The 288,131-nt window shown below is 43.9% G+C and overlaps 7 protein-coding genes and 1 non-coding gene across 16 annotated transcripts; 3 read left to right on the top strand and 5 right to left on the bottom strand.

The window, feature by feature from the left end:
* Positions 1-29,061: 29,061 nt before the first annotated feature.
* EDEM2 (ER degradation enhancing alpha-mannosidase like protein 2) lies at positions 29,062-60,238 on the bottom strand. 5 transcript variants are annotated; one of them, XM_032606466.1, is made up of 12 exons: positions 56,494-56,705; positions 56,150-56,260; positions 54,271-54,310; positions 52,172-52,277; positions 47,854-47,898; positions 46,885-47,010; positions 44,705-44,916; positions 42,406-42,547; positions 40,640-40,764; positions 34,697-34,841; positions 31,784-31,905; positions 29,062-29,624 (listed from the first exon to the last, which is right to left on the bottom strand). In XM_032606466.1, exons 1-12 carry the CDS (start codon positions 56,598-56,600, stop codon positions 29,124-29,126), a joined length of 1,782 nt encoding a protein of 593 aa, XP_032462357.1. In that variant the 5' UTR covers positions 56,601-56,705; the 3' UTR covers positions 29,062-29,123. The 5 variants fall into 5 exon arrangements, with proteins under 5 accessions (XP_032462357.1, XP_032462362.1, XP_032462358.1 ...); XM_032606470.1 differs by adding an exon at positions 60,098-60,238 and having other exon boundaries at positions 29,063-31,905; XM_032606471.1 differs by lacking the exon at positions 47,854-47,898 and adding an exon at positions 60,098-60,232 and having other exon boundaries at positions 29,062-31,905.
* A 14,682-nt stretch (positions 60,239-74,920) lies between these two features.
* PROCR (protein C receptor) lies at positions 74,921-80,230 on the top strand. Its single transcript, XM_032606472.1, has 5 exons — positions 74,921-75,464; positions 75,585-75,735; positions 77,932-78,183; positions 78,576-78,854; positions 79,109-80,230. Exons 1-5 carry the CDS (start codon positions 75,282-75,284, stop codon positions 79,225-79,227), a joined length of 984 nt encoding a protein of 327 aa, XP_032462363.1. The 5' UTR covers positions 74,921-75,281; the 3' UTR covers positions 79,228-80,230.
* A 42,556-nt stretch (positions 80,231-122,786) lies between these two features.
* Positions 122,787-167,728, top strand: MMP24 (matrix metallopeptidase 24). Its single transcript, XM_032605597.1, has 9 exons — positions 122,787-123,011; positions 142,935-143,083; positions 148,509-148,625; positions 150,302-150,606; positions 158,255-158,416; positions 160,703-160,917; positions 163,294-163,432; positions 164,827-165,093; positions 166,907-167,728. The coding sequence occupies exons 1-9, from the start codon at positions 122,787-122,789 to the stop codon at positions 167,242-167,244; spliced, it is 1,917 nt and encodes a 638-aa protein (XP_032461488.1). The 3' UTR covers positions 167,245-167,728.
* A 1,772-nt stretch (positions 167,729-169,500) lies between these two features.
* On the bottom strand, positions 169,501-170,674 carry MMP24OS (MMP24 opposite strand). The gene is made up of 2 exons (XM_032605601.1): positions 170,586-170,674; positions 169,501-170,511 (listed from the first exon to the last, which is right to left on the bottom strand). The coding sequence occupies exon 2, from the start codon at positions 170,506-170,508 to the stop codon at positions 170,284-170,286; it is 225 nt and encodes a 74-aa protein (XP_032461492.1). The 5' UTR covers positions 170,509-170,511; positions 170,586-170,674; the 3' UTR covers positions 169,501-170,283.
* Positions 170,675-171,272: 598 nt separating this feature from the next.
* EIF6 (eukaryotic translation initiation factor 6) lies at positions 171,273-177,846 on the bottom strand. Of its 2 annotated transcripts, none has more exons than XM_032605599.1 (7): positions 177,706-177,846; positions 177,329-177,447; positions 177,092-177,177; positions 175,180-175,355; positions 174,466-174,642; positions 174,097-174,278; positions 171,273-171,567 (listed from the first exon to the last, which is right to left on the bottom strand). In XM_032605599.1, the coding sequence occupies exons 1-7, from the start codon at positions 177,817-177,819 to the stop codon at positions 171,558-171,560; spliced, it is 864 nt and encodes a 287-aa protein (XP_032461490.1). In that variant the 5' UTR covers positions 177,820-177,846; the 3' UTR covers positions 171,273-171,557. The 2 variants fall into 2 exon arrangements, with proteins under 2 accessions (XP_032461490.1, XP_032461491.1); XM_032605600.1 differs by having other exon boundaries at positions 177,677-177,739.
* A 1,465-nt stretch (positions 177,847-179,311) lies between these two features.
* On the bottom strand, positions 179,312-185,491 carry FAM83C (family with sequence similarity 83 member C). Its single transcript, XM_032606068.1, has 5 exons — positions 185,483-185,491; positions 184,719-185,276; positions 182,389-182,556; positions 182,055-182,179; positions 179,312-181,541 (listed from the first exon to the last, which is right to left on the bottom strand). The coding sequence occupies exons 1-5, from the start codon at positions 185,489-185,491 to the stop codon at positions 180,101-180,103; spliced, it is 2,301 nt and encodes a 766-aa protein (XP_032461959.1). The 3' UTR covers positions 179,312-180,100.
* A 9,515-nt stretch (positions 185,492-195,006) lies between these two features.
* Positions 195,007-287,851, bottom strand: LOC116740661 (ubiquinol-cytochrome-c reductase complex assembly factor 1). 4 transcript variants are annotated; one of them, XM_032606459.1, is made up of 10 exons: positions 287,733-287,851; positions 276,220-276,324; positions 267,374-267,457; positions 266,345-266,452; positions 260,684-260,756; positions 252,449-252,506; positions 239,255-239,363; positions 205,751-205,828; positions 199,469-199,582; positions 195,007-196,546 (listed from the first exon to the last, which is right to left on the bottom strand). In XM_032606459.1, the coding sequence occupies exons 1-10, from the start codon at positions 287,754-287,756 to the stop codon at positions 196,412-196,414; spliced, it is 888 nt and encodes a 295-aa protein (XP_032462350.1). In that variant the 5' UTR covers positions 287,757-287,851; the 3' UTR covers positions 195,007-196,411. The 4 variants fall into 4 exon arrangements, with proteins under 4 accessions (XP_032462350.1, XP_032462349.1, XP_032462352.1 ...); XM_032606458.1 differs by lacking the exon at positions 287,733-287,851 and adding an exon at positions 285,279-285,350; XM_032606461.1 differs by lacking the exon at positions 205,751-205,828 and having other exon boundaries at positions 287,733-287,803.
* On the top strand, positions 215,224-215,296 carry TRNAE-CUC. The gene has a single exon. It is a non-coding gene; the product is annotated as a tRNA-Glu (tRNA).
* Positions 287,852-288,131: the final 280 nt, after the last annotated feature.

Raw genomic sequence — 288,131 nt, 5'->3', positions numbered from 1 at the left:
AAAACCCAGAAGTCATGAATAGGAAAAGATTGACAAGTCTGACCTTAACAATGTTAAAATTTTCTGTACAAGACACTATGCACAACCATAAAAGGCAAGTGATATTCTGGGAAACAGTCAATATCCAGAATGTATGAAGGACTTACTGCACCCTCTGCCTGAAGTTCTCATCCCCAGGAAGCTCTCTGAATGGCTTGCTTCCTCATGAACTCCAGGTTTGTATTCACGGAGAGATCTTCCCTACTACCCATATAAAAACAGCACTCCTTAAACTCACCATCTTATTACCTGCTTTGTTTGTTTCTATAGCACTATCTCCACATGACATAGTTGTTTACTTTTTGCACCCCTCCCCCTGACTGGAGTATAATCCTGGTCTTTGTTCATTGCTGCATTTATCTCCAGCACATAGAATATTCAGCTGACACACGGTAGGTGGTCAAATATTTTATTGGTTCAAAAAATTAATGAACAGATGCATGAACACCTACAAAAATCAAGGTAAAGGGTTCCTGGTGGTCCAACGGGTAAGACTCCGGGCTCCCAATGCAGGGGGCCCGGGTTCGATTCCTGATCAGGGAACTAGACCCCGCATGCATGCGGCAACTAAGAGTCCGCATGCCACAACTAAGAAGTCCACATGCCGCAACTAAAAAGATCCCGCATGCTGCAACGAAGACCCGGTGCAGCCTAAATAAATAAATGCTTTTTAAAAAAATCAAGGAAAAAACCAAACAACCCAATAGAAATATAGGTAGAAAGGAAGAGGCAATTCACAAAAGATAAATAAATGACCAGTAAATGTGTAAAAAATGCCCACCCTCAATTTTATTAATAGTAGAATGTTGATGGTGAGAACATAAACTGATATATCTTTCTGCAAAGAAATTCTTTAGCAATATGAATTAATCATAAAGAAATCCAAACTTTTTGACTTGATAATTACTCCCTAATGATATTATTTGATATGATGATGATTTAATGCAAAAATGCTTATTACTGTATTATTTGTGAAAGCAAAAATTGAAAAAAATGTAACAATAAAGTAGGATAATGGTTAAATCTAGTGTTTCAATATAATGGAATATTTGAACCATTGAACATCATCATTTACAAAATAAAATACTAAGATTTCAAATAAAATTAAATATTCATATACTTTGATCTGCTTCTAGGAATTTATGTCTTAGCAACAGCTAAACAAGTATATCAAGATGTATTACTAAAATATTCAGTGAGATATTTATATATCAAAATATTGGAAAAATCTGAATATCCATCAATAGGTGACTAGTTAAACAAACCACGTTTCATCTACTCAGCAGAATACTGCACAGTCACCGAAATGAATAGGACACACACACACACTGACATGGGAAGATGTTCATGACACAGTTAAGCTAAAAAAGCTCATAGAGGGCCTTCCCTGGTGGTGCAGTGGTTGAGAGTCCGCCTGCCGATGCAGGAGACACTGGTTCGTGCCCCGGTCCGGGAAGATCCCACATGCCACGGAGCAGCTGGGCCCGTGAGCCATGGCCGCTGAGCCTGTGCACCGCGACGGGAGAGGCCACAACAGAGAGAGGCCAGCGTACCGCAAAAAAAAAAAAAAAAAAGCTCATGGAGGGACTTCCCTGGCGGTCCAGTGGTTGAGACTTCGCCTTCCAATGCAGGGGGTATGGGTTCGATTACTGGTCGAAGAGCTAAGATCCCACATGCCTCGCCGCCAAAAAAACAAAATATAAAACAGAAGCAATATTGTAACAAATTCAATAAAGACTTTAAAAATGGTCCACATCAAAAAAGAAACAATCTTAAAAAAATTGTTTAAAACAAGCGCTCATGGGGCTTCCCTGGTGGCGCAGTGGTTGAGAGTCCGCCTGCCCATGCAGGGGACATGGGTTCGTGCCCCGGTCCGGGAAGATCCCACATGCAGCGGAGCGGCTGGGCCCGTGAGCCATGGCCGTTGAGCCTGCGCGTCCGGAGCCTGTGCTCCACAACGGGAGCGGCCACGACATTCCTTTCATTTTATTATAAGCGTAGATAACTTTAATAATTTAAAATATAAATTTAAAAAAGTACATATCTATAACTGGATAGGAAGGTGCTCACCACACACTCTTGAAAGAAAAATAAAGCAAGTTATAAAGGAAGAGGTATATTATGACCCCATTCATGTATAGTTAGACATTCATACTCTATATGGTTATATGCACAGAATTACCTGAAAGAAATGTTACCAAAAATGTCAACTGTGGTTATCACAATGTAGACAGACTTCAGGTAATTTTTACTTTATTAATATTTTTCATAATTTTTTACATAGTCTATGTATCATTTTTACACTCAGGGAGGAAAAAAAGTTCTTTTAATGTTAGAAATTAAGAAAAAAGAAAGGGGGCTTCTCTGGTGGCGCAGTGGTTGAGAATCTGCCTGCCAATGCAGGGGACACGGGCTCGAGCTCTGGTCTGGGAAGATCCCACATGCCACGGAGCAACTGGGCCCGTGAGCCACAACTACTGAGCCTGCGTGTCTGGAGCCTGTGCTCTGCAACAAAAGAGGCCGCGACAGTGAGAGGCCCGCGCACCGCGATGAAGAGTGGCCCCCCATTTGCCGCAAATAGAGAAAGCCCTTGCACAGAAACGAAGACCCAACACAGACAAAACTAAAATAAATAAATAAATTATTTTTTTAAAAAAAGAAAGGAAAAAAAATCCATTCCAGGGCCACAAAGCTGGACATTGGTCAGCTGTCTGTGAAGCAGCCAGCCTTCCCTGGGCAATCACAGCCCCAGGATTTCACCCAGAGCTCTTCCTGAGGCATATGGTGGAATATACTCTCATCCTTGTCACTGCAAGGAAACAGGATCCTGACAAACCTTACAGTTCAAATGGCCCTTCAGGTTTCCCTTGGCACTCATGATGCTAGGAACAAGTCTTCCCACCTCAGTTTTGACCCAACTACAAATGTCACTTTACATTCCTAAATTTGAACATTCCTCAGCCCAGCCTGGCCCAGGCATTCCCCAAAGCTGGCTATTCACTGAGTCAAAAATGATCACATCAAGTTCAGTCGTAAGGTCACTACTGACTAGGAAATAAGGAGATAGGTTTCCAGAAACCTCTGGGCAAAGGTACTCTCCACTTCATCTCTGTTCTGGTGGCCCGTTCTGTAGAAACCAGATGAGTGTCTTTCACCACCAGAGGGCAGAGCACCCCTCCCGTAAGAGGCCAGTTGATGTCAATTTAGGTCAGGGTTAGAAAAACTGAAGCTCCTTAATAGGCTAATTTTTTCCCCCACAATAATCCCAAATGGCTTAACGAAACATGCTGATACTACTCAGAGAGTATCACTTCTTGTAAATGAGTTACCAAACTCAACTGGGCAGATGGATTTTCTGGGGCAATTTTTTAGATCATATTTTTGAATCATAGAAAAGTCATTTTAATCAAAGCAACTGGCACAGTTATATTCAGACCACAGAAACAGCTGTTCATGCATCGTCCTTTGGTGTTATTTCCGACTGTTATATTCTTTCACATTACATTTCTAATGTACAATCTCTCAAGGATTTGTTTCAAAAATGTTTGTTGAGTACCATTTCACCTGCCAGGCACTACTGTAGGTGCTAAATAAAAGAAACAAAGTCCCTGCTCTCATGGAGCTTATACGCTTGTGTAAGACCCACCCTTCTTTCAGCATTTACCGTTGGCCAAGCACCTTATTTGCAATATTTTATTTTCCCTCAGCTTTTTTGGGGGAAATTTTCAAATCTACAGAAAAGTTGAAAGAATAATACGATGAATACTCATATATCCTTGCTTAAACTCACCAATTGTTAACATTGTTTTATCTATTTCTTCTCTATCTACATGTGTATATATACATATATATCACATTTTTGCTAAACCATTTGAAAGTAAATTACAGATATCATGATACTACACCCCAATATTTCAGCATTTATCTCCCAAGGACATACACCATACTCCTAACAAGGACATACTCCTAATAACCATGATACCATCACACCCAAGAAATTTAATGTTGATATAATATTACCTTACATTCAATTTTCTGCAATTGCTCCCCAAAATGTCCCACAGAGTCTTCCCCGCACATCCAGGATTCAATCAAGGATCACTCATTGCTTTTGAATGCCATGTCTCTTTAGTGTCTTTTAATCTCTAAGACTCCCCTCATCTTTTCTGTCTTTCATCAGAGTCCCTTTCATTTTTCTGTCTTTTCAGTGTATGACAGTTCCCTTTTCTCTACATCCTCAATAACATTTGTTTCTGTTTTTTGTTTTTTTTATTTATTTGGTTGCACAGGGCCTTAGTTGCGGCAGGTGGGCTCCTTAGTTGCAGCTCACTGGCTCCTTAGTTGTAGCATGTGAACTCTTAGTTGCAGCATAATGTGGGATCTGGTTCCCTGACCAGGGATCGAACCTGGGCCCCCTTCACTGGGAGCATGGAGTATTAACCACTGTGCCACCAGGGAAGTCCCATGCCAACGTTTGTTATTTGGGTTCCTTTTGATGACAGCCATTCTGATTGGTGTGAGGTGATATATCATTGTGGTTTTGATTTGCATTTCCCTTATGATGAGGGATATTGAGCATCTTTTCATGTGTCTTTTAGCCATTTGCATTTCCTCTTTGGAAAAAATGTCTACTCAGTTCCTCTGGCCATTTTTTAATTGAGTTGTTTTTTTTCTTGATGTTGAGTTGTATGAGCTGTTTATATATGTTGGATATTAACCCCTTATCAGTCATGTCATTTGCAAATATCTTCTCCCATTCAGTAGGCTGTCTTTTCATTTTTTCAGAAAGAGAAATTAAGGAAACAATCCCATTAACCATCACATCAAAAAGAATAAAATACCTAGGAATAAACCTACCAGAGGAAGTAAAAGACCTGTATGCGGAAAACTATATATAAGATACTGATGAAAGAAACTGAAGACAACACACACAGATGGAAAGATATACTGTGTTCTTGGACTGGAAGAATTAATATTGTTAAAATGACCATACTACCCAAGGCAATCTACAGATTCAATGCAATCCCTATCAAAATAAAATGGCACTTTTCACAGAACTAGAAAAAATAATTTTAAAATTTGTATAGAAACACAAAAGACCCCAAATAGCCAAAACAATCTTGAGAAAGAAGAACAGCGCTGGAGGAATCATGCTCTCTGACTTCAGACTATACTACAAAACTACAGTAATCAAAACAGTATGGTACTGGCACAAAAACAGAGACATAAATCAATGGGACAGAATAGAGAGTCCAGAAATAAATAAACCCACACTTATACGGTCAAGTAACCTATGACAAAGAAGGCGAGAATATACAATGGAGAAAAGACAATATCTTCAATAAGTGGTTCTGGGAAAACTGAACAGCTACATGTAAAAGAATGAAATTAGAACATTCTCTAACACCATATATAAAAATAAACTCAAAACGGATTAAAGACTTAAATGTAAGACCAGATACTATAAAACTACTAGAGGAAAACATAGGCAGAATACTCTGACATAAATCACAGCAATAGTTTTTTGGATCCGTCTACTAAAGCAAAGGAAACCAAATAAAAATAAACAAATGGAACCTAATTAAACTTAAAAGCTTTCACACAGCAAAGGAAAACATGGACAAAATGAAAAGACAACCTACTGAATGGCAGAAGATATTCGCAAATATGTCCAATAACAGGTTAATATCCAACATCATTATTGTTTTTAATGCTCAAATTGTCCCAAATTTGACCAGTGGTAGTCATTTCAAGCCAGTTCCTGTGTCCTTTTGATATTTTCTGGGACAATCCTAATTTTAAATGGTCCCTGTGAGACTTGAACTTGTTCAACTCTGTCACCTGATCTGAGTTCAGAAAATACAATCACTCTAGATCTCTGCTCCAATCCCCACCAATGTAGATTCTTTCCTCACTTCTAGAGCCAATCACTCCTTAATCTACAACAGCACTTCCTAACTTTTTGAGGGGCTGAGGACCCTTCTATGATGAAAGCTTAAACCTCTTCTCCCCAAAAAGATGCATACACACACACACACACACACACACATACACACACACACACACACACACACACTAATTTTGCCACAAGGTTCTTGGCTTGGGCTTCAAACTAGTTATCTCAAGGCTGTTCATGGAACACCTGCTATGTATCAGAAATTATGGTAGAAATGCAAAGGGAAGAAAGGAAGAAAATTAACATTAAAAAAGACCTACTATGTATGTTCCAGACACTGTGTCAAAAGTTAGATACGTGTTATCTCGACAAAGAGACATAAAATAGGGAGTTAATAAACTAACCAACAAATTGTCATAGCAAGATGGAATACGTGCAGTTATAAATAAAGGCATATGGTCATTAAATTTCATTCATTCACCAAATATTTATTGCAAACTTACTATGTGCAGGCACTCTCCTAGGAACTGGAGATATATCTGTGAATAAGATAAAAATGGTTTGTGCCATCCAGGGTCCAGAGGCTAGTGGAGGAAGACAGATAGATAAGCAATTCCAATCCACACAAGCATTATAACCTTGAACAAGTTACTTAACTTTCTAAAGCCTCAATTTGCTTATGTGTAAATGGAGAAAATAGCAGCATCAACCCCAATGGATTGTTCTGAGTTTTATATGAGATAATAGATATAACACAGGACCTGGCACAAAGTAGACACTAACAAAATATTAGCTATTATTGTTACATTATATTTATCACATAAATTTTCTTGTTCAAAAATATGTAAAATTCAGTGGCTTTAAACTGGCATTTTTAAGGCTCTACACAATCCATGTTTACCCCTAAGTATTCAATCCTGATTCCCTGTTCTTCCACATCCCCCTCCACGTTCCAGGCAGACTGGGATCCTTAGAGACCTCCTGTCATGCTAAGGATGAGAGCCTCCAACTCCTGCAGATCCCACATTTTCTTTAAGACTAAGCTCCTACCCTTTTCAGAACTCTGGAAGCATTTCTGGTCAGACTCTCACAACTTAACCCTTGCTCACAAACCGTTTTAGTATTGTTCAATACTTAGTTCTTATGGTTTCTTTCAATTTCGTAGGTAGATTGCATCTAAGAGAAGGATAAAGTAACAAGATTACTTTTCCCTCCTTTTAACACACATATAGTTCAAAAGATATTCAAAGCCTTATTTCCTTGACTTGTATAATTATCCCCTTTAAAAAATCCTTTTTGGGGTTTCCCTGGTGGCGCAGTGGTTGGGAGTCTGCCTGCCGATGCAGGGGACACGGGTTCGTGCCCCGGTCTGGGAAGATCCCACATGCCGCGGAGCGGCTGGGCCCGTGAGCCATGGCCGCTGAGCCTGCGCGTCCGGAGCCTGTCCTCCGCAACGGGAGAGGCCACAACAGTGAGAGGCCCGCGTAACGCATAAAAAAAAAAAAAAAAAAAAAAAAAAAAAATCCTTTTTGGAAAGAATCCAAAAAAATCTCTTTTAAAAAGAAAGAAAATTCTGAGTAAAAGCCACTGCCTCTGAGTCTTTATTACAAGTCTTGGGAACCTCTTGACAGGCAACAAATTCGAATTCTCTGGTGGATTCGAGTCTTACAAACAGCCCAAAGTCCTTCTGAGTGGAGCTTGATGAATAAGTGGATTATTAATACCGTTTTTTCCTGTTCTTTATTAAAAAAACTTCTAATTTGGAATAACTTTAGATTTACATAAGAGTTGCAAGGATAGTACAAACAGTTCCCTTACTGTTTCTAACCACCATTTTTCTGTTTGATTGTTTTTTAAGCTGCAGTACAAGAAATCCCACATTGACTGTTGTGCTGCAATCCCAGAAAGCAATCAATCAAATTAGAACAGACCCTGTGAAAAAAAAAGAATAGATTCCAACCAGGAATTAGTGTCAAAAATGGAAAGGAGGAACATCATTTCAGATTCTTCAGCAGGATATAATGAACAAGAAGAAGATTGTAAGAGGATATAATGAACAATTTTATGCCTAGACATTTGAAAATTTAGATGAAATAAATAAATTTCTAGGAAAAAAAGCCATACCTAAATGGACACCACAAAATTGGAATAATCCCATATCTATTAAGAAATTGAATCTATAAATTAAAAACCTTCCCACAAAGAAGACTCCAGCCCTAAATGGCTGTGATATCTACTAAACTTTCAAGGAAGAAATAATACCAGCAATACACAATTTCTTCCAAAGACCAGAAAAAGAGTTAACATTCCCCGACTGATATTACGAGGCGAGCATAACACTAATACCAACATAGGAGATAAGGTGCAATAAAAATCTCTAATTTTATTTCATTTAATTCAAACTGCTTTCATTAATAAAGTCTCATCAATTTGTTGCAACAATGATGGGGACATCCAATACCCTGGTTCTCAAACTTAAGCTTGTATCAGAATCACCTGGAAGGCTTGTTGAAACACATATTGCTGGCCCTACCCCAGAGTTTCTGAATCAGAAGGTCCAGGGTGGAGCCCAAGAGTTTGCATTTGTAAGAAGTTCTCTGGTGATGCTGATGCTGCTGGACCAGGGACCACATTTGAAAACCATGGATCCAGTGGCATATATATTGAAATCTTGTTGCCATAGCAGTAATATTATTTGAAATGCTTGGATAGGCTTGAAATGTTGGAATGGGTTTCCCAAGAACTTTCTAATTTAATTCACTAAGAATGTTAAAAAATATATCAAATAGGCCAACATTGTTACTCAAAAAAAACTTTGAAAAGATTTTCCAAATGAGATTGCTTTTTGGCTAGAAAAATATGAATTTCACTCTTGTATTCCTATAATGTGCTTTGGACTTTCCTTTTAAGACAACCAACTAACTTTGATATGATAAACTAAGTGGTAGGTCAGCTCTAAGCCCCGAAAAAGTGTTTGTTTGTTTTTTAATTAGCTATTTTGTCAGCTTCCTTTAACAAAATTAACAAGAACATACACATGAATTTCAGCAGAATCTGTTTTCCAAAGATTTACAACATATAAAAGAGTATGCCAAATGACATTGTTTTTAGATGCTTCTAAAATTTTTAAATGCCTTTGTTATATTTTCATTTTTCCAGACTAATTTACATTGACCAAAATTGCACTTGTCAATTCTGTAAACATTTTAAATCAAGTTTTGTGTGAAGAGGTTAACTAAACACCTAACAAGACCCTCCTTAAAATGGCCTTACCACTCATATCAGACATAAACTAAGTGTTGTGCAATTTGCAACTTGTCTTTCTCAAGTTGGATCACAAAATCTATACCAGACTGTAATAGCATAACAAACATTGCTTCTAAAATCTGCAACAGCAAAGATTCAAGGAGAAATCGTCTTATTGCTAAGACATATTTTTATCAGTTGATGTACCATAAAAACAGTACACACCAAAATACATACCAGAAGATTAAAACGCTTTTGCACAGGGAAGGAAACCATCAACAAAACCAAAACGTCACCTATTGAATGGGAGAAGATATTTGCAAATGATATATCCAGTAAGATATTTGCAAATGATGTATCCAAAAGATACAAAGAACTCATACAACTCAACATCAAAAAACAAAATCACTTGATTAAAAAATGGGCAGAGGATCTGAATAGACATTTTTCCAAAAAAGACATACAGATAGCCAACATGCACATGAAAAGATGCTCAACATCACTCATCATCAGGGAAATGCAAATCAAAGCCACAATGAGATATCACCTCTCACCTGTCAGATGGCTATTATCAAAAAGACAACAAATAACAAGTGTGGGTGAGGATGTGGAGAAAAGAGAACCCTCGTGCATTATTGGTGGGAATGTAAATTGCTGCAGCCACTATGGAAAAGAGTATGGAGATCCCTCAAAAAATTAAAAATAGAACTACCATACAATCCAGCAATTTCACTCCTGGGTATCCAAAGAAAATGAAAACACTAATTCAAAAAGATATGCACTTCTATGTTCACTGCAGCATTATTTACAATAGCCAAGATACGGAAGCAACATAAGTGCTCATCAACAGATGAATGAATAAAGAACACGTGACATATATATATATAATATATATATATATACACACACACACACACACACACACACACCATGGATATTACTCAGCCACAAAAAAAAGAATGAAATCCTGCCATTTGTGACAACATGGATGGACCTAGAAGGTATTATGCTAAGTGAAATAAGTCAGAGAACGACAAATGCTGTATGATTTTACTTATACGTGGAACCTAAAAACGAAAACAAAGGAACAAACATAACAAAACAGAAACAGAGTTATAGATACAGAGAAGAAACAGGTGGCTGCAGAGGGGAATTGGGAAGGGGAGGAAAGAAACAGATGAGGGAGATTAAGAGGTACAAAATTCCAGTTACAAAACAAATGAGTCAGGGGTATGAAATGTCCAGTGTGGGGAATATAGTCAATAATTATGTAACATCTTTGTATGGTGGCAGATCGTAACTGGACTTAGTGTGGTGAGCATCTTGCAGTGCACAGAAATATCAAATCACTATGTTGTGTAACAGGAACTAACATAGTTTTATAGGTCACGTATACTTCAGAAACAAACTCAGGAAAAGAGATCAGTTTTGTGGTTACCAGAGGCAGGGGGTGAGGGGTGGAGAACTGGATGAAGGCAGTCAAAAGGTACAAACCTTCAGTTATAAGATAAATTAACACTAGGGGTGTAATGTACACCATGATAAATATAATTAACACGGCTGCATGTTATAGAGGAAAGTTGTTAAGAGAGTAAATCCTAAGAGTTCTCATCACAAGGAAACATTTTTTTCTATTTCTTTAATGTTGTATCTATATGAGATGACGGATGTTCACTAAACTTATTGTGGCAAACATTTCATGATGTTTCTAAGTCAAATCATCATGCTGTACACCTTAAATTTATCCAGTGCTGTGTGTCGATTATATCTCAATAAAATTGGAAGAAAAACAAAAACAAAAAAATATATATGCCAAAAGAATAATTTTTTTTCAGGAGCAATTTTCCCTTTAGACACATAATATACAACCCAATACAATGATAATAAGGTTTTCTCACTGACAGGTACATCATGACTCAGAAAAATTTGCCCATCACATTATATATATTTTTTCTTTTTTTGAAAATATTTAAGGGACTAAGTCAGCATGTCATGTTTCCAAGTATCTTTTTAATATTGGTGGCTTTAAGTTTTCATTGGCAAGTGTATCATTACAAATAACACACTAGTATATGTCACTTTTTGGTTTTGCACATTTGATAAAGCCATATATATATATGTATACATATGTATACATATATATATATATATATATATATATATATATATATTTATATTTGGCTGCATTGGGTCTCCGTTGCTGCGTGGGGGCTTTTTCTAGTTGTGGTGAGCGGGGGCTGCTCTTCATTGAAGTGCACGGGCTTCTTATTGCAGTGGCTTCTCTTGTTGCAGAGCATGGGCTCCAGGCACATGGGCTTCAGTGGCACGTGGGCTCAGTAGTTGTGGCTCGCAGGCTCTAGAGCGCAGGCTCAGTAGTTGTGTCACACGGGCTTAGTTGCTCTGTGGCATGTGGGATCTTCCCGGACCAGGGCTCGAACCCATGTCCCCTGTATTGGCAGGCGGATTCTTAACCACTGTGCCACCAGGGAAGTCCCAAAAGCCATATTTTTTAAGAGCTGTCTTACTAAACTTACCCTTTCTTTTTAATGAGGCACAAATAAACACCGTCTGCTGACTAACGTCAGTACTTTCCCCAATCTCACTATTCACTGTTCCCATATTTTTCACCTTCTCATTCTCATCTTTTGTAGCATTAAAAGAATTATTTAAGGGCAATTTGAACTAGTGCAATAAAAAAAATGCTACATTTTCCCACACATTCAAGATTTTCCTGATTATGAACTTTCTGAGAAACCACACTGCAAATTCCTAACCAAAACTCACTTGAAAGTCATGGCAATGTTGCCAAAAATAAAATTCTCCCACACTTTCATTCACAACTAACTTCAAATTATGTTGCTATAAAGTTAAACAATACTCAATTCTCCCATTGTAGGGTGATGATCATATTACTGACAGTCATAGACCAGAAAATCAAAGTAGATGCCAGTCTGCTGAATAAAACAATCTGCTCCTAACCAATGTATATATTTTTCACATTCCATCTGTGTCTCTCTCCCACAGCATGATGCAGTTAGCCTTAGTATTGCCAACGCCCTTGATTCTTGTCAAGGATCAACATGATACACTCTAACAATTTCTAATCCATTCTATTTCATTACTGTAAAAGTTAGTTGTGACTCATTATATTTATTTCTTGACCCGCTGAAGGGTCATAAGCTGAGTCTCAAAAACACTGCTCTAAGGCACTAAACAAGCAAGAAAGTTTGTTTGAAAGTATATATAAACAGAATAGCTTACGTCTCTGCATGCAGAATGCTTCCTTTGGTAAATTTATTTTCCAGTTATGGATTTAGACCACTCTGTGCCTGCAAATTGCTGCTGCTTCTTGAGAGACTGTATGTTCTTTTTCGTTTCCTTTTTTTTTTTTTTTTTTGCTTTTAAAAAAAAATTGAGATATAAAATTCATATGCCGTAAATTCACCCTATTAAAGTGTACGGTTCAGGGACTTCCCTGGTGGCGCAGTGGATAAGAATCCACCTGCCAATGCAGGGATTGGCAGGTTTGAGCCCTGGTCCGGGAAGATCCCACATGCCGCGGAGCAACTAAGCCCGTGCGCCACAACTACTGAGCCTGCGCTCTAGAGCCCGCGAGCCACAAGTACTGAAGCCCTTGCTCCTAGAGCCCGTGCTCCGCAACAAGAGGAGTCCCCGCTCACCACAACTAGAGAAAGCCAGCGCACAGCAACGAAGACCCAACGCAGCCAAAAAAAATTTTGAAAATAAAGTGTACGGTTTAGTAGTTTTTAGTATATTCACAAAGTTGTGTAACCATCAACACTATCTAATTTTACATTTTCATCACCCACCAAAAAAAACACAAAAAACCCTATGCACATTAGGAGTAACTCCCCATTCCTCCCCCCTCTCACCCTGGCAACTAACGATTTACTTTCTGTCTCTATGGATTTGTCTAAGCTAGGTGCTTCATATAAAAAGAACAATATGATAAGTGGTCTTTTGTGTCTGGCTTCTTCCACTTAGCATATATTTTCAAGGTTTAGCCACGTTGTAGTATTTATCAGTACTTCAATCCTTTTTGTGGTTGAAAAATATTCCATTGTATGGATATGCTACGTTTTGTTTATCCATTTTTCAGTTGACGTATATTAGGGTTTTTTACACCTTGGGCTATTATGAATAATGCTGCTATAAACATTGGTGTTTAAGTTTTCATGTGGGTATATGATTTCATTTATCTCAGGTATATATAAACCTGGGAGTGAAATTAGTGGGTCATAGGTTATTCTATGTTTAACTTTTTGAGGAACCGCCAAACTGTTTTCCAGACCAGCTTCCCCATTTTGTATTCCCACCTCCAACATATGAGGGTTCCAAATTCTTCTTAACATTTGTCTTTTTTTTTTATCATAGCCATCTGCAATGGACTGAATGTTTATGTCTTCCCAAAATTCACATGTTGAAATCCTAACCCCCAAGGTGATGGTATTAGGAGGTGGGGCCTTTGGGAGGTGATTAGTTTCACCCTCATGAATGGCATTAGTGCCCTTGTGAAAGAGGCTCCAGAGAGATCCCTCATCCCTTCTGATGTGGTTACGGTGGAAAGACAGCCATCTAGGAAGCAGGCTCTCAGCGGACACGGAATTTGCCAGCACCTTGATCTTGGACTTCCCAGCCTTTGGAACTGTGAGAAATAAATTTTTATTGTTTATAAGCCACTTAGTTTATCATATTTTGCTATAGCAGCCCAAACAGACTAAGACACTGTCCTAGTGGATGTGAAGTGGTATCTCATTGTGGTTTTGATTTGCATTTCCTTAATGACTAATGATGTTAAACATCTTTTCATGTGCTTATTGGCCATCTGTATACTTCTTTGGAGAAATGTCTATTTATCTCCTTTGCCCATTTTTTGATTGGGTTGTCTTTTATTGTTGAGTTGTAAGAGCTCTTTATATATTCTGGATACTAGACCCTCACCAGATATTTGATTTGCAAATATTTTCTCCCATTCTGTAGGGATAGTGTCCTTTGAAGCACAAAGTTTTTAATTTTGAGAAAGTCCAATTTATCTGTTTTTCTTTGTCTACATGTGCTTTAAGGTGTCTTCTAAGAAGCCATGGCCTAATCCAAGGTCACAAAGATTTATGCCTACGTTTTCTCCTAAGAATTTTATAGTTTTAGCTCCTATTTAGGTCTTTGATTCACTGAGTTAATTTTTTTTAACATGGTGTTAAATAGTGGTCCAAAATCTTTCTTGTGCAAGTAGATATCCAGTTGTCCCAGCAAAATTTATTAAAAATATTCCCCATTGGATTGCCTTGGCACCTTTTTCAAAAATCAACTGACCACAATATAAAGGTTTATTTCTGCACTCTCAGTTCTATTCCATTAATTCATACATCTATCCTTATGCCAGCACCACACTGTCTTGATTATTGTATCTTTGTAGTAAGTTTTGAAATCAGGATGTGTGAATCCTCCAGCTTTGTTCTTCTTTTTCAAGATTGTTTTGGCTATTCTGGGTCCCCTGACTTTCCAAATGACTTTTAGGATCAGCTTATCAAATTCTCTTTAAAAAGCAGCTGAATTTTGATAGAGATTGCATTCAATCTGTAGACTAATTTGGGTAGTAATGCCATCTTAACAATATTGTGTCTTCTAACCCATGAACATGAAAATATTTTTCCATTTATTTAGGTCTTTAAAGTTTTCTTTTAACAACGTTTTATAGTTTTCAGTGTACAAATCTTCTTGTACTTCTTTTGTTAAATTTACTCCCAAGTAATTTATTCTATTTTATGCTATTATAAATGGAAATGTTTTCTTAATTTCGTTTCTATATTGTTAATTGCAAATGTATGGAAGGAAACTGACTTTTGAATATTGATCTTGCACCCCACAACCTTGCTAATCTAATGTTTTTCTTTTATTTGGGAGTGGTGTAAAGATAATGATTAACTTTAGACTTTAAATTAAAAACATATACCAGTCAGAATGGTCTCTAGGTGTAACAGTCAGGCACCTGACAGGAAACATATGGCTCATTCAAATTAGGAACATTAGAGGAGGGTTTAGTAAAAAGACTATTTACAAAGGTATGGGCAGAGTGTAAGAGAACCACAAAGGATAACTCAGGAATCTGGAGCTACTAACAGCACAGCAATTACCATACCCAGCCTGAAAGAACAAGGGAATGGAAAGGTTACCATTTCCTGAAAAGAAGGAGTTGAGAGAAACAGTGACCTTCAATTGAGAGACTAGCCAGCCTGAAGCACCCCGGAAGGAAGGAAGCCAGGGGGACAAATATCATGACATCATTCTACTCCCTTTTGCCAATCTCCTGCCTGGACGCCCCATTGACTGGACCCAAGTAGAAGCCAGAAGGAAAGTGAACCCACTGGGGTGGTTCATACAGGCTACAGGAGTAGAGAACAATTCACCCTCGTGGGGCAGAAAGGGTGGAGAGTACTTCCGGAGGAGCAAATGGAAGATACCCTACAGACTAGGTCATGCCACAGTAACCAGCAACCTCATCAGAATCGCTCAAAGGAAGTATAAGAAAGAAAACAATAAAAAATACTGAATCACTATGTTGTACACCTGAAACTAATATAATATTGTAAATTATACTATACTTCAATAAAACATAAAGTACACCTGATTAGTAATAAAATATGAAAGTATTACAAAAAAGAAAGAAAATAATAAAATAAGAGCAAAAATTAGGACAATAGAAAATAAACATAACAATTGACAGTAACAACCAAGTCAAAAGTTTGTTGCTGGGCTTCCCTGGTGGCGCAGTGGTTGCGAATCTGCCTGCTGATGCAGGGGACACGGGTTCGAGCCCTCGTCTGGGAAGATCCCACATGCCATGGAGCAACTAGGCCCGTGAGCCACAACTGCTGAGCCTGCGCATCTGGAGCCTGTGCTTCGCAACAAGAGAGGCCACGATAGTGGGAGGCCTGCGCACCGCGATGAAGAGTGGCCCCCGCTTGCCGCAACTGGAGAGAGCCCTTGCGCAAAAACGAAGACCCAACAGAGCCAAAGATAATTAATTAATTAATTAAAAATGAATATCTGCTTATAAAAAAAAGTTTGTTGCTGAAAAAAGAATAACAAAATTAAAAATCTCTGGCAAGACTAATCAAGGCATAAATAACTAATATTAGGAATAAAAGAGAACAACTTTAGGGCTTCCCTGGTGGCACAGTGGTTGAGAGTCCACCTGCCGATGCAGGGGACGCAGGTTTGTGCCCCGGTCCGGGAGGATCCCACATGCCGTGGAGCAGCTAGGCCCGTGAGCCATGGCCGCTGAGCCTGCGCTGCGCTCCACAACGGGAGAGGCCACAACAGTGAGAGGCCCGCGTACCACAAAAAAAAAAAAAAACAAAAAACAAACTTTATGCTAATAAATTCCTAGAAAAATACAAATTTCTGTGGTGATCACTTTGTTACATATAAAAATATTGAATTACTATGTTGTACACCTGAAACTAGTATCATATTGTAAGTCAATTATACTTTAATTTTAAAAATGCAACTTTGTAAGTTGGGGAAGTCGATGGGATTTGGGGAAGGACATTCCTTCCTCTCTCTGGCCTAGAATCTAGTGTGTTGACTGATGATCAAGGGTGTCCCTGAGTGCGGGGTGAGCTGGTCTCGGCCACAAAGAAGCCCTGAATAACGAGTGGGGTGGACTGTGGTTCTATGAGCAGCCATAGCTAATGGTAGTTGTTAGTTTCTAGATGCTGTCATGTCCTCAACTTGCAGTCAAGTCTTGTTAAAGGCTGTGGGGAATTAAGAGTAGGTCTAGGTCCCTATTCTGAGACAAAGTAATAAAAGGAGGGCAACAGGTATCCTTGTCTATCAAAGTGGCCACAGAGGCTTGTCCTGGAACTGCAGAAGATAATCAGCAGCTGAATTAATGAAGGTTCATGGGCAAAGATGAGGCTGGCAGATAAAACCAGACAAGCTGCTGGTAAAAAGTCACCTCCTCAGCTGTTAGAGAAATGGTCAATTCAGGGATGGGGCAGGAAATATATAAGATGAGCCTGAAACATCTTCTTTTACCAGAAAGCAAGGAAGCTATCAAGGATGACTGGGGTTGCATTAACAGGACTCAGGAGCTAACTTGAAGCCAGAAATGGGAAAAAAATTTGAGCTTTGATTCAGTGGACTGAAAACCATCAAATGAGTTTAAATCCAAGTTCGAAGTACTTTTTATAAAAACTTCATTGTCACCTTTGGAGGATGCTAGGGAATCTGCTCATTATTTTGAAAAATGGTAAATAAAGGAAAAGAACCAAGACTTTTCTGTATGAACTATACCTCAAGGTAGCCAACTAGTGAATAAGGAAAAGTCTTTCTTTAGAGAAGTATTCTAGCCAAATCAGAATATCATGATATTGTAACCCCTACTGAAATAATGAATCTAGGCAATGGTCAACAAAAGGCTGTTAGTAATTGAGAAAACCAGATACATGTGCCTCCTGATTGAAGTATACAACACCATTTATGAAACATTCTTGAAAAATAAAAACAAAATGTAAAAATCTGAATCTGGGGACTTCCCTGGTGGTGCAGTGGTTAAGAATCTGCCTGTCAATGCAGGGGACATGGTTTCGAGCCCTGGTCTGGGTAGATTCCTCATACCGTGGAGCAACTAAGCCCATGTGCCACAACTACTGAGCCTGCGTGCCACAACTACTGAAGCCTGCATGCCTAGAGCCCGTGCTCTGCAATGAGAAGCCTGCACACAGCAACGAAGAGTAGCCCCCGCTCGCTGCAACTAGAGAAAGCCCATGTACAGCAACAAAGACCCAATGCAGCCAAAAATAAATAAACAAATATTTTTTAAAATGGCTCTTAGGATAACATATTCTAAATGGAAAACATAAAAAAAAAATCTGACTCTGATTAAGTCTCTAGATCTCAATAACAATTTACCAAAACAAAAACACCAGAGAGACATTAAACAATCAATTCCACAGGGATGCAATTAGCTAAACCCATAATATGGGAAACTATAGGACAAACAACCCAGTTTCTTCAACAAATAAATTGCTGTGAAAGTAAGAGAGAGTTCAAGAAAATGAAAACACAAGCCACAGACTGGGAGAAATATTTGCAAGACATATACAATAAAGGACTGTTTTCCAAAATATACAAAGGATACTTAACTCAACAATTAAAAAAACCCAACAACTTGATTAAAATGTGGGCCAAGAACTTAACAGACACCTCACCAAAGAGGACACACAGATGGCAAACAACCATATGAAAAGATGCTTCACATCAAATGTCATCAGGGAAATGCAAATTAAAACAAGGAGATACCATAACTGAGTCACTTCGCTGTACAGCAGAGATTGGCATAACATTGTAAATCAACTATACCTCAAAACAAAACAAAACAAAACAACTCCCTCCCCCCTCCCCCCCCAAAATAATGAGATACCACCACACACCTTTTAGAATGGCCAAAATTCAAAACACTGACAATATCAAAAGCTGACAAGGATGTGGAACAACAGGAACTTTCAGTGCTGGTAGAAATGCAAAATGGTACAGCCACTTTGGAAGACACTTTGGTGGATTCTTAAAAAAAACTAAATGTACTCTTACTATAATATCCAGCAATCATGCTCCCTGGTATTTACCCACAGGAGCTGAAAACTTATGTCCACACAGAAACCTGCACACAGATGTTTATAGCAGTTTTATTCATAATTGCCCAAACTTGGAAGCAACCAAGATATCCTCAGTAGGTGAATGATTAAATAAACTGATACATCCAGACAATGTATTTTTTTTAAAAAATGAGTTATTGAGCCATGAAAAGGCATGGAGGAAACTAAAATGCATGTTACGAAGTGAAAGAAGCCAATCTGAAAAGGCTATATATTGTATGACATTTTGGAAGGTAAAATCATGGAGACAGTAAAAAGATCAGTGGTTACCAGGGGTTAGAGAGAGGAAGGAATGAAAGGGTGGAGCACAGATGGTTTTTAGGGCAGTGAAACTACTCTGTATGATACTATAATGGTGGACACACATCATTATACATTTGTCAAAACCCATACATACAATGTACAACACCAAGAATGAATCATAATGTAAACTATCAACGTACAACCTCCCAAGACTGAATCAAGATGAAATAGAAAATATCAAAAGATCGATTACCAGTAATGAAATTGAATTAGTAATTTAAAAAAAAAACCTCACAACAAACAAGAGTCCAGGACCAGATGACTTCACAGGTGAATTCTACCAAACGTTTAAATAAGAGGTAATACCTATCCTTCGCAAACTATTCCAAAAAACTGAAGAGGAAGGAATGCTTCCAAACTCATTCTACTAGGCCAGTATCACCCTGATACCAAAACCAGACAAAGGCACACACAAAAAAGAAAGGTACAAGCCAATATCACTGATAAACATGCAAAAATCCTCAACAAAATATTAGCAAACTGAATTCAACAATATATTAAGATCATACACCATGATCAAGTGGGATTTATCCCAGGGATGAAAGGATGGTTCAATATCCATAAATCAATGTGATACATAAACAAATTGAAGGATAAAAATGATATGATGATCTCAATAGATGCAGAAAAAGCTTTTGACAAAATTCAACATCCATTTGGCTGCTCTCACCTTCTGAGACAGCCCACACTCTGTGGAGACTGTTTCTCCCAGGGCTGCTCTCACTTTTTTTAAAAAAATTAATCTATTTATTTATTTATTTTTGGCTGCATTGGGTCTTCGTTGCAGTGTGCGGACTTCTCATTGCGGTGGCTTCTCTTGTTGCAGAGCATGGGCTCTAGGCACACAGGCTTCAGTAGTTGTGGCTCACAGGCTCAGTAGTTGTGGCTTGTGGGCTCTAGAGCGCAAGCTCAGTAGTTGTGGTGCACAGGCTTAGTTGCTCCACGGCATGTGGGATCTTCCCGGACCAGGGCTCAAACCCACATCCCCTGCATTGGCAGGCGGATTCTTAACCACTGCACCACCAGGGAAATCCTGCTCTCACCTGCTCTCACCTTTTGAGATGGACTGCATTCTGTCTATGGAATGTGTATCTCTGCTTTCACTTTACTATGGCTTGCTCTTGAATTCTTTCCTGTGTGAAGCCAAGGACTCTCACTTAGTGGCCCGTCCCAGGAACTCCCCTGAGACCTGAGACATGACCATCCTCTTGTGCCCCATTTTCCTGCAACACCTTTACAAAGGAAGAGGAAGAAGTTGGTCTTCTCCCCCTCTCAACTTTTCCTTTGATTATAAAGATGTAGCCCACTTAGTTCTCAGGGCAGAGCCCTCTTGCCTGCCCACTTATATCCTTTATGAGCATCCTAAATTATAAATCTACTTCTTGCCTATCAAAAAATATTCAACATCCATTTACGATAAAAACTCTCAACAAAGTGGGTATAGAAGGAACATATCTCAACATAACAAAGGCCATATATGACAAATCTACCATCAATATCATACTCAATGATGAAAAGCTGAAAGCACTTGCTGTAAGATAAGGAACAAGGCAAGGATGCCCACTCTTGCCACGTTTATTCAACACAGTATTGGAAGTTCTAGCCACAGGAGTCAGACAAGAAAACAAAATAAAAGGAATCCAAATTGGAAAGGAAGAAGTAAAACTGTCACTGTTCATAGATGACAAGATATATCTATAGAATCTATATATAGAAAATCCTAAAGATACCACCAAAAAAAAATTATTAGAACTAATAAATGAACTTTCTCATACCATGTTCAAAAAGAAACTCAAAATGGATTAAAGACTTAAACATAAGACCTGAAACTGTAAAACTCCTACAAGAAAATATAGGCAGTATGATCTTTGATACTGGTTTGATACTGGTTTATATTTTTGTTTTGGATATGTCTCCTTGGGCAAGGGAAACAAAAGCAAAAATAAATAAATGGGACCACATCAAACTAAAAAGCTTTTGTACAGAGAAGGAAACTATAACAAAACAAGAAGGCTGCCTACTGAATGGGAGATGTTTGCAAACAATATATCTGATAAGGGGTTAACATCCAAGAGATACAAAGAACTCACACAACTGAACATCAAAAAAACATACAGAGATTGGTTCAAAATGGTGGAGTAGAAGGACATGCGCTCACTCCCTCTTGCGAGAGCACCAGAATCACAACTAACTGCTGAACAATCATCGACAAGAAGACAATGGAACTCACCAGAAAAGATACCCCACATCCAAAAACAAAGGAAAAGCTGCACTCAGACAGTAGGAGGGGCGCAATCACAATAAAATCAAATCCAATAACCGCTGGGTGGGTGACTCACAAACTGGAGAACAATTATACCACAGAAGTCCACCCACTGGAGTGAAGGTTCTGAGCCCGATGCCATCCTTCCCAACCTGGGAGTCTGGCAATGGGAGGAGGAATTCCAAGAGAATCAGACTTCAAAGGCTAGGGGATTTGATTGCAGGACTTCGAAAGGACTGGGGGAAACAGAGACTCCACTCCTGGAGGGCACAAACAAAGTAGTGTGTGCATCAGGACCCAGGGGGAATGAGCAGTGATCCCATAGGAGACTGAACCAGATATACCTGCTAGTGTTGGAGGGTCTCCTGCAGAGGCAGGGGGTGGCTGAGGCTCACCGCAGGGACAAGGACACTGGCAGCAGAAGTTCTAGGAAGTACTTCTTGGCATGAGACCTCTCGGAGTCCACCATTAACCCCACCAAAGAGCCTGTAGCCTCCAGTGCTGGGTCGCCTCAGGCCAAACAACCAACAGGGAGGGAACTCAGCCCCACCCATAAGCAGACAAGCAGATTAAAGTTTTACTGAGCTCTGCCCACCAGAGCAACAGCCAGTTCTACCCACCACCAGTCCCTCCCATCAGGAAGCTTGCACAAGCCTCTTAGATAGCCTCATCCACCAGAGGGCAGATAGCAGAAGCAAGAAGAACTACAATCCTGCAACCTGTGGAACAAAAACCCATTCACAGAAACACAGACAAGATGAAAAGGCAGAGGGCTATGTACCAGATGAAGGAACAAGATAACACCCCAGAAAAACAACTAAATGAAGTGCAGATAGGCAACCTTCCAGAAAAAGAATTTTGAAAACTGACAGTGAAGATGATCCAGGACCCTTAGAAGAATGGAGGCAAAGATCGAGAAGATGCAAGAAATGTTTAACAAAGACCTAGAGGAATTAAAGGACTAAATAACAAACAAACAGACATGAACAATACAATAACTGAAATAAAAAATACACTAGAAGGAATCAATAGCAGAAAAACTGAGGCAGAAGAACGGATAAATGACCTGGAAGACAAAATGGTGAAATTCACTGCCGCAGAACAGAATAAAGAAAAAAGAATGAAAAGAAATGAAGACAGCCTAAGAGACCCCTGGGACAACATTAAACACACCAACATTCGCATTATAGGGGTCCCAGAAGGAGAAGAGAGAGAGAAAGGACCTGAGAAAATATTTTAAGAGATTATAGTTTTCCACTATAATCTCTTAAAATATTTTCTCAGGTCCTTTCTCTCTCTCTTCTCCTTCTGGGATCCCTATAATGCAAATGGGAACATGGAAAAGGAAATAGCCACCCAAGTCCAGGAAGCTCATAGAGTCCCAGGCAGGATAACCCAAGGAGAAACATGCCGAGACACACAGGTTATCAAACTGACAAAAATTAAAGACAAAGAAAAATGATTAAAAGCAGCAAGGGAAAAATGACAAATAACATACAAGGGAACTCCTATAAGGCTAACAGCTGATTTCTCAGCAGAAACTCTGCAAGCCAGAAGGGAGTGGCATGATATATTTAAAGTGATGAAAGGGAAGAACCTACAACCAAGATTACTCTACCCAGCAAGGATCTCATTCAGATTTGATGGAGAAATCAAAAGCTTTACAGACAAGCAAAAGCTAAGAGAATTCAGCACCACCAAACCAGCTCTACAACAAATGCTAAAGGAACTTCTCTAAGTGGGAAACACAAGAGAAGAAAAGGACCTACAAAAACAAACCCAAAACGATTAAGAAAATGGTCATAGGAGCATACATATTGATAATTACCTTAAATGTGAATGGATTAAATGCTCCAACCAAAAGACACAGGCTCGCTGAATGGATACAAAAACAAGACCTGTATATATGCTGTCTACAAGAGTCCCACTTTTACCTAGGGACACATACAGACTGAAAGTGAGGGGATGGAAAAAGATATTCCATGCAAATGGAAATCAAAAGAAAGCTGGAGTAGCAATACCCATATCAGATAAAATAGACTTTAAAATAAAGAATGTTACAAGAGACAAGGAAGGACGCTACATAATGATCAAGGTATCCATCCAAGAAGAAGATATAACAATTATAAATATATAAGCAACCAACATAGGAGCACCTCAATACATAAGGCAAATGCTAACAGCTATAAAAGTGGAAAATGACAGTAACACAATAATAGTGGGGGACTTTAACACCTCACTTACACCAATAGACAGATCATCCAGACAGAAAATTAATAGGGAAACACAAGCTTTAAATGACACAATAGACCAGATAGATTTAACTGATATTTATAGGACATTCCATCTGAAAACAGCATATTACACTTTCTTCTCAAGTACACACGTAACATTCTCCCGGATAGATCACATCCTGGGTCACAAATCAAGCCATGGTAAATTTAAGAATACTGAAATCATATCAAGCATCTTTTCTGACCACAATGCTACGAAATCAGAAATAAATTACAGGGAAAAAAACATAAAAATCACAAACACATGGAGGCTTAACAATACGTTACTAAATAACCAAGAAAGCACTGAAGAAATCAAAGAGGAAATCAAAAACTGCCTAGAGACAAATGACAATGAAAATACAACAATCCAAAACCTACAGGATGCAGCAAAAGCAGTTCTCAGAGGGAAGTTTATAGCAATATAATCCTACCTCAAGAAACAAGAAAAGGGCTTCCCTGGTGGAGCAGTGGTTGAGAGTCCGCCTGCCGATGCAGGGGACATGGGTTTTTGTGCCCTGGTCCGGGAAGATCCCACATGCCACGGAGCGGCTGGGCCCATGAGCCATGGTCGCTGAGCCTGTGCGCCCGGAGCCTGTGCTCTGCAACGGGAGAGGCCACAACAGTGAGAGGCCCACATACTGCAAAAAAAAAAAAAAAAAGAAAAAAACAAGAAAAATCTCAAACAAACAATCTAACCTTACACCTAAAGGAACTAGAGAAAGAAGAACAAACAAAACCCAAAGTTAGTGGAAGGAAAGAAATCATAAAGATCAGAGCAGAAATTAAAGAAACAGAAACAAAAAAAACAGTAACAAAGATCAATAAAACTAAAAGCTGGTTCTTTGGTAAGATAAACAAAACTGATAAACCTTTAGCCAGACTCATCAAGAAAAAGAAGGAGAGGACTCAAATCAATAAAATTAGAAATGAAAAAGGAGAAGTTACAACAGACACTACAGAAATACAAAGCATCCTAAGAGACTACTACAAGCAACTCTATGCCAATAAAATGGACAACCTGGAAAAAATGGACAAATTCTTAGAAAAGTATAACCTTCCAAGACTGAACCAAGAAGAAACAGAAAATAGGAATAGACCAATCACAAGTAATAAAATTGAAACTGTGATTAAAAATCTTCCAACAAACAAAAGTCCAGGACCACATGGCTTCACAGGTGAATTCTAACATTTAGAGAAGAGCTAACACCCATCCTTCTCAAATTCTTCCAAAAAACTGCAGAGGAAGGAACACTCCCAAACTCATTCTACAAGGCCACCATCACCCTGATACCAAAAACAGACATAGATATTACAAAAAAAGAAAATTAGAGACCAATATCACTGATGAGTATATATGCAGAAACCCTCAACAAAATACTAGCAAACAGAATCCAACAACACATTAAAAGGATCATATACCACGATCAAGAGAGATTTATCCCAGGGATGCAAGGAATCTTCAATATACATAAATTAATAAGTGTGATAAACCACATTAACAAATTAAAGAATAAAAAGCATGTGATTATCTCAACAGATGTCGAAAAAGCTTTTGACAAAATTCAACACCCATTTATGATAAAAACTCTCCAGAAAGTGGGCATAGAGGGAACCTACCTCAACATAATACAGCCCATATACAACATACCCACAGCAAACATCATTCTCAATCGTGAAAAACTGAAACCATTTCCTCTAAGATCAGGAACAAGACAAGGATGTCCACTCTTGCCACTATTATTCAACATAGTTTTGGAAGTCCTAGCCATGGCAATCAGAGAAAAAAAAGAAATAAAAGGAATCCAAATCAGAAAAGAAGAAGTAAAGATGTCACTGTTTGCAGATGACATGATACTATACACAGACAATCTGAAAGATGCCACCAGAAAACTACTAGAGTTAATCAATGAATTTGGTAAAGTTGCAGGATACAAAATTAATGCACAGAAATCTCTTGCATTCCTATACACTAACAATGAAAGATCAGAAAGAGAAATTAAGAAAACAATCCCATTCACCACTGCAACATAAAGAATAAAATACCTAGGAATAAACCTACCTAAGGAGATAAAAGACCTGTACTCAGAAAACTATAAAACACTGATGAAAGAAATTAAAGATGACACAAACAGATGGAGAGATATACCACATTCTTGGATTGGAAGAATCAATATTGTGAAAATGAGTATACTACCCAAAGCAATCTACAGATTCAGTGCAATCCCTATCAAATTACCAGTGGCATTTTTTACAGAACTCGAACAAAAAATCTTAAAATTTTTATGGAGACACAAAAGACCATGAATAGCGAAAGCAATCTTGAGGGAAAAAAAATGGATCTGGAGGAATCAGAGTCCCTGACTTCAGACTATACTACAAAGCTACAGTAATCAAGACAATCTGGTACTGGCACAAAAACAGAAATATAGATCAATGGAACAGGATAGAAAGCCCAGAGATAAATCCACTCACCTATGGTCAACTAATCTATGACAAAGGAGGCAAGGATATACAATGGAGAAAAGACAGTCTCTTCAATAAATGGTGCTGGGAAAACTGTGCAGCTACATGTAAAAGAATAAATTTGGAACACTCCCTAACACCATACACAAAAATACACTCCAAATGGATTAAAGACCTAAATGCAAGACCAGACACTATAAAAACTCTTAGAGGAAAACATAGGCAGAACACTGTATGACATAAATCTTTTTTGACCCACCTCCTTGAGTAATGGAAATAAAAAGAAAGAAATGGGACCTAGGGGCTTCCCTGGTGGCGCAGTGGTTGAGAGTCCACCTGCCAATGCAGGGGACACGGGTTTGTGTCCCGGTCCGGGAAGATCCCACATGCCCGCGGAGCGGCTGGGCCCGTGAGCCATGGCCGCTGAGCCTGCGCGTCCGGAGCCTGTGCTCCGCAACGGGAGAGGCCACAACAGTGAGAGGCCCGCGTACCGCAAAAAAAAAAAAAAAAAAAACAGGAAGAAGACCTAAATAGCCATTTCTCCAAAGAAGACATACAGATGGCCAAGAGGCACATGAAAAGCTACTCAACATCACTAATTATTAGAGAAATGCAAATCAAAACTTCAATGAGGTATTTCCTCACACTGGTTAGAATGGGCATCATCAGAAAATCTACAAACAACAAATGCTGGAGAGGGTGTGGAGAAAAGGGAACCCTCTTGCACTGTTGGTGGGAATGTAAATTGATGCAGCCACTATGGAGAACAGTATGGAGGTTCCATAAAAAACTAAAAATAGAATTACCATATGACCCAGCAATCCCACTCCTGGGCATATACCCAGAGAAAAACATAATTCAAAAAGACACATGTACCCCAATGTTCATTGCAGCACTATTTACAATAGCCAGGTCATGCAAGCAACCTAAATGTCCATCGACAGAAAAATGGATAAAGAATATGTGGTACATGTATACAATGGACTATTACTCAGCCATAAAAAGGAAGGAAATTGGGTCATTTGTAGAGACGTGGATGGACCTAGAGACTGTCATACAGAGTGAAGTAAGTCAGAAAGAGAAAAACAAATATTGTATACTAACACATATATGTGGAATCTAGAAAAATGGTATAGATGAACTGAATTGCAAGGCAGAAATAGAGACACAGATGTAGAGGACAAACATATGGACACCAAGGGGGGAAAGTGGGGGTGGGGTGCGGTGGTGGTGGGATGAATTGGGAGATTGGGATTGACATGTATACACTAATATGTATAAAATAGATAACTAATAAGAACCTGCTATATAAAAAAATAAAATAAAATTCAAAAAAAGAATATATAATCTTTTGTATGTATTCAATATTACATGAACATTAAATGAATATAATGCAAAAACAAACAAACAACCCAATTAAATAATGGAAAGAGGACCTGAATAGACATTTTTCTAAAGAAGACATACAGATAACCAACAAACACATGAAAAGATGCTCACCATCACTGATCATCAGGAAATGCAAATCAAAACACAATGAGATATTACCTCACACCTGTCAGAATGGCTATCATCAAAAAGACAACAAATAACAAGTGTGGGCGAGGATGTGGAGAAAAGGGATCCTCTGTGCACTGTTGGTGGGAATGTAAATTGATGCAGTCACTGTGGAAAACAGTATGGAGATTCCTCAAAAAAATAAAAATAGAACTACCATAAGATCCAGTGATTCCATTTCTGGGCATTTATTTGAAATAAACAAAAACACTAATTTGAAAAGATTATGCATGCCTATGTTCATTGCAGCATTACTTACAATAGTCAAGACACGAAAGCAACCTAAATGTCCACCAATAGATGAATGGATAAAGATGTGGTTTGGACGAAGTGAGAGAGTGGCATGGACATATATACACAACCAAATGTAGAATGGATGGCTGGTGGGAAGCAGCTGCATAGCACAGGGAGATCAGCTTGGTGCTTTGTGACCACCTAGAGGGGAGGGATAGGGAGGGTGGGAGGGAGACCCAAGAGGTAGGGTATATGGGAACATGTGTATACGTATGGCTGATTCACTTTGTTGTACAGCAGAAGCTAACGCACCATTGTAGAGCAATTATACTCCAATAAAGATGTTGAAAATAAAAAAGATATGGTTTGTGTACACACACACACACACACACACACACACACGTGTGCACACGCAGTGGAATATTTACTCAGCCACAAAAAAGAATGAAATCTTGCCCTCTGAAAAATATGGATGGACCTAGATGGTATTATGTTAAGGGAAGTAAGTCAGAGAAAGACAAATACCGTATGATTTCACTTATGTGAAACATAAAAAACCAAAACAAATGAACAAACATAACAAAACAGAAACAAACTCAAACTGGTGGTTGCCAGAGGGGTGGGGGGGTGGGGGGAAGAATGAAATACGTGAGGGAGATTAAGAGGTTCAAAATTCCAGTTATAAAATAAATAAGTCACAGGGATGTAATGTACGGCACAGGGAATATAGTCAGTAATAACTTTGTATGGTGACAGATGGTAGCTAGACTTATCGTAGTGATCATTTTGTATAAAAATATCTAATCACTATGTTGTACACCTGGAACTTATGTAATTTTGTAAGTCAACTATACTTCAAATGAAAAGTAAAAACTGAAAATCCCTCCCCCCCAGAAAAGAACTAACAAATACATTTATAACACCCTCCAAAAAATGGGAACTTTGAAAGGAAGGGAGATTCAATTATCAACCCCTGGAGTCTTTTATGTTTAGCTGTTTCTCCAACTGTATGAGAAAAACAAACTAGATTCGCAATTGTTTTTAGCCATGAACCCTTTCTTTGAATGAAATCTCATGAAATGATCCAATATGTAAAATAGAAAACCATGATCATCAAAAGCAGATTTATTGTTATAGTTTAGTTTCAAAAACAAAGTATCATCCAGTGGTTATGAGGAATCTAGGAAAACCTGTCCCAGTAATGCCAACTTTGAGGTAAAGGGCTGACTAGGGCAGCTGAGAAGTGAGATTTTCTGCTTGGTGGGCTTCTTCTCCCTTGCCCGGTCATAGTTTTCAGGGGAGGACAATGTCCCTGGCCCTGTTGGGGGTTCCCATGGCCCTGAGCTCATAGTTTTTTTCTGAAATCTCGACCTATTCCGTTTGAGAGAGTAGAATTCCCTCATCAGATCTTCTACTTCCCACTGCTCTTCCTTCAGCCTCCGGCAACAGTGCAGGGCGGCGGGGTCAATGGGGTGTGCTTCAGTGTTGAAGATGTAACCCCCGGCCCCCAGGATGCACTCCCCGTAGGGGGTTATCACCGCATCGAAGGTGGAGCCATTGTTGTGGATGAAGTTGGTCGGGTCAAACAGCAGGTAGAGGTATTTCACGGTCTCGGCCAGGAAGAAAGACTCCATGCGGTTGTCAAGCTTGTGGTCTCGCAGATCTTTGATCTGCCACGTGGGGGAGGGAAGCAAGTCAGACCAGCATCAAAGTACAGCAGAAAGGGTCAGGGGACCCTGTCAGGCATTCCCGCTCTGCCACTAGGTGACTGCAGGTCTTTGGGCAAATCACTTAACTTTCCAGAACTTTGCCCTTTTCCCAGCCATCATCATCTCTCACCCAGGTTATCACAATTTTCAACTGGGCTTCCTGCTTCCATCCTTACCCTAAAGTATATTTATATCATAAATCTTACCTGTCACTCCTTCACGGAAAACCCTCTGTTGACATCCCATTGCCCACAGACTAAAATCAAAGTCCTTATCGTGGCCTAACAGATCCTTGGTGATCTGGCTTCTGCTCCCTCCCTGACCTCATCTCTTCCTGCTCTCTCCCTGGTTCTCGCAGGTCCAGCCACATGGCCTTTCTGTTCTGTGAACAAACACATGCCCAGCCCAGTTCTTTTCATTGGTGTCCTTGCAACCTGGAGCACTCCTCCTTCAGACGCCCTCCCACTCTTTCACTTCCTTCAGGTCTCTGCTCAAATGCTACCTCATCAGAATGGTCTTCCCTGGCCCCCCTACATGATACAACTATCTCCTAACCCCTTTATCTTACCCTTTTGTGACTCTAAACATTGATCTAATCATTCCCTTCTTAATGATGTAAAAATGTAGCATCATTTACTTAGCTAATCCTCCCTTGACAGACATTAAGGAGGTTACCAAGTTTTTTGCTCTTGTAAACAACTAGTTAGGAGTCTTTATGAAGAGAAATTCATACTGAGTTTACAGTCAGGGATGAGTAAGTTTACTTGCTACAGATATTTATTTTAGCTTCTCAGAATTAGCAATACATTTTCTTAAACCAAACTAATTCTCAGTAGACATCTATTTTACACCAAAAAAATGTGACTAAAACATGGACTTGATGTGACAAGAATTATTATTCTCTTGCCCTCTTTGACAAAGGCCAAGGAGTCAGTTGCCTGTTCCCATCATTTGCCTTGGAAGGGCTCCAAAAGACTTCATTTTCATGGAAATAAGTCAAGAGTTCCTAAGGGCCCAACGGGCTCATCCACTTGGGCTTTTCATAAAATACAACATATTAGAAACTAAAACATATCATTGCTTTATATTTCTCCTACACATATAGGTCTTTTCTTTAAAAACGTGTACCTATGTTTTACTTATAGAATATAATCACATTACAACTTTTTGAAAAAGAAGGTTTTTGTTTGTTTTTAATTCCTTACCCTAAAAAAAACCTCTGCAGGCTTTTTGGCAAATAGGCTTCTAGGCTATTTGCTTACACATTTGGTTTTTACATGTCTGTAACCACTGTTTATTTCTGTCTTGCCTGCCTGGGTCCTCTCAGGATGTGACATGGCTCTCATCCTTAACCCTTCCAGTCCATTCTCCACAGAGCAGCCAGAGTGATCTTTCTAAAATACAAATCAGAGCATGTCACTGCTCTGCTGTAAATGCTCCCAAGGCTTATCATTCCAAGCAGAACAAAAGCCAAACTCTTCCCCACGACTTATACAAAGCCCTGCACAATCTAGCCCCTGCCTACTTCTGGGGCTGTTATCTCCTCCCACTTTCCTCCTTGTTCACGCCCTCCAGCCACACTGGCCTTCTTTCTGTCTTCCAGATACACATTCTTTGTTTTTTCTACTAAAATGTCAGCTCAGGGGCTTGGTCTTTCTTCATTGCTATAACCCTCAGCCTAGCACAGCGCCTGGCCCGTGAAAGACGCTCAGTAAATATCTGTGAGACCAGTACAGCTGTTCCATTAAGGATCCCTGGGTTTGCAAATAAGGCTATGGGACTCTGTAATTCCCTTCTAGAATCCATTTTACAAGCCTTTTCGCAAAATGTTTCACAATACTCACCCTGGCCAAGTAGCCTATTCTGACAGCTAAAGGATCTATGAAGCAGGGAGAATGCCAAGGGCATGGAGTCAAGATCCCTGGGAACTAATCCTAGCTCCACCTCTACTAGCTCTGTGACCGTTAGCAAGGCTCTCAGCTTCTGCTCCTCAGTCTCCCTATCTATAAAATAAAGGCATTGCTTATATCTCTAAGGTTCCTTCCAGTGCTAATATTCCAGAGGCTCTTTAGCAGCAGGGGGAGACATTTCCCAATTCTTGGGCCCATGGAAACACTTACTGTGGCAAATCCACATTCCACCTTGCTGATTTTTTCGATGGATTCCACAGCATCTCTTCCGAGTTCTAAGAGGGTGGGGTCCCCCGTGGCACGGTAGAGGTACATGGCGCTCTCAATGAGTTCTGCAAAGTTCAAAGTAGACCTTCCTTCACCCAGTGGCTGGGCAGAGAAGGCTTGGGGACTGCCTGGGCCAGTGAGAGATTCCTTCTCTCCACACCATGTCCACAAGGTCCCAACTAGGGGGAACATGGGACAACTCACTCAATACTGAATCTTCAGAGCCAATATACCCAGTATGAAGCTTAGTGGACTCAGTGGACCATGGAATCCCATCCCAAGGGAGAGACAGGCAGCCAGGTTCTGGGATAGGGAAGGTGGCAGAGGCGGCTGCCTATCTCCCAATATCTGTTCCCTCCTTCTTCCTTAGTAACAGAAGAGCTAACTTTATCCAAGTACATGGACACCTAGACTAACAACTATTCCCAGCAGGCAGGTGTGGGATTAAGGTCCCTGCCACCAAAGAGAGTCATGTAAGGCCAGAGAAATAAATTTCTATATTATCTAAGCTACTACTTTGTATCTGTCACTTACAGCCTAACCTAATCCTAAAACTTAAAAGAGTATGAGCCTGTCATTACAAGGCCCTTTCCAAGATGGGATAGGCCAAAAGATAAAGGTTAAGATACTCAAGAATCAACCTTCAATCTAACAAAGATGCAGCCATCAGTTCTCTGTGCCCAGAACAAGGCAACAGTCTGGCCCTGTTCTACACCACAACTGGAATTTGACGTTCACACATGGGCCCCATCATAAGATGAATATTCGCCAACTAGCCAACAGGAATTGGACCAGATGGGAATATTTATTCCAGAGAAAAGAAAACTTAGCAAAATGTGTTTGTTGCTTTCAGATATCTAGAGAGCTGTTATGGAAAAGATTTGATTTCTAGGGTGGGCCCAGTAGGCAAAAGCTACAGTTCAACAGACTTTCCTACTTCTTCACCTCTTTTTTCTCAGAGAGGAAAGAACACCTCTCCTCTCCCTATACCAACGTCTCCTCCTGATGTTCTACATCCTGTTTCCTCCTAGCCCTTGATCAGTACTTTTCCCCCTTTTGATTTTTTACTGCAAACTCCATTACTTATTTTTGGAGAAAAGATCGCTGCCTATCTCTCCAGTTTTCTCCTACTTCTCTCTCTGTTTACCCCTCAGGCCTCTAGACACTGGCTAATCTAATCACTCATATTCTAAGCAAGGATTGGGGCACATTTACTGGTAGATGAACACACTGTGTGTGTTCAAAGACAGAAAAGATGGTGTCCTCATGGGAAGCCTCTCCTTATGCTTCTCACAGCTGGCTGACTCAGTGCCCAGGGCCAAGTATCTTGTTTCTTGTTTTCTCTTCCTCACACATGGGCCTGTGTATGCTAGTAAATGCTTTAATTTCCTGTATATCTAGCCAACTCTCTAGAAGAGGGTGACAGCCCAAGGTTTAGATTTGGACTTAGGTGGAGGTTAAGCCCTTTAGAGGCTTTTAGGCTAGGTTCTGTGCTCCAGCACTGCTGATCGGATAGGATACATGCACCAGAGCGTCAGGGACTAGCCAATCTAATCATAGAATAGTATCTTATCTCCCATTTGCTATTGTTTTGGGATAGGAAGGGTGACTGGTCTAAGACATTTCTGGATTCCTGGCTGTGGTACCTTACTTTCCACTGAGCATTCCTGCAAACAAAACATGTTGCCTCCTTAAGTAGTGAGCCCCCTGTCACTGGTGGTAATCAAACAAAGATGAGATAACCACTTGACAGGGCTATTGCAGGGGGATTTCGATTAGAAGACCTCTCAGGTTCCCTCTAACCTTGAGAATGCACATGTCTAAGTCTTACATTTAGTCCCAATCTCTGTCTTCATTTTATCTATTGGTAACATGGGATCCAATACCATCTGAGTATTTTCTCTTTAAAAAAAAAAAAAATGCCATGAGAATAAATGCATGAGAAATACTAAAAACAGCAGCCTCTAAGGAGTCAAAAGTGACTAATTTGCTGCTTCCAGTTGCTGCTTTACTCCTGCTTCTGGTCCCCCTCCAAGACTCCTACAGCAATCACTTAGGGGACTACAGGGTTAGAGGAGGAAGGAAGTGGAGCCGAGGATGGCAGGATGGGCAGAACCCATTAGAAGGCCCATCCCACAGCTAAAAGGCATTCAGGTAGGAAGAGTCTAAAACAATGGGAATGTAACCTATTTTGGGGGAGAGGGGAGATGACTGTGTGCTGACTCAGCTTCCTTCCTCTGTCCCCCTTTCCCTTCCTCTCCTCACAATGTTTAACTTTCCTTCAGTGAGTCATAAGATCGGAGCTGGAAAGGAACTTAGAAGAGTTCTCAAGTGTGTTGCCCCTTTCTTCTCTACATCTTGACTGCTGACCTGCAAGTGGGGAGGTGGACGAGAAGAGATGATTCACTCCTAAAGTCCATTCCAAAGTTCTAACGTTCCATAGATGCACAATTTATCTGACCTGACCCCCTGACTTAACGAAGTGTGCCTCCACATCTGAAATCCCAATGGCAAGAACTCAAAAGGCGTCAGCCTGGCTTTTTCCATCTCACTTGCTTGTCTGGGTTTGAAAGAGCATAAGATGTAATTAGGAGACCTGGGTTCCAGTCCTAGCTCCTATACGTAACAGCCTTGGGCAAGCCATTTCAACCCACCAGGCTTCCGTCTCCTTCTCTGAAAATAAGGGGGATAAATAATTCCTAGAAGGAAAACCATCCAGAGCCACTGGAAGAAGCAGATGGGAAAAAAATGGAGCTGTGAGCACTTGCGAGGCATGGAGCCTCATAGAAATGCGAGGGGTTGGGGTTCTGAGAATCAGAGCCTGTTGGCTGGCAGTAGGCCAGAGATGCTGCTTACCTGGTCGAAGCGGGTAACCCTCTCGCTTCTCCACTGTATATCCCTGAGGAATGTTGTAGAATTCCGGGAGCCCCCCAAACTGCTTCCAGACGGTGTAGTAGTTGAGGAAGGTCCTCATGGCATTGTCAATGTCCCCAATGAGGGTCTGTAGGAGAGAAGTGGTTGTCAGGCAAGCAGCCACCAGGCAGGAAACCCACATACAAAACCCCACACACGGGCTTCCCTGGTGGCGCAGTGGTTGAGAGTCCGCCTGCCGATGCAGGGGACGCGGGTTCGTGCCCCGGTCCGGAAAGATCCCACATGCCACGTAGCGGCTGGGCCCGTGAGCCATGGCCGCTGAGCCTGCGCGTCAGGAACCTGTGCTCCGCAACAGGAGAGGCCACAACAGTGAGAGGCCCGCGTACACCAAATAAAAAAACAAAACAAAAACAAAAACCCCACACACAACCTCAGGGAAAAGAGGAAGCAAAGGCTTTGGGGCCAAAAAGACCTGTGATCAAACCCAGAGTCGGCCATTTACTCAGTGTGCTGCCTCAAACCAGACACTTGACTTCTCTGAGCCTCGTCTCTAACATGCAAAATACAACGTATATTTTACATTGTTGTGAGGGACAGAGGCTGTATACAATGTCCCTGCCTACCAGTACGTGCTCAGTCAATACTGGCTACTAACTGCTTTTAAGTAGGTAAGTCAGCCATCTGATTCAAAATTCTAAGAATAAGAAAAAGATTGATTGTACTTAATCTCACTCAAACCCTACCGCCCAGCAAATAACCATTTTGCATTAGTTTGTAAACATAAGCAAAGATGTATGAGTATGTATTATTTCCCCCACGTTAAATACGGCTTATTAAATATACTTTTCTGTAGCTTCCTTTATTCATTTAACAATACATCTCAATTTTTCCATGTAAGTACATAAAGCACTCCCTCCGCCTATTTATAGAGTTGCATAGTATTCCATTGCTTGGACCACAATTTAATTAGTTCCCTATTGAGAGCTAGTTGGCTTGGTTCCAATCTTTTGCTATTTGCTACAATAATCAATGCTGCAATAAATAACCCCATACATATGTCACCTCAAACATATGTGAAGCATGTCTGTAAGACACATTTCCAGAGTTGGGATTGCTGAATCTGAGAATATATGCACTTGTAATTTTACCAGGTGCCTCTATGTAGCTATTCATATTAGTGTAACCTCACAGGGAAACAGCTGACCTTCTTGACATCTCCACTGGATGTCTCAAGGATAGAACAAACTTGACAGTTTCCAAACAAAACTATCGGTCCCTTCACTCTCCCGCAAAGCTGCCTCCCTCCTCTCACCTCTCTCCCTTTTCAGTAAATGGCACCACCTTCCACTGATTCCACTCTGGCCAGATACCTGCTGGCCATCCTTGACTACTCCCTCTTCCCCCACTCCCACATCCATTCCATCAGCAACTCCTATCAATTCTCTCTCTCTAAAACATCAAGAGTTTTCTCTTTATCTCCAGAGCCACCACCTGTTCACCTGCATCTTACACTGGGATGACCTCAAAGGCCTCCTCACCGGTCCTACCACTTGTCTTCTCCAGTCCACTCTTCCCAAGGCAGCCAGAGTAACTGTCTTACTCAGTGGCTTTCCACAGGCTCAGCTTAAGGTCAAGACACCTCACCATGGCCCTCAAGGCCCTGAGCAATCTGGCCACCGCTGACTTTCCATTGACCGATCTTTCCCTTCCCTGGACTGTGGCCATGCTGCTTTTGTCTCTGATAAACACCCAACTCTTTCCTGCCTCGGGACCTTCACACATCATGTTTCCTCTGCCTGGAACATCGTCCCCCACCCCAGTTCTTCACATATCAGCTTAAGCATCACCAGTTCTGAGAGGCCTTCTTATCTAAAGTAAGTCCCCATCCAATATTCTCTCTTTTAGCCTCTAATTTGTTTCCTTCATTGCAACTTATTATTTTATGAATTTGTCTAAGTTTTTCTTTGTGTCTCATCCTCTATAAACTTCACGAGGACAGGGCCTGGAATACAGCAGGCACTCAAATATTTGTTGAGTAAATGAACAAATTTAATGTCTATAAGCCTCCTTTCTTCATCTATGAAACATCGTTTACCTCGGTGTGTTGTGATTATTCTGTGTAAAATGCCCAGCACATAAATCATTCTTTCATAAATATTTATCACCTCTATGTGCCAGACAGACTGTCAGCTAAATGTTAGCTATTAGTGTTATTATAACCTCATAGAGAAATAACCCCAGGACCCATTCTTAAAGCAGGAAAAGTGCCACACACAAAGCACACAAATCCTATACAAAGACGGCAAAGTGTGGTATATACATACAAAGGAATATAATTCAACCTTAAAAAAGAAGGAAATTCTGACACATGCTATAAGCATGAAACTTGAGGGACATTATGCTAAATGAAATAAGCCATTATGCTAAATGAAATAAGCCAGCCACAAGAAAACAAATACTGTATGATTCCACTGATATGAGATACCTGGAGTAGTCAAAATCATAAAGACACAAAACATAATGGTGGCATGACCCAGCAATCCCACTGCTGGGCACATACTCTGAGAAAACCATAATGCAAAATGAGTCATGTACCACAATGTTCACTGCAGCACTATTTACAATAGCCAGGACATGGAAGCAACCTAAGTGTCCATCCACAGACGAATGGATAAAGAAGATGTGGCACATATATACAATGGAATATTACTCAGCCATAAAAAGAAACGAAATTGAGTTATGTGTAGTGAGGTGGATGGACCTAGAGACTGTCATACAGAGCGAGAAAGAGAAAGAGAAAAACAAATACCATATGGTAACACATATATGTGGAATCTAAAAAAAAGGTTCTGAAGAACCCAGGGGCAGGTCAGGAATAAAGACGCAGACGTAGAGAATGGACCTGAGGATACGGGGAGGGGGAAGGGTAAGCTGGGACGAAGTGAGAGAGTGGCATGGACATACATACACTACCAAACGTAAAATAGATAGCTAGTGGGAAGCAGCCGCATAGCACAGGGAGATCAGCTCGGTGCTTTGTGATCACCTAGAGGGGTGGGATAGGGAGGGTGGGAGGCAGACGCAAGAGGGAGGGGATATGGGGATATATGTATATGTATAACTGATTCACTTTGTTATAAAGCAGAAACTAACACACCATTGTAAAGCAATTATACTCCAATAAAGATGTTAAACAAAATAATAATGATGGTTGTCAGGGGCTAGGAGAGGACAGAATGGGGAGTTATTGTTTCAAAGGTATAGAATTTCAGTCTTACAAGGTGAAGAGAGTTATGGGGATGGATGGTGGCGATGGCTGCACAACATGAACATAAATACCACTGAACTGTACACTCAAAATGGTTAACACGGTAAATTTTATGTTATGTGTATTTTACCACAATTAAAAAAAAGAAAAAAATACAATCATTTATTTTTTCTTCCATTACTGGGCATTTGGACCATTTCTAAGTTTTTCTTTGTCATGAACTTTGCTGCTGGGAATATCCATGTACAGGTTGCATCTTTCCCTGGTCAATTATTTTCTTGAGGAACATGCATAGAAATAGAATCATGCAAAGTCAAAAGGGTGTGATTAGTTGTATGGCTGGGTAGTACAAGCAGGTTTTCCAAGAGGAATGTAGTCACAAATAGTTTTAAGGAAATAGATTTCCTGACCCTTAATTTCCCTAAAATGGATCTGCCTGAAAAGATGCTTACAACACAAAGGCAGGCTACCCATTCTATCTCTTCCACAACTGTCCTACCATCTTATAAAAGCAAGGTGTACCCACCAACAATCTCCAGCCTTACTGCGGAACATTGTCCTTGGATATAAAAATGTCCTGAGCACTGAACTAGGTTAAATTTAAAATATTAGTGTAGGTGTTGAGAAAAATGAATGGCTCTAACCACTGGGTAACAAATCCTTCTGCAAATCAGATGGCTTTCAATTCTTTGCCTTCAAAAAACTGAAAGAGGAACTGGTCAAGTTGTCAGCAGAGACATCATTAAAAATAATTTTTGATGACAGATCATTTGTGATTTTTTTTAACCATATAAAGAGTGAACCATGAAATACTGCCACATTTGCAGGTCAAAAATGGTTGATGCTGGCAATTTTATATGGTTCAATCTATTAACTCAATGATTTCAAAGAACTGAATGATATTATAATATCAAACTCCTTCCATCTCCATCTACTTATTTATGTGCATAGGCTCCGCGGCACTTACATCTAAAAAAATGAAAAGCAGGAATAAAACTGATGCTTAACAGTGCTCTGTTTTAGCAATATGTATTATTCATGCACAAATACATGAACTACTTAAAAACTTTAAAAAGCCCCAAAAATCTCATTAAGAAATGCACTTCCAATAAATTACTTTCAGGTTTATAATCATCCAAAATTGTAAGCTATAAATGTTGTTTTAATCAGTTACATACTAATGATAACTAAATCCAGAAGAAAACAAATTTAATACTCAGAGCTTATGATCACAGGAAATTTAAAAACATTTTAAATTTCTATGTATGAACAAATTTTGTCACAGAGACATATGATAGGGTGAACAATAAAATGCTTTCAGCATAAAATATAATAATTAGGATAAAATCCTGTTGGAGTGGTAGAATGGAAATATGAGTTGGAGGAGAAAAAGGAATGGTATGCAACTATTTAAACTCATAAGATTAAAAACATGCATGGGGCTCTATAATTTTTCAAAATTCTTTTAGGGGACACTCAGCTAAATTTGAAGATCTTAGAAGAGTTGAACCAATATTTAATGTTATCAACAAGTTCTCTCTGAGCTTCTTTCCCCATCTATAAAATGAGAGGGTTGGCTAAAAGTATATAATGGGGAACAAGTTAAATAAATGACAATATATCTATTCAATGGAATATATGCAACTGTTTAAAAAAGTAAAATTGATCTTTATGTATCAATAAAGAATGATCTCCAAGATACATTCAGTGAAAAAGAATAAAAATATTCCTATTTATGTAAAGAAAAAAGGGTGCTATAAATATGCATATATCTATGTATATGGATTTCTGGAAAGAGGTACAGAAAACTGACAACAAGGGCTGGATTGGGGAGAGAATCTGAGTGTGGGGGCTTGAGACTTATCATTGTATTCCTTGTTGTGCTTTAAAAATTTACCACCAGGCTTCCCTGGTGGCGCAGTGGTTGAGAGTCCGCCTGCCGATGCAGGGGACCTGGGTTCGTGCCCCAGTCCAGGAGGATCCCACATGCCGCAGAGCGGCTGGGCCCGTGAGCCATGGCCGCTGAGCCTGCACGTCCGAAGCCTGTGCTCCGCAACGGGGGAGGCCACGGCAGTGAGAGGCCCGCGTACCGCAAAAAAAAAAAAAAAAAAAAAAAAAAAAAATTTACCACCATCTACATGTTACTACCTTTTCTTAATTTCTTAAGATTAAAAAGAAGTTGTTTATAAAAATATTAAAAATATTTTGGGACACATAGGGGCTGGATTAGATGGGCTCTAAGATCCCTTCCAGCTGCAACTCTATCAGACCATGTAATGGACACACATAATGATGGCAGACAGAGCGGTCCCAGCTGCTGTCACGCCCTTTCCTAGGCCCGCTGTCAAGAATGAGGATACGTGACAGAAATGTCCAGTGGAGAAATGGTCATTGCCAATGGCTATTACCGCCCTGTCTACTTTAAGAGGTACAACATTCCACAGCAAGCTGGAAGTTCAGTTCCTGACACCTTAAAGCTCCCCTTGGAAAATTCAGTTTGGCAGAACTTTAAATCTGTCTCACTCTAAGCCCCTCTCCCATCCCCAATCCACCCCTCCAAAAAAAAAGTGCTCAAGCACTTTTTTGACTCATACATTAGAATGAGCTTGCTTTGCCGGTTCCATAGAAAAAGGACCACCCTCTCTGATCGTTCCTACCTGAAGACCAGGCCAGTAGGCCTCCAGAGACTGGAAGACTGGCATGGACACAGTCCCCTTGTACATCTGCACCCACAGGTACCAGTCATCGAAGCGGGTGTAATTCCGAATGGCTTTGTTATATTCTGCAGAGGAGATAAGATGATGGACACATCAGTGATGAGGGACACAAAAAGCAGGCTTTGGCAACAGAAGGATGGACTTAAACATTTGCAAGACCCTAGGGTGGCCCAGCCTCAAAGCAGACTAGGACGCAAGGAGGCACAGAGGAAGAAGCATGGGTTCTGGAAGCAAACTTCCAGGCTCAAATTCCAGCTCCAGCTTTACCACTTGTTAGCTGTGACCTCGGGCAAGTTTTTCCCTCTTAAGCCTCAGTCTTATTATCTGTAAAGTGAGGAGAGTAATATTATATACCTCATGGGACTGTGCAGTCATTTATTCACTCAACAATATTCACTGAGTGCCTAACAGGTGCCAGGCACCTGGGGGGTGGCAAATAAGACAAAGTCCAGCCCTCAGGGAGCTGGCATTCTAGTGGGAACTTGAACTTATAACTCCCCCTAGACTGTAAATCTATGAGAGCTAGGACTTTGTTTTGTTGATTGCAGAATCCCCAACATGAAGATAGTACATAATAAATATGCACAATAAGCATTATCTGAATGAACAAAGTACCAAAAACATGCAAATAAATAAGACAATCTCAAACAGTGCTGTACAGATGAAATGAAATAGTTCATGTTCAGTGCTTGGCACAAAACTTAACACATCAATGGTACTCAGTAAATATTTGCTGAATAAATGAATGGTAGCTATAATTATTATTAGGTGCCCAACAATTCCTCAATATCATTACTACTAGTGTCTAAGGGCCTGAAGGGTAAACTGCTTTTATTCAACAGGCATTAATCTACAGCTACCTCCTGCAAAGCACTGTGGGGAGTACAGATGAATAAGGCCTGGATGCTGCACTCAGTTAGAAGAGGTATAACTGTGATGATAGCTGACTGCAAAAATGATGCCGGGCTTCCCTGGTGGCGCAGTGGCAAGAATCCGCCTGCCAATGCAGGGGACACAGGTTCGAGCCCTGGTCTGGGAAGATCCCACATGCCGCGGAGCAACTAAGCTCATGCACCACAACTACTGAGCCTGCGCTCTAGAGCCCGCGAGCCACAACTACTGAGCCCACGTGCCACAACTACTGAAGCACGCGCGCCTAGAGCCCGTGCTCCGCAACAAGAGAAGCCACTGCAATGAGAAGCCCGTGCACTGCAACGAACAGTAGCGCCGGCTCGTCACAACCAGAGAAAGCCCGCGCGCAGTGACGAAAACCCAACGTGGCCAAAATAAATAAATAAATTTATACATTAAAAAAAAAAAAAAGATTCTGAAGGCCCTAAATTCTGAGGAAGAATCAAGCTATTTTCTGGGCAAAGTGACATTTAAGCTGGGCCTTAACGGGTGGACAGAATTTGGACACATAAAGGCAGGAAAAAAGGTATTTTAGGCAAAGGAAACACCATGTGCAATGGCCAGGAAAAAAAAAAATCCAGGGCTGCATATAGAGAAGCCAGCATGGTTCAGTTGGCTCTTGCAGGAAGGCATGAAAAGGTGTAGTGGGCCTCAAGTAGGCAGTGTAAGTCCATGGTGGTTTTGAATGCAGAGCTGATTCTGTAGGCACTTGGGAGCAACTGAAAGTTTATAAATAAACTACATGTCAATAGGGAAAACCATGGGGAAAAGCCCCCTTACCCTGCCCTTTTTACCTAGGAACATGGCCATGAGCTTCTTATCCTGAAGCAGGATGGCTCCTTTTACCAGGTACTCAAAGTAGGAGTCCACGCCAGCCCCAATGCCCGCGTCCTGGGCCACCCACTTGCCAGTGAGCACATCGATGTGGTTGCCGACCTAGGAGAGAGACATTTGGTGTCAAAGGAGGGCCCAAGACCAAACAAGGATGTCCCCACACCCCTGACTGTCCCGTGAGATACAAGGCAGGCACCCCAGTGCTTCTTGGGAGACATGCAGGCTATCGGGGTACAGGGTTGGGGGGCAAGGCTGGATCATGGCCAGCTCTCTTGCATATATGTACAGTGGAGACACATCTCATGCACATTTAGGAGGACTTAATTATACACACTGGTCAAAAACTGAAAAAAGAACAATGACTTGGAGTGTTCATGCCCTGTCTAGAGTGAGTGTGAGCTGGGAGATGAGAACGTGCTGTTCCCACAATCTGTCTCAGACTTCTCAGCCTGAGAATCTGCATGCGATTCCAGTGTCTAAAGACATAAGATATACTTTCCATATTTCCATAAATCAACTTGGGAAGGACATCCAAGAAACTGATAGAGTAGTTGCTTGTAAGGAGAGGAACTGGGTGGCTGGAGGACGCGTCACAGATGTCACTGCGTACTTTTTTGTATCCTTTGACTTGTGAACCATTTAAAAATAAATTTTAAAGATTTAAATGAAGAGATATGTTGTCCATATAACTTAGACCCCGATGGAAGCTGATAACTTCACTTGGTACTCATTCAAAGAAACAGCTAATTGTCCTGTGTTAGTTTGGGCAGAGCCCCAGCAAGGAAGCCAGGAAGTAGTTGATTTGGACGGTGAGTCCCTGGAAACTCGAAGAGGAGGGGAAAAGTGAGGCAGGGCAGGGAGGCAGCCCTAAAGGGTGTGCTGTCAGGCAAGTTACCACCATGGGAAATGGAGCTCCATCCCACCGGGCAGCTCTGGGAGTCAGTGTAGAGCACGAGCCTCAGCACGGTCCCACCCAAGGGCCGGGGAACAAGGGTGATTGTCCATAAACTCCCATCAGTATCAGCCACTGATTGAGAACTGCTCTGGGGTAGCATTTAAGACCTGGCGTTTCCAGCCAAGTGCAAGCAGAGCAGGATCCAGGCACCAGAAAAGGCCCGTAGCCAAAGAGACATGGGTGACGGCAACTGGAAGACAGGCCAGTGTGCACGGAAATGATAAAGGGCTGAGAGGATGTGGGCAGGGTGGTCATGGAGTCACTATGGCTCACGAGCTGGAGAAAAAACTGCCTGTGTTGGACACTAAGGGAGTTACTCTAGGTCTCCAGAGTGGCACCTTCTTAAGGGACTGTCAAGGAGTCCTCACACAAGTTTCACTTTTCAAGCTTAGAACCAGACTTTGCATAAAACGTGCCTCCACCTGAATCACTTTCGGACAACACAGTCTTCATAAGTCATAATGACTCAGCAAGGAGGTATTAATCCATCAGTATTATTGCTGAAGTAACTGTGGATCAGAAAGGTTGAGTGACTTGCCCAGGGTCACACAGTTTCAACATAGTAAGGCTGGGGCTCAGTCTCAGTTCTGACTAAATCTAGTGTTATTTCCTGGACAGCTTTGGCTCAATTACTGTTAGTTTCACTGGATCATCTAGTTTAGGAGCCGAAACCGACCTTAAATTTCCATAGGTGAGTAGGTTTGTAGGGGAGGAAAAGCTCTGGGGTCAAATAAGTTTGTGAAACGTTGAGTTAAGCAAAGTTAAATAGGTGAATTTATCATAGGATTTCATAACCTTTAACCTGCTCGTGTTCATTATGACTCTCCAAAAAAAAGATACTATTTATAGTGTTGCCCAAATTTAATTGACCAGTAATCATTTCCTCATGGAACAGCCATTCAACATCTCTCAAATCTTTTGGTTCTAAGAAACACAGTTTTACAAACAAAAATATGTAAAAATGAGGGCCAGACAGGCTGACGATCTAAGGTCACCGAGTGAGTCAGGGGCATGAAGCATATGACCCACTCCCTAGATCAGAGAAGCTCAAGGAGCCAGAGCTTATCACGGCCCCTTTTCCTGCCAGAGGATGTGCTCTCATGCTCTCCTCCCCTCTGTGCCAAAGCATGAACTGGAGGCTTGGTCTACTTTTGGTGTTGTGAGCCTAAGCCTTGGATCACTCCTGAGGTCACCCTTAGTTTCCTTCAGCTGGACCGCAACTTGTTGCTCAGAGCCCTGAGCCTCATAAGCAGGGGCCAAGGTGGCCAACTTGAGCTAGACAGGAAGAGTGGCAGCGGACCTACCAGCCCAATATCTGACCGGCTCTCCCAGAGGCGCATCAGGGCCACTCTGGCCACGTCTTCGAACACAGGGTCACCGGTGAGGCTGCTCAGGGTGGCAAATTCCACGATGAAGGTCCCGATCCCTGCTGTGCAGGTGACAGGAGTCTCTCCTGGGTTCACGCCATGAAGCAGGTTCACCGTTCCATACGGCATGCCAGTGGGGGTCTGAAAGGCTGAACAATTGCAAAATTAAGACCCCAGATAGGAGCGGGGAGGTGGGCATGGGTGGACACAGGACCAAAGCCTGAGGCCTTGGCCAGCACTTCCCTTTTGTCTCCTGGGTGATCTGCTAGAGACTGAGCCAGAGAAGGATAAATGTCACAACTGGAGGGCCCTCAGTGGCCACCTAACCCAGATGCTGTCAAACACTGCTCCTCATGCCTTGGGCTCTTGCCTGTGGTGAGCAGGGAAGCAGCAGGCTGTGCTCTGGGGTATCACACTCCACACATGCTCACTTTAGCTAGAGCAGCTCTACTTTTACTTATTTTATATTATGCCTCAGAGGCCAGGCAAGTAACTTAGTGTGAAGCAGGCAGGGCTTAAGCCACAGGCAGTGGGGGAGCTGGTTGCACAATGAAAAAGCCATTCATCTACTTCTTAAAACACCATTCTGACCAAATGAAACACATCTGAAGGCTGTAAACAGTCCCAGAGCAGCCAGTTTAAGATCCCTGCTCTAAATAAAGAGTTTCAGGGGCTACGTTATTTTCTTTAAAAAGGATATAAACCACAAAACTGCCAATGTGGTCCAACCCTCAATTCACAGGTAGGAAAGGTCAGGCTTGTAAAGAAGTGACTCAGAGATCACAGAGAGAGCCAAACGGAGCTGGGATGGGAATGACTATCACGTGCCCACTCCTCCCCTTCCCCCCGCAATGGGCCCAGTGCCCTGTCCACCTCACCCCAGTGCCTTCCAATTCAAGGCAAGGAACTAAGACAGCAAGTCAGAGGCAGAGATTTCCTCTCCAGGCTGAAAGGTCAAACAACCCCAAAGCAGCCTGTGCGTCACCAAACTGTGAAAAAAGCTGTCAAAACTTCCAAGAACCACAAGGTCCAGCAACTTTACTGTAAGAAGAGAAACTTGCTATCTGGCAGACATGAGTGGTAAGCAAGGAGGATTCAAGTCACGAGCAAGAAGGGCCTAAAGGGATAGTTCAGAGAAGTCAGGCAGTATTAAAAAGGGGGTGGGGAGGTGACAAAATCCTGTTTCTCAGCATGAATGCACTTTTCAATATGTATATTTCTCAATACAAAAAAAAGAAGGGAGCAACCAGACAGTTTCCCTCCAGGGATGAGTCACACAGGACATGACGTTTGTAAGGAGACATTCAGGCCGTGAGTGAGACCTGAACCCAGTTCGCTCACTCTCCTCAGCTCTTCCCCAAGGATGAGAGGCAAGTCCTGGGTGAAGGGGAGAAGTGAGACGGCCAAGAGGTTGGTGGAAAGCAGTGTAACGTGTTTGGGTGTGAACAGCTCTCAGAGCCTCCACCACGCCCTGAAGAGAACACAGCGTCCCGCTGATGCTGCCGAGCCCAGCTACTGCCCCTCTGGACAAACACTGCAGCTTGGCCTGCAGCCCTGGACATGGCTCAGCTACAAAACAAGTCCCTCTCATGTCTCAGTGGTGTTTGAGGTTCTCCAAGAACTTTCTCCTCTCTGACCTCATTTTACGTCTCCCCAGAGGGAGGCAGGAATTATGACTCCCATTTGATAGACGGGGAAATTGAACCAAGGAGAGGAAGAGCGGCTTGGTCAAGCTATTGGTTGTCAGAGCCGAGTCTAGAACCAGAGGTTCCGAACGCTCAGACCAAGGCTCTTCTCTGGAACCCTTTCATTCCAGTGGCGTGTGGGCCTGGGAGGGGGCAAAAGCACTCACTCAAATAAGGGCAAAAGCCTTCCAGCCACCAGGCTGGCCTTCAGTGCTCCTCGCAAACGTTAATGAGGTCAGCTCATCCATCCTAGCCTAGCCGTCAAAATGCCAAGGACTCTCCTGTTTTCCATGGTGGGCGCCAAGAGGTAGAAATACCAAGTGTTTGGGTGAGCAACACGAGCAAATAATTCTGCACAGCCACTCTCTTCTCCAGCAAGAGCAGCAGGACCTACTGGACTTCATCTCTGCCCCATCTCCATGTGGGTCTTACCTGGGAGGAGTTTCCGGGCTGCCTCCTCAGCCATCCTCAGGAGAGGTCCCGAGCAGGGCCATCCAGCCTCCACTTCTACCCCAGCCCTCTTTGATAGCAGGTGAGCAGACAGAAGTCCTCCTACTACTACAGATGGTACAAAAAGCAAGTGTCAGAATCCTAAGGACCAGTCTTTCCCTTGTACAAATTAAACTTAATGCTCTGTTCAGTGGCTCACTGGGAAGGGGCTGGAGCCATGTAGCAAAAGAAGAGTCCTTAACCCCCCACACTGGTACAGTGTTAAGTTCATGAAGTTTTTTTTTCTCTTGGTGGGTCACAAAAATAATGGTTATCGGGCTTCCCTGGTGGCGCAGTGGTTGAGAGTCAGCCTGCTGATGCAGGGGACATGGGTTCGTGCCCCGGTCCGGGAAGATCCCACATGCCGTGCAGCATCTGGGCCCATGAGCCATGGCCGCTGAGCCAGCACGTCTGGAGCCTGTGCTCCGCAACGGGAGAGGCCACAACAGTGAGAGGCCCGCGTACCACAAAAAAAAAAAAAAAAAAAAAAAAAAAAAAGGTTATCATTTTTTTGCAGTCCCTACTGTATACCAAGCACTAGGTACTACTGTGCCCTCTTCAGACGGAGATACTGTGGTTCAGAGAGGTAAACTGACTTGCCCAGGGTCATCCATCTAGTAGGTGGTAGGGCCAGGTCTGTCTGACTCCCAAGTCCATGCTCATTGCACTTGGTCACTGTCTCCCCATCACCCCAACACCAAGGTAGGATACTTATTACCTTCATTTTATTCATTTATCTATTTCAATTTATTACATAATATTTAGGACTTATAAAAAGACACAAAGATTATCTGGAAATATGGCTAAACAGATATCCTGAATGGCCCTCCCACTGAAAAAACTGGTGACCTTGAGCTTCAGTTTTCCCCTCCTCCTGGCAGACCAGGAATAAGAGACAAAGGCAGGACCTACCCAGAGTGGGAAGTCTGATAGAAGATCCCTCCATGAAGTTGGGATCTGAAAGAATTATATACCCTTTGTAAAGATGAATTAAAAATAAACCCTACACACCTCCCCTAGCATACAGTAAGGAAAACTGTATACCTCAAATCTCAATGCCAAGTAAAGTGAAGAAAAAAAAATCTCTCCTAAGAATTAATAACCACAACTGGTACTCACTAAGTTTTACAGACTGAATTCACACTAACTGTGTTGTCTAGAAAACCTCAAATCTTTAGCCTAAGGTGGTTTTAGTAGATAATGCCTCCAGCCACATGGCAAGAGTAAACAAAAAATATATCTGGAAAAACCCACATTCAACCCGGGCCTCAAAGAATCCCACAGGTAAAACCTAGGCAATAAGTGTTCATTAAAAAATAAATAGGGACATTTAGAGAAGAGCTAACACCTATCCTTCTCAAACTCTTCCAAAATATAGCAGAGGGAGGAACACTCTCCAACTCATTCTACAAGGCCACCATCACCCTGATACCAAAACCAGACAAAGATGTCACAAAGAATGAAAACTACAGGCCAATATCACTGATGAACATAGATAAAAAATCCTCAACAAAATACTAGCAAACAGAATATAACAGTACATTAAAACGATCATACACCATGATCAAGTGGGGTTTATTCCAGGAATGCAAGGATTCTTCAATATATGCAAATCAATCAACGTGATACACCATATTAACAAATTGAAGGAGAAAAACCATATGATCATCTCAATAGATGCAGAGAAAGCTTTCGACAAAATTCAACACCCATTTATGATAAAAACCCTGCAGAAAGTAGGCATAGAGGGAACTTTCCTCAACATAATAAAGGCCATATATGACAAACCCACAGCCAACATCGTCCTCAATGGTGAAAAACTGAAACCATTTCCACTAAGATCAGGAACAAAAAAAAAAAAAAAAAAAAAGATCAGGAACAAGACAAGGTTGCCCACTCTCACCACTCTTATTCAACATAGTTTTGGAAGTTTTAGCCACAGCAATCAGAGAAGAAAAAGAAATAAAAGGAATCCAAATCGGAAAAGAAGAAGTAAAGCTGTCACTGTTTGCAGATGACATGATACTATATAGAGAGAATCCTAAAGATGATACCAGAAAACTACTAGAGCTAATCAATGAATTTGGTAAAGTAGCAGGATACAAAATTAATGCACAGAAATCTCTTGCATTCCTATACACTAATGATGAAAAATCTGAAAGTGAAATTAAGAAAACACTCCCATTTACCACTGCAACAAAAAGAACAAAATATCTAGGAATAAACCTACCTAAGGAGACAAATGACCTGTATGCAGAAAATTATAAGACACTGATGAAAGAAATTAAAGATGATACAAATAGATGGAGAGATATACCATGTTCTTCGATTGGAAGAATCAACATTGTGAAAATGACTCTACTATCCAAAGCAATCTACAGATTCAATGCAATCCCTATCAAACTATCACTGGCATTTTTCACAGAACTAGAACAAAAAATTTCACAATTTCTATGGAAACACAAAAGACCCCAAATAGCCAAAGCAATCTTGAGAACAAAAAATGGAGCTGGAGGAATCAGGCTCCCTGACTTCAGACTATACTACAAAGCTACAGTAATCAAGACAATCTGGTACTGGCACAAAAACAGACATATAGATCAATGGAACAGGAGAGAAAGCCCAGAGATAAACCCACACACATATGGTCACCTTATCTTTGATAAAGGAGGCAAGAATATACAGTGGGGAAAAGACAGCCTCTTCAATAAGTGGTGCTGGGAAAACTGGACAGGTACACGTAAAAGTATGAAATTAGAACACTCCCTAACACCATACACAAAAATAAACTCAAAATGGATAAAAGACCTAAATGTAAGGCCAGACACTATAAAACTCTTAGAGGAAAACATAGGCAGAACACTCTATGACATAAATCACAGCAAGATCCTTTTTGGCCCACCTCCTAGAGAAATGGAAATAAAAACAAAAATAGACAAATGGAACCTAATGAAACTTAAAAGCTTTTGCACAGCAAAGGAAACCATAAACAAGACCAAAAGACAACCCTCAGAATGGGAGAAAATATTTGCAAATGAAGAAACTGACAAAGGATTAACCTCCAAAATTTACAAGCAGCTCATGCAGATCAATAACAAAAAAACAAACAACCCAATCCAAAAATGGGCAGAAGACCTAAATAGACATTTCTCCAAAGAAGATATACAGATTGCCAACAAACACATGAAAGAATGCTCAATATCATTAATCATTAGAGAAATGCAAATCAAAACTACAATGAGATATCACCTCACACCAGTCAGAATGGTCATCATCAAAAAACCTAGAAACAATAAATGCTGGAGAGGGTATGGAGAAAAGGGAACACTCTTGCACTGTTGGTGGGAATGTAAATTGATACAGCCACTATGGAGAACAGTATGGAGGTTCCTTAAAAAACTAAAAATAGAACTACCACACGACCCAGCAATCCCACTACTGGGCATATACCCTGAGAAAACCATAATTCAAAAAGAGTCACGTACCAAAATGTTCATTGCAGCTCTATTTACAATAGCCAGGACAAGGAAGCAACCTAAGTGTCCATCATCGGATGAATGGATAAAGAAGATGTGGCACATATATACAATGGAATATTACTCAGCCATAAAAGGAAATGAAATTGAGTTATTTGTAGTGAGGTGGATGGACCTAGAGTCTGTCATACAGAGTGAAGTTAAGTCAGAAAGAGAAAAACAAATACAGTATGCTAACACATATATGTGGAATCTAAGAAAAAAAAAAAAAGAAGAAAAGGGTCATGAAGAACCTAGGGGTAAGACGGGAATAAAGACACAGACCTACTAGAGAATGGACTTGAGGATATGGGGAGGGGGAAGGGTAAGCTGTGACAAAGTGAGAGAGTGGCATGGACATATATACACTACCAAATGTCAAATAGATAGCTAGTGGGAAGCAGCCGCATAGCACAGGGAGATCAGCTCAGTGGTTTGTGACCACCTAGAGGGGTGGGATAGGGAGGGTGGGAGGGAGGGAGACGCAAGAGGGAAGAGATATGGGAACATATGTACATGTATAACTGATTCACTTTGTTATAAAGCAGAAACTAACACACCATTGTAAAGCAATTATACTCCAATAAAGATGTTTAAAAATAAATAAATAAATAAGGGACTTCCCCGGTAGCTCAGTGGTTAAGAACCCATCTACCAATGCAGGGGATACGGGTTCGAACCCTGGTACAGGAAGATCCCACATGCTGCGGAGCAGCTAAGCCTGCGAGTCACAATTACTGAAGCCCACGTGCACAGAGCCCATGCTCTGCAACAAAGAGAAGCCACTGCAATGAGAAGCCCATGCACTGCAACGAAGAGTAGTCCCCACTCGCCACGACTAGAAAAAGCCCACCCACAACAACGAAGACCCAACGCAGCCAAAAATAATAGTTAGTTAATTAATTTAAAAAAAAAGAATCACTGGGTCAAAATTCATTGAAATGTGTAGATCTGTGCATTTCAGTATATGTAAATTTACCTCAATAAAATGAATGATTCATTAAAAAAAAAAAAAAATGATTCATTGGGAACCTGCTAAAAATACTGACTGTAGGACCCAACCCAGAGATCCCAATTCATTAGATTTAGAGTGGAGTCTACACAGCTGAACTTTTTAGAATGTTCCAAATGCTTCTGATGGGCAGCCACGTTTGGAAACTAATACCCTAGCCTTGCACTATGTAATACAGTAATTAGTAACCACATGTCGCTATTTAAATTTAAATCCATTAAAATTAAATGAAATTTAAAATTCAGTTCTTCAGTTGCAGTAGCCACCTTTCAAATGTTCAATAGCCACATGTAGCTAGTGGCTACTGGACTGGACAACACAGATATAAAACATTTCCATCAACAATGCAGAAAGTTCTAACAAACTTTCAATAGGCAGTAAGCTACAAGAAGGCAAGGATTACATCTTTCTTGCTCTTGGCTGAAAGCCTGGTACCAAATATATGTTAAATATGTGAGTAATCCTGGCATATTTCTTTTCAGTCTTTTCTCTGTCCCCTGCTCACTTTCATGTCTGAAACTGATGAGGGATCCCGAGACCTCCCTACCCAACCCTACAGGAGGGAAGACTCTGTCAATCTGGCTTGAGCCAAGTGCCCTGGCAAGGCTGGCGCTTAAGATCCTGTTTATCACCTCTTGGTTTACACAGAAGCCAAAATTCCACATTCTCCTTTCTTCCAAGGGCCCTAGAAGGCAGCCCTCACCTCGGATGTTGGTTTCAAACACAGAGGCGTTCACATCAATATCAAAGTCCACGTTGTCCTGGAGCACTTCAACCACTCTTTGGAATTCTGAGACATTCCCCAAAATCTGAAGGAAAGAGAGACCTGACAGTGAGGCTCTCAGGCTTGTGGGCACTGAAGATGCTAGATTCAGAGTCTAGGATCCTATGCTGGTGTGAATCCCACTTATGCAACTTCAGACCTACAGTTTCTGTTCTAAGACTGCTGGTAACAGGAGAAAACACTGGGAGCTGGAAATCACACAGACCCAGTATCAAGAGACTGGTAAAGTAAATTCTTTGGTACCAATTTAAGAATTTTTATGTACTCATTTAAATGAAACCAATATAAAGACTGTAGACCACATGAGGAAATCTTAGCTTGACATTTACAGTGGATATTTATTGTTTTTAACCTTGTCACATTCATCCTTATGGAAAATACTGCAGGTTGGTTGGCCCAACATTGATTCTCAATCTTCTTTACCCTTGTAGCTCCCAGCCATAGAGACTAGAAATCCACATATTTGCTTTCGCAGTCTCATTTGCTACTGGGTGATTGTGTTACCCAGTCAATTCTGAGCTTTGTAAAGTCTACTAGGGGCACTTCTCAGAAAGCTCCTGTTTCCCTAATAGAAAGGGACAAGACACAGTTGGCATGGCTTCTACTCTTTTTCGTTCTGCTTTGAAAGCAGACTTGATTTCTGGAGCTGGCAGCCATCTTAGGCCATGAGGTACTAAGCATGAGAATGAAAGTCAGTATACTAATGATGGTAGAATGGCAGGATACAAAAAGCATGGGGTCTCTGATGGCACAGTTGAGCAGCTGATCCAATGCTAGAAATTACCTTCATTCAGATTTTCTTATACTTGAGAAAATTAAACCCTTTTGTTTAAACCATCAGTCAAATGCAATCCTGATGCCTTTTATTCTGATATCAGTGTTCCAATTTTCCCTTGAGGAATCACCCTTCTTCCACAGTCACTCCTGTAATTTGAAGAAGCTGACTCCATCCCTTCAGCTGCAAGAATGGGCACTTCACCTGGACCAGCCAACGTACTATATCCCTTGGCCAACTGATTGATTCAGGGATAGATGTGTAACCCAAGCCAGATCAGTGAGACTCAGTCCACGGAATTAATGGAAAAGGACTAATTCTCTCCACACACAGGTTACTAAATGAGTGGGATGTGAGTCTGGAGTTACCATTGGCTACCCTGCCAGCTTAAGGAGAGCCTGAGAATACACCCAGCAAGGAAAGTAGAAATAAGAGATGGAGAAAGAGATTTCTAATGACGTTATTTAAATGTCTGGAACCAGCTGGGTTTGAGGTCAGTCTTTACCTGGACTTTTTAGTTATCTGACTCAGTAAATTTCCTTCCTGTCTAAATCAGTTTGATCACTTGCAGCTGAAACAATCCTGACTATCTCAGCATTCAAAGCCCTCTATGATTTAGACCTAATCTATCCTTCTAACCATGTCTCTCACTGTTCTTCTGTCGACTTCAGTACCCACTATTCCCTGATTTTCTGCCCTCAGACATGCTGTTCCCTCTACCAGAAATCTCACCCTGTGTCTTCCCATTTCCAAATCCAACCTATCTTCGATTATCTAAATGTCACCTTCTCTAGGAATCCTTTGATTCCTCCAGCTGAAATTCACCTCTTCCTCCTTTAAAAGACTCCAGCAAGTTTATCCCCACAACTCTTAGAGCATCTGTTTCTTTCCACATTACGAGAATCTTTGCATAGGCAGGAGCCTCACTCATTCCTGCACTCCCCCAGAGGGCTGAGCACAGTGCATGAAGCAATTACTCATAAAATGTTTGTTAAATGATGACATGAATCTTTCTCCACATTGTAGCCAGTGATCTTCTCAAAACAGGAATCTCATTTCCTACCCTCTTCTTGAAAAAATTCCACTGGCTTTCCACTGCCCCCAAATTAAAGATCAAAATGAAAGATGAAAATAAAAAGCCCAGGTGAAGAATTCATTTTTTCACCCACAGTCAAGTTACCAAAAGAAGAAGGATATTGGTCATGCAATGTTGGAGAGGAAAAGGAATAGATGAGACACTTACCAACAAGGTGTCCAGAGCATCAATAAGAGTCAGAGAAAAACTGTAAAAGGACAAAAACCCCAGCTGCTTAGTAAGAAAATCAAACAAACACCAGTTATTAAGGCTGCCCCAGATCAGAGACCCCAAAAACTAATAAGTGAAGCACAGCGATGCCTCTGCCAGTCCCACCTGAAATCACAACAGAGAAGCCATCGTGAAAATCACCGGGAACCTCTGACCCATTTAACGTACCTGGGAGGTGGGCTGATGTATAACATCTTATGCAAATAGCTCGACTGTAGTTAAACACATTGCCTATATTCTCTGGCATTCTTCTCCACCATAGGGAGGCAGTATAAGATTGTAGCTCAGAGCGCAGGCTTTCCACATCTAAGAATTTATCTCGCAGTGCACAGAACTGTAGCCTTGAGAATGCTCATGGCAATATTGTTTTTAGAACAGCAAAAAGCTAGAAATAACCCAAATGTATACCAGTTGAAAAGTGATTAACCAAACTGTAATACATTCAAACAATGCGAAACTATGAGGTGGTCAAAAAGATTGCTATCAAGAGTTCTATGGGCTAAGGGGAAGACATTCAAATTATATAGTTAAATGAAAAAGACAAGGTACAGAATAGGCAGTGTCGTGTGTCGTATTCTAACTGCATTTTTCAAAAAGAAACAATACAGACAGAAAGCAGATTAGCGGTTTTTTGGGCCAGTGGTGGTGGAGAGATTAACTATAAAGGGCCACCAGGGAACTTTCCAGTGTGACAGAAATGTTCTCTATCCTGTGATGGTGGTCACTACACACTTAAAATGGGTGCATTTTATATAAGTTACACCTTTAAAAGGTTATATTAAAAGATACACATATACATACCTATATGATGGTATAAACCAAAAATATTTCTGGAAGGATACACAAGAAGGTTAACAGTGGTTGGAGTTCTAGGGTATGGGAGATATTTATTTTATGATATTGGACTGCTTGAATTTGCCATTTACTTGTATTACTTTTTTCAACTAAAAAACGAAAACCGGCACAATTTGTGTTGAGCTTAATTTCTCCAGTCCCTAGCATATTCATTTGTAAAACAGAGATAAGAGCAATTAACTCCTAGGGGTGTTAATTAAATGAGATGACACAAGTAAAATGCTTAGCACAGTGTTTAATCAAGGTTGGCTTCAGCTAAATGCAATGATTCTTCACTTACTCAGCAAGGAACAAGACAGAGAATTCCATCTCTCACAGATTTTTCTTCTAGTGGAAGTGAGAAAGACAAACTAACACATAAGTGAAAATAACAGTATAAGAGTGAGAAGTGCTACGAAGAAAATAAAAAGGGAGGTTTGTGAGAGTGACCTGTCCGGGTGGGTATTTAGGGGAACTGATGCTAAGGTGACAGTTTGAGCTGAGATCTCAAGAAGCAGTCAGGGATGTGAGGGTAATGGGGGAAGTGGGTTTCAGTTACACTAACAGCAAAGGCTCTGAAATTTCATGTTTAGGAGAGTTACATCCCCTCCTAGGCCTGTTTGCCCACTTATAACATGAAGGGATTGGGTCTTCTGACTTTTTGAAGCCCTTCCACATATCCTAAGCCTCCAGAGATTTGCCCAAGTCCTAACAGCTGGTGTCTGTCACTGCTGTGGCCAGAGCCCGGAGGTCCAGACCACCAGGCTAACCCAGCCTTTTTCCACTATGGGAATCCAACTTTCCAGGAGGCTGGGTGGATCCTGGTGGTGCTGGCCTGAATTAGGGGGAACGCGACCCCACGCTAGTTACGAGGTTTTTCTGGAACCGGTGAGATCATGAAGCCACCAGCTCCAGCATACCCGCCCGCCTAGGACCGGACTGTCAGACCCAGGCCGCCCCCTTGCTCCTCCGCTCGCACTACCTGCCCCAAGTGTCGTGCCCGTCACAGGTGAGAGGTCGCAGCTCGTCGTAGGGAAAGGCATTCTCCAGGTAGCTGTCGTAGGCGTGGTAGAACATGGCCTTGACTCGCGCCCTGGTGCGGGGTACGAGAAATAAGTCAGAGGGCCACCAAACGAAACCAGGCAGAGGAAAGAACAAGAATTAGGGCGGAAAATGGTAATCACCACCTGATTTCTGCGAGGAGCCCAGTGGCGGGGTCCCAGCAGGTCAGGGTGGGGGGTCTGGGATGGAGGAAATGGGGAAGGGACTAGGTCTGGGATTCCCATTCCCCAACTATGGAAGGGCGGGGAGCCTGACCCCCATCACCTGTAGTGGGCGGGGTCGGGCGCGGTGCCATCCGGGCCGGGCGCACCATGGTGCAGGGGTAGCAGCGCACACAGGAGGCCAAACGGGACGAGCAGCCGGAAAGGCATAGAGCACGTGCCCTGTCAGCGCCGCCGCCGCTGCAGCAGCAGCCGCAGCCACCCGCACATCCTGCGACCCTCTGCAGGTTCTTCCGGGAATTAGGAGCACTGCGCCTGCGGGCCGATGAATCATCCATTCACTTCCGGACTACAAGGCCCAGAATACAATGGGCGGTGGAACCCAAGCAAAGAGCATCTTGGAACATGTAGTCTCTGAAGCGGAGATCTACGTGTCTTAAAAGACAGTGGCTAGTACAGCTACTATTATTAATTAATGTTTTAGCAACATCATTTTAAAAATATTTCTTAAATTTAATTATTTTTATTTAAGTATAGTTGATGTGCAATATTATATAAGTTACAGGTGTACAGTATAGTGATTCACAATCTATAAAGTTTATAACTCCATTTATAGTTATTATAAAATATTGGCTATATTCCCTGTGCTATACAATATATCCTTGTAGCTTATTTGATACGTAATAGTTTGTACCTCTTAATCCCCTACACTTATGTTGCCCCTCCCCCCTTCCCTCTCCCCACTGGTAATCACTAGTTTGTTCTCTATATCTGAGTCTGTTTCTTTTTTCTTATAGTCACTAGTTTATTGGTTTTTTTAGATACCACATATAAGTGATATCATACAGTATTTCTCCTTCTTTGTCTGACTTATTTGACTTAGCATAATGCCCTCCAAGTCCATCGAAGTTGTTGCAAATGGCAAAAGTTTCATTCTTTTTTATGACCGAGTAGTATTCCATTGAATACATATACCACATCTTCTTTATCCAGTCATCTGTGATGGACACTTAGCTTGCTTCCATAACTTGGCAAGTGCAAATAATACTGCTATGAACATTGGGGTGTGTGTATCTTTTTGAATTAGTGTTTTTGTTTTTTTCAGATATATACCCAGAAGTGGAATTGCTGGGTCATTTGGTAGTTCTATTTTTGTTTTTTTTGAGAAACCTCCATACTGTTTTCACAGTGGCTGTACCAATTTACATTCCTACCAACAGGTTACAGAGGTTCCTTTTTTTCCACATCCTTGCCAACATTTGTTATTTGTGGTCTTTTTGATGATAGCCATTCCTTCAGGTGTGAGGTGATATCTCACTGTGGTTTTCATTTGCATTTCCCTGATGATTAGCATTGTTGAGCATCTTTCCACGTGCCTGTTGGCAATCTGCATGTCCTCTTTGGAGAAATGTCTATTCAGATCTTCTGCCCATTTTTTTTTTTTTTTTTTTTTTTTTTTTTTTTTGTTTTTGTTTTTTTTTTTTGTGGTACGCGGGCCTCTCACTGTTGTGGCCTCTCCCGTTGCGGAGCACAGGCTCTGGACGCGCAGGCTCAGCGGCCATGGCTCACGGGCCCAGCCGCTCCACGGCATGTGGGATCTTCCCGGACCGGGGCACGAACCCGTGTCCCCTGCATCGGCAGGCAGACTCTCAACCACTGCGCCACCGGGGAAGCCCCTTCTGCCCATTTTTTAACGGGGTTGTTTTTTTTTTTTTGATATTGAGTTGTATGAGCTGTTTATATATTTTGGATATTAACTGCTTATTGGTCATATCATTGGCAAATATTTTCTTCCATTCAGTAGGTTGTCTTTTTGTTTTCTCGATGGTTTCCTTTGCTATGCAAAAGCTTTTAAGTTTGATTAAGTCCTATTTGTTTATTTTTGGTTTTATTTCCTTTGCTATAGGAGACTGATCCAAAAAAATATTGCTGTGATTTATGTCAAAGAATGTTCTGCCTATGATTTATTCTAGGAGTGTTATGGTTTCAGGTCTTACATTTATGTTTTTAATCCATTTTGAGTTTATTTTTGTATGTGGTGTTAGAGAATGTTCTAATTTCATTCTTTCACATGTAAGTGTCCAGTTTTCCCAGCACCACTTACTAAAGAAACTGCCTTTTCTCCATTGTATATTCTTGCCTCCTTTGTCATAGATTAATTGACCATAAGTGTGTGGGTTTATTCTGGGCTCTCTATTCTGTTCCATGGATCTATGTCTCTGTTTTTATGGCAGTAGCATACTATTTTGATTACTGTCTTTGTAGTATTATCTGAAGTCAGAGCAAATGATTCCTCCAGCTCTGTTCTTCTTTCTCAAGATAGTTTTGGTTATCCAGGGTCTTTCATGTTTCCATACAATTTTTAAGATTATTTGCTCTCGTTCTGTGAAAAATGCCATTGGTAGATTGATAGGGATTGCACTGAATCTATAGATTGCCTGGGGTAGTATGGCCATATAAAAATATTAATTCTTCCGGGCTTCCCTGGTGGCGCAGTGGTTGAGAGTCCGCCTGCCGATGCAGGGGACACGGGTTCGTGCCCCGGTCCGGGAAGATCCCACATGCCGCGGAGCGGCTGGGCCCGTGAGCCATGGCCGCTGAGCCTGCGTGTCCGGAGCCTGTGCTCCGCAACGGGAGAGGCCACAACAGTGAGAGGCCCATGTACCGCAAAAAAAAAAAAAATTATATATATATATATATATATATATATATAAATTCTTCCAATTCAAGAACATAGTGCATCTTTCCATCTGTTTGTGACATCTTCAATTTCTTTCTTAGCAACAGCATTTTAAAGGACTTGTGTACTAAGACTGTATGGGTACTTTAAATATATTATCTTTTTTTAAAACCACCTTATTAAGCATGAAGGCAGAGACCAGTGGGGCCTCAATATTTATTAGTGGATGTACTTAAAGATGGATGAAGAATGTTCAGCCTTTATCATAATTAGAATTTTATTGAGTTTCCCAAACGAGTCCCTTGCTAATCATGTAAGAGACAACTTACTTCCAAAGCTGCTACTCTCAAGATTTTCAGAAATCCCTTCAGTTCTAGGAATTCATGAAATCTTGACATTCCTTTCCTCCCATTTGGGACATGGTTACATCATCATGGTCTCTTCAGTCTCCGTCCCAATGCAGAATCTACCCACTCCCAATCCCCTGGACCATCTCAGCCCTGCACCTCAGGGCTGCAGCCCTGTAGGTTACCCCATGTGAGAATGAAGACCTGGGACACTATAGCTTTGAGAAGGTTGTGACCCATTTTTCCATTTTCCTTCTTGCAAGTTCCCAGAGTTTTGTCAGCCCTTTGGACCATAGCAACACACATGACTTTGGGCAGTGTGATGTGCAGTAGAATCAACCCTAGATTTGAAGTGCGACCAGGACTTCAATCCCAACTTTATCACTTAAAGCCTCTATATGTGACCCTAGGCAGGGCCCTCCCCTTCTGTGAGCCCAGCTTCTTCATATGTAAAATGAGGAATTTGAACAAACGGATCTCTGAGGTCCTTTTAACCTAAGCTTTCTGTGATGCTAGGATTGGCCATCCTCTGCTCTTTGCTAAAAAATGGCAGCTCAGTTCCTTGAGCTGCAATGAAGGCATGTTTGGTCTCCTTTGGTCCAAAGTCCTTGAAAATATCCCTCAGATATATATATCCTGAAATTTCGCCAGTAGATACGAGAATTAAAATCTTGACTTACCCCAGAGATCTTGAGGTAGTACAGTACAGAAGTTAAAAGTGTGGGCTTTAGATTTGAGCAGACCTGAGTTGGAATACTAGCTCCATCACCTTTTAGGAGTGTGGCCCCACCAGCTTTTCTTCTGAGCCTCATTTTACTCATCTGTAAAATAGGAATAATATTAGTATTATATTCACCTAATAGGATTATGAGGGTTCAGTGAGCTACTGCATATAAAGTGCTTGTCACAGTGCCTTTCAGAAGAGACAAACAAAAGATATTAGGATGCTTTTGGAAACTCTTCTTGGAAGTGCCAGATGGAAGGGAAAGGAGATGACAGTAAATTGAGACTTGGATAACAACACAGGGGCATGGTGTTAGTTTTCTGCGACTATGCTAACAAATTATAATTACCACAAACTTGGTGTTTTAAAGCAATAGAAATGTATTCTCTCACAGTTCTGCAGGCCAGAAGTCTGAAATTAGTTTCACTGGGCTAAAATCAAGATATTGGCAGGCCCGGAACCTCTAGGGAAGAATCTGCTCCTTGCCTCTCCAGCTTCCCAGGGAAAAGAGAATGTTACTGACATTCCTTGGCCTGTGGCCGTGTCACTCCAATCTTTGCTTCCATGTTCACATCACCTCCTCCTCTGTGGATTAGTATCATATCTCCCTCTGCCTCTCTAAGGACACTTGTGACTGCATTTGGGCCCTACCTAGATAATACAGGATAATCTCCCATCTCAAGAGCCTTAACTTGATCACATCGGCAAAGACCCTTTTTCCAAACAGGGTACACTTAAAGATTCCAGGAACTAGGACCTAATTGTCTTTATGGGGCCATTTTTTTTAGCCTAGCATAATAGGTACTAAGCATTTTTCGGGTCTGGGCCCTTCCATGCTATGAAACTCAGCCAGGCCTAAGTGTCCTTCTCTACATAAGTCCTGTCACTTACCTTCTTGTCTCCATTCAAAACTCTCATGTGGATTAAATGTTTGCAGGGAGAGTGGGGCCAGGTTGCCTGGATTTGGTAATGATGGGTCTCTTTTTTTTTTTTTTTTTTTTTTTTTTTTTGTGGTACGCGGGCCTCTCACTGTTGTGGCCTCTACCCGTTGTGGAGCACAGGCTCCAGACGCGCAGGCTCAGTGGCCATGGTTCACGGGCCCAGCTGCTCTGCGGCATGTGGGATCTTTCCGGGTCAGGGCACGAACCCGTATACCCCTGCATCCTCAGGCGGATTCTCAACCACTGCGCCACCGAGGAAGCCCGATGGGTCTCTTTTGATGAGCAAGATTGAAATACTCATAATTTTTTTGTTTTCTTTTTCTAGCTTGATAAAAATGTGCATTTCCACACTGTCACAGAGCAAATACAATCATGACTTATATTTTCACAATTTATATGGTTGATTTCATGGTTTTTCATGAAAAAAAACTCTTTTTTTTTTTTTTTTTTACCTTTTGGAATGTATTAGGTCTCTTCCTTCTTGGCTTTACCTCTCACTCTGTGATTATCATATTAGATTCTAAAAGGTTGTGGTCCATCAGAGAAATGTCAATCTTGAATATTTACTCATGAAGACTCAGAGTAACCTTAATTTCCTGATTCAAAATCTGGAAATTGAAAATGCTACAAAGGATGTCTGGGAATTAAATGGGATAGTGGTGAAAATTCTAGCACAGTGACTAGAACGTGTTAATTTCTTAATAAATATTCTCTTCCCTGCGTCCTATTCCTCTTTTTTTAAAAGTGGGGGTATGTTAATTAGTTCCATTTATTGAGCATCTGTCCCTAATAATCCCAGCTGTTATAGGCAATGATTTCTGCCCTCAAGAACTTGAAGCACAGTGCTGGGTATACAACGAAGATTACAAGTCAAGCCACAGAACTTTCCCTTGAACTGCCTAAAATTTTGATAGAAAGGAAAGACATCTTTTGGAGAATACCTGGAATCACAGAGTGTTCAAGTTTTCCTGTGTGTGTTTCGAGGATGGGCAGAGTGTATTAATACCCCAGGTCAGTATTCTTGAACTCTGTGTCGAGTGGAGCAAGCCGTGGACTCGTGGTCAGAAGTCTTTTGTTCTATTACTGGTTTAGTCATTGTCTCTGTGTGATCTTGGGCAAGTCACTTTCCCTTTTGGGGATTCAGTTTCCAAATCTGGAAAATGAGAGAATGAGACTACCTTTCAATACAACGAAAATGTTAACAGATTCATAGAGTTATTGCAAAAAATCAAGAAGCAGAATTCAATACACATTAACTGCAGAAATTTTCCCCCAGAAACAATCAAGAAGCAGAATAAAACTGTAGGATGACACTCCTAATAAAATTTGATTATTTCCCAACTGAATAATATTAATAATAAAGAAGAGGAGAAGGAGAAGGCCAAAATGTCTAGATAATAGCAAGAATTTATATAGCAGTTACTATGTCCCAGGCTCTGTTCTTGGGACGTTAGTCCTCACCATGATCCTCTGAGACAATACTATTATTATTACCATTTTAAAGATTTTAAAAATTGAGACACAGATTTTAAAAATTGAAGAGAGGTTTAGTAATAATCAACGTCTCACACTGAATAAGTTGTAGAGCCAAGATTCAGACCTAGTCTATATTCTACTACATTGATGAAATTAATGACAATTGTATAAATAAAGGTCCAAAACAGAATTAAAACGTGGGGATTGACTTCGGCAGTATCCTCTAACTTTAGCTTCATGCGATTCTACATTCACCATTCCCTTCCTTTTTGCTGGAAAGTCAGAATAAAAGGTTCAATTCCCTGAAGCTGGAAGCCCAGGCATTTTAGTTCTCCTTTGACCCAGTACTCTTAGCTACTTTTAGCAGGGAAGTATCTGGAAATTCCTTTTCTAGCATCTGGAGGTCATGTGGTTCAAGCAGATTCTTTCAACTCCCAGAGCAGAGCTTGCATACTACATACTTTTGGACTGCCAAGAGACAGCTAGTTTGTTCCTGGGAAATTTCCCATCTGTTGCTTTGTAGAAATGCTCGAATTTCCCCTGTCCCCAGTATATACAAAATCTAGAGCACGTCAGAGCCCTAGAACACGTTTTTGTTTGTTTGTTTGTTTGTTTTGCAGTACACGGGCCTCTCACTGTCGTGGCCTCTCCCGTTGCGGAGCACAGGCTCCAGACGCGCAGGCTCAGCGGCCATGGCTCACGGGCCCAGCTGCTCCGCGGCATGTGGGATCTTCCCGGACCGCGGTACGAACCCGTGTCCCCTGCATCAGCAGGCGGACTCTCAACCACTGCGCCACCAGGGAAGCCCTAGAACACGTTTTTAATGCCCATATTCCATGTAAACATTCTCTAGGCTAAATCTGCCTAGAGAAACTTAGTCATCCCGGTTATATTTAGGCAAAAGTACAAAATCAAGAAATGACCACCCACAGATGGTCTCATAGTCTGGTTAGTCCCAGGCCCTGAGCCAGATTATAATCTTTGAGCTCTCAAGCCTTGAAAATGGTATCCATCCCTCATATGCAATTCAAAACAAAAATAATCTTATTCTATAAAATAAAGGGAGGTGACAGCCAAAAGATGGAAGCAATGCATCCGTCAATGGATAACTGGATAAACAAAATGTGATATAAATACAATGGAATATTATTCAGTGTTAAACAGGAAGGAAATTCTGACACGTGGTACAACTTGGATGAACCTTGAGGACATGATGCTAAGTGAAATAAGCCAGCCACAAGAGAACAAATGTTGTATGACACCATCTATGTGAGGTACCTAGAGTAGTCAAATGCATAGAGACAGAAAGTAGAGGGTGGTTGCCAGGGGCTGGGGGAAAGGCAATGTGTTACTGTTTAATAGGTACAGAGTTTCAGTTTTGCAAGATGAAAGGAGTTCTGCAGATGGATGGTGGTGATTGTTGCACAACAATGTGACGGTACTTAATGCCATTGAACTGTACACTTAAAATGGTTAGGATGGTAAATTTTACGTTATATGTATTTTACCACAATTTTCTAAATCGAAAAATTGAAAAAAAATAAATGGATAGTGGCCCCCAAAATTTCTGATTTTTTTCCATGTTGCCTACTTCACTGCCTTTTTGGAAATATCCAGTTCTTTCAAAAATATATATACATGTTCTTACGGAGGGGAGAGATATGTGCCTGCTTTGCTGATGCCCAAAGCAGATACTTCTTCTGCCTATTTAATGAGACAGAATTGGCATTACAACACCCCAGGCTGAAGGAAGGAAGAGCATAGGGTCCTGCAGGGTCCCCCACTCAGTCTACCAGTTCTGTAGGTCCCAACTCTGATGCTGGGGAGAAGGAAAAAAGCCTAACAGAAGGAAAATCCTTTCAGCAAATATTTATTGAGAGTCTTATAATAATAACAGTATCTACTAAACTGAACTTACCAGTGTTAAGAAAAACTATCTAAAACATGTTACTAAAGTAAAAAGATGATTATGTGACCTTTTGATGTCACAATAAAGCACTGATCAGCAAATCTACTTAAGAGTCATCTGCCTCTGAAGAGCAATTTAACATTATTTACACAACTGACTAGGGCCCAGACATTTCACAATTCTGTTAAGTAATAGGACGGGATGATTTCCTTTTCTGTCTAGTAGAGAAGATAATCCTTAAGGTTATGGTTTTATTACCCTGTAGGACCTTAATCCATTTGAATATAATTTAGCAATATCATTTCAATATTTTTCTTTCTCAGTGACTATAAAATCCCCAGTTTTCGGGAGGGGGAGGTGGCCGTGGTGGGATGAACTGGGAGATTGGGACAGACATGTATACACTAATATGTATACAATAGATAACTAATAAGAACCTGCTGTATAAAAAAATAAATTAAATTAAATTTTTTAAAAACCCAGTTTTTATATTCTGTTTTGAACTAGCTTTGTCATCCTGCTAGCCCCCTTATTAATGAGTTAAATGAAATTTTGACCCATGCTCACTGTTTGTATGAGAATTATGTGTTTAACATGCTGAGAATTAGCCTTTACACTAAATGTCAGATCCTAGGTTAAGCAATTCACAGACCCATGATACCCCTTTGAGGTAGTTTCTATTTTTATTCCCATTTTCCAGATGATAAAGCTGATGCACAATAAAAGATTAAATAATTTTCTAAGGGCCAATTATGTGCCAGGCATTTTGCCGGTCACAATTTTCTCTCCTTCCCTAGATGTTCTATTTATTTGTTCATTCATCCAATAAGTATCTATTGAGCACTTACCATGTGCCAGGTACTCTACTAGCCTTGTGTTACAGAAACGTTAAAACCCATTCCCTGCCCTCTTACAGCTTTTGGTATGAAGGAGAGATGATGCTTAAACAGACAATTACAATGGACAGAAGTTAGCTGTGATGAGGGGAGAGGGCTACGGTAGAACAGAGGGAATATCCAACACAGATTTGCGTGACATCAGGGAAGGCTTCCTGGAGTAAAAGACACCTACTCTAATAGGTGCTAGGTGCGCCAAAAAGGGGGTGAGAATTATCTGAAGATAAAGTCTCCATTCCTTAGTACAGTATGACAGACTCTTCATCGGACTCCTACTTACCTCTTCACATCACTTTGCCCTCCCTGCTGCCCACCTATTCCGTTTTGGCCACACTTAAGTACTACTAATTTCTAAAGCATGTTATATTCTTTCTCCTCTCATATTATATTCTTTTGCACCTTCTTCTCCCTCTATCTGAAAGAACTCTTCCCCACACCTTCTGCCCTTCCCCCACTGCCATCCCTCATTTGCCCTGCCGGACCACCTTAGGCATCACCTCTTCCAAGAAGCCTTCTCTGACTCCCAGGCTAAGTTAGAGGACTCTACTCTCATAAGCTCGATCCCCCTCATGCTCCCCAACCCCAGTCCTCTACGTGCTATAGACTAAGATAGCAAAAATACTACGTGCCCGGATCTGTACTAAGTGGTTCACTTATATCATTTCATTCTCACCACAACTCTATGGGACAGGTATTATTATTCTTCCTATTTAACTGATGGGCTCAGGGAGGCCAGGTGGCATGCCCTATATCCCACAGCTAGCAAGTGGCCAAGCTGAGATGTGAGCCCAGGCAGCTTCACCCCAGAGCCCATGGCCTCATCCTTGGTGTTACATTCAATACCACCTCTGCTCTGGGTCCTGGGAGGAGGAAGCAGGCTGAGAAGAGAACACAAAGATGCCTTCCAGGGGTTTACAGTCCAGGAGAGAAGACAAGGGGATAGAAGGTGACAATATAGCTACAATGAAGCTACCAGGGGAGGCAATGTTCCATTGGTTTTGTGAGTAGAGTGAGAAGTCAAATATAGCTGGGGTCATCCTGCAAGGCTTTCAGAAGGAAGTGGTATCCCAGCAGCGCTTTGAAGGAATGGAGAGGACATGGAGAAGTCTAGAGAAAAACAGCAGGAGAGTAAAATATATATAACAAGGATAATACCTCATGAAGAATTGTCTTCAACAGTGCAAGGTTAGTTTAACACTAGAAACAATGCATTTGCCACATTAACAAATTAAAGATGGAAAATCATATGATCATTTCATTAGATGATGATAAAGGATTTAAAAAACTCAAAACATTTATGTTAAAAACTCAGCAAACTGGGAATAAAAATAATCTTCCTAAAGAAAAAAAGATTCTTCCTTACTCCAATAAACGGTATCTGGTTTTTTTTCAATATAGCAAACATCATAAAAGCTTTCCTTTTTAAGCCAGGAAAATGAAAAGAATACTCACTTATATTTTCTATCATTTCTATTCAACATTGTACTAGAGATCAGAGCCAGAACAATAAGTTAAGAAAAAGAAACTATAAAAACGAAAGGAAGGAATAAAACTATCACTATCTACTAATGATGTGACTATGCATATAGAAAATCGAAAGAATCTACAAATAATTACTGAAATAAATAAAATAGTTAAGGTTTCTAGATACAAAATCAATGCAATAAAATTATCAGTATCTCTATATACCAGCAATAAACAGAACATGAAATTTCTTGTAATTACCATTGTCAATAACATTTTAAAATATGAAGGACCTAGGGGAAAAAATCTAACAAAGGATGGGCAAGATGTCTAGAGAGAAACTCATGTAACTCTGGGAGACACCAAAGGAGATAAAAATAGAAATAAATGAAGAGATATACTCTGTCATGCGTTGGACAATTCAATATTGTAAAGATGTCAATTTTCCCCAAAGCCATTAACACATTAAATGCAATACCAACTAAAATCCCAACAACTTGACAAAATGATTCTAAAATTTATGTATAGAAATTCAAGACTCGAAAATAGCCAAGACATGGGAATTCCCTGGTGGCCCAGTGGTTAGGACTCCTGCTTTCACTGCCGAGGGCCCAGATTTGATCCCTGATCGGGGATCTAGAATTCCACAGGCTGTGTGGTGTGGCAAAAAACAAAAAACAAGACACTATTGAAGAACAAGGTGGGAAGACTTGATCTGCAAGAAATGAAGATATAAGTCTATACTAATTGAGAGACTGTGACATTGGTGCAGGGAGAGAAGAATAGGCCACTGAAACAAAAGAAACACATTTACTATAAGTCAGAGATGTCCCTGCAGATCAGTAAGGAAGGGCAGACTTTCAAGAAGTGGTGCTGGGACAATGGGCTGTCCACATAAGGGAAACTAATCTTTTCTTTTTTTTTTAAATTTAATTTATTTATTTTTATATAGCAGGTTCTTATTAGTTATCTATTTATACATATTAGTGTATATATGTCAATCCCAATCTCCCAATTCATCCCAACACCACCACCACCCCTCTTTCACCCCTTGGTGTCCAAACATTTGTTCTCTACATCTGCGTCTCTATTTCTGCCTTGCAAACTGGTTCGTCTGTACCATTCTTCTAGATTCCACATATATGCGTTAATATACGATATTTGTTTTTCTCTTTCTGACTTACTTCACTCTGTATGACAGTCTCTAGGTCCATCCACGTCTCTACAAATGACCCAATTTCGTCTCTTTTTATGGCTGAGTAATATTCCATTGTATATATGTACCACATCTTCTTTATCCATTCGCCTGTTGATGGACATTTAGGTTGCTTCCATGACCTGGCTATTTTAAATAGTGCTGCAATGAACATTGGGGTACATGTGTCTTTTTTGAATTATGGCTTTCTCTGGGTATATGCCCAGGAGTGGGATTGCTGGGTCATATGGTAATTCTATTTTTAGTTTTTTGAGGAACCTCCACACTGTTCTCCATAGTGGTTGCATCAATTTACATTCCCACCAACAGTGCAAGAGGGTTCCCTTTTCTCCACACCCTCTCCAGCATTTGTTGTTTGTAGATTTTCTGATGATGGCCATTCTAACTGGTGTGAGGTGATACCACATTGTAGTTTTGATTTGCATTTCTCTAATAACTAGTGACATTGAACAGCTTTTCATGTGCTTCGCGACCATCTGTATGTCTTCTTTGGAGAAATGTCTATTTAGATCTTCTGCCCATTTTTGGATTGGGTTGTTTGTTTAATATTGAGCTGCATGAGCTGTTTATATATTTTGGAGATTAATCCTTTGTCTATTGATTAGTTCACAAATATTTTCTCCCATTCTGAGGGTTGACTTTTCATCTTGTTTATGGGTTCCTTTGCTCTGCAAAAGCTTTTAAGTTTCATTAGGTCCCATTTGTTTACTTTTGGTTTTATTTCAATTACTCTAGGAGGTGGGTCAAAAAAGATCTTGCTGTGATTTATGTCAAAGAGTGTTCTGCCTATGTTTTCCTCTAAGAGTTTTATAGTGTCCGGTCTTACATTTAGGTCTTTAAACCATTTGGAGTTTATTTTTGTGTATGGTGTTAGGGAGTGTTCTAATTTCATTCTTTTACATGTAGCTGTCCAGTTTTCCCAGCACCACTTATTGAAGAGACTTTTCTCCATTGTATATCCTTGCCTCCTTTGTCATAGATTAGTTGACCATAGGTGTATCGGTTTATCTCTGGGCTTTCTATCCTGTTCCACTGATCTATATTTCGGTTTTTGTGCCAGTACCATATTGTCTTGATTACTGTAGCTTTGTAGTATAGTCTGAAGTCAGGGAGTCTGATTCTTCCAGCTCCATTTTTTTCCCTCAAGATTGCTTTGGCTTGGGCTTCCCTGGTGGCACAATGGTTGAGAATCTGCCTGCCAATGCAGGGGACATGGGTTTGATCCCTGGTCTGGGAAGATCCCACATGCTGCAGAGCAACTAAGCCTGTGCGCCACAACTATGGAGGCTGCGTGCCGCAGCTACTGAAACCCATGAACCTAGAGCCCCTGCTCTGCAACAAGAGAAGCCACCACAATGAGAAGCCCTTGCACCGCAACGAAGAGTAGCCTCCACTCACCGCAACTAGAGAAAGCCCGCATGCAGCAACAAAGGCCCAACCCAGCCAAAAATAAATAAATAAAATAAATACATTTTTTAAAAAAGGGGGGGGGGCTTCCCGGGTGGCGCAGTGGTTAAGAGTCCGCCTGCCGATGCAGGGGACACGGGTTTGTGCCCAGGTCCGGGAAGATCCCACATGCCGCGGAGCGGCTGGGCCCGTGAGCCACGGCCGCTGAGTCTGCGCGTCCGGAGCCTGTGCTCCGCAACGGGAGAGGCCACAACAGTGAGAGGCCCGCGTACCGCAAAAAACAAACAAACAAAAAAAGACTGCTTTGGCTATTCAGGGTCTTCTGTGTCTCCATAGAAATTTTAAGACTTTTTGGTTCTAGATCTGTAAAAAATGCCATTGGTAATTTGATAGGAATTGCACTGAATCTATAAATTGTTTTGGGTAATATAGTCATTTTCACAATATTGATTCTTCCAATCCAAGAACATGGTATATCTCTCCATTTGTTTGTGTCATCTTTGATTTCTTTCATCAGTGTTTTATAGTTTTCTGAGTATAGGTCTTTTACCTCCTTAGGTAGGTTTATTCCTAGGTATTTTATTCTTTTTGTTGCAGTAGTGAATGGGAGTTTCCTTAATTTCTCTTTCTGATATTTTGTTGTTAGCGTATAGGAATGCCAGAGATTTCTGTGCATTAATTTTGTATCCTGCAACTTTACCAAATTCATTGATTAGCTCTAGTAGTTTTCTGGTGGCATCTTTAGGATTGTCTATGTATTGTATCATGTCATCTGCCAACAGTGACAGTTTTACTTCTTCTTTTCCAATTTGTATTCCTTTTATTTCTTTTTCTTCCCTGATTGCCACAGCTAGGACTTCCAAAACTATGTTGAATAATAGTGGTGAGAGTGGACATCTTTGTCTTGTTCCTAATCTTAGAGGAAAGGCTTTCAGTTTTTCACCATTGAGAATGATGTTTGCTGTGGGTTTGCCGTATATGGCCTTTATTATGTTGAGGTAGAAGGAAACTAATCTTGAACTCTATTTCCCACCATACACCTAAAGGTGAAAGACAAAAGTATAAAGCTTTTGAAAATAAATAGGAGAATATCTTCGTGATCCCAGAGTACGGAAGGATTTCTCAAACCAGGAACAAATAGCATGAACTAACAGAAAAGATGATAAAGTTGACCATCTTAAAATTAGGAATTTCTGTTTATCTAAAGATAAGATAAAGAAAGTGAAAAGATAACATTTGTGTGCTCTGTGTTCAGGAAACCAGAAGGAGCAGGTTTGGCTGAGACTGGAATATGTGGAAAGATAAGGCTGGAAAGATAAGCAGGGACCAAGCCAGGAATGCCAGGCTCCCACCACTTGCTAGGCAGGCAGGAGCTGGAATCATCCTACTTTAGGGGCTTCTTTTTGTGTTTCCTAAGTTGGGGTGTGCGAGTGTGTACAGGGGGAAATCTTTTTTTTTTTTTTAACATCTTTATTGGGGTATAATTGCTTTACGATGGTGTGTTAGTTTCTGCTTTATAACAAAGTGAATCAGTTATACATATACATATGTTCCCACATCTCTTCCCTCTTGCGTCTCCCTCCCTCCCACCCTCCCTATCCCACCCCTCCAGGCGGTCACAAAGCACCGAGCCGATATCCCTGTGCCATGCGGCTGCTTCCCACTAGCTATCTACCCCACGTTTTTCAGTGTATATATGTCCATGACTCTCTCTCGCCCTGTCACAGCTCACCCTTCCCCCTCCTACAGGGGGAAATCTTGAGGAAGATTCATATCTATTCCTTTGCCTCTCCTTCAGGAAATCCTACTTAATGTCTGCCCTCCATTCTTCCTGTGGCACAGTCAGTTCTGTTTGCTGCCCCCAAAGCGAAGTTTCTTTCTTCTCTCTCCCACCTACTGAATACGTACTGTGTTCTGGTATTTTGTACGAGTCATCTCATTTACTCTTTTAGGATGGCCTGATAGTTAAGAAAACATATTTGGGATACCAGTCACTTGGATTTGAGATCTGTCTTTACTAGTTGGGTGTCTTCCAGCAGGTCAAGTAACTGTTCTATGCTTCTGTGTCCTCAACTGTAAAACGAGAGTAATGGCTATGTCTTCCTACTTTTCATAGGGCACTAGTGAGAATAAAACACAAGTACTCTGCTGACTTAATACCATGCTTAGCACATTGTAAGCTCTCAATACATGTTATCATTATTATTTCACATCCTAAGGGGTAGGTGATCTCTGAAGGGACCACACTCCGCTGTTATCTGTTGTTATCTGAGTTGGGCCTGGTTGCTTCAACTGACTCTCTTCAGTAGCTAACAGGGAGGGAGAGGGCTGGTCCTGTGAAGTCCTGCCGGGCACTCTGCCAGTCCCCAGCTCAGCCTAGCTCCTACGGCCCTGGCAGGGCCTCTCCTCACCTACTGGGGCTGCACCGGCACTGGCCCCTGCTCAGCTTCCTGTCTCCCTTATCTACCCCCCACATGTGCGCTCAGCAGTGGGAAATGCTACCACTTGCTTCCTTTACTCAACAGGACCCTCATTCTTCAGGCCACAGTCAAATCCCAGCAGCTGGCCCTGTGCCCACTCTGCTCAGTGATTTTCTGCCCCTCAGCCACCCAGGCCAGATGCAGCAGAGGCTCTGCCTCCAACCCTCACCCCTGGCTTTAGAAAGGGAATGGGGACACCCCTTAAGCTGCCCCCACTTACCAGCTTCCCCAGCCCCAGTACTCTCTTTGTTCTCCCTGTACCCAACCCCATACACCCATCCTCTTTGAGTTCCAATTCCGCTCTGAACTTCTCAACTCTGTGACCTTGGTAAAGTTAATTACACTTTCTGTCCTTTAATTATCCAATCAGTCACATGGAGACAATGAGCCTGGTGCTATCTGCCCCAGAGGAAGCGATAAAGGTGTAGCACTTAGTATAAATTTTTGGCACATTTTATATTATGCATAACATAAATATTCAAGCATGTTGGAAGTATGTGTTCAAAAATATACTGATGGAGAGTTATCTCCTCAAATTTTTGAGATACTATGTGGTGGTTAAATTCACAAACTTTGGCATCAGAGAGATGTGGGTTCAGATTGTAGCTTTTGCTATATGACCTTAGGTGAGTCACTTACCCTCTCAAAGCCTCAGTTTCTTTATTAGTAAAATGATGTTAATGAAACCCACCTGGTAGGGCTGGCATATGAATGTGAGATTATTTGTGTAAAGAGCTTAACACTGTTCCTAAACACGATAAATGTTACCTATAATAATTGTTGTCTCTGCTATTTAATTTTCAGGACACTGGTGTGTGAGGAGGGTGCTTGGCAAACAGCTGTAGCTGCTGCCACTTCTGTCCATGACAGATCTTAGCTTTGTGGGAAAGATCTCTCTGTAATTAGCTCTGTGCATATTGGTGTGGATCCACTTTAACCCCAGTGACCCAGGCCCTATCTGCTTAGATCAAAGACTCACAGCTCTCAATTGGTTCAATCATATGCTTTATTACCCTCCATCCCAAAGTACCCTTTTAAGCCCCCAAGGGAGAAAAAAGGCAAAGCAAAAATGCACAAACTCACCAGGAATCAGATAAAGCAAAGTAAAACCAAAACAAAGTGCCATTTTACATCCAACCATCTGACGTCAATGGCTAGCAAGGAAGTAGAGCTAGGGAACTCTCACGCACTGCTGGGGTATATATTGGCCCAAACTTTTTGTAAATCAGTGTGGCAATATCCAGTAAAATTGAAGGTATGCATATACCCTATGACTCAGCAATGCTACTCCCAGGTTTGCACCTACAAAAACTCTCCCACCCACGCACAAGAAAATGTTTATAAGAACATTCATATCAGCACTGTTTATAACAGCAAAAACCTGGAAAAAAGACTGTAATGTCTAACAACAGGAGAATGGATAAATAAATTGTGATATAGTCATAAGATGGCATATTACAGAGCAGTGGAAATTAATGGACCTACACAGGGCAACATGAATGAATCATTAATATGTCAGGTAAAAAAAGCACTTCAATACTATTTCTATAAAGCTCAACTTATGCAAAATACCACTATATATTACTTAAGGATATATGCATATATTGTGCAAGTATACAGAAATGTAAGGATATAAAAAACAGCAAATTCTGATTAGTGGTTACTTTGGTGGTGGGGCACGGGGGAGAGAGATGCAGTTGGGGAGGAGTACAGAGGGGGCTGCAATTATATTGGTAATATTTTATTTCTTATGCCGAGTAGTGGGGCCTTGTATGTTTGTAATAAAATTCAAGCGTGAATTAATTCTTCAAATATGAATTATTTCATAATATTTTTTTACAAAAGGCAAGACAATATAATTGGCACTGATTTAAGTCCTTTTGCTTTCTTGAGTCCCAGTCCAGGAAAACAAGGCCCCCATTCTCCTTCTAACTAGACCACTTTGACGAACTGGAAAAAACTTTGTTATTTCTATGCTGGTTTATAACAACTGAGAGGTAAGTATGGACACTCTTGCATATTTTCAGCTCAGAGACTGGGAGCCTGGTATGTGCCTAGGGTTTGCCCCAATTCTACTACGACATCTACTCTCCCTCCAAGAAACAGTGTATAAAATAAAAAGTTTAAGTCCCCCCTCAGCCCTTTATCTAATCCCATTCCCCAGAGGTAATCTCTACTGACAGTACCCTTCCAGGCATTTTCCCTATGCATATATAAATACATAGATACACACATAAAGTTTTTTTTAAATATAAGAATGGAATTAAATATGGATTACTTGGACAGAAGTAAAAAATTTAAACTAAAAATAGATGGAATTTTACTATATGTATCGTTTACTATATAAATCGTTCTGCAGTTCCTTTTTTCATTTATCAGTGTCTCATGTCAACACATCAGTTCATAATGTGTCTTCTACCACAATCTGTTACTTAAACTTCTAGTTTTAATCCAACAAGAGATATATGATCACATTCTAGATACAAAATTTTCAAACAATACAGATAGAGTGATAAAATCCTTCACAAAATAGAGAAAGCCTTTCACAAGATTGTCACCCCTAACGCATACACCAAACACACACACACACACACACACACACACTTAATCTCAGGCCCCTCCCTGGAGATGAACTACTGCTATATTTGATGTACATCTTTCCAGATTCCTTTACTCGCATAAAGAAATAGGTTGTTTAGTTGTTGTGTGCGTGGCTGACACATAAATGGTTCTAAACTGTACATAATATTCTGTAACTTACTCTTGGTGATTTATGCATATAATCACTATCTCACTGAGTCATCCATTAGCTGACATTTATTATTTATTATGCTATTATTTATGATGTGCACTGTTCCAGGCACAGTAGCAAATAAGATGGACAGCCTCTATCCTCATGGAGCTTACATCCTGATGGGACATTCAGAAAATAAACATGTAAATGAATAAGTAAAATCATTTCAGGTAGTGCTAAGTAATATTATGAAGACAGAGTGGGCATTGGGCAGAAAGGTTTTTTTTAACAACTGCATAGTATCCCACAGTATAGATTAACATAGTTTGGGAGAGTGACTTTCAAATTTTTCTACTTGCTTCCTAGAGTAAGAAATAAACTTCACACTGCCATCCACCATAGAAATATACACACACAGAACCAACACACACACATATACAACTGGACAAATATTTCATGAAATAATGTTTACCCTTATTAAGGGTGATGCACTGAAAACTTTTATACTGTTCTATGTCATTCTTTTATTTTTTCTTTAATTCCTTACATCTCTCTGGGCCTCAGTTTCCCCACGAGGAACGTGCTGATCTCAACATCCCAGAATCTGCTCTAAGTTGATGCCCCACCCCCTGACTCAGCGAAGGCAGGACCTCTCTGGCCCTTCTCCCCCTTTTCCGCTCCCTGTTCCTCAGAAGTGGCCCAGGGAAAAGGCAGGTCCCTGCAGGCAGGAGAGTGTGATTCAGGGCGGGGCAGAAGGAGGGAAAGAGAGAGGCCCGCCTCCTAGTAGGAAATGTGACTGGGTAAGAATAAGAGTTTGTAAGCCTGCCGACCTCTTTCTCTTCCCATGCCCTGGCCACCTTCCAGCCTCCTCCGTCCAGTCTCCTCCTGTCTCAGACAGTCCTCACTTCTTTTTCCCCTAGGCTGCAGTCAGCCGGAGCCCCCAGCCTGCCAGAGCCAAGAGCCCAGGTGGGGTCGAGAAACTCAGCTACAGGATGTTGACAACACTGCTGCCCCTGCTGCCACTACTGCTCCTGCCCTGCTGCGCCCTCTGTAGCCAGGAAGCCCCAGATGGTGAGTCGACGGCACATCTCGTGCCCTGGGATGGTTCTGGAGACTCTCATCCTGTCTGGGTACACAGGCAAGACCAGAGGGAAGCTTATCCCACAGTGTCTGTGTCTGCAGCCGGCTGGATCTCTCCAGCGGGCAGGCAGGTCCTGGGGACTGGTTCGTGTCCCAAAGCCAAGGTGAGGAAGCATAGTTCAGCCCCTGGGAAGGGGGAGATGCAGGAGGCTGGGGGGAAACAAGACTGGAAAAATGGGAAAGGGGCTTGTAGAAAGGGTGAGAGAATTAGCCATGGGGAGAGAGGAAAGATGGGGCAAAGTCTGGAGAGGGAGGTCTGAGGGTGATGGTGGATGGAGGTGAGTTTAGGGAAGATGGGAAGAGACTTAGGGATGAGACAAGAGATGGAAGGAATGAGAGACACTGGGAGAACTGACGGGAGACTTGGGGAAAGACTGGGGCTGAGACCTGTGAGGCAGAAGAGGAGACTAGATAAGGTGGAGGAAGACTGGGGACAGCTGGTGAGGGGAAACCCGGGGGAGAGACAAGCTGCAGTTGATGGGAGAACTTGTGAAGGATCAGGCTGCCACAGTGGATCCATTTAAGCAGGGAAGGGGAGTTACTGCCTTGCACTGTAATTGCACAGGGGCCTCATCTCCCCTCTCCCACAGCCTCTGTAGCTTCAGTCTCCCCCTCAGAGAGGGAGCAAATAAGAACCAGTATTCAATCAGTGCTCACTATGCTTAATACATGTATTGACTCATTTCACTCCCACAAAATCCTTACAAGGTGGGTGATATTATTATCTCCATTTTACAAAGGAGGAGACTGGTCAAAGCAGTTAAGAACCTTGTCTGGGGGTGACCCACACAGAAATACTCGTTCACATCCACAGACACAGAGCACAACTTCTCAGATGCAAACGTGGACAAGACACATGTCCCCAAGGAGATTTACATCGCCAGACTCATTCCCCCCTCAGACATTCTCTGGGTACCAACTCCATGCCAGGCCCTTAGTGGGTGTAGGAGGCAGAGATAACCAGACATGATTCCATAGCCTAGAGGAATGGAAGCCTGTGTGTTTGGAGACAGTTATGCAGAATCTGGGATCGCTGAAACTGACCCACTGTGTCTGAGAGGGTAAAGAGAAGCATCAGGAAAACTTCTTCAAGGAGAGGGCAACAGCTGGGTCTTAAAGCATGAACAGAAGTTTGCCAGGAGGCACAGCAACCCTGGCATGCTATTCACATGTCACCTGAAAGGCAGCATGACGGACTCCAAGTACTTTGAGGTACTATCTAAGCACAGGGAAGAGGCCAAAAAAGGCAGGTGGGGCCAAGTCTCCAGCAGCCTTGAATGTCAGGCTAAAGACTTTGGACTTGATTCTACGGACAGATATCCTATTTGGAGACAGTATAGTTGAGTGGCTAAGAGTGCTGGGCTCAGACTGCCTGCATGCTAACCTTGACTCTGCTATGCCACTTTCACCTGTTTTCCACATGGACTGGGGTTAGTAATAGTAGCTACTACATCAAGTTAATGGAAGGAAAGCACAAATAAGATAATGATGCATGTAAAGTACAGTGCCCAGGTCATAATAAGCACTTAATGGCTATTACTATTGTTGTTGATAGGGGACTGTGTCCCTGGAGGATTTTTAAGCAGAAGGACATAATCTTATTTCTGGGCCAGGTGGAGGGCAGATTAGAAGGGGTGACACTGAAAGATGAGTGGGGGGGGGGGGATGAGGAAGGAAGTTACTACTCCAGGACAGATGAGAACCACTGAGGCCTGAAGTGGGGCAGTGGCAGAGGAGACAGAGAACAGGAGATGGAATTGGGACTTCATTGTAGGTCAGGATTTGTTAACCAACTGGAAATGGGGGGGTGGGGAGGAAGGGGTGAGAGAGAGAAAGCAGACCAGAGTGGCCTTCCACTGACCGTCTGGATTATCCTGGGGCAAGTGGCTCCTGCACTTCTAGCCTCAGTTTCCTCATCTGTAAAAACAAAGATAATAACCCCTGTCCTGCCTTCCTGGCAGGGTTCCTGAGAGCGTCAAATGGAAGGAAGGGTGGGAGGGCACTTTATGGTTTAGGAAGGGCCAAGAAGGTGGGCGGCCGACCTCTGGGTGGGGAGTTATTATCTCGGGTTACACGCTGACCCCTCCCACGCCGGCCTGGGCCCGACGCGCTGACTCCTGCCCCCAGGCCCGCGGTACCTCCACATGATCCAGGTCTCCTACTTCCGCAACCCCTCTCAAGTGTGGCACCGGGGCAACGTGACGCTCGGGGGGGTCCTGACGCACGTTCTGGAAGGCCCGGGCAACAACGTCTCGATCCAACAGCTGCAGCCCTTGCAGGAGCCCGAGAGCTGGGCTCTCACAAAGAACAGTGTGAAACGCTACCTGCAGGAGTTCCTGGGCCTGGTGCAGGTGGTGCACCACGAGCGGGGCGTGGCCTGTGAGTGACGCACGCAGGGGCGAGGGCTGGCGAGGGTGGGCCCTTGAGGTGGGAGGCGCGGCCTATGGGCGGGACCTAACTGGGGGGAGGGTCTGTGGAAGAACCGGGCGGGGCCAAGTTCTGGGATGGGTATGCTTGCTGGGCGTGGTCTTTTTGCCTTTGCTGATTGCTGGGTGGGAGATTGAGGCTGGAGAAGAGTGGGTGTCCTAGCTGACGTACTGTACTGTCCGTCAGGCCCTCTTCCTGCTGGCATGACCTCGGGGTAGCCCCTGTTAAGAGGCACTGTCCCTGATCCACCCTGCACCCTGAAAGCTCACTTCCCCCTGGCGGACATGCCCCGACACCTGACACCCTTCCACATAGCCCCCTGACCCTGAATCCCCCATCTACAGTTCCTCTGACCATTCGCTGCTTCCTGGGATGTGAGCTGCCTCCTGAGGGCTTGAAAGCCCGTGTCTTCTTCGAAGTGGCTGTGAATGGGAGCTCCTTTATGAGTTTCCAACCGAAGACAGCCTCATGGACGGCAGGGCCTCAGGCATCTTCCAGTGTGGTCACCTACGCCCTGGAGCAGCTCAACAAGTACAATCGTACTCGGTACGAACTGAGGGAATTTCTGCAGGACACCTGTGTGCAGTACGTGCAGAAACACATCACCGGGAACAACTCGAAAGGTATGGTGGGATCGGGGAGGGTCCTGTGTGTTGGGTGGGTTCCAGGCAAATGCGTGGACCTGAAGGATGGATACCTTGAGCAACAGAAGGCCCAAGGCTGGCGGTTTGGGACAGAGTACACACACCTTCCGTAAATTGGTGAACTAGCCCTCCCCGCCCCGCTTCCTTTGGGGAAGGAATCCCTTGGGGTTTGATTCAAACCATGGACTCCTTGGGGGTATGTTCTTCAAGCTAACTCTCCGCGTGTTCTGCAGGAAGCCAAGTAGGCCGCTCCTACACTTCGCTGGTCCTGGGCATCCTGGTGGGCTGTTTCATCATCACTGGAGTGGCTGTAGGCATCTTCTTGTGCACAGGTGGACGGCAGCGGTGTTAATTACTCTCCAGCCCTCTCTGAAAAAGAGCTATAACATCTGGGACATTATACTCCAGAAGATTTAGAATGGCAGCTCATTGCTTCTCCGAGACCCGCCCACCAAGAGTTTGAGGGAGGGGAGGGGAGGAGCCTAGGTAGACAGGGTAGTTGGTTTGCTAAGATCCTAAGAACTGGCACCTTTGCTGAACTGGTCTGCGAAGTGAATGCTTATCTATGTTTGTGGAAAACAGATGATGGAGTTGGGGCAACGGAGGTGGTCTGTGGCCCACCCATCCTCCAAAGACAGAATCACCTGAGGCGTTCAAAACACATAACCAAATAAAACAAGTCATCCACAACCCAAACAACCAACATTCAGTGCTTCTGTGTATGTTAGACTTGGGAAGGGACACTGGTATTATACAATAGAGGTAGAAATAACCAGAGAAATGATGGAAGTGTGCAATCGAAGTAATATGGGAGCAAGGAATTATTAATTAATCAATTAATAATAACATTAATAAAATTCCTTACTTATGTATACAGCATTATTATTTCCTCTACTTTGCAAAACTTTGGGGAAAGTAGCCTATACCCTTTGCTTCTACTTCCTCACCACCCATTCTCTCTTCAACCCACTGCAATCTGACTTCTCTGTAAACTGGTCTAAGATCATCAATGACCTCTAATTGTGAAACCTTCATCTTCCATGATATCTGCAACATTTCACTTTGTGGACTAGGGCTCTCTTTTTACCCCAACTTCTGAGATAGCATACTTCTCATCTTTAAAATGTGTTCTGGCTGCTCAATCAATCCCTTTGCCTATGTCATCTTCCTCAATTCACCTTTGAAATGTTGACTTCCTTAGAATTCCTTTTTTTGGCTCCTTTTGTTCCCCTTTAAACTGTACCCTTTCTGGTGACCTACTAACTTCCATGACTTCAAATACTGTCTCTATGTGGTGGTTTCCATGGGGAAACAATGTCATGATGTCTTTGAGAGCATGTGTTTTGTCATAAGACAGGCTCGAGTTTTACCTCTATGAGCCAGACATTTAACTTCTTCAAGTCTTAGTTTCTTCATAAACAAAAGGTATAATAAAATATACTAAAAGGGTATAATAAAAACAATACTTATGGGCTTCCCTGGTGGCGCAGTGGTTGAGAGTCCGCCTGCTGATGCAGGGGATGCGGGTTCGTGCCCCGGTCCGGGAGGATCCCACATGCCGCGGAGCGGCTGGGCCCGTGAGCCATGGCCGCTGAGCCTGTGCGTCCGGAGCCTGTGCTCTGCAGCGGGAGAGGCCACAACAGTGAGAGGGCCGCGTACCGCAAAAAAAAAAAAAAAAAAAAAAACAAAAACAATACTTATCTCATAGAGGCATTATGAGTATTAAATGAGATAATATAAGGTAATATATATACTCAATAAATATAGCCTTTGCTGCTGACCTCCAGACTCCCCCATTTGCCTTGCTTCTTTTTTTTTTTTTTTTTAGTTATCTATTTTTTTATATATAGCAGTGTGTATACGTCAATCCCAATCTCCCAGTTTATCCCCCCCACCCCCACCCATGCCACTTTGCCTCCTGGCAACCGTAAGTTCGTTTTCTACATCTGTGACTCTATTTCTTTTTTTTTTTTTTTTTTTTAATTTATTTATTCATTTATTTATTTTTGGCTGTGTTGGGTCTTCGTTTCTGTGCGAGGGCTTTCTCTAGTTGTGGCAAGCGGGGGCCACTCTTCATCGCGGTGCGCGGGCCTCTCACTGTCGCGGCCTCTCCTGCTGCGGAGCACAGGCTCCAGACGCGCAGAGCTCAGTATTTGTAGCTCACGGGCCCAGCTGCTCCGTGGCACGTGGGATCTTCCCAGACCAGGGCTTGAACCCGTGTCCCCTGCACTGGCAGGCAGACTCTCAACCACTGCGCCACCAGGGAAGCCCTGCCTTGCTTCTTGAAAATCATCTGTACCTTAATATTTTGCAGACATTTCAGAGTCAACATGTTCAAAATGAAATTCCATATCTGTCTCCCCAAACATGGTCTCCTTATTCTGTTTACTCTCAGTTAAACAGAATTACCATCAAATCATATCAATATAGAGACCTCACTGTTAACCTTTATTTACTCCCTTTTTATCCCAACCTATAAAATACAATATCTGTAGAATCCTCTCCCTCCTTTCCACTCTATTGCTTTTGTTCAAGATGTCATAATTCATCTCTTTCTCTCTGGTAGGCACAGAGGTGTACCACCCAGTTCTGCCTTCAAAAGTAAAGACGTGCTATTCAGCTACAGGAAGTATAGTCAGCAGATAGCCTCTAGCTGCTTCAGTTCCTTCAGGGTCTGCCTCACCCACAGAGAGCAGTCCTGCACAAGGTCATGCTCATCCTGGGGCTGTCTTCATCCAGTGCCTGAATGAAGCAGGGGGTATACAGGTTCAGCCATTCTGACCCACTGTATTTCTGATGAGCTGTGTTCATTCCAGAGCTCCTCACCAGGTTGGCTGGGTCTTTGTTGGATCTACACTACAGTCTGATTTCTTCCTCTATTCAATCCTGCTTCCTCCCCCTAGTTAATAATATCTTGCACCTCAAACCCTGTCTTGGCATCTGCTTCCAGAAGGCCCAACCTGTGATTGACAATCTCTCTCTCTGTCTGTCTCCAAATTGAGAAAGCCTATCAGTCTTTTGACTGGACCATGGCAATAGCTCTTCCTCATTTTTCTCCTGGTCTCTAATTTCTCCAATCCTCTACATGGCAATAAAAATATAGAGTTCTGATCATGTCATTGTTCTGTTTTTCAAATTTCCCGTATTTATTGAGCTAAATTCAGAATCTGCAAAATGACTGTCAAGGCCTTGTAAAATCTGGCCCCATCTTACTTTTCAAATTTTTTTCCCTACCACTTCTCTTCACCCAACTGTGCTTTAGATTTACCAATTTTAAAAGCATATTTTTATTTTTTTTAATTTTATTTATTTATTTTTTTTATGGTACGTGGGCCTCTCACTGTTGTGGCCTCTCCCGCTGTGGAGCAGCCATGGCTCACGGGCCCAGCCACTCTGCGGCATGTGGGATCCTCCCGAACCGGGGCACGAACCCGTGTCCGCTGCATTGGCAGGCGGACTCTCAACCACTGCGCCACCAGGGAAGCCCAAGATAAACAAATCTGACAAAACTTTAGCTAGACTTATCAAGAAAAAAAGAGAGAAGATCAAATTACAAATATCATTACAGAAATAAAAATGATTATAAGGAATACTACAAACAACTGTATGCCAACAAATCAGACAACATTGATGAAACTGACAAATTCCTAGAGAAACACAATTAACACAGACTAAGAAGAAATAGAAAATCTAAATAGACTTATAACAAGTAAAGATGCTGAATTAGTAATTTTTAACTTCCCACAAAGAAAAGCCCAGGCCCAAATTAATTCACTGGTGAATTCCACCACATTTAAAGAAGAATTAACATTAATCCTTGATAAACTTTTCCGAAAAACAGAAAAGGGAACACTCTCCAGGTCATTCTATGAGGCCAGTATTAATCTGAGACCAAAACCATATAGATAGATTATAAGACAACTACAAATATCTTATAGACACGAAAATCCTCAACAAATTCTAACAAATTGAATCCAACAACATATAAAAAGGATGATATACCGTGAACAAGGGAGATTTATACCAGGGATGCAAAATTGGCTCAATATATAAAAATCACTTAGTGTAATACACCATATCAGTAAAATAAAGGACAAAATCAACATGATCATCTCAATAGATGCAGAAAAAGCATTTGTTATAAACCAATACCCTGTATGATAAAAACACTCAACAAACTAGAAACAGAAGGGAACTTATTCAACCTGATAAATGTTATCTACAGAAAAACCCACAGCTTACACCATACTTAACCTTTTCCCTAAAATCAGAAACAAGACAAGAATTTCTGCTCTCCCTACTTTTTTTTCAACATTGTACTTGAGGTTCTAGCCTGAGCAATCAGGCAAGAGTAAAATCAGGCAAGATAAAGGGCACCTGTATTAGAAGGGAATAAATAAAAGTATATCTATTCAGAAATGACATGATTTTATATATGGAAAATCCTAAAGAATGTACTAAAACAACAATTAGAGCTAATAAACAAGTTTAGCAATGTTGCAGGATACAAGATCAATATATAAAAACCAATTGTAGGGCTTCCCTGGTGGCGCAGTGGTTGAGAGTCCGCCTGCCGATGCAGGGGACACGAGTTCGTGCCCTGGTCCAGGAAGATCCCGCATGCCGCGGAGCGGCTGGGCCCGTGAGCCATGGCCGCTGAGCCTGCGCGTCTGGAGCCTGTGCTCCGCAACGGGAGAGGCCACAACAGAGACAGGCCCGCATACCGCAAAAAAAAAAAAAAAAAAAAAAAAAAAAAAAAAAAAAAACCAATTGTAGGGAAAAGAATCTGAAAAAGAATAGATACTATGTATATGTATAACTAAATCATTTTTCTGTACACCCAAAACTAACACAGCATTGTAAATCAAATATACCCCAATATAAAATAAAATAATATTTTAAAAAATAAAATATTGGTAAAAAACATTTGTATTTCTATGCACTAGCAATAAACCATCCAATAATGAAATTAAGAAGAGAAATCTATTTATAATAGCATGAAAAAGAATAAAATACTTAAGAATAAATTTAACAAAAGGAGCATAAGATCTACACACTGAAAACTACAAATCCTTATTGAAAGAAGGCCTAAATAAATTAAGAAATCCTGCATTCCTTGGTCAGAGACTTAATATGTTAAGGCAGCAATATTACCCAAACTAATCTACAGATTCAATGCAGTCCCTATTAAAATTCATATGGAAGTGCAAGGGACCCAAAATAGCTCCCAAGAATATCTTGAAAAAAAGTTGAGGACTCACACTTCTTCACTTAAAAACTGACTACAAAGCTACAATCATCAACACAGTGTTTTACTGGCATAACAAGAGATATATAGATCAGTAGAAAAAGACTGAGACTCCAGAAATAAACCCTTATGTTGTGGTCAATTGATTTCCTACAATTTGCTAAAGTAATTCAATGGAGAAGGAATACTTTTTTCAACAAATGGTGCTGGGACAACTGTATATCAACATGCAAAAGAATGAAGTTGGGATCCCAACCTCACGCTCTACACACAAATTAACTCAAAATGGATCAAAGTACTAAATATAAGATCTAAAGTCATAAAACTCTTAGAAGAAAACATAAGTGTAAATACTGCCCTTAGATTAGGCAATGGTTTCTTAGATATGATTAAAAAGTACAAGCAACAAAAGAAAAAAAATAGATAAATTGCAATTCTTCAAAATAAAATACTTTGGTGCTTCACAGGAAACTATCAAAGTGAAAACATATCCCACAGAATAGAAGAACATATTTGGAAATCATATATCTCATAAGGATCTAGTACTGAGAATATATAAAAAGTTCTTACAACAAAAAAATAAAAAGACAGATAACCCAATTTAAAAATAGGCAAAGGACTTGAATAGGCATTTATTAAAGAATATATACCAGTAGTCAAAAGCACATGAAAAGAGGCTCAACACCATTAGTCATTAAGGAAATGTAAATCAAGACTATAATGAGATACCACTTCACACCATCAAAAATGGCTAAAATTAAAAACGACAGACAATAAACAAGTGTTGGTGAGGTCGTGGAGAAAGTGGAACCCTATGATATTGCTGGTGGAAATGTAAAACGGTACAGCCACTTCGGGAAACATTTGACAGTTCCCAAAAAGTTAAACACAGATTTACCAATTGACTCAGCAATTCCATTCCTGGTATGTACTCAAGAGAACTGAAAACATGTCTACACAGATACTTGTACATGAATGTTCATAGCAGCGCTATTCATAACAGCCAAAGGGTGGAAACAATCCAAATACCTATCAATTGATGAATGGATAAACAAATTGTGGTATATTTCTACAATAGAATACTCTGCAAGCATAAAAATGAATGAAGTATTGATACATGCTACAACATGAATGAGCCTTTAAAACATTACAATAAATGAAAGAAGCCAGTCACAAAGAACCACATCTTGTATGATTCCATTTACATGAAATGTCCTGAATAGGAAATCCATAGATATAGAAAGTAGATTAGTGGTGCCTAGTGCTGGGAGGAGGAGGTGGTGATAGAAGGTGACAGCTAAAGGACACAGGGTTATTTTGGGGGTGATGAAAATATCCTAAACTTAGACTGTGATCATGGATGCACAATATAGTTAAAACATTGAACTGCATACTTTAAATGGATGACTTTTATGGTATGTGAATTATATCTCAATACAGGTGTACCTTGTTTTATTGTGTTTTGCTTTATTGCACCTCACAGATATTGCAGTTTTTACAAACTGAAGGTTTGTGGCAACCCTGCATTGATCAAGTCTATCAGAGCCATTTTTCCAATGGCGTTTGCTTACCTCCTGTCTCTGTGTCTCATTTTGGTACTTCTCACAGTATTTCAACTTTTTCATTGTTATTACATCTATTATGGTGATCTGTGATCAGTGATCTTTGATGTTACTATTGTAATTGTTTGGGGACTTCATGAACTGTATTCATATAAGATGGTGAACTTACTAAATGTTGTGTGTGTTCTGAATGCTCCATCAACTGACTGTTCCTCTGTCTCACACCCTCTCCTTGGGCCTCGCTATTCCCTGAGACACAACAACATTGAAATTAGGCCAATAATAATCCTACAGTGGATTCTAAGTGTTCTAACACTTCTAACTGTTCAAGTGAAAGGAAAAGTTGCATGTCTCTCACTTTAAATCAAAACCTAGAAATTATTAAGCTTAGTGAGGAAAGCATATTGAAAGCCAAAATAGGCTAAGATCTAGACCTCTTGTACCAAACAGTTAGCTAAGTTGTGAATACAAAGGAAAAGTTCTTGAAGGAAATTAAAAACACTACTCCAGTAGCACATGAATGATAAGAAGTGAAACAGCCTTATTGCTGATATGGAGAAAGTTTTTTCTGGAGAGATGATCAAACCAGCCACAATGTTCCCTTGAGCCAAAGCCTCATCCAGAGTAAATCCCTAACTATCTTCAATTCTATGAAGGCTGAGAGAGGTGAGGAACTACAGAAGAAAAGTTTGAAGCTAGCAAATGTTAGTTCATGAGGTTGAGGAGGGAAGCCATCTCTGCAACATAAAAGTGCAAGTAAAGCTACCAGTGCTGATGTAGAAGCTGCAGCAAGTTATCCAGAAGATGTAGCTAAGACAATTAATGAAGGTGGCTACACTAAACAACAGATTTTCCATGTTAGATGATACAACTTTATATTGGAAGATGCCGTCTAGGGCTGTCATAGCTAGAGAGGAGAAGTCAATGCTTGGCTTTAAAGCTTCAAAAGACAGGCTGACTCTCGTTAGGGCCTAATGCACCTGGTAATTTTATTTATTTATTTATTTTTGTTTGTTTGGATTTGGGGGGGGGTTGTTGTTGTTTTTTTTGCGGTATGCGGGTCTCTCACTATTGTGGCCTCTCCCATTGCGGAGCACAGGCTCCGGACGCACAGGCTCAGCGGCCATGGCTCACGGGCCCAGCCACTCCATGGCATGTGAGATCTTCCCGGACCGGGGCACGAACCTGTGTCCCCTGCATCGGCTGGCGGACTCTCAACCACTGCGCCACCAGGGAAGCCCTCACCTGGTAATTTTAAATCAAAGACATAGTCATTTACCATCCGGAAAATCCAAGGGCCCTTATGAATTATGGTAAACCTACTCTGCCTGTGCTCTATAATGGAACAACAAAGCCTGGATGACAGCATATCTGTTTACAACAAGGTTTGCTGAATATTTCAAGCCCACTGTTAAGACCTATTGCTCAGGAAAAAAAAAAAAGACTCCTTTCAAAATATTACTGCTCATTAATGCACCTGGTCACCCAAGAGCTCTGATGGAGATGGACAGTGAGATTAATGTCATTTTTTTTAATATACTCTGCTTGTTGACACTTTCTTTCTTTCTTTATTTTAATTGAGATTAATGTTATTTTCATGCGTGCTGACACAACAGCCATTCTGTAGCCCATGGATCAAGGAGTCATTTCAACTTTATTTATTTTTTTTAGAATTTTATGTATTTATTTTATTTATTATTTATTTTTGGCTGCATTGGGTCTTCATTGCTACTCGCAGGTTTTCTCTAGTTGCTGCAAGCAGGGGCTACTCTTTGTTGTGGTGCGCAGGCTTCTCATTGCAGTGGCTTCTCTTGTCGCGGAGCACGGGCTCTAGGCCCACGGGCTTCAGTAGTTGTGGCATGTGGGCTCAGTAGTTGTGGCTCGCGAGCATAGTTGCTCCACGGCATGTGGGATCTTCCCGGACGTGGGCTCAGTAGTTGTGGCTCACGGGCTCTAGAGCGCAGGCTCAGTAGCTGTGGTTCATGGGCTTAGTAGCTCTGCAGCATATGGAATCTTCCCGGATCAGGGCTCGAACCCATGTCCCCTGCATTGGCAGGCGGATTTTTAACCACTGGGCCACCAGGGAAGCCCTACATCATATATTCTTTTTTTTTTTTTTGGTGGTACGCGGGCCTCTCACTGTTGTGGCCCCTCCCATTGCAGAGCACAGGTTCCGGACGCGCAGGCTCAGCGGCCATGGCTCACGGGCCCAGCCACTCCGCGGCATGTGGGATTTTCCCGGATCGGGGCACGAACCCGTGTCCCCTGCATCGGCAGGCGGACTCTCCACCACTGTGCCACCAGGGAAGCCCCATCATATATTCTTGACCTGATGGTAAAATTGAATCTGGGAGAGACTAAGCTGCTTGTCCAAGGTTCCACAGTTATCTGGTGTAGGAACTAGCACTAGAACTTGGGACTTCTGACTTTTGACCCTGAGCTAATGCTGCTACACCATGCTGTGAAAGGTGGTGGGAGTCATAAGCTGTAGAAGTAATGGGATTATTTGCAGGGATTCTCTTAAAGTTCTTATTCACATTCTGAAGAAGGAGAGGTAAAGCGTCAGAAAAACAATGGGATCAGTAACTCTGACCTATGGAGATGATATGATCCTCATTTCTAGAAGGTTCTACACTGAGTAGAGTATGAATGGAAGGTTCATTGCCTATGCTTACACATGTGAATATTTGTTCATAGCTGTGTGACCTTGGCTAAGTCAGTGCCTCTCTGAAAGGGAGCTTATACTTTCTAAGATACTTTCCAGCTCTGATAACTAGGATTCTAAGTTCCTAAGTCCAGACAGCTGGCCTTTGGGCAAATGTAAGAGTTCTAGCAGTCCCATTCTTCTTCCCAGACAACTGCAGAATGTTTGGCTTATGCCTACCTGCCAATAGCCAGACTACTGGAGGCCAAATTTGAGTTTGCACAAGAAGTAAACAAATCTGGAATAAATGTAAACAAGTGACTCCCTAACGTATTCTAAAAGCCTCCTTCTGGGTAGCTTGGCTTACTGTCTTCCCCATCCTTTTTTTTTTCCCCATCCTTTTAATTCAGTTCAATATGTATGTTTTTATGGATCAATGGAACAGAATAGAGAGCCCAGAAATAAACCCACTCACCTATGGTCAATTAATCTTTGCCAAGCAGGCAAGAAGATACAATGGAGAAAAGGCAGTTTCTTCAGTAAGTGGTGTTGGGACAGCTGGACAGCCACACGCAAATCAATGAAGTTAGAATACTCCTTCACACCATACACAAAAATAAACTCAAAATGGCTTAAACACTTAAATATAAGACAGGATACCTTAAAACTTCTGTAAGAGAACATAAGCAAACATTCTCTGACCTAAGTCATAGCAACGTTTTCTTAGGTCAGTCTCCCAAAGCAACTGAAATAAAAGTAAAACTAAACAAATGGGACCTAATCAAACTTATAAGTTTTTGCTTAGGAAACCATAAACAAATGAAAAGACAGCAAAGGAAACCATAAACAAACGAAAAGACAACCTACGGACTGGGAGAAAATATCTGCAAAATGTGTGACCGACAAGGGCTTAGTTTCCAAAATATACAAACAGCTCACACAACTCAATAACAACAAAATAACAAACAACCCAATCAAAAAAGGGGCAGAAGCTCTAAATAAACATTTCTCCAAAGAAGACATACAGATGGCCAGTGGGCACATGAAAAGATGCTCAACTTCACTCATAATTATCAGAGAAATGCAAATCAAAACTACGATGAGGTATCACCTCACACTCAGCAGAATGGCCATCATTAAAAAGTCTACAAATGGGGTTCCCTGGTGGCGCAGTGGTTGAGAGTCCGCCTGCCAATGCAGGGGACACGGGTTCATGCCCCGGTCTGGGAAGATCCCACATGCCGCGGAGGGGCTGGGTCCGTGAGCCATGGCCGTTGAGCCTGCGCGTCCGGAGCCTGTGCTCAGCAACGGGAGAGGCCACAACAGTGAGAAGCCCGCGCACTGGAAAAAAAAAAAAAATCTACAAATAATAAAGGCTGGAGAGGGTGTGGAGAAAAGGGAACCCTCCTACAATGTTGGTGGGAATATAAATTAGTGCAGCCACTATGGAAAACAGTATGGAGGTTCCTTAAAAAACTAAAAATAGAATTCCATATGATCCAGCAATCCCACTCCTAGGCATATATCCAGAGAAAACCTAACTCGAAAAGGTACATGCAACCCAATATTCATAGCAGCACTATTCACAATAGCCAAGACATGGAAGCAACCTAAATGTCCATTGACAGATGAATGGATAAAGAAGATGTGGTAGGGCTTCGCTGGTGGTGCAGTGGTTAAGAATCCATCTGCCAATGCAGGGGACACGGGTCCAAGACCTGGTCCAGGAAGCTCCCACATGCCATGGAGCAACTAAGCCCGTGCACCACAACTACTGAGCCTGCGCTCTAGAGCCCGCGAGCCACAACTACTGAAGCCTGCACGCCTAGAGCCCGCGCACCGCAAGGAAGAGTAGCCCCCCACTTGTAACCAGAGAAAAGCCTGCGTGCAGCAACGAAGACCCAACGCAGCCAAAAATAAAATAAATAAATTTATATAAAAAAAGGAAGCTGTGGTATATACACGAATACTACTCAGCCATAAAAAATGAATGAAATAATGCCATTTGCAGCAACATGGATGTACCTAGAGATTATCATACTAAGTAAGTCAGACAGAGAAATACAAATATCACGTGATATCACTTTTTTTTTTTTTTTTTTTGTGGTACGCGGGCCTCTCACTGTTGTGGCCTCTCCCGTTGTGGAGCACAGGCTCCGGACGCGCAGGCTCAGCGGCCATGGCTCACGGGCACAGCCGCTCCGCGGCATGTGGGATCCTCCCGGACCGGGGCACGAACCCGTGTCCCCTGCACCGGCAGGCGGACTCTCAACCACTGCGCCACCAGGGAAGCCCACGTGATATCACTTTTATGTGGAATCTAAAATATGACACAAATGAACTTATCTACAAAACAGAAACAGATTCACAGACATAGAAAACAAACTTATGGAGAAGCGGGGTGGCGAGGGGGGGAGAGGGATAAATTAGGAGTTTGGGTTTAGCAGATACAAACTACTATTTATAAAATAGATAAACAGCAACATTCTAGCATATAGCACAGGGAACTATATTCAATATCTTGTAATAACATATAATGGAAAAGAATATGAAAAAGAACATATATATTTATATTCTTTTTCATATTCTTTTCCATTATACATATATACATATATATATAACTGAATCACTTTGCTGTATACCAGCAACTAACAGCATTGTAAATCAACTATACTCCAATTTAAAAATAATAAATAAATATAAATAAAAACAAAATGCAAAACAATGTATGTTTTGATTTTCTGCCTCCTGCCAGGTCTGAGGTGTAGGTTTCTGTAACTTATTCTTCTTCCAATTCAACCAGCTGTTGCTGGGGCCTATTTGATGTAAAGCATCGTGTTAACTGCTCTCAGGATGCAGAAATGGGTAAAACATGATCCCTGAAAGGAGCTCATAGTCTAGAAGGAGAGGCATACAAAACAGTTTAATTTCACACAGTAGGAATGAAAAGGATACAAAGTAATTATAAGCCATGTACTGAGGGAAAAGATCTGGGAAAGCTACACAGAGGCCATAGATTCACCTGGGCCTTGAAGGAAGAGAAGGATTTCAGTAGGTGAAAGGGGGAAAGATGTTTCTCCCCTCCCAGGCTAAGATCTTTGAGGGCAAACTTTATATCTTATTTATCAACATGTTCCTGGGACTTCCCTGGTGGTCCAGTGGTAAAGAATCTGTCCTGCAATGCAGGGGACACAGGTTCGATCCCTGATTGGGGAACTAACATCCCACATGCTGCAGGGCAACTAAGCCCTGCGCCATAACTACAGGGCTTGCCCGCACCTCAACTAGAGAGCCCCGCGTGCTGCAAACTACAGAGCCCACGCACTCTGGAGCCCATGCACCACAACTAGAAAAGAGGAAAAACCCCAAGCCACAACTAGAGAGAAGCCCCTGTGCCTCTTTGAAGAACCCGCGCACTGCAAATAAACACCCTACGCAGTCAAAAATTCCTGACATGTCCCAGCATAAAACACAACACAAGGAAAGAGTCCAGTACATGTTTGATCGATGAATGAATAATGACTGGATTCTGGATGGACATAAAAGCATAAAGGCAAAGAGGGTGAAAGAGAACTGTAAGTTTGAGGAATAATAAATGGTCTCATGTGGCTGCTCTGAGTATAGTTTATGTAAGGAAATGTCATGGGAGATAAAATGGGTCATTTGAGTACCAGATTAAGAATGCCATACTGGGGACTTCCCTGGCAGTCCAGTGGTTAAGACGCCGTGCTTCCACTGCAGGGGGCAAGGGTTCAATTCCCTGGTTGGGGAACTAAGATCCCACATACGGGGGCTTCCCTGGTGGCGCAGTGGTTAAGAACCCGCCTGCCAATGCAGGGGACACGGGTTCGACCCCTGATCCTGGAAGATCCCACATACTGCAGAGCAACTAAGCCCGTGCACCACAACTACTGAGCCTGCGCTCTAGACCTCGCGAGCCACAACTACCGAGCCCACGTGCCACAACTACTGAAACCTACGCACCTAGAGCCCGTGCTCCACAACAAGAGAAGCCACCACAAAGAGAAGCCCACGCACCGCAACAAAGAGTAGCCCCCGCTCACTGCAACTAGAGAAAGCCCACGCGCAGTAACGAAGACCGAACACAGCCAAAAATAAATAAGTAAATAAATTAAAATGAATTAAAAAAATAAAGATCTCACATGTCGTGTGGTGTGGCCAATTAAAAAAAAAGAATGCAATGCTAAGAAGTGGTACTTAATCCTACAGGCAGTAGTTAACTAGTTCCTTCTCTAGGGAAATAAAAACCCTTGTTCATCGTTGTAGCCTTAGTATCTACAAGAGTGCCAGGGATCTAGAAGAGTGCCAGAGATTTAGAAGATAGACAACAAATGACTAGATGAATAAATAAATGGACAATTTTTGAGAAAGGAAGTTATTTCATCCAGTCTTCCACTAACTTTAATAATAATAATCCCTTTTATATATAATTTTATCATTACAGAAATATTTTTATTCTATTGTTGAAATTTTTGTTGATCTGGCAAACAAGTTTATTAGGAAAGAAGGGCAGGTATTATCTTCATTTCCTAGCAGATTTTATTATTCTCATTTCCTGGCAGATGTTACTATTCTCATTTCCTGGCAGATGTTACTATTCTCATTTCCAGTATCCAAAACTCATTTCCACAGAATCCAAAACTCTGTTTCCTCTGATCTCCCCTCATCTGGCTGAAGGACTGATGTATGTGGACCTGCATATGACGGCCCTCTCATGAGCAGCCTCAGCCTGGCTCCACACTCACCAGATTCAAGACTTCTACATATTCCCCCCAAAAACAGATCCAACTCTACAATGCAGGAATATTTTACTGATTACTTGATGGAGAGCCTAGTTAAAAGGTTCATCATGCCTGCCCCATACAGCAGAAACTTAACCAAATTCTCCTTTAGATATTTCTGAACTTTTCCCCAAGATTCCTCTCCCGAGCCATCAACTCATCTTTCTTCTTTGTCTTTCCTCTCACAACTTCATAATACCTTCCCACTTACAACAAGCAACAACACCCTTGATTTTTTCAAGCCTCCCATTTTTCAGTATGTGTATTCCTTTCTGCAAAACAAAAGTCATGTCATTTTTTTGGTTTTATTCTGTTTTTTAAATTTCCTCAGGCATACGTGTTGGTGTTCTCTCTCTCTCTCTCTCTTTTTTTTTTTGGCCACGCCACGCAACATGTGGGATCTTAGTTCCCCTACCAGGGACCGATCCCCAGCCCTTGGCAGTGAAAGCCTGAAGTCCTAACCACTGGACTGCCAGCGAATTTCCCCTATTAGTGTCTCATTTCATCCAGTTAGAGGTGAAGAGGGAAGGATATTTGGTCTGGAAGCTCCGGAAAACAGATTAATGAATAAGAGGAAGTCAGAGAGAAATAAATGTTAGTTCAGTATAGTAACTTTCTAACAGAGCAATCCAATAACAGAACGGGCAGCTTCACAAAATAGTGAGCTCCCTGTCACTAGAAGTATTCAAATGGGTCAGGTCCAAGTTCTGACCTCCAAAACCACATGTGGCAGCCCGGCATACTTTTGAAGACAGTGATCCTGTTCCCCCCAAATATTCTCTTCTTTAGGTTAAACATCTCTGGCTCCCTCAAGGGTTCCTGATGTGATGTGGCTTTTCAGTATCCCAGTATTATTCTTCTGGACTTATCACGACTTGTCAATTTATATGAGTTTATTCCAAAAATATTTATTGAGTGTCTACTATGTTTCAGACACCATTTGAGGACCTGAGACTATAGCAGAGAACAAAATGAAGTGTCTGTCCTCATAGAACTTACTGTCTACTGGGAGAGAAAGACAGTAAACAAGTAAAGTTTTAAAATGTCAGTGATAATAAGTGCTATGTGGAAAAGTAAAGGAGGTGAGGGACAGTAATAAAGGGATAACGAGTGCCAGGGTGTGGTGAGTTGCTGTTTTATACAGCACAGTCAGGGCAGGCCTCTAAAATAGGATGACAGGTGAGCAAAGATCTGAAGGAATAGAGAGAATGAACCATCACATGGCCATGGGAAGAACAATCTAAGCTAAGTAGACAGAACAAATGCAAAAGTCCCGAGAGTAAGCTTGGTTTATTTGATTAACAAGGAGGCTCGTTTATCTATAGTATATGGTTGGGCAAAGGAGAGAGAAGTAGCAGGACACTCATCCCTTAGGGCCTTGTAGGCCAATTATAACCCCTTTGATCTTTATTCTAAGTGAGGTGGGAAGCCATGGGAGGCTTTTGAGAAGAGGAGTGATGTGATCTGATTTTTGTTTGAAGAGCATCACTGTGGCTACCATAAGGGAAATAGGGCTCAGGGGCAAAGACACATGCAGGGAGCCCCAAGGACACATACATTCCTCTTACGAGGCTACTATAATAATATGGGTGAAAAATGATGGTGGTGTGGACCAGGGTGTTTGCAGTAGAGATGGTGAAATTACATTGATGTTGGATATATTATGAAGATAGAGCTGATAGAATTTGCTGACAGATTGCATGTAGGTATGAGAGAAATAGAGGAATAAAAAAGTGACTCTAAGAAATGAAAATTAAAGCCCCAATATGATACCACTACTTACCTACCAGAATAGTTAAAAAGAAAAAGACAAGACTAGGGAGGAAGGGAAGGAGAGAGGAGGGAGGGAAAAACAGTATCGGTGAGGCTATAGAACAACTAGACCCCTACTACTCTGCCGTGGGTAATGTAAACTGGTACAACCAGTTTGGAAAACTGATAGCACCTACTAAAGGTGAATATATCCCTCCTAGGTATATTCCTAATAGAAATGCTTACATATATCCATTGAAAAACACACGTATGTTTAGTCATAGCAGCATTATCTGTAATAGCCCCAAACTGGACACTACCCAAACAGCTGTCAAGAATAGAATGATTGTGGGGACTTCACTGGCGGTCCAGTGGTTAAGGCTCTGTGCTTCCAGTGTAGGGGGCGCATGTTTGTGCCCAGCTGGGGGAACTAAGATCCCACATGGCACGGCTAAAAAATAAATGAGAGAAGAAAACAATAGAATGATTGAACAGATTATGCCATATTTACAAAATAGAATACACAATGATGAAAATGAATAAACTTAAATTATGGTGATTGGTTCAAGATGGCGGAGTAGAAGGACGGGCTCTACTCCCTCTTGAGAGAACACTGAAATCACAACTAACTGCTGAACAATCATTGACAGGAAGACACTGGAACTCACCAAAAAAGATACCCCACATCCAAAGACAAAGGAGAAGCCACAGTGAGACAGTAGGAGGGGCGCAATCACAATAAAATCAAATCCCATAACTGCTGGGTGGGTGACTCACAAACTGGAAAACACTTATACAACAGAAGTCCACCCACTGGAGTGAAGGTTCTGAGCCCCACGTCAGGCTTCCAAACCTGGGGGTCTGGCAAAGGGAGGAGGAATTCCTAGAGAATCAGACTTTGAAGGCTAGTGGGATTTGATTGCAGGACTTCGAAAGGACTGGGGGAAACAGAGACTCCACTCTTGGAGGGCACACACAAAGTAGTGTGCGCATCGGGACCCAGGGGAAGGAGCAGTGACCCCATAGAGACTGAACCAGACCTACCTGCTAGTGTTGGGGGGTCTCCTGCAGAGGCAGGGTGTGGCTCTGTCTCACTGTGAGGACAAGGACACTGGCAGTAGAAGTTCTGGGAAGTACCCCTTGGCGTGAGCCCTCCCAGAATCCACCATTAGCCCCACCAAAGAGCCCCGGTAGGCTCCAGTGTTGGGTCCCCTCAGGCCAAACAACCAACAGGGAGGCGACCCAGCCCCACCCATCAGCAGACAAAGTGGATTAAAGTTTTACTGAGCTCTGCCCACCAGAGCAACACACAGCTCTACCCACCACCAATCCCTCGCATCAGGAAACTTGCACAAGCCTCTTAGATAGCCTCATCCACCAGAGGGCAGACAGCAGAAGCAAGAAGAACTACAATCCTGCAGCCCATGGAACAAAAACCACATTCATAGAAAGACAGACAAGATGAAAAGACAGAGGGCTATGTACCAGATGAAGGAACAAGATAAAACCCCAGAAAAAAAACTAAATGAAGTGGAGATAGGACACCTTCCAGAAAAAGAATTCAGAATAATGATAGTGAAGATGATCCAGGACCTCGGAAAAAGAATGGAGGCATAGATCAAGAAGATGCAAGAAATATTTAACAAAGACCTAGAAGAATTAAAGAACAAGGAAACAGAGATGAACAATACAATAATTGAAATGAAAAATACACTAAAAGGAATCAATAGCAGAATAACTGAGGCAGAAGAACGGATAAGTGACCTGGAAGACAGAATGGTGGAATTCACTGCTGCAGAACAGAATAAAGATAAAAGAATGAAAAGAAATGAAGACAGCTTAAAAGACCTCTGGGACAACATTAAATGCAACAACATTCACATTATAGGGGTCCCAGAGGAGAAGAGAGAGAGAAAGTACCAGAGAAAATATTTGAAGAGATTATAGTGGAAAACTTCCCTAACATGGGAAAGGAAATAGCCACGCAAGTCCAGGAAGCACATAGAGTCCCAGGCAGGATAAACCCAAGGAGAAACATGCCGAGACACACAGGTTATCAAACTGACAAAAATTAAAGACAAAGAAAAATGATTAAAAGCAGCAAGGGAAAAATGACAAATAACATACAGGGGAACTCCCATAAGGTTAACAGCTGATTTCTCAGCAGAAACTCTACAAGCCAGAAGGGAGTGGCATGATATACTTAAAGTGATGAAAGGGAAAAACCTACAACCAAGAGTACTCTACCCGGCAAGGATCTCATTTAGATTCGACGGAGAAATCAAAAGCTTTACAGACAAGCAAAAGCTAAGAGAATTCAGCACCACCAAGCCAGCTCCAAAACAAATGCTAAAGGAACGTCTCTAAGTGGGAAACACAAGAGAAGAAAAGGACCTACAAAAACAAACCCAAAACGATTAAGAAAATGGTCATAGGAACATACATATCGATAATTACCTTAAATGTACATGGATTAAATGCTCCAACCAAAGGACACAGGCTTGCTGAATGGATACAAAAACAAGACCCATATATATGTTGTGTACAAGAGATCCACTTCAGACCTAGGGACACATACAGACTGAAAGTGAGGGGATGGAAAAAGATATTCCATGCAAATGGAAATCAAAAGAAAGCTGGAGTAGCAATACTCGTATCAGATAAAATAGACTTTAAAATAAAGAATGTTACAAGAGACAAGGAAGGACACTACATAATGATCAAGGGATCCATCCAAGAAGAAGATATAACAATTATAAATATATATGCACCCAACATAGGAGCACTTCAATACATAAGGCAACTGCTAACAGCTATAAAAGAGGACAGATCATCCAGACAGAAAATTAATAAGGAAACACAAGCTTTAAATGACACAATAGACCATATAGGTTTATAGATATTTATAGGACACTCCATCGAAAAACAGCAGATTACACGTTCTTCTGAACTGCACATGGAACATTCTCCAGGATAGATCACACCTTGGGTCACAAATCAAGCCTTAGTAAATTTAAGAAAATTGAAATCGTATCAAGCATCTTTTCTGACCACAACACTATGAGAATAGAAATCAATTACAGGGAAAAAAAAGTAAAAAACACAAACACATGGAGGCTAAACAATATTTTACTAAATAACCAAGCAATCACTGAAGAAATCAAAGAGGAAATCAAAAACTACCTAGAGACGAATGACAATGAAAACACGACGATCCAAAACCTATGGGATGCAGCAAAAGCAGTTCTAAGAGGGAAGTTTATAGCTAAACAAGCCTACCTCAAGAAACAAGAAAAATCTCAAATAAAAAGTCTAATATTACACCTGAAGGAACTAGGGAAAGAAGAACAAGCAAAACCCAAAGTTAGCAGAAGTAAAGAAATCATAAAGATCAGAGCAGAAATAAATGAAACAGAAACAAAGAAAAGAATAGCAAAGATCAATAAAACTAAAAGCTGGTTCTTTGAGAAGAGAAACAAAATTGATAAACCATTAGCCAGACCCATCAAGAAAAAAGGGAGAGGACTCAAATCAATAAAATTAGAAATGAAAAAGGGGAAGTTACAACAGACACTGCGGAAATACAAAGCATCCTAAGAGACGACTGCAAGCAACTCTATGCCAATAAAATGGACAACCTGGAAAAAATGGACAAATTCTTAGAAAGTTATAACCACCCAAGACTGAACCAGGAAGAAATAGAGAATATGAACAGACCAGTCACAAGTAATGAAATTGAAACTGTGTTTAAAAATCTTCCAACGAACAGAAGTCCAGGACCAGACAGCTGGAGTAGCAATACTCATATCAGATGGCTTCACAGGTGAATTCTATCAAACATTTAGAGAAGAGTTAACACCCATCCTTCTCAAACTCTTCCAAAAAATTGCAGAGGAAGGAACACTCCCAAACTCATTCTATGAGGCAACCTTCACCCTGATACCCAAACCAGACAAATATACTACAAGAAAAGAAAGTTACATGGGCTTCCCTGGTGGCGCAGTGGCTGAGAGTCTGCCTGCCGATGTAGGGGACGCGAGTTCGTGTCCTTGTCTGGGAAGATCCCACATGCCGTGGAGCGGCTGGGCCCGTGAGCCATGGCCACTTAGCCTGCACATCCGGAGCCTGTGCTTCGCAACGGGAGAGGCCACAACAGTGAGAGGTCTGCATACCGCAAAAAAAAAAAAAAAAGAAAGAAAGAAAGAAAGAAAGAAAAAGAAAAAAAAAGAAAATTACAGACCAATATCACTGATGAACATAGATGCAAAAATCCTCAACAAAATACTAGCAAACAGAATCCATTAAAAGGATCATACACCATGATCAAGTGGGATTTATCCCAGGGATGCAAGGATTCTTCAATATACACAAATCAATCAATGTGATACACCATATTAACAAACTGAAGAATAAAAACCATATGATCATCTCAATAGATGCAGAAAAAGGTTTTGACAAAATTCAACATCCATTTATGATAAACATTCTCCAGAAAGTGGGCATAGAGGGAACCTACCTCAACATAATAAAAGCTATATATGACAAACCCACAGCAAGCATCATTCTCAATGGTGAAAAACTGAAAGCATTTCCTCTAAGATCAGGAACAAGACAAGGATGTCCACTCTCACCACTATTATTCAACATAGTTTTGGAAGTCCTAGCCATGGCAGTCAGAGAAGAAAAAGAAATAAAAGGAATACAAACTGGAAAAGAAGAAGTAAAGCTATCACTGTTTGCAGATGACATGATACTATACATAGAGAATCCTAAAGATGCCACCAGAAAACTACTAGAGCTAATCAATGAATTTGGTAAAGTTGCAGGATACAAAATTAATGCACAGAACTCTCTGGCATTCCTATACATTAATATTGAAAAATCTGAAAGAGAAGTTATGGAAACACTCTCATTTACCATTGCAACAAAAAGAATAAAATACCTAGGAATAAACCTACCTAGGGAGACAAAAGACGTGTATGCAGAAAATTATAAGACACTGATGAAAGAAATTAAAGATGATACAAACAGATGGAGAGATATACCATGTTCTTGGATTGGAAGAATCAATATTGTGAAAATGAGTATACTACCCAAAGCAATCTACAGATTCAATGCAATTCCTATCAAATTTCCAATGGCATATTTTACGGAACTAGAACAAAAAATCTTAAAATTTGTATGGAGACACAAAAGACCCTGAATAGCCAAAGCAGTCTTGAGGGGAAAAAAACGGAGCTGGAGGAATCAGACTCCCTGACTTCAGACTATACTACAAAGCTACAGTAATCAAAACAATATGGTACTGGCACAAAAACAGAAACATAGATCAATGGAAAAAGATAGAAAGCCCAGAGATGAACCCACACACCTATGGTCAACTAATCTATGACAAAGGAGGCAAGGATATACAATGGAGAAAAGACAGTCTCTTCAATAAGTGGTGCTGGGAAAACTGGACAGCTACATGTAAAAGAATGAAATTAGAACACTCCCTAACACCGTACACAAAAACAAACTCAAAATGGATTCAAGACCTTAATGTAAGACCGAACACTATAAAACTCTTAGAGGAAAACACAGGAAGACCACTCTTTGACATAAATCACAGCAAGATCTTTTATGATCCACCTCCTAGAGTAATGGAAATAAAAACAAAAATAAACAAATGGACCTGATGAAACTTAAAAGCTTTTGCACAGCAAAGGAAACCATAAACAAGATGAAAAGACAACACTCAGATTGGGAGAAAATATTTGCAAAGGACTCAACAGACAAAGCATTTATCTCCAAAATATATAAACAGCTCATGCAGCTCAATATTAATGAAACAAACAACCCAGTCCAAAAATGGGCAGAAGACTTAAATAGACATTTCTCCAAAGAAGATATACAGATGGCCAAGAAGCACATGAAAAGCTGCTCAACATCACTAATTATTAGAGAAATGCAAATCAAAACTACGAGGTATCACCTCACACCAGTTAGAATGGCATCATCAGAAAATCTACAAGCAACAAATGCTGGAAAGGGTGTGGAGAAAAGGGAACCCTCTTGCACTGTTGGTGGGAATTTAAATTGATACAGCCACTATGGAGAACAGTATGGAGGTTCCTTAAAAAACTAAAAATAGAATTACCGTATGACCCAGCAATGCCACTCCTGGGCATATACCCAGAGAAAGCCATAATTCAAAAAGACACATGCACCCCCATGTTCACTGCAGCATTATTTACAATAGCCAGGTCATGGAAGCAACCTAAATGCCCATCGACAGGCAAATGGATAAAGCAGATGTGGTACATATATACAATGGAATACTACTCAGCCATAAAAGGGAATGAAATTGGGTCATTTGTAGAGACGTGGATGGATCGAGAGACTGTCATACAGAGTGAAGTAAGTCAGAAAGAGAAAAATAAATATCGTATATTAACGCATATATGTGGAACCTAGAAAAATGGTACAGATGAACCAGTTTGCAGGACAGAAATTGAGACACAGATGTAGAGAACAAATGTATGGTCACCAAGGGGGGAAAGCCGCAGCGGGGCAGGGGTGGTGGTGTGATGTATTGGGCGATTGGGGTTGACATGTATACACTGATGTGTATAAAATTGATGACTAATAAGGACCTGCTGTATAAAAAAGTAAATTAAATTAAATTAAAAAAAAACAAACTTAAATTACATGCTTACACTGAATTCATCTCAAAAATATAATGCTGAGCAAATGAAGCCAGACACATATAAAGTATTTACTAAATGATTCCAATTATTAAATTTCAAAGATACATAGAACTTACCTATGGTGCTGTAAGAAGTCAGGATATTGGTTACCCTTGATTAGAAGGGGGACATGAGTGCTTCTGGGGTAATCGTCTGTTTATTGATCTAGTGCTGACTATATAAATGTGCTCATTTTGTGAACATTTATTGACTTATACATTTATAATTTTTGTACTTTTCTATATTAGTATTATGTTTCAATAAAGCCTGTGTTAAAAAGATAGAACCCTGAAGTTTTTGGTCTGGGCAACTGGAGGCCAGAGTTATCATTTATTGAAAGGGGGAAGCTATAGGAGAAGCACGTTTTTGTGGGAAATACATCAATTTTTATACATTAAGTTTGATACTTAATCAGATACTTATTGGTATTGTAATGCTACTTATTAGTATTTCCATCCAAGCAGACATACTGACAGGTAGATGGTATGCAAGTCTGAAGTTCAGGGAAGAAGTCTAGGCTGGAACCTAAATATGGGAGCTCACCATATAGATGATGCATAAACCAATGAAGCTGGATGGGATCACCTAAGGTAGAGTGAAGACTGAGAAAACACCTAAGGACTACACCCTGGGGGAGCCCCAGCTTCTAATGATTGGGATGGAGGGGAAGCCATCAAAGAAATGTGAGAAGTGGCCAGGGAGGAATGAAGAGAACCAAGAGAGAGTGGCATCTCAGCAGCCATGTGAGAAAGGTTCCAAGGGGGAAGTGATCAACGGTAGCAGATGTTCCTGGAGGTGGAGTAAGGTACGGATTGAGGATGGATTGTTGATGGAGGTCACTGGTGACTTGGTAAGAGCAATTTGGGTGGTGGGATGGACAAAAAGCCTGATTGGAGTGGGATTAAGAAAGAAAGTGGGGAAACTAATTTGAGGCAAAGAGTATAAATAACTCTTTTGAGTAGCTGGCTTGTTTCATAGGGGAGCAGAGAAGTAGGATATAAAATAGAGTATTAACTAAGGGTATTAGAAGTGTGGGATTAAGTATCTAAAAGAGGCTGTGGAGTAAAAAGAAGTTTTGGGGGGGACTTCCCTGGTGGCGCAGTGGTTAAGAATCCACCTGCCAATGCAGGGGACACGGGTTCGAGCCCTGGTCTGGGAAGATCCCATATGCCGCAGAGCAACTAAGCCCGTGTGCCACAACTAGAGCCGAGCCACAACTACTGAAGCCTGTGCACCTAGAGCCCGTGCTCCGCAACAAGAGAAGCCACCGCAATGAGAAGTCCACACACCGCAACGAAGAGTACCCCGCACTCACTGCAACTAGAGAAAGGCCGCGCACAGCAATGAAGACCCAATGCAGCCAAAAATAAATAAACTAATTAATTTTTTAAAAAGAGAGAGCAGATTGCTCCATCTCTTATTTAAAAAAAAGAAGTTTTTTTCTTTTGAGAAGGTGGATAATGTAGCATGTTTGTACACTTATAGGAATAATCAATTGGGAGGGAAATTTTGATGGTGCAGGAAAAAGGACGGTCACTGGAGTTGTGTCCTTGAGGAGGTGAGAAAGGATGGAATCTAAGGCACAGATGGAGAAACTGACTTGGCTGGGAGCATAGACAGTTCACTCATAGTAATTGGAGGGGAGACAGAGCAAATGGGTAGAGATACTAATAGATCAGTAGATGTGGAAACTGTTTTCCCAGAGAACTAGGAAGCACAATTTTCATCTGAGCGTTAGAGGGACACAGTGATGGTGGTGGCTTGGAAAGAGAGGTGTGACACAATCATCTTGGAGATTGGAAGAGTGCAAGTGTGAACTGGACAATAGTTCTATAGGTAGCGTTTGACTAGTGCATCATATTTATCCAATGAAACTATTACTTTCTGGGTTTTGTATACAGTGTTTTCTCTCCAACAGTACAATCAAACTTATTATTAATCAAAATGTCTGGTTTTTACTTCTGGCACTGGCCAAAAGGAGTAAACCCATTACCGCCTTTCTCTCTCACTGATGGCAGCTAAAAATCTCTGACCAAAAATATGAAACAAAACAAAACAAAAACAGTCTGAAGACTCTGAAAAGTTAATAATAGCAGACAGATTGGGGAAGGAAGTCAAAACTTGAAGAATGCCCACTTTGGCAGTGGTGAATTTCCTAGTGGTGTTTGGTTGGGACTTTTTTCTCCTTTACCCCTCGGCTTTCACCCGAGGGTGGGTCAAATCTGGGAACTCTGCAGTAGATGCAGACAAAAAAACCACTAAGATAACCCCATCTTTCTGTCCAGAGGATCGGAAAAGGAGACATTTTGAGCTGGAGAGTGTGGGAAGAATCCCTATTTTTTTCTTCTCCCAGTCCCTGCACTGCTATGGGAGTGGTGTTGTCAGTGTGGCCACCTAAAACTCTGGAGAAAACCCATTTTTAGACAGAGGATCTGGAAAAGGGACCACTGTTGCGTGGATTTTTTTTCTTTTTTTTAATTGAAGGGTAGTTGATTTATAATTCTATATAAGTTTTGGGTGTACAACATAGTGATCCACAATTTTTAAAGGTTATACTCCATTTATAGTTATTATAAAATATTGGCTATATTTCCTGTGCGGTACAATATATCCTTGTAGCTTATTCTTTTTTTTTTTTTTTTTTTTTTTGGCGGTGTGTGGGCCTCTCACTGTTGTGGCCTCTCTCGTTGTGGAGCACAGGCTCCGGACGTGCAGGCTCAGCGACCACGGCTCATGGGCCCAGCCGCTCCGCCGCACGTGGGATCTTCCCGGACTGGGACACGAACCCGTGTCCCCTGCATCGGCAGGCGGACTCTCAACCACTGCGCCACCAGGGAAGTCCCTTATTCAGTTTATACATAGTAGTTTGTAACTCTTAATCCCCTATCCCTATCTTGTCCATTTCCCCTTCCCTTATTCAACTGGTAACTAGTTTGTTCTCTATATCTGTGAGCCTGTTTCTGTTTTGTTATAGTCACTAATTTGTTTTAGTTGTAGATTCTACTTATAAGTGATATCATATAGTATTGGTCTTTGATTTCACTAAGCATCATACACTGCAAGTCCATCCATGTTGTTGCAAATGGAAAATTTTCATTCCTTTTTTATGTCTGAGTAGTATTCCGTTGTATATACATACCACATCTTTATCCATTCATCTGTTGATGGACACTTGGGTTGCTTCTGTATCTTGGCAGTTGTAAATAATGCTGGTATGAACATTGGGATGCATTTATCTTTTCAAATTAATGTTTTTGTTTTCTTTGGATATATACCCAGGAGTGGAACTGCTGGATTATATGGTAGCTCTATTTTTAGTTTTTTGAGAAACCTCCATTTTCACAGTGTCTGCACCAATTTACATTCCCACAAACAGTGTACAAGAGTTCCCTTTTCTCCACATCCTCACCAACATTTGTTATTTGTGGTCTTTTTGATGATAGCCATTCTGGCAGGTGTGAGGTGATACGTCATTGTGGGTTTGATTTGCGTTTCTCTGATGATTAACGATATTGAGCACATTTTCATGTGCCTGTTGGCCATCTGTATGTCTTCTTTGGAAAAATGTGTATTCAGGTCTTCTGCCCATTTTTAAATCAGGTTGTTTGGGTTTTTTGATGTTGAGTAGTATGAGCTGTTTATATATTTTGGATATTAACCCCTTATTGGTCATATGATTTGCAAATATTTTCTTCATTTAGTAGGTTGTCTTTTGTTTTGTCAGTGGTTTCCTTAGCTGTGCAAAACCTTTTAAGTTTACTTAGGTCTCATTTGTTTATTTTTGCTTTTGCTTCCTTTGCCTTAGGACACAGATCCAAAAAAATACAGCTATGATTTATGTTAACGAGTGTTCTACCTATATTCTTTTCTAGTTTTATGGTTTTTGGTCTTACATTTAGGTCTTTAATCCATTTTGAGTTTTGCGTGTGAACGTTTTTCAATGTAGATTTTATTTTTATTCAGGTATGGTGAGGCCAATAGATCAGAAGATGATTGTCATAGAAAAGATGGCCACTGGGGCCACAGAGAGAATACTGAGGTCCACTGCAGGCAGAGAGAGGACCTGGAGGGATGTCTTTAAAGTGGTTTTGGAGGGAAGGAATGAGGGAGACAGGGTAAGCAAGTTTAGGGTAGATTAGTTTGAATAATTTCAGGGCCTCTAGGATTTAGGGGCCCAGAGGTGATTCTGAGGTAGGGCCTCAGTATTGGTTAATTTGCATATGAATGGCACACAGGAGAGAGAGTCATTTCCTATTTCTAGGAATCAGCTAACCCTTGAAGGGGCAGCAAGGCCCTAGATGTCAAAGCACCAAATGTAGAAAATAGAAAATGTGGTTAAAACTGTGGAGACTATGGAGGGAATCCCCCACCTTTTTTTCCTCTTTTCTCTTGCTAGTTCACCCCAGAGGTGGGCTGAATCATATGGAACTGTGTGACAGGATGGGAGGCTAAAGCTCTGAGAGAACCCCAACTTTCTAGACAGAGGATTCAGAAAAAGGGCCTCTGGGAGCCAGAGTGAGGGAGAAATCCCAGGGAGGAGGGAGCAGGAGAAGGGGGACCCTTTAATTCTGTGCATGGACCAACAGAAATTCTGGGCTCATCCCCAAGTAGCAGAACATACCTAAGCTTAGTAAGGGCTTTGGGAAATGAACTATGATATAAACCATCACCTAAGTCCCAGACCAACCCCTGAGCAGCACATGACAGGGTCAGGTCCAAACAGCTAAGGAAGAACCCTGAAAACGAACTGACACTGGAACCACCACCCATAGAAGGTGAGACAGAACTTGTAGCCTGAAACTAATTGTGTTGATTTGATTGTTAACATTAAAATAATCGGGCTTCCCTGGTGGCACAGTGGTTGAGTCCGCCTGCCAATGCAGGGGACACGGGTTTGTGCCCCGGTCCGGGAAGATCCCACGTGCCGCGGAGCAGCTAGGCCCGTGAGCCACGGCCGCTGAGCCTGCGTGTCCAGCGCCTGTGCTCCGCAACGGGAGAGGCCACAACAGTGAGAGGTCCGCGTACCACCAAAAAAAAAAAAAAAAAAAAAAAAAAAAAATCAACATCCAGAAGATGTAGCAGAACTCAAAGTCCCACAATATGGACTTCCCTGGTGGCACAGTGGTTAAGAATCCACCTGCCAATGTAGGGGACACGGGTTCGAGCCCTGGTCCACGAAGATCCCACATGCTGCAGAGAAACTAAGCCCATGCGCCACAACTAGTGAGTCTGCACTCTACAGTCAAAGCCACAACTACTGCGCCTGTGTGCCACAACTACTGAAGCCCGCGTGCCTAGACCCCGTGCTCTGCAACAAGAGAAGCCTCCGCAATGAGAAGCCAGTGCACTGCAACGAAGAGTAGCCCCGCTCACTGCAACTAGAGATAGCCTGCAGGCAGCAACGAAGACCCAATGCTGCCAAACATTAATTAATTAATTAATTTTTTTTAAAGTCCCACAATATAATATTCAAGACGGCCAGGATAAATCCAAAATTACTTAACATACCAAGAACCAGAAAAATATGACCAGTCTTCAAAGGAAAGCAAAATAAGCAAATGCTAATCCTAAAATGACCCAGTTATTGAGATTACCTGACAAAGATTTTAAAGCTATTTAACCATCCTCCATGAAGTAAAAGTAAACACCTTTGAAATGAATAGAAAGGTAGAAGTTCTCAGTAGAGAACCAAAAAATAAAATAAGAACAAAATGGAAATTATATGAAGAAAAAAAAATTACTGGAGGGACTCATTAGTAGAATAGAGATGACAGAGGAATGAATGAGTAAACTTGAAGACCAATCAATCTGAAGATCACAGAGGAAAAAAAAAAACCATCTTTTTTTTAATGAACAGAGTTTTGGGACCTGTGGGACAATATTAAAGAAAATTGAATTCATAGTTTAAAACCTTCCTAACAAAGAAAATTCCAGGCCCAGAGTTTCACTGGCAAATTCTACCAAACACTTAAGGAAGAAATAATACTAGTTCTACACAAACTCCCCCAGAAAATAGAAATGGAGGGACACTTTGCAACTCATTTTATGAGGCCAGCATTATCCTGACACCAAAATGAAAAAAAGAAAAACATTACGAGGAAACTACAGACCAATATTCCACATGAGCGTAGACTAAAAATTCTCGACAGATTATTAGCAAATGGAATCCAGAAACATATAAAAAGGATAATACTTCACTACCAATTGGAATTTATTCCAGGTAATTCAATGCTGATACAACATTCAAAAATCAATTAATGTAATTAACCATATTGACAGACTAAAGCAGGAAAAAAATACATGTTAATCTCAACTGATGAAGAAAACACATTAACAGAATTCAGCATCTATTCATGATAAAATTTCTCAACAAACTAGGAACAGAAGATAACTTCCCTAACCTAAAAAAAGGACATCTACAAAAAGGGCATCATACCTAAAGACTGAATGATTTCTCCCTAATATTGGGAACACAAAAGGATGCTCACTCTTGTGTATTCAATATTATCCAGAAAATTCTAACTAATGCAACAAGGCAAGGGGGGAAAAAGACATATGGATTGGAAAGGAAGAAATAAAACTCTCTATTAGTAGCCAACATGATTGCCTATATGGAAAATTCTATTAAATCTACAAAAAAGTTCCTAAAACCAATTAATGAGTTTGGCAAAGTCACAGGATACAAGTCATAATATAAAAATCAATTGTATCTCTATATACTGGCAACGAACAATTGGAAAACAAAATTAAATAAGTAATAATTAACAGTTGCACCAAAATAATGAAAGTCTTAGGGATAAATAAAACAAAATATATGATGGATCTTTATGCTGAAAAACTACAACACACCGATGAAGGAAATCAAAGCGATATAACATGTTCACTGATTGGAAGCCTCAATTCTGTTAAGACATCAGGCCTCGCTAAATTGATATGCAGATTCACTACAATCCCAATCAAAATCCCGGAAGTTTTTGTAGATATCAATAAGTTGTTTCTAAAACTTATACGGAAAGACAAAGAAACTAGAATGCTAAAACAATTTTGGAAAAGTAGAACACTGGTGGAGAAATACCACTACATTGATAAAGATAGCATAGTACTGGTGAAAGGACAGGTGCATAGATCAATGGAGCGGAACAGGGAGTCCAGAAATAGACTGACACAAACATGGCCCATTGATTATTTTACAAAAGTGCAATGGGAAAGATTGTCTTTTCAACAAATGATACTAGAGTAACTGGACATTCCTATGCAAAAATGTAAACCTTGACCTATATCTTATACTTTCTATTTTAAAAACTTAGTTGAAATGAATCTTGGACCTAAATGTAAACCTACAAAACTTTTAGAAGGAAGCAAAGGAGAAAAATCTTTGTCACCTTAGGTTAGACAGAATTCTTAAATGCAACATTAAACCAAATTCATAAAAGGAAATCTTGGTAAACTGGACCGCAGGATAGAGAGAACATCAGTGTGGCCAGGGCTTAAGGGTGGGAGAAGGTTTTGACTACAAAGGGTTAATACATGGAAATTTTTAGGGAATGATGAGCCATTCTGTATTTTTATTGTGATGGTTACATGACGGTGCAAAACTCACAGAACTATACACCAAAAAGTCAATTGTACTGATATAAATTACAATTAAGTTGTATATACAGATACATATATTATATGGATGGATGGATGGATGGATTTATGAATTTTAAAAGAAGCTTTTCTTCTCATATCAAGTCATATCTAACAGATTTTGTATTTGTACAATTATTTTTCTTGAGACCAAGATTAAGACTGCCTTAATCCCAGTTAACTTTCCGTTTTCTTTTATTCCATAGAACCTAAAACTTCATCACTTGAAATTTATTCTTTTTTGAGTAGGTTATTCTGTCTCAAGAAGGTCCAACTCCTATTATTGGGAGTGGTAAAATTACACACTATCTGCCATTAGCACGTTAGCAGGGACCCATTTATTGGGTGAACTAGCTGTCATCGTGGATGGCAATGAGGAGGCCTCAGAGGGGCTGGGACACAGGACAGAAGTGCTTTGACGGGAGGAAAGGGAAAGAAAGTCCTGCAGCTCAGGACAATGATAGGGCACCAGAGGCAAGAGGTGGAGGTGGGAGGGCAGTGATCAGAGAGCAGAGATACAAGCCTGCCAAGAACACACTGTGATAACAGCTTTGCCTCCCACTGGCTATGAACTTAGGCCAGTCTCTTCCTTGAGCTTTCATTTCATCTCTTATGAATCTGTCAACTCTCAGCTCACATCTGATCCATAAGGTAACCAAGATCCTCTTCCTCTGCCTCCATTTATTCAACAAATATTTATCATAACTGACTCCAATAATACTCTCTTCTGTTTGCACTAAAGCTCTTTTATATCTGCTTATTTTTTTGGATCCACAGGGAGGAGAATTAGCCCTGGTTTCCGAGGAAGGAAATAGAGTCTCAGAAAAATTAAATCATTTACCTGAAGTCACCCTTTCAATACTGAAGTGGACTTTTTCCATTATCTATACTCTGCTGCCCCCTACTGTGCACATAGCATTAGGCGCTAAACTGCAGACACAACACACAGTTTCTATCAATACAATCTGAGGGTTTATATTTGTTAATTTAAAAAATATTTATTGAGATCCTACTATGTGCCAGAAAAAAGACAAGCATGGTTCTTGTGCTTATGGAGCTTGTGATGTAGAGGGGGGAGAGATAATTACATAAATAATTACATAATTACAATTTGGATGAGTACTAGAAGCTACATGAGGGTATAGAATAGGGGTGTATGTAGTCTAGTCCGCAGGCTTAGGGGAATCTTGCATGAAGTGTAATCTATAGGAATAGATTATTTATTGGCTATGGAGCAGGTTAAGGAGGTATCAGAGATGCCTCCCAGGCCTCTGGCATGAACTGGGCAGAAGGAATACTGTGACTCAGTTGGGGAAGCCTAGCAGAAGACGAAACTCTGACTGGGAAGAACATGGGCTTGGCTTTGGTTTTTTTCAGTTTGTAAATTCTGTGGAACCTTTAGGAATAGATATGGAATAAGTAATTGGATTTAGGAGTTTGGGAGCAAGGTCCTAGGCTAGAGATAGAAATTTGGGAGTTGTTGGGATGCAGGTGGTATTTAAAATTGTGATTAATGGGGACTTCCCTGGTGGCCCAGTGGTAAGGAATCCACCTTACAATGCAGGGGACGTGGGTTCGATCCCTGGTCGCGGAACTAGGATCCCACATGTCGTGGGGCAACTAAGCCCGTGCACCACAACTACTGAGCTCACATGCTCTGGAACCGGCGTGCCACAACTACAGAGCCCACATGCCCTGGAGCCTGTGCGCCACAACTAGAGAGAAGCCCACACCACAACGAAGATCCCACGTGCAAACTAAGACCGGATGCAGCCAAAACATTTTTTTTTTTTTTTTTTTTTTTTTGCGGTATGCGGGCCTCTCACTGTGTGGCCTCTTCCATTGCGGGGCACAGGCTCCGGACGCGCAGGCTCAGCGGCCATGGCTCACGGGCCCAGCCGCTCCGCGGCATGTGGGATCCTCCCAGACCGGGGCACGAACCCGTGTCCCCTGCATGGGCAGGCGAACTCTCAACCACTGCGCCACCAGGGAAGCCCCCCCAATTTTTTTTTAATTAAAAAAAATTTTAAATAAAATTGTGCTGAATGGATGAAATCTCTTTGTAAGAGAAGAAGAGGAAGGAAAGGTGTTTCTAGTGGTTGGATTATGAGTCTGGAGAAAAATCACCCAATGCCCATTGGCATTCGTTTAAAGTATTACTTTCAAGGAAAAACAACGAAGAAAGACTTGTTTTTTAACGTAAATTGCTAGAAATAAAAATAACCAAAGGCAGAAAAAAAAAAACACAGAAAGAGAAGAGGGCTTATAACTGCCATGAGAAGTTCTTGAATTTAAAAGGTCAATTGGAAGAGATGGGACTAGAAAAGGAAAGTTAGAATGAGGGGCCAGAGAGGTTGAAAGGAAAATCAGAGTGTGATAAAAGCCAAGGGAAGAGTGTGTTTTAAGAGGGAGACTGTCGGGGCTTCCCTGGTGGCGCAGTGTTTAAGAATCCGCCTGCCAGTGCAGGGGACACAGGTTCAATCCCTGGTCCAGGAAAATCCTACATGCCACAGAGCAACTAAGCCCATGTGCCACAACTACTGAAGCCTGTGCACCTAGAGCCCATGCTCTGCAACAAGAGAAGCCACCGCAATGAGAAGCCCGCACACCATAACAAAGAGTAGCCTCCGCTCGCCGCAACTAGAGAAAAGCCCATGCGCAGCAACAAAGACCCAACACAGCCAAAAATAAAAATAAATAAAATAAATATAAAAAAAATAATAAGAGGGAGACTGTCAACTGCAATGGAAGTTATAAAGTAATCAAGTACAAATTAAACAAATAAATACACTTTTTAAAAAATCAAGTAAAAATTATTTACCTGACTCTCCTAGTAAAATTGAAGTCCAGTTGTAGAGGCCTAGTGCTTGAGAAGCCCAGGATCTCCTACAGAAACCTCCAGAGGCTACCATAGTGTGTTGTCTTGGACCAGTGGTCTTCATACTATTTTTTTCACATACCACCTAAAAAATTTTCATAGATGATGTAACCCCAAAATTAAAAGATATTTCCCTGAAAACTATCAACAAAATGAAAAGGCAGTCTACTGAATGAGAGAAGATATTTGCAAATGATATATCTGATAAGGGGTTAAAATATACCAAGAACTCATGCAACTCAATATCAGAGAAAACAAACAACTCAATTTAAAAATGGGCAGTAGACCTGAATAGACATTTTCCCAAAGAAGACATACAGATGGCCAGCAGACACATGAAAAGATGCTCAACATCACTAATCATCAGGAAATGCAAATCAAAACCACAATGAGATATTACCTCACACCTGCGAGAATGGCCATCCTCAAAAAGACAACAAATAACAAGTGTTGGTGAGGGTGTGGAGAAAAGAGAATCTTCATGAACTGTTGGTGGGAATGTAAATTGGTACAGCCACTGTGGAAAACAGTGTGGAAGTTCTCAAAAAGTTAAAAATAGAACAACCATGTGATCCAGGAATTCCACTTCTGAGTATTTTTCTGAAGAAAACAAAGACACTAATTCAAAAAGATATATACATAGCAGGATTATTTGCAATAGCCAAGATAAGGAAGCAACCTAAGTGTCCATCGATAGATGAATGGATAAAGAAGCTGTGTATATATACAATGGGATATTACTCAGCCATAAAAAGAATGAAATCTTGCCATTTGTGACAACATGGATGGACGGACCTACAGGGTATTATGCTAAGTGAAATGTCGGACAGAGAAAGACAAATACCGTATGATTTCAGTTATATGTGGAATCTAAAAACAAAACAAATGAACAAACATAACAAAACAGAAACAGACTCAGAGATACAGAGAACAAACAGGTGGTTGCTAGAAGGGAGAGGGGTGTGGGGATGAGTGAAATAGGTGAGGAAAATTAAGAAGTACAAACTTCCAGTTACAAAATAAATGATTCACAGAGATGAAATGTACCGCATAGGGAATATAGTCAATAATATTGTAATAACCTTGTATGGTGACAGATGGTAGCTAGACTTATTGTGGTGACCATTTTGTAACATATAGAAATATCAAATTACTATGCTGTGCCCCTGAAACTAACGTAGTGTTGTAGGTCATTATGCTTCTTCAATTAAAAAAGGATGTTTCAAAAAAAAAAAAAAAAAGGATGTTTCCCTGAAACTGGTATTTTTAATTGTTTCTTTGTCACTTCCAGTATTATTTTTTTCTTTCTCAGACTATTTTATTTTATTTTAAAATTTTTATTGCAGTACAGTTGACTTATAATGTGTTAGTTTCAGGTGTACAGCCAAGTGAATCAGTTTTATATACATATATATCTCCGTTCTTTTTCAGATTCTTTTCCCATACAGATTATTACAGAATATTGAGTAGAGTTCCCTGTGCTTTACAGTAGGTCCTTATTAGCCATCTATTTTACATATAGTAGTGTATATATGTTAATCCCAATCTCCTAATTTATTACTTCCCCCCATGTTTCCCCTTTGGTAACCATAAATTTGATTTTGAGATCTGTGAGTCTTTCTGTTTTGTAAATAAGTTCATTTGTATCATTTTTTATTAGATTCCACATATAAGTGGTATCATAAGATATTTGTCTTTGTCTGACTGGCTTCAGTTGGTATGATAATCTCTAGGTCCATCCACGTTGCTGCAAATGGCATTATTTCGTTCTTTTTTATGGCTGAGTGATATTCCATTTTATATCTGTACCACATCTTCTTTATCCATTCCTCTGTGGATGGACATTTAGGTTGCTTCCATGTCTTGGCTATTGTAAATAGTGCTGCAATGAACATGGGGTGCATGTATCTTTCTGAATTCACTTCCAGTATTTTCTATTGCCCCATGCAATAAATGTATTTTTAATTGCCTCAGGCAATAGATTACCATAGTAAGATTCATGTTGACCCAGGATATGCCTTTCTTATGAAGATTAGAAGAATTACAATTATGATAGAAAAGCCAGCTTGGAGCTTCAACCCCAGGAACTTTCTCAGGTAGAATGCATATGGAAGTTGAGGACCTGGAAATTAATGCCCTTAAAATGATCAGTACATGAGAACCCCATAGAAAGTCTTCCTATACCATAGGGGTATCGCATACCTCCATTTGAAAGCCAGTGTTGCAAAGGATTAGAGGCAATCTGAAACTACTGCCAGATTCCTGGAATCTGGAACTGACTGATGGGGTCAGCTGGACCTGATGAAATCAAACCCCCATTTTTAAATGCCTGAAGGGTATAAGGAGATGCAGAGATAGGGATAGGTGGCTTGGGGGATACTCCAAAGGCTTTCAGGTTCAGGCATCTCCTACCGCTCCAGGGGACCATCTGAAACTATATCACGGCTCTTAGAATCAAGAGCTAGCCATCAGGGCTTGCTGGCCTCAGTGAAATTAGAGTCCAATCCAATTTAGCAACATAAAGGTGAGGTGTAACCATGAAGCAAAACAACTGATTATTTAACACACCCACCCAAGCAGATCCACTCCAATTCATTCATTCTCTCAACTCCCAGGTCCCCAGCAATGTATGAGGTTCTAGGGTTACTCAAATAAGCAAACAAGCAGGAGACGCAAGAGGGAAGAGATATGGGAACATATGTATATGTATAACTGATTCACTTTGTTATAAAGCAGAAACTAACACACCATTGTAAAGCAATTATACCCCAATAAAGATGTTAAAAAAAATAAGCAAACAAGCATAACCCATAGGCCAAGACTTTGAGAAGCTTACAGGGAGAGATTTTTAAACAAATCATCATAATACACTGTAATAAAGAGTTAATAAAACGATGGGCAAGATCTAGGGGAGCACTGAAGAAAGAGTGTCTTGGGTGAGAGGGTCAAAGAAAACTTCCCAAAGCATTTGAGTTATTTCTAGACAGGCATGTAGTACATCAGATGGTGGGGGAAAGATGTGGGAGGTGGAGGAAGCAGCATGCCACTTTGCTAGCCAGTGTCTAAGTTGACACTCCAAGAACAAAGCCAGCTTCACGGGCATGTGACCTCGGCAGTCACACAGGGCCTCGCACTTAGAAGGGTCCCCGCACTTATTTTAGTGCTCTGCTGTCACCATCTTGGAATTGGTAATATTTTTTAAACAAGGGGCCCTGAAATTTCATTTTGCACTGGGCCTGCAAATTACATAGCAGGTCCTGCGAGGGGGCAAGATAAAGGCAGGGAAACCTGTCAGGCCACTGTAGCCCAAATAGGAGATAATGAGGGGGATAAATTAATCTTGTCATAACAGTAATACAAATGCACACTGTTCTTTTCAACACATACCTAGTGTTTCTCTGTTTAGATGTAGCAGTTTCCCCAGTTGGAAAATATTTAGGTCGATTTTGATCTTTTGTAATTACAAAGAATGCCGCAGTGAATTATTTTGTACATCTGTCTGTGTACATATGCAAAGATTATCTGTCTAGGATAAATTCTCAAAATTAGAATTGATGAGTCAAAGGTACGCTCATTTTCAAGGTTGAAAGACATGGCTAATTTGTGCTCCAAAGCAAGTCTACCAGTTTATATCCCTTCTCAAAGTAGTTTAATCGTGCCCTCTTTAACACTCTGTAATATTCAACTTTTTGATATTTGCAGTCTCGTGGGTGAGAAAGCAATAGCTCATTGTTCCAATTTGCCTTTCTTTGATTACAAATAAGGTCGGACTTTAGAACAAAGAATATAAGTCCATATTTCTGTTTACATGAAGCCCATTTTATCCTTTGTCATTTTTGAACTGGGTAATAGGTCCTTTGCTTCATGGTTTCTAAAGAGCTGTCTTATGTTAAGAAAATTAATACTAAATATTTTACTGTTCTTTTTTTTTTTTTTTTAACTTTATTTCTGGTATTTTTTTTGGCCAAACAAATTAAGGCCTGAATTTTTGAAACTGCCCACCTAAGTGAACTGCTTTTGCTTATATCATACCGTAATAAATGCCCTCTTTTCAGGGAATTTCCTTTAGAGACTAATACACTTACTTTTTCAAAAGTTCAACTTATATTTATGTATTTTTTTAATAGATAATATATTCACATGGTTAAAAAGTCATAGAGGTATACAGGGAGCTCTCACCCTGTCCTCAAGCCACATAGTTCCTCTCCGGGACGGTATTCACTGTTATCAGTGCCCTGGGTATCCTTCCATATTTGACATGTAAACAAGTAAATGCACACACACGCGTGCGCGTGCGCACACACACACACACACACTCTTTTCTTCCCATTATTGCATAAATAGTAGCATACCATAACCAGTATTCTGCACCTTCCTTTTTTTCATTTAACATCACATTTTGGAAATAATTTCCTAACAGTTCATAAAATACTTTGTCATTTTCTTAAATGACTGAGTGTGTTTTATTGAATGCACATCACTTTGAGGATGTTCTTAAGGGAAAAAAAATCTAAGTGGAAAATACCTTGGGAGTTATTTGAGGCTGGATTCTGAGACAGAGGCAGGGGATTGAACTGGGGCTTCTCTACATCCTGAACAATCAGACCCTTTCCTTCCTCCATGCCTTCACCCCTATTTTCTGCCAATTAAAACTTCACAGTCTTCCATTGCTTATAACTTTTAAACACATGTGTGGTAATGTTCAGTGTATATTGCATATAAAACAATTCGTTTTAAACATATTACTTGGTTAGATAGGCTCATCTCAAATGCTTTTCCTTTTGGAAGCCTTCCTTGATCTCTGATTTTCCCCAGCCAGAGTGACTTCACTCCCTCTGAAATCCTATAGGATGTTGTAATGTGTTGTGGTTATTTGTCACATCTTATGTGTGCTCAGGTCTTAGCTCTTTTACCTGAAGACAGTCTCACTCACCACAGTACCTTCCAGAATGGCTGCTTAGTAATGTTTATAGAATTTTTGAGGTGATTAATGAATGAACAAAAGAACAAGCAGATAAGGACATAAGCTTTAGTGTCAGACACTTGGGCTTTATTCCCACTTTTGCCGTTTTCTAGGTGTATCATTGGGTAAATAGCTTCTCCTCTCACCCTTTCTTTGGAATCTGTCTCATAGGATAACTGTGAAGATTAAGTGATGTAACAAAGATAAATTGCTTTGCACATAATAAGCCCTCATTAAATGTCAGCTGCTGTAATAGGAATTCAGAGGAAGGAGAGAAATCAAGAAGTCTTCCGGAACTGGATCGTGCTCTCCAGCCTCCCATCTCTACTTCCTTTCAGACCCCAAATCAGAACTTCACTCTCCTTTATTCATGTTTTCTCTCTTTTATAAAAATTTACTTATTTTATTTATTTTTATTCTTGGCTGTGCGGGCTTTCTCTAGTTGCGGCGAGTGGGGGCTACTCTTCGTTGCGGTGCATGGGCTTCTCATTGCAGTGGCTTCTCTTGTTGCGGAGCGCGGGCTCTAGGCACGCGGGCTTCAGTAGTTGCAGCACGCAGGCTCAGTAGTTGCGGCACACGGGCCCTAGAGTGTGCAGGCTTCAGTAATTGTGGTGCATGGGCTTAGTTGCTCTACCGCATGTGGGATCCTCCCAGACCAGAGCTTGAACCCGTGTCCCCTGCATTGGCAGGTGGATTCTCAACCACTGTGCCACCAGGGAAGTCCCTTCTTTTTCTAGTACCTCATATCCAATACATTGTATGTTTGGTCAACTCTACTTTCAAAATCTATCAAGAATCCAACTACATCTCACTATCCCCACTTGGACTCGGGTCCAAGCCACCATCATCTTGCACCTGATGGATTACTGCAATAGCCTCCTAGCTGGCCTTTCTGCTTATGACTTTTCACTTGTTCTCAGCAGCAACCAAAGTGCTTCTGTTAAAGGTAAGTCAGAAGATGTCTCTTCAGTTCTCAAAAGCTTCTATTGTCTTTCTCTCTCAGGGAGAGCACCCCTTCCCTCCATAACCCTCATCTTCTAATACCCTCAACCTTCTTCCACTCCAGCCACACTGGTCTCCAAGATGCTCCTCAAACCTCCCAGGCATGCTCTTGTCCCAGAACGTTTTCACTTGCTGTTCCCTCTTCTGAATTCATTTCTCTCAGATGGCTGCATGATCCACTCCCTTCTTGTTCCTTCAGTTCTTTACTGAAAACACGCCTTCTTACTGAGGTTTTCCCTGGTTATTCGATCCAAAATTACACACACACACACACACACACACACACACACACACACACACACACAGCTTTCAGCTTTCATATTCTAGTTCCCTGCTTTTCTCAACAGCTGTTACTATTTAACATACTATATATATTAATTATTTTGCTTGTTTTCTGTCAAACCTAGTATAAGTTCCATGAAAGTGGGGCGTTTGATTTGATTTGTTGACTGCTCTATCCCAGCACCTAGAATACGTAGATTATATCTATTGACAATTACCACACTAAAAATCAAAGCTAAGACATTTAAAAATATTTACATATTAATTCATTTAAAATGATAAATGCATCAACATAAATAACATTTTAATGAAAAATAACTATATTTTCCAAAACAAAACAAAAAATTTAGTGAGAAGAGTGGTATTGTTTTACAGTCTTGAAAACCTGTTTAAAGTCTGACTTAATAGAAGATAGGGCTTCACTGGTGGCACAATGGTTAAGAATCCACCTGCCAATGCAGGGGACATGGGTTCGAGCCCTGGTCCGGGAAGATCCCACATGCCATGTAGAAACTAAGCCCGAGCACCACAACCACTGAGCCTGCACTCTAGAGCTGGTGAGCCACAGCTACTGAGCCTGTGTGCTACAGCTACTGAAGCCCACACACCTAGAGACCACACTCCCCAACAAGAGAAACCACTGCAGTGAGAAGCCCACGCACCACAACAAAGAGTAGCCCCCGCTCACCACAACTAGAGAAAGCCCGTGTGCAGCAACAAAGACCCAATGCAGCCAAAAATTAATTAATTAATTAAATTTAAAAAAAAAGAAAACTCCCACAAATCTCAAAAAAAAAATAGAAGATAGATGTCTTCTTATGTCTACTTCTGCAGTCAATCTGTCGTGACATGTCATAAAGCCTCTGGATAATCACAGTCTACTCATAAGAAAATGAGAGTTAAAAAAAAATAATGTATTATTAGGAAAATAGTTTTGATCTCACAGACCCACTAAAAGGGTCAGGACCACACTTTGAGAACTGCTGGCTTAGAACATGAAGTCCAAACTCCTTAGTGTGGCATTCATATATATCCACACCTTTGTGTATACAGTTCCCTTCTCACTCTACCCAGCAAATCCCTGCTGGTCATTCAAGGCCCATCTCACCTCCTGACAGCTCTAGACAGTTGTTCCCTCCTTTCTACTCCCATAATAGTTTTCTCTTCTCTCTTATAGCACATACTACGTTATCTTCTTGGTGTCTATTTAAGTGTCTATCTCCCCAAATGACTATCTTTCTAAGGGAAGCAACTATAACTTAATCTCCTTTATATCCCCCAGCCCAGCGAACACCCAAAAGATATTTCATAAATATTTGTTGAATAAAGAAATAAGAGAGGAGGTAAAGGGAAGAGGGGGTTCCAGTTTCCCTACAGGAAGCTCAGGCACTGATATAAATAATGATTCTTGATAAGATTATCAATACCTAACTTTTTCCTAACATCGGCTCAGTTAACTATATAGTTTACAAAGTGAATCCCAAGCATTCACATGGTCCTCCCCATGAAGTGGAGAAGGCAGAGTCATTAGTTTTACTTTACAAATGAGGAAACCAAGGCTCAAAGAGATGAAACGACTTGCCCAAAGATGCACTACAAATTAGTGACAGCCAATATTGAATCCAGGTTTCTGACTCTAAGTCCAGTGCTTTTTCCCTGGAAGAGGAGAAAAGAGAAGTCAGTGCCCTAGTGATTCCATCTTAGGCTGTTACTCTGAAGCCTGCTAAACCTCCTCTTCGGCTGGCTTTACAATGCTGTCTAGATTTTTCCTACTAGGGACCTACCTTAGGGTTACATTTTATAAGCATCCAACCTCTTCCTTCTTTATCATCAATTACCTACAGCCACTCACATCTACCACCTTTGGTAGCTGGCTCATGGCCACTACCACTTGAGCCTTACATTCTCATTAGCAGTTCAATGAGCATTTGGCATTAGGAGTAAGGATGTGAATAAGACAGGTCTTATTCTTAGATGCTCAGTCCAGTCTGCTTCCTTTCACTCTTCGAATGTACTGTTTCCTCCTTCTGGAATATACCCTCTCTCAAATCTTCTAACTTTGAGCAGTTTGTTGCTCTTTCCTCAGTGTTTCCATAACACTTTGTTCTCATCACTGCCATAATTTATCACGGAACCAAAATGATTTGCTTATGTCTGTCTCCCTCCTAGACTGTGAGCTGTTCAATTCAATGGTGCGGACGCACTCTTCCATCTCTGATTTCCCTGACACTGCCAACCCCTCTCCCTCTCCTTGAAACGTTTCTCCCCCTTCCTGTATACTCCATAACCCTGATTCCTCAATCGTTTTGACCACTCTTTAAACTGAACATGTCTCAACAGGGGGCCCTCAGGCTTTTGCTCTTTCCTACTCCTATCTTTCAGTTTCAGCTATCATATTGACCTGAATGTTTCCAAAATACCTATTCTCCACCCTCCTCTGAACTCAATGCTGTACCCATCTCAGGGATCTTGTGGTCACCTCAAGCTCAGCAAGCCTAAAAGCAAAGCCTTTGTCAATTCCCTCAAGCTGGTTCCTCCTTATGACAACGCCATTTCTGTGAAGACATCACCACCCATCTTTCTGGACTTGCCATTACTCCAAACTCCTCTCCCTCTTCTTCTTTGCCCAATGTGTCTTAAATTTGGCTCTTTTTTTTTTTCTCCCACGCTTAAAAAACAAAATTGGGTTCTGAGGTCAGATTGCTTCAGTTCTGCCACTTATGAGTCGTGGTCAAATGAGATATAATACAGTAAAGGGCTTAACCCAGTGCTCGATACATAGTAGACATTCAATAAATGCTAATTATGTTTGTTATCATCATTTCCTTGTATGCAGAAGGTTGCAGTAATCTCCCAACTAATCTCTTTGCCTCCTCTGGTCATTATTCTATATACTGGGAGGGGAACTAATATGGAACATCTATTAAGTGCTAAGCACTTCAACCTTACAGCAACCTTATGCAGTAAATCAGCATCATTTTATAAAAATGAACAGAGCCAAGAGATTTGAACATAGATCTGACTCTAAAGCCTGTTCCCTTTCCACACCTCCAAATTACCAGGTAACCATAAAACATCATTTTCCACACACCATCTTGCTCAAAAAAACCTTCAATCACAACCACTCCCATTTCCCTTCAGAACATAACCCAAATTCATTTTCCTAGGGTTTACAGTCTTAGACTATTTCCCTACATCCCAGCACTTTCCTATGGGAACACTGTGCTTCAGAGAAACAGATCTACGGCCCCAGCCATGTCTTGTACACATGTCTTGTACATATATACACCCTCATCTTCCTACCTGACATCATGCCCTCTCCATTCCCCTTCCCTTGTCTAAATCTGGCCTTTCCTTCAAGGCTTAGCTAGAGTTGCCACCACCCAAACCCTAATGCCCGTCCTGACTTCTCCAGTCCCCCATCAAGCCTCCTCTGATCCCTGGAGCACCTGCCTGTATGCTTTTTGACACTTGGTGTTTCTTTGTACTTATGTTTTCTCACCAAGCTGTAAACATCTACACTTCAGGGAATCAGCCTCTTTTTTTTCTTCTTTTTTTGTATCCCAAGTAGCCCAGAGCTCTACATATATATAGAAAGTGTTCAATAAATATGGGTTGTTTTGGATGAAAGATGATCTTCCCAACTGGTTGATGTCTCTCCCTCTGGGGGTAAGAGAACGAGCTTCACCTTAATTTTACCTGTTGTCTCCAGGGCTACCCCCCTGAAATGCTCCTTGGGTTTATTCTTTAGTTTCTCACCCTCCCTGCCCTCCCTTCTCCACTGCCACCCTCTCAGACTCTCTCCTCCAGGACTATTTCTTCAGCTCATTCCCTCCAGCCTCACCATTACCCCAGGGCAGGTCCTCATTCCCCTCCCCCAGGCCCAGACCCCCTCCTGCAGTGTCCCGCCTCAGACCCTCTCCCCCAGGACTATGCCTTTGGCTTCGGACCCCCAACCCCGGATATCCTCTCCCAGAGCCGCGGCGTGGTTCTATTTCTAGGATTATTTATTTAGCTTCTTCCCCCTCCCCCTGGGCTGCCACTCAGGCCCCCCTCCTCCAGTTCCACCCCTTTGGACCCTGCCTCAAGAGCGGGTCTTTTGGCCTCTGCGACTCCCACCCCAGCGTCGTTCCTCGGCCAGTGTCTCCGGGCTGGCCCGGAGCCGCCGGCTCTGCGGGTCCCGCCTGGGTGCTGCCCCCGCGCCCCTGGCCGTCCCCCGCCAGGGCGCGGCGCGCGGAGGCGGGGGCGCGCTGGCTGCCGAGGCGGCGGCGGCGGCGGCGGCGAAGACAGGCGGGCCGGGCGCGTGTCCGCGGCGCGGTGACTCGGCGGCTCCGCAGCGGCTGCAGCGGGAGGACCCGGCCGGAGCCGCCGCCGCCGCCGCCGCCGCCATCGCAGCCGGGCGGCCGGGCCCCGCCGCCGGGATGCCGAAGAGCCGGGGCGGCCGCGCCGCGCCGGGGTTGTCGCCGCCGCCGCCAGGCCTGGCCCCGCGCTGGAGCCTCTGGCGGGCCCCGGAGCGGCTTCTGCTGCTGCTGCCCGCGCTCTGCTGCCTCCCGGGCGCCGCGCGGGCGGCGGCGGCGGCGGCGGCGGCGGGGGCCGGGGACCGGGCGGCGCGGGCGGCCGAGGCGGAGGCGCCCTTCGCCGGGCAGGTGGGGCTGGCGCGCCGGGCCGGGGCGGGGGCTCGGGACCTCCGGGCAGGGCGGGGGGCGGCGCCGGGGCCGGACCTGGGCCGAGCCGCGCCGGCCACCCGGGGCGCAGAGGTGGAGTGCCGGGGGTCCGCGCCGGGGGTCCGGGCTAGCGGCCCAGGGCGGGGGCTGGGAAGGGCCGCGCCAGGCCCGCGGGGGCCCGGAGCCGCTTCAGCACCGCGGACAGGGGCAGCGGGCGGGGGCGGAGCAGGAGGGTCGGAACTGTGGCGGTGTGGCGTGTGGCCTGCCTGACTATGTGTGAGGGAAGCCGTACAACGCCTGGGAGTAAATAGTAAGCGCAGCCAGTCTGTTGTGGTTTGGGAGAAGGACCCGAGGATGTTCAAGCTGGAGACGAGAGGACAGGGCGGGGGGGAGCGGGGGGCGGGGAGGGCGGCAGGGGACGGGGGAAGGACTCGATCACTGTCTTCGTATCTGAAGGGCTGTCACGTGGAGGAAGGACGGCCTTGCTCTGCGTGGCCCCGCAGGACAGAACTAGGGCCAACGGGGGTGGGGGTAAGGGTCGCAAGAAGGCGAATTTCGCTCAACATGAGAAGTTTGTAACAATCGGAGCTGCTCATCGCAGACATGTGCAAGCAAAAGCTCCAGGAGGGGACTGGATGGATGCATGCATAATACCTGCCTGGATACAAGCGTAATAATAACAATAATGCCAGCTAGCATCGACTGAGCACTCACTATGTGCCAGGCCTGGTGCTGAGTTTTATGTGAATTATCGCGTTTAATCCTCATAACTACGCTACGAGATATTTGTAATTATTTTCCTCATTTTACAGATGAGGATACAGACTCAGAGAACTAAGTAACTTGCCCAAGATCACACAGCTAGTGAGTAATGGAGTTGGGATTCTAACCTAGGCAGGCTGACTGTAGTCTCCACATATTTAACCATGATATTATCCTGTGTCACACAAGCGGGGCGGGGGGCAGTTAGACTAGGTAATATCTCTGGTCTCTTCCAACCCACAGGTCTGCAATTCTGATAAGTGACGTTGAGACAGTGTTTTTTTTTTGCTGAGGAATATCAGAGTGATTGCCTCACTTATTGTAAGAGATGGAGTGTGTTTGTTGAAGCAATCTATTTGTTCAGAAGAATCTGTCAGAGCAGGAATTATTAATTGGGCCTGGGACTCAGGGAGTCTGAAATCTTGTGTAAAATTGTGTTTGTATGTGCAAATGGGTTTTTCTTGGAGAGGATCCCTAGATTTCTTCAGACTCTCAGAGGGGTACATGATCCCCCCCAAATTAGGGTGTGTAGAAAGTCTCTAGTCCTGCTGGTAGTTTTCTTCCAAATGCCTTATAATTGCTGTTGACTTTTAGTGAAAACTTTCCCTAGCTTGTTTGTGTTTTCAGCTTTATTTCCTCTCAAAGTAATGCATTTCATGAGTTTATACCCTATAAATGTAGGATTCCTTTAGTCTTCCTGAATGCACAGGGTGAGGCTGAAAGACCCTAGCCTGGGATTTAGGAGGCCTGGGCTTCTAATCCTACCTTGGCTCCTGGTGGCTTCTGTGACCTTGAGCCATTTCCTTGCCCTCTCTAAGCCTGAATTTTACCATCTCTAATACAAAGAGATAGGGCTAAATGATCTCAACTCTGAAACCCTTTTATTCCTATGATATTTCAAGCATTAAGAGGAGGCTTTTTGGTTGAATATGTTAGGATTGGGAGAGAAGGTAATGCTACCCACTCCTTATCTTTAACAGTTTTATAGGCTTTGATTATTCCACCTCTCTCAGCCTTTGTCTTTTCATACTTGTTTCCCCCTTATGATAGGCCACCTCTAGAATAGTCACATTCATCCTCGTGAATCATTTTAATTATCCTTTTCTAGCTATCCTTGGGTCCTAACTTTCAATGGATGTCAACCTGACCACTCTCCCCAGATATGGGACCTTGTCATCTTACACAAAGGAGGATGATTTCCTCTTTGATTTTTAGGTCCCTTCCTGCTTCTGCCTATCTCTTTGTCAGCCTTCCTGATCCCAACACATTAGGACACTGCCTTTAGGAATCCGCAGTAGCTCCCCGATCCCTTTCCTGGGTCAAAACTGATAGCCTGGAACACAGCACCCTATCTGTGTATTATCCTTACCGGAGTACATTGTTACCTTACATTTCCCACGTTGACATTTATCTTCCATTTTGTGTCCCACTCAGTACCTTCCTTCAGCTCTCTCTCTCTCTCTCCCCCTCCCTCTCTCTCTCTCTCTCTCTCCTTTGGCAGAGCATGTCCCTACCTGAAAGGGCTTAGTATGATCTGCGGTCCTGAAATTTTCACTTTGCTCTATGTCTTCTGGATCACTGATAAAAAATTTAAATCAGACGGGTCCCAGCATGGTCTCTTGGGGACCTCTGCATTCTTAATCTCCTTTCATTTAGAGACGTGACCATCTCCATCTATTTATTTATTTCCACCTATTAATTTATTGCCTTCTATTGTTTATTTCCTTCTACCATTTTCTCTCTGAGTTCTCAGGCCCTCATCACCCTCAGTTCCATTGTGTCTCCATTTTCCATTTCTAATATATTGTCCAAAACTTTCTGAAAGATAATTATATCTCCTCCTTCTGTGGACAATTTGCACACTATTATCCCCTCATTGAATCCTAGTGGATCACGTGATTGAGACCTTATAGAAATATTGATGCTTTTCAGCGAGAAGATAACGTTGCTTAGTTCTCTCTCTGTCTTTTAAGGCCTCTGCAGTCTGACTCCACCCTACCACCTCACTAGAAGCTGCCTTTCCCCCTGCTCATCCATACACATCCTTACTCCAGACAAGCTTGTCTCTCCTTTATCCTAAGATAAGCTCCCCATGTTTCCCTGGACATTTACACATGCTGTACCTCCCCCCATCCATCTGCCTCCTTTCTTAAAGTTCCAGCTCAAGCCCTGCCTCTCTAGGAAACTCTCCCTGACTTCTCTAGGCATTTATTTCTCTCTTCTCAGAAGAGCACTTTGAGGCAGCTCCAGCCAGCTTGTCATTTAATTTTTTTTTTTAATACTTAAACATTATTTTCAGGAAAAGGGTTGTGGTTCTTAGGCAGGGCCTTCCCCAACCAAAGTGCTTTATGGTTTTAGATCCAGCACAGTCCTCAACTCTCAATGTTTGTTGTTAATTACTCAGAAAGCATCCAATGATTCTTCTCTTCATCCTTTAAGCCAAAAAGTTACATGCATCTGAAATAGACACTCATGGGCATGTGGTCTCAAGGTGCCTTCTAAAACCCTTCTTAGGGATAAAACTCATTGCCTGCCTGTCCTTCCTTCAATGAAAATAGAGGCTATTCCGCTTGTCAGTGGTTCCACAATGACACCCTTGAGTTCTTGCATATAGGCTGTCATCAAGTGATATACAATAGAGAGGAATTGAGAGGTACGGTTTAGGGTACAGGTTAGGGTACGACAACGGGTTAGGGTTAGGGTACGTGTTAGGGGTTAGTGTTAATGTACGGGTTAGAATTAGGGTACAGGTGACCTTAGAGATCCCTAAGTAAGCGCACTTAACAGATATTTAACAGATACTTTGTAAATTGCCATAAGTGAGTTGCCCAAGGTCACTAAGCCTGACAGTAGGTGATTCAGAACTAGAACTTTTCCCTGGTTTCCTGACTTCTTGGTTGAAAGCGTTTTCACCGTCTTTGGCTTTGATTTCATATTTCTGATCTTTTATTACCAAAAGACAAAGCCCCCCCAAAATTTGTTCAATCTGTTTTCTCCTTTGCTTTCTTGAGTCTTTCTTTTGTATTTTGCACATTGAGGGGTCCCACTGATTCTCTAATTGGCTTCCTGTGTTTGGTTTATTTAAAGCATCTCTTTCTCTTATTATTAGCTGAGTAGAATACCCCATAAATAGATTTTTGGCCCTCCTAACTTCCAATTTGATTCTGAGGAAGGTCAGTATAGGCAGAAAGAGACAAGCCAATCAGCACAGGCCACATGAGTGACAGAGTGTGACTCCAGGACCCAGGGCTTAATGGATTCCTGCTCTGTAGACTGGTTTTGAGGGGTCTGCTCTGGGCAGATGGAGAAAGTTCCTCAGTTTGCACCTATAGTCAAGGAAAGTTAGAGCCCTAAATGAGCTTAGGGGTGGGGTAGGCCTATTAAGAAGCACTAACAGACTCCCAAGCCAAAAATGTATTTCAATGTGATCATGGCCTCCAATATACCTTCATTCTTGTCTGAAAAAAAAATTCTCACTGTTAGGAAGTTCTTCCTTTTACCTAACCTGAGTCTACTCTGCTGCATTTTAAAATCATTTTCTCTTATTACTACTATGGTTTTTCCTATCACATTAATAGCCTCATATTTGTAAAGCACTTTGCATTTTCCAGATGCTTTTATGTGTCTGGCCGCACTTGATCCTGGCAACAACACCATGAGGTGGACTAGAAAGATATTGTCCTCATTTTATAGAGGAGGAAACGGAGACTCAGAGAGATGATGTGACTTGTCCACACATTGTCCAGAGACCCATATGGAGCTAATAAACAGTAAAGCAAGGACCAGAAGCTGGGTTTTCTGTCCTAGATCTGAGGTTTTCCCTATATATGAAACTGTCCTATTCTGGATTATTGTAATAGCCTTTTAGCTAATCTCCTCCACTTTCAGGTATATCCCACTCCAGTCATTGAAAGAGGTAGTTTTAGAGCAAATAAATATAAATTATAGTTGTACCAGAGAGATTAATCTTAGAGATTAAACCTAGCCTTATGATATGGTATAGTTTAGACTCAAAATCAGAGGAAGCAATTCTTAATAGACTGCAGCCAATGACTCCTCAGGACCTAGCACAGTGCCTGGCACATTCTAGATACTTGATTAATATTTTTAAATCGATTGTATTATCTGTGTCCCCCACCAACTTCCTTCATAGTGCTTGGCATGCAAAAGTCCGTACCTGTTTTGAAGAAAAATCAATGTATGCTAGAGGTTTAAAGGTCTGGGGAAGCACCAAAGGGGGAGGAGATGGGGTTGGGGAAGTTAGGGGATGTTCTAGGAAGAAGGTTGTTATCGAAGATGAACCTTTGAGGGAGGAAACAGACAAAGAACGGTGAGTGGGGCAGTCCAGAGGGAAGGAAAACATGAACCAAGGATCCACACACGTGCAGGGCGTATTTAGGAAATGGTAGAGGATTTGATGTGCCTGAGGCCTTGAGTTATTGCTATTTCCAGTAAGAGTGTTTGAGAAGAGGCTGGAAAGGGAGGCTGAGAGCAGACTGTGAAATTGGCTTTTGTCCAAAGACTGAGAGGAATCATGAAAGGTTTCTGAGCAGAGAAGTGACCTGTTCAGATTCTCAGAGCCGTGTTGAGGGGACGGAGGCACCGAGGCCTGTTCTGAGTTGTTCTGGGAGCTGGCTGATGCCCTGGGCGCTTTTAGCTTTCTTCACACAACTCAGGTCTGTGTACCTGTTCTAGTGTGTGGATAAAAGTTGTGCACCCCAGCTCTGGCCCTCCTCAGCTGAGCAATTCTGGAACAAATCATTTGGTTTCACTGGCCCTCAGGATCAATTTCGTTCAAGTCCTTCCCTGGTTTTTCTTCATCATTACTCCATGCATTCATGTTCAAGGGCAACTTGGAACTAGGCTTTGATGATCTATAGGATAACAGCAAAGCCACATTTATAAAAGGTAATATTTTCTCAAAAATCAGACACGTTCTTATAACAAAGTAGGTAGAGAAAAGCAAGGCATAGTTATTAACAACTCTGTTAGCAATAATTTTTAAAATTTATTTATTTATTTTGCTACGCTGGGTCTTAGTTGCAGCACGTGGGATCTTTAGTTGTGGCACGTGGGATGTTTGTTGCAGCACGCAGACTCTCGGTTGCGGCATGCATGGAGGACCTAGTTCCCCAATGAGGGATCGAACCTGGGCCCCCTGCATTGGGAGTGCAGTCTTACACACTGGACCACTAGGGAAGTCCCAGCAATAATAATTTTAAAACTCACTTCTGTACCACAAACGCTCACATGCATACCATTCTCTGTGCCCCAAAAGCACTGGGCCAGAAAGAGCCATCCTTCAGCTGGTCTTCCTCTCACCTGCCTCAGTAGAATCAGCCGCCAGCCCAGCACTTCCACCTCCTGAACAGATCTTCGCTGTGGCCGCTTCTCTCCACCACTGGTGCCTCTACTTTAGTCTAAACTTCCATCCTGTCTCACCTGGATTCCAGAAACTTCCCACCTGATCCGCCTCTCTTGCCTGCCTCTAATCCTTCTTCCCACGGCAGCCAGAGTGACCTTTTAAAAATAAACCTAGGTGCTCTGTGACGACCTAGATGGGTGGGGTGGAGGAGGCGGGTGGGAGGGAGCTCCAAGAGGGAGGGGATGTGTGTGTGCATATGGCTGATTTACTTCACTGTGTGGCAGAAACTAACACAACATTGTGAGGCAATTTTACTCCAGTAATAAATAAATAAATAAATAAATTTAAATAAATAAATAAATCTATGCAGGGGCCACTTATATCTGAAGCAAATATGGCAAAAGCCAAGACTTAACAAAGCCGGTTGGTGATTATCCAAGGTTTTTTTTTTGTTGTTGTTGTTGTTTTTACTTTTGGCTGTGTTGGGTCTTCGTTTCTGTGCGAGGGCTTTCTCTAGTTGTGGCAAGCGGGGGCCACTCTTCATCGCGGTGCGCGGGCCTCTCACTGTCGCGGCCTCTCTTGTTGCGGAGCACAGGCTCCAGACGCGCAGGCTCAGTAGCTGTGGCTCACGGGCCTAGTTGCTTCGCGGCATGTGGGATCTTCCCGGACCAGGGCTAGAACCCATGTCCCCTGCATTAGCAGGCAGATTCTCAACCACTGTGCCATCAGGGAAGCCCCTATCCAAGGGTTTTTTAAAAATTATTTTTATGCCTTTCTGAATGCTTATAATATTTAATTTTTTTTAATTTTTAAACAAAAATATCTGGTATATGACTCCCACTCTCACCTTGCTTAAAATGGCTTTTAAGGTAAAGGCTAAACTAATATTACAATACTATGGCCACTTCTCAATTTTTATTATGGAAAAATTTCAAACACACACAAAAGTAGAACGAATGGTGTCACAAGCCCCTCGTACCCAGCAACCCCCCAGGCTGCTTAATCAAGCCTCTGAGCCCCTGCATCACCGAGTCCTCCCCACCTCTCTGCTCCCTTTTATACCAGCTTCTCAGTCAACTCCAGCTGCCCTGGCCTTCTTTCTCTTTTCTTAATAGTAGGCTCCTTCCCATCTCAGGAATTCAATAAGCTATTCTTTTCCTGGGACACTCATTATCTGACCTTCACCTTCACCTCTTCTGCTCATACACAGGTCTCAGCTGAGATGTCACATCCTCTGGGAGGCCATCCCTGACGTCACAGCCTAGATCTCCTGTCACACACTTTCTTTCCCAGCACCTTCTCCTTTTCCTTCGCTTATCACCGTTGGAATGAAACATTTTGTCTTTCCATGTTTCCCTCCCCCTCCAGGCTGTAAGCTCCATGAGGAAGAGCTCAGTAGGAGAGACAGGCATGGAAACCACTATTGATAATGTACTATGAAAGATGCTGTAAGTAAGGGGTGCATATGGGAGCACAGAGGAAGTCCATTTAACCTTGAGATAGTCCTCCCAGGTGAGGTGACATTCAAGTTGCATTTCAGAGGAAATTTATCTATTAGTTCATCAGGGAGAGGCCAGTATCCACGTGGGAAAGGCCTTCTAGGGAGAGGGAATGAAAAAAGGCAGAGAGGAAGGAACTTGCAGGCTGCTTTCAGGCAACACAAGTAGATCAGTAGCTAGAGGAGGGGGCACTTGGGGTAGGGAATAGAAGGGTGGGGCATACACGTCGGAGGGAAAGGCTAGAAAGGTGCATTGGCGTCAGACCGTGAGGCTTGCCGAGCGCCATGCTGGGGAGCTTAGACTTTAAGACTGGCCGTGAGGATCAGCTCCACGCTCAATCCAATTAAGCTAAAGTAATAGAACTTTATATAATTACTTAGAGGTTATCTACTTCAGCCATCTGCCTATTTCAGTTGAGAAACTAAGGCCTGACCATGGTCCCTGTCTTCCTTCTTCCCTTTTCTAAAACTCATCAATAAGTTAAGCCCCATCGGACAGAAAATGATGGCAGATTTGCAGGAAGGCACTGGAAAGGGCAAGGAAGACTAAGGCGCCTCGCTTCTCAGAGAGTGAATGTGTGCATGGCTACCCTCCTGGCCATGGGAGGAAGTCTCCCCAGAATTGGGAAACTCAGACATCCCAGTGTCTGACTGATCCAAAACCCCAAATGTGCCACCTCCCTGGGCATGGTGATTGTCTGGCTTGTGGTGGCCTCCTGGGAGTGGGCCAAGGACACTGTGCAGAGTGCCAGGGAATTCCCGCTGGTGCACTTTCCACCCACTCAAGAGATGGTGGCAGCCAAGAGGCAATGCCGTGCCATTAAGGTGTTTGTCAAGAAGCTAAGTTGGGATTTGTGGGCGATCCTGAGGGCCCTTTTTAGACTGACTGTGAGTGGGAAAAGACGAAAAATTTAAAAAGACACAGCCTTTGGAGGCAAACCAGAGCTAGCGTGGAGGGTGTAGCATGGCAGAGAGAACCCTCCCTGGGAGGCAGGGACACTAGCCTCTGTTTTCAGCTCCTCCACTAACTTGCTCTGTGACTTTGGATAAGTCATTTCTCTCTGAGTTTTATTTTTCTCTTCTGCAAAATAAGTGTGTTAAATTAGATGATCCCTAAGTATTTGTTGATGAGTGCATTTTCTAGATACCTCCATGGTTAGGCCTTCACGTTTGAAGTTTTAAAAAATTAGTTATAACTCAGGTGGGTTCAGCAGCAAGGCTGAGACCTCAGTTCTGTGGGTGGAGGAGGAAGTGGGCTGTTGGTGGGACAGGAGTTGGAGGGAACTGCCACAGTGATAAGGCTGATTTCTGAGGAGTCACCAAAGGACACAGTGATTCGGTCCAGCAGTAATGACCAAAGGTGGTGGTCCATGTACTGCTGAAGAGTGTGGGAGAAAAATACAGACAATAACATTGTGAAAACGCTTACTATGTGCCAGGATCTGCTAAATGCTTTACATTCATCTATTAGCTTCTTACTGCTACTGAAACAAATTACCACAAGCTTTGGGGCCTATAACAATACAAATTTATTTTCTTACAGTTCTGAAATTTATTAGTTCTTATTTAATATTATCTTACAGTCTGAAGTTTGAAATGGAACTAAAGGGACTAAAATCAAGGTGTCAGCAGGGCTGCATTATTTCTTGAGGCTGCAGGGGAGAATTCGTACCTTGCCTTTTCCAGCTTCTAGAGGCCGCCCGCATTCCTTGGCTTGTGGCCCCCTTTCGACAATGGCATTACTCTGACATCTGCTTCTGTCTTGACGTCTCCATCTCTGACTCTGATGTCCTCCCTCCCTCTTATAAGGACCGTTGTGATTACACTGAGACCACCTGGATGAGCTAGGCTAATCTCCGCACCTGAAGATCCTTAACTTAATCATACCTGTAAAGTCTCCTTTGCCATGTAAGGCAACATAGCAGGTTTCGGGAATTAGGATGTGGACATCTTTGAAGGGCCATAATTTCAGCTAGTACTGAATCTTACTGAATCATCATCTTACTGAATCCTCCTAACAACCCTTATTTTAATATCCTCTACGTAACGGATGAATAAAAATGATGGCTTAAAGAAGTTAGGTCATTTGCCCAAGGACACTCAGCTGGAAGGAGCAGAGTTAAGTAATATTTGGCATGTGGTAGCATCTGGGTCCCAAGTGACCTGTCTTTTCAGATACAACCTCACTCAGTTCCCAGGTGTGTAGGGACTAGAGTCTCACGCTCCGGAGGACACTGAGAACCAGGTAGGGAACCTGAGCTCCTGAGAAACAGATTAGCATCCTTACAATCTCAGTTTAGGACCTGAGTGCCAGCCAGGGAAACTGAGGCCAAAACCCACTTGTAAGGTTTGGCTGAGGAGACAGGCAGGTGAAGGACCCAGGGATGAGAGCAGAGCCGAGGCACAGAGGGCAGGGGCTGGCTTTTGAGCCAGCTTTAATAGAAGGCTTTCCTAAATGGCAACATGCTTCCTGTCCTAGCAAATCAGAGGTGATACTGAACACAACATGCCCATTCTTCATGGCACAGGGTCATCAACTCCCAGCCGTCCTTACTGCAGTGGTTCTCAAACTTTAGTAGGCAACAGAATCACTTTAGGTGCTCTCTTTTTAAAAACGCAGATTCCAGGCTTCCCTGGTGGCGCAGTGGTTGAGAGTCTGCCTGCCGAAGCAGGGGACACCGGTTCGTGCCCCAGTTCAGGAAGATCCCACATGCCACGGAGCGGCTGGCCCGTGAGCCATGGGCGCTGAGCCTGCGCGTCCGGAGCCTGTGTTCCGCAACGGGAGAGGCCACAACAGTGAGAGGCCTGTGTACCGCAAAAAAAAAAAAAAAAAAACCATGCAGATTCCCAGTTCCCAACCTCAGAGGGTCGGATTTTGTAGGTCTAAATTCACGTTTGGGAATACATGCTTTTAACAAGTTCATTGGATGAGGTGATGCTGACAGCCCATGATGCACAAGGACTGCCCAGTGAGAAACACAGCCTCAGTGTTTGGGGCTGCAGGACAGTGAGGGCTTTAGAGTTGTTTGTCACCTATCAGGAAAATAACAGCTATTATTATTGCTATCTTTTACTGAGCGCTCAATACCACGTATTATGTTATTTAATCTTTACAACCACTCCATGGGGCACATGCTAAGGACATCATGCAGATGGAGCTTGATGTGAGCAGTAGCGAGGCTGAATAATTTGCTGAGGGTTGTGTAACAAGTAAATGGGAGAGTTAGGATTTGAGCCCAGCACGGTGTGTCTCCAGAGCGTGTACTCTTAACCATACCCTAAATGTCCTCTCAAGCTGCCTCGCTCCTCACTGCTCTCCACACCTCACTACCATTCATGTCCACCTGCTCAGATAAGGAAGCCAGCTCTCCTTCTGAGCCCCATCCTAGGAGGCTATCGACTGAATGCCTAGTGCTTTCCCTAAATGCCTAGTGCAGAATTTAGGGTTGAAAGGACCCTTAGAGAATATTCAAGGCAGCCCTATATGGGAATCCCTTTATAATAGTGGTTCTCCACATAGGACAATTTTGCCCACCGTCGAGGGAACTCTTTGGCCAATGGAGACATTTCTGGTTGTCACAGCTGAGGGGGTGGTGCTGTTGGCATCTTGTTGTAGAAGTCAGGGATGCTGTTAAATGTCCTACGATGCACCGGACAGCCCTGCTACAACGGAATTATCTGGCCCAAAATACCAGTAGTGCCGGGATTGAGAAACACTGTTCTATAGCAAATTTTGACCAGCAATGACTCATCCTCTCCCTGAGCACTTCAACTTGTTTTATTCAATAAAGAGGTATCTATGCTGGCCCTGTGCTAGGTGTGGGGATACAATAGTAAAGAAGACAAGACTATGGGCCCTGCCCTCGGGCATTGTGTAGTCAAGCAGAGGAGACAAGCAATTCCATTGCAACACTGTGTGATAAGAATTGTGATAAGGAAAAGGATGGGTACTGACCAGGGATGTAGAAGGAACTCCTGAGTTAAGGGGTCAAGGAAGGCTTCCCCAGAAAAAGAGAGAGGAACGTGATCTAGACAGAAGGAACTATGTATGTCAGGGTCTGGAAGAATTAGAACACAGAGTGCTAGGTGGGGAGTGGTAAAGGAGGCTGCAGAGGTAGTTAGGGACCATATCATAAAGCCTCTTGGTTTTTTAAAAACCACTTTATTGAGGTATAATTGACATACAAAAAGCTTCACATATTTACTGCGTACAACTTAATGAGTTTGGAGCTAAGTCTACACCTGTGAAACCATCACCACAATCTATGCCATAAACAAATCCATCCCCTCCAAAAGTTTCCTCCTGCCCTCTTTATTTCTATCATCATCATCATCATCACCACCACCATCATCACCTTGTGCTAAGAACTTAATGTCTGCCCTTTTAGCAAATGTTTTAAGCATATAATACAGTATTGTTGACTATAGGCACTATGCTGTACAGTAGCTCTCCAGGACTTATTAATCTCGTGGAACTGAAATTTTGTACCCTTTGACTAATACCTCCGGTTTCCCCCTCCCTCAAAAGCTCTTGATGGGAAGACTTTGAAGCTGCCTCAGGGTATTTACACTTTCTGTTCCCTCTTCCTGGAACTCCCTCACCTCCTTCAGGTCTCTTGCTCAGATATGACTTCCTCAGAGACATCCCCTGACCATTCTCAATAAAAAAAGTTGTCCCATCACTCTCCATCCCCTTACCCTACTTTATTTTTTATAGCACTTATTGCAAAATGGTTCGTCCATTAGACTGTAGCTAGAAAGTATGGAGAGTGTTTTTGTTCGATGTTCTATCCCAGAGCCCAGCCCACAGTGCCTGGACATCGTAGTAGGTCCTCAATAAATACTTATTGAATGAATAGACAGAAACAGATTCGATGTTTAGGAGGTAGAGCCTATAGTTCTTTGGTAAAAGACAATGTGGACCAAGGAGAGTGGGGAGACGTGTGTCATATGAAGCTTCTGGTTTGATAACTGGGTGGGGGGTGGTGCTGAAGCCTGGCGTAGGAATCACAGCAGAAGGGTATTGAGCTCACGGTGATCTGAGATAAGGTACAGAAAAGAGTGTGAGCTATAGAAAGTCCTGCAAGGGGAAAGGGATGCCTGTCCAGTGGTCTGACAGTGTGAAATGCCTGGTTTCAGAGAAAACTGGGTTTGAATCCTGCTACTTACTAGCTTTGTGGCTCTGGATGATTATTTAACCTTTCTGAACCTCAGTTTCTTCAACTGCAAATTGGGGATCATAATTCCTACCTTGTGGGGTCGTTGCAGTCTAGACTGCCTGGCACAGTGCCAGGTATATAGTAGGAGTTCTAATAATAGTAGCTGTATCCTTGTTACTATAATTAGAACATCTCTGTTAAAAAGCTGTTTATTTGAGTGAGTCAAGATCTATGTCCTGTGATCTCCTGTGCTGGTCTTAGCTTGGCCGTCTGCCAGTCTCCTTCATCCATAGCCATTTGGCTTTTTGAAGACAGTCATGTCCCCTGCAGTCCTCCCTTCTCCAGCCTAAACATCCCTTATCTTTCCTTGTGGGCTATGGTTCCAATGAATGACTCCCTCACTCTCCTGGCCACTCTCCCTTAGTCATGCTCTAGCTTGTCGCTGTCCCTCTAGAACTGGACTTGGACTTCCCATGCATGTTGAGGTCGATGCCTTGTTCCTGTTACTCACATTGTCACCCTAGATTATGACCTCAGCTGCCCAAACTCTTTGATCAAGATCTTTGATTCTTTCTTTCTCATTCCAGCCCATGCTTCCAAATTTAACACCTTCCTGCCTGTCCCTTCTTTGTAGACTTGCCTCTGGCCTTTCTGACATTACCTTCAGACCCACTGGATTCCTGACCAAACACCAGATCCTAATCATTCCCCTGCTCCTTCTCCAGGCCTCTACAGTATGGTTTGGGTTCACATCCAACCAGATGCAATGCTCCTGAACAGCCCCAGGAGACGCTGTTTTGACCGATCCATCTCTCTCCTCCCCCATGGCCATATCTGTTTTCCAAGAGCAAACGGCAGCACACCAGTTGATCTGCTACTTGCCGCCTCCATTGACACTTCTAATCTCACCACCGCCTCTGCTGTCTGCCGCTCTCTTCCCTCTTCGGGCCACTTTTTTTCTCCTTGTTATTCTCCGCTCTCTCCTTTGCCTGCCACTGCAGCTAAACATCTCAGCTTCGGCTTCTCGGGAACCAAAATCCCGCCTTCTGGCCAGCGGACCAATCACGCGGTGTTGTTGGTAGTCTCTCCATCTTCGGTTCAGCCCAGCTATTTTGGTCCCTGCTCGCACTCTGAGATCTTTCTCACTTTCCTCTGGGTTTACACCTTTTTCAGCACTTAAAGGGTGACAGACATCTTAGAGTTGGTTAACTGAGCTGTAAAGGTTAGAATTCTGACACGGCTGGTGATTGATTAATGGATCCAGGTGTAAAAAGATGAAAGGTAGGTCATTCTGTTTAAAGCTGAATGGGACTTTTTTTTTTCCTTTAGTGGATTTTATCTTTTTTCAAATGAGACAATGGAGCCTCTTGCCTCATCAGGCAAAGAAGTCAAACCACAAAAGATTGAATTTCAGCAAAAACGGTTTTTTCAGTCCCTAATAGATACCAAGGATTGTGTTTGGTGCTTTCATGTGTATGACTCATTAAACCTTCCCAAGATGAAATCCCTTCGTTGGTACCCAGACAGTACCTCCTAGACCAACTGTTTGTTCACTCATTCATTCCTTCCTTCACTCACTCATTCATTCAGTGATTATTTATTATGCCAGGCACTGTGCTAAGTACTGTAGCAGATATAAAAATAAATCTGACAGTCTCTGCTCCTTGGGAACTCAATCTAGTGGGGAAAACATATCAACCAACAGGTGTGATGCACCATGGTAGTTACGTTTAGAGCAACGTTTAGAGAAGTAAGCACTGCAGGAGTAAAGAGGGTGCCCCCTAGCTCTGCCAGGGAGAGTTAAGGAAGGTTTTCCAAAGGAGGTGACATTTCAGCTAGATTTTGAAGGATGAGTTTGCTAACATGCATAAAGAGAATGGGCTCTGTTGGCAGCAGGAACAGCCTGGAAGTGTGAAAGGGCAGGGAATGTTCTGGACTTGGGACTACTGGAGCGTAGAAGACTTCAACATTAGGAGCTTCTGCTCAGAGAAGTCAGAGGATTGCCTGGGTCACAGAGCAGGTGAATGGCAGAGACAGGGTTAAACAGCAGAAGTTGGAACTGTCTGGTCCCTAATGCATAGTCCTTAGCCTTCCACCCTATAACACACACACACACACACACACACTCGCACGCACACACACACACACTCCCTGGCTTAGAGCTGTCCTTTGACCAGTTCCTCCCCCTCCCATTTCCCCTCTTAAGGGTCTGCCCCTGAGCTCCCAGTGAACTTGGGAGGGAAGCAGAACCCAGAGAAGGCTGATCCATTCCAGTGTTTGGCCCTGAACTAGACATTTGCCTAAGACCTGAGTCCTTAGATCCTAACTCCTGACACTGCTGAGAACTTCATAATGGATCCTGATTGGCTTTGAGATGCTCCTTGCTTGAGTATCCAAAAAAAGGAGCTGGGTAAACTGGGTTGCCCTTTACAGAGGAAGAGCTACTTTCAATTCCCCAAAGTTTTAGAAGGCTGAAGAAAGTATATGCCAAAAATTCCCTGTTCCTTATCTCCTACCATACGTAGTAATGAGGGCAGGAGGGAAGAAGATCCTTAAATTCCATACTAGCTTGGAGGTAGGTGCTCAAAAAATACTCGGTCGGTTGACTGGTTTGTTAGAATTATCTGTCGAAAGTTCCCCAGCCATTTCCCAAATGCTGTAATTCATCCTAATTGGATTTTAAGAGAACTGAGTCCACAGATAGGGAGGTATTGGATTTTAGTTTGTACCACACCTCTTTTTGGAAGGGTTTGAGGCAGTTTACAGAGTGAAGCAATGTTTTTAAGTAAGATTTTTAAGGATGAAACATAATTTGGTGGTTGGAAAGATGAAAAAAGTAATAGCTACTTCCAAGCATCACCGTGTTCAACACTTATGCTATAAATTTGACTGAAAAATTTCTGGCAGAAAGGCCAAAAATGGAAAACCACTGGGTTTCCCAGCGTGCATTTTCTGAAACCAGAAAGTATGCAGAATCTCCTGTAGGGAAACCATTTTCCTCAAGCTAAAGCTTGATAGAAAGTGATTGTGTTTCGTCCCAATAAAGCTGAGCGACAGGGCGAAGAGAACAATTAAAGTCAGCTGTCATCTCTCTGAATGCAGTGTTCCCAGTGCTGTGTGAGAGATGGTCATGCCCATAGGTCACCCGAGAGCAGGCAGACTTGACTGTGACAGATGCACTACCCTCCATAGGACCCACGAGGACTGGCTCTTGGTCCAGGGGGAGGGCAGGATGACTAGATTTCAAAAGGCAGGGAAGGAGTCAAAGACCATGTTCTCCACGCTGATTTTACAAAAGGTAACAGAGACACCATCCAAAGGGATAACAAACGAATCACTTTTGAGTGATTATATGTCAGGTACATTTGATCATTTCATCTTAACAGCAATCCTGTGGAGGAAGGTCATTGTTTACATTTTACAAAGAAGGAAACTGAAGCTCAGTTTGTCCAAAGTCACACAGCTGGCAAGTGGTGAAGCCGGGATTCCATCTCAGGACTGTGCACCTCTTTCCCACTATACCTCCCTGTTTATTCAACCCAACAATTCTTCATTGAAGTTTCTGTAAAGAAAGAACGGAATGTGGCATGCTGGCTGGGAGGGGCTGAGGAATACTGTGCAGGAACTTAATGCTTTGATGACATAACTGACCTGGGAATAGAAACTGGAGCTGGATGAATAGACAGGTACCTTGTCAGTTGCCCTATCATGTCCATTTCCAGATGCTTTAAATGAGCTTTTTGGCTGATCCGAGACCACAGTCAAGTCACAAGTGATTCTCTGTAAGTTGCCCACTTTGTGAACAGATAATTAATGGCAAATCGTCTCTCCCCACTCCCCTCCTTTCCAATCCTCTCCACTCATCACCACACTCCTCTCCCGCAAGTTCCAGCCATTTTAAATACCGCTCAGAATGTGCTGTGCATCCCAACACCTCCAGGCAATTGCACACGCTGTGCAATCCTTCAAGACTTAGCCCCACCTGGAAGCCTCCCCTGAGTTCCCCCTTGCTCCCCATCTCCACCCCTCCATGTGGATAAGGCCCCCCACCTTCGTTCTCCCATGGAACCCTCTACACACCTGATTGTTAGTGCTGTATTTTCATGGTGGGTTTACTTGTTGGTCTGTGAGCTCCTTATTCATCGTTGTATCCCCAGAGCCATGCACAGTGCCCAGCAGGTAGTCAGTGCCCAGTAATGTTTGTTGAATGGAGACAATGATCAGCTACTTTGTCAGGCACTTCCTGGGCACCGGATATAGAGAGATGATTAAAACACAGACCCTTCCCTGGAGGAACTCAGAGCTCAGAGTCTGATACATAAAGTAATGATTAGAGCCCAATATTATAAGAGCTATACCATCTGTAACAGGGGATTTAGGGAGCACAGAAGAGGAAGAAAATAACAGGCTGAGGAGTGAGACAAGTCTTTCAGAGGGAGTAATTTATGAACTGAACCTTAAAATAATGAAAGATTTTTGCCAAACTTAGAAATATGCCAGGCATAGGGACTTCCCTGATGGCACAGTGGTTAAGAATCCGCCTGCCAATGCAGGGGACAAGGGTGCAAGCCCTGGTCCGGGAAGATCCCACATGCCGCGGAGCAACTAAGCACGTGCGCCACAACTACTGAGCCCGTGCTCTAGAGCCTGAGAGACACAACTACTGAGCCCGCATGCCACAACTACTGAAGCCCGCGTGCCTAGAGCCCGTGCTCCACAAGAGAAGCCACTGCAATGAGAAGCCCGCGCACTGCAATGAAGAGTAGCCCCCGCTTGCCGCAACTAGAGAAAGCCCGCGTGCAGCAACGAAGACCAAACACAGCCATAAATAAATAAATAAAGCATTTCTAAAAACTAAATAAAATGGTTACAATGGTCAATTTTAGGAAAAAAAAAAAAAGAAGAAATATGCCAGGCAGATGGGGGAAACATACAAAGGCATGAAAGAGATTCAAAGTTTGGGAAAGTGCAAGAAGTATTGAAATCCTGTGCCAAAATTTAGAATGAAAAACAGGTTTTGGATCTCAAACATGAAAGAGATAAGGTTGTCACTCTCTTGTGGATGCTTTAAGACTTTATTATTCTGACTGTTTTGTTTTTGGGTTTTTAAAAAATATTTATTTATTTATGTATTTGGTTGGTTGAGTCTCAGTTGTGGCAGGCAAGCTCCTTAGTTGCGGCTCATGGGCTCCTTAGCTGCAGCAGGCAGGCTCCTTAGTTGTGGCATGCAAACTCTTAGTTGTGACATGCATGTGGGATCTATTTCCCAGGCCAGGGATTGAACCCAGGCCCCCTGCATTGGGAGCGTGGAGCCTTAACCACTGTACCACCAGGGAAGTCCCATGACTCTTCTGTTCTTACTCAGTCAGATAGATTTCATCACAAGGCAGTAAAGATGTGATAGCCACCTGGGATGAAATAAATAACAACTTGTTTATAGTTTCTGGTCTGCCTCCTTCCCAAAATGGTTTGATTTGACTTGTAACAGATGCGTCCACAGTAAGACTGTTCATATAGAAACAAGAAACAAAACTATAGATGGGAAGGATATAAGCCAGCTTCCTAAGATCTTTCTGCTTCATTAGCTTACTTGATGTTCAAGATAATCCTCTGAGGAAGAGCAGCAGGTCCTGTGTGTTTTAGAGACCAGTGTGTAGGTGTGCTCCTTATAGGACATGCTTGTGGATTCCATAGATATGTGGATATTTCCCCCATTTTCCAATTGGTGCCACAGATATTTCCTGGTGCTGTGTTTTCTTCTGATTTCTTCTGTTTCCATCCCTCGTGCTTGTTGGTGGAAATAATCATCTTTACTTTGCTGTCCTTCAGATTCATTGTTTGTTTGAGCTTCTTCATCCAAACTACTTTCAGACTCTTTTGCCCTTTTAAAGTTTTTCTCCTTCTTAAAAAAAAAGTGACTCCATGCATAAAATTTAGAAAAGCACAGAAAAAAGTCCCCCAAGATATTATAACAAAAGATATTCAAATTAATTCTTTTTTTACTGAAAAAAATTTTGACATTATTTTAGACTTCCAGAAAAGTTTTCAAGAATAGGACAAAGAATTCCTGAATACGTTTCACCCACATTCCCCAACTCCTAACATTTAACTATATTTGTGGGGGGTTTTTTTCTCCCTCTCTCTCCTCTCCCCCTTTCTCTCTATTTTTCCCCTGATTCTGTTGAAGAAAAAGTTGCAGACATTGTGCACCGTTATGTAAGCTGAAATACTTCAGCATGTATTCCCTAAAAACAAAGAATTCTCTTACATAACCATACTATTATTATGTTATGTGCGCCCTTCTAGGCTTTTTTCTGTGCATATATTTGTGTACTCATATTTAAATTAAATAATACATTGTTTTGCTTATTTTTTTTTTTTTTTTTTTTTTTTTTGTGGTACACGGGCCTCTCACCGTTGTGGCTTTTCCCATTGTGGAGCACAGGCTCCGGACGCGCAGACTCAGCGGCCATGGCTCACGGGCCCAGCCGCTCTGCGGCATGTGGGATCTTCCCAGACCAGGGCACGAACCCGTGTCCCCTGCATCGGCAGGCGGACTCTCAACCACTGCGCCACCCGGGAAGCCCAGTTTTGCTTATTTTGTTTATATTTATTTATAATGGCTTGCTCTTTTGGAGGGATTAGCAATAAAGACCACAGATAATCTCATGCCTATTAATATTCTACAACATGATTCTTCAGCAGACTGTGCCTTTGGACACAGTGGCTTTCTGGGTGGCACAGCGTTTTATCAGGCCAGTCTGCTTCCGAGAATGAACTGTTCTGGTGCTCTTGCATGTGTAGTCATATATCAGTGGAAAACACCTACATGGTAAAGAGGCAAGGTACTGGAAAGCCTGGAATGCAATTTAATCTTTATTCTGCAGCCAGTAGAGATCCAGTGAAAGTTTTATAGCAGAAGAGTCAGCCAACAAGAGCTGGGTTTTCTGGAGGTTAATTTGACAGTGTCTGCAGGAGGGAATGAAGGAGGCAGGAATCAGAGGCTGAGTCCATAAGTCCCTCAGGTAAAACGATCCCTGGTTTCAAGGGCAAATCTCTGCCCAGGTAGAACAGAGCCTTCTCTCGCGTAATGCATCCTTTTCTTTTCACATGTCTTTCAGAACTGGTTAAAGTCATACGGCTATCTGCTGCCCTATGACTCACGGGCATCTGCGTTGCACTCAGGGAAGGCCTTACAGTCAGCAGTCGCCACTATGCAGCAGTTTTACGGGATCCCAGTCACCGGTGTGTTGGATCAGACAACAATCGAGTAAGATTTGCATAGGACATTGTGCCTTTGAACTTTCCAGACTTACATTTGGGTTCACATTTGTCATGGCCTCATCTGTATACCATGCCCATCCTACCTTCCTATCTTTTACCCCTGCAGTGTCATCCTGGGAGGGAGTACCCCGAGGTGCCCTTTCCTATGTGAGCTGGGGATGTGCTCTGCCGTAAACTTGCTGTGTGACCTTGGACAAGACTCTTAACCCTTCTGGGTCTCAGTTTCCTTATCAGCACAGTAAAGGGTTTGGTTATAGATGGTCTTAAATCTCCTCTGACACTAATAACTTGTGGGTCTGTGAGTCACCCCTCTGGCATTCCTGAGATGTCCACATCTCACTTGATACAGAGACTCTAAAATAATAATGAGTTGGCAAGTCTTATTCCACTATTCCCATTTATCAAGTATTTGCTGAATGCCTGCGTGTGCCAGGCACTGGGCTTGGTCCTTTGATCCCTGCCCTCCAGAGGCTCCCCATTTAGTGAAAAACACCATCATCTAGCTACACTGGTCTAGAACTCAGAAGGAAACACTGAGGTTCAGGGAGATACTTAGGAGGTAATGACAAGTAAGCCAAGCTACAGGGATGGTTTTTATACTCAGGGAGAGGATAAAGAGGAGGGAGAGAAGAGTGCTTGGGATGGAACTCACAAAATAAGCCGAGAGGGCTTCCCTGGTGGTGCAGTGGTTGAGAGTCCGCCTGCCGATGCAGGGGGCACGGGTTCGTGCCCCGGTCCGGGAAGATCCCACATTTCGCGGAGCGGCTGGGCCCGTGAGCCATGGACGCTGAGACTGCGCGTCCAGAGCCTGTGCTCCGCAACGGGAGAGGCCACAGCAGTGAGAGGCCCGTGTACCGCAAAAAAAAAAAAAACAAGCCGAGAAGGAGCAGCCTGAGAGGTGAAGGAAGCCCAGGGCAGGGATGCCATGGCCGTGAAGGAGGATGGTCAGCAGGGTCGGCTGCCATGGTGGTCAAACAGGAGACTGAAAGGTGTCTGCTGAGTTTAGTAACAAAGAGGTTGGCCATTGAAACCTCCCTGGAGTGGTGGCAGGAAAGTCAGATTGCGGTGGGGAGAAGGGGAGGTGAGGAGTGGGGATGACAAAGGTAGGGACAACTTTCAAGAAGCTGATCAGTGGGAGTTGCCTGACGGCCTAGTGGTTAGGATTCTGGGCATCCACTGCCATGGCCGGGGTTCAGTCCCTGGTTGGAGCTAGAGAGGGATGAATTTTTGTTGGTTTAAGATGGGAGAGAGTTGAGTATATTATATATATTTTTAAGGAATAGCCATGAAAGTTATTAAAGCTGTTTAAGAAAAGCCATATCTGCCACAAAGGCATGACCAAGAGCTGGAGTGAGTTTCCCAAGCAGTGGGGGAGGGGCAAGAGCCCGAGCTCAGGTGGAAAGAAGGAGCGGGGCTGGGGGAGGATGCAGGGAAGTCAGTGGGTGGAGAACAGGAAATCTAGCCAATTGTGGATCCAGGATCAATCCACCCCTTGGGTGAGTCACTCCTTGAGATAAGCATCTCTCTGGGCCTCATCTTGTTCATTTACACGGGGGTGGGTGGGGGAAGTGTTGGATTTTTGACTTTTAAATTCTAGATTCCATTATTCTAAGCTTTTAAAATTTAGTGAGTCTGGGGGTTTTTTGTTTTGTTTTGTTTTTTGGCTGTGTCGGGTCTTAGTTGCGGCATACGGGATTTTTCGTTGTGGTGTGCGGGTTCAGTAGTTGTGCTGCGTGGGCTTAGTTGCCTCACGACATTTGGGGTCTTAGTTCCCCGACCAGGGATCGAACCCGCATCCCCTGCATTGGAAGGCGGATTCTTTTTTTTTTTTTAATTTATTTTTTGGCTGCATTGGGTCTTCGTTGTAGCTGTGCGCGGGCTCTCTCTAGTTGTGGCGAGCGGGGGCTACTCTTCGTTGTGGTGTGTGGGCTTCTCATTGTGGTGGCTTCTCTTGTTGTGGAGCACGGGGTCTAGGCACGCGGGCTTCGGTAGTTGTGGAACACAGGCTCAGTAGCTGTGGCTCGCAGGCTCTAGAGCGCAGGCTCAGTAGTTGTGGCGCACGGGCTTAGTTGCTCCATGGCATGTGGGATCTTCCCAGACCAGGGCTCGAATCCGTGTCCCCTGCATTGGCAGGCAGATTCTTAACCACTGTGCCACCAGGGAAGTCCGAGTCTGGGGTTTTATGATACTAAAATTCTGTATGAACATTTTCTATTCCTCAAATTCTCTGATTGTGAGATTGTGAAATTCTGAGATAATACATTTGACCGCTCCTATGATGCTGTGAGTACAGTGGACTCCTTGGCCCTGTGGCCTCACGAGCCAGCTGGTCAAAGAGAGCCTGACCGCCTTTCAAAGCGGAGGTTATTTTGAGGGCTTTGTGCAGGGCTCATGGCAGCGCATCCCGGGGCAGGAGCACTGGTGTGTCTGCTGAGGCACCACCTGGCCTTGGGTTTCGCTCTGTTCCAGAAGCCGCAGGTCTGTTGGACAGGCTTCAGAGAGTGGCAGGTGGCAGTAAGAGAAGGAGGCAGAGGGAAAGATCTGAGGGAGGAAGATGGCATTTCCCACTTGCCGCTCTGCCCCCAGCTCTTCGTAGGAAGGCGGGGAACGCTGTTTTGGAGGCTTGGGAAGGAGGAAGGTGCTCGCACTTAATCCCAGACCTGATGCGGAGGGTGTTTGCAGGTAGAACTTGGAGACCTTAGTTTTGGCTCCAGCTCTGTGACCTTGGGCAATCGCTGCCTCTCTCTGGGCCTGTTTCCTCCCTGGGGGCCCTTCCAGGTCTAGTTCAGCCTCCTGGAGGTGCCTCCTGGGTCTCTTCCCAGGGACTGTCAGTGAAAGGAAGCTAGATTAGCACTTTAAAATACTATTTTTGAGTGCCTACCTTGGGAAATATCGCACATTATTCACTCCTTCATTCATTCAACAAACATAGTTCCTCTAACCCAAACTTGTGCTAAGCACAGAAAAGAAAAATAAAGAAGAAAAGCCCCAGCTTTTGTTTCTCAAATTGCATTAATTAATCGTTCATTCATTCATTCAACGAAGTCCCAGTCCTGCCTCACAGTTTGCTATAGTTTGCAAGTTACTCGATTTATCTCTGTACCTTTTCCCTCGTCTGTAAAATTGGGAACAATCATTTCTGATTACCTCACAGAGCTGTTTTGAGAATTAAATTTATTTTTTTTTAAAATAAGTAAGTGAACACTGTGAAAATGATCAACATTTATACCCACGCATGTTATTGTTATTATTTTGTCTTTTGTTATTGATTTCCGAGTGTGGACATTCTAGGTGATGTAAAGCATACAAAATGAGAAAGACCTGGTTAAGTCCCTCAAGTCCCTTAATATTTGGTTAAAATAGTCTCTGTCTCCTTTTCTCTCTATTGCCAAAGGCAACTGCTTTCAACAACTGCAAATAAGGCCAGACTGTTTTTCCTCCAGCGATCTCAATCTATAGTTCAGTGAGCTGGTCATTAGGGCAGCACAGAGACATGAAATGCAAGGATGGCCCTTCCAATCAGCCGTGATCTTTTAAATCTCCTATCCTGGCCCCTATTTTATATCCCCAATGAAGTCCCAGGCTCACTGTTCCCTAATGCAACCTAACCTGACAGCAAACAGTTATCAGGATTTACTTAGTTCCAAGCACAAGGCTAGCTTCTAAGGACACGATGAACACAAAACAGTTCCTGTCCTCAAAGAATTTACTATTTACTAGAGACAACAGACTAATGGATTTCAAATCACAGTACAGGGTAGTTAAGTGCTGCCGATAGCTACACTCCAAGTCCTACAGTTTTTCAGCCACTTTTTTATTTATTTATTTTTATTTTTGGCTGTGTTGGGTCTTCTTTGTTGCTGCACGCGGGCTTTCTCTAGTTGCGGTGAGCAGAGGCTGCTCTTTATTGTGGTGCGCGGGCTTCTCATTGTGGTGGTTTCTCTTGTTGAGGAGCACGGGCTTCAGTAGTTGTGGCACATGGGCTCAGTTGCTCCGCGGCATGTGGGATCTTCCCAGACTAGGGCTCGAACCCGTGTCCCCTGCGTTGGCAGGCGGACCCTTAACCACTGCGCCACCAGGGAGGTCCTGTTCAGCCACTTTTTGAACACCTGGAGTGAAAGAGACTTTACTGTCTTCCAAGCTATGCCTTTCTACCATGGGAAAGTTCTCATTCATTCATTCAACAAATCATTCTTGAACACCTTCTGAGTCAGGCACTGTGCTGGCACTGGGGATACAGACAAGGTTCCTGTCCTTATGGAGTTAGAACCTGGTAAGAGAGACAAAGAATAAACAAAAAGCTAAGATATGATGTAATTTCAGGCAATGATAAAGGATATAAAGAAAAATTAAGCGGGATAAACAGATAGAGGTGGGATGGGGAGGGGGAAATTATTTTAGAGAGGGTGGCAGGGAAGTCCTCTTGGAAAGGGTGACATTTGAGCAGAGACCTTCATGAAGTAAGGGAACAAACCATGTGAAGAAGAAGGGCATGGCAAGCAGAGGACACAGCAAATGCAAAACCCTGAGCTGAATGATCTTAGCATGTTCAAGGCACAGCAGGGAGGCCACTGGAGCTGGAGCAGAGTGCCTGTGGGGAAGCAGGGGGTGCCGGTGTCATCACGCGTAGGTGGGGGTTAGATCGCGGATCACGCAGGGGCTGTGGGCCAACGTGAGGAGTTTGAGGTTTTTTTTTTTTTTTTTGTTTGTTTGTTTGTTTGTTTTTGTGGTACGGGGGCCTCTCACTGCTGTGGCCTCTCCCGTGTGGAGCACAGGCTCCGGACGCGCAGGCCCAGCGGCCATGGCTCACGGGCCCAGCCGCTCCGCGGCACGCGGGATCCTCCCGGACCGGGGCACGAACCTGCGTCCCCTGCATCGGCAGGCGGACTCTCAACCACTGCGCCACCTGGGAAGCCCGAGGAGTTTGAGTTTTATTCTAGGTGATTGGGGAGATCATTGGGAGGTTTTAAAGCAGGGAGTGATGTGATCTAATTTCATTTACAGAGCATTTCCGCGTGCATTCCCTCCTTGGAGGCTCCCCACAAGCTAAGACCAGCGAGAACTAGAATTCTCACGTTGCCGATGAGGAAACTGAGGCTCACATTGACTCAGTCGCTTGCCTGGGCTCCTATGATTAGTGACGGAGCTGGAACTAGCAAGCCCGTGTCTTCTGACTCCCAGTCTCTTATGCAGCAGCGCTTCTTCATATTCAGTTAGGAGTGAATGAAGTGATGAATCGAGCAGTCGATCGTGTTCCTTTCGGGGACCCCATCAGAGCCAGGGGCCCAGAGTCTGGGTTGAGTGTGCATGGTGCCATTCAGCCTGGGACCGGGGAGCTGCAGTGCCTTCCTAGAGTGTCCAGGGACCACAGTGTTGGTGTGTGTGTGTGTGTGTGTCCTCTCTCTGCCCAGGTGGATGAAGAAACCCCGATGTGGCGTCCCTGATCACCCGCACTTGAGCCGCAGGCGGAGAAACAAGCGCTATGCCCTGACAGGACAGAAGTGGCGGCAGAAGCACATCACCTACAGGTGCCTCAACTCCCTCTCCTCCTCCTTGGCTTTGGCTCCACCCTCACTCTGATGTTTCCCGGCCTGAGTTTCTGAGGCTCACACTGTAGGTGGGTCTGTGATCAGGGCCAGGCTCTGAGACCCCATGACTTTGTTCTCCTTGTAGCGTCCAGAGGATGCTACGTCTCCAGCTTCAGGTTTCTTTGGTCCTTTAGGGGCTCATGAGTTATGCTCTGTTCAGATTCCTAGAGTTTTTAGTTACAGGAAGTGGGGTATGTTCGGTAACTTTCACCTGGGATAAAGAACCATGGCTGAACCCATCCTCCCTACCGCTGCTTGCCAAACCCCACTCCCTCTGATCTGGATCCCTTCCCCACTTAGCCTGATTATGGACTTCAGCCGAGATTCCCAGCACACAGTTCCAGTCGTTTCTTAAGGAGCATAAAGAGCTGGGAACTGAATTGCAACAGTTGTCATCCCTTGACTGTCTGGGCAAAGCAGGATCAGGCTCCAAGTCAGCCCAGTGACCAAGGGCAGGGATGAAGGAACCCATCACAGCAGACGCAGACATCAGGATTCAGATGGGGTGGGGTCAGGGCCAGGCATAGGGCAGGCTCAGCTGGGCCCTGTTTGGCACCTCTCAAGTCTCTGATTCCATCTCAGGTGGATCCCTGGGTTCAGGAGTATGATCTGAGACAAAGGTCCTTTGGGTTGAGCTAAGGATTCTCCTGCTCACAAGCTGTAGAGACCAGAACAGGATGTTTTCAGAAATCTGACAAGAGGAGGAAACTTAAGAAGAATCTGGGTTAGTAACTGCATAGACTTAGAGTCTCCTCAAGAGTAGAGTTAGAAGTGGCTTCTAACCCAATTCTAACCTTAACTTCTACCACGCAACCTCTCTGGGCTTCAGTTTCCTTACCTGTAGAATGGGTGAATAGTCTTTGCCCCAGGTGTTCATGGGGCAGAGCAGCCAGAAGTAGTGATGCTCCATCGTGGAGAACCATGCAATATGGATACAGTAACCTTACATAGTTAAACCTATAACTGATTTAATCACATGCCACCCTATACCAGCTTCTATGTAGACAAACAGTAGTAGTTGGTGCCAAAGATTTTTTTACAGGATATTTGACTTAAACTCTCCACTGTTTAAGTGGGTTTTTAAAAAATATTTATTTTTATTTAATTTATTTATTTGGTTGTGCTGGGTCTTAGCTGCAGCTCGAGGGCTCCTTAGTTGCGGCAGGCGGACTCCTTAGTTGTGGCATGTGAACTCTTAGTTGCGACATGTGAGATCTAGTTCCCTGACCAAGGATCAAACCCGGGCACCCTGCATTGGAAGCGTGGAGTCTTAACCACTGCACCGCCAGAAAAGTCCCTGTTTAAGTGTTTTCATAAATTTTATAAATGTACATTTTTATGTATTGGGAGAAAAACTTAAAATTTAGGAAATGCCATGCACAACTTAATCTTTTTTCTACAAATTCAACACAAGCTTTTTCAGAGATCAAATATAAAAACACTAAGTAAAAAGGCAGGGGTGGGGACCCAGAGCCCTGCCCACCCAACCTCTGCATCAACCCCTGAGGTACCTCAGCAGAATTCTAGGCCCACGTGGCCTCTGGTGTTCCTTTTAGCTCTGCTGGTCTCTGATTCTTGGTCTGTTCCTCCCTATCAATCCTCCCCTCTCTCACCAGCATTCACAACTACACCCCAAAGGTGGGTGAGTTAGACACGCGGAAAGCTATTCGCCAGGCTTTCGATGTGTGGCAGAAGGTGACCCCGCTGACCTTTGAAGAGGTGCCCTACCATGAAGTCAAAAGTGACCGGAAGGAGGCCGACATCATGATCTTCTTTGCTTCTGGCTTCCATGGCGACAGCTCCCCGTTTGATGGCGAAGGAGGATTCCTGGCTCATGCCTACTTCCCTGGCCCAGGGATTGGTGGAGACACTCACTTTGATTCAGACGAGCCATGGACATTAGGAAATGCCAACCACGATGGTAAGGTCATGAGGGGACAGGGGGTTACTCGGCTGTCAGGGAAAGAAGCCCTGAGGAAGAGCTTGGAGGATACCACAGTTGAGTGTCCCGGTTTCTAGAGCTTCTTGTCCAAGGACTAAGACCCTAAGAGGGTGGGAACTGTGGTCTCTGATAATATTCAACAGTTGATCCATCAGGGCCAGGGCCAGGGAGATGGGTCAGATCACTTAGTAAATGGTCTAATTGGACTGAGTTAGGAGGAAAGTCTAGGCCATGAATAAGACGGTAAAGTAATGGATCCGAGGCTGGAGGAAAAGGTTAAAAGGCTTAAAGCTGAAAGTGGTAGGCTCTGGCCTGACTGATGAGGGCTTCAAAGGCCATGCTGTGGGAAAACATGACAGACTCTCTCCCTATGTCAACCTCACAAGTGAATAATAGGCCCCGTAATTACTCTAGCATCCTGTCTGCGGTACTCGTAACAATACTCCTCAGGTTGCAAGAGTTCTTCATCAGTACTTGCAACTGCAAGGCAACTGCTTAGTAAGTAGGCAACTGCACATCATTGTGCCCTTTTTTAAGATGAAGAGTTTGAGGCTCAGACGGCGTAGCTGGTAGGCAGCAGTGCCAGGGCTCAGACTGTAGTTCAACCACTGGCCATGTGATGAGGGGCGCATCATTCACCCTCAGTCTCCTCATCTGTCGGATGAGGGGCTGGATTAGGTGACTTCTAAAGTCCCTTCCGACTCTAATGGAACATGATGCACGTGTTTGGGCATTTAAAAAAGACACAGTCTCTGCCCTTTGGAAGTCCAGAGTCGAGTCGGGGAGACAGATGTATACATAAGTCACCCTGTCGCAAGGCAGACTGTACTGAAGGATGCAGCAGAAGTACCAAGAAAATGCAGTAGGACTCTGGAGGAAAGAGGGACAGAGGATTCAATTCAATTCTATTTTAGATTATAATAGATTAGAATTAGTATGTTAATGTTCTAAGGCCCATGTCAAGTGTTTTCCACATACTGTATAATATGTATATGTTATTATCATCCCCATTTTACAGATAGGTAAACTGAGGTGTAGAGAAACAGTAAGTAACCTACTAAGGTCCCACAGTTGGTGAATGGGGAAATACATTTTCAAACCCGGACATGATGATTCCAGAGCCCATACGCTTTGCTACCATGCTGTTTCCATGGCTCTCCAACTGCAGGGCACATCAGAATCACCTAGAAACCTTTTTTAAGAATTCAGATTCCAGGCTCCAGGCCCCTAACCTCTTGCTATTCTGATTCTCTGGTTCTGGGTTCAGGCCTGGGAATCTGCACATGGTCTCATAAATTCCCCAAGTGCTTCTGAGGCAGGCATCCATTACCTTGAGAAACACTGTCTTAATCCCCAGAGTTTCCCTAACTTGCCTGATCATAAGAATCAACCAGGTTCTTGTTATAAACATGGATTCCCAGGCCCTTCCCCTGGAAATTCCAATTCTTAAGCTTAGGCAAGTTGGGGAAACACTAGGCCTTCTTTTTCCTTGGAGATGCTTCAGGCTGAGAGCAGACTTTAAAGGCCCATTTCCTCTGAGGCTGTGTCTGCTGTCTGTAGGTGGGGACTGCCTCCTTAAAAGCATTTCATATCATTGCATGGATCAGGGATCACGACTCTTGTCCTGTCTGTCAAAGGGTGGTTCAGGAGGTGATGTGGCCAAGGCTCAGCCTAGGCAAAGTTATGAAACTGCTACATTTCTCTTTGTCCCCCACCCTGTTCTTTGGTCTTCTTTCCTATCTAGCTCCATTTCCTCAGCCCAGGAATCCTCTCCCTTATGTCTTGGATGTGTTTCCTGGTTTTCTGAACACCTATTCTTTATCTTGTTCTTATTCTTGGATCAGTGTCAACCAGTGGTTGTCTGTGCTAACTGATAAAGCGTTAGGAGAGGAGAACTAACATTTTTGAGCCACTGTTATGTGCCAGGCACTGTTAGCTGATAACAGTCATAGCCCTGATAGAGATACATGAATTATTAAGGACATTCCCTCCTCTACCCTGCCTTTCCCAGCCCTGGGTGTGCACTTCCCACAACTGCTCCTTGCTGGTGGAGACCTTGGACCAGTCTCAAATTCCTGAGAACTTCTGGTGGTGTGTGTGGGAAGGAGCTGGGACCTGTGGATGGGCTCCATCCCAGCACCCTCTCATCTGTTCCACCCCATCCTGACGAATGACCAAGAATTCAGATAGAAATTCCAAGATAGCTAACGTCTTCTTTGGACAAGAGTCAGGACTTTAGAAAAAAAAAAAGAAAGAGAAAAAAAAGAGTCAGGACTTTGCTCTGGAAAACCAAGCAGAGCTATCCAGTTGCAGCTCATAACCCCAGCAATAGACTGCTAGGAACCGGAAGGCAGCCATTGCCATAGGACGGCCTTTGGAAGGAGAGGAAAGGAACCAAGATTGATTGAGCACCTATATGATATCTCGTTTAATTTCCACATAAACTCAGCGAGGGCGTGAGCGCAGCCTCCCGGGAATTTTTTGTTTATTAGCTTTCTTCTCTATTCTAAATTTCCATTACAGAAAATTTTAAACTTACCAAGTAGGGAGAATGATAATGTGAACGCCCCCATCACCCTGCTTCAGCAGTTATCGACATTATGTCAGTGCTGTTTCATCTACCCTCCCCGACCCCCTTTGTTTTTTGGTGATGTATTTTAAGGAAAATCTCAGGTCTCACCTCTAAATACTCTATTACATACCTCTAACAGATTATCTTTAACACAACCACAAAATCATGACCAACCCGACAAAATTAGCAATAATTTCTTAAAATCCAATACCCAGTGTTCATTTTCCCAAATTACCTCAAAAATATCTTTAACGGTTGTTTGCTTGCAACAGGATCCAAAGAGCATCCACACATCATTCGTCTCTTAAGGCCCTTTTCATTTACAGCAGTCACCTTGCTTCTCTTTTCTCCCTATATCTGTTGAAGAAATTAGTTATCTATTTTATATATAGCAGTGTGTATATGTCGATCCCAATCTTCCAATTTATCCCTCGCCCCTTCTTACCGCATGGTAACCATAAGTTCATTTTCTACATCTATAACTATGTCTGTTTTGTAGATAAGTTCATTTTGTAGATAAGTTCCTTTTTTTTAGATTCCACGTATAAGCAATATCATATGGTATTTGTCTTTCTCTGTCTGACTTAGGTTCACTTTTACCATGTCTCTCTTCCCCATGTAGCCTGAGTAGATCTACAGGCCTGACTGGATTGACCTTTTTGGCGAGGATGCTTCCCAGGTGGTGCTGGTCCCCCCGTTGCATCACGTTAGGAAGCACGTGTGACACAGGCCGTCCCCCTCTTAGCAACGTGAAGTTTGAGCAGTTGCTTCAGGTGTGTCAGCCTGACCCAACCACTATAAAATTCCCGCGGGGGACTTTATTTTAAAAAGGTTGCCTAAGCCGTAACCGCAAACTCCTGAATCAGAATCCCCTCCACCTGTGTGTTGAAAAGGCTCTCCTGGAGAACCGCTAGAATGTAAAGGGGATTCTGATTCTCCACTTCTTTGGAGTCTGTGCGAAGGGCGATCTGGCCCACCACACCTTTAAGCTGATTTCGGGGAGCCTCCCAGGCACCCTGTGTCCTCATCCCTTTCCAATGGGTCAAGCAGTGAAGTCAGCAGAATTCACTAAGCTCTGCTGGGGAGGGAGCCCAGCCCTGGGGAAGGTGACAAGACGGGAAGCGTCATGGGGACCAGCCCTTCACAGGGAACCGTCCTTCCGCAGTTACTACAGTGGTTCCTCCCCACCCTGGGAGGTAGACTGGGCAGGGTGTTGAGGAAAGGAAAGTTCTGAGTGGTTGAGACGTTCACACAGTAAGCGGCAGAAGAACAGAGAAGAAAGCCAACAAACAAAAATTCCCGGGAGGCTGCATCACGCCCTCACTGAGTTTATGTGGAAATTAAATGAGATAATGTATAGGTGCTCAATCAATCTTGGTTCCTTTGCTGTCCCTTCCAAAAACCATCCTAAGGGGCTTCCCTGGTGGCGCAGCGGTTGAGAGTCCGCCTGCCAATGCAGGGGACATGGGTTCGTGCCCCGGTCCGGGAAGATCCCACATGCCGCGGAGTGGCTGGGCCCGTGGGCCATGGCTGCTGGGCCTGTGCATCCGGAGCGACGGGAGAGGCCACAGCAGTGAGAGGCCCACGTACCGCAAAAAAAAAAAAAAAAAAAAAAAAACCATCCTAGGGCAATGGCTGCGTCCCAGCTCCTAGCAATCTATTGCTGGGGTTATGAACTGCGTCTGGATAGTTCATGCTTGGTCTTCCAGAGCAAAGTCCTGACTCTCATCCAAAGAAGACATTACTTGTGTCAAACCCAGGACTCTGAATTTTTAACAATCACTCCAGTTGGTTCTGCTGCAGATGGTCCAAAGACAACACCTGGAAAAAATACTGAACATTTGGCACTGTTCCATCCTGGCTTGTCCAGCACAGAGCTTTCCCTCAAGGAGCTCATAGTCCTGGAGCAGAAGACAGTGTGTGCTCCTGGCTATGATGTAGGGTGGACAGTGGTCAGGGCCATAAAGATGATACAGATACACTGCTGGGAAAGTGTATAGGAGGAAGCAGTCATTGCTGGTTAGGGAAATCAAGGAAGGCTCCCCGGAGGATGTGGCATTCAGCTGAACTTTGAAGGAGTAAGGTTATTCCAGGTAGAGGGGACAGCATTGGCAAAAGAATAGAGGCAAAAGGAAATGTTGTAACCTTTGGGAGGGTTTCAGGAGTCAATGAGATGGGACTCACCAAAGATGGAGGTCCCAAGAGAAGGAAATGAAGCAGAGACAAGATACACTGGAGTAGCCAAGTAGACTGTTGGGTGCTTGCTAGGAAGCCCAAGGACTTGAGCTCCCAGCTCAAGGGAACTCTCCCTGTTGAGGATGCTGGTCCTTCATACATAGCTTAATGTGAACTTGCTAATTAACCGTGATAGTTCTGTGCCTGGAGGTGGTGTGAGTGCTTTCTGTACCTTGCCTCATTAATCTTCACCCCATTCTTATGATGAAGGTACCATTAATCCCTTTATTTTACAGAGGAAGAGATTTAAAATGTCACACTTCTAGGACATGGCAGAGCCGGGAGTCACGGCAGTCAGACCCCCAGGGACTACACTGCTGACCACTCTGCTTCTCTGCCTTTCATCCTCTTGGGTGGTGAAGCCCTTACCAGCCTCCTGCCCATAAAGCATGTGGGTTTTCTCCATCCCTCTGCTTTTTCTGGAGTTCTCCTGCCCCTCCACACTCTCCTTCCATCTCCCCAGAGCAGCCCCCACTTAACAGGTCTCTTGGGTTTCTGTGCAGTAGGATGCCAGCTCCCCAGCTCTCCTCTCTCTGCCTTTTGGTCCCTGGAACAAACCCACAGACCCCTTTCCTTCAAGGGCTTACTCCTGTTCTCTGCAGAGACCCAGCACAGAGGCTTACAGAGTAATAGACACAGGCTGAGGACAAAGGTTTAGAGTCTAGCCAGGCGCTCAGAGCCCTGCTCCCTGGTTCTCAGCTGAAATCCCTGCGGATGCTCCCTGAGGAAGAGCCTAGTCAGGAGACAGAGGCCCAAACAGCTTGTCCCGGGTCACAGAATGGGCCAGGAGCAGAGCCAGGACCGGACCCCAGGAAGCAGGGCTGCCTTCCATTGGCGCGAGCAGCCACCTTTGTTTGGGATGGAGCTCAGAGATGAGCTCACCCTTCCCCGCTGCCAGAGGGGCCAGGACCTGAGGAAGGAACTGGGGGAGGCCTGGCCTCCTCATGCCAGCCTGCCCTGCCCCAGCAGAAGGCCAACCCCAGGCTCTTGGCCAAACTTCCCCTGATCTTGCCCATCCACCCTTCGCTGAAGGTACTGGTGGTGTCCGCGGAGCGGCCGGCATGCATGTGTGTGTGACTGAGTCTGCCCCACAGGGCTATTCTCTCTTCTCAAGACCTTAGCCAGGAAGGCCAGACACAATCCCCAGGCTCATCTGACCCTCGTGGGGCCCTCAGCCGGGCTGGGGTACGGCAGCTTGGCCAGTGCCACTGGGGCCAGAGTGAGCACTAGGACTCCTGACCACCTCCTGGGCTCTTGGCAGCCTCCCCTGCACTTCAAGGTGCAGGACTGGACTGTGACATGCATTAGCGCTGGGCAGCAGAGGCAGGGCTCAAGGGACATTCAAATGCCACAGGTCAAGGCAAGCAGGAGTCTATAACTGGACATAATATGAGTCAGGACTGTTGATTCGACAGCCTGCTCAACTCCCTGCCCCTTGCATTTCTTCCCCAAAGCCAGGGCTGCTTAATCCCCTCGAAGTCAGGCCTTGCCCTGTCCCAGGCCTGACCCAGAAGTTCCGGGGAGTTGGCTTTAGGAGGATCTGGTTGCTGGGACCCCAAGTGCCTCGTGCTTCCTTTCTGGTCAGCGGGCTTGTTCCAGGGACCAAGCTCCTGTCTTATGCATGGTGACAACAGCTGCCATACAGCATCGTGCCCTTTACACATCTTATCCCATCTGGTCCTCACACAACCGTCTGAAGCACGTACGACCTCCGCATTGTACAAATAAGGAAATTGGGGCTCAGAGGGTAGACCTTCTGACCGAATTCACAAAGCTCACTGGGGTAGAGCTGGACATGAACGAGACCTGTCCTATTCAGGGGCCCAGGCTCACGACCACTCTGCTGTGTTGCTGCCTCAGCTTCACCCTCGGGATCCCGTGTCCCACTTTCAGTACCTGGACCTTTCGTTTTCACTCGCATTTGAATCCCTGCATTGATCTTGGCCACAGCTCAGTCCTTTCAGGACCGAGAGCTGCTGCACGGCCGAGGCTCCGCCTGCCCCCGGGTCTCTGAAGATGACCGCCAGCCTGCTGCCCCCAGGACTCCCCTCTGCCCGTCACAGAGCCTGCCTGCCTTAGCTCAGGCTCTTTTCATCTCTCACCGGGACCCTCATACTGGCTTCCAGACCAACCCCACTGATCCCCCTGCCTCTGGTCTCATCACCCCCTAATCCTTCCTCCAACTGCAGCCAGAGTGATTTCATCATGTCACCACCAGCCCCCCCGTCCCCGACACCAACCTGCTTAAACCTCCCACTGGCCAAGAAGCCAATCCAAATTCCTTTGCATGGCATCACAAGCCCTGCGTGCCAGCCTGGCTGACCTCATCTCCCTCTGGCCCTCCCCTCCTGCTTTGTTCCGGAGCCAAGTGGAATGAGACTGCTTGTCCCTGGACGTTGTTCATAGCATTCTCTCAGCCAGCAATGCCACCTCCGCCCCTCTCCCTCTCCTTCCCACTGAATCCACTCTGCTGACCAACTTCTTATCTTTCTAGACTCACCTTAAGCTTCACCTTCATGAAGCTTTCCCTGAACATCTTCCTTCAAGCGTAAATGACTCCTCCCTCCTCGGAATCCTCACTCGACCCTTATAGACAGCTGTAGAAGCACCTGGAACACTAATTTCACTTATTTTGTTTCTCTGTCCCTATCCACCACTATATGGAGTGTTCTGGAAGGTAGGGGTGTGTACGTCCCAGTGTCCGGGACAGGGCCTGGCACAAAGCTTATACTAGGTGTTTGCTGAAGTAATGGATTGACTGACTGACTGACTGACACCTGAGTGGGTGCCCTGGGCACCTCCCCATCTCCCCCTCCACAGGGAATGACCTCTTCCTGGTGGCTGTGCATGAGCTGGGCCACGCGCTGGGACTGGAGCACTCCAACGACCCCAGCGCCATCATGGCACCCTTCTACCAGTACATGGAGACACACAACTTCAAGCTGCCTCAGGATGATCTCCAGGGCATCCAGAAGATCTACGGTGTGTGGCGGGGGAGAGGGGCCATCGCTCCTTCCTTGGGCTGGGCCATGACTGCCTGCCTGTCGAGGCAGAGGGTTGGGGGGCGGCTGGGGACCTGGGCCTCTGACTGCTGTCTGCAAGGCTCCTCCCCCACCCCCCTCCTTCCCTGCACACTTGGGAAACCTAGGGGAGGGTCTGAGCTGCAACTGGGAGGGACAAAAGTGGACAGAGAGCCTCCCACTCCCCCTACTCTACCCGCTTCCCCCCTCCACACACCTCCCTCTCACCTCCTGTGGTTCCCTCTCAAGGGGTCCCACCTCTAGCCAAGAGAGTCACCCATCTGCCCAAGTAATGGTGATACAATAGGATAAGTATTATTACCAGAGCTTTTTTCTTAAACAAGAAAAAGACAAACTAGGCTGATATCTTGATAAGATTTGAGGGGCCTGCTACCATGCCACCCCATTCTCTGTTCACACTGGTGTGGGAAGTTCTTGTTCTCGTCAAGTCGGTGGAGATGGGAAGACCAGTTTGTTACAGCAAATGCATGTCCACGTGGCACGGCCCCTACAGCCCCCAGGCTGTGGAGTACGGGAGGAGGGCTCTTCTTGGAGGCCCTGAGGACCTCACAGAGGAGGTCGCCCCACCCAAAGCCTGGAGGATGGGCAGGATCTCCACAGGTGAGGCAGCAGAGGACTGGACAGGTAGTGGGGACTAGGAGGTCTTTTGAAAATAAAATGGACGCTATTTGCTGATAGATTAGACACAGGGGTGAGGTTTCTGGCTTTTGTAACTGTGGAGCAATAGATTGACCTCTGTAGCTCAGAGATGTGGGCTGGAATACTGATCTGGGATCTTTGGTGTTCAATACGGTAGCCACTAGCCACATGTGGCTATTTAAATTTATATTAATTAGAATTAAATAAAATTAAAACTTCAGTTCTTCTGCCGCACTAATAACTAGTCGCTCATTTCAAGTGCTCAATAGCCACACGTGGCTAGAGGCTTCTGTATTGGACAGTGCAGATATATAGGACACGTAGGTCATCACAGAACGTTCTATGGGACGGCTTGAACAGAGGTCTTTAAAGCCATGAACCTGGAAGAGATCCCTTCGGGTAGTGATTCTCAACTTGGCAGTGCGTTGGAATCACCTTGGGATTTCAATTTAAAAAAATACTGGGGCTGCCCTGGTGGCGCAGTGGTTGAGAGTCCGCCTGCCGATGCAGGGGGACACAGGTTCATGCCCCGGTCCGGGAGGATCCCACATGCCGCGGAGCCGCTGGGCCCGTGAGCCATGACCGCTGAGCCTGCGCGTCCGGAGCCTGTGCTCCGCAACGGGAGAGGCCACAGCAGTGAGAGGCCCGCGTACAGCAAAAAAAAAAACAACAAAAAAAACTGATACCCAGCCTTCACCCCCAGAAATTTGGTTTTAATTGGTCTGGGGTGACTTCTGAACATCAGGGGGGTTTTAAAAGTTCCCCAGGTGATCCTAATATGCAGCCCAAGTTGAGAAGCACTGACCTAGGACCCAAATAGAGAGAGAAAGACAGAGAGAGAGACAGAGACAGACAGACAGACAAAGGGGAGGGGAGGGGAGAGGAGAGGACCCAGGGGCATGCCGACCTTTAGAACCGGGTGGATGAGGAAAGGCCGCCAGCAAAGCAGGCTGAGAAGGAACAGTACACGAGGTAGGAGGAAAACCAAGAGAGTGCAGGGTTCTGGAAGAGAGAGAAGAGTGTTTCAAGGAAAGTGTGTGTGATCTTGCTACGCAAAGTGTGGGCCTCAGACCAGTAACTGGCATCGCCTGAGAGCGTGAACAAACACAGACTCTAAGGCCCCAGCCCAGACCCTCTGAGTCACAATCTGCATGTTATCCAGGTCCCTGAATGATCCTTATGGACATCAAAGTTTGGGTCAAGTAATGTTGGATTTGGCAACATGGAGGTCATTGGTGATCTTGACAGCAGTTTCAGTGGGTGACGAGGCAGAGGCCATGCTGGAGCAGGACCAAGAATGGGGGGAGCAGACAGAGAGGGTAGGGGACACTGAGCCTAAGAAGGGACATGTCCTCTCTCGTAACAGGAGAGAAGAAACCAGATTTGGGGGTGGAAAGATGGGAGTTCCCATTTAACGGCTCTTTTCATGGATTTTCTCAAAGACTGGGGGAGTAAACAATGGGAGAAGGGGGACAGGAGGCTGGAGTGTGACAGGCTTGTCTCAGAGCTGCCCGGGTGAGGATGAGGCAATGGCAGCGGGGGGCAGGGCACGCCTGGCCCTTCTCTAAGATGCAGCCCCTCTCTCCAGGACCCCCCGCGGAGCCCCTGGAGCCCACAAGGCCCCTCCCCACACTCCCGGTCCGCAGGATCCACTCACCGTCTGAGAGGAAGCATGAGCGCCAGCCCAGGCCCCCTCGGCCGCCCCTGGGGGACCGGCCAGCCACACCAGGCACCAAACCCAACATCTGTGACGGCAACTTCAACACGGTGGCCCTCTTCCGGGGCGAGATGTTTGTGTTTAAGGTAGGACCTCGGGGCTCCCCTCCCACTCCTTCCCCCACCTGGGGCGGGAGAGAGCTGCTGCTCTGGGATTAGGCCTGCTGTGGGGCCTGGAGGGGAGCTAGCCCAGCGGCCAGGCCATGAGGTCTCTTCCTGGTGCTGCTGGGTGAATGGACTTCTTTCCAAGAGGGAGGCGGGAAGTGGTGACCCTGCCCCTTCCTGAGGGTTAACGCTGGGGGGAAAGTGCTGGAGACCGGCCTCCACTCTGTGACTCTGAGCAAGTCACCTCCCTTGTCTGGACCTCAGTTTCTCCATCTGAGGGCTGGGAGGGTCATTTCTCTAATGAAGGGTGTGTGCAGATCAAAGGAGTCATGGCTGTGAAGATGTTGGCTTGGAGTAGGGGCTGGCACAGCAGTGGCTGCATCTGTCTCCGGATCCTGCCAGGGCTGGTTCAGAGGACCGCCTGACAGGAAGCTGGCCAGGCTACATCTTGTCCCCTGGTCTGTTCCTGTCCCTCTAGCCATGGGTTGCAGGGCGGCAGCCTGCTCAGTGTGTTGCAGTTGGGTTCTCAGGGAAGCAGGCTCTGGGACAGTGTTTGGGATGCAAGATTTTGACCAGGGAGCACCTCTGGGATCCACATCTGTGGGAAGGAGGGGAGGGAAGCACGATGGGGCAGGAGAAGATAAGCAGCAACTAGATCCACTGCAGACCCGGCCACGCCCACAGCGAGTTCCGGAGCTAGGATGGCCCATCAGAGTTGTCCCGTGTTGGGCCCCAAAAGGCTGGAACTTTATTCAGTCAATGGGTGAGGGGGGGCATGACCTTGGGGGAGCTCTCTGGAGCTAGGCCATCCCCAGCGAGGTTGACAGTTGAAAACTGCCTGCTGACCACACTCCCGGCCACCAGCACAAGAGGCCCTCCGCTGACAGCGTGTCTCTGTCACACTGGCTGGCTGTGGAGAGCTGCCCCACTCACCTTGTGGAATTCTCACCAGCAAGCTTTGAGCTCTGACCAAGAATCAGGCGACAGGGGTCAGCCCCAGTCCTGCTCTCACTGCGTGTCTCAAGGAGAGTCACTTGGCCTTCCCTAAGACTCTGTGTATCTCAGATCTACTTAAGAGGAGTTGTGAAAGTCAAAATAAGGTTTAAAAAACTGGATGTGAAAGTGCTTCGTAAAACACCTAAAAAAAAAAAAAACTTTTCTAGCTTTTGTACCTTTTTTTTTTGGCTGCGTTGGGTCATCGTTGCTGCGCGCAAGCTCTCTCTAGTTGCGGTGAGCGGGGGCTACTCTTCGTTGCGATGCGCGGGCTTCTCATTGTGGTGGCTTCTCTTGTTGCAGAGCACGGGCTCTAGGCACGTGGGCTTCACTAGTTGTGGCATGCGGGCTCAGTAGTTGTGGCTCGTGGGCTCTAGAGCGTAGGCTCAATAGTTGTGGTGCACAGGCTTAGTTGCTCCGCAGCCTGTGGAATCTTCCCGGACCAGGGCTTGAACCCGTGTTCCCTGCATTGGCAGACGGATTCTTAACCACTGTGCCACCAGGGAAGCCCCTGTACCATTTTTATGTATCATGTTCATTCTTCTGCACCCTTGGATCCTCCAACTGAACGGTTCCTAAGCGAGTCTGGGTTTTATCATTCCCATTCACACATAAGAAAACGGAGGTCCTAGGAGGTTACAGGCCTTGCCCAGACTGCCTACCAACCAGGGCTGCAGTGGGACCAGGCACCAATTTGAGGAGGAGAGCTTTTTTCACATTCTTGGCCTATTGAGCTGCCATTTACTTAACGTTGACTATGTGCCCTGTACTGTTCTAGGCACTTCACCTATAATCTCTCATCTGACCCCCACTATTACCCCCCTTTGCAGGTGAGGCTCTTTAAGTACTGAGCCCCAGGTCACGCAACTGTAAGAGGAGGAAACTGAATTCACACCCGGGGCTTGGGGGAATTTCCACGGCTTGCTTCCCACAGACCTTACCCTGCTGGCTGGAGCCAGCCGTGAGGAGGGCACTCTGCCCAGGCTCAGTGACCAACCCCTGCTTCCCACCAGCCTGGGGAGGGGCCCCGCTGACGTCGGTGACTCTCTGCTGCCCTCATGTGGTCATCCCAGGCCCTGCATCATCCCTTCCAGCTCCCCGCAACGCCTCCTCTGCCCACCAGGCCTGTCTGCTGGCTCTGTCTTATGGCCCCTTGGGCAGCAAGAGACATCAGGAGCCTTATGTGAAGAGAGTTGATGGGCATTTTATCTTCCTCATTGGGCTTTGAAAGATAGAAGCAGACATCAGGGAGGGTTGCAAGGCTGGGCCCAGGGGAACGTGTTGGGTTGTTGGGGCCTGAGCCCCAGGGCTGAGATCACTGGGTTCAAAGGCTATGCCTCTTTCTTTCCTTGCCTTAACCCCCAGGATCGCTGGTTCTGGCGCCTGCGCAATAACCGGGTACAGGAGGGCTACCCCATGCAGATCGAGCAGTTCTGGAAAGGCCTGCCCGCCCGCATAGACGCAGCCTATGAAAGGGCTGATGGAAGATTTGTCTTCTTCAAAGGTAACGTGGCCTGTGCAGAAGGACCTGGCATGCTTTCCTGCCCTTCTCGGGACCCCCTTTTTCCACCTGTAAACTGGAAGAGGTAGGGTGGGAGGCAGATGAGCTGCAAGGGTCCTTCTAGCCCTAACAGAAACACTGCCATCTGACAGGACAGATCCCTGCAGGCAGAGAAATTAAGTCAGGGAGTGATTGCTGAGGGTCTGTATGTGCCGAAGTTGGTGGGGTGACAAGCCTCACCCCCACAAAGTAGAGGGAGGTGCAGACAACTGAAGACCATCCAGTGCTCCATGGAAGGCCACCCTGTGAGTTCTGTAAGAGCCTGGAGGCGGGGAGGTCACGCAGGCTGCAGAGGCCAGGGGAGGAGGGGGAACTAGCTGTATGGCAGGCCCACCCTGTGCTAGGTTGTTTCACTTCGATTATCTTGACTTGGGCCAGGCCTCAGAAGAGTAAGATTCAGATAGTGAGGAGTGAGAAAAGCATTCCAAGGGGAAGGAACAGCATGGGCAAAGTAGTTCAAAAGGCTTTAGAAGACCCACCAGACAGCCATGGAGCCCCACCAGAGAGCTGTGAGAAGTGGCCTGGAAAGGTAGTTTAGGGGAGAGTCCTAAGGAGCCCTGGCTGCCCAGCCGAACTATGGTCTTAATCCATCAGGGCAATGCTGGAAGTTCACTGTTTGTTTCTGAGCAGCAGAGAGCCAGAAGGCAGGCGGCAATCCAGGCAGAGGCAGGAGGCCGTTCCTGAGACGGCTGCTGGAGTTGAGGAGAGCGATGTCTGTAAGGCCTGTACCAGGGAGGAGCAGTGAGGCTAGGAGGCTGACAAGGCCTTGTGAGAGGCTAAGTCCTGAGAGGAGAAGGAAAGAGAGGGTGAGGCCACCTTCTTGGGGACACTGGGAGGCAGACAGGTGGTGAGGGAGGGAGCCCCTGGGGTGGAGAGGAGGAACTCCGGAAGCCGACCTGGAAACGCCCAGAAGACGGTGGGCAATCAGGGTGCTGGGCCTGGTGCCCAGGTCCACTGGGAGAGCAGCAGCCTCAGAGTTGGGTGTCACTGGTAGAAGGTTGGGGGAGTACTAGTGTGTGTGTGAAGCTGTGAGAGGAAAGGAAAAAGGAGCAAGTCACACGAAAGGAAAAGAGGGTGGGGCACGGAGCCTGGGCAGCGTGGGGCGAGTTGCCCAGGATCTGAGACTGGATTCTGGCTTCTTGACCCCTAAGCTCTGCCTGAGCCAAGAGGCCTCCGCCTCCTCCGCCACAGGGATCAAGCAGGACCAGGGCCGTCTCCCCCTGACACTGGCTCCATGAATGACTTTGGTCCCAGTGGATGATGGGCAAGTGGCTCTATCCACAACCTCCAGCATGAATGACCGAGGAAGGCTAATCCTGGGTTCCTCTTGGCCACAGGTGACAAGTACTGGGTGTTTAAGGAGGTGACGGTGGAGCCTGGGTACCCCCACAGCCTGGGGGAGCTGGGCAGCTGTCTGCCCCGAGAAGGCATTGACACAGCTCTGCGCTGGGAACCTGTGGGCAAGACCTACTTTTTCAAAGGCGAGCGGTACTGGCGCTACAGCGAGGAGCGGCGGGCCACGGACCCTGGCTATCCCAAGCCCATCACCGTGTGGAAGGGCATCCCCCAGGCTCCCCAAGGGGCCTTCATCAGCAAGGAAGGATGTACGTAAGAAACCGGCTGGGTTTTGTGAGGGGGAGTCTGATTTTACGTGGGTCTCACCGGGGCCCACGGGCATACTCTCAAGGTATCCAGGTTTGAGAAACACCGCCTGGTGGTAAAGACAAGTGCCTCATATCGACCCATGTTTACACAGTAAATTAATCCTCTCTTACCAGCGGCCAAGTCACAGTTTCTCATCTGTAGGGATCATTCGCAACTGAGAGATGTTTTCATAGACTGACTTCATTCCCTCAGATGGCATTTCTCAGACAGTGGTCCTCAGGTGTACTCGAGGAGTCCCTCAAGGTAACAGATCTGAAATGATGGATGTGGTGGTTCAAAGGTGCTTTTTCACAGGGCTTAAAGATAAGAGAGAAGCATTTTCTAATTATGAGACATTTCCTAAGCTCCTCCTGGAGGCCAGGCTGACTCACAGCCTCTCCCTGCTCCGGACTAGAAGCTTCTCAAGAAGAGGGGCTGGGACTTGCCAGGTGCAGAGTGGCTATCCATGGATATTTGTTGAATCCATCTCTGCTCATCTGGTCAAAAGCACAGACCCTGGAGCCAGCCTGGCTGGTTTAATATCCCACCTCCACTGCTTACTAAGTTTTAGCTGTTATCATCATTATTATCTTGTTGGGGTGTTTTAGTTTTTATGGAATGTCAGGTGTCATTCATTTACTCCACAATAATTGCTGAGAGCCAGGTTGTGTGGGAGGGCTGGGGATGGAGCTTAGAACAAGACTTGCCTTGCATCCCTGGCTCCCAGTCTAGAGGCAAAAAACAAAGTGGCAACAAATGCAATAAGGGAAAGCATTTGCCAGAGAGCATCTAGGGAGAGGGCCATGTGAGAGAGGGTCGTCAGGAAGGGCTCTCCAAGGAGACGTCACCGGAAAGAAAGCCAGCAGCCACAGGGCCAGAGCCGCTATTTGGTGGCTCTCCTGTGTACCTGATGCTTTACACACATGGTCTCACTTTCTGGGGAGCCTCAGAGACAGGTGACATCAAGAACTTCAGCCAATGAAAATCCCAGCCAAGGTGGGGAGCCGGCCAATAGGAGAGTGTGAGTTGCTCTGTGTCTGTGGACTGGCGGGGCGATAAGGCTGCTGCAGGAAGCCTTGTGGTGGTTGCCAAGCCCTGCTGCCTCTTTTCCTTCCAGCCCCTCCCCCAGCAGGGTCCCAGCGACCCTGCAATCTGTGTTGCACAGTCACGTGTGCCAAGCCAAAAAAAGTCCGTGGTAACTGCGAAGAGGTGGTGCCCTCCGTCAACGGGAGAAATCTTGCTCCCTGCCTCCCTTGGCTCAGGCAGGAGCTGGCTCAGCCCTAGAGCTATGGAGACAGTGCCGTCCAAGCCTTAAGTTGGGGACTTGATCTGACTCACATGGGGGAAGGGCGAGGCTATGGGCACAGGATGGCAGAGCTGGGACCCAGGGCTGAGAAGAGTCCTGTCTGGGAAGCACAGAATGAGCTTACCAATGCTACTTCCAGCCCCTCAGTGGCTTCCCAGCGCCTTTGAGATGACAGGGTGGGCTGCTCCAGGTCCCAGGTGCCTCTCTGCAGCTGGGCAGGTCGTCCTCCACGACCAGCCACACCACTTGCAGGGTGTGCAAGGCACCGCATGCCTACCTCCAAGAGTTCCAACACGCCCCCACCACGTCACGTGCCCACCCGCCTTTCAGAGCTCCTCTTGGGCTCCTCCCAGGTGGGAGAGGCGCCCCTCCTCCACACTGCCACAGCGCCCTGGGCCCTCTCACGCTGGTGCAGAACAGGTGCAGGGAAGTGTCTGGGATGGTGATGATGGGCCGTGTTTCTGCAGATTACACCTACTTCTACAAGGGCCGGGACTACTGGAAATTTGACAACCAGAAACTAAGCGTGGAGCCAGGCTACCCACGCAACATCCTGCGTGACTGGATGGGCTGCAACCAGAAGGAGGTGGAGAGGCGCAAGGAGCGGCGGCTGCCCCAGGACGATGTGGACATCATGGTGACCATCAACGACGTGCCAGGCTCTGTGAATGCAGTGGCCGTGGTCATCCCCTGCATCCTGTCCCTCTGCATCCTGGTGCTGGTCTACACCATCTTCCAGTTCAAGAACAAGGCAGGCCCTCAGCCTGTCACCTACTATAAGCGGCCAGTCCAGGAGTGGGTGTGAGCAGCCCAGAGCCCTCTCTGTCCACTCGGTCTGGCCAGCCAGGCCCTTCCTCACCAGGGTCTGAGGGGCAGCTCTGGCCACTGCCCACCGGGGCCAGCATGGCCCTAGGCCAGGGGTCATGTAGCCGAAGTGGTGGTGCATTGGCCTAGGCTGAGCATGGGGCAGGGAGTGATGGCAGCTGTGCCCCAGGGTGGGTGTCTGGCACCCAGCTGCCAGCCTTCTGTCCTGGGTAAACTGCTCCCTACTCAAGGGAATAGGCCAGGCCCCATCAGGAGGCAGGGACCATGCCAGGAGGAGGAGGCCCGTGATCACTGCGCCCTGTGGCGTCCACGAGGCACCACTGCGCCATCTGTACCTGGCTGGACCCAGCACCTTCTGTGGGAAGCCAGCGCTAGCGGTCTCAGCCCCATCCGGGAGATGCCACCAGTCCTGGTCCCCCATTGCCAACACCTGCTGGTCAGATGTCCCCCCACCCCTACCCCACCGTCCTCCAAGGCTACAGGACCCCTGCTGCCGACAGAGTGGGCAACAAGCCTGGGTTTCCTCTGCTGGCAACAGCAGATCCCTCAGGAAACCTGCTCCACACGTCAGGGTCTCCTGAGACCCAGGATTTAGGGTCACATGCTGCAGGCAGGGCTGTGGCCCAGCTGGGTCTGACAAGGACCCAGCTGTCATGTCGTGAATATTTCAATGTCCTGTCACTATTGTTTAAAGTCCCATTCTGCAAAGGCTGCTTGAGGCTTTAGGTGAATTAGAGGTGACTGTCTTGGTGATGAGGCCAGCCCTCCCCCCAGCGATAAGGACCAAGGTGCTGTTAAGGCCACTGTAGTGCCCAGACACGCCAGGAGCTGGGCCCCGCTGATGAGGCTAAAGGGCTGGAGCAGGAGCTGACCCCATCTCGGGGGCTGATCTGAGTTTGTAGCTGTCCTCCACTCTCCGGTTCCTCTCCCCATCCCCCAAGTCCCCGGCCCTGCTCCAGCCTGTCGCTTGTGGCCTGAGGACTCAGCCTGACTAGTGAGGTGAGACGGAAATAGCTCTGGGCCAACATTCTCATGGCCTTGGGTTAAGGGGCCCAGGGCAGCCTTCTGAAGTGCTCAGAGCCCACACCCCTAGCTACCCTGAGACCACTTCAATCTCTCAGCCCAGAAGCAGTGTTTATACCATGAGCTTGGCGCCTGCTAACCCAGCTCTCTGGGCCCATCACCCTGCATTGCTCTTCGGAAACGGGCAGCCACAACTGGTAACAACCCCAAGCCTAGGGGCCCGTCCCTCACTGTCTCTGGCAGGAATTCCTAGGGCTCGGCTTGCCTCACTCCAACCCAGTAAGAGGCAGCCCTGCTTGTCACTACGGAGCCGGAGGCAAAACCAATGGGTTCAACTATGTCCACTGGCTCCCTGCCAAATCCAAGCAGAGGTGTCAGTCTCCAGGGTGCTGGCAGGGCCTCTGAGCCTGCATGGGCCTTGCCCCCACCCCGTGGCCTCTGGGCTTTGAGTCTGCTTAACCTGTAGCAGACAGGGACTCTGGGAGCTGTCTTGAGCAAAATCTCTCATCCCAGAGACACCTATATGGGTCCACTGTGTTCCCTGTCATCATCCTGTTTTTTCTCATTTTGGCCAAGGGCGGGCTCCCTGGGGCGGGTGGGGAACAACTGCAGAGATATTAGTGATTCATAGGTTTGTACAGTGTTTTATACTTTGCAAAGCACTTTATTAGCTGACCCCTGTCCGCTCACATGTAACTCATGCAGTCCCTGGGAGGCCAAGGATAACTCTCACTGTGCCCTCAAATGAAGCACAGAGAGGCTGTTACTTGCCCAGGCCACCCAGTAGGCTTGCTAGACCCCTCTAGGGTCCAAGATGAGATCAGAAGTGTCTCTTTTATCCATCTTTTCTTGGCCTCCCTTCTCCCCTTCCGGGTCCCTCTCCACTCCTCAGGTTGGTGCTCTCACTTCTTGAAAGCTCTAGGCCCCCCAGGCTCCCCACTGGCTCCTGGTACTACCGAGGTCAGCTGAGAAAGAGCAGGAGATGGAGGCAGGCAGCCCAGGCTGCAGATGTGAGGGATGCAGGGCCAGGCCCAGAGAGGGCTCAGCCTGGAGGCTTCCAATCATGGATTCTCCTGCCTTGTGGTCATCCGTTTGTCCATCATCCCAGGACAGGGCAGACAGAGGGGCAAAGCACTGGAGGCCCCAGAGCCCAGCTTCCCCTCAGTCTGGGGGAACATCACAGCATTTCAGTGTCAGTCACATTTTAAACTGATCAGCCTTTGTATAATGTTTTTTAAATCATTTCTAAATAAAACAAAAATACACAGTGTGTCATTTCCCTGGGATGTGGGAACAAGGATCAGGTTCTGGGTGGCCTTAAGAAGCTTCTGGGAGACAGGGTGCTTTGCAGTGTCTGGGAGGTGCCCCATGCATCTCATCTGCCGGCCCAAAAATCAGATGCCCCCTCTCTCCAAAAGGCTGGCCCTGGAGGCCCTCTGTTACTGGGGTCTCAGGAAAACAGCCAGATAATGCCAGGGTGGCACCAGGATGGCGGAGCAACCCCTCCCAGGAGAGGTATGGGCAGGTTCACTGTGGCAAGGTCTTTTCTCAAGTCAAGGCACATGGTGCCATGACCAAGGTCAAAAGCAAGAGCCCAGTTCTTGGCAACAGGGAAAAATGAGGTGAGATTAGGTCAGCAGCCTTGCGGTCTTCTTACCAAGAGCCCTGGCCTGGTTCTGGAAGCCAGTGACAGGAAAGGCTGCCCCAGCACCCAGACGGCTGGAGAAACTGTGGGGTGGGGATGAACACGAAGGTCTGAGCTGGTCTGGGTGCAGGCTGAGAAGCCAACGAATCTGGGGTAGAGGGAGGGGCCAGAGGCAAGACGGTGTCCCAAGGCGAGGCTGCGGAGGAGGCTTCCTTCCAGTCCCCAGCGAGCTCCCCGACTCTCCGCGCGTCTCCGGGGTGGCGGAAGGTGGAGAGAGACGACAAGGACCCGAGCAGGAGAGGCGTACAGGATGACAGGAGGCGGCGGGCGGTAAGTGCGGAGGGCGACGAGTCAGTACCAGGAGGTGCAGACGATAAGGAAGCGCACGTCGTCCAGCGGCCCCCAGGGGCCGGGCTCTGGCCAGGGCCGCCCAGGGCCCTCGGGCGCCGCGGGCTGGGGTTGGGGGTGGGTCTGAGGTTGGGGCTGGGGCTGGGGCTGGGGCTGCGCGGGCTGCGCGGGCTGCGCGGGCTGCACCGGCTGCGCGGCGCCCTGGCCACCGCTCAGCTGAGCTCCCATGTTCTGCAGGACGAGAGGCCCGTCAGGTACGGGACGGGCCGCACGCCACCCCCGCCCCGGCAGGGCCCGACCCTCACCTCGCACCGCCCGAGCCAACGGTCAGGAGAATCCCAGTGCCGGCCTCCGCTACCGGCTCGCCTGCGCAGCACCGTCTGGAAGGACTGGCGTTGTGACGCCACGGCGCACGAACCCCGCCCCCTAACCGCCGGCGAGGAAGGCTTCAGGGGCGGGGCCCAGCAAACCCGACCCACCCACCAGCAACCGGCCACACCCGCCCGAAGCCCCGGGGCCCCGCCCCGCGAGCAACTCGGAGCCGCTTGGAGCCGCCCCAGCTACCCTCGCCTCTCCAGCCTGGCTCCGCACCCACCCAAGGCCCTAAAGGAAAGGGCCTACCGAGATTGGTCTGAGTTGGTCCTGGGCACCTAGCAGCCAGGCCAGCAAACCTCCATCCACCCTGGGTGAAAGAGGACAAGACTGCCCTGTAGCCAGGTGCCCCAGAGCCCTTCAGGATCCTCACACTGGCCTAGGAGAGAGTTGAAACAGACTCATCTTTGAAGCCAAAAGTATGAGGCTGAAGTTGTGTGGGAAATGGGAGAAGTACAGTGGAGAGTGCCGCTTCCTCTTGTCCTGGGATGAAACCGCCTATCTGGTGATGGGGGGAGAGGAGTGGGAGACTGTAGAACTAAGGGGTGTGTGTGCATCCTACCCCACCTCCCCCCGGAACAATGGTGGGGGGCTGAGTGCAGGCTGAGGTCCCCAAATAACACATTCAGAATGGCCGGAAGAAGCTGCCCTTTAATGGGTTGGCACAGACAACAGAGCTCTCAGCCAGAAGCCATAGGACCTGCCGGCCAGCATGATGTGGCAGATTTTTGCAGTAACTATAGATTCAGGAGATGGGCACAGGTGAAGAAGGGCTGGGCGTCCAGCCACTGAGTCCAGGTGAGCTCTCTGCCACGGCCCTGCCAGCATCCAGGACAGACTGGGTGGGGCGTGGAGACGGAGCCAAAGTCCAGAGCCAGGAGCCCATGAAGAGTATGGAAGGTGACTCAGGTGAGGCTGGAGAGAGAAGGAGCATTGTCAGTAGGTGCTCCACAGAGCACAGCTCACCCTCCATCCTCAAGGTGCTTGCCTCCACCCTTACCCCAGGACCTCTGTTCCAGCTCAGCCCCGAAGAGCCACACACAGAGGCCCTTCCAGATTCCACTGCTCCCACAAGTCACAAATCCAGTCTAGCACTCACAGTGCTTACAAACTAAAAGTAACTCCTCCACTCGGGTGGGTGAACTCAATAACTTATTCAAATCGTTATTGATCATAAATCAGAGCCTCACAGGTCAAGCCCAACAGACATTAGACAAGGGAACAAGGTGGCTCAGAGAGGGTAAGGGACACGTCCAGGCCCCAAATCCTCTAGTGGCAGGGCTGCGGCCAGAACGTTCTTCCTGGAGGTGATAGTCATGTGCACGATTATAAACATGAAGTATGTATTTCTTTTTTACGGCTGCCCCTCACGGCTTGTGGGATCTTAGCTCCCCGAACAGGGACTGAACACAGGCCCTTGGCAGTGAAAGCACCAAGTCCTAACCACCGGACCACCAGGGAAATTCCCTTAAGTACATATTTCTTGTTTGTTTTTCTTTTGTTATCTGAAGTTTTTATTTCTCTTTAAAGTACTAAAAAAGTTGGATTCTATCTTAGTTTTCCTAGGATGGCTTTTCCTCATACAATCTTAAGTAGAAGAAATGAAAGAACTTTGGGGAAGTTGAAGTACATATTTCTAATCCCCGACCTGACACCTTCCTTGTGAGGTCTCATGGGCACCTCAAACTCAACAGGTTCAAAACCAAAGGAAGCTGATGAGTTTTGTCTCTTCTTTTCCAACACCCATGTCTTTATCTTAACTGCAATGCTGACCAGGGCTGCTGACTGCAGGCAGTTCTGCCTGGCAGTTTCTGAAGTTTCACCATTAAATACAACATTTGCTGTAGTTTAGTAGGTAACAATAATCAGGTTACAGAAATTTCTTTCTGTTCTTAGGTTGCTAAGAAGTTTTTTTCATTTTGTTCTTTAATTAAATGGTTAATTGTGGAAGTACTGTTTTCTTTATGAGGTTCAATGTTCCAAAAGGGGAGGAAGGGTATATTCTATTCATCACCCCATCACTACTGTCTGGCACATAGTAGGTGTTCCAAAAAAAGTTGTTGAACAAATAACAAAACCACTGGTACCACTTTCCTATTCAGACCCTTTCAACTGCTCTCCAGTGCTGACAGCAGAGTTTGTCAGTGTGGTCTCCAAACTGCCCTCATCAGAATCACCTAGGAAAGATTATTAAAACAACCACACATGGTTGGGTCTCACGCCAAACTGAGGGAATCAGTATCTGAGGGGTGATGGCAAATGCTTTGGTTAACAAGTATCCAAACATAAACCAAAGGTCAAAACACCTACAGTCAAAACTTCTTGACATGGGCATTCAGAGTCCTCAACACTGGGAATAAAACCTTTCCCCTTCACACCTTCCACACTTCCCCATCCCTGGTTCTGTCTGAAGTGCTTCCCTACCCTATCTTCGCATTTTCAATTACCTACTCATTTCCCTGAAGCCCAGACTAAAATGATCTGTCCTCCCCAAAACCTTCCTGGATTCCAGAAAGTGTATCACAGGAGCTTCCAAAACCACAAAAGGCACCTTTTACTTCTTCTTTGAAGGTCGCTAACTTATACAACATGGCCACTACATCTTCTCTCCCCTGCTACAATCTAAGTCCCTCTCAGAGGCAGGATGTAGCACTAAGCTGCCGAACTATCCCACATGGGGTCTTGTCCATAGGGTTCAATGAACATCAAGCAATTGAACGAATGAAGGAGGGAAAATGAAGGGAAATTCTGCCCCTGCTAAGTCGGGAGTCTGCTACTGGACACTTGCTCTACTTTGGGGTTTCTATCCTCATAAAGACTCCTGTGCTAGCCGGGTATGGCGTGCCTTGAGAAGGATCCTAAATGGGGGTGGGGGGGGAGGCACTAAATATCCAGCACCTGCTGCTCTTCCAAAGGAAGAGATTCTAGAGCCTAACACCCCAGAACCTTCCAGGGTTAGGGCCCAAGAACCCACTCTTGTGGGGTAGGGCCCAAGAACCCACTCTTGTTTTAAACCCACAAAGTCCAGATGACGGTGATTCTGATGCATTCCCCACACCCCCGAGTCCCTTAGGCACCTGGGTCTCCTCAGTTCCTAAAAGCAGCCTTCCCTCCTTCCTTCAATTAAAAAGCTCTTTCCTGTCTCAGGCTACTGGCTGGGGACACTGACACACAGGCAAATACAAACTGCAAAAGAATGTGGTCAGTGATAAAATAAAAGACAGACTACAGAAGGGATATACTGAGCCAGCGTCTTCAAAGACGGCAGTGGGCAGGTCCTCAGGAAATGCTTGTGGACTGTGCCCTGTGCTTGCTCAGCAGCGTGCAGATGTGGCCTCACACGCAAGGACAACCTACCAGTATGAATACAGTGTGGCTCCCATTACAGGTGGCATCTCCCTCCTCTCCCCTCCCCTCCCCTCCAAAGAAGAGAGGCCCAGATACCTGTCAATGAGGGAATCCCGCATGCTGGTAGCAATGGTGCTAGGCTGGGCTTCATTCAGCTTGAAAACACTCTCCACCACTGACAGCTCTGTGCTGGTCGTGTCCAGGCCACAGAAGGCACACCAGTCGTTCACTACCATCCCAGCGGCGACCACCTCGCTGCCTCGGTTCACAGTGCCCGCCTGCCAAGGGACGGCTCAGTGTGGATCATGGCAACAACAGCCAAAGTCATGAGGACTCTCCCCAAACCCTTCTCCCTGACCCTCAGCCCAAACCCAAACTGTGACAGGTAATAATCTAGATTCCCGAATACTGGGCAAAGGGATCTGCTCCAGCAGGAGACAGAGCTCAGAGAATAAGACTGCTTACCACAAGGGGGACCTGAAGGAGAGAGGACAGCTCATCCTGGTCTTCAATTGAAGTCTTGGGATGCACCAGCCCTCCCTGATTGCTGAAGACACAGTAGCTTCCTACCAGCACCTGGTCAGCTATTGTCTGTCTGAAGACTTCCACCTTTAGCACATCAGCCAGGATTTCTTCTGTTTCCTGTCAGCCAAAGGTACTGTGCTCAGCGCCCAGAACAAGCAGATCAAAGAACCCAGGGCCTCCACACCCAGACCCACCCAGGGCATGACTCCCTAAGCTCATTCCTCTGCTATGTAGCTGCATATGGAAGCTTCACCCAGAAAAAGGAGGGAATACAGCTTGGAGCAGTCTAGACCAGCTATGGAGCCCCTAATATCCATGCATGCCCTGAAGAGCCAGAGGCTGGTCTCCACATTACCCTCCTTTCCTCTAACCCAGAGGCAAGAGTTCACCTGTCAATCTTCTCTCCTAGCCCTGACTTCAAGACCAGATGGGTCAATCTCCCTGATTCTGAAGGACTAATACACTCCCTAGCTTCTTTCTGACACTGATCACACCATGGAAGGCCTCTGTTCACTATTCCAACCAATGTCTGAACTGCAGGAGCCCAGGTATAAAGAGAAACCACAAGAGATACCCCTAATTCCTGTCTGATGGGCAAGAATGGTGGCTAACCGCTGACTCGGCTAATATCCTGTGACTCCTGGGCCGCCTCACCCTGTCCAGGTCTGGGTGGACTAAGGCCACGTAGTCATTGCAGGTGGTGACATTGCCCAGGGCCGAGAGCCGCTCCTCCACCCGCCGGATCTGCACTGAGTCTGGGAGGCAGTTGCGAATGTGTTGCAGCTCCTGGTCGGTGGCATTGCTGGGCACCAGGAGACCATGCCTGTTCCCTGGGGAGACCCAAATTAGGGAAGGTGGGACAAGGATGGACCATGAATACACAAGATGCCTGCTGAGCCCTGGGGGCTGGGGATACAATCCAGCCCAATTAGCTTCCCCAAAGCTTTAGACCCAGACCCCAGTCCTCCAAACCACTGATCCATACAACACCCGGGGAACCAGGAGTCCCACTGGGCAGGCCAGAGATGGCCTAGGAGTTTGTCCCAACACATCCTGCCCAATTCGCCATCATCAGCCAGGAGGAACCAGGACTAACAGGAAGCGCTCTTGGGCATTAGTTGTATTTTAAGAAACTGAAGTAATACTCCACACCTACCAGAATGGCTAAATTTTTTAAAAGAATGTCAATACCAAGTGTTGGCAAAGATATATGGAGCAACCAATAGGAGTATAAACTGGGCAACCACTTCAGATAATTATGTGGCATCATCTACTACATTGAATACCCAGCCATTTCTCTCCTAGGTATTATATATCCAATAGAAATACATACATTTGTTCACTAAGAAACACAGCAGCAATACTCATAACAGACCAAACTGAAAACTACCCAAATACCCACTATCAAGAGAATGAATGAATACACCGTGGTACACCTACACGAAACACAGTACACGGCAACATGAATGAACCACAATTATCTTGTGACAACAATGACTAAACCTCTGCCTAACTCTGCAAGGTCACAACTCTGAACTTCTCAACTATAAGTTTCTCCCATCATAAAAAAAAACCCACCAAAGGTCAGGTTAAGATCTCCCTTGTTACATAAGAACTAGCTTCAAGTCCAAAGGTCAAGGTTAGGGATACGAATGTTCTGCCTGAATAAGAAAATACTCGAGTCCAAGATCATCAGGCTTATGATTAAAAATACAGGAACAAACTCCTATTTGAGCAAAACTAGAAAGAAGGGGAGGCAGTAAAGGCTGACAGATCCAGCTCAGAGAAAGGACAAATGGCCGGAGTCAACCGTGCTGAGACATAGGGGTACATGGTAAAGGGAACTGAAGATTGAAATGGGTAACTGAACAGTACGCCCCAGAATCTTAGCTTGTCACTATTATTTTTTTTTTTTTTGCGGTACACAGGCCTCTCACTGTTGTGGCCTCTCCTGTTGCGGAGCACAGGCTCTGGACGCACAGGCTCAGCGGCCATGGCTCACGGGCCCAGCCGCTCCGCGGCATGTGGGATCTTCCCGGGCCGGGGTACGAACCCGTGTCCCCTGCATCGGCAGGCGGACTCTCAACCACTGCACCACCAGGGAAGCCCAGCTTGTCATTTTTTAGAGGCAGAAACAGACGCTCAGAAAGTGGAAGCAATTTGCCCAGAGTCAGTGGCCGGGGAGAGATGACAATCCAATCTTCCCTCACACCAGGTGTGGAACTGGGCGAGTCACTTGGGTTCTTTGAGTCTCAGCTTCCTCATCAGTCAAATTAGGCCAATAATTCCGACCTCCCAGGGTCTTCGTGAACATGGACTGAAACAAGGGTAAAAGTGAAAGCCCTTTATGTTATTTGTGATTACAATGATCCAGAAGCCTTTGCCAGAGGTTGTCCCTGATCTGCTGACACTTAGGGTCCAGCACAGGCCTGAGAGATTCTGTAGTCCCTGGAAATAATGGATGAAAGCCTAGGAATCCCTGGGTCACCCGGGGTCCCTTCTAGGGGTACAAGTAAAGGCGCTGGGAGGCTCCATTTCCTCCCTCGGCGACTTCCAGCTAGCTTACCCACACACATGCGCCCGATGATGCGGCAGCCGGCGATGGAGGCGTGCACCACAGGGATGGTATCAGCAAGCTCACCCTCGAACACACTGTAGGGACAAGGACTCGGTGGTCACGGGGCTGGGGGGCCTGAACCCTCCCTCTGCCCGAGCCCTCCCTCTGCCCGAGCCCCAGACTCCCAAGTACCCCTCCCAGCCACCCACCCACACACTGCCCACGGGCCCCGGGCTCCCGCCGCACCTGTAGAAGTTCTCCGACCCTCCGATGGCCACCAGGCAGTAAGTGTTGGTAAGTTTAGCAAAGCAGCCGATCTCACAGTTGTTCTCGAACGACGCTCGGACCGCCATGAGGCCTAGGGGCTGCGGGACAGGGAGCTCAGGGCCGGCGGATCCTCTCCCGGGACAGGGTGCTCCGGCTTCGACCCTGGGTCCGGGTCCGGGTCCCGCGGCCTCCGCGCCTCAGGCCCCGCCGCGACCCCGCCCCTCTCGGCCCCCAGCCCTCGGGGCCCGCCCACCTAGCCCCTCCAGACACGACAGCCCCGAATCCTTCGGCCCCCACCCCTCACGACCCAGGGCGCCCGGAGGTAACCCTGCCGATGTCCCGCCACAACCGCTCACCACGTAAACGAAACCTCCGCACGCGCAAGGGACCTCCTCGGCCCTCGGTAGGTTTCCGTTTCCGCCTCCTCCCTGGGAGACTTCCGAGAGAACGCGGCGCACGCCGCCACGCATGCGACCACTCTAGCGCCAGCCTCTGGGAGCACTCTATGGCTGCAAGTGGTCCTGTCTCTACCCCGCCTGGCCCCGCCTCCAGCAAGCTCGCATTCATTCATTTATTCATTCAGTCAGGAGCTTTGTAGGAGATAGTATCGACCCAGACCTGTGCTGGTTGGATGTGAGGCATAAGAATGGAGGAGCCAGGGATGTCTTGCAGAAGATGGGTTGATGATGGAGTTATATCTTAGTTCCCCCACCAGGCATCGAACCCACGCCCCCTGCATTGGAAGCGAGAAGTCTTAACCACTGGACCGTCAGGGAAGTCCCAGACGGAGTTATACCTTGAAGTAAAGCCCGAGGAGGAAGAGCAGGTGTGGGAGAGGTGAGGGACAGAGTGAGGTGTGGGACAGATGCCCAGGCCGGATCTGGAGCCCAGGGGAGACTGGAGGGCTGAGATGTGGAGCTGAAGCCTGGGGTGGATGAAGTCACCCACGGAGAAGGTGTCCATCAGGGAGAAGTAAGACCACGACAGAGGCTGGAGAAGGAGGCGCGGCCAGAGGATGAAAGGAAACCATGCTGAAGAAGGTATTGGAGAGGAGAGGATGGACGAAGCCGGGTGTCAGGGAGGGTCCAGAGTGGGCAAGGGTGTAGGGGCTGATGGGCAGCCACTTTCTGCCTCCCTCCCCCACCCCGACCCCGCCCCGCCTGCAGATGGTGGCAGTCAAGAGACCTGCTCTGGTGGACGGATGAACTTGGCCCCCATTTTGTACAAAAGCCCCAGGGTCTCGCAGAATGTCACTCTCAGCGAGGGCAGAGGGAAGCTTGGAGCCCCTTTCCTCCCCACCCCCCAGCCCTCCTGCAACCCTCCACTCTCCTTCAAGGACCTCTCCATAGTTGGCCTGAATGGTGCCCTTCCCCTGTCCCCAACCTGCAGTTTCATAACTCTGCCTTCTTCAGGATACACCAGGCTGCTGCTGGGTCATAGCATGTCTGCTTTTATTGATTTGTATCACGTATACTGTCCCAGGCAGGTCGCAAGCTCAGGAAAAGGACCTACATCTGACAGAGCCTATACTTCTAGGGATACTCAGCAAAATGAGGCTGGTATGTGTGTGTGTGTATCCACGTCCTCTCCATCCTCCCAGATTCATCTCAGACCCACTCATTCAGTCCTCTCCATGGTCTCTCTTCAGCTGGTTCCCTCTACCAGGAATTCCTCTAACCCTCGCCTCCATCTATCCAAGTCCTTTCCACCCTTCAAGGCTTGGCTCAAAGGCTGCCTCCTCTAAGAAACTTTTCTCACCACTCCATCATCACCACCACTTGTTGGCCTTCATTCTCTACCACCTTCTGTCACTGGTTAGCCTTTAATTAGATACACCAGTCGTTTATGCATTGAATCCTTGTCTCCTAGGGACTGAATCTGATTCATTTCTCAACCCTATGGCATGTCCAGCACAGGACTGGGTACACAGCTTAGGTACAAAAAGATACTGGTTGGTGCATGCATGCCTCTGTGTGTGTGTGTGTGTGTGTGTGTGTGTGTGTGTGTGTGTGTGGTTATGTGCATATTTATGGTCTGTAGATCCTAAGGGGTCTACGGTGTGCACCGAATGTAACCATTCATTTACCCAAATGACATTTATTGAGTACCTGTAACTAGAATCCTGAGTGTTTTGGTTTATCGCATGGACTGCATCTGTGGGTGTAGTTTGTGGGTGTGAAACCTGTCAGTGTGCAGTGTATATTGTGCAGGCATTTGGAGCATCTCTGTTATTATGTGGATTTTGTGTGCATGGGGACATGGGAACTGTTGATATTTTGTGTCCTGTCTGTGCAAAAACACGATCTTAAGAAATTAAGAGTCAGAGACACAGATTTGAGCCCCTGTCACTTACTCGGACCTGATTCCAAGCAAGTCATCAAACTCGCTGGGTCCCAGCTTCTAAATTTATATTATAGGGAAGATAATATCTATGATCCTAGAACTGTACACCTACTAGAGCTCTATCTCGTAGGGTATTGTGAGGATGAAGGATGAGAAGTAACTGGTGAGAAGGGCTCAGCACAGTGACAAACGGCAGGTACCCAGTAACTGTGGGTTCCATTTCCCCATGTGTGTGCATGTACGTGTGTGAGCAAGAATCCCAAGCCCAAGGAATGTCTAACCTGGGCCTCTAGACTCCCTCTCCTCCCCATAAGGGCCGTGCTCGAGCTCCCACCCCAGAGTCTGGGACCTGAGCCAATCTAGAGTCACAGTGGATGGAGGACGGACATGTCCTTTCTGGGAGCAGGACTACAACTGAAAGCGGCTTCGGAGCAGCTTGCACTTGGACTTGTTGTACTGAATAATGAGGTCCAGTTTGCTGTGGCCCAGGGTCAGCCGTTTCTCATCCCCAGACAGGCCATTGCTACTGCCATTGCGCTGGCCACCTGTGGGGCCCCTGGGGAGGCCAGGCTCAGGTCCCTGCCTGGTGCCCTGTAACTGATGATACTTGGTGATGAGGTCCAGCTGGCTGTGGCCCAGAGTCAGCCGCTTCTCATCCCCAGAGTCCACTCCAGGCTTTCTGCCAGGGCTCGGTCTGGGGAGATCATTGGACCCAGGCCCCTCACCCCAGAATGGGCCAAACTTCATGATGAGGTCCAGCTGGCTGTGTCCCAGGGTCTGCCGTTGTTCATCTTTACCCTGCTTGCCAGGCCTGGCCAAGGAGTTGGCTTCAGGGGGCACTCTGGAGCCCCCAGCCTTGGGGGACTGTACCTGGAGGTCCAGTTGGCCATGGCTGTGGTTTGGGGACAGCCTCTTGTCCTCTGGGGTTCGATTGCCAGGCCTGGGGGAGCCTGACTCAGGGGGACCCCTGGCATCCTGGGCCTGGGGCAGGAGATCCAGCTGGTTGTATCTCTGATTTGAGGCCAACCTCCTGTCCTCTGGGGCCTGCTCACTAGGCCAAAGGGAGCCTGAGATGGGGGTCACCCCAGAATCAGGGCCCCCTGCTTCTCGTGCCCTGGGGAAGGGGACGAGGAGATCCAGCTGGCCATGGCTCTGACTCAGAGACACCTTATTCTCCTCCACTGCCTCCAGGGCTGTGCCGGGTACCCAGCGGCCTCGTGGGGGGCTAGGCTCCTGGCTTCCTGTGACCCCATTCTCTGGGAGCCCGGACGGAGCTGAGACACCCCGGGGAAAGGAGAGGAGGGGGTGAGGGCGAGCAAACAGAGGTGACCCCCCTGCCAGGGTCACAGGGCTGGTGCTATTGGGGTTGAGGGCAGGGGAGGACTGGGACCAGGGGGACGCCCCCAGCTTGCTCGGGTTGGCCCTGTAGGGCCCAAGCAGGGGGCCGTGGTTAGGGTCTGAGAGCTGGCATTGCAGGGAGGGCTGGCCATCGGCCTCACAGTGGGCAGGGCCCGGGGAGGAGGATCCCATAGCCATGTCACTGCAGCCGCCGCCTCTTGGCAGAGCTGGGTAGGAGGAGTGACCCATGCGAGGTGAGCACTTGATGCTGCTGAGGCTGGTGCTGGAGCACGACAAGGATGTGGTGCTGGGGATGCCGGGCCTGAAGGACCGGGCCACTGGGGGAGGGCACGGTGCCCTGGGAGACAGGGGATCTTCACCTCCGCAGAAGCCCTCCACGGGCCGGGACTCGGCATAAAGACAGCAGAACTCCTGGTCAAAGTCTTCCACGATGCGGCCCCTCAGCTGCAGCACCATGCTCGTGTGCGCCTGGCTGCAAAGCCAGGTGAAGCTGGGGGCAGAGGGTCAGGGTCAGGAGGCAAAGTGCAGGACCTTGGGGCCAGGCAGGAGTCACAAACAGGGGAGCAAGATAAAACCACCAGCACCCCTAGGGCCCAAGTGAGGAGGCAGAGCTCTGACTCCGGAGTCTGTTCTAGCCCTAGCTCAGCTTAGTGGACTTCGGCACGTGGTTTCGCATCTCAGCCTCAACTTCCCCATCTGTAAAATGGACCAAGGGCCAGGTTCCCTGAAGTCCCTCCAATTCCGAGGTGCAAGAGTTATTTTCTATGCCAAGGGCATTAAAGTAGTCCTTCCACAGAGTGAGCTCCTCCAGGGCCCAGCCCAGGGCTGTCTTGCTCCCCACACTGGCCCCTGGGCCCTGCACCATGCCTGCCACATGGCGGCTGCTCGGTTCATGGTGGAAAGGATGGATGAAGAAAGGAAAGTTCAAAGCTGCCAGGTCCCAGGCACCCTCGCAAACCGGTGGCTCAGCCCCAGGCACCCTCCCCGCCATCCACTTGCTCACCTGTAGCTGCCTGCCACCACCTGCTCACCGTCAATGATGGCGAACTTCTCCAGGGCCTGCCCCGTGAAGCGGCGGCCTGCCTTGCTGCAGTATGTGTCCCCACACGTGCTCCGCACACGCATGTTCTGGGCCAAGAAGGGAGGGAGGTTGGGAATCACCTTTAGAGGACAGGGCTCAAGCCATGTCTAAATCTCCTGGGATCTCTGACCCAAAATAGCTATAGGAGAGCCCGGCCTCCCACTCCCATTGACCCCCGATGCTCACGAACCACCCGACTGACTCTCCTGCCCTCCCTGACTCCACACCCCAGTTCCTGCCCCCGTCCCTTGCTGACCCGTAGGTGCCCTCTATTGAGGTCCATCTTGTAGCACATCTCCAGGAAGTGCCTCAGGTGTTCCTCGGCCAGAAGCAGGTAGACGGGGACACCACGCCAGCCCGAGGCCTCCACGAGGTCACACAGAAGCTCCATGTCGGTGAAGATGTCCATTACCACAGCCACCACCTGGCGGGGGCGGCGGGGGGTGGGGGGGAAGCTCAGCCCTGCCCGGGGCACTGCCGAGGCCAGGGGTAGAGGCTAGATCCCCGGAAACAGCACTGGACTGAAAAGCAGGAGGCCAGAGCCCATGAGAACACCTGAACTGGGAGGGCTTTTAGTGGTGACCCAGCCTGGGGGTTCCTGACATGGAAGCTGGGGGGTTTCACTGTCTTGAAGCCCAGAAGGCTGTTTGAAAGTTTTTGTGTGCATTTTTCTAAGGACGGTTTGTTTATCTGTCATCTGATTCTCAAAGAGGTCTGTGGATCAGCTGTACCAGTCTAAAGGTCTACTCTACAGATGGCAAGACTGAGGCCCAGAGGGGGAAAGAGTCAGAAGCAAAACCCAGACCCCACTTCCCAGGATAGCACCTCACACTCCCCCCACTTGCTCAAGCTGTAGCTCTGGCTGTCTGTCTGAGGCTCCCTTCTCATGGATCAGAGCTGCAGGCTAATTACTGGGGTCTTCAGTGCCCTTTGCTAGACCCACCTGTTTCGCTGAGAAGCTGCAGAGATCTGCTGTGACCTCTTACAACTGGGACCAAGTTTTCTGCTCGGTGGAGAGGTGGGGCTTGCAATATCTGCCGTGAGAACCTCCTCTCCCAGTCCAGGCTGAGAGGCAGGAGGTGCGGAGCAAAGCACTCCAGCTCTGGAGCCAGACAGAGCTGGGTTCGAACCTGCACTCTGCTACTTCCTAGTGCTATGACCTTAGGCGAATTCCTTCACCCCTGGGAGCCTCAACTTCCTCATCTGCTAAATGGAGATAGTGATAGCTACCTCTCAAGAGTTATGGGGAATTTAATGTGAAAATACTCAACACACAACAGAAGCTCAATAAATGTTCCTCTCCTGCTGCCTCCTTAACAAACAAAGCCATTGGGCCACAGGGGGAGGAAGCACTTCCCAAGATCACTCTGAGAGTCAGTGACAGCCCAGAGTGGAAGCTTGGCTCCTGACCCAGAGGTGGAGGGTCTAGACGGGAGGATGAGGAACCAAAGCACTGAGGGATGCCCTAGTCCATGGCACAGGCCTGGCCACAGGTGAGGGGAACAGGACAAGCAAGAAAAATCAAAGGGCAGTGGTGATGACAGCAGCCATCTCACTAATAACCCCATTCCCTGTGCCAGTCAGGTCTGGCCTTCCCCTGCCTGGGACGTAGGTAGACTTGCCAGGGAGGCTCTGGAGGTACCAGCAGGATGCCAGCATCCTGGCTCCTAACATCTGCAGCAGGTACCCTCAGGGCTGCTCCCCTAGCAAGAGCACTGAGTCTAAGCCACCCCAAACTCTGCCTAGGGTCATCTGATCCATCTCCCTGCCTCCTGAGTCAGAGGCCAGGGCTCCAGGAGTGAGGCTGTGCTAGTCTGTAGCTGAAGGCTTCCCAGGTACAAACACCCCACTTGCTCTGCCGCTTCCCTTTCTCCTGAGCCCTGCTCCCCATCCTTGAGCCCAGCAGCTTCCGCTCCTCTTTCCTTTGGGTGCAGAGCTAAAAGCCCAGCCCTCAAGGCCATGCTGAGGCCCAGGCACCAGCACCCCTTCCCCTGCTTCAGGCCAGTGGAGATACAGTGCACAAAGCGAGGTTCAGTTGGGACCATTTGTCAGGAGGCAGGGCTGTGCCTGGGGCCCGGGGCCTGAGTCTAGAGCCCTTTCCCTCTCCCTGAGCCCCGGGTTCCATTTCACCAACTGACTGGACCTCATGAGTAAGTCCCAGTCCCTTTCTGGCCTCAGTTTCCTCCTCTGTAACTCAAGGGGGTGGCTCAGATGCTCACCAAGGTTGGGGTTCTTAGTTTGGGGATCACAGACCTTTTTGAGAATCTGATGAAGGCCATAGGCCCTCTCCCCCAAAAGAGAGAGGATCCCCCTCTGCAATGAACACCACTTTGCACGCGTTTTCAGGGTGTTTGTGGAGTCCCTGAGACCCATCCCCTGTTCTAAGCTTGTTCATAATGTCCTCGAGTGCCAAGAGGTTACCAAGGTAAATAAAACACGCCCACACTCTAGGAGCTTGTGATCTGATAGGGGGCAGAGGTTCTCGTCCCAATGCTGCCCCCAAGCTGCTGTGTGGCCACACTTCCTCTCCCTGGGCCTCAGTTTCCACATCTGTGAAATGAATGTCTGAAGAGACGAGGCCCTTACCGTGCGGGCCTGGCTGAAGAGGAAATGCAGAAGGTCCTTGATGCTCTTGGCTTTGTTCCGCTGTAAGTGGATCACAGCCTGCGTGGGCCTGAAGCCCGTGGCCCGTGGCACCTCGGGCCAGCCCAAGTCCAGGTCCGGGGGGTCTATGTCGGAGGCCAGGGGGAAGTAAGTGCCGGAGGTGACTTCGGAGAGCAGGCTGAGGGGGTCAGGCCCGGCAGCCCCTGGCCCCACAGCCTCGCCTAGCTCAGAGCCCCCGCGCGCATGGCTGGTCATGTAGTCCACATCCAGAGGGCTCAGGAAGGGCAGCTCCTGCTCCTCGGAGAGGACCCGCAGGTAGGCAGCCTCACCCCGCTCCAGGAGGGCATCGGCCGCCAGCCGGGCTGCCTCGCTGTGCTGGAGCACCCGCGGTGAGCTCTCCCGCCACCGCTGCCGCTTCAGCTCCTCCACCCGGCACGGCAGGGGCCCCGCCATGCCCTGAGCTCCCAGCGCCTCCGAACACGCCTGCCCACCGGCTACCCTCACCCTCCAGCAAGCTCCATGGCCTGCACCCCGGGCCGGCTGCAGCAGGAAGAAGATACCAGCAGAAACTGTCTCCCGCCCGCCTGCCCTTTGTCAGAGCCACGCTCCACCCTGTTGCCCCCGGCCTCGGGAACCTGTTGGGTCAGCCTCACATGTCCGCCTGCTGTTGGGACTCGCCCGCCCGCCACCCGGGGAAAGGGAAGGTCCTTACTCAGCACACACTCCCTCCGCCACCCCAGCGTCACCTGCTGCATCCCCACCAGGCTCCCAGCAAGTTTCCTCCAAACACTGCCCTTCCGGAGTCCCAGTGAAAAATGCTGTCCCACCCCTGAAAAATTCTGTTCCCGATGTCTGCGTTTCCACCACCCTCAGCTCTGGGGAAGCTCTTGACCTGGTGGCGCCAGACCCCAGCCTTTCTCCCCTCCTCGGGGGCTGAGTATTAAATGGTTAGTGAGAAAGTTGGTTGAGAGGATCGGGGGACACACTGCGTGGTCCGGAGGCAAACAGCAGGCCAGTTTCTGTTCTCTGCCTCCATCAAGGGCCTTAGTCCCGGAGTCCTCAGGAGCAGGGTGAGGCTTTGCGCTGGAGAAGGGGGCTCAGCAGATGGCAGCTAGCTGGGAAGGCAGGCCGGGCAGAAGTGGTCACAAGGGTGCCAGCCCCACCTTTCTGTGGAGGGACGAGGTCCCATGAGGGTGGCCGGGACAGCAGAAGACCTAATGCCATGTCTCAACGACCCCGTTTAGTACTGGCTGCACTTGCTTTAACTGATCTGTGATCATGTCCAGATCAGACACAGGTTCCTCTATGCCCACAAAGCTTCACTTGGGGCCCAATGCATGCACAGCGGGGCTGGTGCTGGCGAGGGGATTTAGGGGCTCCCTGCATCAAGCTGGGCCCTGGGACTAAAGACGAATGGGACTTTGTCTTTGAGGATCCTAGAGGGGCCCAGGAGGGGCAGGGGCAGAGATCAGAGCCCCGGGTACTCTAAGGAGGCCCTTCCCTGGGCGTGGGGAGGCTGCATGAGGGGCAGGGGGAGCCAGACTGTGGGAGGGTAACAAGCCACGGGGGTAGCCGAGGTGGCAGGGCCTTATCTCTGGATTTGTTTAGGGGGAGAACAGGGCCATATCTGGGTCAGAGAAGCACTCCTGGGAGGGGAGGAGTCATGTTTCTGTGTTGCTGAGTTCCTGTGTTTATCCCTCAGTGTGTATATGTCTACCTGACAGTACATATTTTTGGATCTTTTAAAAAATTATTTTTAATTAACATAAAGTTTACCATCTTAACCATTTTTAACTGTGCAGTTCAGTGGTATTAAGTACACTCATATTGCTGTGCAACCGTCACCACCATCCATCTCCAGAACTTTTTCATCTTTCCCAACTGAAACTCTGTACCTATGAAAGGCTGAGTACCCTCCTCACCCCCTGACAGCCACCACTGTACTTTCTGAGTGTGAATTTGACTACTCTGGGTACCTCATGTAAGTGGAATCATACAGTCTTTGTCTTTTTTGTGACTGGCATATTTCACCTAACATACAGGTTCACTCGTGTTGAAGCATGTGACAGGATTTCCCTCCTTTTTAAGGTTGAATAATATTCCATTGTGTGTATATACCACATTGTTTATCCATTCACCCACTGATAGTCACTTGGATTGTTTCCACCTTTTGGCTATTGTGAATAATACTGCTTGAACATGGGTGTACAAAGTTGGCTCTGTATTTTTTAATATTTCCCTCCATGCCCACATTTGTATTAGATTCCATTGTTTTAAGTAAAAAAAAAAACACTGAATATTGACAATTTCACGTGGCTCAACTCAACATAGACAGGAACACCTCAGAGATATTATGGGTTCAGTTCCAGACCACCGCAATAAAGCAAATATTGATATCTCAGTAAAGTGAATCACACAAATTTTTTTGGTTTCCCAGTGCATACAGAAGTTACGTTTACACTATACTATAGTCTATTAAGTGTGCAAAAGAATTATGTCTAAAAAAACAATGTACATACCATAATGAAAAAATACTTTATTGCTAAAAAATGCTAGCCATCATCTGAGAACTCAGGGTTGCTACAAACCTTCAGTTGGTAAAAAAAAAAAGCAGTATCTGCAAAGCACTGTATAGTGAAGTACGATAAAATGAGGTATGCCCGTACACTATACCTATGCATTACTATATACCTGGGCGTGTGTGTACTTTACATACTGTCTATTTGTGACGTTTGTGTGTCTGCTTGGCTGTCTTTAGGTATCTAGCTGCACATCAGTGTATATTTACCTGCTTGTGCATCTGTGTATGTTCTCGTGTATGTGTCTGGGTGCATATCTGTGTGCATGAATGTCTGCGCAGCAGGGGTGGTCTTTGACCCTAACATTGGACTGTGGTACTAAGTGTCTGTACAAGGGAGCTCAGCTGAGAGGGGCAAGGATGGGAAGACTGAGTTGAAAAGGGCTCCAAGGGATCCCGGATACCCTGATAATAAAAGCGTATAAATCAAACGAAATCCCCCAGGGCTGCAGGACTGTCCACCCGTCCTATGGGCTGAGTGGGTAAAGGGCAATGGGAGGGCAGACAAGTATATCCTAGCCTTGGGGCTGAGTCTAGGGGTGGGGACCCAGGGTGACGAGAGCCATACAGATAGCTAAGCCCAGACCCTGGATGCAGTGGGTCGGGCATAGCCCCCTAATAACTGTTATTAAGAGGAAGAAAATTATTTTCCTGTCCAGGGGGTGTGTCAGGCGCCTGCCTGGCATCATTCTGCTATCCTAGGGGCCATTTAGCCTTGTCTGTTCTTTCTTAGAAGCTGAGTGGCACCTGGGCAGGTGAATGTCGTGTGGGGCTGGTGGGAGCAGAGGTTGGGCTGCAGCCCTTCAGTTGCAGGCTGCTCTGATGCCAACACTGCCACACACCTTTACTGTGGCACCTCTGGGTCAGGGGAGACAGGATTCCCGGGAGGAGCAGCCAGGGCTAGTAGGGGTGCCAGAGTGTGCCTAAATCCCTTGAATGAAGGCAAAGTGACCTAAAAGCCTGACACAGGCACAAGTCGTGAGGATTCCCAGAGACTGGCTCGAGCTGGGTATTAAAGGATGAGACAGATTTTGAGACGTGCAGGGTGGAGGGCTGGGCGTTCCAGGCTGGAGGACTAGAGGGGCGGGGGCCTGCCTACTGAAGGTATTGCAAGCAGCAGTGCAGGGAAAGGGCTGCCGGAAAGGCCGTCTGGAGCCACACCCTGAAGAGGGCCTTGCTGAGGCCCAGAGGTTGGCAAGATCCATCGAGCGGTATTTTAGGATAACTTAGGAAGCAGGCCCCCGGGGGCAGAGTGGCCCAAAGCAGGAGTCCCAGAAACAACCCAGATGGTGTGGTTTGCTGTTCTTGAGCACCACACAGGCCTTCAGGAGGCCACACTGGCTCTGGAACTTAATGGGTGAGCCAAACAATCACAACTCTGAGTCACGGTGGCGTAACCTGTAAAATGGGACCAACACCATCTCCTTCACCAGGTGGTTGTGAGGAACAAGTGAACTACTCTGTGTCAAGTGCCTGACTGAGAGAACGAGGAGCTCAGTACATGCTGAATTTAGAGCTTTTCCAGCCATGAAGGGGCAGGGGCTCAGTGAAGGCCTGACGGCAAACGAAGCAGCACCACGGAAGCTCCTTCGGGTCCGTCTCTGGCCTCTTCCAGACCAAAGGCCAGCCCTGAAGGTGAAAATGGCCCTGGGCCATGTCAGTGGAGTGTGGCTCTGAGATTTGGCCTCTCATCCCAGCTCACAGGAGTCAAGGTCCTCTCTCCACTCTGCATACACAGATGAGCACTGGGCAAGTACAATCACAAGGAATAAGGATTTTGGCATTCTGCTTTGGAAAGGTGACTGTGTCTGGGTCTACACTGTAACACTGTAACGATGGGGTCTCACCCTTTCCCCCACATCCTTCCCTCCACCCCCTCTACCTATCCGTCCACCGTATTCCATCCCACAGTGGGAGACCTGTCCCCACTCCCCATGTTTCCATAAGAGGAGAGAATTCCCACTCCACTCTCCTGGAGGGGAAGGGTGAGAGGACCACTCCCTAAATCCTCACAGGCTTCATCCTCCCCAGAGGAGGGGAATGGCTTGGCTGATTAGTGGCTTAGGGAAGGAGCTGAGCTCAAATATTTCTGGGTTTCTCTCTCTCTCTCTCTCTCTCTCTCTCTCTCTCACTCTTGGTTCTGCTGTAGGCATAAGTAGCATATTCTCCATTGATCTACACTGTAAAATTCCACAGGAGGTTCTGTCCCTGCCAGGGAGAGAGGTCTGCCCCTTTTTTGGGGGCGGGGGGCATGGTGCTTATTTGGGGGAGGATATTATTAAGTCCATTTGGCCCAAAAGCAAAAGCTACATTCTCCAATCCGCTTTATCAGAAATACTGGTAAAGCCCCCATTTTGATGTCCATGTGTCTGTCTCTTATTTTTCAGTTCATTCTGGACTTGGGAGGGGAAGAAGACATATTAGCCATTGATCTCTTAAGCCCCCAACATTATTGATCCAGCCACGTCTCCCTCCCCATCCCCTCTCCCTCTGCCCATTCAGTCCACCCAACATATATTTAATGCTAACTGTAGGCCAGCACTGTGGTCCCAAAGATGAGTAAGACTTAGTCTGTGCCCTGGAGGGACTCAGTTTAGTGGGGAAGGCAGACTCAGAAATAATTATAAGCCACAGAATAAGCTGAGGTATAAACCAGTTGCTTGCGGTTTAGAGCTCATGAGTCATTCTAGAAGCTTAGAGGAACCATGTTCCACCCTCCACCCCCAATTAGAGTACAGCCCTGTTGTAGGCTCTTTCTCAGATGGTGACTGGGAGGTGAAGGAACTGTTTCTGGCCACAGGGAGGGAGAAAAAGAGGGAAGAAGCAAGCCAGCACAGGTCAGTGATTCTGGTTCCCAACTGTGAAAACTTGAGTGAGCCTCTCAGAGCTTCAGCCTCCCATCTGTAGAGCAAGAGGCTGGAGGTCTCCAAGTCCCTTCTAGTGCTCACAATGTGTTCTATCACTTTTTGACGTTACGGGTCAGTGCTTGAAGATTCCCTTCCCGGAAATCCCCGGCCAGGATCTCCAGGACCTTTTCTCGCCTCATCAGAGGGGTGGAGGCCCTTGACCTGGGCAGGGTCTGGGCCCTTGGGCTCAGCAGCATAGTTTGAGGGAAGTCCCCTGGAAGCCACAGAAAACTTGTGAGGGGTGGTTATCACCAGGGCAGAGTGAGGGGGTAGAAGATCATGGCCAGGGGCCTGAGGTCTGGCCTATCCTCCCTAAGGCCAAGTCCATGGTGTCAGTGGTCAGGGCACAGTGGGATGCAGTGGGAGAAGGCTGAAGGGGGCAGAACCAGGGTAGCAAGTAAAGGGCTGCTCCCAAGGGAAGAGTTCACTTTGGGACTGTCGGGTTCTCGGCCCACAAACTGCCCACTCCCCTTTCTTCCCCACTTCACCCCAAGCGCTGATAAACTCTAGGTTCCCCGGGCATGGAGACCAGTGTGAGCTCCCTTCCCTCTGGGCCCTCACCTCAGAAATCACTTGCCCCCAACCTGTCCTCCAATCTCTGGTCTCAGGAAAGGCTTCCCTCCTCCCCTCCAAAGCCAGGCCCTTGTCCTCCAGACCAGGCTTCCGCTTCCAGAGGGATCTAACCCTAATTCCTCACGTTTGAGGGACGCTTCCTACTCCACTGATTGCTTTACACTTAATCAGACTCCTCCGCACCCCCATGCACATCTTCAGTTCTTTCCTGTGCTGAAAACACCTGCTCTCCCATCTCCTGCCCGATTCTTCTCGTTTCTTCTCATCTAGGCACCTCCCAAGATACCACAACTGTTGCCATAACCTGCTCTCAAAAGTCTTGTTCTTGAGGCTTCCCTGGTGGCGCAGTGGTTGAGAGTCCGCCTGCCGATGCAGGGGACACGGGTTCGTGTCCCGGTCCGGGAGGATCCCACATGCCGCCGAGCGGCTGGGCCCGTGAGCCGTGACCGCTGAGCCTGCGCGTCCGGAGCCTGTGGTCCGCAAGGGGAGAGGCACAACAGTGAGAGGCCCGCGTACCGCAAAAAAGAAAAAAAAAAAAGTCTTGTTCTTGGAAGAATCTAAAGCCCTTAAGCTCCACCCACTTACCCTCAGTCCTATGCTCTGCAGCACACAGCCTTAAGAGCCTCCTCCTCCTGGAAGGCTCCACCCACACCGCCCACGCCTGGCTTTTTGATTCCACCTCCTACGCTGGTTCCTAATCTCTTCCTACCCCCGTCCCCACCCTCCCCCGGTGGATGCTTTCTCCCACGCCCACCCCACTCCCTTTTCTACCCTCCACATTTCGTCTTCTGGGAACTCATCCAATTTCATGACTTCAGGTGTCCCTTCTATACCCAAGACAGGGCCAAAGTCCTTGGCCCCGAGGTCATCATCATCCCCCAAGGTCCAGGCCTGCCCTATGCCCTTGCCCTCCCTGATGCATCTTCCGTCAGACCAGCTCCCCATAGACACAACCAACATGCACCAAAGAGGTGGGGGGCTTGAAGACATGAGACTGGTCAGCTTCGCTATGTAAGTGGTTTCTTGCACCAGTAAGTGGCTTCTCCTCAGTGGACCTGCTTCCCTAGTGCATCATGGGGGCAATAATCCCTGCCCCATCTCATAGGATAATGTAATTAGCACCCGAAAAAAAAAACACAATGCAAAGAAGATTCTTCTTTTCACGCTCCTGTCTTCTGCTAGACATCACCATCTCCCTGCTTCCGGGAGAGCCCTGAACAGCTTTCTTCAGGCTTCAGGTTCAGTGAGGCATCAAGTCCTGACGATTTTATCCCCTGCAATGCCTCTGGGGTTTGAACTTCCTCTGAATTGCTACAATCGCTTCCAGGCCTTCAAGCCTAGATGGCTAGAATCCTTCCGGACTGCACCCATCCACGCTGCACGCTGCTGTGCACCTGCATTCCCATCAGGTCACAGTCCCTGCCAGATGCAGCGTTACCCAGGCGTCCCTGAGCCGTGGCCCCATCTGGATCTCGGCAACCGACTCAGCTGCTCCACTTGAGTCTGAAGTTTCCTGCTCCGTGCCGCGGATCCTCACTTCCTATTTTTCTTTCCACCTACCTAAACCTTGCCCATCCTTTATGTTCCAACTCCTCGAAGGCTTTTCTGAACCTTGAACCTGAACTCCCTTGTTCTGACTTTTCCTGTTAGTATGTGTATGCACCCACAGAAGCCCACGTGGCTGGAATATTGCTTTAGTTTTCCTTTTCCTTTTTTTTTTTTTTTGCGGTACGCGGGCCTCTCACTGTTGTGGCCTCTCCCGTTGCAGAGCACAGGCTCCGGACGCGCAGGCTCAGCGGCCACGGCTCACGGGCCCAGCCGCTCCGTGGCATGTGGGATCTTCCGGGACCAGGGCACGAACCCGTGTCCCCTGCATCGGCAGGCGGACTCTCAACCATTGCGCCACCAGGGAAGCCCCTCCTTTTACTTTTTAATGTAGCACAACTGACCCTTTCCCCATCTAGTACTCCTTTTCTAGAACTAAAAGCATTGGACTTGGGTGTCAGAACCGCCTGAGTCTGCATGCAAGGTAAATCTGGGCTTCCCTGAGCTTCAGTCCCCCTCAGCAGTAACAAGAACTTATTAATAACACTTACCTCACAGAACTGTCACTGAGGATTAAATGAGATACTAACTGAAAACGCCAAGCAGCATCTGGTGCAGAACAGAAACACAAAAAACACTGGCTGAAGTGTAGCCTGGGCTTTAATCTCAGCTTGACGTAAGAAAGCAATACTTGCAATTTTTAAAATTTTAGGCAAATCTGAAATCTTAGGGGTATTTTCACAACACTGTTCAGTGTTTCTCATTTTAAGTCCCTATAATATATTCTTGGAAGAGTAAGGAAAATATTTGTTTCTTCTGATGAATAAGTATAATTCCTTTCATGTGACAATGGGAAGTACATAACCTTCAGCGTCTCATTTCTGCCTTTGGCTTCCAGGGAGCTCAGAGCAAGGTTTTATACTCAATTGCAGATTTCCTCACTGACCTGTGGGAAGCAGTGTGGGGTGGGGAGACAGCAAGGGCTCCAGGGATGAAGATGAGGGCTGGGCACTCTAGGCCCCTTCTTACCCTGGTTCATCTTCCAGGCCTCTCTGAGCTGTAGTCCCGTCTCGTCTCTTGTGTAAAGGGGATAAGAATCAGGAGAACAATACCTGTTTTACAAGACTGCTGCGAGACAATGCACACCTGAGATCACACTTTATAAATTGCTGAAAAAGTCACGTGAAAGTTGGTTATTAGCAGGCTAGGTTTTCTAACCTACCAATACTTGCATCTTATCTTTTTTTTTTTTTTTTTGCGGTACGCGGGCCTCTCACTGTTGTGGCCTCTCCCGTTGCAGAGCACAGGCTCCGGACGCGCAGGCTCAGCGGCCATGGCTCACGGGCCCAGCCACTCCGCGGCATGTGGGATCCTCCCGGACTGGGGCATGAACCCGCGTCCCCTGCATTGGCAGGCGGACTCTCAACCACTGCGCCACCAGGGAAGCCCTTATCTCTTAAACTTTGTTTCAATCGTTTTGCAGTTTTTATACCTGTGTCTCTTAATTTGCTGTGATCCTTTCTGCACATATACAGAGTACACATAAAGGACAAAATTATTCCTAGAGAGCAATCTCCCTGAGAGCAAAGAAAACATGTCTTTCACTTGTTCTGTATAATAACAAGTTGCAATAGAAAAACGTTTAGCTAGAGAAGGAACATCTGGCTTTCGTTCCTATTCGAAGGCCAAAGGAGGTACTTCATACTGAATTATTAAAATAAGCTGAACTGTAGTACACACTGAGAGAATGGTCCAGAAAGGGGCTTTTTGTTGGGCTTGTATAGATAATTATTGGTGATTTAGTCATTCATTCCTTCTTTCATTGATCAAAGCTTACACTGATGCCTACTAAGGTCCAGCCATGCTGCTGGATGCTAGAGAAACAAAGGCGACTGATCCAAACATCAATGCCCACTCTGAAGGTGTTCACAGGGCAGGATGGAGAGTGGGTATGTTAAAAATAGTTCCTCTGGAGAACACTGCCTGGGGTGAACAGGAGAGGATGGTATTAGGGGACATGTGTAATTTCTTTAGTCAGAAGAGCGGACAGGATTCCAGGCAGAGAAAACATACAGGGTACTCTCCTCAGGTAACCCCAAGTGGTTCAGTTGCTCAGAAAAGAAATGGGTTAGAGACTCAAAAAGACAAACAAGGATCAAACTAAGAAAAGCCTTGCAGCTTCCAAGGAGCCTGGATTTTATTTTGGGGGGGGCGGGTGTAGTCAGTGAAAGACGCCTACGGGCAGGAAGTGAGGGCTTCGGGACATCACAGACATGATAGATCGACTGGCTCTTTGAAACATGGCTGCGTGTCATAAGTTGCAGTGTTTGGTGATTACTCTTATGCAGACAGGACTTGGCTCTGCAGGTGGGGGCTGTCTGCTGCTGGAGGTATTCATATAGGGCCCGTATGAACATAGGCAACTGGGATGTTGAGAAAGGGCGTCAAGTTCTGGACCAGGGCTGGACTAAATGACCGCTAACGGTCCTTCCAATCTGAGATGCCATGATTCTAAAGCAAGCCCGGTAGCTGAACTGGTGCTGCAGGCTGGGATCTGTGGTTGGGGAGCTGCCCTGGGCAGCAAATGGGTTAAGGCTCAAATAACTTTTATATATAAATTAATGTGTAGAGTTGAGAGCCAAATCTGTTCCATTAATTTTTCCATCCATTCCAGGAGCAGTTAGGTACACACTGTAAAGTTTATTTTGGTGCATGGTATACTTCACTCCATTAAAAATAAATTAATCAGCAAATTCCTGCCTGGCCCAGCTCTGGTTTATGTAAATAGTGCCCAGCTGTAATGAGTTACAAGGTGTTATTATCTCACACACACAGGAGGCTTCACTCTAGAGCTCCTTGTGCAACAAAAGCATCTTAAATAAACTCAGAGAAGGTGGTTTGATTTGTAATGTTTTCACAGAAGTGAGATATACCTCACCCTTATAGAGTTTCTTTATATGACTCATTTTATAGCAAGTTAAATGAAGGAAGTTTGATGGGGGGAGGGGCAATATGGTTCTCCGCCCCCTTTCTTCAATTTAAAGAAAATTCCCCCAGAGATGACCCACACTCAGAGGGAGGAGGGGACTGGTCCTCAAGTGCCCAGACCAAGGTGGCTCTGCAGCACATGCTCCTCGAGTTGGGAAGGGGGTGGAAGGCTGGGCACGGGGCTGGGTCCTGGGGCAGAGCAACGAAGCCAGGAAGAGTGTGTTCTCCTCTTCTCCCCTTCTCCCCAGTACCTCGTATAAGGGGGAGCCAAGAGAGGAAAAGGCAGCATGTTCCTCACCCAGTTCAATGGGAGTGTGTGTGACAAAGGGACCTTCCTCTTGAGGCCTCTTTCCAAATGACTCAGGATGTGACAAGCCCCCTGGCCATAGAGGCCTCCTGGGTCCCCAAGGTCGTGGCCTGGAAGGCTGTACCTTGGCCAGAACAGTGACATCTCCATGAGCTGGAGGCAGAAGCAGCAGCAGAGACCCCCCTGAGCCTCTCCACCTCCCTGTCTCTAACTGAGCTGGGCAGTGCTCCTTGGCTCGTGGCATCCACCATCCCAGGTAAGTTTCTAAAAGACCCAGGAATAAAGAGCCATGGCAGAGAGAAGTCTCTGTTTCTTTTAATGGCCAACTCAACCCCACAGCTCAACGCCGGAGGACAGAGCATGGTTACCCGTCTTGACTCAGAAGCATTACAAACTGCTCCTAGGCCACAGTGGGCCCTTGGGGGGGGAGGGGGTGTCCCCTTTCTAACCTACCCCCAATTCCCTTCTGTGGCCTTTGGGAAAAGCTGTCAATCGCATGTTTCATAGAGGGGACCTGGGGAGTGTGGGCAGGGGAGCTCTTTCTCAGGGCTTCTCTTGAGGGAGAGGACACCTTAGAAGGGCTAAGGGTTCTCCCAGCACCGTACCCGACCCAATCAGACTCCTGGGCATACTAAGAGGAAAATCAACACAAATGGGGCCAGGTATTTGACAGATGCTTTTCAAAGGTCAGTTCAGGCCACTTCCTGGGCCAAACAGCCACCTCTCTTCTGGCAGTTCCTCAGAGCTAGTTGGCCAGCTGTTTGGAGGGACCAGCCCATCAAAGACCCTCGTCGTTGTAAGTTGGGGAATGGGGCTTCAGGATGCTCTGAGGATTCTTCTCCACTAGAGGGCGCCAGCTCACCTCCCCTGTCAGAAGCAGATCCTCACCGTTCATGGAATCCAGGTACTGTATCTGCAATCAGGAGAACAGGAAACAGGAAAGGGACAAGGGCAGGATGGACGTGAGATGGCACAAGGAACCAGCCTCCCAAAGGAGAGAACGGGGCGGGGGCACGAGGGGCTACTGACCATCCCAGCTCCCAAGCCTGAGGCGGGTGGGGGCGGGGGGGCGCGGGGGGCTACTGACCATCCCAGCTCCCAAGCCTGAGGCGGGTGGGGGCGGGGGGGGGCGCGGGTAGTGGTCTCTGATCTCCCGGATTATTTCATTTAAGGGGGTTCGAAGAAACAAGTCACTAAGGAAGCTTTCTCAGGCTTTAGGGAATTCCCCATTGTGCCTCTGAATGGACAAATGTCTGACACACAAGCCCTGACTTTGTGGACCAGAACTGTGTGTCTGATTGTCCATTCAGGGTAGCAATGTTACCCAAGGTGAGCCAATTCCCTTCTCGGAGATTTAAGTTCCCTTGTCTGAGAAAGGGGCCCATAATAGTAACGTGTACCCCACAGGATGAAGGACACTGCTAGTCACTGGAACTTAAAAAAAAAATGTGTATGCTTCTACTGTCCTCTAGTGAGCCCTGACACCATGGTTAGTGGGCCCCAGCTTCACCCCTCTAGGATGACTGAGGGAGTTTATCCCCCTGAACAATGCGGAGAGGGGACACCTGTGATGGAGAACAGGAGCAGCTGCAGGGAGGTGTGGTCGGGCAGTTTTGCAAGAGGCAGGTGCTCTAACAAGTGGCAAGTCTTAGGCGATAAAGGCCACCTCTGGGAGGATTCCCAGGCTTCTGCTGGTAAGGAGATGAATAAGGACAAATGCTTTCAAGTGCACAGGCAATCTCTAGGGCGAGAGCTGGATCAGAGCAGGAGTCAGCACTGGATTCAGAAAGATGAGGCTCCATTTGAGGGTAAGAAGGCAACTGGGAGGAAAGGAGAGGTGGCAGGAGTCCAAAGGCCTCATCTTAGGCCTTGCATTGACTCCCTCTTCCAAGAATTCCTTCACTCCCGCTGCTTTGTTTTTAGGCTGCAGACCCTCACACTCACCCCCAGTCTCTCACACACACACCTCAGGCCTGGATTTCCACATGTCTCCAGTGCAAGGAGGTCAACTGACCTGTTATCTCATCTAAAAGCCACTCCTCTTTCCAGTTACTCCATTTCTGTCCTTAATGCCACCACGCTGGGTTGAAAATCTCAGCATGATCTCTGACTGGGCCTCAGGCCATCTACCAGACCAACTGGCATCATGGCCCAGGACTAGCCTCCTGGCCTTCCCCGATCCACTCGGTCAGACTTAGTCCCTCCTTTCTTTAGCCTTTCATAGACTCTGCTCCTGCCTGTATACATCGCAGACTGACTTACTCCAGGGTTAGCCTTGTGCCTGACTGGCTTCCTTGCCAAATCATGAGCTGGATCCTTGAGGGCAGGACTGGGTCTTACTAATTTCTGCTTTCTCAACAGAGAGGCTGGTAGAATAGGTGCTCAAAAGGTTTGCTGACAGAACTGGGTCCCCATCAGAGCTCGCTGCTTCCCTAAGAGCTCCATCACTGTTTTCCTAGTGACTGCCTCTCACTGGGGCAATCTGGGCCTTCTTATTGGTGTGGCAGCCCCTTCCTTCAGGGCCCTCGGAGAGGTCCCAGCTGTGCCCTTGTTGTGGCCCCTGGCACAAGCCCACCACGGTAGATGGAAAAGTTGGGCTGGTCTCTCAGAAAACACAGCATTTGCTCTGCCAGTTGCTACTCCTGTCTAGGGCGAGTTGAGTCAACAGTGTGAGTCTCAGAATTCTCTGTGCGTGGGGTCCTCTGGCCACAGTGCCTTCTTCCCGGATCTGGCAGATTTGAAGAACTGTCAAACAGCAGTCCTGGCTTCTGGGGTTCTCTACCCTCTGAAGAGCCTTAGTATGTAGTTTTCCAGTAATCAACCAGCTGGGCCTGCTGGCCCTGTCTTCTCCTTGGAGCCAGAGCCTGGCCTTCCCTCTCCTGGCTGTTGGAGGCTTGAAGGCCGTGGATACAGGTGAATAAGAGAATAACTGTGAGGTGAGGCCCCTTTGGCTCCAGGGGCCAGGCCCGTGAAGCAAAGGTGTGACTCATGGGACAGCCTGAGCTGATGAGCGGTCTGGAGCAGCTGAGGCCTCTAGTGGCTGCATGAATCACCCAGCTGGGGGCTCTAGACCAGCTGCACAGCGTGACTCACTGGGAGACCCTGGGAAAGCCTACATGTGCCTCTTCCCTGCCACTCAGCTCTCCCTCATCTATAATGTATGGATTTCCCATCAATACAGGATCCGGGGGCAGAGAGCACAGGAGTGAATTCTTCCTGGGCTCGAGGAAAACTATGCAGTTAAGCAGTCCTCACCCTGGAGCTTTCTCTGAGAAGCTTCGGTGTCAGGGAGCCCTGGGCAGCCAGAGGGGTGAGGAATGAAGCAGGGGGACTCTGCTTGATGACAGAGAGCACCCAGTGGGAAGAGGCTTACAGGATGTTGTGGAATGCTGCCTGGAGCCCAATCCTGTTGGAAGCCAGGAGCTGGAAACATGAATCCTGGGGCTCAAAGTGGGTACCTAAGGGGAGCTTTACTGCACCCCGTGCTGCTATCTTACAGGAGGACTGTGTGTGCCCAGGATCAGTACAGCACTGCGCACACAGCAGACAGTCGAATGTGCAGTGAATGGGAGACAACAGGTTTATAAAAGCAGCAGACTTCTCGGTGCCCTTTATTCTTCTATTCTTACTCCCTGACCCCTGACCTGGCTCATGGCTGGATCCACAGAAGGTGTTCTTGATCGGTGCCCACTGCTGACATGATCTGGTCAGAATTCCCTCAGACTGGACTTTGGGAACTCAACCTCTCATGATCCTCTGAAAGTCCAACATCCACAGACCTCAGGAAGGACCTGTTGTCCAGGAGGCTCTGGAGGGGAGGGGAAGGACTGCTCACCTGTTTCCTCACATACTCCACCAACAATTCAAGTTGTCGAGGGTCTTCACATTTCTGGTTAAAGAAGGTTCTCCAGAGGGCAGCAGCCAGCCCACGATCATCTGAAAGGACCCCCTAGAATACACAGCACAACTGTTCTTCTGGTGCATATGGCAGAGCCAGGACACAAAAGCTGCGGATACTGTGAACACGCTAGCAACACAAAATCAGCTCAGAGGGACCTTACAGATACCATGAGAGAGAAATGGGGCAGCTACTTGGTAGAGGTTGGAAGGGGTCTTCAGAGAGCATCTGGTCTGACCCCTTCATTTTATATAGGCGAAGAACATGGGACCCAGAGGGGCCAAGTGACTGGCTAATAACGTTGATACAGAGATGGGGCACATGTCTGATGGACCCTCCTAGGCCACAACTCCCTCTACAGCCTGCCCAGGCCCAGGCAACACCTGAGAGGCAGAGAAGAGAGATGGGAGCAGCAGTGGTTCCACTGCCGTCCACAAGGAATGGGCATGGAGTACTGTGAGTATATATTTCTTCCCAAGAACAGAGGTGAGTGTAGGTTGCACCTTCTCCCCTGGTCCAAGGACACACATCTGCAAGGCAGCTAGCTCTTTAGCGATGAGAGCCAGGTACCTTGGCCTCACTGTCACCCAGCTCTGGGCTGGCTATGGCTGGCCCAGCCTCTCCCTAAGCAGAGGAACAGCCTGCTCGGCAGGATAGCCATAGGCCCCAGGGGAATGCTCAGAGCCTGTGTGTGCCTAACGTCGGCGCTTCTGGCACAGAGGAGAGAGAGCTCTGTTGGGAAGCCCAAATATCACAGAGACCTTCATCCTGGACTAGGGCCATTTTCTAACTTGGAGCTCTGAGGAGGGAGAGAGGAGGGTCTTGCTTCCTGGGCAAGGGTGACTAAAGGGAAAGGCCCTGAGAAGTTGCTCTGTCCAGGTGCCAAGGTAGTGTACGGAACCAGACAAAGTGCTGACTGGGGCTTGGAAGTCAGTAGAAGACGGGATCAAGTCCTGGCCCTGCCAGTACCAAGCTCAGAGACGGTGGGCAATTTAATAAAGCTGAGTCTTGACCTTCTCATCTATTAAACAGAGACTAAAATGCCTGCCCTACTTACAGCACCTTTGAATGATAAGAGATAACACATAGGTGTTTTGCTAAGTGCACCATGCTAGGTACAAAGATTAGGAGCTTGTTTTGGCATGCAGCTGTGAATACAGTTGAAACAACAGTGAGATCTGGGGATCGGACCACCTGAGTTCAAATGGCAGCTCGGGCACTTGATAGCTATGTGGCCTTTGGAAAGCCACTAGCCCTTTCTGAGCCTCAGTTTCTCACAACCTAAACAAGCAAACTAAAACCTATCCCACAGAGTTGTGAGAATTAAGAGACAATGGCCATGAAAGGCTCTGTAAGTGATAAATCATTACACAAAGAGCCAGGATCACTTATTCGATGTCATGCTGTGGTCTGGCCCCCGAGGCACTGCAGTACATGAGGTCTGGCTTTAGGCCTGCTGCCAGGAAGGGCCATGTCCAGTATGGGGTACTGACAGTTTGGTGGAAAAACCGTCCGCCTGTCCCAAATGCCCTCTGCTAAACACCCCTACAATTCCAAGAGACTGTCCTGGCACAATGGCTGAGTCGGGAAAACCAGCTTCTTCTGGCAGATGGGGACAGGAGCCAAGGACAAGCTCAGGCACATCACTGTTCTCCAAGCTATTTGCTAACACAACAGCCTGCCTGTGTCTGAAGTGCCCTGGGCACATGCCGCAGTGCTGCTGGCAGCGACTCACATACGCTACACGAGAGGGAACACGAGTGGGAGCGAGTGTTATAAGGACTTAGAAAATGAGCCCAGAGCACAGGACAGCAAAAGCCCCGGGAGCCACGGCCTGCCGCAAACAGGCAGCCTTGGCGATGGGTGAGATGGCTGGGAAGGGCCAAGTCCATAATCAGTCAGAAGGAAAAGGATGACTCAGAACTCAGATTAACAATGATAGCAACCTGACTGTTCCAGACTGTCAGAGATCCTTCACACACCTGGCTCTGATGGCGAGGTATGCCAGGAAGAACAGATGCTATTACCCTCGTTGGAAAGGTAAGTACACTGAGGCTTAGAGCCTCTCTAGCTAATTGGTGGTAGATTTGGAACCAGAATGCACTGGTGAGGTCAAGGGATGATGCTGACTGGCTCTAGTCAGGATGCGGTACCTGGCACAGAGTGGGAGTGCAACACAAATGGCTGAATAAATCAACAAACCCAACTTCTGCCTTCTTTCCACCACACTTCTAGTAAGTCAGTGAAAACAAACTGGTCTGAGAGAGGAAGCGGGAAAGAAAAAGGGGTGCCTAGGAGGCAAAAATTAGTTTGCATAGCAATTTTCCCACAATCTACTGGGATGCCTACTTGTTTTCCCTCACTATACAAAAAAAGCATCCTTCAGGAAATTGAGACACCTAGACCTAGAGTAACTGAGAGGCAGCCAAAGGGACTGTCCTGGCCCCGGAGGACCCTGGTTATAGTTAAGAGTTTAAAGTGGTGGAGCCTCACTCAGTGAGGGCTGATCTGACACCACTACGTGCTTAGCACGATGGTAAGAACACAGAGTCACAGTGATACGGTCACAGCTCACAAGCAGCTTGCCACCTAGTTAAGGGACAAAGCTAGAGCACATCAAACAGCAGCACAGAATTAAATCCTGGAGAATGAACAAATGCTAATCTGTACAGGAGACTCTGAGGAATAGTCAAGACATGGTTGGTTCCTCAATCTTCAGTCTTAGCTTCTATGAAAACTCCTCAGAGACCTTCCCAGTCCACACTAAGTACACCCACCCCGTTATTCTCTATCACTGTGCTCTATTTGTAATTAGATATTTATTTGCTTGTTTACTTATTTACCGCCTGTCTCTCCATTAAGAGATAAGCTCTGGTAGGAAAGAATCAGACCATGTTTGTTTTATTTACCAGCATATCCCCAGTGCATCACACATGGTAGGCACTTAATAAATACCTATTAAATGGATGGATGGATATTGAAATTCAGGGTGAAAAAACACAGACCTAGAGAGGTCAGGGAAAGCTCTGTGGAGAAGGGGACCTTAAGAATGGAGACTATTTGGAGAGCTACAGGACATTCTAAGCAAGAGAGAATAATATTAGTTCACTGAACATTTACAGAGAGAATGCCTACCAGTTGTGAGACCCTGAAATCCTCAGGTTCAAAGCTGACAGCCTCAGCTACTGCCCCCGACACCTGGTTGTCCAGGACAGCCTCAATCAGACACGGCATATCTGTGGAGCAGTGAGGCAAATGGTCTCACTCAGAAAGAAGGCTACACACTGGAGGGCCATGGGAGATAAAGGTGGACAGGACATGTCACAAATGGGGACAGTTCACAGAAGGCCCGGAAGTTCCATGGAGGAATTTGGACCTAATGTAGTAGAAAACAGGAAGGTTCCAAAAGTGTTCAGGGTTGGGGCACAATCCAAGCAAGATTCTAGGAAAAGGGTGCTGTAGAACAGCACTTGTCCAATCGAACTTTCTGTGATGCTGGAAACAATCTACAGCTGCACTGCCCAACACAGTAGCCACTACTAGCCACAAACAAGTACTGAGCACCTGAAATGTAACCAGTGTGACTGAAGAACTGCATTTTCAATTTTAATGAATTTAAATCAAAACAGCCACATGTGGCTAGTACTGGAAAGCACAGCTCTAGAACGTTGTGACTCCCAGTGTGGCCTGCAGAATGGCTGCACATCCCCTACAGCTCGTGGGCCACGCAGAATCGCAGGCCTCACCTCAGACCTGCTGGGTCAGAATCTGAATTTTACCTAGCACTCCAGATGATCTGCATGCACACTAAAATATAAGAAAACCTGTTCCAGAATTATACCTTTAAATTACCTGGGGAACTTTTAAAACTACAGATGCCCACCTACAGTTAAATCCAGAACTTCTGAGGGACAGGGCCCAAATAATGGTATTTCTAAAGTGTCCCAGGTAATTAGTCTATTTCCCAAACTTTCCCACTCTGAAAAGTCACCTGGTGTGCTTGTTGAAACACCAGGCCCCACTCCCATTGAATTGGAATATATATATATATATATATATATTTTTTTTTTTTTGAGGTACGCGGGCCTCTCACTGTTTTGACCTCTCCCGTTGCGGAGCACAGGCTCCGGACGTGCAGGCCCAGCGGCCACGGCTCACGGGCCCAGCCGCTCCACGGCATGTGGGATCTTCCCGGACCGGGGCACAAACCCGTGTCCCCTGCATGGGCAGGCGGACTCTCAACCACTGCGCCACCAGGGAAGCCTTGAATTGGAATATTTAGTGCCATTCTCAATAATCAGATTTTAAAAGCACCCCAGGTGACTCTTGCACTCAAGCATGTTTCTAAGATGGCTCTGCCAAGATGGATTTGGCATGGGGGGACAGAACATCTTTATTAATGTGGGTGAAAGGAAACAACTGAGCCATCTGCAATAAAGACCGCAAACAAATGTTAAGAGAAAGAAAATTATATTTCTTCAATTCTAAGCCTTGTTCTTTTATATACTGTAAGGTTTCTGAAATCAGAATGTATCTAATTTAACAACTGATGCATAGATTTAAGCAGTGTTTCTCAATTCCCACCCCACAAAGCTCATATTTTCATGATGTATGCAGTATGCAGTCTTAATTGCTCTCTAATAACTGAGGATATTTAGTAGACTGGGAATTGGGAAACCTCAATTTTAACTAGTCCTATGACCCTAAGCAAATCATTTAACTTAATTTTTTTGTAAGCTCATGTCCTGGCTTTAATTATTATCTACAGGCTGATAACATTTCCTCCAGCCTGAACTCTAGTTTCTTACTTTCATCCTTTATGCATTTCTTCCCTTCTTCACTCTTCACCTGCCATGTGCCAAGCCCCATGCCAGGCAACAGAAATACAGAGTAGGCACTGCAACTACACAGGAGAAATCCTCACCCAGTGGGGTGACAGTTAATGCTAATGCAGCAAGTGCTGTGGAGCCCAGGAAGGGCAGAAGGCGTTGAGCCTGGGGGAAGTTCTTGGGCCTGTGTCCCAGAAGGGGTGATGCTTGCATTAAATCTGAAGGTAATCACAAAATGAATATAAAAGCACATGGTTTGTTAAAAAGATGAGGTATGATGAATCCTGGTAGTATGCATACGGGTTCATTACACCATTCTTTTGCCTTTTCCATGTGTCTGAAATTTCTATAACAGTTGAGGAGAAAAAGATGAGAGAGATGCTACAACATGGATGAATCTTGAAGACATTATGCTAAGTGAAATAAGCCGATCAGAAAAGAACAAAAACTGTACGACTCCACTTACATGAGGTACTTAGAATAGTCAAAACCACAGAGACAGAAAGCAGAAGAGTGGTTCCCAGGGGCTGGTGCGGGGGAGAGAATAGGAGAATAGTATTTAACAGGGACAGAGCTTCAATCTGGGAAGATCAGGAAAAGTCCTGGAGATGGATGGTGGTGATGGCTGCTCTACAATGTGAATGTACTTAATGCCACTAAAATGTACACTTAAAAACGGTAAATTTTATGTTATGTAAATTTTACAATAAAAAATGAGATAGATCTAAATGTTCTCATGTAGAAGGATACCCAAGATGTATTGCTCAGTGAAAAAAGCAATTTGCAGAATAGTAGTATATGCAGTGTAACTTACATTTGCATGAAGAAAATAAATACATAGGTGCTTGTGTGTGCACAGGTAACACTTGTAAGGACACCCAATAAACTATTAACAAAGTTTTCCTCTGGGACAGAGAATTGGGCAGGAGAGGAAAGGGCCCTTTTATTTTTTATTTCAACCATTTATGCAGAGTTTTATGAATTTTTTAAATGAGTATGTATTGTTTTTATAATTAAACCCCCAAAAAAGTGTGTGATTTGACCGTGATGTTGATGTGTGCATGTCTTCCTCTCTCTGAACGCATCTGGGGCTGAGACTGTGACTGATTTGCCTTTGTCCCTCCATCCAGCACTCCACAGGCACTCAGTAAATGCCGACTAGTTGAATGATCTGACCATATTACCTAGTGCTTTCTTTCTCAAGTGCTAGGCAAACTGCTGGGCACACTCATTCTAGTTGCTGAGTCAGTGAAGGTGAGGAAACAGTAAAATACTAAGCCATAATGGCAGGCAGTGATGGTGGCCCCTGAAGCTTCTCTCAGAGGCTCTCATCAAATGCCTTTGTTGGGGGAGGCCACTGTTCTGCCTAAGGCTTGGTAAGTAAGCTTACCTCATCATATCCCAAGATTGCCACATAGAAATTATTTGTCATAAGCATCATGTTCTTCTTCAGGATATAGGAATTAACCTACAGAAACAAAATGGCAAAAACAAAAGTATGAAAGAAAGGAAAAAACCAAAAAGTATGATTTTTGGCTCTTAACTTAGCAGAACAGAGAAAGAGGGCCCCTAACAGGTCAAACTGCCAGTCCATCCTCATTTCCCTGATCTGTCAGGATTCTCCCCAACTTGACAGCTTCTTTTAGATGCTGGTCCCAAATTATACAAAGCAGTAACTCAGTTTTATGAACTGAGCCCCAACTACGCGTCGGGCTTTGTGCTAGATACTATGAACACAAATTAAAAGAAACGTTTCTTGACTGGAGGAGCACACAGTCTAGTAAACACAGACATGTAGAAAATAATCACACTGCAACGTACTGCCTCAAATTCTATCCCAAAGGTGGTGAGTGATAAATACATTTCAGTACAATGGTCTCCACTTGGTGGGGCTGGGAGGAATTCTCTAGGAGGTAATGTTTAAGTGGACCTCAGAGGAGGAGGAGTCTGACAAGAGAGGGTTGAGGGGAGGAAAGAGGACATTCTAGACATAGGGAATAAGCTGTACAAAGTGCAGGGGCAGGAAAGAAAATGGGGAGTACCAGGGAGGGTGAATGGGCAGGAACACTGGAAAGGTAGGTTGGGACCAGCTTAGGAAACGTCTTAAGGGTTACTCAAAGGAGCCTGTTGTAGTGAAAGGACAAAAGAAGCAAGTGGTCAGAGGTGGGAAGAGGAGGAAGAGAGGCAGGGCTGTGAGTGAGATGCTGAGGAGAAAGGTGGGCCCCTGAGGCTGTGGACAGGAGGGTAGAATAAGACGGGCTGGAGAAGTAAGACTGTTAATGTGAATGGACTGTTTTAGAAATGCAATGCCAGTGAGACCATGGAGACTCAGGTAGAACTCCTCTCAGAGAATAGCCAGTGAGCCTTCAGAACCCAGAGTGCAGTTCACGGAATCTCTTCAATAGGATAAAACTTTGACCTCCGGGAATATGCGAAAGGAAAGGGTACCGTATTTCATTCCTCTCTGGGATCCCAGCAGAAAAGCTGGTGTAACGTGTAATACATAGAAAGGACTCGTTGACTATTTAAACTGACAAGTTTTAGAAACACCCCGAAGTCATCTGGAACTTTACATGGAGAATAAGATTTGTGCTTAACAACCATGACCATTGCCCACCATCATCTCCTCCATTTACTGAGCACCTGTTATGGGCCAGATGCTTTATGGACATCATCTCCTCTAACTGTCACCGGGGCTCAGAGGCAGATATGCTATAGTCATGCTTTTAAAGACACAGAAAACTGAGACTCAAACAGGTGAAGTGACTTGCTCTAGATCCCACAGAAAATTAGTGATAAATCCTCCAGGTCAGTCTGAATCCAAAGTCCATGTGCCTGACATTCCATCAGGTTCCTGCCTGCAGGAAGATAATTTTACTTTGGATAATAAATCAAATACTGAATGATTTCATCCGGTGGTTCATAACTGGTCTCTGAAGGAGGGCAGAAAGGAGTAGTGAAAGGATCTGGATTTAGTCAGAAAACTGGGTTCAAGTCATAATTCTGCTGTATACATAGGACGTGATCTTGGGCAAGTCAAGTAACCACTCTGAGTCTATGTCCTTGTCTTTTTTGTGTGTGTGTGGTACGCGGGCCTCTCACTGTTGTGGCACAGGCTCCGGACGTGCAGGCTCAGCGGCCATGGCTCACGGGCCCAGCCACTCCGCGGCATGTGGGATCTTCCCGGACCGGGGCACGAACCCATGTCCCCTGCATTGGCAGGCGTACTCTCAACCACTGCACCACCAGGAAAGCCCTGTCCTTGTCTTTTAAATGCCCTATACAGGGAGCTGGTTTGTAGAGCAAATGAATTAGCATGTACTTCATTCACTCATTCATTCATTCACTCCACAATGTACACTGAAAGCCTTGGTAAGCTGCAAAGTGCTCTGCAAATGCAAGGAATTATGAGTAATACCTTCTGGTTTGTTTATATAAAACTAAAACCAGCTCCAATACTTTATAGTCATGGACAATTTTCAAAAAGGGAAAGAGAACTGTGAAGCTCAAGACTGGAAAATGTGAGATTGGATGCAGCTGTTTATGAAATCCATGACCTTTCCCACCCCACCTTCACCCTAGGCCAAAACAGCCATCCATCCTCTGTGTTCCCAGAGCTTTCTGTCTACACTTCTCCTGGGGGCACAACACAGCTTAGAGTTGTTCTTGTACCTGTCTCTCCCACTAGTTTGTGAGCTGCTCAAAGGTCCTAAGAAACTCTGTCTGATGAATCTCAGCACCCCTGACACCTAGGCCAGGGCCTGGCCAGAGCAGGGTTTAAGACTGGCATGCTGATGACTGAATCCTCACAAGGCCTGAGTACCACACATAGTGTGTTCTATCCAATAATATCCTTTTGTTTGTTTCCTTTTTTTTACTGCTGAGTACCTTCCATGTTTCTGAAATTTCAGAACTGCCAAACTTCTTACTGCACCATCTTTCAGAATGGGCTAAGGTAAAAGAAGAATCAAGGAACAAGCCAGAGCTAGAGTTAATTCCTTCTGTAATGAGAGGATGGGACTACAACCCAGATCTGTTGATGCCCATCTTGAGGCTCTCCCTACTCCCATACTAGTCGTTCTCCTAACTGTGCAAGAAGAACCAGAGCCACAAAAGGACAATGTCAGAGAAGTCAAGCACAAAGGCAGCATCTCTCAGAGGTAAGCGTTCACTGAACCTGCTCAGCAGAGCTGGCTTATGTGTTGCATCAAGCCAGTAAGCTTTAGAGCTGGAAAAGCCCTCAGATATCACCTAGCTCATCCCTCTGAGGAAATGGTAAACTGAGACCCAAAAGGGGAAGGGACTTGTTCTGCAGGTCACAAGAACCTGGTTTCTGGACGAATGCTTTCCCTATTTCACCATCTGCAGGGCACTTCCAGAGATCACCAACACATTAATCTGCAAATTTCAATTCCAGCTTTCCAACAAGGCTCATTTACATACAAACATACTTTCTCCTCTTGGGATGCACCTGCATTCTGGCTGCCTACTGCCCAGAAAGAATGGAGAGCAGGAGTAGAATTCCTTATTAGCAAGGATCCTCTGCCTCCTGGTCCTATATTCTAACCCCAGTGACCTATAAGCTGCCTCTCCCCCTCACCTCTAGCTAAGAGATGGCAAGCTGCCACAGCTAGAAATGGTTTTCAGATATCATCACCCAGGCTGGATTAGATCATGAAAAGGGCCCTTCCTGGAAGAGGGTGGAAGCTCCATCAGTGCAGACACATGATCTGTAGGCAACAGGTGAGGGTAAGTGAGAGCAGCTTCCTGAACTACTGGACTCGCCCTGAAGGGCCCTTCTAGCCAGCCCAGCAGCCAAGGGGAGCTGGATATTCCCTCTGGTGAACCTCTGTTGGGATCTTATTCCCTCACTTAAGCTTTTGTTTGCTGGTGCGCAGGTTCTGTGTCCTCACTGCCAGATAATTCCATATGGAGCACCCTGCCCATGAATACATAGATGGACAAACCGGATGAGAAACTCTCCCCGGTTAGCATTGGGTTGTTCTCTTATTAAACTCTTATCCTTTCCATAATGCTTTGCTTTTTATTAAAAAACCATACATAAGGGGCTTCCCTGGTGGCGCAGTGGTTAAGAGTCTGCCTGCCAACGCAGGGGACACGGGTTCGAGCCCTGGTCCAGGAAGATCCCACATGCCGCAGAGCAACTAAGCCCATGCGCCACAACTACTGAGCCTGTGCTCTAGAGCCCTCAAGCCACAACTACTGAGCCCGTGTGCCACAACTACCGAAGCCTGCGTACCTAGAGCCTGTGCTCCGCAACAAGAGAAGCCATCGCAACGAGAAGCCCTCGCACCGCAACGAAGAGTAGCCACCACTCGCCACCGACTAGAGAAAGCCCATGCACAGCAACAAAGACCCAACGCAGCCATAAATTAATTAATTAATTTAAAAAATCTATTCAAGGGGCTTCCCTGGTGGCGCAGTGGTTGAGAGTCCGCCTGCCGATGCAGGGGACACGGGTTCGTGCCCCGGTCCGGGAAGATCCCACATGCCGCGGAGCGGCTGGGCCCATGAGCCATGGCCTCTGAGCCTGCGCGTCCGGAGCCTGTGCTCCGCAATGGGAGAGGCCACAGCAGTGAGAGGCCCGCGTACAGAAAAAAAAAAAAAAAAAAAAATCTATTCAAGGGCTTCCCTGGTGGCGCAGTGGTTGAGAGTCCGCCTGCCGATGCAGGGGACACGGGTTCGTGCCCCGGTCCGGGAGGATCCCACATGCCGCGGAGCGGCTGGGCCCGTGAGCCATGGCTGCTGAGCCTGCGCGTCCGGAGCCTGTGCTCCACACCGGGAGAGGCCACAACAGTGAGAGGCCCGCGTACCGCAAAAAAAAAAAAAAAAAAAAATCTATTCAAAACAAAACAAAACCCATACATATAGCACCACCACAAGGAAAAGGTTCCTTGTATATCAGTTACTCATATTTTCCCATTTATTTAAGCTATTAAAATTCATGCAGATATTTATAAGCCATCAGGATTTAGTATCTGGTATTACTGAATGTTTAATAATAAACTAAACAGAAGAAATCAGAGGGTTAAATGATGACTGCAATTCCTGTAATGACTTAATTAAATTTTTATTGAGTACATAAACTATGACGTCATTTCTAGCCAACCATGCGTCTGCTTTCCTAGCATGTCACAGGGTGGGAACACTCAATAGGAAGCGAGGCTAAACGAGCAGCAAGTCTCGGCCGAAATGGGGAGGGGAGCAAGGCTCATGTGGCACACTCCATAAATTATCCGTTCATTTTTAAACAAAGTCCACAAGTTATAATATATTTGCCATGCACTTTTTATGACATAATAAAAATGTTACCTTAAGGATTACTTAACACATACTACAGATGTTATAGCAGAGGCAGGCACCAGGGGCAAAGGAAACAAACATGAGCAGGCCAGGGACAGGTCCTGGAGTTTACATCCCAGGGGGACCAGCACAGTATATTGAGAAGGGAACGCAAAAATAGTCAGGGAGTGGGGCACACAAGAGTTCAGGGTTGCTAATCAGCAGCTTAATGAATGAGACAACCAACGGGGAACACAAGTAAAGCAATAATGAATCTTGCAAGGCACATGTTTAACTAATGTAGTATTCTCAAGGAGGAATATTTGCTTTAAAGAGATGCCAGTTCATTTGAGGCCAATTCGCTGCCCTCTTTCCCCTTTTCCCTGTTGCTGCTCTTAAAGACATTTACGTGACTGCTTAACAGAGGAACCAGATTATGTGGACGGAGGGTCTGACGAAGGATCAAGTTTAAACTCCTCTGTGAGCTCCGTAAGGTTTTTCGTGATCTGTTCTTGGTCATCTTTCCTGCCTCACCTCCTGCCACCTCCCCACTTTTATCTCACCCTCAGTCAGAGTAAACTATGTGCAATTTCCACAAACATGTCATGCTCTCTTATAGCTCTCAAGCACACTGCTGCCAGGAATCCCTCTCCCTTCTTTATCCACTGGGATGCTAACTCCTTCTTAACCTCTAAGACATAACTTACAAATTATATCTTCTGAAAAGCCTCCTCTCTCCCCAGTCTACAAAAGTGTCTCAGAAACAGTTCCCATAATTCACTGTTTACCATGTGCCAAGAACTATGCTAAGAGCTTTATACATATGAGCTCACTTAATCCTTCCCAGTGACTCTCTGAGATAGGTGCTATTACTGTCCCCACTTTAGAGAAGAGGAAACTGGTGTTTGGGAAGGTTAAGGTTATACAGCTAGGAAATAGTGGGTCAAGATTAGAATACAGAGCAGTTCAATTCCATTGCTTATCTATGTTGGAACAAACACCATAAATAATGTGGCTGCCCTTTCATATGCCCTATACCTCAGGTTACCTGTAGAGGCTGGGCGAATGCTACTATGGTCTTGGGTAAACACAATGCAGATACTCCTGATCACAATGGTCGCTAGAGATGGGCTACAAGATGGGTGATCAGTGGCCAATTACTAATACGTCATACATTTCTAGCATAAGCTAAGCCCCACTCCTGGGTAAACTGGAGGGAAAAAAGTATAATTATGGTGTAGGAGGGGAAAATGGAAGAAGGTTGGTATGGGTAGCACAAGAACTGATGAGAATGAAGATAAGAATAAACTTTAAGGCTACTGAGGCAAAGCTGCTAACAGTAGCAGGCTAATAAGGATTTGTTGCAATGAGTGAATGATAAAGCGTGCCTAGAGTTGCTGACTGAAGCATAAGGAATGTATCAAATTCACCATAAGGCTACAATGCAGCACAAAAGATGGCAGGTCAGGTTTTAGTTGTCTTTCTAGGGGTTAGTAATGACATCAGCAACACTTTGCAATGTCAACACCATGGGCTACACAGGCACTGCATGGCAATAAACTAGTGTGCACTGAACATCAGCCAGTCTATTTTTTTTTTTTTTTTTGCGGTACGCGGGCCTCTCACTGTTGGGGCCTCTCCCGTTGCGGAGCACAGGCTCCGGACGCGCAGGCTCAGCGGCCATGGCCCACGGGCCTAGCCGCTCCGTGGCATGTGGGATCTTCCTGGACTGGGGCATGAACCTGTGTCCCCTGCATTGGCAGGCAGACTCTCAACCACTGCACCACCAGGGAAGCCCCAGCCAGTCTATTTAAGTTTAATGTTAGAAATGAGCTCACTGTGCAATATTATATGAAATACACAGAAACGGGTGAAAGTAGATAGAAAGAGAGAAGGGCACATGGAGAGACCAAATACACATGTGTGCATGTAACTCACTCGCATTATGACTAGAAGATCTACTGAGGCTCTTTCAGCAATGATCACAAAATACAACAAATAAAACTCTGTGTGTGCGTGCGTGTGCGTTTGGTAGGTCCAGAGAAAACTGTGTTAGTACCAAGAAGAAAGAAAAGGAAAAATAATAAAATATGAAAAGATGGACAATTTCTTTTCCTTTTTTTAGAAAATGATGTGAACATGAGTATAGCATGTTCCAGCTGTGATGAAAAGCCAACCTAAACAAGGCATGAGATAATCCTTACATCTCATTTTAATAAATCACTTCAAACTTTTAATGCACCAGAGAGGCTTGCTACATTGAAATGCCTTTAAAAATACTCTTCCTTATTATTTATTTATTTATGTGTTTTGAAAGTCCCAGTTTTATTGCTTGGGATCTGAATATTCAAGATCTGCATAGCTTGATAAGGTCCTGAAAAACAAGGTACACGGTTGTTACTTTCTCAACCTTAATTTCTAAATGGTTACAAAGCACAGGAGCCTTTTCCTCAGGCTTGGAAAATAGCAAAACAAGAGATGGCTGTCCTTGGAAATTACAGTCATTTACCCTCTTAATAAGGCATTCAAACATACCAGTAAGCCTGTAATCACCTTGAAAAGAAGCTGATGAGGTACATTAAGGTCCTGGGAAAATCAAACTATCACGCCAAGTTCATTTTCTTCCATGCCAAGACATACAGCTAAGAGGGAGATAGCTCTAATCTACTCTGATTTCCAAAATTTTTGATTGTATCCCACAGGACAAGTCTCATGCGCTGTTGTCCCAATTCTATAAACAAGGAAACAGAAGCTTGAAAATGCTAAGTTACTTGCCCCAAAGTCACACCCTGCTTGTGTGCTAGCAGTGTTGGAATTTTTATCTCCGCTGGTACCTAAATCTAGTGTCTTCTCTACACTGTCACACCTTTCTGCTTCTGATAAGTCATATCAGAAATGGAGAATCACATAAGCAAAAATTGCTAATTTCAGTACGATGGAAAACAAAAGTAAAATGGAAATGACCCTGAAGTGTTGAAAAATCATCCTAGAAACTGAGATGAGACTCAACAAGGTCAGATGCACAGTAGCATGTCTAGGCCAAAATAAATAAATAACAGGCTGAAGGAAGGGTCTGACTATGTGGTCATAATTAAGACCTAGAGCAAATCCCTGATCATGAGCTGATAAATGAGAAATGTGAAAAGGTAATCATAACTGAATACATCAAAAGAAATGCAATATACAAAGCTCAGAAAGTTTTCCTTCCTCTATTATTGTAATAGTCAAGAGTCTTTGTTTTAGCTACAGTACTTAATAAACATGAAGAGACCAGAGGAATTTCAATGAAGAATGTCAGATTGGAATGATCACATTGGGTTGGCACTGGTCACAAGCCAGGACAGTCGATTCTATGGCCAACAGAAACACCCAGAGGCCGTTCCATGGGTTGGCCTGTTTGCTTACATCATCAGCCTCAAAGGATCAGTAGATCTTGGAAGTATTCTGATACTGTCTAAGGTAAAAATCACTCACTCTCTCAGCATCCCTTCCTTAGAGCCTTCCTACTCCTCTCCAACTCCATATGAGTTAGTAGGCTGCTGATCCTAGAACGATGTCCCTTCATCACAGAGAGGGGCCCAGAGTCCAAGCTAATCTAATGAGACTTGTTTCTGAGTAGAAACATCCAAAGATAAAAGACAGCTAAAATTGGATCATCCCAAAGAGATTACTAAATTCCTATTACTAATACTAGGATCCCTGAGCTTCCTTGTATCTTTCCTTCCTGAGGCCTGCTGTTAAACCCTCCTTCCCGTTCCGTGAGCTTTAGCTAGCCCCCAATGAACTCCTTTGTTTGCTTAAATTAGCTGCAGCCTCTGTTGCTTGCAATCAATGGATATACTGTCATTCATCAACTCAATAAAACCTCTCCATAATAATAACATTAACTAACAATTAACATTTGTTGAATGCCTACCATGTGCCAGAAACTATATTAAAAACTTTATATGTGTTATCTCTTTAATGTTCACAATAATCCTAAAAAGGGGGTGTTACTGTCATTTTATAGAAAAGGAATCACTCCGTTTTCTGTGAAGCCTTTCAAGCTCCCAAAGCGTACTGCTTTTTCCTTCACATGGTGTTTAATATTTCCACCAGGAAGATGCACTGTATTATGTTAACCGTCTGTTCACAGGTTGCCCCCCCCCCCACTGTATTAGAGCGTGAGCTCCTTGAGGGCGAAGATGGCACACTCCTCAGCACATGTCTGTAGAATGAATCGATATAATATTTCCTGTCATAATTACCTCTTGTATTATTGATGCCCACGTACTTTTTACAAATTTTAAGAAAGCTCCCTGAATACAAAAATTTGGTAAGGGGTTGAGCAACTTTGTATACATGCTGCTACTGTTTTCATGGTTTTCAAACACAACTCTGCTCTAGCCAGAAGAGGTTCAACTCCTGTCCTTTCAGTCTGTTTTCACATGGTCTCTGAAACTCGACACCTCTCTCAAAGCAATCTCTTCCACTGAAAAATGTTTCAAGACCACTTCTAGTTCCACTACTACCATCTAACAGAGTTCTAGATTTGGAGGCAAAATACATACATAAGGGAATTCCCTGGTGGTCCAGTGGTTAGGACTCTACGCTCTCATTGCGGAGGGCCCAGGTTCAATCCCTGGTCAGGGAACTAAGATCCCACAAGCCGCATGGTGCAGCCAAAAAAAATTAAAAAACAAACAAACAAGACCCCAAAATACATACACAAGCAGTTTCAAGTAAAAAGGAGACTTTATGACTGAAAAGAGAAGGAACTTCATGATTGCCAGGGTAAGAAAACACAAAGTGGGCAATTGAGTTTTCCTCTCTCATTAGTCACTCTAACAAGATAATAGCCAATTAACTCTCTGATGTGAACAGATCAAACATTAACAGACCTTTGATCCCTGCCTGCTCTATAACAAGTACTATGGAAGAATAATTAGGAAACTAAGAAGTGCTTTTCTGCTTATATTTCCAAGTTTAAGAAAGGACTTATGCCCTGCAAACAAGTGCCAATGCATGAAAGTTTTGATCAGGATTTGGTTTTCTGTCGTTAAATACAAGATTTGGAAAGTGAAAACAGTCTAACTTATTAATGGTCACCAATGGTCAATAAGCAAATTAGAACCAATTAGCAAGACAATTATCTGAAGCATAAGCAAAGGATAATTCCATTCACATCCACTAGGATGGCTACAATTTTAAAAAGAAGAAAAAAGAGGGCTTCCCTGGTGGCGCAGTGGTTGAGAGTCTGCCTGCTGATGCAGGGGACACGGGTTCATGACCCGGTCTGGGAAGATCCCACATGCCGTGGAGCGGCTGGGCCCGTGGACCATGGACACTGAGCCTGCGCGTCCGGAGCCTGTGCTCCGCAACGGGAGAGGCCACAACAGTGAGAGGCCCGTGTATTGCAAAAAATAAAAAAAGAAAAGAAAAGAAAAATAACAAGCACTGATGAGAATGTGGAAAAATTGGAACCTTCATGCACTGCTGGTGGGAATGGAAAATGGTACAGCCACTAGGGAAAACAGTTTGGTGATTTCTCAAAAGGTTAAACATAGAACTACCCTATGACCCAGTAATTCCACTCCTAAGTATATATCCAAAAGAATTGAAAGCTGAGACTGGAACAGACATTTGAATGTTCCTATCAGCATTATTTACACTAGCCAAAAGATGGAAACAAAGTGTTTATCAACAGATGAATGGATAAACAAAATGTGGTACATACATACAATGGAATATTATTCAGCCATAAAAAGGAATGAATTTTTTTTTTTTTTTGCGGTACGCGGGCCTCTCACTGTTGTGGCCTCTCCCGTTGTGGAGCACAGGCTCTGGATGTGCAGGCTCAGCGGCCATGGCTCACGGGCCCTGCCGCTCCGCGGCATGTGGGATCTTCCCGGACCGGGGCAAGAACGCATGTCCCCTGCATCGGCAGGCGGACTCTCTACCACTGCGCCACCAGGGAAGCCCCGGGAATGAAATTTTGATATATGCTACAACATGGATAAGCCTTGAAAACATTATACCTAATGAAATAAGTCAGACACAGAAGGACAAATATTGTATGATTCCTCCTATAGTAGGTACCTAAGATAGGCAAATTCATAGAGACATAAAGTAGAATAGAGGTTACCAGGGTCTGGGGGGAGTGGAAATGGGGGAGTTATTTAATGGGTATAAAGTTTTTACTGGGAATGATGAAGAAATCTGGGCGACAGATAGACAGTGGTGGGACTTCCCTGGCGGTCCAGTGGTTAAAACTCCACACTTCCAATGCAGGGGGTGCAGGTTCGATCCCTGGTTGGGGAACTAAGATCCCAAATGCCACGGGGTGTGGCCAAAAAAAAAAAAAAATCCTATGATAGACAGTGGTGACGGTTACACAACATTGTGACTGTATCTAATGCCACTGAATTGTATACTTACAATGGCTAAATTGATAAATATTATGTTATATATATTTCACCACAATAAAAGATAATTCCAATTACAAATGGTTCTTCCCACACAAGTATTTCAGTCTGCGACTTAACCATATGTATGTATATATTAAAGCCTCTCATGATACTTCTCGATTTTGAGCAGTAGTGTCATGAAGTAATTTACATTCCTTGCTAGACCATAAAGCTGTCTGGGTGCAGAGTTCTACATTGCCTTGCATGCATTTGATAAGTATATATTGAGTGCCCACCATATTCTAGGCATCATGGTACATGCTGGGCATAAAAGATGAATAAAACACAGAACCTGTTCTCAAGAAGTTTGTAATCTCATATGAAATGACATACAAATGATTGTAAAAACATACTGTATGTAAAAAATGGCAGTGGTGAGTCTGGGGGCTCAAAGGCTTCAGAGATGAGGTAACATTTATTACACTGGCTATTAAAGGATGACGAGGATTTGTACCTTTTAGACAGAAAAAATAGTATGTGCAAAGCCACAGAGAGGGGAACAACTACAGCATCCTCAGAGGAAAATCTGTAACAAAGAGCTCATGATGGGACGAAGCAGAAGGTAGAGCTGGAAAGGCAGTTTACGTTTGACTATAAATGGCCCTGAATGCCAATGAAGGAAAGACAAAGAAGAGTTCTTAGCACAGGGAAGATGCACGGATAGATTTGTTGTTACTGTTATTTCACTGAAGTATAGTTGATTTACAAAGCTGTGTTAGTTTCAGGTGTACAGCAAAAGTGATTCAGTAATATATATATATGGACAATTAACAATATATATATTCTTTTTCAGATTCTTTTCCATTATATATTATTACAAGATATTGAATATAGTTCCCTGTGCTATTGGATAGATTTGTTTTTGAAAAGTAACCCGGGACTTCCCTGGTGGTCCAGTGGTTAAGTATCTGCCTGCCAATGCAGGGGACACAGGTTCAATTCCTGGTCCAGGAGTATCCCACATGCCGTGGAGCAACTAAGCCCATGTGCCACAACTACTGAGCCTGTGCTCTGGAGCCTGCGAGCCGCAACTACTGAGTCCACGCACTGCAACTACTGAAGCCCGCGTGCTCTAGAGCCCATGCACTGCAACTACTGAGCCCTCGTGCTGCAACTACTGAAGCCCGCGCACCTAGAGCCCATGCTCCGCAACAAGAGAAGCCACCGCAATGAGAAGCCTGCACACCGCAACAAAGAGTAGTCCCTGCTTGCCACAACTAGAGAAAGCCCGAGCGCAGCAATGAAGACCCAGCGCAGCAAATAAATAAATAAATAAGGGGAAAAAAAGAAAAGTAACCCGGCAAGTACAAACCACAAAGCTGGGGGAAGGATCGGAGGCAGGAATCCCAGAGGAGGCTGTGGCAATGGCTCAGGTGAGAGTTGGTAAGAAACTGAATTAATGTAAGTGGCGAATAAAGAGGAAAAAGTCCAGCAAGATCAACAGGATTTGATTATGAAGTGAATGTGGAGCAGAAGGTGAGGCCATGACTCACACCTAATCAGACTTCACTGAATGCCAGCTGAAAAAAAGAATGCAACAGTTATACGCAATCATAGGCTGATGACTTTCTGACCCTGGCAGCGCTAAGTGTAGACAACCAGTCTTGTAGGGTTTTAGCAGTCACGGTGCCCTCAACGTCTCCTGTGTTGTGGTAATGGAAAATCTTACTTGGACAAGATGTAATATGAGCAAGATGTGTATTTAGCTTGAGCCCGCAGGCGTCTCCAGCAGAGCAGCAGTATAGCACACCAGGGCCTAGGAGCCTGAGCCCCTTTCCTAGTAATTTGTTCACCACGTGTCAGTGGCTGTCATTCCTCTGGGTCCTCTGCATTCTACCTGCAGCCATGAGGTCTGATTTCTGTCAGCAAGAAGATGCTGACACACCTAGGTTTCCAGAGACACTTGCAGGCTCCCAATTGCACCCTGGACCTCATGACTGTATTTATAAGTGCAGAAAAGCTGCAGGCACAACTTTGCTTTTTTAATGATTTTCTATTAAATTTAGGCAGACTGCAGACAGTGGAGAACTAGAGGATGCTTGCTCCCCATCAGTGCTGGCTATCTCAGATGCACAGACATATAACCAAACAGCTGAAAATGGATAATTAAGTTTGAGAGTTCTTTGTGAATGGAGCTTGGGCACTGTCACTTTTCCTGGGTGCTGAGGATCTAAACAACCTAGAGGATCTAGAGGCAACACTGAGCTCACAGGCCCCAGCCAGAGTCCTTTCCCACTCAGCGATTTTAAGACAGACATCATGTTACCTGGACGGCCACATTTTCTCAGACGGTCCAAAATCTAGCCCCTTCCCGATCTTGAGATTGGAAGCCCTTTTATCAAACAGACTGAATTCTCCTTCTCTGCAGTAATAGGGAGCAAAAGAGATGGGAAACCCTAATTAACTGAATCACACATGTTAACTGGTGACTCCAGCTGGGCAGAGGAGGTCAGACAAAAACCTATAGCTCCGAACAATAAAGTGGCTATTTCCACTGTTCTGTATGGATCACAGAATGCTTGTCCTTTACTGCTGTTTCCTTACTGCTTACTGTTCTGCACCATACAATTTCCAAAATACTGACCCTGTGGTAATCTGAGAAAGAAGCTGTTCCCTGCTGTAGAGATGAGGAAACAAAGGCTCAGAAAGGTCAGATGAATTGCCTAATTATCACTCAGCTCATAAATGTTCTAGATGTTTACAGAAACAAGGTATTCTGACTCATAGTCCAACATTCTTTTACGACTCAAACAGAACTGCCATTCAGCTGATAGCTTATAGAATCTTGTAGCAGTATCCTGGGAATGGCTGAGCCTGGATTCTGGGTAGGAGTGATATGATCACTCCTGCTCAAGTCATGAGGAAGCCAAGGAGTAACGTCCGAATACCCCCTGAAAACGGAATGGACACTTGGCCTTGTGCTCTGAGAGTGACCCCAACTCTATAGGGTAATCCGTTTTTGTCCTCTTTTTTCTGTACAATGTTCTTAAAAGGGTAAGCATTTTTCAAAAAACATAAATTTATTTATTTATTTTTGGCTGTGTTGGGTCTTCACTGCTGCACACGGGCTTTCTCTAGTTGCAGTGAGCGGGGGCTACTCTTCATTGCAGTGCGTGGGCTTCTCACTATGGTAGCTTCTCTTGTTGCAGAGCACGGGCTCTAGGCACTCAGGATTCAGTAGTTGTGGCTCGTGGGCTCTAGAGTGCAGGCTCAGTAGTTGTGGCACACAGGCTTAGTTGCTGTGTGGCATGTGGGTTCTTCCCGGATCAGGGCTCGAACCCATGTCCCTTGTATTGGAAGGTGGATTCTTAACCACTGCACCACCAGGGAAGCCCAAAGGGTAAGCATTTTATAAAGGAAAAAGAAAACTGCTGCTGGAATGCTGTATCTGTTAAAGAGATGCTCTCTCTAGTGATCTGTATTCAAGTCCCACTCCAGCCTAAGAAATACTCTGAAATCTAAGCAAATTCTGGGCCCAAGCAGCTCCATTTCCCCACCTTGTGACTCTAGAATACAAATCTCTGAGTCTCAGTTTTTCCATTCAAACTATGCAAAATTGCCTTTCTTTTTTCTTTTTACATTATCACATGAGATAAAAACGCTTAACAATAAGTAGTAAAGTTTATACAGCAAACACCTACTCGGTCCCAGATACTATTCAGAGAGTCTCACACATGATAGCTCATTTATTCTCCACAAAGCTGTAAGGTGAGGTAGGTAACATAGCTATCCCTATTTTACAGACAGAAAGCTGAGGCACAGAGATTAAGACTTTGCCCAGGGTCACACAGCTGGGGTGGGACCTGAGCCCAAACAGTCTGGCTTCAGTGCCCACGTGCTCTCAAACACCGTGACATTGCCTTGGAAGGGAGGTGAGAAACCTGACCCACTCCTTCACCTGAGACGAGGCCCTGGCAGTCTCCGTCCCTCCCTTCAGCACCTGGGAGCTGCCTAGTTCCCTGTGCCATCCTGCCACCACTCTCAACCCTGCTCTGGGCCAGCTTCTCTAGGAAGTCTGCACCTAAAACAAAACAAAATGAAACAAAAACCAGGTGAACTCTATCTTACTTGTTCATCTATTTAGTTTGGAACTTAATCTATTAAAGATTCAACTTCATTTCTCTTCTTGGCAAAGACTAGATTGTAAACCCTGTAAGATCATTTCTCTATGGCATACGCTCTACCAGCAGCATTTAGGGATTAGCACATGGTGAGAGACCAAAATGTTCCTTGAATAAATACATGAGTGAAAACAATCCTTAATAGCGCCATACAAATTAATAATGCTGCTGGACCTTGAGGAAAAAAGAATTCAGTAATGCCTTCATCATTCAACAAATGTATATGCATGCTAACCATGCACCAAGCACTGCTCTGGGAGTTGAGGCTACAGCAATAAATGAGAGGTAATTCCTGAACTCCTAGAGCTTACATTCTGGGAGGGAGGAAGGGTCACAATAAGCAAAATAAAATATATAGGATGCTAGATAGTAATTTAGTGTTATTACCCTAACCCTATCATTCAAGGTCCCTAAGATTGGAAGGGCCTGTGTCTGGTGTACAGATGTGGGGATAGGGTGGGAGCCTGCTGCTGCTAACAGTTGGCAAGCACTGACATGAAGGTAGGGAAATGACTCAAGGACAGAACCAGGGATGTTTGATGGAAGCTTTACTACAAATTCCTGAAGGACAAGGCCACATGGTCCCATCTGTGTCCCCAGCACATAGCAGGCACTGAGTGAACACTTCATGATGGTACAGGGCATCTGGGGACTGCAGGAAGGGAAAATGGGAAGCCCCATGCCTCTATATGTTCTGCACCGCCATGCCAGATGAGAAAGGGTCAAGGCAATAGTTAAGGAAAATTAATCAAGAAAAAATATTATTCAGAATACACTTTACCCAGCACAGATGTCTCAATACCTGTGTCAATTTCTGAAAGGATTATTTTACTTCATTTACTTCAAGGGCAGAGTCCCTTGCAATGCAACAAAATTACTTCTTAAATCAAATCAAGAAGCATTTCCTGTGTACTTACAATGTGCCTTGCTCTGTGCTGGGCCCTAAGGAGGTTAACTCAAGGACGCCCCATGATTCTTGCACTTGAGAAATTTATAATCACACTGGTAGAATAACACACAAATGTAAATCTGGATGAGTTAGGGAAGATTTCAAGAGGAGACAGTAGACTATGGACAGGCAGAAACTGGAAGAAAAGTGGGGCAGGCAGAAAAGAAAATGATGGTGAACCACAAGGAGCCTCGAGGACAGGTTAAGGGGGATGGCACACACCTAGCCGGCACCGGGCAGCCACTGTGGGTTTCTGTGTGATGAGTATTTGACATGAGTAGTGTTCAGGAAGATGAGCCAGGCTGTTAAATGATTTGCAGGATGGAACTGAGATGAAGAGTCAAGAGGCAGGGGGACCAGTGAAGGAGCCTACAGTGAGTTCAGGTGAGAGGTCAGGACCTGTTCTGAGCGTAAGACAACTGAAGTCCTGATAGTGGTTGTTTTAATGAAGGGCTCCTTGTAGTTCTTCCCGCTCCTTTGAGCATCAGAGATGTCACGTTTACGGCACATATGGCTGACACTCAGAAAAGATCAGCTAAATAGATGGCAGTCGACATGGAAAAAGAAGTGCTTGCTTTCCAGCTAGGCCCTTTCAGCTCTAACCAACCCCACAGCATCATTCAGCCAGCATTTAGGGAAATGATCGGGAAAAGGAGTGTTGCGGCTGTCTCACCAACGGATCCAGAAATACTCACAGCACATCCAGGGCAGCTGCAATCAATATATAGCTCTAATGTATCCTGGGTCTGACATCTTGGCTTCCAGAACTTTTTTTCACATAGGTATCCCGATCTTAGGAGAACCATCGCCCTCTGGTAGTGCCCAGTGCCAGGTTAAACCCACAGGGGAAAAGAGCAGACAGCTGCCTACTCTGTGGTAGGACATGGAGTGGGGGGCATCATCAATCCTCCCTGACCCCAAGAGCTCCCCAGTGCTACTGCAATCACTCCTCCTTCCAAAGACACTAGTTACAAGAAGCCCCCCATTCAAATGCAAATGTTATCAGGGACCATTAAAACATTAACCTATTAACATCCATCAACAATTTAGCGTCAGTTTATCAGGAAAGGTAGCAATAGGGAGTTGATTCTAATGAGTTAGGAAAAGACTCTGAGTTCACTCACTCATTCACTAACATCTGATAAAGGCCTATTATGTACGAAGCACTGCACTAGACACAGGAACACTGACCTTAAAAGGACCAAAAGAGGTCTTTAAGACAGGAAGACAAAATGGAAGGTGTACATGGTAGCTCTAGGGAATGGCAAAGGTGGCAGGATGATGGCAAAGGTGATAGGATGATGTAATGAAAAGAGCAACAAAATGAACCAGCAGTGAGTTCTAATCTCTGCCCTGCTACTAATATGTGACACTGAACAAGCCACTTTCCTTGCCAGGATTTAGTGTCCTCAATTGGAAAAGGCTGAATTAGGATTATCCTTGTGGCTGTCAAGCTTCTAGGGGATTGCCAGCCACTGAAGCGGCACAAAATAGAAACACTGCTTTGCAAATCTGATCAGCTAGGGCTAGCCCTGACTGGGGCTTCCCGCTACCAGCCAGAGCAGTCTGGACTTCCTTTACACAGTCCCTGGGGGTCATCACCAAGTGGGAGTCTTCTGACATCCACATCTACCCACTGCTTCAAACCAGACTACTCTAGCATGTTTGAACCCACATCTGTCCCCAAACCACTCTAGTCTCTCATGGGCCTTTGAGCAAAGGATATTAGGGACAGGGACAGTCATCCAGGGCTACAAAGCAAGAGAGGCTTGGAGAACAAGTGGGAAGTGTGGCAAACTACTGTTCACTCTTGTAAATTCTCCCCAGGGTTGGAAAATTCTTATCTCACAGATTTTTGTCTGAGCTGGAAGGGGCCCTTAGGAATAACCTGGTCCAGGTTCTTCATCTGAACTTGCTGATTAATGGTAGGACCAAGTTTTAATTCCCTGCTCTTCCAGCTCTAAGACTAGTGAGTGGTTTTTCAACTTTCCCATCCTGTTTCCTCTAGAGGGAGGATCCTCTTTGCCAGGCAACTCAGCTGGGGACCTAAAGCACAGCAGATGATAAACATCTTCTGTCTTTGAAAGAGAAGAGATATAGCCGTAAACAAGTATGCTCAAAATACCAAAGAAAATAGAGTTCATGTGAAATTTGAAGAATTTTAGCAAAAGGGCATAGGACAGGGATGAAAAGAAGTAGTGTGGGAGACACTGAGAATGCCATGGAGTGCTTAATGGGAATCGTCTCCTACTTGTCCCATAACCAGGTACAAACCACAAGCCCGTTGATTCTTAACCCCAGCAGCTGAACTACCCAAGGCCCAGAAAAGGGGCAACACACACAGTTTACACCTTTTATTATTCTGATAGAAATTTCTCTCCTGGGAGCAGAAAGGGGTCAAAAGTCCAAAACCAAAATTATATCTCTTTATAAGTCAGAGCAAAGAAGCATTACAGCAGTTATTTAATTTATTTTTTTAAAAGCCTCAGTGAACAGAGCAGAGTAGGAGGTGTTAGAAAACTCACTACAAGTAATTTATTCGCTGGGAACCACAAAGGCTTTCCTAAGAACAGCAAAAACACCATTGATTTCCCCAGTACCTTCCTTTCAAAGGACTCCAAACACTTCACACATATCGTTTTAAATTGTCCTCAAAGGCTCCAAAATAAGGGGTTACTATTTCCCCAGGTTCAGATGGAGAAACTAAAACATTCATGCCTGCCCTGTCTGTCCAAGTCATCCTAACAGGTTCAGCTAACATCGACTGAGGGCCTACTATGCACATGACCCATGCCAGGCAAACGGGTGATACAAAGACAAAAGATATGATCTCCATCCTCCAGCGAGGCAGAATCCAGTGGGGCATGACAGATGCGTACACAAATCCTTTTGAAATAAGGCAGCCTATGCTAGGTCCTGTAGAAAAGGTCCAAATACAGTGCCTTATTTTACCAAGTGGCACTAAAATGTGCCAAGTACTGTGCTAAGTCTTCACTACCATCATATTGTTTAAGTCAGACTATGTGTGGCTTATAGAGAAAGAAATGCGAGGTAAAGAGACTTGCCCAGGGTCTCAAGGCCACACTATGGCAAAGCAGGGATTAGCACCCAGATCTGTGTGGTTCCAAAGCCCATGTGATGGGAGGTAACTGCTTGGGAAAACGGTCTTTGGAGAGTTTAGCACAAAGTACCCATACCTTAGAGGTGAAGAGCAGGACACATGGGCCCTCACTAGGTTGTTGGGGAAAGGCCTGTCTCCTCAGCCCCAAACTGCATATGCATGTACTCATCCAGATCCTCCACCACAGGGACTGCTCTCGTGGATCAAGAAGCCAAAGGCAAGGGTCTTCCGAAAGGGAACAGAGATCTCTCTGAGCAAAGAAAGACTGCAAGGTCCTGAGCACTTCATCTTCTGTTGGTGGGCACTGAAAGTGGATCCAGGTCAGAGGGTGTGGGATCCCCTGGCTGGCTGTGACAGAAAGTCTACAGCCTGTGCGAGCAGGGCATGGTGGTCATGGTACACATACCAGCAGAGCATCCTTTTCTCAGAGCTGAAGTGGAACTCCTGCAAGGGAAGGAGCCCCCTGCTGGAGGTCCCTAGAGAAGGGCCTGGCCTGGAGATAGTTCTGCAGAGCTCACCTGGTGGGGATAACCTCTGCCTCGTTTGCTAAAGCTCCATTTTGGAGGCTAAGGAACAAAGTGTCAGATTTGGAGGAAGAAGAGCTTATGGGGAACCAGGCTATTGTCCCCAGACCAGACAGGTTAGAGTGCATAGTCAGCCCTGGGGAATCCCTGGGTCTTAGCAAGGGTCAGGTTAATATATAGCTCTATATTAAGGCTCCAGGACAAGAAAGAGATGGCGGAAGGAGCAGGTCCTCCAAACTCTGGAAGGAAAGTTGGGCCTGGAACTAAGGAAGCCCAGTCGCCAGCCTAGCAGTCTTCCCATTTAACACGTGTGATCCTTCTGCAATTGTTTTCAGATCTTAATTTCGACCTAACAAGACAACAACGAAAATCCTTTGATGGATAAAAGTAAAAGAAAAGTGTTAACAAAGTGTGTGTGAGAGAAAGGGGATAATGAATAATTATGTCAAAATACCCAAATAAGGGAAGCTCTATACTTTCTGGCAGCCATGGCAATAGGAAAGCAGGATTGTTACATCATTCTCATTGTTAAATCAAGGGAAGCAAAGAAGTTCATCAGGGCAGAGAAAGTTCTTAATTCTCAGTGCAGAGAGACTCATATATACACAAGCGAATGTGTATCTGCACACATACACATACACTTACCCCATTTCTCTTTCCAAGGAACAGGGCAAGCCGCTCTCCAGAGCCCTGCTGCCTCTCTCACACCACACTACCACTGCATGCAATGAAGCACTTCAACAGTTAAAACATTTTTGTGCCAGTATTTTAAGAGTGCAGAAGGTTCCAAATTACATGTAAAATAAACAATGCCAGACTGTGAAAACTCTTGGCTGCAACGTTCTCTGATGTTAACAAGAGTTTCTTTATTACTGTAACCTTTCAGAAGTGAATAAAAATTATTTCTCTGCCCTAGTTTTGCCCTCCAGTAAAAAGGAAGAGAACAGGGACCATGGAAAGAGCTGTACAATGACCTCTCATGAAGCCTAGGAGGCTGGGAAGGGGGCAGTTTAAAACACAAAGCCTTCCATATATGTTTCTAGTCAAAGGTTAGAAATTTAGTTTGTGCTGTGCTGATCATATTGTAGAATTTCACGTTCCTAGTATTTTTATGTAACTAAAACCCTTAGGGGGACAAAAGGGCATTTTCAAGAGCCCGAACTAAGCTGCTACTATGGAGGAAACCCAAATTTTGATCAAGGCTCCTTAGCCATTCAGTGAAATCTCCTGACTCAGAAACTGAGTCTGAAGTGCCCTTAAAAAACAGGGAAGAAGACCTATAGGTGGCCAGGACTTTGACAAAATGTGTTATTTTGCAGACTTTTGAGTCGATGAGCCTGTGAATACTGGACACACAGAAGGATCTCAAAATGGAGCTAGTCTGGACAGTCTGTTTTCACCACTGCAGGAGAAAGAGGAAAAAAGCTACCAAACAAAGGCAAACATGCTCTTGTCCTCTCACAGAACACTGCCTTTACCCACGCCATTCCTCTGCCCAGAATGTTCCTGTCTAGCAAACACTCATCCGAAAAGATACAAACCAAATGTCATCTACCCCAAGCTTTTCTCCTCTGGGCAGAGCAATTTTTAAATATCATAATCTCTTAATATTATAATTACCTGTTTATATGTTTGTCTTCTCCTACTAGACTGGGGAGTCAGGGACAATATCTTTGTCACCTTTGTATCTCCAGTGCCTAGCAGAGTACCTGGAAACTAGCAGACCACAATAAAATGGTTGGATAGATGGGTAAAACCTTGTTTGTGTCTGGGAACAGAAATCAGACAGAGAATGATTAACTGCTAAAAAAATAGAACACAAGCTCTGGGATTTAACACAAGGCTAGCTTTTCAGACTTTCACAGAGTTGCAAATGTTAAGTCTGGAAGAGAATTTAGAAATCATCAAGCTCTCCTCCCCAGAGAGGTGAGGTGATTTGACTTACTCAAGCTCACCCAGAGAGTGGCCAGGCTGGCCAGAACTCCTTCCATTATACCACACCATCCTTTCTCTTTACTGTCAAAAATTGCAGGTATAAATATTTATTTGGCAATAAGATGAGAAATATGATTAAGACTACACATTACGAGAATGTTATTTCATTATAAACAAATGAACAATGGATGTCACAGTAGGAATTCAAATAACTTTATATAAATTACAATATCTGAGTTGCTTAAAAAGCTAAACATAGCATACCATATGACCCAGCAATTCCACTCTTAGGTATATACCCAAGAGAACTGAAAACATATGTTCAGATAAAAACTTGTACATGAATGTTCACAGCAGCATTATTCAAAAAAGCCAAAAATGGAAACAGCCCAAATGTCAATCAACTGATGAATGGATAATAATATGGGGTATATCCATACAATAGATTATCCATAAAAAGTATGAAGTACTGAAACATGCTACAACATGGATGAACCTTGAAAACATTATGCTAAGTAAAAGAAACCAGACACGAAAGACCACATATTATATGATTCCATTTATATGGAATGCCCAGAATAGGTAAATCCACAGAGACAGAAAGTAGAATAGTGGTTACCAAGGGCTGGGGGAAAGGGGAATGGGGAATGACTGCTAACGGCCATGGGCTTTCTTTCTGAGGTGATGAAAATGTCCCAGAATTAGATAGTGGAGACGGCTGCATAACATTGTGCATTGACTAAAAAAGCACATTCAAAATGCTGAATTTTATGGTATATGAATTATATCACCATTTTTTTAATGGAAAAAAAATACAATCTCTTCCTTCTAGTAATTTAACTGAAGGAGTCAGAACCAGAGATGCTTAAGGACTCACAGGTTCTGAGTTATATGACAGTAATATAATGCAAGTTTGGGGAAGAAGTAAACACTTTTAAAATCTTAATGCTAATGCTAGAACCACAATTTTTAGCAACGACCTATTCAGGCAGTACAGAGTAGTGATTAAGAGCATGGGCTCTAGAGTCTGGCAAGTTTGGGTTCCAATCCAGGCTCTCATATTTACTGTGTAAGTCTGGTTCAGTTACCTAACTGGTAAGCTAAATAACGGTCTCCCAAAAGATATCTACATCCTAATTCCTGGAACCTGTGAATGTTACCTTATGTAGCAAAAAAGGACTTTACAGCTGTGATTAGATTAAGGATCTTCAGATGGGAAGATTATCCTGGATTTCCAGGTGGGCCCTAATTGTAATCACATGCACCCTTATAAGAGGGTGGAAGAGGGTGCTTAGACCCAGATAGAAGAGGAGAATGCAATGTGCCCACAGAGGCAGAGATTGGAGTGATGTGGCCACAAGCCAAGGAATGCCAGCAGCCACCTAAAGCTAGAAAGGGGCAAAGAACAGTTTCTTTCCTAGAGCATGGCCCTGTTAACATCTTGATTTCAGCCTAGTGAAAATGACTTCTAGCTTCCAGAAGTATAAGGTTCTATTGTTTTAAGTCACCAAGTTTGTGCTAAGTTGTTACAGCAGCTATAGGAAACTAATATACTAACTTCTCTGATCCTTAGTTTCTCCATCTGTAAAATGAGGATAGGATTTCATGGTTAAGATTGCTGTAAAACATAAGACTGAAATGGTGCTTATAAAGTGCACAGCAAAGAGAAAGTGCTCAATAATTGTTAGCTATTACTATTGCTGACCTCTGTTTCTGTATTATGCTGAAATCTTCAACTTTCACATGTCACTAGTCCATGCCAGACCCTGCTCCTCTTAGCAGGGGGAGCAGTAAGAGCTGGCCATCAGGAAACCTGAGTTCCGTTCTTCGGTTGGTTTCTAACATAAGCTTACTCAGCTCTCCCAGAGCCAGTTTCTCCATCACTTAAATGACAGGATCAGACTAGAGCAGTGGCCCTCAAACTGGAGGCTTTGTTAAAATACAGATTGCTGGGCCTCACCTCCAGAGTTTCTCATTCAGCAAGTTCCTAAGTGATGCTGAAGCTGCTGGTGTGGGGACCACTTTGAGAATCTCTGGATTAGATTATTTCAAGGTTCTTTTCCAGTTTTAAGTCTGAGATTCTCCAGGAACATCCCATAGATGTAGCACTCCAGTAATAAACACAGCTGTATCAGGCTGAAATAGCCTTTAAACTAAGTTCTTTTCCCCGTGGGGGACAGGAGGGTATGAGGTTATATGGTAAAGACTGCTTTTAATTTTTGAACGAAGCAGAATGAAAAATCTTAAGCAATGGTGGGAACAGGAAGAGGCTGTCCCCTTATCCAACGTGCTGGCCCCATTTTAATTTATCTTAATCCCACCCTTCTTCCTTTTCACCAGACCCCTCCCCCTAATGCCCTCCTCTAGAAACACATCTAGGTGTCTCCTGAATACATTTATTGGCTTTGCACAGTATAATACCACCTTTGTTAGTCTCTCAGCCCAGCCTCTCCAAGCAGTGTTCAGTCTCGGTGTTCCTCTACTCCTAAAAAAACATAACCGAGGAGTCTCTGAAAAATAATTGTAAAATCAACTAAGGCGAATTCAGACGATGTGGAGATATTCAGACTCTAAATGCTGGAAAAAGAAACAAATTCAGAACATTGTTAGCATTCTCATCTGTCTTTTTTTTCCCCCTTAATCTCTATCTGTCCTGTTGAGTAGGAAACCTCTGCCGTATTGGGTTAGAAATTCTGAATAAAGGGGACTCAGGCTTGGGACTGCACTGAAGAAATGGAACAGTTCTAGATTCAAGAAAAGCTGTCCTCTTGGTCTTTGGAAGTCTCTGGTAACAAGACAGGGGAGAAGGAACCTGCTATGAAGTTGATTTCCACTTCCCCCTCACCCCCAGAGGTATCATCGTACAGTAAAGCAGACACTGGACTGGGAATCAGCATACCCTAGTTTTTGGTCCTCATTTTGCTGTTTTCTAGCTGCATGACCTTGGGCAAATCAATTAACTTCTCTGGGACTCCATTTCCTCACCACAGAAGTGAGAGGGTGGGAACAAATCTATAGTCCTTAACCTGAGATGGGCATCAGAAATCTTCTGGGGAAGTTTTTCAAAATACACACACCTGAGCACCTTCAGACCCAGAGAATCTCTGAGGCTCCCAGTCTAATGTTCTAAGGTTCATCTATCCTATAAAGTGGATTAAAAGTATAAATGATGAGAGAGCCAGGGAATCCATGAGGCAGGTCACAGAGAGAAAAATGAACTTTTTTGGGGGGGTGGGGGGGGGATGGGTCAGAGAAATTGAATCCAGGTGCCATAAGAGATCATTAAGTCAGTATTTGGGAGATAGTGCTAGCCAGACATTAATAATAGAAGAACATACATACACCCAACAAGTATCTGAGGGGTGACTACATTAGGCACTCTGTGTTAAGCACTAGGAATCCTAGGATCCTTATCCCATCTAATGGGCATGACCTACACAAACCCGTAATTACAGTACAGCATGGTAAGTCCTATCTCAGAAGTTTGTGTGAAGTGCTGGAGGAATACAGACAAGGGAGTGGCCAAATATACTAATATTACTGGGGGGTGCTGGGAAAAGCTCCTTGGAAGAGGTACTATCCAGCTGTGTCTTACAGTGCCATGAGCAGAGGAGACAGGGTTAAGACCACTTCAGACAGAGGGAACTGCATGAAAGAAGGCTCAGAAGCATAAAGGAACATGGACTGTTACAGCACCAGTGAAAACGAGGCATGAGTGGAACATGTGTTAGAGTGTGTGTGTGCATGAACATTTGCATGTAGGGGAAGTTTGCTGGAAATTATACTAGAAAGGTAGGCTGGGGCCAGAATGTGAAGGCCTCTCCCCCAATTTTTCACTTTGTAAAGCTTCAAACTTATTATTTTTTTTAAGGTGTAAGATTATTACAACAAAAGATTGTTGTATTACAACCAAGAAGGTTCTCCGATATAACTGTGAAGGGCTCTTTATGCCATTGCTAAACAGTTTGAATTTTGTCCCTCAGAGATTTCTAGACAGGAGGGATATGATCAGATGTGGGATTTAAAAAGCATACCTCTGGCAGCTTAAATGGTGGCAGGTTCACTAGAGGGGGAAAGTCCAGGAACTAGTTAGGAGGCCATGTCCAATAAAGGACAGATGATGAGGAACTGACATGAAGCAATGGAACAGAGGAGAGGATAAAATCCAGAGATATTTTGGGCAGAAAAGTGACAAGACAACTCGATGCAGAGGATGAGGCAGGAGTTGAGGACATTCTAAGAATTCTAGCTTGGGGGGCTGGACTGGTGGTGATGACCTTAGATGTGAGACAGGAAAACACAGGAAGAACAGGTTCGTGGAGCTCTTTATCCCATCTCCTGAGTGAGATTTATTTAGGAGTAGCACTAGTGACCCCTGAAAGAGAGGTGTGGAAAATGGCTTTAGCTGTGCCCGATGCACACAGCTCTAAGCAGTATTCTGACTATGGTACAAAAGATACCAAATGCAACCGGGCACCCAGAGAGATTGGAGGCAAAAGAAATGTGATGCATTGGAGAGGTAAACAGTTCTGCAGTGATGAGCTGAACTGGGAGTACTTAGCATGAGGGGTACTTAAGAAGGTATTAGGGGAAGGCAGGACTACACATGCACTGAGTCAGCCAGGGCTTTGTAAAATGGATTTAGGTCACTGTTTCTCCTACAGAAATTCCAAGAGGCAAACTGAAGATAAAAAAGTGGATGAAATTCACTTATTCAGTCAAGAAACATTTACTGAATGCCTACTAAACACAAAGCTCCACTAAGGCACCATAGGAATATAAAGAAAAACAAGTAAGAATTAGACCTCAGGAAACTCACAATCTACAACTGAATGTAAAAATGGCCATGAGAGAGATAAATGACCATGTGCATAGACAGCAGTTTCATGCTTTATTTAATTTCAAATACAGAAACGTTTATAACTTCTTTTAGGGACACTCCCTGAAGTGGAGTGAATCCAGTACGCCACTCAGAAGGTCACATGACCTGAGCCATCAGACTGGCATTCTGGTTGTATGCACCCAGGCATCCAGTCAGTTAGAAAACCACCTAAAGCATACACTCCATGCACTCTTGCTACCTGTTAAGGCCTGAGGATAAGAAACTTGCGTACAGAAAGGAACGCATCTATTAGAAGTACATCTTCAGCTGGCTCAAATTCATGGGCCAATTCCAAAATGGAATTGCTCTACCTTCTAAGAATTTAGTCTTCTCTCCCCTAATAAATAAGTATCCACTCCAACATCTTAGGACATTTAAAAAATGTTCAAAAGAACGATTGCTATTGGAAAACAAACGTATTCTTACTTTACAAGCTTCGAGCCCATGGGATTGCTCTGTATTTACACTCCACCATTCATATTACTGGCCACAAAAACTATACCTTTAAAGTGGTCCTTGCCTTTTAAAACAATACCTTTGGCAGCGAGTTTTAATTCTGACCTAGAGATGCAAAGTATAGCAAAATTTTTACCTCATGGTAAAACAAAGGAGTTTGATTGAAGATTTTTGTGGGGGGAAGGAAGAGATGGGAATGGAATTAGAGGTCTGGAAGGAAATTTCCAGAAATCTAAAGTAAATGTAATTCTTATTTCTACTACCTTTTATAGATTTAAGGCTTTTCTGGTTTAGAAATATAATGTACCTTATTTACAAATTGTTTCTTTTTAATCAAATAATCCCACTAGAAGATGAGAAATCATGGACAAAGAAAAAGAAAAATTGAGAGTGGAGACAACTTCTCATTTCTTTTTCTTCCAATATTTAAGACTAATGAGCAAACAAATACCCTCAGAATAAAACTCACCCTACTTTTCCCAACACTTATAGTGGGCTTCCAGAACCATCTCCTTTCATCAGATATTTACCAGGCATACGTTCAGCCAAGGAGCAATGACTGGCACTTTGGAGAATACAAAGAGGGATGCATGTGATCCCGCCCCCCAGGAATCCACCCAGAAGGCAGTCAATACATGAATGACACTGATGCAAAATAGAAACAGTAAAAGCCAAAAGAAGGGTAAAGATAAATTATTAAGGTACTAACAGCTAGGGGAAACCAGGATTGGCTTCCAATTTGAAGTGGAGGGACATGAAGGAATTGCGGCTGGCATGTTAGGGCAATCTAGGTATATGTACCACATGAGAAAAGACACAAGACAGGAAGAGCAAAACATTCAGCTTGGCTGCAGTGAAAAGTACGTGAGGCGGGCTTCCCTGGTGGCGCAGTGGTTGAGAGTCCGCCTGCCGATGCAGGGGATGCGGGTTCATGCCCCAGTCCAGGATGATCCCACATGCCGTGGAGCGGTTGGACCCGTGGGCCACGGCCGCTGAGCCTGCATGTCTGGAGCCTGTGCTCTGCAACGGGAGAGGCCACGGCAGTGAGAGGCTCACGTACCGCAAAATAATAAATAAATAAATAAAGTATGTGAGGCAAAGATGGAATGTGATGTTCACCGAGTGCTTCCTATGTACCAGACACATGTGTAGAGGTTTCTCATATTTAAGGTTCAAGAAGAGTTGGGGAAATGAGCTTGGAAAGGTAGTCTGGAGTATGATCAGAGGACTTTACAAAGCAAAATGCTAGTTCTGAAAAGCAAAGTAGAATTTTACAAAGGAGTCCAATTCAGCCCACAGCTCCTCCACCTCTTTCCAGGCCCTCTGCACCATTCCATCAAGCAGCTCTGCTACAGAGAGAGCAGGAGACCATGAGCTGACAGGAGGTTCATCCTTATTCAGAAAAGCAGCGAGCAAGAATCACCTGACATCCTGCTGAAGCCAACTGTCATGCCAGGGACCACTGACAGAGATAAACTTGCAATTTCTTAACTAAAGCCCATCCCCACCCACTCCTACCTTGTCTCCACAGTTTGGAAAGCTTAAACCTGCTTATTGTAAGCCACAAGGTGGAGATGTCTGGCAGGGCAGAACTGAAAGGAAGTCGATTAGCCAGCCTAAAGTTACCATTAACACTTTGAGCCACTGCCTTGAGCTAATTTTTATGTTTGTTTTTTAAGTTTGGTTGAAATGTCACAAATGGAAAAATTAAGTAAAGTGCTCCAGTTAGCCACAAGACTGGACACACCTGGCTGCAAACCCAGCAAAAGAAAACTTACTTCATTAGTAGGAGAGGTAGAAAGTGAAATTTACATCTGAAATCTGCCTGCACCAGGAGAAAGTGCTGAGGCCAAAGGCGCTGTTTTTACAGCTGTGTCAAGTCTTAGTTGTCTACTCTTACCAACACTCAGGAGTGAGGCAAGGGCCCAAGGAAAAATGGTCTCCAACCTCTTCAGCTGCAACTCAGCTCACAAAGGTTTTTAAGAACCAGTTAATGAAATAAAACAAGACCAGATGAGGTGATATAATGAACTTTATATCCACAGCTAATTTATATGTTTAAATCCCAAATAATGTTTTTTTTTAAGTCAGAACACTAAATTATTGATGTGATTTTTGTAACCTCAAATTTAACACTTACTTTTTATACCAGCTTCACTGATGATATATGAGGCTGCCATATTTTTCACAATAGTTGGGCTCCTAAAAAGCTGGTAAAAAGCAAATTTTTGGAAAGTGAAAATTTTCTCACCAAATGAGACAGGAACTCTAATTTCAAAGGATTTCTTGATCCAAATTTCTAATGTGTCATTAATTTGCATTCTCAATCTTCCCCACACAAATCTACTCAAGTAAAGTAATGGCCTCTAAGAATTCTTTGGCATAAGAAAAATCACCACTACATTGATCAGTCTTATAAATTCTACTTTTTATATGAGTTTTCTTAAAGATGCCAAGTAACACAGAAATAGATTTGCAAATTACCACCTTCACATCATAGGTTTTCAAAGCTGAAAAGAAACTTGGAAATCATGTAGTCACCCACCCCCCAAGTTTTTTTTTTTAACCAAGAAACTGAAGCAAGGAGAAGAGAAAAGACTTGCCAGCCAGGGTCAGAACCAGGCCAGACTGGCTCCCTCTGGCTGCTACTTTTCTCCAGCCACATGCCATTCTTCTCCAGCCTAACCTTCTCATTTCTTTAGGTTGTACAAACGCCAAAGACTAATGTCCCCTCTACACACACACAGTCACACTAACAACTGAGAAGTGGCTAATATATAATTTTCTTGCCTGTAAAAAGGGTGTCTGTTTATAGCATGAGGTTGGAAAGGGAGGAGCAAATCAGTTATAACAGAAACGTAATAATATTAATTCCCCAACTCTTTGAAATCTTTATTATTTTTTATAAATTTATTTATTTATTTATTGGCTGTGTTGGGTCTTCATTGCTGCGTGCGGGGTTTCTCTAGTTGCGGCGAGCGGAGGCTACTCTTTGCTGCAGTGCGCGGGCTTCTCACTGTGGTGGCTTCTCTTGTTGCTCGCGGAGCACGGGCTCTAGGCGCGCGGGCTCAGAAGTTGTGGTGCACCAGCTTAGTTGCTCCACGGCATGTGGGATCTTCCCAGATCAGGGATCAAACCCGTGTCCCCTGCATTGGCAGGCAGATTCTTAACCACTGCGCCACCAGGGAAGTCCCTCTATTATTTTTATATCATCTTTTATTTATAGTCTTTGTAACTAAACTTGAGCTTGGCATTTCTGTTCATGAAGACAAATTTAAGAGTCTATACTTGGGGAGCATTATGGATCATCTGAAACCCTGCTATTCAACGTGTGGTTGCCCCTCTCCCCACCCAGCCCCACCAGTGGAACTGGCATCACCCAAAGCTTTTTAGAAATGTAGACTCTCTGGCCTCACTGAAAACCTACTGAATCAGAATTTGTATTTTAACAAGATCCCCAGGTGAACTGTAGGCTCATTAAAGTTTGAGAAATGGTGGTCTAACACACTTCACTATAGAACAGCATCATATGTAGAACAATTGAGATTAAAAAAAATGGTTGGAGAAAATGGGAGAAAAAAAAAAGAAAGGCTAATTTCTGCAGGACTGCATTGACGTACACCTGGACCAGAGACTAATAAACCGAGTATGATCTATGTGACAAATAAGTTGGCTTTAAAACAGAATTTCAGAGGCTGAAGTTCAATTTATTCATTCATTCAACAAGTATTTATTTATCCAATGTTTACTGTGTAAACAAAAAACTGGATAAGACAGGTTTCGTGCCTTTATATAGCATACAGTCAAGCAGAAGGGACATTATAAAGTAACATGGGAGAAGGTTCAAATTGTTGAACCTTGTGATGGAGATATATATATGTAGGTCCCAAAGGAAATCCATTTGGGGGTGGAGGTGGGGTAGAGTAAAAGGTTCCTGTGGTCCAGGAATTGGCAACCTATGACTCATTAAGCTATTCAGTTGGGGACAGCTGTGGTCCACATGGCTCTAGTGGTCCCACTTCCAGCAGAGTTTAATCAACAGTGATAAGAAAACAGACTAACTCATAGAAGAACTACTGTGTAACTGCATGGCAGTCAGCCGAGGCTTTGGCTGGCCAGGGGGTATCACTGGTCATCATTAAATGGGATGATTTGAGACTGCCAGCACTACTGTATATCCACTGTGAGCTGCCACAGAGTTGAGTAGTAAGTACTTGAGGGCATGTGGAACACTCAGCTGGTTGAAGAGCTTAAAGACTGCTGATCCCACTCTGGGCAGCTAAACAGCAGTAAGGTATGACAGTGAGAAAAATGAAGAAGGAAGCAAAGAGTGTAGTTACAAACACAGGTGAATACCAACTCCAAAACAGATGATTATAATGATTATGATGAAGAAGATGATGATGACAGCAGCTAAAACTTTGAAATATGCTATCATCTTCTTAGAATGAACAGAAATGCTAATGGTCTGCTGTCCCAGAGAAAGGCATGTAAATGTCAGTGAAGCTATCTAAAGATGAACCCGAAACGAAATCGAGCTATTTGTAATGAGGTGGATAGACCTAGAGTCTGTCACACAGAGTGAAGTCAGAAAGAGAACGATAAATACCGTATGCTAACACATATATATGGAATTTAAGAAAAAAAAATGTCATGAAGAACCTAGGGGTAAGACAGGAATAAAGACACAGACCTACTAGAGAATGGACTTGAGGATATGGGGAGGGGGAAGGGTAAGCTGTGACAAAGCGAAAGAGAGGCATGGACATATATACACTACCAAACGTAAGGTAGATAGCTAGTGGGAAGCAGCCCCATAGCACAGGGAGATCAGCTGGGTGCTTTGTGACCGCCTGGAGGGGTGGGATAGGGAGGGTGGGAGGGAGGGAGACGCAAGAGGGAAGAGATATGGGAACATATGTATAACTGATTCACTTTGTTATAAAGCAGAAACTAACACACCATTGTAAAGCAATTATACTCCAATAAAGATGTAAAAAAAAAATAATAATAAATAAATTACTAAGCAATTTAAAAAAATAAATAAAAAGATGAACCCATGTCTACTGTGCTTTCTATACATGCATTTCCTCCAAAGTCATGAGAATCTGAAAATACCCTCAATCCAGATTCTCAGCAGGCAACCATCATTTCCATGATTTAGTCTCAAAGACTATAATTTCACACATAGAGTGAGCACATGATACCATCAGACAATAACATAGGAAGTGTGTGAAAATAATTATAGTAGATAAAAGTAAGACGTGGGAGATCTCCCACTTAATTCCCATGCAGCATGGAAAGATCTCTAAGATATATTGTTGAGTAAAAAAAAAAGTTGCATTTAAGTGCATAGAGGATGATATCATATATGATAAAATATATACACGCAAAACCACAGAACTTTGTGCTGTAATGAAAGAAACCAGATTAACCCATTTTGTGACCCTGTCTGACGGTTTGGCTTTAGATGCTCCCAAGCTAGGAGGCAATGATATGGGAAAAAAACAAGGAACTACAATCTACTAAAACACGGTCTAGATACACAAAATACACAATATACACAAAGGAAGAGATTACTATTTATATAACCAATTGTATCCTAATGTTTTGGTTTTGGCTTTCTATTGTCATCATATTCTGTTATATACATACTATATATTCTCCTTTCTCAGGTTATTAAATATACTAATGTACCTTTTCAGTAGATACCTTGCCAAAGTATTCTAGGTTGTCAGTGATCAAGAAGCTTGTTTTTAAGTTCTTGAGCACAGTGCAGGCCCCATGCCAGGGTCTTTCCATCCAAACTAATTGTGAACTGACACACTGAACTGGTATCAAAGGCAAAGTGTCCTAAAACTGGATTATTATTATTTGATTTTATCTGTTTACCAAATCCATCCCTCCTATCACCATGATTTGGACTTAATAATCCCATCTCTGTACATAGGATGTACTCACACTGACAAAGCATGGTAATGTGGGCAAATACATAAATAAAGTGTCTGTAGCATGCCAGTCTTCATAGAGGCAGAAGTGACTCTAGGTGAATTACCACTTGACATCAGGCCATTCTAGAACAGATAAAACTTCAACTCCAGTCAGGCAACCCCTCATTGGAGTTTTCCAGGACCAGAATCTGATAGCATTCACTTACCCCCATGATTCTGCCACGCTGCTCAACATCCTCCCACATAAAATGAACTATGATACGACACATGTATTTCCCACTCCGGCCTTCCTGCTTCATTCGGACTAGACACATCCTGGGTGGGAAGAAGACATAAAGAGTCACTGGCTGTTTGCATTTTTCACATCACTCATTTCCACGGAAGGTCAGCTCATCTGAGTCATTTTATCAAAGGGCACAGAATCAAAAAACTAGAAGTGATTAAAAAAAATCTTTTATTGAGCTATAACATAGATACTGAAACGTACATAAATCTTAAGTGTACAGCTTGATGAATTTTTACATATAATATACACCCATGTAAGTACCACTCACATCAAGACATAGATTATTTAGAGCACCTCAGAAGGCTCCCTCATACATGAAAGGGACCACTTTTAGTTGTTTAAAGATAAGTCTGAATCCTTCATTTTACTGATGAAAACAGGAGTTCTAAAGAAGGAAAATGATGTGCCCAACACCACAGAGCAGTCTATAAAGGTGGGTATAGTAGTACTGAGCTGTCCCATATGGACGCCACTAGCTACATGTGGCTACTGAACACCTTAAATATGGCTAGTTCAAACTGAGATGTGGTATAAGTTTAAGATGTCAAAGATCTAGTTCAGGAAAAAAGAATGTAAATATCTCAAATTTTTTACATTGCTTACATGTTGAAATATTATCAGGTATATTGAGTTAAAGAAAACCTATTATTAAAATTAGTTTCATTTTTTTTCTTTTCACTTTTTTAAATGGAGCTACTAGCAACTTTTAAATGTGTGACTTGCATTATATTTCTGTTGGATAGTACCCGTCCAGAATATAGATGACAGAAAGTATTATGATTTCATCTGTATAATTATCAAATTGTTTCCCCCATTAGAATGTAAGTTCCATTGAAGGCAGACATCAAGTCTGGGTTTTTTTGGGTTTTTTTAAAATCATTGTATATCTAGGGCTTAAGTATAGTATGCACTCAATATATATTTTCTGAATAAATAAATGAATAAAACATCTCAGGGCCAAGTTTAGGGCTCTTTCCCCTATACCACATTGCCTCTAATCAGTCCAGAATGCTCTCTGCTTAAGACCTTACATAAGAATATAAACAGGGTCACCAACTTTCCAAGATAGCTCCTAATCTCATTCTTATGACCACACGTATTTCTATTATCTCTTGTTAAATAGTTATTAAGCAGCTACAATAGGACTACTCACCTAAAAGACAACTCCTACTATAATTATGGAGTATTCAGTCTAAACCGACAATTCTATCTCCATACACAATTAATCCTGCCCATTTAAATCTACTAGCAATAGTAAGGTCCAATGGAATGATTCCAGCCTGGCCTGCCTCAACATCTCTGTTAATGACTAAGATGGAGAAAAGAAAACATACTTATCAAATTTGTAGACTGCAAGAAGCTGGGCAGGAAGACAAATATGTTGGATGACCCAACCATGAACCAAAAATACTTCAACAGACTGTTTCAATGGGCTAAATCTAACAGGGATAAATCTAGATCCTGCACTTGGGTCTAAAAGAACAGCTGTAGAGGTACAGGATTGGTGAGTCATGCCCACCTATGTGTGAAAAAGCCTTACTGGCTTACGTTGACAGTATACACTGAAGGGGAGTCAAGAAGGTGATATGGTTGCCCCCCAAATTAATGTGATTTTAGAAACAGTAATGCAAATATAATATCTTCATGTACAAAGTGAGATTTTTGTTCTATTCAGCACACGTCAGACTCTACTTGGAATACTGTCGACAGTTTTGAACATTATATTTTAAGAGACAAGAGGAAGAGTTGTAAGATCAGAAGATATTTAACCTGGAGAAAAACAGGACAGTTGCCTTAAATATTGCAGAAAAGTGATTAGACTGTTTATCCAAAAGGTAGAATCAGAATGAATGGGTGGGTCACAGAGGGAGAAAAACTACTCAACATTGAATGCTGAAAGTAAAAACTTTCTAATAGGGGAGTTTCTGAAGATTTGAATAATGTAATGGATGACCTCAAAAAGTAGAGAATTTGCAACTCAGCTATCTATCTGATGGAAGGCTGACTATGTGATTTCTAAAGTCCCTTCCAACCTCGGGATTTGCTGATGCTGTGATTCTAAATTTGTAACCTCTGAACCCAGTTAGTGCCTAAGAAATAACACTTTGTGACAATAAAAACAGGTCATGGAAAAAGACTTGGCCACTTTATATGATATAGAGCATATTCCAAGGCAGAAACAAACTGGGGAAAGTTCAACAGTCCTTTTTCATAATATTTTTCTTAAAGTTAACCAAAGTTAGCCTCTCCACCTGAAAAGACGCTGTGTGTTTTGATGCTTAAGTGTCGTCAGAGGCCAATTCAACAACACCAATAGTGAGGTAATGGAATTCTTCATTTATATGAAAATTCTGTAGTTTGTTAATACACCTGCCCTCTGAGGTTTAAAAGGCACAGATTTTCTCAGACCATAAACTTACTAACTATATCAACATGGAGTGAAGTGTTTTTTGTTTCAGAGCAGTTTGTTTTATAGCCCTTACAGTCAAATGGTTATCTGGGTTGTAAAGGTAAAGCAAATTGAAGATACTTTCAAGATGCTGACTGACACTTAATTCACTCAATGGACATAAATTGAGTTCCTACTGTGTGGAGATTAGAGTGATGGTTAACAAGAGTCCAAGGAGCAGTTGGTCTCCTTAGGGGAGACAAGAGCCCTAAGAGAGAATGCAGTAAGTGTCCCGAGAGGAACACAAAGTGCAATGGAGTTTGAGAGGATTACTCTTGGCTGAGTGGGATCAGGGAAAGCTTCACAGAAAATGAAACATTGTACCTGGGGCTTGGAAAGGTGAGCTGCAGGTGGACAGATAAAAGATAAAGAGAATTTCCAGCAGATGGAACATTATGAACAAAGACAGGGCCATGGAAAGCTCAGCACATGGACAGGGACAATACCTAGATTTTGTGGAAGGGAAGTATAGGAAACAGAAAAATATGCCAGAAAGGTCATGAAGGGCTTTTAAATGTCATGCTGAAAAGTCTGGACTTCACTCAGCAGACAAAGGAGAGCCACTGAATGTTTTTCAGGAAGAAGGGGTGTAATAAGATTAGGGGTGTAATAAGACCTTGGCTTTAAGAACAGATAAGTCTCTCAGAAGTTAACCCTTTCTTTCTTCCCAGCTGGAAACCCTTTCTTTCCAAGGCTGAAAAATGACAAATTTGGTGAATATTTACTTCAGTAGAACTATGGTATTTACAATTGTCTGATCCAGAAATTTAAATTAAGTGTACATCTACCTTTTGAGAGAAATGCAACAGCAAAGTTTGCTGCAACCTGCACCTAATTTTGCTGATACTAAGAGTTTAAAAAATATAGATTCAAGCCTGATAAATGAAAGAAGGGCAAATTCTAATTATTCCTAAAACACCGTACCTAATTAGTTCTGTTAGACAATTGATGACAATTTGAAAACACTATCAAATATAAAGTTCTACAGTAAATTTCATCTCACATAAAGTTATAAAATCAAAACAATCAGTCTTCTCATCAACAGGAAGTGTAGTGAAGATAACCATGAGTTCTACTGGGAAAATAAGATTCTGATCCACAGGGCTGCCCATTCATCCACCATCACCAAACTCAGCTAACTAAAGGCTCAACTTATTTTTGTCCTGAATTTGTGAATCAAATTCTCTAGGTAGTTAAGGACAGAAAAGTCATCTTGTTGTGAAGAACTTTTGTGTTTGTCCTCTTCAAGGAAAAAGCATAGCTGAAGGCTGGGGCCCACATCTTAGACAGTCAGCTGCCTGGAATGTCCAGATCAAGCTGAAGGTCAATTCTTAGGGTACCTAACCTTGAAGCCTACAAGTTCAGTCTACTCCTTTCTTTGTTTAGTAAATGTTTTGAATAGATAATACATGCACATGTTAAAAAGAATGTTAAGTCCCCTTCCTACCCACATCTCCCAATCACCAGGTTCCTCTCCCTAAGGCAACCACAGTTAGCAGCTTCTTAGGAAACCTTCCACGTGTAATCTATATATATATACCAACTTAGTGTATATGTACTCTTTTTACATAAATAGTAGCTTCCCTTTTCTCCCCATTTTCCACAATGGTAGCATTCTACACACACTCTTCTTATGTTGAAAAAACAATCTGTTACAGAAGGATGGTGGTGAAGAAATCTCAACTCCAACTCTGTGCTCCATCCATAGATACTACAGTCACCCCAGTGAAACCCTTTTTAGGATAATAGAGTTGTAGTAATTTATTTAGCAGTTGTTAGGGTAACATCTGATCCAGGCTGAATTCAGCTTATCTGGCAATTTTTTCCTATTCTAATAAGACTAAGAAATAGGAAAAAAGCAAAAAAAAAAACCCTTTAATAGCAAAAATGGACAAGTGCTGTAATTAACAGCTAACACAACTACGTGCCAGGCACTGTGCTAAGTGATTCAGATACATTATTTCATTTAATCCTTACAACAACTATCGGAGGTTGGTATTCTTCCTGTCCCCACCTTACAGCTGAGGAAACTGAGTCTTACAGAAGTAACGTGCCCAGAGTTACAAAACTTGTTAAGTGTCAAAGCTGGGATCTGAACCCTGATAATCTGATCCCAGAGTTAGACTGTTTTTATGCCTCTTTTAATGACTAGAACGAACCTTCCAGAATCCATTTACTTTTTCATTTAACCCTCACAAGGGCAATAATTTAAGTTTCAAAACTAACATCATATTAGAAATAAAATACCAGAAGGGAAAAGACTGGCTAACCTGAGGCAAACACACCTACAACAGCAAAAAGTAACTGGGGGCAGACTAAAAGGAAAGAACCTAAAAATGTATTTAAAATAAACACAACAGCAGTTCAACATGGAGGCTATAGCTACGAGTACAACTCAAAGAAGGCAGCCTGGCAAAATACAGTTGAGAGTTATCAGAACCGGGACTTCCCTGGTGGTCCAGTGGTTAAGACTCTGTGCTCCAAATGCATGGGGCCCGGGTTCGATCCCTGGTCAGGGAACTAGATCTGGCATGCAGCAACTAAGACCCAGCACAGCCAAAAAAATAAATAAAATTTTTTTTTTTTTTTTTTTTAGAAAAAGAGTTATCAGGACCTCCTGAATGATCCAGAATAGGTTAAAGTATGTTGGAAGGTGAAAAGAAAATGAGTAAAAGGTAAACAAAAAAGATTTGATGGTCCTGGTACCCCCTACAAAACAAAGCCAACACGTGTCACAGGCTCTGACCATACAATAATATTTGAGCCATTAAGTAAACTATTCCACAATTGAGAATACTAGGTTTAAATAAAAGATCAGGACAGCTTTACTTCAATTTACATCACGGATGTATTCCTCATAATAAATGCTTAAATTAAATGTTGAGGGGTCAAATTACATTTTGCTACTGATTAAACTTCATAATTTCAGAGCTGTTCTGGGGGGAAAGAGGAAGGGGGAGAGGGGAGACTTCAATGCTAAAACATAATAAAAATTGCCCTTGGGCTTCCCTGGTGGCGCAGTGGTTGAGAGTTCGCCTGCCGATGCAGGGGACACGGGTTCGTGCCCCGGTCCAGGAGGATCCCACGTGCCGCAGAGTGGCTGGGCCCGTGAGCCATGGCCGCTGAGCCTGCGCGTCCGGAGCCTGTGCTCCGCAACGGGAGAGGCCACAACAGTGAGAGGTCCGTGTAAAAAAAAAAAAAAAATTGCCCTTAAGGATGCAAAAGAAACTTTAAAAAGAGACAATATTCCACTCAAACCTAAAACTGCTCTAAAAAATAAAGTCTAGTTTTTAGTCTTTTTAGAAAGAGACAATCTAGTAATTTTTAAATTCTTGTATTAAATAATTAATTTAATCATTCATTAACAAGTATCTACTTAGTACCTACTCCGAGTATAGACTTAATCTATGCATCAACCACCCTCTGTTTAGGAGCAATTCCAGTTGCCCCTCCCGAGTCTGATGATGTTCTTAACCCACAATTTATTATTGAGGTTTTGAGCTTCACAGTACTATCCTTGTCTCTCAGTGATTCCAGTGCCTCATAAATAATACTGATCTCTTTTACATATAAGGAAAGCAAATAACCCAGTTAGCAAAGTAAAGAAAAAAAGGAGTGTTCAAACCCTAGTCTGATGGTTCTCTAATATCTAAAATACAGGGGGAAAGGGAAGAAAGACTCATTCACTAGGAGTCTCAAAATATAAAGGGCTAAGATTTAAATTTTGCCTTATGGCAAATAGTAATAATGATTATTACCGTCTATTAAGTCCTCTAATATGAGACTTGTCACTGTAAGATGCATTTTCATTCACTATCTCTTTCAACGTACATCACCATCTAAGTATAACTGTCCCCATTTCACAGGAAAGAAAACTGACACTCTGAGGAGGTTAAGTACCTGAAGGTTGCTCAGTGAAGGAGAGGGGAGCTGGAGTGAAGCCTGGGCTCCCCCTCTCTCCCTCAAGCCACAGTGCCTCCCAGGGCAGTGTCAGTATTGACTGCTTCCCCATCCTGTGACAGCACAGCTCCAAGGGCCTCTTCCAGCTAGGTCAGACTCGGAGGAAGACAACACTGCCTGCAGAGTTCAAAGGAAGGAGAGTTTCCTAGCCACGCTTTCCTCCTCTCTGCCTAAATCTGGGAAGGAAGAATTCTTGTTATTCCTGACTCTGACCTCCTGCCATGTCCTGGCAGCTCTCAGCATGCTGTCTCACTTGCTCTGCTTGGGCCTTCTGACAATGCCAGTTGTGTTTTGGTCTTGTTTCTCCCTCATGGTAGTTTATAAGCCGCTCAGAGAGGATCTGATTTTGAATTCAGTGAAGACTAGTGGGCACTTGGGCAGGTTTGTCACTCTGGCTGCTATGAAGGAATCCCAAAGGGACACTCACACAGCTTGTTTGCCTTACTCCGCCACCGGCTGGGGCCAAGAAAGCAGAGCTGACACGGCCACACTCAAGTCTCAGCAGTGTGCTAATGAATGAGTTTATTTATTTGTGAGCTGGCACGCTGACCCTTTCCTGGGGCTGTGTGCACGGCTATCTCCACATGGTTTCCTAAACTCCCTCCCCACCAAGCCTACCCTTTATGTGGGGAGCATGGGGGCCACAGGACAGTCTGTGGGCAAACAGACAAGTGGGGCAAGGCACTTCCCTAAGCCATCTCACCTGACAGAGAGCCTCCTCCAAGAGCTACACCTGGCCTGTGGCCTGCCTGTCAGATCCAATATAACGAACAAGCTCCTGGGGAGCAGGTACCAGTGCTCTTAGGTTGTGCAATGTTGGTAAAATGATGCTGCATAGGCATTTGGTTTGGGAAAAAAGCTACGTGTGTGTGTGTGTGTGTGTGTGTGTGGTTTAAAGAGAGTGACTCTGGCTGGGGGAGGCAGAGAGAGGATGTGCACATGGCCCGGGCTCACCATATACAGCAGGTCTGGAGCTGCTGGAATCCAGCATGAGCTCGAAAGCCCTACAGCTACATCAGAACTGCTGTGGTGGTGTTAAAGAGCCCTCTTGAAAAGGCCAGGAGTGTCTGCCAGGGCAGTTCTCTGGCTGGACTGAGACTGGACCCAGTCTGTTTTCCAACCCCTTCCGTCTCCATACTTTACTTCTTTCTCTTCGTTCCCAGAGGCTTCTTCCCTTAGGCTTATAAAAATGTTCTAGTGTTTCCTCATCTTAAAACAAAAAACAAATAACAAAATGCTTCCCCACTCCATCCTGTTTCTTCCTCTAGTGATCATCCTCTCATCTTTCTTTCTCACTTAGGACATCTTAAAAAGTAGTTTACAATTAATTCTTCCTCTCCTAATAACTCCTCAAGACCCCATGTCCTCTAGTTCTAGACCCCAGAGGGCCAATGCAACTACTTTCTTTGACTATCCCCAGGCTGCCTGCCTTCCCTGTGCTCCATAAGATCTGTATGTCTGCTTATCAAACACGGCCCTTGGCACCCTGTACTATTTTCAGGTTTACTTGTTGCCTCTCCCAGGACACAGACAGTGAGTGCTAAGAAACACAGTTGCTGGTCGGTGGTATGCAGTTCAAATTCAGGGCCACAGACTCCCATCCCACAACCACCGAAAGGGGACAATCACACAGGAAGCAAAGTGTTGCAGAAGGAGCAGTTCGCAGAGTCAGTTTTGGATTTGGGTCTTGGATCCTCCATTACTGATAAAGAGGCCTGTGAAAAATCCTTTAAAATTGCCAAGGTCATCTCCCCATTTGTAAAATGAGGGAGCTGGACTAGATCTGCGGTTTTTAAACTGTGCTCTGAGTTTCCAGGGAGCTACGTAAGGGTCCCTTACCAGTGGGCGTGTTGGGAAGACCTGAAGTGAGGTCATTCCCACTTCTTCAACCCAATTAGCAATCCTTTTATCTATTCATACACTGTGGCTGAGCATAAAACCTCATTTATAAAAAGGGCTCTGCTGGTAAAAAGATGGAAAACCATGAGGTCCCACTGCCTGCAATGTTTTTTCATCCACTCTTTGACTTGCTAACTTCTACTCATTATTCAGGGGTCAGTTTAAATGTCATCTCTTCAGTGAAGCCCTCCCTGAGTGAGCCACACCCCCTCAACTAAGTTATGTATCCCTCTTCCCCCACAGAGCCCTGTCACTTACTCTCACAGCACCCATCCCAGTTGTATTTTATTAATGATTTCTTCCAGGTTTTTCTCCCACACCCTCAGCCCTATGAGGGCAGGGAACAAATCTGCTGCATACCGTAGGTTCAATTAGAAAACAAATGCTGTAATTTTATGGATTTATGTTTAAGAATAAGCAGGTACTTAACTAAGTAATAAATAGTATTACTAATATTAAATATTATTCATACTAATAAATAATTATTTAATTAGATACGTCAGTAGTTTTAGTTACCAATGAGGAAAGCAACCTAAAGCAACTCGAAGTTAGCCAGACCCATACTGGAATTTCCTCTCTACCATGCACTAACTAGCTCTGTGGCCAAGCTCTCTGACGGCTCTCAGTCTTTGATCTCTCATGTAAACAGGAATAAAGCAGTTATAAGAATGTGTGAGATAATATAAGTAAATAATTTTTAAAATAGTACTGTAAGGGACCCAGTAGTTATTATATTTATGATATACCTGACTTTAAAATAATTTTTAAAAATACAAACTGCATTTTCCTCTCCACTCTACCTCCATCATAGGCATATTCTAATTTTATTTGTTCCATTCCATTTTCTAAAATTAATTTCTGTATCTATAACGTACTAGTGTTCATGACAAATTTTAAAATGGGGGTCTCTGCAAATCTATTAATACTTAGAACACCAACATAAATTCTACCTACATATATCTCACCCCCCAGGGAAACTTAAGTAGGTGCAGAGCTTTTGCCACTAACAGGCAGTGGCCCCAAACCTTCCAACTGCCATAGGAGCCAAGTCAGATCTGAGGCCATAAATTATTTAATCAACATTTATTGAGCTGAAGAAATACCTCATTTTCATATCTCTCCAAAAGGAAAATAAATATAATTCTTGGCCTCAATAAATTCACCATCCACAAGGAAGATTGATACATATACGATAAAATATAAAAATGTTATGTGACGAGTGCTATAAGAGAGGTATCAAAAATATTAAAGGAACTCAGAAGAGGAACTAACTCTGCCTTCAGAGGGAAGGGAAGGCTTCAAAGCAGAGATATCTGAGTTGGATATTGAACAAAAAATAGGCGTTTGTCAGGTGGAGAGGAAGGAGAAGGACTTTCTAGGCAGAAGAAAGCTTTGTGCAGAAGACCTGAAATTGCTATTACATAGTTTAATTTTTTCTTGCAGGGGAGGGAGTGACGGTGGTAGTGGTACCTAGAACGGCACCAGATGAGAGTGGTAAAGGTGGCATATTTGGTGGGATATGAATGCCATGCTAGGAAACATACTTTATCCTGAGAACAATGGAGAATATTAAGGAGAGAGTGTGTGTATACTAATCCAATTTGTATTGAGAAGACCGATGGCACAGGAAGAGGGAAGTTGGAGACCAAACACCAGTTTTCAGGTACTGTTACTTGTAACCCAGTGAAATCAATTTAGCGGGTGACATCTTGAATTTCTGTTTTAAATGAATTCAAATGGAGTAGAAAATATCAGAGATCACCTGACATTGTAAGGATAAGTTTTATAAAACTTTTGTGTCAGATGCATGTGTGTGTTCTGGATTGCAAGGTAAAATGCATTTGTTGCTATGGGTCATGGTCAAAAAAGTTTCAGATGGTGAAACTGGTGCCTGACCAGATGAAGGGAGTGAGGGAAAAGTCAAGGAGCCTTCCCAGGTTTCTGGTGTGGGTACCTGAATGGATCACAATGCCACTGTCCCAGACAGGGAACAAAGGAGGAGGCTGGCTTTTATCAAGTCCACATGGGAATGCTGGAAACCCCACACAGCAACCTCTCTCAGCATTTTCTCAGTAGCCATGGTGAATACTAATCTTGTTCAGCAAAGACAAAGGACACATAGTCACCGAAGCTGCAAGCTCACAAGAATACACAACTGATAAGGGCCTTCTAGGAACTGGAGGGGTCCCAGTCCTAAATCCCAATACACATAAAAACTTGGGAACCAGAGAAAGCAGACAGGATAAGGGAAACATCAACACCTCTTCCAGGGAACTAACAGGATATGAGAAATCCTGTCTCTATTCTGAGAACCAACAGGGAGTCATCACCCTTGGGAACCTAAGCAAGCTTTCTGTAAAGTCCACTGCCAGGGTATTCTAGTTTTGTGGGGTTTTTTTTTTTCACGGTGGGGGGCGGGGATTCTACTTTTATGACTGCTTTCTAAGCCTCCCCACCTCTCCCTCACACTACCACCCACAGGAGGTATTTCAACCCTGCACATCCCTAGCAAGTCCACTGAGCCCTGTAATACTGGATTTGGTGATCCCTCAGTTACCCTCCTGGAGCTTCGGGCTAAGAAAACAGGACTTAGAAGAGCATAGCTTTTCTGCAGACTCGGGGTGGATCCCTTATTCCCTCTAAGAATCCTATCCCCTGGAAGAGAGTTTCCCCAATTCTTCTTGGAGGATCATAGCACAATTGGACACTAAAGTAACTTCCTGGTGACCCTTTCCACTACATTCCTCCACAAACCAGCCCTGAGTGCTTCAGACAACTTGGCTGCCCTCAAATACTCCATGTTCTTGTACATGTTCTATGTTTTGCTCCTAATAATTCCCTCAACTCAAATGCCCTTTTCTCTGACAGAAATTCTACTCACCCTTCATGGTACATCTCAAATGTCACCTCTACCACAGAGCAACTCTTTATCCAATACATACTCCCTCATACACCAAATTTGGATTTAGTCACACCTCCTTATCCTTTCATAGTATCTGCTTATGCCTTGGGCACAGCACTTTTTTCATTGCCATCCATTACAGGCAATTGTACTGTGCCTGTTTTCCACTCGACTAATTTTCTTGAAGGTGCACACCATGTCATATCCTACTCTCCAGTGCCCCCCAGTCCTTAACACAATACGAGTTTGCTGATTCATCCCACCGAAGCCCGCAGATCATGAGAACCAAGGAGGAAGGTTGGAGGGGACACCAAGCATAGACAGGCCTCCCTCCCCCTACTTAACTGGTGGTGGTACTCCCCACTCCTCTGAGAAATTAAACCAACCTCAGCAAGGAAGGCTCAGCAGGCACATTTGGAAATGGTGGCTAACTGGAAAGAACTACAAGTAGTTTCAAGGTTCTCCCAGCTGCTAGTAGTCAGGTATTGATGTTGGGATGTGGTCACAAGGATTATATTTTTTATTTTGCCATCCACTCCATCTAACACTCTGATACCTCTGGCTATTGGGCAATAAAGAGTCTTTCATTCTGACTCTGAATATTATCTTTGAGCTCCTCTGGGAACAGCCTAGCCTCCTCTCATCCCTCCCACCTTTCCAGTGAGTAATTCCACAGGGCCACCTCTGCAATCCTCTCCTCTTGAAAAAGTAGTTTTCCTCTCAGTACATCCAGCTGCCCTCCCTGAACCTTTTCCTAACCATCGCCATTCAGACAGAAGGTGGTTGGCCTTCTTAGCTGCCTGACTAAAAGACATGGCACATTTCAAGGGTTTTGATAGTTGCAGCTTCCTCTGTGATCCTACAGGCACTACTTACTCAGATTTATTATAGAACTTAGCCAGTCCAATTTATAACTGACTATTATATATGTCTTATCTCCCTCACTAGACTGTGAGCCTCCTGACATAGCTTACTAACTGCCCAGGACACAGTGTACACTCAACAAACTACCGGCTTAGGAAAAAACAACATGAACTGCCACCTTAGGCCCCTTAGCCAATCTCACTGACTATGTGAGTTCAGAAGAAATATTTCAGAGGTGATCAAAACCAAAAAGTCTTTATATAGTAGTCAGTCCTGTGATGCAAAGCTCAGCTGAAGGCAGTCTCAAACAAGGGTCCTTTTGACAGGGCAACCATTCCCCACGTTCCTCAGATACTACGGTCAAAGTAGTAAACTTAGTTCTCCAGAATTTACTTTCCCAAGATCTGGCAGTTCAATAAATAGTCCCCAGCCCCCACTTCAACGTCTCTCCTATATCCTTCTGACCTTTAATACTGTGTAACATTAGATGAAAAATTGATTTTTTTGGCTACTTAATTTGCAGCTGAAGAAAAAATACACTGTTTAAGGTGTTAAATATTTTTACATGCAACGAAACTGGCATGAATCTAACCTGTATGCACATTTTAGAGGTACAGGCGTAAATGTCAGTGCTATAATTTGTTATAGGTTTCTGATGACCAGCAATGAAAATGACCACGGATGCTCACAATTCAAACCACTTTTACGTAAATGTGAACTTTCCTAAAACAGCGAAGGGAAAGAACTTTCCACCCAAGCTCATAGGGTCTCTTACAGATACTGATAGCATTGTTCACTGGGTTAGGTGTTCTTTGAGAAAATCCTACAAATATTAGTTTCTTTCTGGGACTATGCTTTGACCTTTAATAAAAAAATGTGCTACAAGACACCAGTTATTAAAATGAAAGGAACAGCTTTTAATGCCTGAACAACTGCGATTTCATATAATCAGCCCTGCTGAAGGCTATACCTTAACAAGTCAGCAGTGTTTTAAAAAAAAAAAAAAACATTTGGTGACTTCACTTAAATTGCTCACTTACCAGACATGAAGTAGAGTTATAAGAAACCATGAATTGAATGTATCAGGCATCTGACACCCTAGAAAATAACAATAAAGTATAAATATGTGAAGGTTTAGAAGAGGCATATGGACTATATTTGAAATATCGGTAGGAATTTGTTCAACTAAAATATATGGTAATCACAGTGCTCTCTCATTATGCTATCACAGAGGAGGCCAATGGAACCACAAGGCAAGCCCATGGGTTGATAAAGCACTGAATGCAGTCAGACAAACAGGCTTCTAGTTACAGCCCTGTTACCACCTTGCTGTGTGGACTTGGGAAAGTCACTTCTCTTCTCTGAGCCTCAGTTTTCTCACTTTGTATAATGTGGCCTGGACGATCTTTATAATTCCTTCCAACTCTGATTCAATGTTATTTTCCCCTCCTGGTCTCCAATTCTTCTGGAAAGATAGGCAGACACCACCTTACCTACCCCACTTAACTAGAGGCTTTTTTTCACTTGAGCCCTGCTGAGAAATCTAAGTTCTTCTTGTCCATCTCCCTTTCCTGTTTTCTTTCTCTAAGGTGACCCAGTGGGTATGCTAAATGATTCAACCAAAATAAATGATCAGAAGAAAGAAGCAGGACTCTAGGGAGTTACAATTGAATAAGAAAGCAGATAATATCTAATGAAAGGTTGTTCATCACCCCCAGGAATGACAAACCTGGTAGCGTTTCTCCTCGGTTTAAGAAACCAAAATTCAGCTCAGGGCTTAGACATCCAAGCGTCTCAATTCTCAGATCTCTAAGAAATGCCTCTGGCTGGATGAGGGGTCCCCCTCAGAATATGCCCTCTTTATTACACGGCAGGGAGAAAGCTGGAGCAAGAGGATAAAGAAAAAAGAGAGGGCTTCCCTGGTGGTGCAGTGGTTAGGAATCCGCCTGCCAATGCAGGGGATATGGGTTCGAGCCCTGGTCCGGGAAGATCCCACATGCCACGGAGCAACTAAGCCCATGCACCACAACTACTGAGCCTGCACTCTAGAGCCCGCGAGCCACAACTACTGAGCCCGCATGCCGCAACTACTGAAGCCTGCGAGCCTAGAGCCCGTGCTCCACAACAAGAGAAGCCACCGCAATGAGAAGCCCACGCACCACAATGAAGAGTGGCCCCCGCTCGCCACAACTAGAGAAAGCCCGCGTGCAACAGTGAAAACCCAACGCAGCCAAAAATAAATAAAAACAAATAAATTTATATCAATAAATAAGAGAATCAGTGGGAAACTTGGGCCCTTAGAGTAGAATCTGTCCTTTGGAGTAATGACTCAAGAAGGAAGTAGTATCTTCTGCCTTTCAGCAAATGAAGTATACAATGTACTAAATGATAACAAATAGGGGCCACTAAGATAGAAAACACAGAGCAGGACCCCTGTGAGGTACACTAACAACGCCAATAATAATAAAGAGCTGTAATTCATTGTGTGCTTACTATGTGTCAGAAATAATAGGTACCTTACAAGCATTAGTTCAATGACTCCTCCTAACATTCCTAAGAGGTGGGTATTGATATTATCCGCATTTGACAGGTGAGAAAACTGACTTAGAGAGACCATGACAATTGCCCAAGGTCACACAGCTATGAAATGAGATATCTGGGATCAAATTCAGATCTGCTTGATTCCATACACTGTTGGCTTAATCGCTAACTGCCTCTCTAATACTAGTATCAGAAACTAACATTCACTAAGGGTCCATACTTCCTGTCAGGTCCACCGTTAGTCATGTCAATACATTATCTCACTTAATCCTCACTTTAACCCTGAGGGAAGGCATTATAAGCCTCATTCTAGAGATAAAGAAACAGGGCTCGAAAAGGCTAAGTAACATGCAGGCAGCCACAATATTAACAAGCTAGTGGCTGGGCTGGGATTTCAGTCCAGGTCTGTCACAAAATGACACCAAAATATGCTGGTGAGCTTACTGGGAGGTGCCCAGCAGCTGTCAAGTGGACTTCCTCTTGGAGCCCAGCAGGAGGGAGGTGAAGGCTAGCCTGGCTAGCCATTCAGCTATTAAGACACATGCCATCTGAGAGTGGGCCAACCACCCTCCACCTAGAACAAGAATAGCCATGAGAAACTCTCAAGCCCGGATCTAAAGTTGGGTCTTTTTTGGATGCTAGAACAAAACATTAAAAAGAAAAGTTTTCTTGGAAGTCTGTCTTTCAATCTGGAAAATGAAATTTGGCTGCTTCTAAAGGACAATCTGTTCAGTTGCTACCTCTACATCAAAGCTTCCCAGCAGCCTCCAGGAGCCTTTCCAATTTTCTCAAAGAGGGAATCAGTTCTTCGGCTGGAAAGCACAGACAGACAGACAGGCCAGCAACTGGACTTGGGTCACAATTTTCCCTCTGGGGGTCAGCTCAGGGCTGAGGATGGGAAAAAAGCTGGCATATGACTGACTCCCTGTACCCACTGGGGTCAGAACAGAAACCCACGGGGTAAAGCCCTAAAAAACAAGACCGCTGAAAGTTTGACTGTGAGCAACTCAACAACACAGCAGACTCTTTAGCTTCATGAAATGTCTTTAAACACTTCAAAGTTAAAACCTGCTATAGGGTCTTGCCATGATCACACTCTTGCTCCAGTACACACTCAGTGCACTATTTTCTGAGGCTAGGTACTTTCCTCCTCAACATCAAGTTGGATAAAATTAAATAATTCATTACTATTATGGAGCAGCAGTATTAACATAGTTGTTTGTTTAACGCAGACACCAGGGTCAGATATCCTGATTCAAAACCTTAACTCTAGGGCTTCCCTGGTGGCGCAGTGGTTGGGAATCCGCCTGCTGATGCAGGGGACACGGGTTCGTGCCCCAGTCTGGGAAAATCCCACATGCCGCGGAGCAGCTGGGCCCGTGAGCCATGGCCGCTGAGCCTGCGCATCCGGAGCCTGTGCTCCGCAACAGGAGAGGCCACAACAGTGAGAGGCCTGCGTACCGCAAAAACAAACAAACAAAAAAAAACCTTAACTCTACCTCTTACTTGGTATATGACTCTGGGCAAAGTTACTTTACCTCTCAGTGCCTCAGTTTTCTTCTCTGTAAAAATGGGAAAACAAGAGAACCTACCTTACAGGATTCTTGTGAGGATTAAATGAGATAAGGCCTGTAGAACATTTAACAAAGTAGTTAGTATTTAATAGGTACTCAATAAATATTCACTATTGATTTTTAGTTAATTGTTTAAACACTAGGGTTTAAATTATCTTTGAAAAAACTCACTATTTAAGACTGCATCAATAAAATGATGAACCTCAATCTTTTTTTTCTTCAAGTTTTAAAAAATATATTTATCATATACTTACACAAAATTGATATATTTGATACCTGAGTATTAGTAGCAGAAAGAAAGGTAGAACCTCAATTTTATTAACTCAAAATTTATTCACTAAGGAGCCTCCTCTCCAAAGTATGAACTCTTAAGGGCTAAAAACAAAGCAGTCTGCAGACAACAGTGTGGTATTAAACACAAGCTTTACTGATTGGCTGGACGCCTCTGCCCCTAAGTGCTCTTCATAACAGAAATGATCTCCAAAAGACCAGTTAGCAAACACTGTGTGCTCACAGAGGGTACACTCATTTATGACACAATGACATCATCAGAACATCTTGGAAACAAGAGTTGGCTCTTAAGGTATCTCACCAGTCAGAATCCCCAATATCTAGGTCTCTGGATCAAGACGTCTGAACACTTTGGCTCTGAGATGACAGAGTATCTATAACTTTGGCATTTTGTGAGGGCCTGTCCAAGAGGCTGATAGGCATATTGTTTACTGAGTAAAGAAACTCAATCTTCATAAAATATAACTGGTCTCACTTTTGTTAGAAGAGTGAGAATGACACTGACCAGCTACCTGGGACTCTCTATCCTTTTAAAAAGCTACTGAATTCTCAGGACTCTAAAAGTCAAGCCCTAAAAGACCAAAAATCCAAGGGAGCAATAGCCACTTTAAAGATGTAATCTTAGAAAGCAATATATCTATACACATTCTCTTCTTTTACCCCAAACCTGTCTGGCCTACTCTTTAGAATCCAAGGTGCAAGAAAGTCAGGCTCATTATTTTACAGATATTCTTTTTTTTTTTTTTTTTTCATTTTCACTGAGAATTTTATTGAACACATATTTACCCTTTTGTTCCACTACCTTGCCATTTTTCAGGCAACTCATAATACCATCTTCCCAAAACTTTTCATCTTTTTGAGCAAAGGACTGTTCCAGGTGCCTTTTACAGTCTTCCAGGGAATTGAAAATTTTTTCTGTTAAGAGAATTTTGTAAAGACCAAAATAAATGGAAATCTGAAAGTGCAGTATCTGGTGAATACGGCGGATGAATCAGAACTTCCCAGCCAAGATATAACAGTTTTTGCCTGGTCATCAAAGAAACATGCGGTCTTGTGGTATCCTGATGGAAGACTATGCATTTTCTGTTTACTAATTCCGGACGCTGCTTTCAGTTGGTCTAAATGGGAGCAGTATTTGTTGGAATTAATCGTTTTGTTTTCCAGAAGGAGCTCATAATAGAGGACTCCCTTCCAATTTCACCATATACACATCACCTTCTTTGGATGAAGACCGGCCTTTGGTGTGGTTGCTAGCGGTTCATTTCGCTTGCCCCACGATCTCTTCTGTTCCACATTATTGTACAGTATCCATCTTTCATCACCCGTCACAATTGGTTTTAAAAATGGAACCTTTTCTTTACATTTAAGTAGAGAATCGCATGTGGAAATATGGTCAAGAAGGTTTGTTTTTTTTTTCTGCTTAACTCGGGGGTCCCCAACCCCCAGGCCGCGGATTGGTAACGGTGCGCAGCCTGTTAGGAACCAGGCCGCACAGCAGGAGGTGCGCGGCAGGCAAGCTAGTGAAGCTTCATCTGCCGCTCTCCATCGCTCCCCATTGCCCACATTACAGCCTGAACCATCCCCGCCGCCGCCCCCCACCCCTCACCCCCGTCCATCTGTGGAAAAACTGTCTTCCACGAAACCGGTCCCTGGTGCCAAAACGGTTGGGGACTGCTGGCTTAACTTATGTGGAACCCAAACATCAAAGCGATTGACATAACCAAGCTGGTGCAAATGATTTTCAACACTTGATCTGTATATTTTGAGTATGTCGGCTATCTCCGCGTGGTATAATGTTGATTGTTCTCAGTGAATGTCTCAATTTGATCGCTATCACCTTCAACTGGTCTACCAGACTGTGGAGCATCGTCCAGCAAGAAACTTCACAAACCACTTTTGACATGTTCGATCAGTCACAGCACCTTCTCCATACACTGCACAAATCTTTTTTTGCATTTCAGTTGCATTTTTACCTTTCTTGAAATAATAAAGCATAATATGCTGAAAATGTTGCTTTTTTTTTCCATCTTCAATATTAAAATGGCCACACAAAAATTCACCAATTTTGATAAGTTTTTCTTAAATGCACGCTGGTGTAACAGCTGTCACAATACAATCTAACAAAATTGTTTTGAACGAAGTTAAAGACAACTAAATGCTACTAGAGCCAGCTTACAGGAAAACCGAATGAACTTTTTGGCTAACCCAAGCTTCATAAAGAAGAGGCCCATGAAAGCACAGCACTCTCTCACCCTCCTGGAATTTAGGCTTCAGGCCATGCTTCAGAGCCATTTGTAAGCGATTCACAGCCGCCACCACCTTCTCCTACCTCCCCCGACTATAGCCCCCTACTCTCTATCCCACCCAACTCCACGTCAGACGTGCCGTCAGGAACCGCCATCTCTACATCCTGGGCCGGATTTACCAGCACCCGCTACAGATATTCTTTATCTGCCTCTAAATGGTACTTTTCAGACTTGCTCCCTTTTTTATTCACTGGCCACAGTTTGGAACCACTTTGGTTTGATTCTGAAATTTAATCTAACCACAAATGACAAAGATGGACCACAATGGAGCATAACACAAAGGAACATGATATAGGTCTAAAAGGTAATTCTCAAAGTGAGTCTTAGAAAACCTGAAGTAAGAGTGGTGTCACTGAAAAATGTGACATCAGATAACTACTTCAAAGGGCAAGGCTAGGACAAAGCTCACTGAGATGTACACACTCTAATATACATAAACATCAGCTCACAATACTAACAGAACATCTCACAGAGGTAGGTCTCATTTAAAAACTATAAAATAGGGCTTCCCTGGTGGCGCAGTGGTTAAGAATCCGCCTGCCAATGCAGGGGACACAGGTTCGAGCCCTGGTCCAAGAAGATCCCACATGCCATGGAGCAACTAAGCCCGTGCACCATAACTACTGAGCCTGCGCTCTAGAGCTCGCATGCTACAACTACTGAGCCTGCGTGCCACAACTACTGAAGCCCACGCGCCTAGAGCCCGTGCTCCACAACAAGAGAAGCCACCACAATGAGAAGGCTGCGTGCCACAACGAAGAGTAGCCCCCACTCGCCACAGCTAGAGAAAGCCTGTGTGCAGCAACGAAGACCCAACGCAGCCAAAAATAATAATAAATAAAAAATTTTTAAGTAAAAAAAAAACTGTAAAATACAAAAAATTATAAAACACAAAAATATTACAATTTCTATTTTGCAGTTATTTTCATTCACAGGCAATATGTTATAGTAGAAAAATTCCTGGATTTTAAGACAGATGACACAGGATCAAGGCTTGACTAAGCAACCTTGGGCAAATCACTTAGCCTTTTTATAAGTTTCAGTTGTTTATGAAAACAAAAGAAAAATGAAAATAAGAATACAAGCCCTTCCGGTCTCATATGTTTTGTAATTCCTAAATGAGACAAAAGTAAAAGCATACCATGTAAGTGTGAATTATTAAAATATAATAGTTAATAATTTTAATGAACTTTTATTTTTATAAGTAGTTTACAACAGATTATAAATTGAAGCATGATATATTAATTTAAACATGTAATAATAGTCTCATTATTCAAGAATCTTCAATAATGAGGATTAGCTAAACAAAGATAGCTAGTAAACATCCTTTCAAAATAATTATAAAAAGTTTATGAGTTATTTAATATTAAATAGATGTGTAGGATGAGGTTTTAAAAAGATCTGATGAAAAATACTTGAGCACATGGATTCAAGAAACCACTTAAGAAAAATCCAGCTTCTAATATTAATAGTCTCTTCATCAGGTAGAGAAAGATTATTTTCTCCTTTCAGACTAATTTCCCCTAAAGTAAGAAATTGTTAGAGATTAAAAAAGAAGGAGGAAAGTTTTCTTTCCTGACTATGAGTAAATAAGAAATGGAAGGAAGGTGGATACTAAATTAGGATTACAACTCAGCACAGTATTTTAAGTTTCCAATGAAATATTGTACCAATCTGCTGAAATAGTAAAAATGACAAACTTGCATTTAATTTTAAAAAAACAAAATAGTTATTAAATAATCAAAACTTCATCTCTTTCTTCATTGTTGTTAACGTAATTATATATAATTATTGGCTGTCCATGAAAAATATCAAGTATATTTAGTTAAGTGTTTGTTGCTTTGAGGATAATGACTGTTACCACAGATGTGCACAGAACACATTTCCTTCCAAAATCTGTGGAACTGGAAACAGCTTAAACTTTCCCAATGACTTTATAAGTATCTGCTTTAAATGACATGTTTATAACTACAACAGTTTACATTAACAAAATGAATACTGTATTGATATAATCAACTGCTAGTGATGATGATATAAACCAGTAAAACACTTTTGGAAAGCAATTTATCAATGGGATAAAAATAAAATTATATGTGCCTTTTGACTCAACAGTCCTTCTACAGAAAGAAGAAAAATCATGAGGCATATTCCAGGGTTAACTAAAACAATTATAAACTAGAAATAAAAGAGGAATGATTGGGCAGAAGTTCATGTCAAAAATACTGAGTAAAACATCCAGAACGTAAAACAGGATGTGTTTACGCTGAGTACACTCTTATGTAAAAAGATGCATGTGTGGACAAGGGGGAATGATGATGTCAAAGTACTGGACAAATTTTTAGGTCTTTTTTCAAACTTGTTAAAATGTCTTATTTATAGGGTTCTTTTGGCCTTTGTTTATTCTATTAAAAGAGAAAAATCAGCAGCTTTTATTATACATTTTGTTCAGGAAAAACTGTTTTACTAGTAACTTAAAAAAAAACCCGATCCTACCAAGACACAATCATAAAAATGAAAAGTAGATTTATTTTCCTTTTCACAACTATCAAAAATAGTAACTTACTTCGAAAGAATTCCTCGAAGTCAGTTTTCTCCACACAGCTAGTATACATGCGCAGGGCTGCAATCTTAATCTTCTAGACAAAGAAAATAAAACCAAACTCAAGACATGACCAAGTGAATGTTCTAGTGCCATTAGATGTAGGTCACAGAATCTTATATGCTTTTCAACTAGAAGGATGGGTCCAAACCTGTCTCTAGCCATTCACAGACTTCACACAATTTTACGATTTTGGCATCAAAATGTCAAAAAGGTTTTTCCAATATTTAGACGAACTCTCTCCTTTAATTCAAACCCATTTCACCACGTTTCAGCCTCTAAACCACCATTCAGAACCATCCACATTAATTCTTTATAATCTGAAACCCTTTATATTAAAAAAATTACCCATTCTCCTGACCAAAATCAAACAAACAAAACCCTCCATCCTTTGATCTTTCCTCAGAAGCCCTATTAACTATTCTGTCTTTTTTTTCCCTGAAGGGAGGGGGTCACTTTTTTTAATGTTTTCCCTAGTTTTATAGTTTGCTGATTAACAGAATACTATGTTTATAAATAAGAGTTTCTAATGAATGTAAAATATAGTAAAAGGATCAACCTTTTACTGTTCCCCAAAGCACTAAGAATTCTCTTAGAATCTTGATCTGGGTGGTGGTTTTAATTTATTCACTGAGCTGTATACTTAAGATTCGTATATTTTACTGTATGTACATTATGCCTTCACAAAAACCTAAAAATGAAAAATAAATTCTTGTAAGGGTTGAACTGTAGGTCTGAAGACCAACTCAGTGCTAAAAGAAGAATTTCTAAGGGCTTTCAAAATATTTCCTTCAGGATACAATTAAATTAGTCCATCAACAAAAGGCTCGTAGAAGCTTATTTCTCCTTAAAATGACAGAGAAAATTACTCAAATACACACAGACTAAAAAATATGTATATGCAAAGAGAATGGCATAGCAACTGAAGAAAAACCAACCTAGAATTTTAGCAAAGCTGTTTGGTTATTAAGGTTCAAAGTCACCAAGGATATACTATATCCAATACTATATAATATTCATATTTCAGTTTCTGATGGGCAGAAATATCTATAATAAATTAAAGTATTATGTCTTTGATTGCAATTAAGATTTTTTCATTTGCTAATGTTAAGTTTTCAATGATTTTAGTCTAAAGTTCATATGGGGGAAAACAGAACAGAACATATAACAAATGGAAATCAGATATACTTATATGAGCAGTAAATCAGCATTGGAAGTCCACATTTAAACAAATGGTGAGACACTAAAAAAGAAAGAGCAAATTAAACCTAAAAGCAAGCAGAAAGAATGATATATAAAGATAAGAGCAGAAATCAGTGAAATTGAAGACAGAAAAATAACACAGAAAATCAAAAGAGGCCAAAGCTGGTTCTCTGAAAATATCAATAAAATTGACAAAAATTTAGTAGAACTGATCTAGGGGGGAAAAAAAGGAAAAACAGAGAAGATACAAGTTACCAACATCAGGAATCAGAGAGGAGAGGAACATCACTACATATCCTAAAGATATTAATAGGATAATAAGGGAATATTTTGAACAACTTTAGGCCAATAAATGTGACTACTCAGATGAAATGGACAAATTCATTGAAAGATACAAACTACCAAAGCTCACTAGAATAAATAAATAACATGAATAGTCCTATCTCTATTTTAAAAATTGGATTTGTGGCTAAAAACCTTTCCCCAAAGAAAACTCCAGGCTTGATGGCATCACTAGAGAATTCTATTGACTATCTAAAGAAATGATACCAAATCTACACAAACTCTTCCAGAAAAAAAGAGGAAAGAACACTTCCCAGCGAGAATTCTATTGACTATCTAAAGAAATGATACCAAATCTACACAAACTCTTCCAGAAAAAAAGAGGAAAGAACACTTCCCAGCTCATTCTATGAGCCAACATTACCCTGGTGTCAAAACCAGTCACCAGAAGAAAACAAAACTACAAAACCATAGCCTTCATAAGCATAGATCCAAAACTCCTTAACAAAATACAAACATCAATATTTTAAAAGGAGATCATATCCTGATCAACTGGGATTTATCCCAGGAATGCCAAGTTGATTCAACATTCACAAATCAATAAGTGTAATTCACCGTATCAGCAGTCTAAAAAAGAAGCATGTTTAACTTTTTAACACCTGAGGTTCTGGGAAGTATGTGACATAGAACACATTTTGGGAAGCACTGGTTTGTACCATCACCAAACTAATGATATCCTAATGATATCGTTATCCTAATGCTTTGGCCTTGACAGGCCTATTCCTATCCTTGAAACAGAGAGTTTAGGACATCTATAAGCTTTTGTTCCAGTCAACAAATAATTTATTGAGCACCGAACTCAGTGCCTAAAACTGATTTGGACACTAGGAATACAGCAGTAAACAAAGCAGTTAAAAACTCTTTTCATGGAACTTAAGGCCTAGTTCAACTATCAATACATTTATAATTTTAAGTAAAATTCCTAATGGCCTGTGTCTTGATTTTTTTTTTTTAATTCGGCAGTTTCCTTCTGATTCTGGTTCATAATTAATCACTCTGCCTAAGGAAAAGCACACTTGCCTCCAAGGCCCAAATCGTTCCACGAGAAAGAGGTTTTTCCCCACAACATGTTCATGAAGCAAGCATTCATTACAAATAATGAAGACCTCACCAGACTGGCCAGTGTATGTATACAGTGCTCATACTGCAGCAATCAGGAGCACTTTACAGTTCCTCACTTTTCCTGCAGCGAGGCCAAACCTTTATACTTGGGTGAGCCATTTTCCTGGACAAATCTCTAAAGCAAGTCCCTTAAGACCATCACACAGGGACTGGAAATAACAACTCGGGGAAAGAACCTCTTCAAGATTCATGCATTAATATAAGTTAAAGAAGTAGGTGGACTAAATTTCCATCCAGTCAATACAAATTGTTCTGGTCCTCAGATGACTTCATTCTAACTTTGGAAGATTTCATCAGTCTACTTGACTAAAACACAAGCACCTAAGACAGGTTTAGGAAATGAAAATCAGCTCTCCCACTAACTGATGCATTTTGTACCATCCTACAAGATAAAAAAACGAATCTAGTAAAAGGCTTACACTAAAACAACTGTGTGAGAGTTGGAAGGGGCTTTGAAGTCATTTGAACTTTCTATTCTGTACTGGAATTCCTTCTACAGCATTCTTGATTCATGGTCAACTATCTGAGCCCCTGTTCAAACAAGTCCAATGACCTTGTGAGGCTACCGATCCCCCTGGAGGACAACTCTTGCTAAAGTTTTGTTATATTGAACATAAATCTGCTTCATGTAACATTCAGTAAACATTATATGCACACTGGAATACCTCAGATTAAGTCTCCATTTTTTTTACATTTGCCCCTCAAACACCTGAGAAGAACCATTATGTCTTCTCTTTTCCAGGCAAAGTATCCCTATTTCCTTCAACCACTCTGCATTCAACAGTTTCTGAAGCCTTCACAAGGCTCACTGCCCACTTCTGAATGCATTCCAGTTTGTCAGTGTCCTTCAGAACAGGAATAACTTTTTGGCTTAATGCTAATCTGAAAACCGCCTATTCAATGACATGTGGCTCAATCTGTTAAATGCTATCCTTATCTTATCTGATATTGCTCCATAAAGATAATGAAAAAGAATGGTTATTTCAGGATAATCAAATAGGTAAGGAAAAGCCACATTTAAATTCCTAAATATGGATCTAGAAGAAAAATGGAACTACACATGAAAACATTACATAAAAAGATAGAGGAAAGCTGGCTGATACTGCTGATGCAGAGAGAAGCAGACATTTTACTCCCTAATGAAAGACATGAGAAAACACAAAATTCAAAGATTCTTGCCAGTGCAACCCAATACACGTGTCTGCCACAGATTTCTGAGTCAACATTTGCTGAAAAGGGCTCTCAATCCTTCAATATGGAAAATTATACCTACATCTTCCCACCCAAAATATACCAGAATGTCATACTTTGATGTTTTGATGTTACAAATTAAAAAAATGAAGGTTACAGGAAGTAGACACTGCCACATCACAAAAGAGTTTTTAAATGCAAATATTAGGGACTTAGTTGAGGTCACAAGGGAACCAAGAAAAATCAGAGACTAACTTAAACAGTGAAGAAATTTTCCTGATGAGTTAGTAATCCTCCAAATGGTAGCCAACTTTGCCCCTGGAATCATAAAAATACGGACAAGACAAAGCATATGGAAGCAACCAAGTGGAACTCAACCATCAAGAAATGAATAAAACAGTAAATTTTTTCTCTTTTCTTTCTTTCTTTCTGCTCTCATTTCCCTTTTCTTTTAATTTCTTACTTTCAAACAAAACACACATTTTAAGTTTTTCAATCCAAATGTATTATCGCAAATATTTTTTTAATAAAGGAAAAGATCCTGGTTAATAATATTACCAAATATACCAGTGATTATCACTTGTCAAGAATTATGATGTAAAAAAATATAACTTTAATGAGCATAACTAATATTTCATTAATGATTAAGAAGACACTTCATAACCTTAGGGTCTCAAGGATATCATTATAACCTAGTTATGTGTGTGCTATCTTCTATACTTTTCAAAGCCCCTTACAAACAAAATGCTTGTGGAATCACTGTTCAATTTATGTAAAATGGAGATTATAGAGAGAAGCCTATATTTGCTACAGTGAGAATTGTTAGGAAGAGAGCCAGATATTATAAGAAGAAACTAAAAGTAAAGTTCACAATAAAATTGAAATTCTAATTTTACTCCAACTTGTTAAAATGGTATAACTGGAATAATTTAGTCATTTGGGGCAAAGTTATGATGTTTTCTAGAAAAGTCTTCCCTACTGCTTTGTGTTGGTTTGCTTTAATATATAACTTATGACTGATTAGACTTATCCAACATTCTACCAACCTTGAAAAGTATTAAAAGGCACTCTTGCCATAACTGTAGAGAGAAACAGTAGTACTAGGAGATAACTGGGCTGAGAAAAACCCAATGACTTGTGTTTTATTATTTTAATTGGTTAGAGGCATTACTATAAAAGTCCAGGGGCAGTAGCACCTGATGTAGAGGGGACATTCATTCATTTATAGCAAGTACCATAAAACAGATAACATGCTAGGCCAAGACCTGATTAGGAATGACACAGTTAGCAAACAGCCCTCATAATATGAATTACAATAAATCATAGAATTGATTAATTTTAAAAATGCTTATTAGTAAAATTTTAAAGGAAGTCATTACAATGACCTAGGGAAAATCACTTATGAATTACAGAGAGTGTTTCCTTAAGAGCAGTGCCCATCAAAACATTTGGCCCATCTAACTTCTGAGAACTCATCTACATGGCATAACATGTAAAAGACCTGGAAAGACCAGTGTTATTGGATTGCCTGCTACTGAGATACTTCTAAGGAATCAGGTTAAGGGAGTAGAGGGACTATTTCAGCCCCACATGCTGTATAGACCTGACTTGGAACGGGGGTCAAGGGGACAACAACATATTTTGAAGCTCTCAAAATAATATAAGCATTTCACAAAAAGCAAAGCAGAAGCTTTAAAAAATTCTTCTGTGAAGAGCAGAAAGCACAAAGCTCAAGAAGAAAAATGAAAACAACTTAAAAGACTTTACCCATTTACTGTATTTCAAAGGTCCTGTGAATCCCATGGCTTCTATTATCTTTGTGAAGGCACCAACCTTCTCCTCAACAGGCTGTGGGGAATCCTTGGTAGAAGAAAGCTATTTATTCAAAAAGAAGGAAACCAAAATTAGTTGCAAAAAATTTTTTTAAAAGAATGCTTTTATTTCTCACTAGGGTCTAAGGGCATTTTTTATTGCTTAGATTTTTTTTTTTTTTTAACCTAGAATTTTTCATTCTCATTTTTCTGGGTACCTTATCACTCAGTACAAACACATCTGGAACCCTAATAGGTGTCCTCTAAATTCCAGAGCAGACATACGTACCTCACTGACCATATGTCTATGAACCCATGTCTAGGAAATGATAGATTTGGGGTATCAGAATAAAAGTTCTATGGAAAAGAGTACTTTAAAAAAGAAATCTTGACCCCCACCTCCCAAAGAACAATTCTGAGAAACATGCTCTACGTTTATTGACATTATGGGAAAAGGAAAGAAAAATACTGTCTGAAAGCAGTCAAAAGTCATTCAAAGTCATAATCAATCAAAGCATGCACTGAATAAATGTTTTTAAACTCTTTTATTTTTTATTAATGACTATAGGAGATATAAGTTTTGTAGTTTGCAATTAAATTCAAAGGAAAACCTATTCTAATGCTAATCCTCTCTAAATGAAGGCAGGCTATACATCCAATAAGAAATTCTCCATCAGTTAAATATTACTTTATTTTTAACATAAAAAAAAATCTACGACACTTTTTCTCTAAAGTGTTTTCTAAGCAAGAGAGTACAATGGAAGAAATATAGGACACGGGATCAGACACCTTAAGTTCCAATATTCAGTTGGTCTGTCTCTTCCCATCCATGTGACCTCGGGCAAGTCACTTTACTTCCCTGAGCCTCACCTTCTGCATTTGATAAAATTTCTTGCCTCATCCAGCTAACAATTTTGCTGAATTTCAAGTAAGAACACTTGTGTGAAAGCACGCTATAGACATAGAAAGAACTTGTAAGTCTCACCTTATTTGTGGTATGATACTTCCTACTCAGCTGAATGTCTACTACTGATCCACCACATGCTAGGGCCTGGCTCATCTGGGGCCACTGGGGGATTTAAAAAAAAAAAAAAAAACACTGAGCATTCACTTAGAGGGTTAATGTGATCAGAGTTGCTTCAAAGTAAAAAATACAGAATCTTTCTAGCCTTGTTTAACTCAATTCCTAATGTTGCCTACTACATGCTCAATAAACATCTGCTGAATATCTGAATAAGTAAAAGAACGTAAAGTACCTTTCACAAAATAGGTACTCAATAAACAGTAAAAGTCTTCATCATCACCATCGTTATCAACAGCATTGTCGTTCAGATCAGAACTGTCTTCCTCCAATGTTCACACTGCATTTGAAAGCACTTTGGCAATATAATAGACATTAGTTAAAATTATATGCCAGGCACTATGTATTTGCCTTACATATATTACCTTATGTAATCCTCACCACAATCCTACCAGGTTGGTATTATTATAATCAAGACGAGTAAACATAGTTTTGAAAATAAATTCCTAAGGAAAAAAACAATATGTAAGAGATCCTCATTGTAGCATTGTTCACAAGAGTGAAAACTGGGGAATAAGTCCAATAAGAAAGGCGGTGGTTAATTAAATTAAGGTACAGTCACCCAATGGGAAATCAGATAATCAGATTTTTAATAGGCTTTATTTTTAAAAGCAGTTTTAGGTTCACACCAAAAATGAGCAGAAAGTACAGACTGCTCCCATATACCCCCTCCCACACAGCCACAACATCCTCCACTATCAACATCCCCCAACAGAGTGGTACATTTGTTACAATGGATGAACCTACACTGACACATTATCACCTAAAGTTCACAGTTTACATTAGAGATTATTATTTTTAGCAACATGAAAACACTTATAATATTTATAAAATTATAGGTAAACACATGAATGCATAGGGGCAAGTCTAAAAAGGAACACACAGAAATGAAAGAGTTATTTTGCTGTGCTGGTAGAATTACGGAAGAGTTTAAGAATCTAGTTTCCAAACTCTCAGTAATGTTTTATTTCCTTTACAATATAAAGGGGTGGGAAAGGAGCAGCAGGAGGGTTCAATTCTGGCTTATTCCAAGAGATGGGACACATGAAATGAAAATGATTTTTTCTTTAATCCTAATGAAGGAAAAAAATAGAATTTCTAAATGTGGAGAGTTACTATTTACTTTTCTTTCCAAACAAGGATAGTAAAAGATTAGTCAGGATTCTTCTGGTCAGTCCCAAGAACACTTATGCTTTAATTCACAGGTATCAAGCAGGCTTTGTAACACAGAGACTAAACACAGAACACCTCCCATTACATCACATATATCAGTGTAATGGTCCACTAGAACATGAAGCACTTAAACAGGCTCAAAGAACACAACTAACAGCAGTTTCAACAAGCTGTGCTTTGGAGCAAGGTGTATGTCATGATCTTTTTCTTCCCCTATAGCTCCTTACTTTTTTGTATTACCCATTCTTGCCCTTGCCCCCTGAAAAGATTCCCTTGACCTTTAAAAACATTAATTTTTCCTCTGTTTAAACCAAAAAGATATCAAGTAACTTTCTGTGAAAGAGAAAAAATACCCCAAAATACTCAAATGTCACTTTTTCAAAGAGGCCTTTTCTGACCACTTTATCTAAAATAGTTTCTTATCATCCCATTATTCTCTATCATAGCAGTACCCTGTTCACTTTACTCATAGTACTCATTACAATGTACAATTATATATTTATTACACACTCTTATTTTCTATCACCACCACCAAAAATATCCATGAGGGTAGGAACTAGGTGTAGTACCAGAATCAAGTACAGTGTATTATACACAGGAAACCCTCAAACATTTGTTGAATGAACAAACCCAACCACCTGTATGGTTATTTCTTATTATATCCTTCTTGTTCTTATCCACACACATGCCATGCATACATGTTTCATTTATCAAACCTTTATTAAATACCCACAATATGCCAGCCCTTGTGCCAGTTTTTAAGATAAAACAATTACTATCCTATGGAGCTCATAATGTTGTGGAGAAGAGAAAGAAAACTCCTATACAAGAAAGAGAACCGAATGTCACATTTAAAAATGTTTAAAGACCACCCACCAAACACACACACACACACACACACACAAAGTGCTAGAAAGGATACAGAGCAACTAGAACTCTCATACTCTGCCAATGGTAGTGTAAAATGGTACAATCACTTTGGAAAATTATTTGGCAGTATCTATGAAGCTGAATGTATACATTCTGTAAGATTCAACAATTTCATTCCTAAGTGTATATCCCAACAGAAATGTGTACATATATTCACAAAAAAACATGTACAAGAATGTTCATAAAAGCACTATCAATAAAAGCCCAACTGGAAGCAATCTAAATATCCATCAATAAGTAAATGTCATATAGAGTGAAGCAGGTCATAAAGAGAAAAACAAATATCATGTATTAATGCATATATGTGGAATCTAGAAAACTGGTATAGATGATCTTATCTGCAAAACAGAAATAGAGACAGATGTAGAGAACAAACGTATGGACACCAAGTTTCTACTATATGGCAAAGTGAATCAGCTATACATGTACATATATCCCCTCATTTTGGGATTTCCTTCCCATTTAGATCACCACAGAGCACTAAGTAGAGTTCCCTGAGCTACACAGTAAGTTCTCATTAGTTATCTATTTTATACATAGTATCAATAGTGTATATATGTCAGTCCCAATCTCCCAGTTCACCCCACCCCCCTTCCCCCTCGGTGTCCATACGTTTGTTCTCTACGTCTGTGTCTCTATTTGTTTTGCAAATAAGATCATCTACACCATTTTTCTAGATTCCACATACATGCGTTAATATATGATGTTTGCTTTTCTCTTTCTTACTTCACTCCATATGACAGTCTCTAGGTTCATCCACGTCTCTACAAATGACCCAAATTTGTTCCTTTTTATGGCTAATATGCCGTTGTATATATATACCACATCTTCTTTATGCATTCCTCTGTTGATGGACATTTAGGTTGCTTCCATATCTTGGCTATTGTAAATAGTGCTGCAATGAACAGTGGGGTACATGTGTCTTTTTGAATTATGGTTTTCTCTGCATATATGCCCAGTAGTGGGATTGCCGGGTCATACAGTAGTTCTATTTTTAGTTTTTTACGGAACCTCCATACTGTTCTCCATAGTGGCTGTATCAATTTACATTCCCACCAACAGTACAAGAAGGTTCCCTTGGGCTTCCCTGGTGGTGCAGTGGTTAAGAATCCGCCTGCCAATGCAGGTGACATGGGTTCAAGCCTTGGTCCGGGAAGATCCTGAATGCCACGGAGCAACTAAGCCCGTGTGCCACAACTAGTGAGCCTGCACTCTAGAGTCCACAAGCCACAACCACTGAGCCCACATGCCATAACTACTGAAGCCTGTGCTCCTAGAGTCCATGCTCCGCAACGAGAAGCCACTGCAATGAGAAGCCCGCGTGCCGCAACAAAGAGTAGCCCCCGCTCGCCACAACTAGAGAAAAGCCCGTGCGCAGCAATGAAGACCCAACACAGCCGAAAATAAATAAATAAATTTATTTTTTTTTAAAAAAGACATATTAAGATTTTGCTTTTATTTTTTGCTTCCTAAAAGGTTCTAAAAATGAAAAGACCTCCCTGATAGAGAGAGGGAGAGGGGGAGAGAGAGAGAGGGAAAGAGACAGAAAGAGAGAGAGAGAGAAAGAAAGAGAAAGAGAAGGAAGGAAGGAAGGAAGGAAAGAAAAGAAAAGAAAAAGAAAGAAAGAAAAGAAAGGAAGGAAAGAAGAAAGAAAGAAAGGGAAAGAAAAAAGAAAGAAAGAAAAAGGGAAAGGAAAAGAGAAAGGAAAGGAAAGGAAAAAGGAGGGCAGGACTCAAGCAATTCTTCAACACTATATGTATCTGGTCCTTTCAGCAAAGCTATAAGCTCCACCAGGAGACAGTCTATCTTATACTTCTTTTATTTTCTGTCCCATTGCTCAACACCATTCTGGGCATGGAGTAGGCACTCAATAAAAACTAGGTGGGGTTTTTTTTTTTCCAAATAGAAGGACAATCTGGAGAAGGTCCAGAAAAGAACCACAGGAATGATCAAAGAGATGAATAAAAGGTCCTAGTGGAAAGGTTAAAATAAATTGAAGCTGTTTAGCTTGGAGAAAAAGCAACTGAAGAACTAAGGAGTAACTTAGAATAACAACACTTGAGCTGAAAGGAATCTCAGAGATCTTCTAAGTCCAACCTTTTCCTTTCACAGATGAGGAAACTAACACACAGGGAGAGGGTGCAACTTGCTTAAGGTAGTTCTAGGATTAAAAAAAAAAAATTTTTTTAAGTTTCAATTTACAAGGTGAGGAGAACATTTACCCAAGTAGCATGAACATAAATAGCAACAAAAATAGCAGTTACAAGTTACTGAAGATCTCCCATATGCCCAGCACCTGTACGCTTGCTGTTTTACTTATGTTATCTCACAAGAACCTCGAAAAGTTGATACTATTTTTTCCCATTTTAGAAATAAGAACACTAAGGCTCAAAGAAGTAAAGTTCATTAAGGGGTAAAACATGTATTCAGAGCTATCTTCTTTGCCCTATATCTAACTGATTTCAAAAACGTGCGTAGAGTTCAACAACACTGGCTCATGTACACTTAGCACCCAGATCTTAATTTCTAAATATTCCAAATATCATTCTCCAATAAAAGGAACCAGGGCTCCCGGGGGGAAACTGTTAACTCTAGGGCTAGAGCAAAGAACCTGAAACATCTTGTGGTGCCAAGAAACAAGGAAGTGTTCAAAAAATGAAGGCACGTAGAAAGGAACTTGAAGGAGTTCTCAACAGCCAAACATGGAACAATTTGATCAACAAAATAATGAGAATAATGTATTATAACTCACAGAATAAATATCCATTAGCTCATACTGATACAAACAAAACAATTGAATAAATAAATAAATGGAGAGAAAGTGACAGCTCTTCCTTACAGTAGAATTCCAATCAAGAAATGTAGTAGGAAATGATGGAATTCAAAAATGACCATCAAACAAACACCATAGTAATGACTGTTGCAGTCAAGAACCATAAATAGAATTACCACATGATACCACAATCCCACTTCAGGGTATATATCCAAAAAAATTCAAAGCAGGATCTTGGAGAGATGCTTGCACACTTATGTTCACTGCAGCATTATTCACAATAGCCAAGATATGGCAGTAACCCAAATGCCCACTGACAGAAGACTGGATAAAGAAACTGTGGCATAGATATATAGATATAGATATAGATAGATAGATAGATAGATTAAATGGAATATTATACAGCCTTAAAAAAGAAAGAAATCCTGCTCCCACCCCTCATCCCTGGGTGCCCACAGACCCAACAATAAACCCTTATAAGACATTTTACACAAACATTTACAAGTTGTTGTAATAAATTATTCAGCTAAGGCTGCTTCATCTTTTGTAGTTTCGGGGCCTTTTCTTAATCCTTTAAGATGAACATCACTGATTGATCCTTTCAGTCACTATCTTCTAAGATCTTGGAAGTTTTGGAACATTTTTATATTTATGCAAAAAAAGGAACAAAATAGTTGAAATAAAAGTTTTTATCAAAACTCCACCTCCTGGGGCTTCCCTAGTGGCACAGTCGTTAAGAATCCGCCTGCCGATGCAGGGGACACGGGTTCGATCCCTGGTCTGGGAAGATCCCACATGCTGCAGAGCAACTAAGCCTGTGAGCTGCAACTACTGAGCCTGGGCTCTAGAGCCTGCGAGCCACAACAAGAGAAGCCACCAAAATGAGAAGCCCATGCACCACAAAGACCCAATGCAGCCAGAAAAACCAAAAAAAAACCCCACAACATTGTAAATCAACTATATTTCAATAAAAATTATTTTAAAAACTTCAAAAAAAGAAAGTATGATGAGAAACAGGATATTTGCATAATCTCAAAGTATCTTCTCACAAGACACCTACTAATTACAAAGGAGAAAATAGTACTTTATAGTAGAGGAAGCTGACAGACACCAATTTAATAACCAAGTCATCAAAGTTAACATCACCAGTAATAACTGGCATCATGTATCCCCTGATGTGACCCACTGAGAAGGAAACAATATCACTTTTGCCAAAAATGCATAGCCTCAATCTAATTTTAAGAAAATATTAGATGAACCCCAATTGAGAGACCAAAAAAAGGACATTAATGGGGAAAAAAAGTAAAATTGGAATAAGGTGTATAGATTAGTTAATAGTATCACATCAATGTTCACTTCCTGGTTTCAATAATTGCTATAAGATGCTAACATTAGAGGAAGCTAGATGAAGGGTATAAGGGAACACTACCATTTTTATAACTTTTCTGTAAGTTTAAATTATTTCAAAAATTTTAAAAAACTTTCTTTTTTTTTGAGGTACGCGGGCCTCTCACTGTTGTGGCCTCTCCTGTTGCAGAGCACAGGCTCTGGACGCGCAGGCTCAGTGGCCATGGCTCACGGGCCCAGCCGCTCCGCGGCATGTGGGATCTTCCTGGACCGGGGCACGAACCCGTGTCCCCTGCATCGGCAGGCGGACTCTCAACCACTGCGCCACCAGGGAAGCCCTAAAAAAAACTTTTTAAGTAGACTCATCAAAGTATGACAGAACTTCAAGAGGTTACTTAGAAAAGACAGATTAGAGTCCAATGTCCCTAGTCTTTTGAAAATGATAATAGGATTATAGCATTGGACATTACCTTAAGAGATCATCTGATACTACCACTCATCCAATGGAGGATACTTTTATGTCAAGCCCCTAACATAGCCTTCCAATCATTGCTTGAATACTTCCAGTAAAAGTAAATTTACTTTATTAAAATACAGCCAACACATCTCATTACACCACAATTCTAGTTCACACAAAGTTCTTCCTCATTCTAAGCCAAATCTGCCTCCCTGTCAGATATGTACCTAAGGATGTCATTCTGAAGCAGAGTTTTCCAACCAGGAGAACTCAAAGATGGGAAGATGTACCAGTGAGGTAACGTCAATATGACAAAATGTCCAGTTTGTTTATAATCTTGTCAGCATGAGATAAACAATTTTAAGTTATTTACATGGATGCTTCTCTATAATGCCATCCCAGAGCCTAATATAGTATCTGGTATATATTAGGTACCCAATAAACATTTATTGATTCAAAGAATGAGGCACAACTCAGAGATTGATATAATGAGTTCCTCCTTCCACCATCTCTGCACACATTATTTACAAATGATTTAGAACTATAGGATAAATTCTACTAAAATTTTCCAGTGCACAGAAATAAAAATAGAACCTAGCCCAACTCTGAAAAGAAATAGCTACATGACTACCCAAAGTAGATGCCTCTTTTGCACAAGCATATTCTTCATTCATTCAACATACATTTAGTGTCTTCTCTGTGCCAGACTTAGTGAGAAGCCCAAGAAATACAGGTAAAAATAAGACGTCCTCAGAAGGGCAAGGCTTATACACCAGCTGGAGGGAATTACTCTATATTTTACTAAAGTATTTTAATATATTTTATTTATTTATTTAAATTATATAATATATAATTATATACATCAAAAATAATTTTTCATTGCATTAAATATGAAAAAGAAAGTGAATGGCTATAAAAGGAATTTATATAAATTGGTAATGAAAATAAATTCCCAGTAGATAAACAGAGAAATGATGTAAATATGTAATTTTTACAAATCAGAATATAACTGATAAACAGAAAAATGTTTAACCCTGATAAAGAAATGCAAAGCAAAACAAGGTAACATTTTCTACCCAATTAGTTTAAATTTTTTTAAAACACCCAATTTAGGGGAGGTAAGGATGAAAAACTAGTTATATAAACTTGCTGGTGGCACTATAAATTAAAACAACTTTTTGGAGAGGAAAACTGCTTATACCCTTTGACCTAGGGTACACCCTCCTAGAAGTTCATCTTTAATAAATAATTAAAAATAAGAAATACTATATAACAATAAAATGGTAATCACATTAAAGTCTACAAAAAATCTGTAGATAATTTTAATATAAACAAAGGTTAAATAAATAACATGTAGCCATTTAAAAAATTAATTATGAAATCTATCTAACAACGTGAATAATGTCTGCTCTAATAAGTGAAAAAGCACCAGAACATAAAATTCTGTGGGTATTTGTTAAGGTACCGAGGGAAAAAATTAGTACACACATACATACTTAAGGACTGGAAAAGAACCAGCAGATGTTTTCAGGTTTGAAGTCATGGGTGATTTTTATTTCCTTTATTACTAAATTATTTGTACAATTAACAAAAATCAGGAGAAAAAACTCTCAAGGAGGGTCCAAAGTAAACTACTTTATAAAGAATCATGTGATCAGTGGTAAACTAAGTAAGGCCTGAAATAATTGTTCCTTGGATTTTTATGTTCATAAAAAGGAAAAAAATGAAGAAAAATTTCTTACCCCAAATAAAAGCGGCACAAAGTGGCTACAAAAAGAAAACTGAAGAAAACTTAACTCTGAGATGAATATCTGGAAACACTCCCAACAGTAAAAATCATCAGACTGTAGCATGGTATCCTAGGCTAAGTTCCACTGCTGGGGTATTTAGAAGCAACGCCCTAGACACCATACAGTAGGAATCAGTCCTGAGCTGGCACCACAGAGACCCAGAAGTGGTCTCATGAGGTTTTTCCATCACACAATTTGGTTGGCTAATCTATAAATACATGACATTTGCACATAAACACTAAGGTTTTTTCATACCAAGCAAAGGAATAACAAATCTTACCTGGGAAGTACCAGACAGAGCCCTGCCCCACTGTCCCTGTGTATGAGACACAAGTAGCAATCGGCTGCATACTGGAACCCACTGGGAGATGCTAATCCAGTTCCTCTAGAGAAAGAAAAAAACAGTTTGTCAGGAATCTATATCAGACTCCATGTGTAGAAGGCAAAGAGCGTACCTAAGTCTAGAAATCCTGCCAGAACAGGGCACATGAAAGGAGAATTTCCAAAACAGGACTAGGACCAAGCCTCCCCATGCTCATCTCTCCAAGGATAAAATGTACCCCTGCCTACCACGGACTAGACGAATTCTGGTAATAGCTGACCCAAACTGGAGGACATGAGCTCCCTCTCAGGAAAGTAACAAAATAAACCTACTTCAGGCATTTTACAGTTAGCTTATCATTTAAATAAGAGTTTGCAATTCCTTTTCATAAACACTGATTTATAAGCTCTTCATAAAATCCCTTTACAGTGAACAGTGCCAGGATTACCATTAACCCCAAAAGGATGAAGAAACTAAGGCTGAAATTTTTATTTTTATTTTTTATTTTTTTTGCGGTATGCGGGCCTCTCACTGTTGTGGCCTCTCCCATTGCGGAGCACAGGCTCCAGACGCACAGGCTCAGCGGCCATGGCTCACGGGCCCAGCCACTCTGCGGCATGTGGGATCTTCCCAGACCGGGGCACGAACCCGTGTCCCCTGCATCGGCAGGCGGACTCTCAACCACTGCGCCACCAGGGAAGCCCCATGGGCTGAAATTTTTAGGGTGGGAAAACACACTTGGGCAATTTGATTTCCAAGACAAAGGGAGATTAAGTGGCTGTTAGAGCTATGACTGAGGTCCAATTTTTCTCTCTGGCATTAATTGACCTCAAAAAGGTCTCTGGACTAAAGTGAAAGGTTAGGCTGGAGAAAGGAGAAGCTCTACCTTGCTAAATGAGAAGCCTGCTTTACTTTATGAAGCTGAAATACAACCCACTGTATAAATGGCATCCACGTACACAGCACTGGAAATCTCTATTCTAGAAACCAACTTTGGGAGATCGAAGGGTTTCTTTCACTTGGCCTGTAGACTTTATAGAGCCATAATGAGGACTGGATATACCAAACTGTCTGAAAACACTTTGCCAACCATCAACTACAATAGTAGGAGTCAAAGATCCGGATCCTAGTTTAAACTCAGCTACTTTAATATAATCTTTAGAAGTAATTACACCTTTATGATACTCAGTTTCCTCTTAACAAATATTAGTAATACTTATAAGCACTTACTATGTGCCAGGTATTTTTCAGGTACTTTACATATATGAACTCATTTAAACCTCATAATCACCACCCAATGACTTAGGTATTTTGTTATTATCCCACGTATATGGATAAAGAAATGGAAGTATGGATAAGTAACTTCCCAAGGTCACATGGTTAATAAATAGCGGGGTTAAGATTTGAATCCAGAAAGCCCAACTCCTGGATCCATGCTCATTTATGGGATGAAAGGGTAGAGGAAATATCCCCAAAGTCCCTTCTAGCTCTACCACTCTATGACCTAGTCTTGAACCAATTAAAATACAGCATAATACTATGGGAAGAGTCCTGTACTTGGAATCAGAAAGTACTGATTTGACTCTTGGCTCCCCTATCAGTGAGCTATGAGCCTTTGTTGCCTCTTCCATAAAATAAATAAAAATCCCTACCTCTCAGGATTTTAAGGGAAAAAAATGTCCTTTGCAGTATGTCCAACTCAATAAATATTAAGTTGAATCTGAATCTCCATTTCCTCATGACTAGGCAGGAAGGGCCAGGGGTAAGGGGGAGAAAGGTATTAGAATTTTAAACCTAGAGATGCTTTCTAAAGTTGTGTAACTGTTTCTAATAGGCTACTCACAGCAACTTATGTTTCAAATTAAAAGTAAAGCTTAAAAATAGGATTTTATTTCAGCTGAGGTTTGACCTGTTGGGATTGTTTTCAAATGAGATACAATTACTGGCTTCTCGTTTACTAACAGCTGACACATTTACCAGATCATTCCATGTCAGATGTTCCTTTCCTAAAAATGTAAATACGTGCTAAGATGAAACTTCAGCAGATTCAGGCCCAAAGTGGAGTGGGGGTGGGGGGTGGGGGTAAGGTAAGAGGACATTACAAGTAGGAACAATGCAAACTTTTGGAAGATTTTCTGAAGAATTTCATCCTATTTTTTCCAATGTCAAAAATTTTCTCTGTAACATTTGACTCTACTTGGTCTCATGCCAATACTTTAAATCACTTCTTATTAGAAGAAAGTAGTAATCAGCTGCTGTTTTCTTTCCTTCTCCAATCCTACAACAATAATTCTTTGTCGAAATCCTTAATTGAAACTGAGGTGTAGCAGAAAGGGTATCTGAATCGCAAGCCTACCATTAAATAGCTGTGTGACCCTGAACTAGTTACTCAAAACTCTGGACCTCCATTTTCCCTTACCTAAAAGTGGGAATAATAAAAGCTACCTCACAGGAGCATCCCAAGGACCACCTGTAAAAGCACTTCAATAACAGTAAAACACACACACAAAGGCTTCACTATTGCTATTAACAACTGTTAGTGAATTATGTTAAGTAAACTCCTCTTTCCCCAGCAAACTGTCACAGCAGCAAGAACCATTTTCTTAAAATATTGCTTTGAACCTGGAATTCCCTTTCTCAAAAGCTTGCAGTGCCTCCAAGTGTCTCTGTAGTCAAACTTAAACACCTGATCTTTACCAACTGGACTCCGACCCATCAATATACTTACATACTCTGCCTTGCATTCTCCACTCAGCAGTTCCAAAACCTGACTCATACTCTCTGGTTTGAGAATTACTGCTCCTCTCCACACAAGCTAATCCCCTTGGAGTTCCTCTGGGACTCTCTTCTTCTCTCCTACCCAAAGCATGAGCTCATTTGCTTCAACCTAGACTCCAGGTTCTGGTTCTACTGATTCTACTAAGTCCTTTTTCCTTTCCACCTCTCCCAATACTTCATTTATAAATATATATCAGTAAATCTGTGGAAGTACTTAACATCCTCTTATAGGTACTAATACATTAGGTCTATAACAATTAGCAAACCTCAGTTCTCCCAAGTTCAGAAAAAAATCCAGTGGTTAAAATCATTGCTTTAGGGCTTCCCTGGTGGCGCAGTGGTTGAGAGTCCGCCTGCCAATGCAGGGGACATGGGTTCATGCCCCGGTCTGGGAAGATCCCACATGCCGCAGTACGGCTAGGCCCATGAGCCATGGCCGCTGAGCCTGCGCGTCCGGAGCCTGTGCTCCACAACGGGAAAGGCCACAACAGTGAGAGGCCCGCATACCGCAAAACAAAACAAAACAAAACAAAAAACATTGCTTTAACTTAGGATAGTATAAACACCATTACTCAGTGGGAACTGGTTTTATTGTCCTTTTGCCTCATCAACACTTCAACCAAAATTTTAAAGATAAGTTTTATGTTTGTATTTCCTGTGCATATTGTGATTTGCAGGTGATTTTACATCGTATTTGAAAATATTCTCACAGATCAGCTCTTTTTGTGACTACACTTTAATCAGTCCACTGACCAGACTCTTTCTTCATGTGGTTTTTAAGATACATAGTATTTTCCTTTGCTCACCCATGAGCTGGAAAAGGCTTTACAGGTAGTCAATTCTCCTATTCCCCATAGTTATGTTTTACAAAGTGACCACAAACACTAAGTTAGCAAACACTGAACCATTGCTCCTAGGGGAAAAATACAAGGTTAGGTTTCTGCAAGCCTCTGGTCACAATATTTTCATCAACCAAACAATACATGAACTTGTTTTGTGTGTTTCTGTTTAAAGACACCTTATTTAATATGTTGTTGATTCATTAACACTGAACTCAGAGCCAATAGCACTAACTTGCTCCTGAACAAAACTCATCTATAACACACAAATTTTCTCCACAAGAAACATCACAGCCTTTTTGCACTTAGCAGCACTAGACAGCACTTCAGCACTACACCTGGGGGCCATTTTAAACAGGGAAATCACCAACAAAAGCACAAAAATGCAAAAAACATGACACTAAATTGACCATGAGAAGGATACTTGTTTACAGCATAATAGCTAAAACAAGAAGTCAGAGTATCACCTCAGCCAGGAATATGCATGTTGCAGTTCAAATTTTTCACCCCTCTGCACATGTCCACAAATGACTGCAAAAGCACCACAAGTATTGATTCAGGTTACAAATAAAGTTTAGCAAGTATGTGAATTCACAAATACAGGAAGGATTTGAGCAAATCAGTAAATATATTAAGGATGAGGGATCAGGTTTCTATCAGAGAAAGGAGTTAACAAATATGAAAAGGCAAAAGGACAGAATAAACCCTGTGCTATTGGGGTGGATTTAGAGTAACTGGTGTAAGTTTTTAATATACAGAGATAAAGAAATCAACATATGTGTGTTTATGTATATGTATACACATACATATACTTCCTACTCCTGTACTGATAGGGCCTGGAAGCAATGACACCCCAGTTGCAATGACAACACGTAGCATCCAAACTTGGTTTCTAAATAGTAGTATTCACTGAAAGGAACTAGTCTTCTCTGGAGAAAAGTTGACTCCTGAATGGGGTTGAAGCTCCTCAAACCTTATTCACAAAGGTCTGGAATTATTTGATCTGTCTAGCGGTTCCTTGGAAGACTCCATCTGTCTTGAAACTCCTCCAGTATGATAACCATTTTCCCCAGGAGCGTTAGTGGAAAACAAATAGAGGCAATTGTTTAACTTTGTGGCTGCCTGAGGCAGTGGCTAATACTTGGGGAAAACAATAGGCTAATCAAAAAGTTTAAAAGGAAAATCAGAGGAATGAGACATGCATAGGGACCTTGAAAAGCTCTGACATATTCCTGGGAACTTGAAGGCCATGCAGATGCACAGGTTTGTGCACATGCCCAGAACAGGAAAGACCTGAGACTGCTCTAAGCTCTCATCTCTGGTTGACCTTGAGGTGCTTCGCAAGCAGGAAGTGAAGGTTAAGGCAGAACTGTCAAATGACTGGCAGAAGGATGAAGCCATGCTCCAAAATGCACACAGAGCCCCTCAACAAATACTAAGAGACTCATTGGTTCCAGGCATTTAAGGAAATCTCCATCCAATCATTACTTGACCACTAAGCTAACTGGGCAGAGACCACATCACAAAGAATACAGACTTTACAGAATTAATTCAGAAAAGTCACTCAACAGAAAAATAACAACAAACTTTGGGAAAAGAAAGTCCTGATTTCCAGAGGTGCCACATTATATTATTTAAAATGTTTAGTTTTCAACAAAAACTTGTGAAACATGTAAAACAACAAGAAAAGCATGGTCAATACAAGGGAAAATTTAAAAATCAGTAGAAACTGTCCCTGAGGAAGCCCAGACATTAGACAAACCAGACAAAGACTTTGAACCAGCTATTTAAAAATTTTAAGATCTAAAGGAAACCATGACTAAAGAACTAAAGCAAAGTATGAGAATGGTATCTCACCAAATAAACAATATCAATAAAGAAAGAAATTTTACAAAAAGCCAAACAAAAATTCTGGAGTTGAAAAGAACAATAAGGGACTTCTCTGGTGGTGCAGTGGATAGGACTCTGCACTCCCAATGCAGGGGGCCTGGGTTTGATCCTTGGTCAGAGAACTAGATCCCACATGCATGCTGCAAGTAAGAGTACACATGCCACAAATGAGGAGCCCGCAGGCCACAACTAAGGAGCAGGCAAGCCACAACTAAGGAGCCTGTGAGCTGCAACTAAGGAGCCCATCTGCCACAACTAAAACCTGGTGCAAGCAAATAAATAAATAAATTTTTTTTAAAATTTTTTTAAAAAGAAAAGAACAATAAATAAAATTCACATTTCACTAGAGAAGTTTAACAGCAGATTTGAGCAAAAGAAAGAATCAGTGACCTTGAAGATAGATCAATTGAGATTATCCAGCCCAATGAACAGAAAGAAAAAAAAAAAAATGAAGAAAATTTAATGGAGTCTCAGAGACCTACCAGCAAACGTATCTACACCATCAAACATACCAACATATGTATAATGGAAGTCTCAGACGGAGAAGAGAGAAATAAGGAACAGAAAAAATATGTGAAAAAATACTTGCAGATGGGACTTCCCTGGGGGCGCAGTGGTTGAGAATCCGCCTGCCAATGCAGGGAACATGGGTTCGATCCCTGGTCTGGGAAGCTCCCACATCCCACATGCCACAGAGCAACTAAGCCCATGTGCCACAACTACTGAGCCCACATGCCACAACTACTGAAGCCCACATGCCTAGAGCCCATGCTCTGCAACAAGAGAAACCACCACAATGAGAAGCCCACACACTGCAACAAAGAGTAGCCCCTGCTTGCTGCAACTAGAGAAAAGCCTGTGCGCAGCAACGTAGACCCAATGCAGCCAAAAATAAATTAATTAATTAAATTTTTAAAAAGACTTTAAAAATGGTCCACATCAAAAAAAATCTTAAAAAAAAAACTACAATGAGATTATCCTCTCACACCCATTCGGATGGCCACTATAAAAAAAAAAAAAGAAAGAAAGAAAATAAGTGTTGGAGAAGATGTGGAGAAATTGAAACCCTTGTGCTTGGCTGGTAGAAATGTAAAATGGTGCAGCTGCTATGGAAAACAGAATGGTGATTGCTCAAAAAATTAAACATAGAATTACAATATGATCCAACAATTCTACTTCTGAGCACATACCCAAAAGAAGTAACAACAGGGACTAGAACAAATATTTGTACACCCATGTTCATGGCAGCACTATTTGGCAATAGCCAAAAGGTGGAAGCAACCAAAGTGCCCATCAACAGATGAATGGATAAATGAAATGTAGTATATGCATACAACAGAATATTATTCAGCCTTAAAAAAAGGAAATTCTGTCATGCTACAACATGGATGAACTTTCAGGACATTATGTTAAGTGAAATAAGCCAGATACAAAAGAACAAACACTGTATGATTCCACTTATATGAGGTACCTAGAGTAGTCAAAATCATAAAGACAGAAGGAATGGTGGTTGCCCAGGGCTGGGTAGAGTGGGGCATAGGGATTTATCTTTTAATAGGTACAGAGTTTCAGTTTTTGAAGATGAAAAGAGTTCTTTGGATGATGGTGGTGATGGCAGCACAACAATGTGAATGTACTTAATACCACTGGACTGTACACTTAAAATTGGTTGAAATGGTAAATTATGTTATGCGTATTCTACTACAATTTTTTTTTAAATCCAGTGTGGCTTTCTGCAATTTATACTACTATCAAAGAAAAGTAAAAATTATTACCAATGTCAAAACAGCTCATAAAACCATAAAAAAGCCCCAGCACACTGCTCAAATGTCCAGTTCCTCTGCTAGATCTACTCGGTAATAGCAGTGTTTCAGTTTACTCCTCCTTCCCAAACCCATCCTTGGAGAAGGGTAAAAACTGGTCAAAAAGACAGAAAGAGGAAAAAGTAAGGGGAGACTAATGAGAATGTTTCAGGAATCCTACTTCTCGGTGGTTCAATTTTCTTGTCTGCAAAATGGGGGAATAATAGTGCCTACCTTTTCAAAGGGCTGTCGTAAGGATTTAGCAAGTTCACACATATAAAGTATTTAAGAGTGCTTACCACATGGTAAGTGCCCTATAAATGTTCCCTATCAATATTATTGCTCGAGAAATCTCAACATTTTTGTTTCAACTACAACTTATATTTCAGCTCCCTCTCCTAAACACCAAATATCCAGCTGCAAAAACAAAAGCCAACAACAACAAAAAAACACCAAACAAACAGAAAAACCCCAAAAACTCCAGCTAGATTTTCTCAGTGAAGAACACTGCTATTAACTCAGTCATCCTAGGCTGACCTGGGACAAGCTGTTAGAGTCTTCCCTCTTCCTCATCCTTAACATCTAATCTCTCATCAAGCTCTGTAGACAATCTCAATACCTCTTGCAACCATCCCTTCTTCTTTAATCACACTGTCCATCTCCCACTTAGTACAGGCCTTCATCACTTCTTCCAGGATTACTTTAGTTTCTGACTGGCCTTGGGGACTCTAATCTCAGCCCTCTCTGACTGACCCATCTGTTACATCCACCCTTGTTACAGGGATCTATTAAAACAAAAATCTATGTTTTTTGTTTACTATGTGGATTGGACTTTTTTTTTTTACTTTTTTATACTTTCAAATTAAAAATTTTTAATTTCAATTTAAAAATGAGAGAAGGAACAAAGTGTTCCCCTGATCAATGGTGGCTGGAAGCAGGGAGAGCAATACAAGGATTGCAAAAGGGCGCAAAGAAATTTTGGGGAGTGACGGATATGTTCGTTATTTTTATTATGATTATGACTTTTCAGGTGTATACCTGTGTCAAAACTTATCAAATTATACAATTAAATAAGTGTGATTTGCTGTACGTCAATTATTCCTCAATTTTAAAAATTTAAATAAGAAAAATAACAAGAGTAAATGCATCAAAAAAACCTTTAAAAATAAATCTTCCCTTCATTTAAAATACTTCAGTGGCTGCCCTCTGACTCAAGATAAATCTCCAACTCCTAACTATGACATGCAAGGCAATGTCTCCTCTACTGCCATTTCCCCACAAGTGCCCCTGAGTCCAGCCAGAGAGATTTACTTAGAGCGCCTTTGTTGTCTAGCATAGTAGCATAAGCTAATGCTTCTCCTCTATTTCCTTTCCCCTATTCCCCATCTAATGCTCCCTCCTTTAGTTTAAGTATCTAAATGCTTGTCCTCAGACTGGGTTAGGTGCCTTTCTACTCTGCTACCACAGCACCTAGTTAAGACTTCTATCACAGCATTTCAAGAATTGTTATCAGTAGTTTTCTTTTCTGTCTCTGCTATCAGATTATAAACATGAGAATAAGTTCTATGTTTTTCATCCTCAGTCCCTTGGAGAGTTGCTAGAATGCAGTGAACACTCAAAATAGTCGCTGAATTAAAAGGAAGGGAAAACAAGCATTTAAAATGTCATTTGTATCAACTGATTCTCTGATCAACCCTATCAAACTTACCCTTAAGAAAATCTGAGGCTCAGAGAAGTTAGGTGATTTGCTCAAGGCTATACCCATAGTAAGTAATGGGGCCAAGCTTTCAAACAAGGTTCTTCCGACACCTAGACAGGTGCATTTTCCTGTATTTGTGAATTCCTCACAGCGCCTAACCCTAATGCCTCTTCAGCATAGGTGATCAATAAATATCTGCTACTTTCATGTTTACTGTAACTCTCTAGTCCTAAGGGAGTTTCTGTTGCTTTGTCACACATTACAACATATGATAAGAAGACTTCAAAGAATTACAGTATACCTTTTAAAGTGAAAGTGACTTTCCTTACCTAATCTTGCTTTCTACCTAAAAAGATGAATAGAAAGGGATAAATGGGGGGTAGAAAAAGATTCAACTAATAGAAGGCAGTTAGAAAGGTGGTTTCACTGGATGCTACCAACCAAGAAGAAAAGATCCTGTAACCATCCACATGCTCAGCAGCATGCTCAGCTGGGGAAGCCACTAACTTCCAAGACAAGTCAAGGTATTCATTTCGGATCTACAGCCCAATAAAATTCTCACCTTTCCCCCACAAAGTATCTACCTTAAAAACACCTAGGATGGGACTTCCCTGGTAGCACAGTGGTTAAGAATCTGCCTGCCAATGCAGGGGACATGGGTTCGATCCCTGGTCTGGGAAGATCCCACAGGCCGCAGAGCAACTAAGCCTGTGCACCACAACTACAGAGCCTGTGCTCTAGAGCCCATGAGCCACAACTACTGAGCCCACATGCCACAACTACTGAAGCGCGAGCGCCTATGCTCAGCAACAAGAGAAGCCACTGTAGTGACAAGCCTGTGCATCACAATGAAGAGTAGCCCCTGCTCACAACTAGAGAAAGCCCGCACGCAGCAACAAAGACCCAACGCAGCCAAAAATAAATTAATTAATTAAAAAAAATACATCTAGGAGGGGGACTTCCCTGGTGGTCCAGTGGTTAAGAATTCACCTTCCAATGCAGGGGACACAGGTTCAATTCCTGGTCAAGGAACTAAGATCCCACACGCAGCAGGGCAACTAAGCCCATGCGCCGCAGCTACTGAGTATGTGAGCCACAACTAGAGAGAAGCCTGCGCACCGCAACTAAGACCCAACACAGCCAAAAAAATAATAATAAAAATAAATAAATATTTTTTAAAAAAACAAAACACTTAGGAGGGAATTCCCTGGTGGTCCAGTGGTTAGGACTCTGCGCTTCCACTGCCAGGGGCCTGGGTTCGATTCCTGGTCAGGGAACTAAGATCCCACAAGCCGAGCACCATGGCCAAAAAAAAACCACTTAGGACATCCTAGTTGCCATTTCCTCAGCAGCCCTCAGATCTGAATCAGTTCCTGCCCTGGCATCAACAATTACTTCACCAAGTTACTTTCTGTAGGTTACAGGAGCTACTCTTCAAAAAAACTTTTACTATGCAACAACAGAGGGCACTTCACTTTGCTAGGCTGACAAGGAATACAAGAAGTAAAATCACAGGCCGTGTATGCCACATATAAAAAGATTAGACACAAATATTTCTAATATCAGAACTCAAAAGAAAGCTAGAGGCAGGAATACACAGCGTCTGCTATGAAAAACAATCTCCTTGACCCAGTTTTTTAAAGACTTGATAAAATTATAAACTCTACTATCCCTCCATGATTAGGAGCCAAGCTCTGTATCCTCCTAACTCTTGTTCTCTTTAATTTCTATAAGTCAGAGTCGGCTAGAAGTTCAGGACTGAATCACAAGAGGTGCAGCAGCTTCCCATATGGGTGTTAATTAGTCGAGTAGTTCTTCATCACTTATTTCATTCCTTCAACAAATCTTTACTGAACACCTATGATGTGCCAGACACTGTGCTAGGCAGAGTGAAAACGACAGATATGACCCCAGTTCTCGTGCAGCTTTCACTCTAATAGCATATAAGAGTATTCCACTTAACTATAGAGTTAATAATTGATCTACTGATCTCTGAAACAAACCCAAAGAACCTCAGAATCCCAAAGACTTGCAGATTTACGTCCTCGCTTTGCCCATGGGAACTCTGAAGCCCAAAAGTGACTTGCCCAAGGTCACCCTAAGCGTTAGTGACAGAACAGGAACTAGAACCCGGGTCTCCCGAAACTACAATCAGTGCCCCATGCGCTGCCTCCCTCCCTGAGGGGAAGGAGTCACAGGTGGTGACCAAGGAAAAGCAAGCTTCGTCAAATTTATATCTGACGTCAGTCTCACGCCTTCTCCAAAGAGGGGGAAGCCACGGCCAAACCGAGGGTTGGGGGAGGTGGGAAACTGCCTCAGTTTCCCCGAAGAGATGCGGCCGCGCAGCCTCGCTACCGCACAGGCTCCGCTCCTGCACTTCCGTCCAGTTGCTCCCGCCCCTCCCTCTCCGACTCCAATCCAGAGGCCCGGTGGGCGACACCACAAAATTACTCCTTCACTCACAAGGACTCGCACCAGCAACGCCATGTTTCTCGACAACCATTTCCGGGTGAAAGGTGGGCTTCCGGAGTCCCCGCTGCCACCACCCCTCCCCTAGGTCGTCTTTTCGCCGGCGGATACCCGGCAACGGCGGCGCAGGCGCACAGAGGTCGCTGCGCACACGAGCGCGCGCTTTCACTGCTGTGCGCGAGGAGGCAGGGCCTGGGACGCGGCCGGACGGTCGGGACGCGCGCGCGCCTCCCGCTCTCCCTAGTCTCCGCCAGACACGTCACAGAGGCTCAAGTCATCACAGCACCTGTCCTCTTTGACCTCTGCCTCGGGCTCTTCATAGCTCTTTCATTAACCCACCTCACCCACCCTCAGTCTTCAGCACCACCTTGTCGGAGTCCCTCTTTCCCAGAC

The sequence above is a fragment of the Phocoena sinus genome, chromosome 15, assembly GCF_008692025.1.
Source record: "Phocoena sinus isolate mPhoSin1 chromosome 15, mPhoSin1.pri, whole genome shotgun sequence".
NCBI classification, from domain to species: Eukaryota; Metazoa; Chordata; class Mammalia; order Artiodactyla; family Phocoenidae; genus Phocoena; species Phocoena sinus.
The sequence above is the reverse complement of the archived record's forward strand: the minus strand, read 5'-3'. Positions and strand labels throughout refer to the sequence as shown.

What these genes read in the sequence shown, in the direction of transcription:
- EIF6 (XM_032605599.1), bottom strand. Translation starts at nt 177,819, where the DNA reads ATGCGTGGCGGCGTGCGCCGCGTTCTCTCGGAAGTCTCCCAGGGAGGA. An exon ending in GCGGAGGTTTCGTTTACGTG is followed by an intron (nt 177,448 to 177,705) that starts GTGAGCGGTTGT and finishes CCTGTCCCGCAG; the next exon opens with CCCCTAGGCCTCATGGCGGT. An exon ending in TCCACCCAGACCTGGACAGG is followed by an intron (nt 174,643 to 175,179) that starts GTGAGGCGGCCC and finishes TTTGGCTGACAG; the next exon opens with GAAACAGAAGAAATCCTGGC.
- EDEM2 (XM_032606466.1), bottom strand. Translation starts at nt 56,600, where the DNA reads ATGCCTTTCCGGCTGCTCGTCCCGTTTGGCCTCCTGTGTGCGCTGCTA. An exon ending in ATGCTCTGGACACCTTGTTG is followed by an intron (nt 52,278 to 54,270) that starts GTAAGTGTCTCA and finishes TCTTTCCTTCAG; the next exon opens with ATTTTGGGGAATGTCTCAGA. An exon ending in TATCAGACTTCCCACTCTGG is followed by an intron (nt 47,011 to 47,853) that starts GTAGGTCCTGCC and finishes TACCATCTGTAG; the next exon opens with TAGTAGGAGGACTTCTGTCT.
- MMP24OS (XM_032605601.1), bottom strand. Translation starts at nt 170,508, where the DNA reads ATGGGAGCTCAGCTGAGCGGTGGCCAGGGCGCCGCGCAGCCGGTGCAG.
- PROCR (XM_032606472.1), top strand. Translation starts at nt 75,282, where the DNA reads ATGCCCCACCCCCTGACTCAGCGAAGGCAGGACCTCTCTGGCCCTTCT. An exon ending in TAGCCAGGAAGCCCCAGATG is followed by an intron (nt 75,736 to 77,931) that starts GTGAGTCGACGG and finishes TCCTGCCCCCAG; the next exon opens with GCCCGCGGTACCTCCACATG. An exon ending in CCACGAGCGGGGCGTGGCCT is followed by an intron (nt 78,184 to 78,575) that starts GTGAGTGACGCA and finishes CCCCATCTACAG; the next exon opens with TTCCTCTGACCATTCGCTGC.
- LOC116740661 (XM_032606458.1), bottom strand. Translation starts at nt 285,335, where the DNA reads ATGGGTATAGCCTTGAGCAAATCACCTAACTTCTCTGAGCCTCAGATT. An exon ending in CTTCGAGGAATTCTTTCGAA is followed by an intron (nt 252,507 to 260,683) that starts GTAAGTTACTAT and finishes GTTATTTTCTAG; the next exon opens with GGTGTCAGATGCCTGATACA. An exon ending in AGCGTGGCAGAATCATGGGG is followed by an intron (nt 205,829 to 239,254) that starts GTAAGTGAATGC and finishes TTGTTTCTGTAG; the next exon opens with GTTAATTCCTATATCCTGAA.
- FAM83C (XM_032606068.1), bottom strand. An exon ending in TCTTCAGCCAGGCCCGCACG is followed by an intron (nt 182,557 to 184,718) that starts GTAAGGGCCTCG and finishes CGCCCCCGCCAG; the next exon opens with GTGGTGGCTGTGGTAATGGA. An exon ending in TCAATAGAGGGCACCTACGG is followed by an intron (nt 182,180 to 182,388) that starts GTCAGCAAGGGA and finishes TTCTTGGCCCAG; the next exon opens with AACATGCGTGTGCGGAGCAC.
- MMP24 (XM_032605597.1), top strand. Translation starts at nt 122,787, where the DNA reads ATGCCGAAGAGCCGGGGCGGCCGCGCCGCGCCGGGGTTGTCGCCGCCG. An exon ending in GCGAGATGTTTGTGTTTAAG is followed by an intron (nt 160,918 to 163,293) that starts GTAGGACCTCGG and finishes CTTAACCCCCAG; the next exon opens with GATCGCTGGTTCTGGCGCCT. An exon ending in AAGATTTGTCTTCTTCAAAG is followed by an intron (nt 163,433 to 164,826) that starts GTAACGTGGCCT and finishes TCTTGGCCACAG; the next exon opens with GTGACAAGTACTGGGTGTTT.